The sequence below is a fragment of the Lobosporangium transversale genome (assembly GCF_002105155.1).
Source record: "Lobosporangium transversale strain NRRL 3116 chromosome Unknown BCR41scaffold_43, whole genome shotgun sequence".
Classification (NCBI taxonomy): domain Eukaryota; kingdom Fungi; phylum Mortierellomycota; class Mortierellomycetes; order Mortierellales; family Mortierellaceae; genus Lobosporangium; species Lobosporangium transversale.
In genome coordinates, this window is record NW_019029021.1 from 141,126 (window position 1) to 375,108 (window position 233,983).

Consider the following 233,983-nt stretch of genomic DNA (forward strand, 5'->3'; position numbering starts at 1 on the left):
TGTTTCCTTATCTATTTTACCCCACAAACAAAATGTGGAGAAGTAGGTTTGTTCATGCAGAATGCATGAATTCAGGTTCATTTGTCCTCCAAATACATCCAAATAAGTTTGGTTCTAATGTGGGTTCTAATGGTCTCATGGCCAACATAATGGAAGGGGAACTGCTAGATCCCCCTCTCCAAATCTCCATGTACGTACACCTCGGTTTTATTCACTAGACTAAAATCTTTTTGAATAAATACCCCTCCACTCATTTTCTCTTTCTTTTCTTCCTTTTTCTTCATTGATACTCTTCCTTTCTCTCTTTCTCTCTTTCTCTCTTTTCTCTCTTTTCTCTCTCTCAACCCACTAAATAAGGACGACAACAACAGCAGCAATAATAACAGCAACAACAACAACAGCCATGTCCTCCATCTTGAACGCTTTTCGCTCCGCTCAGGCTCCAGCCCGTCATTTTGCTGCCCCTACGATCGCATCTTCGTCCACACTCAAGAGTGCTTTCCATCCTGAACACCAGTCCGTCGTTTTGCAGCAGCTTGTCGAGTCCATCTCTCCAAGGGCCACTGGAGTCACTCCTTCAGGTGCTGTCAGACAAACCATGTCATCATTGAACAGTGTCAAGACGACTGCCTCTGCCACAAGCTCAACTGCTCGTCAGACTAAAGTCTAAAGCCTAAAAAAAAGCAGTTTAATCAAAATCAAACCCACTACAACGTATGTACATGTACATATTTTACTTGGCGTGGGATTATCATAGCTTTACAAAGGATGAAGGCCTTTTTTTTTTTTTTTTTTTTTTTTTTGCTAACGCCAAGCATCCTAGAAGGGATCAAAATATTCTTATATCTCTCTCAACCTCTCCACTCAACTTGTCAGCAATGACGCTTTCTATACCTGTAAACTCAAATGATTGAAATAAAGCCTTTTTTTTTATTTGACCTACTTTTCTACGATGTAATTTACGCTTGGTGTTCTTGTTATTCGGTAATGGGTCAACAAGCACAGCTGATGTTAGACTGTGTGACACATGTGATTAAACTAGCATGTGTTAAATTGACTTGAAACCAAAAAAGAAAAACAATCCATAGTTTGTTCAAGCAAGTTTCGATAAAAGCGATGATCGTATACGTTGCCTTCAACTCCTACTCTTCTGATGCGCGGACTTGTATTTTTGATGTTCAGGGGGTGGGGGAACATTGCAATCTTTTCCTTATCTTTGCTGGCATCGACTTTGCATATCTCTCCCCCCCAGTCTTTCGTTTCGTTTCGTTTCGTTGCGTTCCGATCCCGCATCCCTCTCCCGCTTTGGTGAGAAGACATGTATCGAGTTTTAAAAAGAAAAAAAAATGATGTGACTGGATTTTGCTTGACGAATAAGTGCAGATATCAAGCAAGATAGCCATCGGGCACTCCGTTGAACAACCAGTAATTGTTAGCCGGGTTCAATTTGAGCATTCGGAGAACGAATCGGAAAGAAATACGTCCGATGAATGTACAAAGCTGGGATGTATAGTTGTAAAAGTAAAAGTTTGACTATGCCTGGCAAGAGAACCGTGGCAATGACACAATGGTGAAAGTAGCATCCTAGGAACCAACGCTGTGAAAAGAATCGTATAAATGAAAGGAGCAATAGTAAGGAAAGAAAAAAATAGAGATCAAGCAAAGGCAAGATTCAGCTATCTCTTCAACTAAACTATCTCCTGCTGCTGCACAATTCCTTGGGCAACTATTAAAAAAAAAACACTGCCCTATTGAGCCAAATGCAGGTTGCATAGGCTATTCAATTCGAGGGATCATTCTCCACTTTTGGATAGTTTCTTCAATGGCAATGCTTTGCATCAATATATTTTTATTACTGTGGTGGCTCTTATCATCATTATCATTTAGATCAAATAATAGTTATCACGAAGTACAATAATGTCGTTTTGAATTTTTTTCTCAGCACGCCAGGTTTCATAAAGACGTGGTTTGTGCCTTAGTCTGTGCAACAATGACAAGCATGGTAGGCAGCTCTGCCTTCAAAAAACATGGCGTGTTAGGTTTCGCACAATCCTTCCCTCTACTTCGCTTCCTGAGCAGGATACTGGTTTCGCGCATGGGGAGGTAAAGAAATTATATATATTTATGTATTTTAAACCTTTTATTATTTTATTCATATACATATACAAGGGCAAATACTGTCAGTCAGCTCCAAAGGGTGTCCTTGGATAAAGGCTCATTACTCAATTCCTCCCTACTTAACTCTGGCTTTTCAACCTCATTCATATCAGAGGAGATTGATGATCTAATGGTAGACCGGTGTAGCTCCGCGCGGTTTACTTCATTTCCTTCCAGAGTGGGACATATGCATAGGTCTTCAGAAGAACAAGGCTTATTAATACAAACTCGACAGTCAAGAACCTGGATCTTGTTTCCCCTTTTTCTAAAAACTTTGCCAAGGCCAAGTCGTCTATGAGACTGTAGCAGGATCCATATTCCGAATCAGATGATCCAGAGTCCTCCTCGGATTCATGGACGACCGGTGGTGGTATCATTGGATATTTTTTCTTTGTCCGTTGTGATCTTTTTGAAATCAAGTCGAGCGGTGATACTTTGGATCTATTTGAATTGTTTGATGGCACATCTTCTAGTATCCTCTTTGGGAGTGAACCATATACCGAAATCTTGGGTGCTCTCTTCTTTTCTTGCATCGAAGGTTAAGGGCCAAGGCTTTGAAGCTAATATTTTTCTTCATGTACAGCTTTTTTTTTTATTTTTTATTTACTTTTGACTTGACTAGGACAACATTTAGCTGCCATACACCCCAGTGATAAAAATGAAGATTTTTTTTTTTTTTTTTTTTTTTTACACAATGCAATGTTCGTTTCTAATATGAGTCTGAAAAAAATAAAGAAATACTACATAGATCGATTGTAAATAACAATACAATAAAAAAAATAAATATTTAATTAAAAAAAAAGACAAAGGAAAAGCAGAAGAGGAAAAAAAATAAAAAAAAAATACGGTGGCATTAACTCAGGTTCAGTTCATTGTCGTCACTTCTTCCTCGTCTGCAGCCACCATTCTTGGTTCGGGAATATGTGTGGGTGTAACAAAGAGTTTGACCTGCTCTCGTACTCGATCCAAAATATCAATCTCCACAGGTCCCCTATACTTTTGGAACAAGGGCTCCTCATCTCGTCCCAAATCCAAATCATCCTTGTCCATCTCCTTCGTCTCTGCAAATGCAACTTTCATCACTGCACCTCCAGCATATTCAACACAATCATACGAATTGAAAAGTGCAAACAGTTTCTTGGGGAAGTTACGGAATCCAACCAAGTTTTTGAAGGGAATGTATCCGATAGGTTCAAGTCCCGAAGGTGGTACTGAGAAGTAGGCCTCATCTTGTGGGATCGTGACAGAGGATGCTGCTACATCTGCAGCCGCAGCCGCAGCTGCCTTGGCTACAGCCTCAGTTGCAGCTGGTGAAAGAGTCTCTTCATCTTTTGATGTCTCTATTGCTGGTTCTGTTGAGGTTGCTGTTGAGGATGTTGTATCGATATTGTCTGTTGTTACTGTTGTTGTTGATGTTGACTCTGTAGATCCTGTGGCCTCTGTTGCGAGTAAAGTGGCTTCCTGAGCTGGAGTTATTGACTTTGTATCATCTTCCTTGATCATTTCAGACATAGCAACTGGTTCAGGGTCATCAAGGCTCTGAAGACATCCATCATTGTATCCCTTGAGGACTTCAGCTAACGCAATTCTACCCAAGACAACGATGCCATCCGAGACCGATTTGAGGGGAACAATGGGTGCACTCTGTTCTTGTTCTGTCAACTCTGATCTCTTTCCTGCTGCGATCTGACGTTTCTTTCGGACATCTGCAGCCACCATTGATCGAATCTGACCCTCTGTCATGCCCTCCTTGACCTCATAATCCAATGCAGCAGCATCGAAAACAGGCTAGCATTGAGTATTGATAAAATAAATAAAAAACAATAGTCAGCTTCTAGAAGAGGGCCAAAAAAAAAAAAATAAAAAATAAAAAAAAACTCAATGCTTCTCTTTTAAGTGTCTATGGTTGAGAAAGGTACTTAAGAGAGCAATGGTTTTACCTTGACAAATTGCTTAAAGTAATGACGAGTTTTGTGAATGCCATCTCCAGGGGGTGGCATGATGTAAACAGTGACCTTACGAGGCATCTCTTGAACGCCACATGGTTGTTTTGCCAAGACATCCACCTTGTCTGCAACACGTTTCTTTGCAGCCACAGTCAAGTAATGATCACGAGTGACCAGAGCTCCGATGGAACCGATGGTGCCCCAGAAGATCATCCAACCACGACTAGGCAGCTTAGCCCGTAGTTTCCCAGAGAGTGTTGTTGGAATAGGCTTTGGCGAGGGAGTGGGCTTGGGTTTGAGTTCTGGCCGGGCCCCAGACGAGGCAGAAGCTGCAGTATTGTTGTCCATGGATAGGTTGAGTGTTTTCAGTTCAGTTCAAACTAGAGGGAAAGGGCATATACGGACAAAAGAGGGAAGAAAGAGAGAGAGAGAGAGAGAGAGAGAGAGAGACAGAGCGAGGAAGTGAAAGTGAGGGTCTGTCTTTTTCTTTTTTCTTTTTTCTTTTTTCCTTTTTTCCAAGGTGATCGGATCAATAAAAATAATGAAAACAGAGGAGACCATCCCAACAGTCACAACGACTTTTGACCTAATTGATCGTTTTATTTAATCGTTTTTATTATGCTTTTTTTGTGTTTGTTGGTAAAAAAAAAAAAAAAAAAAAAAAAAAGTTTCTCATTACTGGCTATCATTCATCAAAACCACGTCAATTGCTACTATGCTACTATTGATCAATTGCATCAAGGTCTATTGCTTTTTTTTTTTTTTTTCTTTTTTTTTTTTTTTTTTTTCTTTCTTTAAAAAAGGTATAAATATATATCATAAAAAATGGTGGAATAAATATGTTTATATGCTTGTTCCCTTTCACGTGTCTGCTATGCTAATGAATCAGCTTAATGATCTCTCGCTCTATGACGAGTCAGAGCCTCGACTCGCTGAAAACGCATCATGCAATTCTCAACCGGGCATCCATAAGGAGTCTCGCCAGTATGTCCACGCAAATGTCTCTTGAGGTCTCCACGACGGATCGATGCATAAACACAACCAGGTGCGTCGCATTGGAATGGTTTCACTTGCGAGTGGGTCTTGAGGTGTTGCTGAAGGTTGAACAGCCGTTTGAACGGTTTGCCATGATTGCATCCTGGGTACTCACACGTATAAACCTTGGGCGCCTTTTCCTTCCTCCTACGCTGATCAGTCGTCTTTGATGTCAATCTGTTCTTCTTCCTCTTCTTCAAACTGAACACCGTCTCATCATCTGCTTCCATCTCTGTATCCGAGTCTGCCTCTGCTGTTGCTGCTGTTGAAACATCCATAACATCATTCTCATCCCCTGTTGTGAATGCAGGACTTGCCATTGCTGAAACAGGTACAGTGGGGTAAAAATTATTGGGATGGGTTGGCGCAGCAAAAAAATTGTATGGGGTTCTCTCTTGAACCTCAAGCTGTGAGCAATGAATTGTCTCGAAGTTGCTGTCGAAAGAAGACGGCAAGAAATAGGAATATTCAGAGTATTCAGTGATGGGATTCGATTCCATAAAGAGCGAGGGGCCCTCATGGATTGGAGGCATGTTCATAAAAGACGTCAATGGTAATGATGACTGGGATGAGGGATCCAAGGGCATATCAAGACTGCTCAACTCTGGGAATAGAGCATATGTCATCCTCATCTCTTCGACCGAGGAATGATTGTCATGAGGACGTCTGTAAAGAGCGTCAAAGGCGCCAACATCCGGGTACGAGACTGCATCACGCACACCTGGGTTTCCATCCACCAGCTGATAGGCGCCCTTGTCATCTACTTTGCCCAATGGCAATTCGGACTGTGGGTGGTATCTTCTGGATGCGGAAATCATAACGGCTTATGGAATAATAATAATCGAGGGAGGGAAGAGGGAGAAAGGATGACAGAGGGTAGAAAGTAAAGAGAGAGAGAGAGAGAGAGAGAGAGAGAGAGAGAGAGAATGCAATTGATGCTCAGGAACAAAAATGTTGCGTATGGTATATGATCAAAAGTGAAAGGAATTGAACAGATGATTGCAGGTGTCAAGTGTAAGGATGAGGAAGAAAAGAAAGAAAAAGAAGAAAAGGAAGAAGAAAGGGAAACGAAGTCGATTTTTGAATGGAAAGAGAGAAAGGGGTGTGGACGGGAAAAAAGACAGAGCAATGCAAGAATGGCGGCACAGCACAGGAAAAAATAGATGGGAGTACCAATGGCAGGAAAAGCATTTAATTGCAATAACCAAGAAAAGTAACAAACAAACAATCCATCGTCTCTGTGTCTGTCAGGAGCACATGCCCCAAATAAATACGCCACCTCCCCCTCAACGCCAAAAAACTATTTCGCGTCATTGTCTCTTTCGGGAAGAAAAAAAAAAAAAAAAGAGAAAAAAAAGAGCGTTTCCCATTGTGTTCTTCTGGGTATAACAATTTACTATTGGTTTATTCATGGCAATGTATATATATATATATCTATCAAGCATCAAGTATCATATAAATCTATCAAGTATCAAGTATAAATCTAGTATCAAAAATTATATAGGTAGGACGTTATAAACTATTGGATGCAGTTAGAGCAAGAGCGAACCCTTTCTTGTGTGATGTCAATTGCACTGACTGATGTCTATCTTCGTGGCGACTTAGGTTCCCATTATACAGAGTAAGCATCCACAGTGTTGGTCACTGTCTTCAGCTGAGCTAACGTGCTACAAGCTTTGATTCCATTGGTCGGCATAGAGCATCCAGTCTTGTCCCTGGTTTCCACCCGTGAATCCAAGTTGGTTATGGGTCGGGTTGAATCTAGCGTGGTCAGGCTGGGAGTAGCCTTGTGAGGTGACAATGGGTGTTGGTACCCAGGGATGCACCGGATATGAACCCATGAATGGAAGCAGAGTCGAGTCGAGCATTACATGGTTAGACTGGAGGTGGGGACCTTGTGGAATGGCAGAGGGCATAGACGCCAAGACTGGTTCCTGACTCGGACCCGCGGATGACAATTGGCCATACTGGTTGAATCTATCAACATTGTCCTGATAGCCAATATACGGGTGTAGCTGTTGTATACCTTGTAGCTGCCTTGGCAACTGTGACGCTAATTGAGATGCCTTTTTCTTGCATATTTTTGTATCCCTATGTCTCTTCAGCGTGTCGGGCCTAAAACATTTGGTGCCACATCTATCACAGATCCATACTCTTCTCTTTTCTTTGGAGAGATGTGTCTGGTAGTGGCGTTCAAAGTCTATTGACCTTGAAGTTTTGCGGTTGCAAATAGGACAACTATAGGACTTGTTGGCCTTCTTAGCTTCTTTGACTGGAGCTTTGGAGCTTTGGATAGTCAGGTGATGAGACGGATCACCATTGGGTTCATGGACTTCTGAATTAAGGAGGAGTGAGATTTTTTGTGCATGATCGGAAGAATTGTCTGACTCCAAGCACACGAAGTCTTTTGACGGACTTGATGTAGATCTTGACCATTTTAGCACTGCCATGGCTAAGAAAGATAATAGTACGTTGAGTGCAGAAGGCAGTATAAAAAGAGTTAAAGAAAGGGCTGTGAGATGGACAAAGTGAAAGTGAAGAGTGAAGAATGATGGATGAATGAGTGAATGAAGAGAAGTAAAAAATGAAAAGAATGAAAAGAATGAAAAATGACGAATGACGGATGAAGAAGAATGTCGAAGGTGAAGGTAAGAAAATTTCAAACGACAAACATCAAGTAAATGTAAATATATAATATCTGTGCCGTTGATTTTCTGCAAGGTGCCGTTGAATAACTATTAGATGCCGTAGAAAATCTATTGATGGTGCCACACAAAATAAATTATTCCAAACGGAGGATGTGCAACAGACATTGTCGGAAATATACGACACGTGGGTTTTCACGCACGCGAGCATTTTTTTTAACTTTCGACCATCAATCAGATTTTAGAATTAAGATTGGTTTGAGCAAATGATATTGCAGAGTTGTTCGAATTACTATATTATACTGTACACAGTTCGCTAATAAAACGGTTTCGGTTACGGGTAAAAGATACAATAGATGACAATGGAGTACAGGAATGATAAACCTGAGGGAGGGTGATGCCTCATGCGCGGATGCGGGCCTTTTTTAGCATGGGAGGAGTGAAAGAGCAGACTAGCGATGCCTGACGCGAGCGTGCCTCTGGAGCAAGTCTTTCCTGATAAATTCCTTGTTACTAAAAATCATATGGCATATAATATCTTCATGATGAGTATCATCCGGCAATAGTTCAGCTCCATGATTTCAGGATTGGACCTTATAAATAGTAAGCACCCTTAGAGCTTTAGCATGCTTAGTCCCCAATTGATACCAGCATCCATTGGACACGTCCCATTTCTTTAAGGAATACTATGATACAATAGGCTAGGAAATTAGTCTACAAAATTTGTTCCGCTGTTGATTATTATTTGCCAACGTAACACATACACATTTGAATAGCTTTACTGCTGCACCATCTGCTAGTGTCAAGCTATCGCTTGCTGGACAGCCGGTTGAAGAAATGGAAACGAATAATAGAGAACCTTTTCCTCATATGATTTTTAGTCGCTTTCACTTAACATACCTCTCTCAAGAATAAAATACGTTCTATGAAATCGCAGCCGTAGCATCAATGAGACATGGGCTTTTGCACTGCTATGCTGAATCTAAGTAAAAGTAAAGAATTGATTTTTCCGGACTTCATCTCCAAAACTGGGTGATTGACTAGTTGACTAGTTGTAGTAATTTTCCTAAATAATATTGCAGTAATGGTGGTAGGTCATATCCTCTCAAGCTAGTAGCTCTTCTAACAAGACCAAAAGGTACCATGGGGGCAGCATCCATGACAATGCATCAGGTTCTTGTTGGGATATGTTAAAAATAAAACATTCACTCAGTTTTGTGTGTTAGTGAATATATGAAGAGGAAATGATGAAGTAATAAAAGGATGTCATTTTTTTCTTTCTATTTTCTTTTTTCTTTTTTTTTTTTTTTTTTTTTTTTTTTTAAAGAGGCACAATAATTAAGAAGAGAGTGTAGGTAATAAGTCCCATTTCCCTGTGAACCTTTGGTATTAAAAAAAAAACTAAAGAGACAATGGTGGAGGGAGGAGTATAGAAATAATAAATTTAGGTAAACTCTAGTCAATAACAGAATTGGCTTCAGTCTGGGAAAAGGATCAGGCTCAGATGGCTGGACCAACCTTTCATAAACAATCAAGGGAATTGCATTAATGGATGTGGGCCGTCTCTGTGTAAAAGTGCAAACTTATATGGTAAACCTTATTTATGGGTCGAGGGAGTCGTTCCAGTTAGCACTTTAACAGTAGCAATAAGTCCCAAGGAAATTATTGCATTCAAACAGAATCGATTGTATCTTGCGTCCTTCTGGGTATAGTAATTATTGTTGGTTTATTCATAATTATAGTAATGTTATTATATCTATATCTATTAGGTATCAAGTATTAAGTATTAAATAAGGATAGGGTGTTGCAGACTAATGAGGGCGGCCAGAGGAGCAAGCGAAGTGTTTGATGAATTTTGCATGCCTGTATGCGCCTTGAGCGAGCCTTTTCTTGTGTAATGTCAGCCGCATTGAGTGCTGTGTATCTTCACTGAGGTTCCCATTATACAGAGTAAGCATCCACAGTGTTGGTCACTGTCTTCAGCTGAGCTAACGTGCTACAGGCTTCAATTCCATTGGCCGGCATAGAGCATCCAGTCTTGCCCTTGGATTCCGCCCCCGAATCCAAGTTGGTTATGGGTCAGGTTGATTCTGGCGTCGTCAGGCTGGGAGTAGTAGTCTTGTGAGGTGACAATGGGTGTTGGTACCAAGGCTTGTCCCTGGCTCATATTTATAAGTTGGACTTCATACTGAGTCTGGCCCAGCTCATGGTTAGGCTGGTGGTAGCCTTGTGGAAAAGGAAAGGATGTTGGTGCCGAGGGATGCACCTGACATGAACCCATGGATGGAACTTGAAGCAGAGTCGAGTCGAGCATTACATGGTTAGACTGGAGGTGGGGATCTTGTGGAATGCCAAAGGGCATAGACGCCAAGACTTGTCCCTGACTTGGACCCGCGGATGACCATTGGCCATACTGGTTGAATCCATCAACATTATTCTGATAGCCAGTATGTGAGTATAGCTGTTGTTGTTGTACACCTTGTAATTGCTCTCCTTGCCATTGTGACATATTAGGCACGGCTGGTTGAAACGGCTCGTATCCAATGACGCCAGGCTGAGAGGAGGGATCTTGCGGATTGACAAAGGGCATTGGTACCGAGGATTGTTCCTGACTCGGAGGCGCGAGTGGCGGTTGGCTATACTGGTTGGATTCACCGACATCCATCTGATAACCAGTGTGTGAGTTTGGCTGCTGTTGCTGCTGCTGCTGTTGTTGTTGTTGTTGTTGTTGTTGTTGTTGTTGTTGTTGTTGTTGTTGTTGCTGTACACATTGTAGCTCCCCTTGCTGCAACTGCGACATATTAGGCATAGTTAATTGAGACGATCCTTGTTCAATAATCGTAGGGTTAAATAGAGTCGGTTGGAAAGCAGCTTCTTGGGAGGCCAAATTAAATTGCTTTGCTCCTTTGCATTTTTTTGCATGCCTTGGGACCGAATCCTGTCTTGAAAAGTTTAAGTCACACCCATTACACTTCCATCTTTTGATCTCCTCTCTGGGGCGATGTGTCTGGGAATGGCGGTTGAGATCTGCTTTCCTGTTAGTCTTGTACTTGCAATTGGGCTGTCCGCAATTAAAGGCTTTATCTTTGTCGTGATTAATGATATGGGCCTTGAGATTGGAAGCGTTGCTCTGGGACCTGTCGCAAATGTGACAAATGTGTTTGTTAGCCCTCGCAGCTTCCTTGGCCGGTGCATTGGGGTTTTGGATACTCAAGCATTGATCTGGGTCTTCTGCAGGTTCGTGGACCTCTGAATTGAGAAGGAGTGGGATTTCTTGTGCGCGATCGGGGGAATTGTCTGGCTCCAAGCACACGGAGTCTTTTGACGGACTTGGTGCAGACCTTGACCTTTTTAACGCTGCCATGATTAGGAAAGATAGTTTTTTCTCAAAGTTGCCGCGTGTATGAAAGAGGAATAGACACCTGTCCAAACAAGGTGCAGAGGGCAATATAAAGAGAAGTTGAGAAAGGGTTGTGGGACGGGGTGGAAGCTGGAGAGTGAAGAGTGAATAATAAACGATGAACGATGGGCGATGAATGATGAATGATGAACGATGAACGATGGATGAACGATAAATGCTGAATGTGAATGGTGAATGCTGAGGAATGAAGAGTATTGAGCGTGAAGAGCGAACATATCCCTATACGACAAACACTAGACAAAAATATACCTGCACTGTGCCGCAAACATTTATTGACATTGGTCCTTTGCCGCAAAGGTCATTGTTCATTCCTTTATAATTATTCCCGGCTTCTTCCAGACCCCCAAAGCTTCGATCTCCAAGAGGCATGGTCTGGGTATCTTTGGAAGTAAGTCATTAGAGGAAATGCTTCACAGGCGGTGGTGTGATAATAATGTTCAACAACTAAAGCGCGAAACAACAAGTCTTCCTCAGGTATAAATGGTGTGTCCAGGCAACCGAGTATTTCCGCAGCACATTTGCAAATTATTTCTAATTGCTTTTTTTAGTGTGACGCGATTTAACTCATTAAATTTCAAAGCGCAGCCATCCCACGGGCGACCGAGAGGTCTTTCTGATGAGATGTGTTCTTCGGTGTGGGCCAAGATTAGAGGATGAGGTTGCAATTTTTCCGCAAATGTCGCAGAAGAAACCCGCTCTGCTTGATTAGCTTGATTAGCATTATTATCGCACCCCTCTATGTCGTTTGCCTCATTCTGATCTCCCTCGTTCATACTGGGAAGTAAACTAAGATCTTGTGATAGATGCTGAAGTAATTGTGGCTGTTTTTGCTGTGCTCTAAGCATTTTCTGATTTTAGGATTGGGCCCTGTAGCTATTATCCTCGACAATTCTATAGTCGCGTAACACCCTACTTGACCTCCAATTGACGTTGAATACATGCCATCCTATAAGGATTATGATGATACAATAGACTAAGAAAGAATTGAATCAAAGTATTAAAGTGGAATAAAAATAATAATAAAAAAAAAAACTTATACTCCTATTCATTTTCTACTTTTATTTTAATGAAAGCTATAACTGGCGACTGTAACCATGATAGTATCTGGATACTATACTCGAGTGCTAACCAATTATGCATTACTTGCTAGGGTTCTGCCTATTGAGGTAGCTCTACACCCTTACGTATCCCAGGGACGAGCTTTGGTCCCCTTTCCGTCCCTTTTTATCCAATACAACCGTCCTCCTTCCCCATTCCTTCGCACAACGGCTGCGACATGCATGTTTGAAAGCGAGAGAGGGAGGAAATGGTGGGTTTTGAAAGAAGAAGTGTTTAGTCAGACCCAGTCGCACTGGATGGGCAGCTTTTTTTTTTTTTTTTTTTTTTTTTGATGTAGGAAGAGGAAAAATATCACATCGGCTTTTCCTATCCAATCCAGAATGTACCTTGTTTGAGAATAGTTCAACCAGATAGTTCTTAATGTGCCTCTTATCAATCTGTTTGGCATGGCTCAAGTAGAGATTGGGGGGTTTTTTTTGGTGGTAAGGAAAGGGTCCATAACATCATGTTCGTCCTCGTAATACTAAAAAAGCAATGGGGGTTGCTTCTCTCGCATCACACATGATAAAAGTGAAATAAAGGCTCAAGTGCTCTCGCCTGGAGGGAAGACATTGATACTCAAGGAGGACAGCAGTGTGATGAGCGGTCAAATAATCAACATGGACAATATGCTGCTGCGACTCCATCAGGCCAGTCTTCTTCTCTCGAAGCCTTTCCCTCCTCATATACCTTCGAAACATCCTACCGCATTGTACGCAAACATGTTTGCCATATTTGCGGTAAAGCCACAACTACATCTTCTAACCTCAATACACACATAAGAACACACCGCCCTCCATCAGAAAAGCCTTATGGCTGTACGTGGAAGGACTGCAAGGCAAGATACAATAGAAAGGCTGAGTTCAACCGCCATCTCGAAACGCATCAACGCAGGACCGGTAGATACAAGTGTGATTTATGTGGCCAAGGGTTCACCAGGAAAGACTCGCTTCTCAGACACACTCGCACCAAGCATCACAAGCCTGGTCTGTCATCTGACGAGTATGGGCTTCCAAACAGTGCAAGTAATCCCGCATCTGGGTCCAGAGCCACCACTCTTCCCTCTCTTGAGACACATTTCTAAAAGATGGAGAAAAATCCAACTTTATCATTCTTATACCTCACTGTCAATCATTGTGTCTTTCTTTATTTATTTTTTTTTTTTCGATAATTACTTTACACTACTCTATTAGATCCCATCGGCATTTCCCCCCTGTATAAACATCTGTCTCTTTTATATCCCTCCTATTCATTTTTATGTTCGCTTTTAGTTTAATTTGTTTATTTCGGTTTAACCTTAGGAATAAGATAATAACAATAAAGGGATAGCTAATGGCGATGATGATGTTACTTGTAGACCGTACTCATGATGGACTTGCCGGATATTGAATGCTATTGAGTTTGCTCTGCATCCTCAAATATTCCTGATTTCTTTCTCTCTTTATCCAGTGCAACCGTCTACCTTCACTCCTTCGCATACCAATTGTGACATGTCTATTTGAAAGGAGGGAGAAAAAGCGGGGGCTTTAAAAGCAAAGATGGTTAGTCGATCCCAATATCTGCTTTGTATCCTACAAACAACCATTACGTTTGTACTGGATGGGTAGGATTTTTTTTTTTTTTTTGTTCCTTTACTCATCATTCAGGCTTGAAAGGAACAAAATATTTTGAAAGAAAAAGAAGAGAAAAAGAGGAGAAAACATATCAGAAGTTTTCCCTTCCTATTTCAGCATGAACCTTTTTAGAGAATGCTATACCCAGATGGATTTTCATTGCACTTTTTGGTACTCTATATCAATCCTTATAACATGATTCAGCTAAAGATTGTATCTGAATACTCAAGCTTTTATACACATTTTGCTTTTCTTTTGGATCTCGATTTACCATGTTCCTCATATACGAAATGTCGACTGTCTAAGTGCAAGCTGTCTTTGTGCAGACTTTTGGTAAATGCACTTGTAGAAAGAGACACAATTAATTGCTCAATTCCTTCGCGTGTTCCTAAAAGCACACTCTCTGCTTTAATTCCAAGGCAAGCGACAGCATAGAAACCGAGTGGCGGCGTAATGACTGCGGTAAAAATGGACATTTGTTTGTGAAATCTTGATCTTCAAAAGCGTCCTCTTTCATTTGGTCACAAACATGTTCTATTATTGGTTGGCTCCGAATTTTGACGCACTGACAATTACCATACCTGATACACCACTTGGGTGGTGTAATTTATTTTTTTTTTTTAAATACTCCATTTTTCCATTTCTCTCTCCCTAGACACGTCCTCCGCATACTCTCTCCATCTGGCTCAAACTACTGCAGCCTACACTCTCTTTGAATTCAATACTACGTACCAATATCTCATAAAAAAAGGCATACTTCATTGCCGCCGCTGACCAACAATGAATAACAGCAGCAAAAAAGAACACAGAATCTCGACTGGAGATACCTCTGATGGATCGCCCCCTTTACCGTTACTCGAATCCTACACAGTCGACTTGAGCGAGGACTTAGTCCCACAGTATAGCGTCGATGAGCCTCAAGAGTTTCTTCTGCTCCAGCGGCAGCGGCTACTGGAGACACAAACTCGACAAAGGATTTGGCTGCTACTAGAACATCAGCAAGCATGGCTCAGCCTATGCCAGTGGCATATTCCTCTAGTGCAGGAGGGGAAGGAGCACCTACAGCAATTGCAACAACAAATACTGGAGGAGGAGAAGTACCTGCGTCAATTGCAACAACAACTATGGGATAACCTATTTTTTAGGTTTTCCCTACACCCTGGATATATTCAGCATGGTCAGCACATCTGCTGTGTTTGCGGTAAGGCCGCTACTACAGCCTCGAACTTGAGAGCTCACGAAAAAATCCACCTTTCTCCATCAGAAAGACCTTTTGGCTGTACGTGGGATGGCTGCGAATCGAGATTCAATAGAAAGGCCGAGCTCAAACGACATCTTGGGACACACCAGCCTGGAGCCACTACATTCGAATGTGACAGATGTGGTGAAAAGTTTACCAGAAAAGATTCACTTGTCAGGCACACTCGTATCAAGCATCACTAACCTGGTTCCTTACCTGACAAGTGTAGTCCTCCAATCAATATAAGTATTCCTGAATCCAATTCCTCATAGAGTAACAGAGCCTCGGCCACTTTCCTCTCAATTGATCTATCATTCTGTCCCTTACAGACCTTTTGTCCATTCCTCTTATATCCCTATATATCCAACATCAACGCAGCAAAGGAATGTTTTGGCTTCGTATAGATTCAATAAAAGTTATTTAAAGGAATGGAATAGATAATTGATCAAGCTAGTCTCGTCAGCAGCCCGAGTGCTCATTTAATAAGGCATAGGGAAACGGTCCTCATTCTTATGTCAAGATCGTTCACCTTTCCAAGTTGAAAGGAGTATACACCGCATTACTATATGTTCATCGTCACGTGCCTTTTATTGTAACCCATTCCACTACGAACACAGATTTGAGGGTGCAGAGCACACTCAATAACATCCAATATCCGGCGAGTCCATCATGAGTACGGTCTACAAGTAACATCATCATCGCCATTAGCTATCCCTTTATTGTTATTATCTTATTCCTAAGGTTAAACCGAAATAAACAAATTAAACTAAAAGCGAACATAAAAATGAATAGGAGGGATATAAAAGAGACAGATGTTTATACAGGGGGGAAATGCCGATGGGATCTAATAGAGTAGTGTAAAGTAATTATCGAAAAAAAAAAAATAAATAAAGAAAGACACAATGATTGACAGTGAGGTATAAGAATGATAAAGTTGGATTTTTCTCCATCTTTTAGAAATGTGTCTCAAGAGAGGGAAGAGTGGTGGCTCTGGACCCAGATGCGGGATTACTTGCACTGTTTGGAAGCCCATACTCGTCAGATGACAGACCAGGCTTGTGATGCTTGGTGCGAGTGTGTCTGAGAAGCGAGTCTTTCCTGGTGAACCCTTGGCCACATAAATCACACTTGTATCTACCGGTCCTGCGTTGATGCGTTTCGAGATGGCGGTTGAACTCAGCCTTTCTATTGTATCTTGCCTTGCAGTCCTTCCACGTACAGCCATAAGGCTTTTCTGATGGAGGGCGGTGTGTTCTTATGTGTGTATTGAGGTTAGAAGATGTAGTTGTGGCTTTACCGCAAATATGGCAAACATGTTTGCGTACAATGCGGTAGGATGTTTCGAAGGTATATGAGGAGGGAAAGGCTTCGAGAGAAGAAGACTGGCCTGATGGAGTCGCAGCAGCATATTGTCCATGTTGATTATTTGACCGCTCATTACGCTGCTGTTCTCTTTGAGTAAAGTTTGCATCGTCTTGAGTAGTGGCACGATCGCCATTAGATCTTGCTGCTTGTGGTTGATTGCGTCTGACGGTTACTGTATTATCTGAAGCTGCATTATGGTACGGCAACTGTTGGTATTGTACGTGATTAAGATCATTGACTTTCGTGCTAATGTTAAGGGGCAAGTTTAGCTGTTGTATTAGCTGTTGTATTAGGAGCTGCTGTTTTTGTTGCTGCACTTTTAGCATTTGTTGTAGTTGTTCAGTCGCTTCCAGTAAATGACCCCCTGGCGTATATTATAGGACCTCTTTACCGCCCTCATACGAATCATCTAGTTCCATCTGAGTGTCATCAAAGCCTTGCTCGACCTCGATAGCCTGGTCACTACCTTTTGAGCGATCTTTAGGAATGCCTTCATCTTCAGCCTGCACTGTAGCTTGCTTAAACTGAGTATTGTCTTCTTCATCTGACTCAGAATCCCAGCTATACCTACCCTCAGCAACCATCCGGTCTAGCTCGTCAAGAAACGCTGCCCTGACATACCACTCGGCAGCTTTCGAATCAACTTGAGGCGCTCCTTTGCCAAAATAGTATATCTCGCCTAGCTCATACTGAGACGATGCACACTCTTGGTTAGCTGCCTTGAGGCACCAGTCAAACGCTTTTGAGTAATCTTGAGCCACTCCTTGGCCCCGATAGTACATCACGCCTAGACTATACTGAGAATTAATGTCTCCTTGGTTGGCTGACTTGAGGTACCAGTCAAACGCTTTTGAGTAATCTTGAGGTACTCCTTTGCCAAAATAGTACATCTCGCCTAGCATTGTCTGAGAATGGGCATATCCTTGGTCGGCTGCCTTGAGGTACCAGTCAAACGCTTTTGAGTAATCTTGAGTCACTCCTTGGCCCCGATAGTACATCACGCCTAGACTATACTGAGAATTAATGTCTCCTTGGTTGGCTGCCTTGAGGTACCAGTCAAACGCTTTTGAGTAATCTTGAGCCACTCCTTGGCCCCGATAGTACATCTCGCCTAGATTACACTGAGAATGGGCATATCCTTGGTTGGCTGCCTTGAGGTACCAGTCAAACGCTTTTGAGTAATCTTGAGGTACTCCTTTGCCAAAATAGTATATCTCGCCTAGCATTGTCTGAGAATGGGCATATCCTTGGTCGGCTACCTTGAGGTACCAGTCAAACGCTTTTGAGTAATCTTGAGCCACTCCTTGGCCCCGATAGTACATCTCGCCTAGATTATACTGAGAATTAATGTCTCCTTGGTTGGCTGCTTTGAGGTTCCTTTCAAAATCTTCCGAGTCATTCTGTTCCACCTGCTGTACTATTTTGTCGCTGCTGTTCTAGCCACTGTTCTTTCTGTTCTAATGTCTTTCCCTGCGATGACTCTAGTATAAGTTGCTCCAATTCTATTTGTCGCCGTTGTACCTCATACAGTTGCTGCAATTGTTCTAGTCGACGAGTATGCTTCTGGCTCAACTCTTCAAGCCGTTGTTGACACCGTTGGCTCTGCTGACTCTTTCGTAGGTCCTGCTGCTTCTGCTGGTGCTGTTGTGTTTGCTGCTTCCAGTAGCCCTCTAGTTGGTTTGGATAGTCATAATGAGAGGTCGGAACTAAGGTAGAATCAGGTATAGAGTCCGGAAGGACTATGGCCAATACATCATACTCTTGGGTGAGGCCGTTGGACTGTTGAGTAGAGCTCATTAAGCGTAATGCTTCGGATACAACTTGAGCTGGCTGAAAGTATTCATGTGCTTTTGCATCAAGAGATGGGTAGATGGGTTAGAATGAATGGATACTTTTCAAGATGGAAGTCAAGGCAGTTGAAAATGTTAAACACAAATCTGCGGCGTATTTTTTAAAGTTCCTGGAAAAAAGGCCGTGCGTGCTCTTTATAATTTTGTGTGGCGATGTCGTCGTCGCCCCTGAAGTATCAACCTGAAATGATTTCTCTGGTTGTTGAATAATATCAGTACACCCGCTATCGTCATCGTAGCTGTCGCACGGGTATCTTGAGGCTAGAGAGTGTCTCCATAGTGGGAAAGGGGTCAATCTGTATTTGTTAGGCCTGTTGAAGCCATTGGTGTGGGTACTGTGCGATTCACGAGGTATGGATGCAGAGTGTGCAAGAGTGTGTTGAGAGAATGTGGAGAGTTTATTTGTCTTTTCAAATTCTTGGCAACACAGTATGGTCGGCAGATTAATATATTTCAACATGTCAATATTTTCTCTCCAAAAGTATAAAGGTATGTGGCAAACCTGAAGTCTATCTGGAGAAATCGTTGCATTTAGACAGTTTGTGCTTTAGACAGTTTGTATCAGAAAAGAGTCGACTATGTTTGAGCTCTGATCTTACTTCTACCGTGGCGTAAGTGAGAACACCTCGCTCATTACTCTATTAGTATTATGAGGACTATAGATCTATTCCTCTTTACCAAAAAAAAAAAAAAAAAAAAAAAAATCCATCAAGTGAAATATATTTAGGACCCCTACTTGAGTCATGTCAAATGTATTAATAAAGGGCACCAAAAGATTCATTGAAAAACCATCTAGTCGGAGCGTTCTCAAACAAGGTACATGCTGAATTGGGAAAGAAAAATTTAACTGAGCATATTTCTCTCTACTTTTTCTGTTCTTCCGCATCAAAAGATTCTATCAGTTTCACTCTGCTCGTCCAGGATGATAATTAAAAGGAAATAAAAAGCTATCCCACCTAATGGACCAATGCAGCTGTAATGGTTGCCTGTAGGCTACAAAGGAGATATTGTAGCTGACTAACCACTTCCTCTTTCAAAGTCCCACCCTTCTTCTCCCTCTCTTCCGCTCAAACATGTTTGTCACAGCTGGTATGTGAAGAAATGGAGAAGGATGGTAACATTGGATAAAGAGAGAAGAGGATAGAAAGGGAGTCAGAGCTCGTCTCAGATATTACTGAGAGTGCAGGACAACCCCAAGGGGTAAAAGTCTGACATACGTTGCAGTACTCAATATCTGGCAAGTCCATGATAAGTATGGTTTACAAATTCAATCATGATCACCACCATCTATTATATATACCTTAATTTATTTTTATTCCTATGCTCAACAAAAAAAAAAAAAAAATAAAAATGAATAAGGATAAAAAAGAAGCAAACATTTATACAGGGAGACAATGCTGATGAGATCTAAAAGAATAAAATAAAATAGATATAGAGAAAAACGATGAAGGAAAGAAAAGGCCACCTTAATTTTTGTTTATTATTATCTTTGTGATTGTTATTCCTCCGCAGGTCTCACATCATAACGACGTCCACGGATCCCCCAGATACCCCAGTTACACTGTGCTGATTGTCGAACATCAGTCAAGTTGACTTCATGCTTCAAAGATCGGAACACATTCTCTCGAGGCTTCATCAGCCAATCCATCTCATAGCCTGCATTCTCAATCTCATTGACATCATTCATCACATCCTGTTCATCGAATCCTGTTCCAAAGATCGCACATTTTGTATCCAACAATAATGGGATCGTAGGCTTCCACATATCCTTCGTTGCTGGATGGGCTAGACCGGGTGAGAAGAGGAAAAACACATCGTAGTAAGGGTTGAAGGGCCCTGCCTCTGCATGATATGTCTCATAACGAGAGTTGTCATATATAAACGTGATCTGCTCATAATGGACATGCTGATGAGGATCCTTGGATTTCGTATGTGGTGGGATTGCATCCGGTCCTACAAAATGAATCTGGAAGGCCGTCGTTGGGAACAGATAGGCGAGTTGCATGTAGATATGAGGTGGAAGATGAGATTCTGCACGGGCCCCCAAACAAAAGATACGCACAGTGTGTGTTGCAATTGTACGAAGATCCTGAGATTGAGTGATTCCTGGAATGACCGCCGGATGCAATGTGTGGCGAAGGGCTAACAGAATAAAAATAAATAAAACGATAAGAACCACATCACAATAAAAAAGAGACCCTGTAGAGCACAATTCGTACATCCGAAACAATATGCCCATGCAGCCCGCAAAACTAGAAAAAAAATCCATATTTACCTGCCAACGACTTCAGACCCTCGACAGTAAGATCCTTGCCGAGTCGATATGGCGAAGATTGATGAAGTACCGAGCCAATGGTGATAGGATAAGTCAACACATGTGAGACATGACGCATTGAACGCTCCGAGTTCATGCTGAGGAATCCACGAGTGTACAAGAATGTGTCCCAATTTGACAAGTTGATCGCCTCATCACGATGTTGAGCACCTAAAAAGAAAAGAAAAAAAAATAGTTTATATCCATGTTAGTTGCTTTCCGAAAAGACGTCTGATTTCCTTCTTCATGGCTATCTGTCATTGTTGTTATGGAGGAGTCTTTTTTTTTTTTTTTTTTCCTTCCACGAAGATTGTCTATGAGTATGCATAAAGAAAGAGTTTTTTCTTTCCCTTAATAAAAACTCGTATATACTTTACCTGGAAATTCAAATTCCTTCATACGACGGCCAGATCGAAGATCATGTTCGTCTTCATTGATCTCCCGAAGGATTCCACAGATATGTTTATGACGATCCTTATCCATCTGGTAATGCTCTTCACTACAATGAGTTGGATATCCACAATCTGGACATTCATACGTTGGTGCCTTTCTCTTCTTTTGCTCAGGCTTATGCTCCCCATGCTTATGTCCATGTTCATGTTCCTGGTCTTTACAAACTGCACAGCTTCCATGCTTCGATATCCATTCTGCCTTTTGACGAACTGCAGGAATGGGCGACTTGCTCAGGGGATGGAACAAATTTGCTTGCTCCAATACTGGTTCAAATTGAGAGGTGAATGCATCCTTTTTAGGCTTGCGAGGCGAAAAAAAGGATTTCAACGAAAGGGATCGTCGTCCATTAGTCGCTGTATTAATCGCTACTATTGCAAGACTAGGGGCCGTCTTTGGCATGCATGTTGCCACTGTTGTTGTTGTACTAGCTATTGTTCCTGTTCTGGGAAATGTCCTGAAGACCGAAGTCAATGGTCGAAACCTTGATGCCATCTGAAGTAGGAAAGGAAAGGATAGGAATATAGTAAAAAAAAAAAAAAAGGAAGGAGGGAGCTATGCCATTTACCAATTGCGATGCGTCCGATCTTATCCATTGTTTCTACACGACTAATAACGCGTGTTTTCGATTTGGAGACCACGTGATCCCCATTTGTTGATCTGTTTAGTCGAGAGTTGGCGCGATTTCGTGCAAATGCCCTCTTCTCTAACTCCAGGGAATTCGCAGAGATACACATCCCAATGAATCCCATATCCTTCAATTCAGTATGTAAACTTTCGGTATCTTCAGCCTTCAGTGTGATATATATGATATATATCCACATCTTCTTTCCAGACTTGACTAAGTTAATAACCTTTAACTTCAGAGAAGCCTCATTCTCATAAAAAGAGACGAGGTGTCCTTCCTGCGGCTTGAATACATTATAGATAACATGGGAATCATCTCGAAGCTCCTTGATGATCTGAACGTCTCGGTCTGTCAGTTCAGCATCCAAGGCAATCACCTTCTTGAATACCTTAACGAAGTCTCGTAATATATCATTATTAACCTTGTGAAAACCTCTCATGGCGGTAACACTTGTCATCTGACCAAAGTTAGATGACACCTCATCCAGAATCAGAACTACATCCATGATGTAGTATGCAAGATCCAGTTTATATATTCCTTTTTTTATTCAACGAGGTTTTGGAATAATAATAAACGATTCCTTATATTTATTTCATCTTGTAAACTATTTGAGCTTATTCATATTTTATATTTGTCTAGAAATTACTTCCTCGCCGTTGCCTCTGACGTTTATTACAAAGTTTGAGTCCTGGTAGCACTAACTTTCTTTGTCTTCACTATCACTATCATCACTAAATCTGGCTCTGTCTAAATTATTATCAAGCTCAGCTAGATGACGCCGCTTGAGATAGTTCGTTAATCTCTGATACTAAGTGCGCTATCCCTGCCACCAAAAACAATGAAAAAATTAAAATAAAAACTCACCAGAATCTGTAATGCCCGAGATCATTTCCTTAAATCCCCCACCGAGGGTCTCAGATGAAGATAGTAGGTTTTCTGTAGGAATGATCACTATGAATTGGAGCTGCTGCTTTTAGCAAAGATGGTAAAAGTGCATGTGCATGTTAAAAGTTTTGCTCAAGGAACGCATGTGGCAGTGTTCGGATGTATACAGTTCCATATAGATAAAGTAAGTAGATGGGTTGCGCGCTTCTGACAAATACTGCGAATACAATATGCCCTAGCAGCATTACATTTTTTAAAAAAAGTATTGACGTTTTTTTTGTGCAAAGAATTGTTTATCGATTCGTTACACACACTCTTTTTATTTTGCGAATGAGCTAGACAACTGTTCAGATGTTTTTCATATTTTCATAACTTTCTGAGGGCTGACTTGGTTTTCAGCATCTTCATCTTCCAACTTGCGTTTGATTGTATCCAGAAAATCAACATGCTCCGCTGGAAAAATCTTGCGAATATTTTTCTGATCGATCCTGATCAACACTTGTTTTAGGTCCTGGTCCGCTTCAGGCATTTTAGATTTGCGCAACCTTGCAAGCATATTCTCCCTAGCCTCAATCTCCTTAAGACAAAGCCCCTGTACGCGACTCACGCTGTCTAATAGTTTGGCAGGATACGCAACTACTATACTTACAAAAATATTACAAGGGCAGTAATTCTTGAGTTCCCAACATGCGTCTTGATACTCTTTTCCGATACTGTATCCACGGCCTTATTAGCTTCAAAAGTCATAAGAGCATGTCGAAGCTTGAGCTGCATAAACACAGGGAAGATTTTTTCCTGGATTCGAATGTAAAAGACTATATCCGGCCCTGAAGGCATATTTGACGGGAAGTAAAACGGGGGAACAGTCATATCTTCGTGTCTTGAGTTGTTGTTAACATGGGCAGACATGAAATCCTTCATTGAAATATGCTCATGCGTGATCCCCTGGTTGCCGTTATCGCGCAAACCGACTATTTCTGTATCTCCATCGAGCTCTTCGCACATAGAACGGATCGTTGGGCTGTGATCCCAGTTACAAAGATTCTTATTTTCTGATCCTGATTGAAATACGTCCATGAAAACGCCAATCATCATCGGTTCCCACCCACGTCCTTGGGCTTGAGGACTGTCAGCTTGTTCCATGCTTTTAAACTATTTACAAATTCAGGGTCCTGCGCCTTGAAATAGTTTTCTACTGCAGCCAGCACAAATGGTTCGTCTACTACAGTGGTTGTTTTCTTTCCGACAATACTGAACCTACCTAGAGCGTGTTCCACTAACAAAGGCTCTGCCCTTGGAAGTACTATACTCGTATCTCCAAACATATAGCGCTGAAAGAGTAGTAGTTTTAAAATTTCATGAGCCGAGCATCGATTCTTAAAATCCTTGGATAGCTTAATATTTTGAGTAAATTTTCTCTCCAACCGAATAAGTTCATAGCAGAGGTTGGCTTTCTCTCTACATAAATCGTATGAGACAAGATCCTTTTCTACAAGGTCGACTGCTCGCTTCCATCCATATTTCGTGTTGAATTCAATGGTCTTCTCAATCGATTTGGTGATTGGACGAAAACAGCAAACAAGTTTTTTCACCATCAACTCAACAGCCTGTGATGGTAGGAGTTCATCTAGGCGAGTTTTCGCGGCTTCGTCCTTGAGTAGGCCCTTAAGATTGGTGATATAAGTACTGACTGACTCATAACCAACCCATCCAGGGAACTCCATGCACTCAAACTTCAGATATTCCAAGAATGATTCGAGCAATTTTGAAATGATTATACTGCTGTATCCCTCCTGAATAGATCCACCCTTCTCTGCCCATGTAAGAATGTAAATACAGAGTCTTGTCCCAGTAGTGACGATCGTGAGTTTCTCCGAACCTGCGATGTCTCGAGTTGCACACAAAATAGGATAAAGCAATGACCGAGCAGGCTCTCTCGCTATCGTTGGCTCAAATTCATTAGGGTAAGCTTCACCAAGGATCTGTGCCTCATCGTATACTACTAAAAACCTTGTGGATCCTGAAGCACCCTTGGAGTATAGTCCATCTTGCACATGTAAACGTACTCTTACTATTCGGAACTTGCAAGCAGTATTGGAGGATCTTTAGTCGTGCAAGCAATAGTAGGAACGTTAATCGAGTAGCTGGACGAAGGGTCCCTTCTAGCTACAACAAACGCTTCAGCGAGATATGGGCTAGATTTTTTTATTTCAACCTCTTGGAGCTCTCTCTATTTCCTATAGAAGTCACTTCGTTTTTTTGCGCTATCGTTGATGTCATCAACGTCAACTAATTTACGTTTTGTCTTATCTCCATAGCTGCTCATCACTTCTCCCCCTACTTTACCGATCTCCTCCTCAACCTTGACCTCCACTTGATCGTCCTCATGCCTCCTCTTCGCCTCTTCCTCTTCTTCTTCTTCCGCATAATCTTCAGGCTCTAATCCTGCTTTAGCAAACATCTTTTTTGGGTCAGAGAGACGATCACTATTGTTAGAGGAACTCTCCTCTTCCTCTTTATACTTTTACAGTATCCTCAGTCTTCCATCCTTCCTTTTTTAACCTTTCTTTCAGCTCTCCTATATGATCATCGGTCGCATCGTTGGTATCACTACCATCACTATCCTCCTCTCCATAATCTTCATCATCCTCAGGCTTCTATCCTGGCCTTGCAATCTTTTGTAGCATTTCGAGGTGAACAGTCAGCGGAAGTCTCCTAATATCTACTGTGGACGGTGGCTACATGCTATTCATTTCCCTGGCATCCACTTGATTTGGGCTCATACAACGATCTAACGAACAGATATAAATTTTAGAATGAGAAATATATAGACCTCTTATAAGTCCAGGGTGTTAGCGCCAGAGAAGCCTCGCTTACTTGAAGTTGATGTCTCATCCTTAGCTTCAGCCATAAGTGTATGAATAAGGTCAAGCAGTCTTTGTGTCCTGGCTTCTTCGCGGACTTTTTGTCTTGTAATTTTATCATTTTCTTCCAAGGAAACGAACAATCGATTCAACTCATATCCCATGTTGACTATAAGGGATCGGATATGCTTCATATTGGATTGAACCTTGGAGACCTCCGCTTTGAGATCCGAGAGCGAGGGTCCTTCTTGGGCCAGCTCCTTCTGCTCTTCCTGATTCTCGTCAAGTTCAGCCCACCCCATCTTCCTCTTACTCTCCCCACTTTCATCGCTCCGGGTCGCAATCTCCTTGCACCCTCTCCCAGCCACAACTTCTGCCTCATCATTTCCATCAAAAAGCCGCTGTGCAAGATCATCAAAGAGCTTCTACTGCACAAGACTGCCAACAAAGCACTGCACAAGAACCTCAACAAAACACTGTACAAGAGCCTCAACAAAGCGCTGTACAAGGCAGTCAACAAGGCTCCTCTCATGAAGAGGACGATCAAATATCTGTCCACGCCCTTCCACCTCAAGAAGCAAATATGAGCGACCCTGCCGCGGCCGACAAGTGCGTAAGCGCATTACTCCTCCGTCGCTACGATGCTCTATTAGGCTCAGCAAAGCAAATGGTACAGCGAAATGCGAAAAATGCAATGCAAAATGCGAAAAATGCAATGCAAAATGCGGAAAACGCAATGCAAAATGCGACAGCCTACATTAACATAATAGGGATGTTTGAGGAACAGGTGAAAGAGGAATGCCATATAATTGATAGGCAGAAGAATATTGGCGGATACGCACTCGGGCCATCATAAAAAAAGAAATAGCAAATAAATAAAATAGACCTTTTCTGTTGTTTAGTGAGGTTTAATCTTCAGTCATCTTCCAACCTTTTGTTCTGTTGTACTTACGCAAAACTTTAAAAGGCAAGAACCTTTCGTGAATAAAAAAAAAGATAAAAGTCTTCGCTTTTATTGGAGCCATTTCATATTGTTTTATATAGAAATCAAAGAATTTAGGTTTTCATCTACCGATTGTCCACGTTTCCTTCTGTTCCCACGAGGTTTTCTAACGTGGCGAAGTGGCTCATATTAGTGCTTTTTTTTTTTTTTTTTTTTTTTTGTTTCTCCAAATTTATACAGCAAGGGGAAAGGAAAGGAGTGTGGTCAATCCGGATTTCAAAAATAAGGCAACTCTATGCCACTTACGGTCTCATTGGTGGTGTTACGCCTAAATCTGTATCTCAGAGCGAGCCAAAACTGCTCGATGGGATTCAAGGGAGGAGTGTATGGTGAGATAGAGACTGGATTGAATCCACGCTCCTTGATTGTCGCTTCAACAGTATTCGTGTAGTGGACAGTTATCCATAATGATGTTAACAGCCTTTCATTACTCAATGTAACAGAACATACCTGAATTTACGACGCTTCGCCCAAAATTCCCAAAATAGCTAAAATAGAGCCCCTAACACTATTATTTTATGTATAGAGCAGACCTTTTCCCGAATAAAGGTTGCCTTCACACCTAGCTTTATTCCCTCTGATCACCAATGTTACTTTTGCTTGTTTCAAAAAAACAAAGATAAAAAGCCATTCAAGGTTTTTGGTCATAACATTCCATTTCAGTATAGCGAGTTATGCTCTAAGGCCATATCAATTAAAAACAGGTTTCGCCTTTATGGACTGATTTCGGTGCTCATGGCCAGGGTATAGACGCTTCCAGCTAATATGAATGGTAGTAGAGGATCTTTGGGATATAGCATGAATGTATGAGCGAGTTTAAGTTAATTTTGACATTTCTTCACCAACTGGCACCTTTTTTTTTCTACTAAGCAAATAGTAATACGCTTATCCCCAAATCTCCGGAACATCTGAAAATGTCAGTATGGAAGTGGGAATCTTCGTAGTTGGCCGTTATTTATTTTCTACCTAAAAGTGCTATTGACATCTATAAAACAATCATATGCTTTTTGTATAGCGAGGATATATAATCTTTGTCACTAAGCGGTTCTAAGTCATTGAATGTCTAACTTTGCTATATAGATTTCGCAGTAGACTTGATTTTAGAGACGCGTTCATTAAAAGGTCAAGAGCGTGTTGGCTCATTAAATACTTAAAGGCACGGGTATTCAAGCAGAAAGAGGTGAAGGTGTTAGAGTGATAATGCACATCCACGTCTAATGTAGACCTGTCTCAGAAAGATGGATGGTTTTTTTTTTTTTTTTTTTTTTGATAACGGGGACCCACGAGGCCATGAAGGACTTATTAGATGTTGGTTCTATAAATGAGTTGTCCCAAATAGGTGTCTCCAAGATATGAATGGTATGAATTAGTATGTCATTCAAATGGTCCGATCGAACGCGCCCATCAGTACCTTCTTCCTTCGTCTGTCACAAAATCTGGAATGTACGTCACACCATATGATAAGTGTCAGTTAAAGAGGTTGGAATGGAGTTAGGTTCTCATAGCCAGCTATTGCGGAGAGCCTCTTTATTTGCAAATTGAGGAAAATCTGGAACAAATCTGTTCTGAAAACAGACGAAGGCACGTTATCCGTACAAATCCTTGTCAAAGTCAAATTGTTATAAAGTCGCGTCGTTGAGGTATGGCAACAGAAAGGATTGTCAAATAACAACCCTGAGGATCCTTGTCAATAAGAAAAAAAAAAAAAAAGGGTTATCAAATAACAGCGAAGCGCAGGATTGTCAAATCAGATATTTTAAAAAATCTATAGCTCCATTGTTTATATTCATTATTCTATAACTAGCCAAATCATCATTGCCCGGAAAAGACAAATTTGATACGCGAATCGCTACTACGGCTACATTCGTGCGCCAAGGTTCTTCCCAAGCCAGGCGATCCACAATAGAAGACACCGACTCTAATAATCTTTCCTGCAGAAGAAGATTGCTGTCGTTGTCGTCTTCGTCCTTGTTGTCGTTGTTGTCGTTGTTGCTGTTGTCCAATATCCTGATTACCATCGCCGTCATTCTCGCTGTCGTTGCCTTCACCATTACTCTCCTCTTCCTGAAACAGGAGCCTGCTCTTCATGTCTTCAAATAGAGTTGCAAAATCAGGGCGTCCAAAATGTATATTGTTAGGGCCTATAATGGCGTCATCACCCTGTTCTATATTTTCTGCTGCCCGTGCTACTGCCGCTGCTGCTGCTGTTGCTGTACTAGAATGGGATGTGGGCTGTGGGTTTATGGAAGGCGAAGAGATCGATTGTAAGGAGATAAGCAAGCCCGATTCTAATGCCGAATCACCACCGCCATAACGATCCAAAGGCGACAATAATTCCTCATGTTCCTCATGTTCATCATCATCTTCAGAATATCGTCGTCGCCCACTTCCAGAAGCCAGCCCTATAGACTCTGTTGTTGTTGTTGTTTCGATAGCTGGAGGTAGAGGGTTTTGTGTGCGTTTATTTTCCCGTCTAATAGCTTCATCATTCTGCTGAGATCTTTTAATCCCAATACTGGAGCTCCGTCTAGGAGATAGATTGTTACAAAGGGCTGATGGCGATGGCGATGACGATGACGATGAATAAGCTGTTTCTGATGTGAAATATATATGAATGCGGATCAACCCTGTCCTGAAGAGCTCCATGGTTTTCTCCATTGAGAACAGTGACTGAAACCATTCAAGCTTGTTGGCGTCGCGCGACACCCAATATAGATCTAATGTTTCAAGTCTTGAGCTCTGCGTCTCTTGATGCCGAAACCTATAATTGGGTTGTACAAAATTAATTATCGTTTTTTTTTTTTTTTTTTTTTTTTTTAAAGCTGGTCAATTATATACAAATCGAGTGAAAGGAACCAAAAAAAAAAAAAAAAAAAAAAAAGTTCTTTACCAAATATGTCGAAGGATACCCGAAAAGGTCGTAATTCCGTTCCCTGTCCCAATGAGCACCGCATGATCAAAATCCAAAACATCATCTTTAGGCCCTCCATATGGACCATCAACCTTGATGAGAGGCAGTAATGAACGATCCCGAACAACCTGTATCTGCTCTATCCGCGGTGTTTCTGGTCCATATCCCAATAATCTTGCAAGGTTCCTTGTCCAGTCACCGTCCTGTCGAATATCCAATGATATATACTGTTCGAACGGTGATGATGTGATCGTAAACGGATGCCATTCAAATTTGGACAGCCGGGGTATATTGAGGTAAACATGCTGTCCTGGACGATAATGAAGGGAAGGTTGCTTAAAATTGAGCTCGATGGCACCTCCAGGATGAGCAATGGCGGATGACAAAACAATGGGCTGAAAAGATTCAAAGGTCCGGAGTAGACGTTCGATCACGTAAATAATAGAGGCGAGCACAATGTATTTCCAAGAGTTGTAGCCACGACATTCACCGTCATTTGTCTTTACAAAACATCCGTAGCCATGAAATGTGTAGAAGGCCATGACCAAAAGAGCCAAATGATGAGTATACCAAAAGACTTCATAGTTCCTCTTTCGAATCTTTTGATGGGCTGTGATGAACATGATGCCGAGTAAGAGGAGCATCCAGTATCCAGTCACTCCTGCCCAGGTCCCAAAATGATATGACATGGCACTACCGCGGCCCAATTGTTCAAGTCGATAAAAGTTGACGCAATGCCCTAATAGATGGATCGTCAAAAATACAAGGATGTGATAGGCGAGGAACCTGTGGTAATAAGTCAGGCTGGAGTTGCTTCCCTCGGAGATTGTGCCATGGCCGATATTGAACGCAAAGACGATCCGTGCAATATAGGAGAGCAACTTGCGACAGACTAGGAGCATGATTATGGCCATGTCAAAGGCCAGACAGAGCGCTGCTCCTCGGGAGCAGTAGATGGAGAAACCAATTGCATTGATATTAGAAAGTTCGCTATCGTTACGCTGGAGCAGAAAGCCGTAGGTGAATATGGCGACATGTGCAGCTGAGATGAGTCTCTTGACGATTGTCGACATTGATCAGAATGTGTGTATGAAGAAAAAAAAAAAAAAAGAAGTAAGGAGAGAGGGCTGTGGAGGGAATGTCATAGGAGCGAGTGAATATGCCATGACAAAGAAGCAAGATCACTTATTCTTGTTAGGGCAGTGACATGGAGCAATGGAAAGAATGGGTGGTGTTGATGTTGAACTATTTGTAGAGAGTAAAAATTAAAACGGGGGTCTATACACCGTTCGTATATTTTTAGCATTACGAACATTTGAAGTAACTTCTAGGCCGGTGTGAAATTCCGATCAAAGACGCGACATTTCCCTCTCTGCTCGTACCTGCTAGACTGTGCCTAGGAAATATTACTATGGTAAGCTGTCCGTGTTGCTCTTGATATGGTATGACATTATGGGACAGGTTAGGATGTGTAGCTCAACGACTATATCACATGTTGTAAAATCATTGAACTAAAGGATGCTGCATTTGTTCTAGGCTTCCCTTTTCTTTAAGCCATTTCAAGCAATGACGCAGGCCACTCCACCCAAGGCTGGAGCACAGTCTTGTAGACGATCTTGCACCTGTACATCCCAAGTTTGCCTTTAATTCTTTCATTGTTGGTGAATACATTAGGATGACTTGGATATGTAAACATTAGGATATGCGACATAGAGATGACTATGACTAAAAAAAAAAAAAAAAAAAAAAAAAAAACGCGTCGCGAAAGATAAATGTGGACGTTTTTTTTTTTTTTTTTTTTTTTTTTTTTTTGAGATTTGTTGGTAGCCATGATATATATTGTGGCATCATACCAAGAGTAATCTATACAGGGATAGTAAACTTCTGTCTGGCGCAGCTGCAGTAACAGTGATTGATGTCCTTTGCCACGGTTTCCCTTGTGCACATGATTGTATTGCAATTTGACCAGACGAAATCCGAACCACATATATATTTTGGCGTTGAATCATTCGTGTTGCATTTGGGGGGGGGGTTTCTATCAAGAGCTCTGTCTCTGCAAGTTTAAGACTTATTGTATTAGTGATGACCATTTTACTGCCCCGTGTTCTATATACTCTCTTACTGTGTAACTCCTCCTTCTTTCGGCCTTTTCATATAATACTTGATCTTTATGAGTATCCCCCACATTACCAATGTACATACATGGTTTATGAACTATGCGCTCTATTCCTTTCTTGTTACGACAGCATTTTTTTTTCCATCCCCAACTAAAGCACGGAATTTGTATCGACAGTTATATATTTTAATGCCAACCGCCTCTTTTTTTTTTTTTTTTTTGTCACTATCCTTCACGTGTCATTTGGGAAAATGTATAATCTATGAACGCATTGCAATCGTCATTCGAGATTCAGGTTTTGTTTGTAGGTAAAAAAAAAAAAAGGCAGAGAATTCTTCATGATAACCAATTTCAGTTCCTGCATTATATATATTTATACTTGTATTATTATTATTATTATTATTATTATTATTATTATCATTATATATTATTTATTTATTTATTTTTAGGTGAATTGAAAAAAGACATTACGTGTATTCTGGACACACAACAAATACAATTTAGTCGTGGCGCAGAGGATGCATGTACCCCTGACAGTCAATAAAAGTAAAAAAAAAAAGGCTTGCAACAACAACACCCATGACACCGAAGGCTTAAATTCGCTCAATATATCCCTTAACGGTCAATACAGACATTGATGTAAACATAAATATAAATATATAAAATATAAAGTAGTACAAAATATACATGAATATCAAGCGCTTCTTGAGGTGTATTACTAAAAACCTATTGTTCTTTTTTTTTTTTTTTTTTTTTTTTTTTTTTTTTCGACTTGACAATTATCTGGGGCATTGCTATTTATTTGTACGTCATTCAAAATGACGCCTAAAAGCTAAATTTGTTCCTCCCATTTGAACTACAAAGTAATCTTTTGATACTTTTTTTTTTTTTTTTTTTTTTTTTTGGGTGAATATTCAATCTTCGATAAACGTTGGGTATTCCTAAAAAAGGAAGAAAAAGAAAAAAGAAACTCTCAAATACTTCAACCAAGAGGTGGGGAAAAGAAAGAAGAAGGAGAAGAAAAGAACCTAACGTTCACGTTCATGATCTTCTAAAGAGGATTCCGGGTTGCTGCCTGCTTCCATCTGGTACAAGTCAACATACTTTCGAAGTTCTTCTTCCAATGCCACGATGTAATCAACGGCTTTTCGAAGGATCGTCGCCTTGGAATCGGTGTTTTGGGCGCATTCGGGAATAACACTCTTGAGTTCATCAAATCCGCCGTTGATCTTCTCTCGTCTCTTCTGTTCCGAGATGATGTGAGCCACACGGCGTGTCGGGTCCACAGGCTCCTTTGGTGTAGGCACAACCGAGGGAACCTTACGTGTCTGACGACCATGATACTTGCGTGGAGCCGAAGTTTGAGGCGCTCGAGGCGGGAGAGCACGTGCTGGAGGGATGATCCGAGGAGCAGGGATGGTCAAACTTTTGCTCCGCGTCCTGGGAGAGTTTTGGGGTTGAGCCTCCTGTGGCTGCGACTGCTGCGAAGGTGAGGATTGGGGCTGAAATTGGTTGTAACTGCTATTTGCAGGCAACGAGGAAGACATGGCAGCAGAAGTCAACTGTTGCTGTTGCTGCTGCTGCTGTCTCTGGAAGTGCTGAGTGATCGCGGAGGAGATCGCGTTGAATGAAGGGGTTTGGGCGGTAGAGGTGGGGATAAATCCGGAGGAATGGTGTTGATACATCATCGGAAGGCTTTGAGGTTGGAAGGAGGGTGTCGTTGGAGTGGTAGCTGAAGGTCCGGAATAATGAGAGGAAAACGCAGGGCGGCCACGGGTAGCCCCGGGCATGGCCATGGGCATGGCAGCTGAAGAAGATGATCCGGAAGGTGACGGGGAGGAAGAAGGCATCACGGAAAGTGAGGCAAGAGACGCAAGCGAGGTTTCAATTCCATGGATGCTGGTATTGTTGTTGTTGTTGTTGTTGTTGTTACCACCATTACCGCCTGTACGACCATGTGAGTGCTGATGGTGAGAGTATCCAGCAGTGCTCGAAGCCAATAGACCAGGCGAAAGCATGGAAGAAGTCATAGGACTGGTGTCTGAAGTAATTGATCCAGGCGATGAAGGCGATAAAGGGGAGGAAGGAGCAAAGCCGGTGAAGCCTGAAGGGATAACAAAACCCTGAGTGACCTGAGAATTGGAGAGGCTCCTATGATGATGCAGACCCATCATTCCGCCACTGTCTTGGGCTTGGTTGCGATCTTCGGACTTTTTATCATCCTCTTCGTCCATCTCGTCTTCATCAATGTCCTCGTCACTGATCATGTCATCAGTGTTTTTGATGTTGATATGTTGATGGCCTCCTCCGAATGATGGTTGCTGAAACATACTGGGACGATCTTGGTTAGTGCTGGCAGTGTTGCCTCGTGCGAAGCTGCCATTGTTGTCCATGTTACTGTCACCGTTAGCCTGACTGCTCTTTTTTCTTAAGCCATAGCCGTATCCCTGAGACTGCTGACGCTGTAATCTCCGATGTTGTTGAATTTGCTCCTGGAGCTGACGGACTTGCTGTGATTGCGGTAGGTGGTTCAGATTACTCGATAGCCCCAGAGCCGAGGCTGGCTTTGACCAGGACGGAGGAGGATTCATGTCTAAGTCAACAACAAGAGACGAGTGCATTGATTGACAGAGAAACCGAATAGTACTTGAAAGATAAAGAGGAAAAAAAGTAGAGAGATAAAAAAAAAAAAAAAAAATTGGAAGACAATAAAAAGAAAAACGGTTTTTGCGCTTCCAGGTTTATTATTAAAACTTGAAGAGAATAAAAAGTCGGTGAAGACAAAGACGAAACGGTATAGATATGAATGGATGACTAAATTTGAGAGGAAAGAAGGTAGATGGATCGGTAGATGGATTGAGTACAGGATCAAAGTTGTGTTTCTTGATAAAGTCTCAAGGATGGTTTGTAGGTGTGTGTAGGAAAAGGATTTAAAAGGACCAAAGATGGTCAGACAGGAAGGGGGAGAGGTAGGAGGAAGGAGGAAGGAAGGAAGAGGAAGAGGAAGAGGAAGGTAAGAAGAGGAAGAGGAGGAGCGAGAAGAGGTAGAGTAGGAGGGTAGGAAGAGGTAGAGTAGGAAGAGGAGAAGGAAGGAGGAAGGGAGGAGGAGGAGAGGGAGGAAAAGCGAGAGGCAGAGAGAAAGAGTGAAGAGCACCAACGAAAGGTAAAGAGTGAGAGAGAAAGAGAGCGAGAGAAGAATAAGGAAAAAAAAGAAAATCCTGGAAGCGCAAAGGAAACCAAGAAAGAGAAACAATTGAGAAAGAGGAGATTGGGAGGATGGAAGGTATTTATATTCGTTGGAAATACAATCCGCGGTGAAATGTCAGGATGAAAGTGGAAATGGGGCGATTTGATAAAGAGATATTTGTGCCACTAACAAACAGAGTTGGAACATTGTATTTTAATGCGCCCTCTCGGGAATCATGGACCCTTGTGGCAGAAAAGACCGATAACAAAATAACAAATAACAAATTACAGCTGAGAAAGCGAAAGTGATCAGTCCATTTAAAAACTAATACAGCTTTTTTTTTTTTTATTTTATTTTATTTTGTTTTATTTTGAATGCTATCTATCAATGATTACATTTATACATACAGAAAGTATATATATTTATATACATGAATCTATCTTGACTTCAAACGTGACAGCGAACAATCCAATCGAATTATCGAATTTATCTTTTATGGCTCGTCACCCCTGTGGTGTCAAAGGAAGGGGTGAAGGATGGGATGAGAAAGGAGAAAGGACCAAGCAAGGGACCATTGACATTGAGACATCATCAAAGCAAGGAGGGTAGGGAACACTTTTTTTTTTTCTTTTGATCATTGCATTGCATTCAACATTCATGGATAAGAAAAGAAAGAAAAAAAAACAAAGAGACAAGAGGAGGATCTCGGGGAAAGAGAGGCATTTGATAGAAAAAAGTCATCATGAATCCTTCTATCCCAAACAACTCTATCCATTTCAAAAAAGCCTTGCAGCCTACTAACAAAATAAATGATATTTATTTGCATTTATATCTTGTACATACATGTATATCTCTTTACTTGTTCTTCTGCCTTAAAGTAAACAAGTTCCACCACAAATAAAATACTGCCTCTTGTATGTCTTGTCTCGCATGGCAATCCCTTGCTTCACTAGCCAGTGCACGGTTTCTTCTCCTTTATTTCACTGTCCAATGCATTCTTGACTTTATCACTATCTTATTTTTTATTCTATTGCTGCTATTTCTTTATTTTATTTTATTTTATTTTATTCCATGTCTTGGTCTAGTTTCATCTCGTTGTACAGTCCATGCACAAAGAAAAGAAAAGAAAAAAGACAAAGAGAGATCGAACCGATCGAAAAAGATGAATGAAAGAGAAAGGACGACGTTTTTTTTTTTTTTTTTTTTTTTTTTTTTAGTGTGCTTTGATTAATGACTAACATGTTAATTAAAATGAAAGCCATATCCAAAAAAAAAAAAAAAAAAAAAAAAGGAGTAGAAAGGGAAGGATAAAAAAAAAAAAATGAATTTCGTAGATGGTAAAGGATGAGTAGATACGCTCAGATACAAACTTTCGCGACGACGTCTCCCTCATATCCTCTCTCTCTGCCCCTTCCCATTACGGATATCTCCTTTTTTGCCTTTGCTGGACATGTGGTTAGCATTTGCCGATTCTGTTTTCTCCCCCCTTTGTCCACAGCGCTTTTTTCTTGTCTTTGTTGTCAGTGCTCAAACTCATGCCATGCTATCAAATTTTCATATGACAGCGGCTGTGACACTGTGACACCATGACAAAAGGGACAGAAGGGAGGACAAAGGACATAATCAAATTAACACGTTTATTCTTCCTACTGTATGACCCACAGATATAGTCTAACATGTTCTTTATGATGGATTATAAATGATGTCTTGTTGCAACGAAGGGGGAGGGACGCAGGTGGGGAGAGGGGCCAAGAAAACATTCTTCCTTCCCGTAGATTGATCGTAGGTATCCTTTTTTTTTGCCTAGATTTCTCTCTCCCTCCATAACGTCTTCATTGCTGTTGTATATTAGTTCCGTCTAGTTGTGAAGACATTTGGAGTAATATGCTTATGCGTATATTTATATAATACATGTGTAAGTGTTTCTATTCAATACTCGATTGTATCCGTGTTCAAAAAAGACTTTGAATGTTTACTATGGATAGAGATAGGGAATGATCTTTTGATTGGCTGGATCGCATACGGAGTCATTGGTCACTGGTTCCATTCTGACATTTTGTCTGTCCCGCCCGCACCAATTCTCGTTACACACCCGTAAAAAAAACTTTGCTCTTGTGTCATGCGTGGCATTGGCTCTCAATTGTTTTCTTTTTTTTTTTTTTTTTTTTTTTTTTTTTTTAACCATTGGTAAAAAAATGCCGCGTGGAAGGCTGAGCTGACAAGGCAACGACATTACACGAAACCACAGCATTCCTTCATTCTCTTACAAAGAATAAAAAATATATATATATATATTGGAAAAACATGATATTCCTACAGATCTCTATGAAAAAATCCTGCACATCATCGATAAGCACCATGCTCCATGACACGTACAAAAACAAACAGGAGTAAAGCCCATTTTTAGTTTAATTAAAATCTATGGTAACGCTTCTTCCAACTGCACCATCTGTTTTTTCCCTTTTTTTTTTTTTTTTTTTTTTTTTTCTAGAGCTTGATGTCACCATGCTTCTTCAACATGGGTCGGATATACTCCTTGTATCCATCGCAGACCTCTTGTCGATTCAAAGGCTCAGACTGAGCTTTATCCCACAGTCGTTTGTATGCATCACCATCCGACGCACCCAATGCGGATGCCAACAGATAATCCGGATGATAAAACGCGTCCACTAGACCTACAGCATCATCTGCTAAACTTGCTACCAGCACTTTCACTTGTGCTCGAAGTGATTGGCATTGAGCTGGTGAGAAGTAACCATCCTCCACAAAATCTGCCAGATTCGTTTGAATGGTATGCAACGCGTGCAGGTGCGAGAGCTTCATCAACACCTTGGCCGTCTCGGGCTTGGCTCGACAATCCTCGTCGGCCTCGGGATCGAGAGCTTCCTCGATCGCTTGTAAGAACCAGAGAACCATGACATATTGCGCATGGGCATGTGATACCCTGTAGCATTCAATATTGTGGTCCGACCATGTTTTCTTATTACCGTGGCTCGCCTCAACTGCATCGTAAAGTTCCATCGCCAATCGTGCACAGCGGTGCTCAAGGGCTGCGATCTGTATCTCCGGTTTAAGCCAATCCTCAGGTCTGATGACAGAGCATGAAGATCTCGAGAACCGTTCACCATCTAGCGTCAAGAGCAGATACTTTGAGAATGGCGTCACCTTGTCAGGATCTGATCTGGCTCTCTTGAGTTCCTTCAGCAGGTATCGGGCCATTTGCTGCGTTAGCACGTAGTTGTCCCCCTCATACGTATTAGAGGGCACAATCTCTGCAAACATGTGCGCCAGACCTGTAAAATATGAATACCCATGTCCACCTAGCAACTTTCGGCATTCCTCTGCGCCCGTTGCTCCAATGGTAGTGCAGTAGGATTTCAATGCAGAGGATGTAGCATGGACTTCGGCCAGTGCATCAACCTTGCCACTCGATAGGCTGGTCATTAGATTGATGTACATATTCATCATGACCGATCCTGCAGCGTAGAGCGCATAGGCTTGAGCAATCATGGGGAAGAGACGGTTCTGGACCATGGGATAGTTGATCACCTGAGTCTCAAGGCCAGGATTCAACTCTGCGTCGTTTCGGCTCGTAGGATTGTTGAACTGACGACGCACAGTCAGATAACGCGTAGAGATTGTAGTGGCACGTGATAGGTACAAGGCCATCTGGCGAATCAGGACAGATCGCAACAAAACCATGGAGCCATATGACAGCTAAAAGAGAAGGGAGAAAAAAAAAAAAAAAAAAAAAAAAAGGATGTAAGCCAAATGGGAGTATATGGTTACAAAAGATTTGAAAAAGTATCACTTAAAAAGGGGCTTTTACCTTATCATGAGGTGGTTTCGTAAACACACCATCTCTGGAGACTTTGGAGAATCGCATCAGCATATTCTCGCGTGGAATGCGATACTTGTTGAAGCGAGCAACTATAACGAGGTTGGAAATAAAATTAAAAAGATAGTAGTCAGTCAATATTAAACTTCTCGGGTGCTCGTCCTTTCTCTTCTCATTCAGTTAATATGTGTGCTTTATATGAATCCTACAGCTTACATCCATTATCCATTTTGTTAAAGCCTCCATAGGCTTTAGGACCAATATCTCCGACCTCAATGCCCGGGAAAGGTTTGTGGTCCTCCAAGGATCGAATAGGGACTACAAAGACATGAGCACCATAATCTTTGCCATCAATGATCAATTTGGCCTGGACAACTGCATGGGTGCAGATGGTACCTAATCCACCAATCCACCATTTGGCGGCTGTGAAGGTGGTGCTGTTGATCTCCCATTCGTCCGTCTCCTTAATGAACGTGGCTGTGGTTTCAAGGTTGGAGAGGTTTGAACCATGACCAAGCTCTGTCTGGGCATAGCACCCAATGATCTGGTACTTTTGAGCAGGAACAACCCATTTTTCAATCTGTTCGTCAGTTCCTTGAGCATCGATTACAGGGATAAAGGCTTATTTTTTAAAAAAATAAATAAAATAAAATAACAAAAGATAAAGGAATGAATATCAAGATGCTTTCTTCACAAGAATGAGCTACATTGTAAGAATTCTGTCAATGACGAATTTTTTTTTTTTTTTTTTTTTTTTTTTTACCTCCGTTGTGTAGAAGAATCTTGCAATAGCATAAATAAAAGAAGATTTAATTTTATTCAATTAGACTTTTTTCTCCACATTTCCCCACAGGTCAAAGTTTTTTTACTTTTCATTTTTTTAAATACGACTTACTGGAAGCGGGTCGTCAATGGCCTCAACGACTGTCGCAAAGTCAAGGTGGTTTAGATCATTTTCCAACATAATCTCAGCTAGTCGAGCCGACATGGCAATGCCACGCTTGACAGCATCCGTATGATTCAACCATGCCCTGAGGAAAACACAAACATATTTATAAATGTTGCTGTTAGCTTGATTTTTAAAAAAAAAAAAAAAAAAAAAAAAAAAAACTTTTTTTCTTTTATTCAACGGGTGTCAGCAGAGTAAAAATACCAATCATCCTTGTTGAAGATGGGCTCACGAGCAATGAGATCAATAATATATCGACGATGCTCCACATTCGAGGGCCCATTATAGAGGAAATTGGTCATGTTGGTGACATCGAACGACGTCTTTGTCCTGGCATGGGCCAGATCCTTTTTATTTTGTGAGTCTTCTGTCATGATATTTCTCTAGTGTCAAGGTGTCTAGAGGAGGAAAAAAAAAAAAAAAAAAGTGCTGAAGAGGAATGAGAACTGATGAATGAAAGGAATGAAAGCAAATGATGGAGGGAAAGAGGAGAGAAATGAATGGGAACTATTTTTTTCGGCTCACGAATAACGACAGAGTTGGAGAGGTCCGTTTGTTTAGAGTGTGTTTATTCCAATGATGGGACGATTCGGTTGCCCAATGGATGTCAAGGGGAAAATTGAACGGGTGGATGTAACTATTCCTCATTCCAACCTATCAAATATCAAATCGCGTTAATTGAACCAGGACGTTCATGTAATCCAGCTTTTGTCAGTCCTGCCTGCCTTTCACTCTTTTAATCTCGGTTCATGATCCCATGACCTTTACTCATCCATAAACTGAACACAAACAACAAAGTCTCGGTCAAGAAAAAAAAAAAAAAAAAAAAAAAACGATAGTTCATTTGTCTTAGTTAGTGGCGGTTTTTCTTTTTTAATTTTGCTGTGTCAGAATCTGATGAATTCAACTGGCTATGCCCCACTCACCTTTATACACACACACGCACCTACATAGACTGGGGAACCTCGAACATCTGGTATCTTTGCGCCTCAAGCACCTGGCATCCCCTCATCTACTTGCATCTTCATCTGTTATACTATACTATACTATAGAATCATGTGAAACAGAGGTGACCAACACTGACACCTACAATACCATGTCGTTTACTTCTTTTTTTTTTTTTTTTTTTTTTTTTTTTTTTTTTTTGGATCAAACGTCATTTACAATGGATACAATGATGATAGGATGGGACCCCGTTCTTCCTTCTTCTACCTTCTTCTATGTCAGTATGTCAGTAATATCACAATAAAGAAAACAAAGCTGACGATAAGAAGCAAAAAAATATATTTATAAAAACCCTTTCATCCTTTTTCTTTTTTTTTTCTTTTTTAATCTCTTCCTCTTCATCCTCCGAGTATACAACAACTCAAGGCTTTCCCCTCCTACTCAAGTATTCAAGGCCCACATCTTGGACAGGATTTAATGCCAACAAGAAGATAAAGAGGCAAGAAAGAAAAGAAAAGAAAAGGAAAAAAAAAAAAAAAAGCCAGCAATAATAACAATGGAGTTCTACAGTTTCCAATATCCTCCTCGTCCCATTCCATCCGATCATCACCGTCCTACACGGTATTATTTCCATAATCTGGATCAGGATCGAATCATCCAAAGGAAGAATCATCAAGTCTTCTTCCAGAAGGAAGGTGTTCCCCCTAAAGTCCTGCCTATCACTGCCACCACCATCACCACTCCCACTCTCACTTCTACTACCACTACCACTAGCTCTAGCTCTAGCTCTACTTCTACTCCTACCTCTGCTGCTGCTGACTGTACAAGTTTAAGGGGTATCTCGGAGGTCAGGGTTTTGGACAGGACTAAATTCTTGATCGAATAATAGAAACAATCAATAACAATCATAAAACAGTAAACAGTAGAATTCCTCCCCCTCCCCCCCCCAAACTATCATCACTGCGCCTTACAATGAAAAATAAAAAAAAGTCTCAATTTTTTTTTTTTTTTTTTTTTTTTTTATTGTCAGTAAAAGAGTTATGGCTTCATTGTCATCCAGCAAAGATCTTCTTTTCCAAGCACTTCTACATTCCTAGCTCGAGCCTTAACACGTAGGTTACGATCATCTGTCACCAAATAGATACCAGAACCTTGGTTTTGTTGTCCCAAACCCTTGTTCGACTGCGATCCAACTGAGGGTGAGCCAGCTAGGGATGAAAATGACGATCCATTATTTTCCTGATGCCAGAAACATAGCCCAAGGATGAAGTCATCCACATTGTGATTACGCATAATCTCTTCATCTCCATCGTACTCCTCCTCATCTCGATCATCGCCATAGGTCGATACAGTACCCGCGGTGGAGCCTGTTTTTCTATGTTGTGATGAATATTGCTGCTGTTGCTGTTGCTGTTGTTGCTGTTGTTGTTGCTGTTGCTGTTGTTGTTGCTGCTGCTGCTCAAAATTAAAAGACTCGACTCGGAAACTCAAGTCGTTCATGTAGTTGCCTCGGCTAGTCTGGATCTTGAGTCGACGTGGCTTGGGTCGCATGGCTAGACATCCTTCAAGATAATTCAATGCTGCTGCTGCTGCCGGTCCAAGTGGCGCAGGATTGTTCTTGAGACCATCCAGTTCCGTAATCACTGCCAAAGGAATAATAACCGTCCATCGGTCCGCAGAAATCACACGTTGAATCACCGTCCAGTCAGCCACCAAACAGTTGGTATCAATCACCAATATCGCATTATCTGCAACCATGGCTCTGCGCTGATGCTGTTGCGAGGATCGATGTTGGCCACTTGCTGTCGGGTTCCGACGATCCACGTATCCACTTCGTCCACTACCAGTACCCTTGGATTTTCTTCCGGGACTTCTACTTTGATTGTCGTATGCAGAAGCCAAAGGTGAATTTCGAGCTCTATGATCACGCTGCAGCGACCCGAGCTTGGCATTTTCTCTTCCATTCAAACTCGACTCTCCCAGCAATGATTTGAGTTGGTCTCGCTTCGATTTGAGTTCCATAATCTCTGCTGTGGAATAATCCATGCCATCTGAAGAAAACAATGCACCTTCGTCGTCCTCGATCCCAGAATCATGGCTGATACTAGCATGGGACGATGACATGATGTTATCGTCTGTAGAATAGTCCTCAGTGCTCGTCCCGTTAAAAGCATTACGGCCGTTATGACGGCTGGATAGTGTGGATGACATTGCTTCAAATTCCTCGATCTTTGTAGTGTATCCATCACCGATCTTGAATGCATTCTCACAGAAATCAAACTCCACAATCTCCATATGCTATATTGAAATGAATGATAGGAATAATAAAAAGGTGAGAAAAGTTAAAATTTAACTTGATTCAAAATCCATCCATGACAAGAAAAAAAAAAAAAAAAAAAAAAAAAGCTCTATTAACTATACCATTGCAGCAATAAGACTTAATTCGACAAGACGTTTGATCAAGTGTTCTGTTGTCAACGATCCTTGCTTCCAGAGATTATCACCTTTCAATTCCATGTCATCCATGGCCGGTTGTGGTCCCTCAAACGTCTGCTTTCCAAAACGACAAGTGGGCAGCCAAGCGAGTCCACGCAACTCCCATTCGTGACCAAGAGGAGGTGGCGATACCTTGAATAACGGCTTCTCTTGCACTGTTGCTTCCTCTCGGTCCAATTCTGAACTCGCCGTGTGATTCGACATTTCCTCAGATAATGCTGAAAGCATATCCGATTGTTCAAAAGGTGACATTTTATTCCAGTGATGGTTCATAAACTTCGTCAATGTTGTCCAAAATGTCGGTAATGTCTCGAGATTCACCATCATCTCCCAATTATCAGTCATGTTGCTTCCAGATCCAAAGGGGCGGCTGGCCATCCATAAAAGGACGACATGGCAATACACAAGCCATCCTTGCTGCTCCTCAATAGACAATGTTGCCACCTTCTTCTGGGACTCTTCAACGCTGGTCAAGTAACGTTGCATTGCTTGTTCCATTGTCAATAAAAGAAGTTTGGATGAGTATGGAAGGGTTACCACTGTTGCCAAATGATCCGTTAAAGCGCCAAATGCAGTGTTGGACTTTGCAATCGCCGAGGAGCTCCAGTTGAACTCGTAAATAGCTGAAATATTGATAACAGCCATCATGAAGTAAAATCCATCCCATCGCGTCGATCGAGTAGAATCCTTCAAGCTCTGTTCTTTACTCGAATCGTCCGTAAGCAATGAGTGCTGGGTGTGAAGGACCTTCAATTGTTTCGAAAAGTTTCGAAGTCTCCTTTCAAAGTTATCGAGATTGATCTTCTCAAAGAGCATAGCGTGAAGTAACAAGAACGAGCCCTCACAGTCCTTGAAGGTCGTATTGACGAGGCTAGCCTGTCGAGTTTTTGAGCTGTTTTTCAACGACAAGTCCTGAAGTTGTCTGATTTGTTCATTTGCTGCAAAAAACGAGGTCAATGTATCACGTGCGTTCATAAAGGATGATCGAACTGTCAAACTAAAGTGATTATCATGTTTTTTAATGGACGCAAGGGAAAGGATATTAATACTTATTTCCCCCTATTAGATTAATTTTCGCCAGCAACGATGCTTTCAGGATAACAGGATAACTTACCTCTTGCTATAGTAATACAAGGATTCTAATCCTCGGCAACCTGCCAAGAGTGCAAGCTGATTATACATTTTGCCATTACCAGGACCAACATCAATCGCTTCGCGGTACAATCTTCGTGCCACAATCAACCAATTAGTAGGTGGCGAAGCATCATCATCCAACTTGTGCAACCATCGGTAACGTGCAAGGTCGCCCAAGATGCCAATGCATCGATGCCATCGGGGGACGTATGCTGTCTGTGCAAGACCGCCATTAGGTGTCGCATGCTTGGCTTCTAGCTTTTGAAGAGTCGACTTGAGAGTCCCATAAAATTCTTGAGCGAACGTAATGAATTGTGCAAAGTAATGTCGAATGGTCTCACTATGGTCTTCATCCGACTCGGAAAGCGATTGGTTGGCATGATCGGAATTCCTTAATGCTACACGAAAGGTCTCGATAAGCGGATAAATGGCGAGTTTCCAGCACCGAGTATCAATGTCATGCTTTACCGATGACTTGAAGTCGGCCTGTATTAACTGGAGATATTTTGATGCTAGTCTAGAAAAGTAATACAAACAAATATAAATAAATAAATAAATAAAAAAAAAAAAAAAAAAAAAAAAAAGATGAGTTTTGCATAATTCAATAAAGTTACCACACTTGCACGCGCCTATTGTGACACCAACATTTATACATCCTAACAGTAACACTCTTTTTTTGCTGTGTTGACATCCCAACAATTTCTTTTGGAAAATCACATTGTACCTTTTGGAGTTGTCCATGCGTTGATGCCACGCCAAATGGCCGCTTTGTCTACTATTACTGTCCATGTCATCGTCACTATCCAAAGTCCGACGTGCAGGCTTCTCCATCATCTTCTTTTCCAGCTGCTGGATATCTCTAGTCAACTTGACTAAACCATCCACATGTGAAGGCGTAGTTGCTGAGGGTGAACTCTGTTTTGAAGGTTGATTAGGAATAACTGCGGCGGTCGTCGTCGTCGGAGCAATAGAGGCAGATGATACAGAGGCGCCTTCATGACGCACTGACTGCGGCTGCGGCCGATTGGGATCATATAATCTATGGTTCTGTTGCTGTCTCTGCTGTTGCTGCTGCTTCTGCTGCTTCTGCTGCTTCTGCGAACCATGACTCGATCGCCTGTGAGCACCTAAATCATGATTATAGGTGTCACCTGGATTAGAGCGTGTGAATGACTGTTGCTGTTGTTGTGTTGTCGAGGTAGAAGGCACAACCGGGATAGGGTCTCTTTTAGGATCAAAAAGTCGGCCAGTTGATCCCGTGGGCCTACTAGAGCTGGTGTCGGAGGCCGCGCCAGTGTTGTTCTCCCTTCGAGAGAGATATCCCCGTGAACGCTCGACAGGTGCACTTGATACACAAGCCGCTGTGGACTCTGAATCATTTTCGGAGGCAGTTGTGCTATTACGGCGGGCTTTATTGCTACTGCTGCCCTTGCCGCCACTACCGCCTTTACCGTTATTACTGTAGGTAGTTCTGTTAGAGGCATTGTTGTTATTGGCGCCAGTGCCGGTGGAGGAGGAGCTGGTACCAGCGTTGGCTGAGTTTAGTCCATTGTGTAAATCTGAATTAAAGGAGGGACTCTTTTCAAGTTTCTTTGGATGATTGCTGCTGGAGCGTTGTTTTCGCGAGCGGGCAGGTTTTGCAGAAGTGGAAGCTGAGTCTGGAGGTACGTATGGAACTGTCAAACCAGGCTTTGCTGTGCTCATCACTCGCGGGTATCTGGGAACGGTAGGATAGAGAGAATGGGGTGCAAAAGGCGAATAACGTAACTATCAATATTAGGAAAATGCGGGAGGTGTGGTCCAATAGACAATAGAGAAGGGTTATTAAAAGGCGAGCTGAGGCTGCAAAAGTTTGTTATAATGGAGTGATGAGAATAAAGAAGAAATTGATGAATGTTGGAAATGGAAGAAAAGAGAACATTAAATCAAAGAAAAAAATAATAATGATAATAATAAAAACAATAAAGATTTGAAATCCATGAGAAGCAACACAATGCTTTTTCTGGGAAGTTGTCACACTGTCATGAGCCTTCAGTGTTTATATTTCATGGATAGCACCATCTAAAAAATATAAACATGTGGTGGGGCGCCGCAGTTGATTACAACCCCTGCGTAGTGTCATGGAAGCTGGTGGCAGGTGACACAAAAAAAGTTGACTACGTAAGGAGAGTTGGATATTAAAGGCAAAACGTTGTTTATCTTTAAAATGTGGTTTGATAGGCTACTTTGAGCAAGTATTCATTGAAGCAACATAGAATAGTGCCCATGTCAGGGTCAAACCATCATCAAGTGGTATTCGTCCACCATCTCGGACTGAAAAGTATTGCCATGCCGCCTCCTTGTCCAATGTGGCATAATTCATCATCAAGATCGACTTCCAACCATCTTCAATATATCCGACTCGGGACTTCAACAAACTCTCCCATTCTTCTTGTACAAACTTGCGTCGGCGCACGAGTGGTAACGCCGGTGTAGCCGGAATCATTTGGATACCTTGAATGCACTCTGCAAAACATAAACATGTTTTAAATAAATAGAAAAGTTAATAAACCTTAGCCATGAGCAATCTTGAGAAACTGATTCATATTTAGCAATCCCGACAGCAAGAAGGAATATTAAAAACCATGAGTGGGTTAAATAATTTACCAATGCGTGATGAGAAGTAGGTTGTGTGGTCAACCTTGTTTTCAAAAAGGATACCAGTCACTTTGTTGCCGATAAAGGCTCTTGGGTGGTTCATATTGTCATTCTCCAACAAAAAGTAAGCTTGGATAGACCTGCGCGCAATCGTCAACATCAACTGACCAAGTCGTTCCAGCTCGGGCTGATTATCCATTCTACCCCAAAGTGACATGGCATAGTAAAAGTTGATGTCTTCAGACGTCGATTCTTCGTCTTTGCCATCCAATGAAACGAAAATTCCTTGGGACCACGAGTGGCCCATAAACCAGTCAAAGGAGCGGAAGACAGGGAAGTAAGGATCGTCTTTGGAAGGATTTGCCACGTCGCGTACGAGGCTGTTAACGAATGCTGAGACATCGCTGGTTCTCCATTTAGGGTCTAAGTGACGGATAATCGCAGCAGTATGGATAAAGTAGCCATAATGATAGTGGTGATCACTAATAAAAACGAGGATAACCATCGTCAATGGTCAATCTTTAGACCTCAAAGTTCAATAAAACAGATCTGAGTTACTTACTTGTACCAACTGTTCCCAAAGTCAGCCAAGGCGCCCTTCTCCAATCCCTGTATACTAATTAGTCCTCGCCAGGTTTTGTCGTAAACCAAGCGATACTGTTGCTTATTGTCCAAAAACCGCTCAAAAGCCCTCTTGAGTTTCCAAAGACATTTCTCATACAAGGGTCCATTCCGGTCCCCGATTACATCAATTACGACCAAACTTAGGAGCGCAAATTTGGCAAGTCTCTTGCCCGAAAAATACATTGAGTCCAGATCCGCATCAAGATCGAAATCCAGCTCAGCGTCTCTCTCTGCTTGCTGTCGAATCTCGATTAATCGCTCTGACGTAACAACCTCTGACCAACTCTCAGGAAGGAGCCCAACTTTGAGCCGTTCAGGCTCATATAGAAACCAGATAGGTCCTTCGTATGCCACCATCTTACCTTTGGTCGTGGATGGAAGCGTCACTGATGTAGGAACTGCGATATCTGTGAGGATCTCTCGATGATGTGGCAGCGTGAAGTGGATAAACTTTTTACTAATGTCCCCAGCCAACTTCCAATCGATCCTATAGCCGCCTGCATCACTATATTGTTGAAATATGGTGAAAAAAAAAAAAAAAAAAAAAAAAAAGTTAAGACAAAACCGATATAGGATGCGCATGTCTATGAGCTATATATGTTATATGCTCTAGAGTTGTTTTTTACTTTTTCAGATTTTTCTGGAGGACAGAGAGGTGTCCTCCGGTGGTATAAACACCAACAGCTTGATCATAGAGACGCTCCGTTTCCACTTCGTTTCCAATTGGTAATTTAGCAATCTGGATCAATCCTGTAAACTTCCCTGAGGTGGACACAACGCGTCTTTGCTCCTTTTTTTCAAGCTGCAATGGACCATCTTTCACCCTTAGTGGTCTCGCATATAACAACCAGGTGACTCCATTTTCGATCAAGAATCTATACTTAACCCAGCCTTCATTTACTCTATCAGAACTCAGGTTTAAATCGCGCTCCAAGGTTCGTACTAAGGTTTCGGAATAGACCTGTGGAGTCAAATCACGATATATTCCTGTAATGAAGGCCATGCCCCTGACAATAGGGACCCGGATAAAAGACCTTGGGTTCTCTTGACGCCCCTGTGCTCCCTCGCTGTCAGGGAATAAGAGCATGGTGCATCCAAATTCTTCAAAGTCTCCGACACTCATCTGGTGATTTGTATCAAACTCTGCTGCAGAAAGCCCCATGCTGACTAGGAAAGGGTTGAGGTAATACTTGGAGCTCCCTGGAGATGTATCATCTCCCCAATTGTTCCCTCCTTCCTCGGTCGGGTTGGAAAAATCCTGTGAGGGCCCAAATACTTTCATATCATCATCGATATGTGAGATACCAAGACCTTGCTGCCCAAGGCTAGCGCCATCCCATCGTAAGCCATACGGGTGTGTCCAGACCGGGGCGTGCGAGTCATCAAGCATCAGGTTTCCATAAAACTTGTTTGTAGGAAGCGATCTGGCTCTATCCTTTGCTTGGATTCGCATCGGCTCTACCACATGATCATGGTGATCAAACATTGGTAATGGCGGCTCTTTACTGATAGGCTTTAAGATTGAGTCGTCGTGATTTAATGTCATCTGTGACAGAGACCGCTCTTTGTGGCCAACATCCGCAGGTTCAAACATTTTTACAATTGTTCTCTTTCGAGGCCGACTTTGATGGTTAATGATAATACTAATGGCTGCTGACCTAGCTATAAGAGTTATTGCCAGAATAAGTGGAATAAGTGTTAGGCTTCGCATTGTTGGAGACAATGGTCATTAATGCCCCTTCCTTTTCTTGAAGCAAAGCGAGAGACATGAAAGAAGGAGAAAGAAGAGATGGCTGGAGGGATGGTTGTGTAGTTTAACCAATGCTTTTACTTTGGGTACTTTGGTGTATTTCCTTGTGCAAAAGGAGTGAAGAAGAGGCTTTTGCCTAAAATAATGCAATGGGAGTGCTTTGTTCAGAAAGAGTGCAGTTGTCTTAATGCGTCAATATATATCTTTTCGGTATGAGGAAAAAGGGAAAAAGAAAAAACGCAAAATTTCTTTTTATTCTTTTTTAGTGTTTTAAAGTCTAAAATCCCTCTGTTGCCGATGATGTAGTTGGCCGTTTATTATAAGGTACTGCTGACTCTTCTGCAACAGCCCTAGGAGGTCTGAATGTTGATGGTTTCTTCCTCTTTATTTTACCTCCTGCAGTCTTCCCTGCCTGAAAATTCCTCCAACCCTGTACACGATCATCTCTAGAATCTTCCCACACCTTTTGTGCTTCTTGCTTTCGTTTCCGTTCCGAAATAACTTCATCCTGTTTCCTTGCCTCAGCTCCCTCTGCTTCCATTTCCTTCTTAATCAGCTTGCGCTTGCGTAATTCTGCCTCAATCAATAAATCCTTCGTCTTTTGTTTGACCAGGGACTTGTAAACGGGCGATGTAAAAAAAGGATCTGTCGGTGCAATGTTCAATGGTTGTGCTTTCTTGACTTCGTATTTGGCTTCCTCAATAATACTGTTTAAAAATGAACGTTTGCCTGGATCCATGAGATCCATTTCTGCCTTCTTGAGTAGATCAAAAGCATCCTGTGCTTTCGGATGTTTGACCTTGTCAGGATGAATCATCAGTCTATATCCCAAAAAAATAAATAAATAAACCTAGCTTTACTTTACATTTCTCCCAAAGATTCTTTTTCTTCCCTTTCATGACTTACGATTTCCTGCGGTATGCCATCTTGATGTCTTTTTCAACACAATTCATGTCCAGTTCGAGGATGTCATATGGGTCTAGCTTGAAGCATGCCATAATACGCTCTACTTCTGCATCTTTTTGCACAGCTGATGCTTCCACTTCCAGCATCCGTTCAATGTCAAAGTCGGCCATGCTTCCTCGCGTTTCTTCTTGTCACAATGGCAATAGTTTAAATATATTACAATGTCGTTCAGGGTAGAAAGTGTAGTAATGGATTGATGTTGACAAAGTTTAATTGCATCGTATTGCCTGCAAGTCACGTTTCGGCTCTCAGGCAAGCAGTCTCATGGGTATGAATTTTTTTTAAAAAAAAAAATAGTTTTACAAAGCAATTGGTTCACTAGCGCTACCTAAATGTCTAAGTTTTGAAGGACCACCGGCACTTAGATCTGATGTATGTCTTGACATTGTTGACATCCTTCTTGCGGCGCCCTCGCCTTGCCGTTGTCCATACATCTGTGAAGACGAAGGTGTCATTGGTATCGGCCGTAATACTGTGATTGCTGAAGGGTTGATTGAGATCGATTTTGTCTTATTATTGGTTTTATAGATACCCACAAGGCGATCCGCAAGCTCAAACATGTTGTTACGAAGTGAAATGATCACGAATTGTGCATTCTTTGTCCGCTCTTTGATATAGTTGGCCACAATCGAGACATTCCTAAAGTCAAGGGCTGCATCAATCTCATCCATCACATACAATGGTGTGGGCTTGTAGTGGTGCAATGCAAAAACAAGAGCAAGAGAACTCAATGTCTAAGTCATACATACGAGGATATTCAGCTTCAAGTTAGCATAGTAATTAAAGATTATAAAACAGCACCATCCCATGCACCATGCATACTGAAAAGCTTACCTTTTCACCTCCAGACAAGTTGGAGATGTTTTTCCAACTCTTTTTAGGAGGCATGACACTAAAGATAATACCTTCTGAAAAAGGATCCAGACTGTCAACCAGCTCCAGTTCTGCATTGCCTCCTAGCGTAATCATTTGGTACATCTCCTTCAGTCGTTGCGAGATGATCTGGAACCCTGCCATGAATTCATCCAGCCGTCGTTTTCGAAGCTCGTCATATGCTTTTTTAGCCTCCTCTCTCCGGACAGTAATCTCTTCTAGGTCTTTTGCTCTGGCCAAGTACTCTTCTTCACGCTTCTTGTACTCCTCCAAGACCGAGAGGTTTGGCTTGGCGGATGAAAGCTGCACCTCTAATTGCTGAATCTGTTGCTCTAATTCGTGCTTGTCAATCATACCCAAATCTGTTTCTGGAATCTCTTGAAGTTCAGCCACAACCTCATCCTCATCATAATCAACCTCCTGGAGAGTAAGCCCCTTCAATTGGTCACTCCAATGTTTGGTGCGACGTCCCACATCTGCTAGTGATTGCTTTAAATCATCCAACTGGTTCTTCATTTCAACTTCAGCAGTCCGAATCTTATTAATAACTTTGAGCTTTTCATCTAGCTCCTGCTTCATCTCCTCCATCTCCTCTTTCTTCTCTTCCATGGTTTGTTTGGCTTCTTCGGCCTTTTTACGGATGATGACAGCTTCTTGCGTCTTTTCCTTGATTTGCTTCTCTAATTCCTGCAGATCCTCAGATACCTCTGCTAACTCCTTCTCATGCTTTGCAACCTGAGTTCCAAGCTTAACCACGTCCTTCTCGGCCTTGTTCTTGGCTACTCTAGTTTTGGTTGATTTGTCTCCTAATGCTTCAATTTGTTCTCTCAGTCCAACAACTTTAGACTTTTGAGCCCTAAGTTTGACACCTCCTGCATCTAGAATCTTGTTCTGGAGATCCTTGATCTTTTCTTCAATCGATTGAGCATTCTGTTTGATAGCATCCATTTCAGCTCTAAGTTCTGTTGCCTTTTTAGACAGTTGTTTCATCTTGGTTAAATCCGCGGGCTTCGGCTCTGCTTCCTTCTTTAACATCTCGACACGCTTCTCGCTTTCTGAGATGCGTTTTTGATTTGAATCCACATCCATCTTGAACATCGACAAGCGCATCTCCATCTTTGGAACATTAGCCACAGTCGAGCTAAGTTCTCGTTCTATCGAAAGTTTCTCTTGCTGGAAAAATCTATACGCCGTTTCTGCCTGGTCGCGTTCGTGTTCAAGCTTCTCTACTGCCTCAGCTGTATACTCGCCTGTAGACAATGTTGAGCTCATTGCCCCGCGCATCACACGTGTGCCACCTCCTGTCATAGTTCCAGACTTGTCAATTAGCTGTCCATCTAATGTTACCACTCTCCACCGCTGTTTTCCATATGCGATCCTATTAGCCTGCCTTAAATCGTCCGCAACAAGTGTATCCTGCATCACACTATAAAACGCGGGCGCAAACTTGGGATCTGCGGGTCGAACAAGATCGAAAAGACGAGGAACATTTTCAGGGGTCTGGATGGGTCTCAAGTCCTTTTTGGGAAGTTGATTTAAAAGAATAAGTGAAACACGGCCTAGATTACTCTTGCGAACAAATTCGATACACTGTTGTCCCACTTCAACATCATCTACGACAATATTCTCCAGAGCTGGACAAGCAGTCGAAATTGCTACGTCATACTTGTCATCAATAGCGCCTAAATTGCCGAGACGGCCATGAATGCCATTGATCCGCCCAAGATCTCGTTGCCGCATGAGATTGTTCAGTACGGCAGAGCGAGACTGCGTCTTTTGTTGAGACGCGCGGGCCTCCTCCGCACGGGCTCTAGCATGGTTAGCCCTATCTCTCAGCAGTACTTCTCTTTGAGCCATTTCCTATAATGAGATCAGTGCATAAAAACAGAAAAAAGCGTGAGCTGATTCACGCCTCTTTACTGCGCATATGGATAGCTAAGGGCGAGAGCTGCAAGTACGTCCATTCCTACCTTAATATTTCGTTCCATATTTGCAATCTGTCCTGCAGACGCCTGGATATTCTCCTTTAATTCGAGAATCTCAGTCTCTTTTACTTCTTGTGCGTTCTTGAGTGTCTTCAAACTCTCAAGAGCATTCTCATAATTGAGTCGCTGGTTCTTAGCCTTTTCCTCAAGTAGATCATATTCAGACTGAGCCATGTCAATTTCACTTTGCTTGCCTACAATCTTGGCTGTCCACGGCGCGAGCTGTTTTTGATGTTCCTCAATCTGCTGAGTAAACTCTTCTGTTTTGCCCTTGAGACTTTCACGAATGTTTTCCAGTTCCACTTCTGCAGCCTCTAAATTTTTTTCAAGCTTTTCGAGTTCTGCTTGATGTTTGACAAGATCTGCTTCATGGTTGCGGACCCAGGATTGGTTGTCAGCGAGTGAGTGTTTGTCCTAAATTGTAAGATATATAGCGTATTGTAAGCGAGAGGTTTTCGTTCTTAATGGCGACGACAAGGAGTTAGTGGTAGTGATAACCAAAGTGATGATGGATGAACATACAGCGGCAAGCGATTTTGTGATTTTTTTCTCTTTGCTTTTCAAATGCTTCCTGTTTTCCTGCATCTGGACGTCTTCACGATCGATTTTAGCTAACTGTTTGAGAACTTCACTTGTCTCTTTGTCTATTTTCTATTGATTCAGGGTGGAGAAACATTGTGTTAGTTCCAAATTTATCAAAAATACACACTTGATATTTGCAATGGGCAAAACTTTCAGAAGTGGTTACCTCATATTCCTTGACTCTAGCATTGTGCTCTGTCTCCAAAGCCTGAATCTCATCTCGAAGCCCTTTATGTTTGTTCTGATCCTCCTCAAGCTTAGCTGATAGTTGAGCCTAATGTGTTATCGGATCCAGACTGATGAGTACTAGTTTGTAATAGAATCGAAGAAGCACACAGCTCTGTCAAGTATATACTTACAACTTGTTTCTCCTCTTTTTCTGCCTTTTTTTTGCATTCCCAAAGGTAAATCTGATAAAGTGCAGACTGCTTTAAAGCCAGGTTGTTCCCGTCCTTCAAAAATGACTCTGCTTCCCTTTTTCTTTCCTAGTGTGTGGGGCACAGTTAGAATATTATGCTTAGATTAGCAAAAAGATAAATAACATACTATATTAGCATGCCTTAATACTATAGCAAGAAAAGAATCTTACCTCCAAACTGTCTTTCTCTTTTTCGACGTACTTGACCCTTGTCAATCTCTCTGAGCGCTCATCATTCAATGCCTCTAGCTCCACTGCAGAACTTTCAATAGTCTCTTTGTATGCTGATGTGCCGATAATATCTTCTAGATATTCCAGTAGACCATCTTCATGGTCATTCTGCGCCTTAGCCTTCATCTGAGCAATCGATTCAACTTCACCCTGTAGAATTAGGAATCTTTTATGATCAAGGTCAATGCCTCGGCCCTTCAAGAGTGTTGTTACAGCAGTATAAGAACTCAAAAAGTTGTTCACAAAGTATTTGCTAGAGTTGTTCTGGTAGGCCACACGAGACACCACCAAAGTTGAACCTTGAATTCGCTCAAAATTATCAGGCCCTGGCTACGAGAAACAGAATGTATGAGGTATTGAAATGACTGGTAAATATTTACCATAGTGGTCGATCGATTTCACTGCAAATGGGGCACATTTCAATAAGAGATGAAAAAGCAGAAAATAATGTATTACCAGGTCCATGATCTCGCAGAAATGAATCTCCACAGCACAGCTGTCAATATTTTCAGCACCTGATGAATTGTGAATAAGCTCTGAGAGCTTCCCTTGACGCATCTTACTGGCTCTGTATCCGAAAACGAAAAGCAATGCATCAATGACATTACTCTTGCCGCTGCCATTAGGTCCTACAATGGATGTGAATGACTTATGAAAGGGCCCAATTTCCTGACGACCAGCATAGGATTTGAAGTTAATGAGGACCATCTTCTCAATCACAAGGCGTGGTGCGATCTCCACAGTAGACTCATTGATAGCTTCTACTGTGACAGCTGAGTTACGTTTTGAAAAGGCGAGAGTTTGACGTGAAGAAGATCCGTTTGGGGTCTGAGTTTGCGGTAGGGGCGTAGCCGGTTGGTTATTGGTGATGGCTGATTGCTGAGACGAGGAGGAAATAGTTTGAGATGTCGGTGCAATGTTAATTGCTTCGGCCATCTCCTCCACGGTGTCCATCTCCTCCACGGTGTCCATCTCCTCCACAGTGCCCATCTCCTCCACACTCTCCACGTTGTCCACGTTATCCACGCTGTCCATGTTGTCCACCTTGTCTTCCTTGTCCACGTTTTCCATGCTGTCCATGTGTAAAAAAGGAGAGGCTGGAACTGAAGAAAAACAAGAAAGGAAGGCGAAAATGCGAGTCCCTGGGAGGAAATAAGAAACCACTAATATCATGTGACTATTACTGGAATTAAGAGATCTTATTGCATCTTCTTGATAGTGAGCCACACGAAGAAAGAAAAGCAAGAATGAGAGAAAAGAAGGGGGGAGCAAAGGACGGGACATATATGGTCCCGGCTCTCGGATAATAAGCTTAAGTCGTCATACTATTCAACTTGGTCAGCTAAAAAGGATTGAGCAAAAAAGTCAGGGTCCAAAAACAGGAATGTTCAGGGCCCCGCTCTTTCCGCTCTCTTTGTGGGGGGCCGTATGGAGTCCCAGGTTGTAATGAGCCTATTCTTCATTAGACAGTGATACTGTCGAGTTTGTAAATCGAATTGTCATCTCCATATTTTCTTCTATGATCATCTACTGTGAAAACTACAAGACTTCATAATTATTGACAGAAGAATAGAGGACGAGAACGAACAAAGACTAGCGCCTGCGAGACAAAACTTCAGATGGAGAAGCAGGTCTGCCAAGTAGACATCCTTGAAAAAATGATATCTTCTTTGAAAAACTTTGAGAGACTGTACTCGTAGTTACTTTGATACTTGTGATGTATACGCTCAATTCAGGGCCTGGTGGAATGAATATAAACAGTGTATCGTACTGATATACAAAACATACCAACATGGGTTTTCTTTTTTTTCTGAAATAGAGAAATGAAAATGTTGACATGATAGCAAAAAACTATATCAGCCCCATGTATATCACTGCAAGGAATATCTTGCCTCAAACGAAGACGCTCACCATACAATGGAGTACTTCATTTCGTAGGACTACTTGTAAGAGAAAAATACAGCTTTGGTTGTTTCCGTGTTTCACATGTTTTATTGTCGTTCACACTTTTTGAACATGGATGTTAAGTATTTTAACGTTGTTATGTGGGATACTTCACAAAGCATAACGATTGTCATCCCTTCCAATACCACAAGAGTGTTTACATCTCGAACATTTCCTGTTGAACAAGAGGAGATCCAAGTCAAAAGATTCGTGTTATGGGCATGACAACTTGATGATCTTAGAGCCATAAAGGCCCCTTTTCAAAAACAATTAGCGCCGAGAATTTAGAACTATTGAAAAAGCATTTGCCAACAATCTTCTATTGAAGAACTGCATGAAGATCGTACCCATTATGGCCAATAAAAGATCTAAAATAATAAATTTTACTTTTTCTCATGACACCACCCTGGGCGGAAAGTCATTTTAGCAGAAGAGGGATTGGTAATGTGTGACTCCGTCGTAGGTGAAGGTTTGCCTTTCTTGTATGTCCTCTCATCAAAGACACCTCTCTTCGGGTATAATAATATTCATCTAAGAGATGCCTCGTTCACAAGATAAAAGATTACTATTATCTTTATAACAATGAGGATGTAAACACGACCTGCCGCTACCATATAAGCGCTGTGTTATCAAATCACAGGTGTAGTAAAGTATCCAAATATTTAGTCGCGGTGCGCTACGAGGACCTATACGTATATGACGCGATAGATAGCAAGTTCTTTATTTCCTCCGTCATTGGGTTTGGTGTACCGGTTCACTTTTGTATTAGGGTACACCATACCATCACTGACTCACCAGCATTACATTGTTCAGCAGTGTCAAAAAAGAATAAAAGAAAATATAAAAGAAAAGACTAGACTGTTGTAAAAAGTAAGTGTATCTCCGCTAAGGGAAAGAGGGGTAAGGAAAAATAAAGAAGGAAATAAAGGTAAATTTACAAGGGACACCATCGGATGCCACAAAGTAAGAGAAGCGTGTTATGGGCAAGAACAAGGACCGAATCGCTGAAAGTCTAGAGCTTGAAAGTAGAAGGGGAACTAACATGTGTAAAGGTAAGCTAGAGAAGGACTGCAGGATGAAAGACTAAGGGCTTGCTTGAGCCAGACTCTTTCTTTATATTATCTGTTTGTAGGCATGGCCGTGAAAGTTCCTGACAAGGCCAAGGGAGGGGGATTCACCAATAGCTAATGAAAGGCCTTTGCACAAAGAAACTTTCCTTCCTGTGGATTCACAAAACATCCCGATTGGTAAATAATAAATGAGTTAATAGAATAAAAATTAGATAAAGCGTTAAAATGCCCAGCAACAACATAGCTCCGGCGCGCCAGCGAACTTTAGTTTACCGGAGGAGCACTGGCTCCTCATGTATAGATTTCCATGACTGCATGGCAAGATCTCTTGGACTTTATGAAATATGTTTGGATAAGAGACGAACAGCTCATTTGCAGCATACATAAAGGCTCTAGCAGTCAGCAAGAAAGTTTGCATTGTTAAAGAGGTTCATGCGGCTATTTATTGAGATGCTCAGAGTGGATTATGTGAGAGGAAATGGGAAAAGTGAGGGAGTGAAGATCGTTGCTCTTTCGCGCAGCTGCAATATCTTTTTTCAGTTGACCGCACATGTCTGAAGAAATAAGAAAATACTTCCGTATAAACACCATCGTACAAGTGCAGACACGGTTACAAACTCCTTTTGAGCAGGATGGCCATCTAGCATTCTATCGAACACTCAGTAATGTTTTACCGGTACAATTTAAACATTCAGAGCGTAGAAAAGAAAGGAGTATGTCTGATGTGTTCAAACACGAGATGTATAGTTGTAAAAGTAAAAGTTTGATACTATATCTGGCAAGAGAATTCTGGCGGTGAGACAATGGTGATAGGAGCGTTCCAAGAACAACTGCGTACTCTCTATATCGACGCTATGAAAAGTCTTGTTTAAGAAAAAGAAGCCATAGTAGAGAAAGAAGAAAGGGGATTCAAACGAAGACGAGATTCGGCTTTCTCTTCAGCTAAATCACAACTCGTTGGGCAGCCATAAAAGAAAAAGCACTTTCATATTGACACAAACATTGGTTGTAAAGGTTACTTTTGCAATGTGTAATTCTTGTAAATGTTTTTATTACTACAATGGTCCTTATCATCACCATCATATAGATTGTATTGCAATTTTCAGGAAGTGGATATGCACTAAAAGGCTCATGTGTAAGGTCCCTGTCTCTGTGTTAGGATAGGATGTGACAATGCTCTTCGTTTCTTCTTTAATATTGGTTAGTGGATATGTTATGCTTTTTCAGCAAAGTAGCTACACTGCTCTCGTTCAGATCACCAAGCACGCATTCAAGGTTTGGCCAATTGTTCACCATCCATTCCGCATCCTCAAGCTGTATTCTCTGGTGTTTATCCCTTTCAAAACTCAGCGAACGTAGTCTCTTCAGATTGGCTAGTTCATCCAGACCTGATTTTAATCTCAAGTCTAGCGACCGCCTATATACACCCCTTGAGGCCCACTCTACTTCAAAATATGAGTTCCAATCTGCTAGATCAATATGTTCTAGCTGTGTCAACTTGCCAAGTCGTCTAAAGGCAATGCGTGTCTTTGTCATGCCTTCTTCAGTCTCTTGATCAACATCTACCTTAAGATCGATAGCCAGTTGAGTCAACCCAGTACAAACCCATTCTGCTCCTTCGATAATCTCTGTCACCGTAATACTAACCCCAACCAGGCTTTTCAATCGCGGACAGTTTGATAGAATAGTCTGAGCAAAACCGGAGCGTCTATTCAACTTCAATGTCTCGACGGTCTCACAGAGCCTCCAGAGTCTAGTCTTTTGTACTAGTTGTCCACTATCCATCACCTCTTGCTTGTCAGCTAGCAATTCCTGTAAAGTGAGCTTATCAATTAGACCATAAGGGGCGCATAACCGTTTTAATTTAGTCATCCGCCTGAGAAGTGTTGCCATATCCTTGTCATAGATTAGCATATTGATAGATAGATCTGATAGATTACTCAGAGTCCAAGGACGCTGGTGATGTACTACCCTGTAGAATTTTGCTTGAGCAGCTGGGTCTCCCTCGGAGTAGTTGCAAATATTCAGTGAACACAATGCTGGACAATTCTTAACCAACATCCCGAGACAATACCAGCCAGTGGACGAGAATCGATTGTTGACTATCGAGACATTATGAATACGCAACGTGTGTATATTTGGGAGAAGATATTCGCTGTCGCCACTACTCATGAAGTTAATAGGTGGCTGAAAGGCTGCATTATCCAATTCCAAGTGCCTAACTTTTTTGCAGACTTGAAGGAATAAGTCGGTTGCAACTTCGATATCTACGTGATAAACCTCCAAATGGTTGAGGTTGGTGCATTCCAATAAAGCTTTCCACAGCTCTAGTGAAGCTTCTATTGCGGTCAAGTGAAAGCTAGTGATGATGGAGCTGCGAACCTTGATCTGGTTGACAAGGTGGATCGGTTTAGGCCATTTACATCTCTTTCCATATGTAATGGACTTGAGGCCCTGTAACTGCCCATACATCTTTGGGAAGGAGGCTCTGAATGTGTAATCATTAAATATAATCTCTTTGATGTATCCCTTATGCTTATATATTGTTCTACCAGTAGGATTTCTGCTCGATGTGATAGTGATCTCTCTCCATACGAGGCCGATAAAAATCCTATGAAAATTCTTGGAGACGCGGATACAGCTTAGAAGATCGCTTCGGTCGAGCGACTCGCCAATGAGTAAGAGGATTTCCGGAATCTCCAAAGGATTTAACTTAAGACTGTCCATGTTGCTGTTGATGGAATGTGGGAATGGAGGCATGGAAGTGAAAAAAAAGGCGTGACTGGATTTTGCTTAGCACTGAGCAGTAGTAACTGTTAAACACCATTGTATGTGACACAAACTTTGAGCAGGATGCATTCTATCAACTACCCATCTTTCGCATCATTGATGATTACAACAAATATATGGGTGAGGTTAATATCGCAGACCAACTTCGTCAATACTACACTGCTCAGATGAGTGCAGAGTTGTACTTGGGTGCCGCTCTTCTTGTGGCTATTAGACACAGGTATCGTCAATTCATACATAGTATAGCGTACCAATAACAAATCGACGAGGAAAGACGGACATCGTCGGTTTCGCTTGAATCTTGTAAACCAACACCTATCACTCTCCAGCCCCAAGTTGTCATCAAGTAAAGGCACTCAAAAAGGGAATTTGAAGCTGAGGAATACCCTGAAATTACTATCAAGATATCAAAAAAGCAAATACATTACTAAAAACAACTCTACTCCAAATCCTCACCGACATCTATTGGGACTTCATTACCTAGTAAGAGCTGAAAGAAGCGAAGACAGGGGTACTAAAGGCAGGATGACATGCGTCAACTGTAGGCTCAAGAGTCTAAATGAAGGCAAGGAAACTACTTCTCGGACAGAACGGAGCTTACGTTACATGCAAAGTCTTTCTTAGGACAGAATTGCTTTAAGGAGCATCATACCCAAAAAAAAAAAAAAAAAAAAAAAAAAAAAAGATTCAGGATATGGATTCTTGGCATGAGAATTCTGGCAGTGACACAATGCCAATAGTAGCATTCAAGGAACCATTGCGTGCTTTTTATTTCAACGCTACGAAAGAAATTGCTTAAGGAAAAGAAGTAATAGTAAGGAAAAGAAGAAAAAGGAATTGAGCGAAGGTGAGATTTGGTTTTCTCTTTAGCTATACCACATTCTGCATAGCGCAACTAGCAACCACAGAAATATATTTTTTCACGCAATGGTTTGTAAATAGTATTGTAGCAACTTTAATCACCTTCACTAAGACCCTATCATGATCATTCTTAAGCGGATGGATGACACATGTCCAAGGATCCTTGTCCCCCGTCCATTCTTTTTCTCGGACAACGAATATACTGTGTAACTTTAGGAACTCATATTTCGCATGGCACCCTGTAGCTCTTGAGTACTGGCATAAACAGATTCTGTAGGTTGGCTAGTTGATCTTAGTCTCCAGTACGATGTCATTGTTATTTTTCTGGCTAGACAGTATTTACTTCATCTCGCTCTCTCTTTTTTTCTTTTCTTTTTTTCCTCTTCAGCTCTCACTGCTTGCACTTGCTGCAACAAAGGCAACAAGAGGGCGTCTTCGAGATGCTGTCCGAAATGAACACTGACGTATTGATATCGATCGTGTTTTAGGGCCTGCTCGGACTGAGCGTAAGCGAAATCAGCATTGCCTTGACATCGAATCTGCTTTCAACGCATCCTATGCTTGTCATGGTTATCTATGCCCCTCAGTCCTAGTGCAGAAGGCGTATTCCACTTCAACACAATAGAGGTGCCTTCGAGTGACTGCTTTCGTTTTAGAATCTATTTCCTCTAGCATTTTCAGCTCTTCAGCTTCTAGCCACTCCTTTTTTTTACACAGCATACTTCTCATAACTTCTTGTTGCAAGGCTTAAAAAAATAAAACGAACTTCTACGACCACTCACAATTGTTCACATTTCAGTCATGGTTGAAAACTTGCTTCATGTTGTTGGTGCATGGGGTGTATTTGGCATCATGGTCGCTGTAAGAGAAACAAAGCTGCCACCACTATAAAAGCAAAATAAAAAAAAACTTCTTTGTCGCAAGGCTTTAGATACCCCAGTGGGAGAAGACATGGTTGTGGAAGCCTTTAGTCTAATAATGACACATTATCCAATGTAATTCACCACCCCCAACGCCTTCTTTAGATTCTACTCGGTTTCTCCATATTTTTCACAGTATACTATTCCAGCGCAAGAGACAGAGAGCCATTCGCTATGATCATCACCATCCTTGCTCTTACACTCTGTCTCTCAACTGTTACCCTCTTTCCAATTGACATCTTCTTGGTCTCGCGGACTTTGGACCCTGCAACAGGGCTTAGACGTCCCTGGGCTACGGACGAAGTTATAGCCAGCATGCAACTTGTCGTAAGCGTCGTCTACTATGGTAAAGACACAAACGTGCAGTTTTTTACTTAATCATGTCGCAACAAGTCGCCTTCATGCAGTGAGAATGGAATGGATAGACAGATCGGTTCTGCTCCTGCTCCTCGTGAAAGCGCAGTTGAATGTTTTGTAAATGAAACTCAGCTCTTTCAATGGTTTCTTTACTTTAAACATTGATAAACAATATTAACAAAATACTTGCACTTGATTATCGTGCACCAATTTTTTTTTTTTTTTTTTTTTTTTTGTTCAACGACTTTATGCCAAAAATAATGATTATGATCGTGCGACCTTGGAATAATTCTGATGGTCATGATGACGGCTTTGTATATACTTTCTTGGCGCGCTATAGTCGCATATGGCCTGATTGCAAGCTTCTGCTTTTTTTGGATCCCACTTGCATATTTCTACTTTGAGGAATTCGAAGAGGACCAAACAGTGCAGCGACGACTGATGGCCTCTCTCAAGTACACAGCCTTTTTTATCGTCATTGCCTGTATTTTATTGGTGACAGGTCTATTCATCAAGCCCAATGATCATGATAACAGAGATCTTGAATGGCTTCGGAAAATACTAGCTGCTTTGGGTAAGCTGTTTATGGTTTGCATAATAGTTAGTGGAAAGATGCTCAACCTCATTCTCACGTCACTTCGTCATCTGAAATCACTCCAATGATAGCCCACATTACTAACCATCATCTCTTTTCTTTCTCTTTGTCGGCTGGGCTGCATTAGATGGACCTGGTGCGCTCGCGTTTGTCGCAGGAGTGTTGTCCATTATCGGGATGTTAGTTCTTGTCTTTTACACGGTATGCAATGCAGAACCATCATCCACTAGAGTGTTTCAAATCAGTCAATTCATAGCATCTTGGTCGCACAAATTAATTCATTTCTTTTATACTCTAGGCACCAGGACTTTCCTTGCTACCTATGCATCTATTAGCTGGCTACCAATCCATCTCAGCAAAGGTCAATGAAACTAATGCAGAATTAATTGCGAATAGAGAACGACTCAACGCCATCAGGAACCGTTATCCCCCTACAAGCAACTGTGAGATTTCAGAACGTGATCGTCTTGCGATCAATGAACTTGAAAGAGAGGAGCTGATCCTGGAGAGCCGGTCGAGAATGGTGCAGAGGACTAGAGATAGTTGGGCAAACAAGTGTCATTGGATTGTCCGGCCATTTGAGATTGTATTGGGACTTGCAGCGACAACCCTTACTATACTGCTGATCACGTCTATCGCCATCACAACGCTTGATAACCTGAAAGAGGAGGGCTGCGGAGCTCCATGTGGATATATTCTGACACATCCAAACCTCCCTAATCCTCTCAACTTACTTTTCTTGGAACTGTCTCCAGTGAGTAACCGATAGACACTCAAGGTCGATTACATATGTGTTACTCAGCTCAGCTCAACATATACTAACACTAACCTTTTATGCAACACTAGTTCTTTCCTGTTGACTACATCTTAATGTTAATGATCATTCTCTACATGTTCTGGGCCACTACCAAGGGCATCATATCCATCGGTATTCGATTTCTATGGGTTAATTTGTACAAGTTCCGAAGAGCCGCAACACAGCCACAAGGCTTGTTAGCAGCCACCATGCTCCTGATGCTTAGTCTTACAGGAATGTACTATTCACTTACTATGACTGTTGCCCCTGATTACTCAATGTTTGGTAGTCAAAAATATGTAAGTCTATCGTAAAGTGTTTCAGAAATAGCGAAAGACATAGGCCAGATGAATCCTTGAAACTAACATTAGTCTTTGATATAGTGCAACCACACTATCACTAATTCAACTAGAGACTGCAGCGACTATCCTACATTGATCATTCCATGCCATATTGGTGCTCCTATTGAACTCTGCACTCCAACTGTCACTTCATCAATTGTTTTGAAGATTATTCTGGGAACACCAGGACTTGGCATTGCATTCTATTACACTCAATGGCTACTCTTACTCGTATTCGTAGGAGCTCTAGTATTTAATCTAGTACAAGGTTGCAGACATGGATTTGGAGTAGATCCTGCTCTGGAAGACGGGGAAGATATGGATGATATCGAATCTAGGGGCCTATTGAGCGCCATTGGAGCAATGAATGCAGATGGAGGAAGGAGAAGAGCAGGACGACGAGGATTGTTAATCCCAGGAGAAGGCTATGGATCTATCCAAACGACAAGACAGGGATCAGATCCTACTATCCCTACTTATCCATCTTCACCGGGAACTGCGACGAATATTCCTTAAGAATGGCAATCGCTTGAATAACCTGGAAGCCCCAGCATGCACTTAAAAAATGGGCATTTTAACAACTTGACTTCAGACCTCTTTAATCCATGTTGCGGATAAACAGAAGTATTTTCATATATAGTGCTCCCATTCATTAGTGATAATAATAAAAAAATGTAAATAGTTATCTTTGCTTTGCATTCAGTAGTTTGCTCAAGATTCGATCCTCTAATTCTTGTAACCGGTGATCAATTGTGGTCATAATTCGAGCCTCCATCTGAGCAAGGTCCGCCTTTGTTGCGTAGACAATTTGCTCTTTGGCGGTTTTGTTTGTAGCAGGCTCTGATGGCATAGTATCTGAAGATGAGATATCATGAGCAGATATCGATAAAGGTTGAGAGGCCGGACCAGATGTTATTGCTGTGCTTGTCAAGTGTCCCTGGTTTTGGATAGTTGATGACAGTTGATGGTGCTCCATTACTCTCATTAAATCTTTAGCCCCTTGTGGTAAACTATCAATCTGCATCTGGCCCATCAAGGCTTTGACTTTTTCAAGATCGATTCCGGAGGCGTTGTGGTCATTCCTTGATACTAAAGAAACTCTAGAGTTTTCTAGTAGGAAAGGAAGAGGAGGAAACACGTTTGATACTAATCCTGACGTTGCTGCCATTGTTGTTTCTGAAGAAGGTGTTGGTAAAGAATCTGCAGTTGATGCTGTTGAAGCCGCAACGGCTGATGATTCATCTTGTTGGAGTAGTTTTCCCTGAATCACCAGCCAATGCAAGTTAAGACTTGAACCTTGCGATTTGGGGACAAAAAACTGAAGAATGTAATATCTTTGAGTTGACTGCTAGTATGTTCCCTAACGTTTTTTTCTTTTTCTTCTTTTTCTTTTCAGTCACCTTGAACAACAGATCACGACATTTTCGCGGGTAGTCTTCATTAACTTTTATCCTGAATAACTGAGGCTTCATTCGATTATTAAAAGTTGAAGAAGCTAGGCTATCGGGGTTACCAGGTAATGGGTCTCCTCGGAAAGTACCCACATAGTCTCCAGAAGAGTACAACTCCACCGTTCTAGCACTGGACAGAATTGTTATCGCACTGTATGTAAACGCTAAAGCGTGTCGTACGTTTTTTTGAAAACGGTGTCTGAAGGCGATGGCTAGAGTCTTTGAGGGCTCGACAAACTTGCAGACAGACTCTTGAACACTCAAATGTTCTTCCACAATCTGATCGTGATCTTCAGAGCCAATTAGCGGCAAATCGGTCTCCTGAATAGAAGAGACTCTTAATAAGCGCTCTACAGGCGACAGCTGCCGTATTTCTTTGTCTTTGTCATTTTTTAAGTACATTGTCTGACTTATTGAGCTCCAGTCCAAGGACCCTGAATTTTGCAAGGCCCAATCCGGGCTCGGTTCATTTTCCTAAAAGGAGAAAGAGGATGAGCGATATTAATGCAATAAACACGATAAACGTTGCGCAACGTTCGATTGCCTAGATATGTATTCATTCAGTACACACATTGGACTGTATGAGCCTCTTACCTCTGAAAAATGACACACATTTCGAATGCTTCCATCACCATTGTAGATTTGGTTGGCATAAAAGTGAAATGCCATTCTTTTTCTCTTCTGTTTTTTTTTTTTTTCTTTTTTTTTCTTGATGGTACTGAAGTACTGAAGCATATTGAACGTGGAATGGAACTTGAAAGGGTATGGTTTTAGAAGCATTGGCATCCAAGCCACCAAGATGAACAGAAACAGACAACAGTGCAGATTGGATTGGTTTCTTTTCACTCCCACGGTGCACTGTTTCACAAACTAATGTGCCGCCTCTACAGATAGCCGCTAAGGTGGAGACACATCAGTAAACCATGGGGCACTTAATCAAGAGATCGAAAGGGGAAGAATATAGACTGACAGGGCAAAGATGTTTGTAAGTGTATATTGATGGTAAATCGAATAAACACTCCATGTATGAGCAGCTAATCTTATGAAGAGAGCAGACGGAAATCCTAAACCCCCCTGGCATTTGTATAAATGAGTAAATGAGTTCAGATCTGCTTATCAGTCTATAGGCTGGTAATGTAAAAATAGACTTCTGAATAGCATGGTTCCCAGCCTATTCCTGTTCCTGTTTCTCTTATCCTTGCTCTTTATTCATCCATCCTTGTCTCTCTCATCCACCATCCTCTTCTCATCTCCTGATTGGTCTGTGTTGTGTGTTGTCCTTTTCTACTCTCAATAAGACCACTTCTCCCTACTCTTACTTATCAACTATAGCCATCCTTTTAAGAATGGTCACTGCTACTGCTGCCACAAGTGTGCCACCCCTTTGCCAGCCTCACTTGTACCAACCAGCAAAACCAAAGGATCAATCTGCATCAGCTGCATCAGCTGCAGCAACACCTGTCCACAGAAACCAAGCTCATCAAGCTTCACAAATGCAACATCAGCAGCAACAACAACAGATCTCTACCGCTGATGTTCTTTTCGAGACCCCAGGTCAACAAAATAATGACAGTATACCATTCTTCAATGATCATAGTATCAGTAATGGGACTAGTATAGAGAATCCATTGATGGTGCATGTCCAGCAGCTTCCAACGCCAAGGACCTCCTTCTCTTCTGGCGGTGCTTCCCCACCAGAGAACCTTTCGCCTAGCTCTCATCCTAACGTATACCACACTCTGCAGCAAACGCAGCAATCTCGCCTCACACCAACCTCTTTGGCCTCTACTGCTTCTTCACCTTTTTCAAGTCCTGTACCCACATTACCGAGCACAATTGCTTCAACTCCTGTCTACGATGACAGCCATATCAATGGCTTGAGCCTTTCAGGCAATACACCAATATCCTCTTTACCAAAGTCGCCATTGTCGACTAGCCATTTGTATCAACCACAGTCTTATCCAGCTTTGCGTTCGACCTCGCCTGCCTTGAGCTCAACACTGGGTCCCTCCTTGCATGATCCCTCGACGTCTAGCAGCATCACACATGGCCTCAATGCCTCTTATCCTACTGGATCAAACATCTATCACATGGGGGGTACCTCCAATACGCTTGGTAGTCGTCCACCAAATCAAACACAATATCTTAACGATCAGCACCAATTCCGGATGCAGCAACAGGAGCAGCTTTACCTGGATGACGAAAAAGAGCAACTAAAGAAGAATACTCGATCTGCGCTCAATGGTGTAGCAACGTTTTTACCTCCAGCGTTGAATCAAGGTCTCAGCAAGGTGGTCTATTCTGCTCAGGAAGCCATTTCATCAACCAACAGTAAGCTGTCCTTGCCTTCAAGTCGCTCTTCCATAAATGGTTCGTCATCATCGACCGCAACAGGATTGAGTATGAATGCTAGCTCAGTTCGAGGCGTTTTGCTCAGACTTTACAGAAGCAGCAAATTGCCTTTGCTTTGCCTATTATGGTATCTGTCCTCGGCAGTGACCAACAATATTGGCAAGCAGATCATGAACCAATTCAGATACCCCGTTACCCTTACATTTGTACAGTTTGTGTTTGTGTCACTGTTCTGCTTTATCCTTGGATCTGTGTTCAAGATGACAACGATCCGTAAGCCCACGATGGGCATTTTGCAAATGACCGCACCTTTAGTTGGATTTCAGGTTGTGGGACATATGTTCTCCAGTGTGGCCATTAGCCGAGTCCCACTGAGCTTTGTGCACACAATTAAGGTGAGCAAAGCAACAACAACAACAACAACAAAAAAAAAATACACCCCTTGTGCATTATCAAGAATAATTATCAAGGGGTGCCTGATAATGATGAAATGAAGACGCAACATTGCATGGTTCGCAGGCTTGAGCAAGGGGGTTTGGACTAGAAAAGGCTATCGCTTCCATCGGCAGCAATCAAACCATAATCGGGGACTGTCCATTATGGGTTGAATGCATGACCCTCCTTTATTATTTTTTTTATTCCTCAATAATTACACAATCCACTGACAAAAAAAAAAATTGTCTTTTACAATGATTTAGGCGCTTTCACCATTATTCACGGTTATATTCTACCGTGTTATTCTTGGAACGACCTATAATAGAGATGTTTATATCTCACTTATTCCATTGACTGCAGGAGTAATGCTCGCTTGTCGTCTTTCACTGGAGTTTAACAATCTCGTTGGTTTGGTGTGTGCTCTTGCATCTACACTCGTTTTTGTGACACAGAACGTGTTTACGAAAAAGATCTTATTCAGCAATAAGGCGAAACAAGAGAAGCTTGGAGGACTTGGAAACAAGGAGGTTACCAAAGAGGATGATCCTGTGGAGGACATTGGAACGAACGCTCAGAAGCTCGATAAGATCAACATTCTATTCTACTCATCCACCATGGCAGCCATTTGTATGATCCCTATATGGCTCTATGCCGAAGGCGTGGGACTTTTGTTCCCAGAGGAGACTGGTGTTAATCATGCTGTATACTCATCTAACTTTTGGGGTATTGCCTGGTTGTTGTTCCTGAACGGTACCTCACACTTTTTCCAAAACATCTTTGCATTCTCGGTCCTGGCCATAACCTCGCCCGTGACATATTCGATTGCATCATTGGTCAAACGTATTGTGGTGATTGTGGCAAGTATCATCTATTTCCATCAAACACTTGGGGCGACGCAATGGACGGGAGTGTGTCTAACATTCTGGGGTCTGTGGCTATACAATTCGGCCAAAAATTCAGCCAAAGTCCGTCCTGTAGGAGGTATTCTGGCCAGTGCCAACGTTGGTCGGGGAGGCAGCCGTAGCTTTGGACGAGGTCTGCTGGATACTGACAGGAAAGCAGGCTTTTTGGCTTGAACGTCGACAAGTTTAACAACAGTATTTAATATTTAAGTAATGTTTTTAATATAATTTGCTTCATAAGCGCATTCATACCATTGGCATTATTATTATTATTATTATTATTATTTTTATTTTTATCTTGTCTCAGTAAAGCAAGTAGATTTTAAAAAATAAACCCCGGCATAGAACCTTTTTTTAATTGGCAGGAAAGAATAGAGCTCAGTTGGCCTCCAATGGGGTGTGTGCGATTGGATGTGGCCAGGGACAGAAAGGAGGGCAATGATTGGGCGGGAAGTGAAGGAAGAGGCAGTGAGGCACAGCAATTGGATAAAAGGGCGATAAAGTGAAATATATACATGTTAGGTATAAGATAAATATATAGATAAATAGATAAATAAATAGATAAATAAATAGATAAATAAATAGATAAAATAACGGTTGACATGGCGATAAGGGTTGACATTGACATGGGGCTCTAAAGTGGAAAGAGAGAGAGAGAGAGAGGGAGAGAGGGAGAGAGAAGATGGTCTCCATAATTCATCTAAAAATGTCGCAAAGGTAACATCAGACACACAGAATGTTGAGAAAGGACTGTGAGAAACTTTGTAAACATCACAGGGCTGTTGGTCAATTTCTTTAATCTTATTTTGGAACCTTGATTTTTGATTTGCAGTCATCTCTCTTTTCTTTTGCTTTCCTTCTTCCTATTCTTCCACTTTCTTTTTCTTTTTCTTTTTCTCTTTCTTTTTCTTCTTCTTCTTCTTCTTTTTCTTCACCTTCTTCTTCTTCTTCTTCTTCTTCTTCTTCTTCTTCTTCTTACCTTTTTTTTTTTTTTTTACGACTATCTCTACCTGCCTCTTTTATATATTTATATATATATACTATTGAGCCTGCCTTTCCCCATCAGCTGCAAGAAAAGAAAGATTGAATGGCGGCATATCAAGCGCTGAAGCAGCGTCAGTTCAGGGTAGAACCTTCCGATCAAGATGACCATCATCAGCAGCATCATCTAAAATATGCTACTTCATCATTACCCATCAAGACTAGCAAATATGATCAATATGGAGCTCCACCGACGAAAATCCATTCGTCATTTTCATCCAACAGGATCATCTTCCGTGCCTGGGCTATCTTCCTGAGCTTTCTTGCTGCTATAGTCTTGATCATGTATCAGATTCATTACGCTCTTCCCACACCTGTTCATGAGTCCGTAAACCCGATAACGGGCCAAGTGCAGTTCTCAGAGACCAATGTCCGGAAAGTAGTAAGACATCTTTCAGAAGACATTGGTTATCGTGTGGTCGGAACAGAACAAGAGTTGGACACAAAGAATTATTTGATCAAAGAGCTCTTGCAGTTGAAAGAGGACGCCCATATCGCAAATCTGAAAAGACAACAACAACCATTACAGCCAAAGGGAGTTGGTACGAATGGAGCATCTCAGGACCTGGAGCAACCTTGGCCTAAATTTGATATGTGGGTCCAAGTCGGAGATGGTTCTCATCGGTTTGACTTTATGTCCAAAGGCAAGTTTCCTCCCTTTCTTTCATTATTCTCTCTCTCTCTCTCTCTCTCTTTTTTTTTTTTTTTTTTTTTGATGTCCAGGACAGTATTACTGAAATGACATTGGAGAAAAGAGCAGTGTCAACTACATCACTCTTTGACCAAAGAAAGCTTTTTTTGCACAGCAACAGTCATTTTGCTGGAATATTTGGAAGGATCTTTGGCCTTCATTATCAACAATGGTCATACATTTTTTTTTTTTTTTACTAAATACTTTCGCCCAATGAAAAAACAAGGCACGGGTGGCATCACATCAAAAGCCAAAAGTCAAAAGTCAAATGCAAACGAGGTCTTTGTTGACACATATTAGCCGAATAAGGGGACAAATACAATCATATTGCCTTTAACTAACAGTCTTTCTTTCTTTCTTTCTTTTTTTTTTCCTCCTTTTCTCGTTTCCTGTTATTTTTTCAATTGATCATTGGTCTCGTCCTTGTGATCCGGGGGGGATGTGAATGATGATCTTTCACCCACTTGATGCTCACTGACCCTGTCCACGCCTTTTAATTCTGGCCAATCCCAAATCAACTTTGTATTACAATGACTCTCCCCTACAAATTTAAATTTGGGTCCATTTTTTTTTTTTTTTTTTTTTTTTTACATCATGCCTCGGTGTGTGTAACGAATGCATGCAATACCAATACTTTTTCCATCGGAACATTTGGGATAACGGGATTCTTCAATTCCTAATTTCTCTAAACATGAACATCAACAATATTTGCAAACAATAGTTGTCATGAAGATGTATACCAACATGACCAACATCATCGTCAGACTCTCATGTGGACCTGAATGTGATCAGAATTCAATCTTGCTCAACTCGCACTACGACACTACGTTGGGATCACCAGGTGCTGTTGATGATGCCCTTGGTGTTGGTGTCATGATGGAAATCATCCGTGTGATGTCCCAGCGACCCGCTCCAAAGAAGAACAGTATTGTTTTTTGTAAGTATTCTTTTTTTTTTTTTTTTCTCTTATACCTTGCTTATGTAAGATAGACTATGCTTTCTGCTAACAAATAATTCCTTATCAAATTTGAAAAAAAAAAAAAAAAAAAAAAAAGTGTTCAACGGAGGTGAAGAGTCATTACAGGATGCATCCCACTCGTTCATCACTGCACATGAACTTAAGGATCAAGTGAGAGCTGTAGTTAATCTGGAGGCCTGCGGAACTTCCGGGCCTGAAATCCTCTTCCAAGCCAATTCACGCACAATGATCGATGCCTACAGAACTGTCCCATATCCCCATGGCACCGTCCTTGCCAATGATCTATTTGCGACTGGGCTCATTCTCTCTGACACAGACTTCCGTCAGTTCGTGGATCATGGAAACTTAACAGGACTTGATATGGCAGTCTATAAGAACAGCTACCTTTACCATACTCACTTGGATCTGGACTCGTACATGGAAACAGGTCTACCCCAGCACATGGGTGAGAATACCCTGGCATTGGCTACTTATTTGACTGAGGAGGCAGAGCTCATCAATTTGGAAAAGACCAGCAGTGTGGTCTTCTTTGACTTCTTCGGCCAGTTCTTTGTCTCATATTCTTGGTCGACTGCATTACAGATTCATATTGTCGTTGGAGGACTCGCATTATTGGCCATGGCCACTCAAGCCTCGCGCCCAACCCTGCGTGCGACTGTCTCTATCCTCTTCTCGTTTATGGCGGCTCTGATCCTTCCTAACCTGTCAGTGATCTTCCTGTTGTCACTGGGCAAACCCATGCAATGGTTCTCGCACGAGTGGCTATCCTGTCTTTTGTTTGGACCTATTGCTCTTGTTGGCATGTTCTCGGTCCAGTACCTCTTCCATGATAAAAAAGCGAGCACAGGTGCGAACGAACTGAGCACGTTCTCTGCGGTGCATGCGTTCTACACCATTTGCTTGGGCCTTGCTTCGTATACAGGACTCGCCTCCAGCTACGTCTTTGCGCTCTATTCGATCAGCTCAACTCTAGGCCTATTCTTCAACAAGTTCCGCATTGCTGAAGCCAAGAAGGATGGTGTAGAGTCTGCACGCGTGGATTATATGACCTACTTTGTTGCCTCGTTGTTGCCTACAGCCTATTTTTCGTTTGTCTGCTTCAGCTTGTTGGATATTTTCATCCCTCTGACTGGTCGCATTGGTGTAGATGCCCCCGTGGATAATATTGTTGCAGTCCTGACTGGCTTTATTATATTTGTGTTCTGTCCTCCCATCATGGCATTCACCCATCGGTTCGGAGCCTCAATGTTGCGCAAGATGATTGTCCTGTTGCTTGTGGCCCATTTGGCGATCTTGTTGATCACATCCATGTTCATCTCACCCTATAATGAACTTCATCCAAAACGTGTCTTTGCTCAGCACCTGAAGAACTTGACTTCTGGAGAATCGATGATGTATATTGCGCACGCAGATCCAGGTCCCTTTTATGATCCCTATGTGACTGAGCTCGAGGAAATGTTTTCAACCAAGGCTGTCTTCCGCAGCCCCAACAACAACCCTGGAGACTGGAATGCCATCTATCCATTCAACCAATTCTTGGAATCTTATGTGATCGACACGACACCCTATATCAAGACCCAGACTCAAAACAAGACGATTGCCAACACAGATAGACCATTGACCGACTTTGTCCATCAGGCGCCTCAGCTCATTGCCGAGAAGGTTTCGTATGATCCCAAGACGGGTCATCGTAGGTTGACGGTGTTATGTACCCATCCAAATTATATCTGGACTGTGGCCAGCTTTGATACACATTTGGTATCATGGTCATTATCGTCGTCGGATCCATTTCCCTATCATTCTCATTATGTGATTCGACATGTGGGTGGTCATGTTAGTGACGGATGGAAGTTGGACCTGGAATACAAAGCCAAAGGACCGGATGACAAGTTGATGATTGAGTTGACAGCAATGGAGACTGAGGGATTTGGAAGAGACCAGGAAAGAGAACTGATTGGAAGCGGCGATATTGGTGTTATGCGCAAGGTCTTGAAGACGCGACCAGCATGGTTGGCGCTGACGTATTTTGGCACAACCGTGAGTCGGTTCCATCTGTAGAGGAAGAGAAAAAAAAAAAAAAAAAAAAAAAATAGAGAAAGGAGGGAATGAAAGGAAAGAAAGGGAAAAAAGGGAAAGAAAAAAAGAAACTGTCTCCCTACTTTCTTTCCACATATCCATGCTACCCATACGCTCTTGTATTTTTAAATTACCAATAAAGGTCGATCAATTCTTCTTTAAGTGTCAACATGCATGCAATGTACATGTACACGCACGTACAAACTTTAAAACGAAGTTGATACCTGGGCCGAGTACGTGTCCTGGATATAAACCTTATTGTGGGATCGTGGGAAGTTTAGGCTACTCATCCTTATTCCTTTTCTCCCACACTCCATTCTCTTTCTCTCTCTCTCTCTCCACTCATTCAACACCCAATTTTCATTGCCATTACCGGTGCTCTTAACCATGTTTGCCAGATCATTCCTTCAGAGAGCTAGCACTCGTTTGCCGAGCTTGGCTTCAACTGCTGTATGACATTATTACATGCTTTTTTTTTTTTTTTTTTTTTTGCATTGACATTTTCATCAGTATACAATTTATGCAAGATCCATTCTTTGAAAAAATAAAAAATAAAAAAAAAAATTTACTAATAACAATTCCTTCTTATCACCCTTTTCACAGCGCACAGCAGGCGTGCGTGCTGGCTCTGTCCGCTTCATTTCATCTTACAATGCCCATGTGGCCGGTTTGACGGATGAACAAAACGAGTTCCGTTTGGCTGTCCACCGGTTTGCTAACGAGGAGCTTGCTCCTCGTGCCCATGATATTGACAAGAAGAACGAATTTCCTATGGTAAAATAAAAAAAAAAAAAAAAAAAAAAAAAAAAAAAAAAAACTTAATTGCTTCATTGGAGTTTTTGCGCAGCTTTGTAATTTATGAAAACTTTATCATCCCTTCTTATTTATTTTTATTTTTATTTTTGTTTTTATAATAAATTATAGGACATGTGGAGGAAGTTCGGTGATATGGGTCTCCTTGGTATCACTGTCCCCACTGAATATGGTGGTCTTGGACTTGGATATTTGGAACACACTGTTGCCATGGAGGAGATTTCTCGTGCTTCCGGATCGGTTGCTTTGTCATATGGTGCTCATTCTAATCTTTGCGTCAATCAGATCAACCGCAACGGAACCGATGCCCAAAAGAGGAAGTTCTTGCCCAAGGTAAACAACAAAAATGAGTTTTTGTTTTGCGGGTTACTTTTATCGTCATTATTATTAATCGTATTAAGTGTACTAATTGTTTTTTTTTTTTTTTCTTTTTTTCTTTTTTTATAGCTGATTTCTGGCGAACATGTTGGTGGTTTGGCCATGTCTGAGCATACCTCTGGATCAGATGTCGTTTCCATGAAGCTTCAGGCAGAAAAGAAGGGTGACAAATATATCCTCAATGGTACTAAGATGTGGATCACCAATGGTCCTGATGCTGATACACTTGTTGTATACGCCAAGACTGACATCAAGGCCGGACCCAAGGGTGTCACAGCCTTCCTCATTGAGAAGGGCATGAAGGGATTCTCTCGTGGCCAGAAGCTCGATAAACTGGGTATGCGTGGCTCCAACACGTCTGAGCTCATCTTCGAGGACTGTGAAGTGCCTGAGGAGAACGTCTTGGGAGAGATTGGAAAGGGAGTGTACGTGCTCATGTCTGGTTTGGACTATGAACGTTTGGTATTGTCAGGAGGACCTCTTGGTTTGATGCAGGCTGCTTTGGACATCACCCTTGACTATGTCCATCAGCGCAAGCAGTTCAACCAGCCCATCGGAGAATTCCAGTTGATCCAGGGCAAGATTGCAGACATGTACACCAAACTGAATGCCTCCAGATCCTATGTCTATGCCACAGCCCGTGCCTGCGATAATGGACATGCCTCCAACCGAGACTGTGCCGGCGTGATCTTGTACTCTGCCGAACGTGCAACAGAGGTTGCATTGGATGCCATCCAGTGCCTTGGAGGAAATGGATACATCAACGACTTCCCTACTGGCAGGATCTTGAGGGATGCTAAGCTCTATGAGATTGGTGCTGGTACCTCAGAAATCAGGAGGATGTTGATCGGACGTGAGTTCAACAAGGAGTACAAAAATTAGAAGAAAAAAAAAAAAATAGTAAATAAATAAATTTATAATAAGAAAAATAGAATGAAGAGTTTTACGATTTACATTATCCGGGATATTTATTTTAATTATTTTGTTCTGTTCTAATTTCAAACTAAACTGAGAAAAGTCCACCCCTTTCATTGCGAGATAATGATGGGCGGTCTATTGGCCTTGTTTCTTTGAACGCGCAAGAATAACCAGTCGACAGCTTCCTTCACTCCTGTGCCCTCTAATGCTGAAATGGGCAACACTCTTGAATCACGAGCCCCGAGTCGCTCTGCAATCTGATTAAAAATCTCTTTGATTTGTTCAAGCCTTAAAGCTGTAGGCATATCTTGTTTATTTGCCAACATAAGCACAGGGACTCCCTCCACTGTGTCATCCATAATTACTTTTTCTAATTAAATGAAAAAGAGATAAAAATAGATAAATATATAAATAAATAAAAATTAAATCCTAATAATGTGTAATATAATAGCAAAGTAGAATAGTATGATCATCGTAAATGTTGTTTTCGTTTTCGTCTTTTTTAATTACCAAGAGCATTTTTACACTCCTCGATACGCTCTGGATCAGATGAGTCTACAACAAAGACAATGGCATGACATTCCCGATAATAACGTTCCCAAATGGATTGTAAATCAGTCTGTCCTCCAAGATCCTGAAAATTGATTCTAGCGCCTCCAATGTCAATTCTTCCGACTATATAAAAATAAAAATAAAAATAAAAAAAGATATGTTAAGAATAATAGTATTAATGGAAGATCAATATGATGTTGCAAATATCGAATAATCCCAGTTTTGAAGACATACTGTTCAATCCAACTGTTGGGGCGATTCTTTCTGGTGGTAATCCTGGTACTCCAAGGAATATAGATTTAATCCTTTCTAGTAATGTCTTTTTTTTTTTTTTTTTTTTGTAATAAAATAAAATAAAATTAGTCCTTCACATATTGATAAAAGTAAAAAAAAAAAAAAAAAAAAAAGCCGCAAGTATTCCATAATGATCAAGAATAAAGAAAAAAAAAAAAAAAAAGATACATAAATGAAAATGGCGTTACAGTCTTTCCAGCATTATCGAGCCCAATAATAACAATATAATATGCCTCTCGTCGTGTAAGGTGCTTGTAGAGTCCACTTAGAAACGTATACATCGTAAACGAATAAAAATAATATAAAACAAAAAAAAAAAAAAGTAAAGGTAATTGCCACTACTTTCTCCTGTTGACACCTCGTTTTTTTTTTTTTTTTTTTTTTTTTCTTTCTCCTTTTCGCAGATGGTCCTATTGTTCCTGACAATGAATGAGAACAGATGGACCCGAAAAAAAAATAAGAAATGGAGTTACAATGAATCTATTTAAATCACGTGAATATCACACAAAATTATTTTCACAGTTTGGTGAGCTTGGCAATGTTTCATCCAAGGCCAACTTTTTGAAACGGTATTATGATACTCCACACGAACATAATGTGCTCCGAAGAGACAACGACTAGAGTGAAGTCAACTAAAAAAAAAAAAAAAAAAAAAAAAGTAATAATGATTGCTCTTACATTTCCCATTTTCCTTCACATAATACACTCTGGGAATCCCAATAAATAGCCGCATCAACCTCTTTAACAACGCAAACTTTCTCATTGATCGCTAGAGTCTTTATGTTCGTTGCAATTGAGCTGTATGTCTAGGTTTCTAGGTTATCCAACCTTTTTTCAGGTGACTGTACTCTTCTATCGTGAAATCCAAGAGGTTCTTGCCCCCGCAATCTCGGAAATCTATACATGAGGAGCCAGTGCTCCTCCGGTAAACTAAAGTTCTCCGGCGCGCTGGAGCGATGTTGTTGCTGGGCATTTTAACGCCTTATCTAATTTTTATTCTATTAACTCATTTATTATTTACCAATCGGGATGTTTTGTGAATCCACAGGAAGGAAAGTTTCTTTGTGCAAAGGCCTTTCATTAGCTATTGGCGAATCCCCCTTGGCATCACCAAAAACTACCACAGTCATGCCTGTAAAAAGACAGTATAAAGACTAAAGAATCTGGCTCCAAGAAAGCCCTTAGTCTTTCGCAGTGCAGTCTTTTTCTAGCTTATCTTTTCACATGCTAGTTCCCTTCTACTTTCAAGCCCTAGACTCTCGGTGATTCAGTCTTTGAGCTTACTTATAAAGCTCTCTTCAGTCTTTTGGACATCCTATGGTATTCTTTGTCATTAAGATCATTTGCTTTTTATTCTCCTTGTCACGTCTGACAACAATCCAGTTTTTTTATTTTTTATTTTTTTTTTTTCCTTCACTGGGCGAACAATACACCAGTGGTGATATGGTGCACTATATCCTCGTCTCTTTTCATCTGCCCTGGGCACTAAAACGAGCAAACTTGACTATTTAGTTTCCTTCAACGCATGGAAAGTGTTGAAAACAACTGACTATTGGCTTGTCACTCGAACGAGACCACAGCTATAAAAAACAAAGCACCAAGTACCTGCTTCTATTTCCTGCCTCCTTCCATTTCTACCTCCTCGCTGGCCTCTTTTTGCTCGAGGTGTGCTACCAAGCCTTTATACTAGTCTAAAGATCCATGTCATTCGAGTTACTCCTTTTTTCTTTTCTTTTTAATCGACTGATAGCAGACCCCTGGTCCTTGTCTCTAACAGCAACGGTACTAGTTCGAATCACTAGAATGTGGAACTAATGGCAGCCATAGTTATCCCGCTTGTACGCGTCACTCCCGCTCCAACCACACAACTCCCTGGGATCGCCAAGGCCAAACTACCGTCCTAGACGCGTGGGATATGCCTTGCGCATAATGTTATCTCAAATACGATTTGATATACCCAAACCTATCAAGGCAGCAACAGGGCTGCGAGAGGTTTCCTCTGACTGCGAGGCCGATCCTCGCCTCGCAAAAGTGCGAGTGAAACAGCCATAGATTTTGTATTCTCGAGATAACAATACCTGTTGCTGTTCACATGAATATTTGAGCTATTTCCGTCTTGTTACAGACCAATATACAATTATTATCTTAATACTCAACTCTTTTTAGCCAGCGAATATATATATTTTTTATCTCTTTTAAAGACATCTTTACCTTGGTCTGATCTACTGGTTACAGGGTACGTAGTTTATCTGCCAGTGAGGCAAGACGTCCCTATCCTTCACATTCAGCATTGGCAGGCTCCACTCCTTAATCGATGAATACAACTACACCGCAAGCGAATTTCAGACCATGAATCGCAGATCAAGTGATACACTGGCCTTGACACGCTCTCCGATGAAAACACTTACATGTCATCTTGGATCACATTAGATTCATGGGCTCATGCCACAGGCTTCATAGGGGAGAATCTTCTTATACCGTCAGTTTGGTGCCGCGCCCTCGCCAGCGAGAAGAGATCTGCCAAAAGTTGGTGTAATAACCAAGCGACAACGCACTAAGTATGGTAACAAAAAGACTTCTTTGAAGGAGAAACCCCATTCAGACAAGTTCCTCTTGACCTCCCTAATAACTTTACTGAAGCGGTTTTGAGTTCCAAGTTTAACTTGTTACTAAAGCGTTGATTATTTTGTAGGGATTAAAAATTATATAATCGATATCCAATGTCAAGCAACAAGAAAGCTTTCTTTCCATAGATGAGGAGTGGACTGAGGCCAAGCACTAGAGTTAATTCGTGTTGTCTCTGCCTCCAAAAACTACTCTTGGGCATCTGCTGAAGGGTAGATAAGCAAACTATTAGTCGACAGCCGGTTGTAGGTATGCTTGCCATCGGAAGTCCAAGGTCCCTGTAACTAATTCTGAGGGTCTTTCGGGCAGTGACCACTGCTTTCGGGTATGGTTAGGCGCAGTGGCTTTTATTATGGAGTGAAATTAACAAATTGGATTTGTTGAATGTGCCGCAAAGTCCCGTCGCCATTTGTGCATCCACGTCTCATTACCCTCCATCGACTCCATTTCTTCGCAACATGGACAGTCTTAAGTTAAATCCTTTGGAGTTTCCGGAAATCCTCTTACTCATTGGCGAGTCGCTCGACCGAAGCGATCTTCTAAGCTGTATCCGCGTCTCCAAGTATTTTCATAGGATTTTTATCCGTCTCGTATGGAGAGAGATCACTATCACATCGAGCAGAAATCCTACTGGTAGAACAATATATAAGCATAAGGGATACATCAAAGAGATTATATTTAATGATTACACATTCAGAGCCTCCTTCCCAAAGATGTATGGGCAGTTACAGGGCCTCAAGTCCATTACATATGGAAAGAGATGTAGATGGCCTACACCGATCCACCTTGTCAACCAGATCAAGGTTCGCAGCTCCATCATCACTAGCTTTCGCTTGACCGCAAAAGAAGCTTCACTAGAGCTGTGGAAAGCTTTATTGGAATGCACCAACCTCAACCATTTGGAGGTTTATCACGTATATACCGAAGTTGCAGCCGACTTATTCCTTCAAGTCTGCAAAAAAGTTAGGCACTTGGAATTGGATAATGCAGCCTTTCAGCTACCTATTAACTTCATGAGTAGTGGCGACAGCGAATATCTTCTCCCAAATATACGCACGTTGCGTATTCATAATGTCTCGATAGTCAACAATCGATTCTCGTCCACTGGCTGGTATTGTCTCGGGATGTTGGTTAAGAATTGTCCAGCATTGTGTTCACTGAATATTGGCAACTACTCCAAGGGAGACCCAACTGCTCATGCAAAATTCTACAGGGTAGTACATCACCAGCGTCCTTGGACTCTGAGTAATCTATCAGATCTATCTATCAATATGCGAATCAATGACAAGGATTTGGCAACACTTCTCAGACGGATGACTAAATTAAAACGGTTATGCGCCCCTTATGGTCTAATTGATGAACTCACTTTACAGGAATTGCTAGCTGACAAGCAAGAGGTGATGGATAGTGGACAACTAGTACAAAAGACTAGACTCTGGAGGCTCTGTGAGACCGTCGAGACATTGAAGTTGAATGGACGCTCCGGTTTTGCTCATACTATTCTATCAAACTGTCCGCGATTGAAAAGCCTGGCTGGGGTTAATATTACGGTGACAGAGATTATCGAAGGAGCAGAATGGGTTTGTACTGGGTTGACTCAACTGGCTATCGATCTTGAGGTAGATGTTGATCAAGAGACTGAAGAAGGCATGACAAAGACACGCATTGCCTTTAGACGACTTGGCAAGTTGACACAGCTAGAACATATTGATCTAGCAGATTGGAACTCATATTTTGAAGTAGAGTGGGCCTCAAGGGGTGTATATAGGCGGTCGCTAGACTTGAGATTAAAATCAGGTCTGGATGAACTAGCCAATCTGAAGAGACTACGTTCGCTGAGTTTTGAAAGGGATAAACACCAGAGAATACAGCTTGAGGATGCGGAATGGATGGTGAACAATTGGCCAAACCTTGAATGCGTGCTTGGTGATCTGAACGAGAGCAGTGTAGCTACTTTGCTGAAAAAGCATAACATATCCACTAACCAATATTAAAGAAGAAACGAAGAGCATTGTCACATCCTATCCTAACACAGAGACAGGGACCTTACACATGAGCCTTTTAGTGCATATCCACTTCCTGAAAATTGCAATACAATCTATATGATGGTGATGATAAGGACCATTGTAGTAATAAAAACATTTACAAGAATTACACATTGCAAAAGTAACCTTTACAACCAATGTTTGTGTCAATATGAAAGTGCTTTTTCTTTTATGGCTGCCCAACGAGTTGTGATTTAGCTGAAGAGAAAGCCGAATCTCGTCTTCGTTTGAATCCCCTTTCTTCTTTCTCTACTATGGCTTCTTTTTCTTAAACAAGACTTTTCATAGCGTCGATATAGAGAGTACGCAGTTGTTCTTGGAACGCTCCTATCACCATTGTCTCACCGCCAGAATTCTCTTGCCAGATATAGTATCAAACTTTTACTTTTACAACTATACATCTCGTGTTTGAACACATCAGACATACTCCTTTCTTTTCTACGCTCTGAATGTTTAAATTGTACCGGTAAAACATTACTGAGTGTTCGATAGAATGCTAGATGGCCATCCTGCTCAAAAGGAGTTTGTAACCGTGTCTGCACTTGTACGATGGTGTTTATACGGAAGTATTTTCTTATTTCTTCAGACATGTGCGGTCAACTGAAAAAAGATATTGCAGCTGCGCGAAAGAGCAACGATCTTCACTCCCTCACTTTTCCCATTTCCTCTCACATAATCCACTCTGAGCATCTCAATAAATAGCCGCATGAACCTCTTTAACAATGCAAACTTTCTTGCTGACTGCTAGAGCCTTTATGTATGCTGCAAATGAGCTGTTCGTCTCTTATCCAAACATATTTCATAAAGTCCAAGAGATCTTGCCATGCAGTCATGGAAATCTATACATGAGGAGCCAGTGCTCCTCCGGTAAACTAAAGTTCGCTGGCGCGCCGGAGCTATGTTGTTGCTGGGCATTTTAACGCTTTATCTAATTTTTATTCTATTAACTCATTTATTATTTACCAATCGGGATGTTTTGTGAATCCACAGGAAGGAAAGTTTCTTTGTGCAAAGGCCTTTCATTAGCTATTGGTGAATCCCCCTCCCTTGGCCTTGTCAGGAACTTTCACGGCCATGCCTACAAACAGATAATATAAAGAAAGAGTCTGGCTCAAGCAAGCCCTTAGTCTTTCATCCTGCAGTCCTTCTCTAGCTTACCTTTACACATGTTAGTTCCCCTTCTACTTTCAAGCTCTAGACTTTCAGCGATTCGGTCCTTGTTCTTGCCCATAACACGCTTCTCTTACTTTGTGGCATCCGATGGTGTCCCTTGTAAATTTACCTTTATTTCCTTCTTTATTTTTCCTTACCCCTCTTTCCCTTAGCGGAGATACACTTACTTTTTACAACAGTCTAGTCTTTTCTTTTATATTTTCTTTTATTCTTTTTTGACACTGCTGAACAATGTAATGCTGGTGAGTCAGTGATGGTATGGTGTACCCTAATACAAAAGTGAACCGGTACACCAAACCCAATGACGGAGGAAATAAAGAACTTGCTATCTATCGCGTCATATACGTATAGGTCCTCGTAGCGCACCGCGACTAAATATTTGGATACTTTACTACACCTGTGATTTGATAACACAGCGCTTATATGGTAGCGGCAGGTCGTGTTTACATCCTCATTGTTATAAAGATAATAGTAGTAAAAAGATATGAAAGAATAATTAGTGCAAGTGCTGGATTGCTCCCACGAAGCAACATGTAAATCAGGTATCAATCAAATATTAATAGCACATTCACAGATATAATTATACTCTTGCCTTTTTTTCATGAGTGTTCGAAAGCGAGAGTGTCCAAATGTTCTGGAGACGTGCCTTTGATACAGGGTCGGATATCTAATGGTGTAGTCTTTCTTGCTTCCTTGTCCTGTTCCTCACTTTTATTAACCTTTTCTGCTACTTCTCTTCTTCGTTAGTACTTTCGTTTACTTTTTTTTTTTTTTTTTTTTTTGCGTTCTGTTGTTTGGTGTTTTCTTTTCTTACTTTTACTTTCATTGACTTCTTGGTACTTACCTTGTTTACTTGAGACTGTCCACCCTACCACCCTATACAGTCCCTTACCCTTGAAGAAGAAGAAAAATATAAAAAAAAAACTTTCCTGTATTCGCTTTCTTTCCTGTACTTTCATTTGCTTTCACTTTCTTGCTATGCTTCCGTTTGTTTCTCTTTTCTATTTCCTTGCCATGCTTTCGTTTATATTTCTTTAACGCTTGTTATCTTTTGACTCAACCTCCTTTGCTGGTTCTCTTTCTTGTTACTCTATGATGATTTACTTTCTTGCTATCCTTTGTTAGTTCATATCCTTTGTTAGTTCATATCCTTGCTACCTTTTGATGGTTCACGTTCTTACTATCCTTTGCTAGTTCATTTCCTTGTTATTCTTTACTGGTTCACTTTCTTACTATCCTTTGGTGGTTCACTTTCTTACTATCCTTTGGTGGTTCACTTTCTTACTATCCTTTGATGGTCTGCTTTCTTACTATCCTTTGATACTTCCTTTCTTATTATTCTTTGCTGCCTGTTTCACTTTCTTGCTATCCTCTGATGGTTCACTTTCTTGTTATCCTCTGATGGTTCACTTTCTTGCTATCCTCTGATGGTTCACTTTCTTGCTATCCTCTGATGATTCATTTCCTTGTTATCCTATGATGGTACATTTTCTTGTTATCTTTTGATGGTTCACTTCTTTAATGCTTCATTTCCTTGTTATCCTTTGGTGCTTCGCTTTCTTGCTATCCTTTGGTACTTCACTTTCTTGCTACCCTTTGGTGCTTCGCTTGTTATTCTCTGCTAGTTCGATTCCCTGTTATCCTTTGGTGTTTCACTTTCTTGTTAGTCTTTGATGGTTCACTTCCTTGCTACGCTTCCATATTTTATCCTTCAATGCCTCGCTTGGTTGCTACGCTTTCATTTCTTTCCTCCATGCTTGACTTTCCTGTTATGCTTTCATCTCTTTTTCGGTACTTCACTTTTGTTATCCTTTCTTATGTTTTTCTAGGCGCATCTCTTTCGTGTCATGTTCTATTACGCTTTCCTTCCCTCTTTCTTTTTTCTCCTCTCATTGCTTCGCTTTCTTGTTATTTTTTTCATTTGCTTTTCTCGACACTTCAACTTGTTACTATGCTATCCTTTGTTTTCCTTCGCTGCTTCACTTCCTTGTTATGCTTTCTTTCTTTCTCGCTGCTTCACTTCCTTGTTATGCTTTCTTCCTTTCTCGCTGCTTCACTTCCTCATTTGTTTTCCTTAGCGCTTCACTTTTTTTAATATACTTTCATGTACTTCTCTTCGACGCTTCACTTCCGAGTTATCTTTTCCTTTGTTTCCCTTTGATGCTTCGCTTTCTTATGTTGTTTTCATTTGTTTTCTACCTTTGCTTATTATAACTCCCTTTGTTTCCCTTTGTGTGTGCGTGTATGTGTTTTTTTTTTTTTTTTTTTTTTTTTTTTTTTTTTTTTTTTTTCCTTGTTATACTTTCGTTTGTTTTCCTTTTGCGCTTCTCTTCCTTACTATGCTTTCATTATGTGTTTCCATTTCTTATTTTGTTTTCTTTTTTTTCTTTCCTTCTCTTCAATGCTTCTCTTTCTTACCATATCTTACATTTGTTTCTCTTTTGCTTTCTTTCTTATCATATTTTCATTTATAGGTGCCAGCATTTCTTACATATCTTTTTGTTTGTTCTTTTCCCTCGCTTTACTTCTTTGCTACGCTTCCGTTTGTTCTTTCTCGACTTTTCCTTCCCCTTTCTCTCTCTCTCTCTTTTTTTTTTTTTTTTTTTTTTTTTTCTTCTTGCTTTCACTTACTCTTCCTATGTGCTTCTCTTCCTCAGTTTATTTTCATTCTCTCTTTCTCGGCGTTCCTTTCTCTTTCTTATTTCTCTTTCTTTTGTTGGTTACTTGCCGCTTCCCCTCCTTACCTTGCTTTCTCTTACCTCGTTTCCTTGCTGCTTACCGCTCTTGGGGGTTATTTTGCCTTTGATATAGTACGGAGACAAAAAGTATGTAGTTTAGTATAAAGTAGTGACGGTAGGAGAAGGCAACGATCGTAGCTGAGCGAGAGTGTGTGGATGACATTAAGAGGCACAGGGAGAGACGGAAGAAGTGTGTGCGTGTGTGCTTGTGTGTGAATGTATTTGACAAAGGACTGCGATCGAGACTTACTTTTCAAGAGGTGGAGAGGTGGAGATAAAGAAGTGGAGAAGTGAAGAGGTGAAGAGGTGAAGAGGTGAAGAGGTGAAGAGGTGAAGAGGTGAAGAGATGAAGAGGTGAAGAGGTGAAGAGAAAAGGAAGAGAAAAGAAGAGATATGAAAAAAAAAAAAAAGGAAAGAAAGAAAGAGCGAGCTTAAAAATGAGAGAAAAAGCGTCATTCTCCCAATCTCACTCGTTGCCACCATTTCTTCTTATCTTTGTTGAAAGCGGACAAAATTATCCGAATATGGGAATGGTCAGTCGCTTTAAAAGCAAAAAGCATCTTCCGTCCACACGGAGAGTTGATGTCATTGGATTGTCACATGAAGCAAAAGGAAAAATGTATGTGAAGGTGGGGAAAGCATTGAAAGAGGGATAAATAAGTTAAATGCGGAGAATTAAATACAATAGTAATGAAAGTGTTGAATCAAAAGTATTAAAGGCCCGGAAGGCCCTGCAGACCTTGGATATAAACAAACGTTAATATTTTCTTCGACACATGCGTTACATACTTTTTACGTGTTGCTTGTTGTTGCTCTCTCAATCCGGCAGGCTTGTGACTTCAACAAGATGGTCGTTAAAAAAATAAGACAGCCTTGCTTTTAGGATATGGGCCAGAAAGGTGATGGGCTCCGTGAACAGCATCTACCAGATACTGTAGCAGACCTGAACACACTGTGTTACTTTCAATCAGAAACTAGAAGGTGCTAGAGTCTATGACAAGCCTTGATCCTTGTCTATTATACTTTTAGAAGTGATAAAAGAGAGAGAAGAGCGAGATGTAATGAAAAGCGTGGCTACTCCTAAAGATGCATAAAAAATGAATTCTTTTTTTTTTTTGTTTCTTTAAAAAATGCGATCGCAAAAAAAGCATACGATATATAAGTCTAGGGGCCAGAAGTCGTGGTGTGAGTAGTGTCTACTCATGGTCATTAAGTTTAATACTCTCGATGCTTTTTGGTTCGTTCTTCTCAGAGTCGTATCACTTTCGCTTATTACGTCAACAAATGCGAAAGATGTCGCAACGAAAGGCAACGGGATCGCTTCCGGGCTATCCAAGCCGACAGTTTTCCGTCCACCCTTTCTTTGAATTTCATGCTGTTTCAAAATGGCGCCCAGTCACTTTCATTTCAACAAAGATAAGAAGAAATGGTGGCAACGAGTGAGATTGGGAGAATGACGCTTTTTCTCTCATTTTTAAGCTCGCTCTTTCTTTCTTTCCTTTTTTTTTTTTTTCATATCTCTTCTTTTCTCTTCCTTTTCTCTTCACCTCTTCACCTCTTCATCTCTTCACCTCTTCACCTCTTCACCTCTTCACCTCTTCACCTCTTCACCTCTTCACTTCTCCACTTCTTTATCTCCACCTCTCCACCTCTTGAAAAGTAAGTCTCGATCGCAGTCCTTTGTCAAATACATTCACACACAAGCACACACGCACACACTTCTTCCGTCTCTCCCTGTGCCTCTTAATGTCATCCACACACTCTCGCTCAGCTACGATCGTTGCCTTCTCCTACCGTCACTACTTTATACTAAACTACATACTTTTTGTCTCCGTACTATATCAAAGGCAAAATAACCCCCAAGAGCGGTAAGCAGCAAGGAAACGAGGTAAGAGAAAGCAAGGTAAGGAGGGGAAGCGGCAAGTAACCAACAAAAGAAAGAGAAATAAGAAAGAGAAAGGAACGCCGAGAAAGAGAGAATGAAAATAAACTGAGGAAGAGAAGCACATAGGAAGAGTAAGTGAAAGCAAGAAGAAAAAAAAAAAAAAAAAAAAAAAAAAAGAGAGAGAGAGAGAAAGGGGAAGGAAAAGTCGAGAAAGAACAAACGGAAGCGTAGCAAAGAAGTAAAGCGAGGGAAAAGAACAAACAAAAAGATATGTAAGAAATGCTGGCACCTATAAATGAAAATATGATAAGAAAGAAAGCAAAAGAGAAACAAATGTAAGATATGGTAAGAAAGAGAAGCATTGAAGAGAAGGAAAGAAAAAAAAGAAAACAAAATAAGAAATGGAAACACATAATGAAAGCATAGTAAGGAAGAGAAGCGCAAAAGGAAAACAAACGAAAGTATAACAAGGAAAAAAAAAAAAAAAAAAAAAAAAAAAAAAAAAAAAAAAAAAACACATACACGCACACACAAAGGGAAACAAAGGGAGTTATAATAAGCAAAGGTAGAAAACAAATGAAAACAACATAAGAAAGCGAAGCATCAAAGGGAAACAAAGGAAAAGATAACTCGGAAGTGAAGCGTCGAAGAGAAGTACATGAAAGTATATTAAAAAAAGTGAAGCGCTAAGGAAAACAAATGAGGAAGTGAAGCAGCGAGAAAGGAAGAAAGCATAACAAGGAAGTGAAGCAGCGAGAAAGAAAGAAAGCATAACAAGGAAGTGAAGCAGCGAAGGAAAACAAAGGATAGCATAGTAACAAGTTGAAGTGTCGAGAAAAGCAAATGAAAAAAATAACAAGAAAGCGAAGCAATGAGAGGAGAAAAAAGAAAGAGGGAAGGAAAGCGTAATAGAACATGACACGAAAGAGATGCGCCTAGAAAAACATAAGAAAGGATAACAAAAGTGAAGTACCGAAAAAGAGATGAAAGCATAACAGGAAAGTCAAGCATGGAGGAAAGAAATGAAAGCGTAGCAACCAAGCGAGGCATTGAAGGATAAAATATGGAAGCGTAGCAAGGAAGTGAACCATCAAAGACTAACAAGAAAGTGAAACACCAAAGGATAACAGGGAATCGAACTAGCAGAGAATAACAAGCGAAGCACCAAAGGGTAGCAAGAAAGTGAAGTACCAAAGGATAGCAAGAAAGCGAAGCACCAAAGGATAACAAGGAAATGAAGCATTAAAGAAGTGAACCATCAAAAGATAACAAGAAAATGTACCATCATAGGATAACAAGGAAATGAATCATCAGAGGATAGCAAGAAAGTGAACCATCAGAGGATAGCAAGAAAGTGAACCATCAGAGGATAACAAGAAAGTGAACCATCAGAGGATAGCAAGAAAGTGAAACAGGCAGCAAAGAATAATAAGAAAGGAAGTATCAAAGGATAGTAAGAAAGCAGACCATCAAAGGATAGTAAGAAAGTGAACCACCAAAGGATAGTAAGAAAGTGAACCACCAAAGGATAGTAAGAAAGTGAACCAGTAAAGAATAACAAGGAAATGAACTAGCAAAGGATAGTAAGAACGTGAACCATCAAAAGGTAGCAAGGATATGAACTAACAAAGGATATGAACTAACAAAGGATAGCAAGAAAGTAAATCATCATAGAGTAACAAGAAAGAGAACCAGCAAAGGAGGTTGAGTCAAAAGATAACAAGCGTTAAAGAAATATAAACGAAAGCATGGCAAGGAAATAGAAAAGAGAAACAAACGGAAGCATAGCAAGAAAGTGAAAGCAAATGAAAGTACAGGAAAGAAAGCGAATACAGGAAAGTTTTTTTTTTATATTTTTCTTCTTCTTCAAGGGTAAGGGACTGTATAGGGTGGTAGGGTGGACAGTCTCAAGTAAACAAGGTAAGTACCAAGAAGTCAATGAAAGTAAAAGTAAGAAAAGAAAACACCAAACAACAGAACGCAAAAAAAAAAAAAAAAAAAAAGTAAACGAAAGTACTAACGAAGAAGAGAAGTAGCAGAAAAGGTTAATAAAAGTGAGGAACAGGACAAGGAAGCAAGAAAGACTACACCATTAGATATCCGACCCTGTATCAAAGGCACGTCTCCAGAACATTTGGACACTCTCGCTTTCGAACACTCATGAAAAAAAGGCAAGAGTATAATTATATCTGTGAATGTGCTATTAATATTTGATTGATACCTGATTTACATGTTGCTTCGTGGGAGCAATCCAGCACTTGCACTAATTATTCTTTCATATCTTTTTACTACTATTATCTTTATAACAATGAGGATGTAAACACGACCTGCCGCTACCATATAAGCGCTGTGTTATCAAATCACAGGTGTAGTAAAGTATCCAAATATTTAGTCGCGGTGCGCTACGAGGACCTATACGTATATGACGCGATAGATAGCAAGTTCTTTATTTCCTCCGTCATTGGGTTTGGTGTACCGGTTCACTTTTGTATTAGGGTACACCATACCATCACTGACTCACCAGCATTACATTGTTCAGCAGTGTCAAAAAAGAATAAAAGAAAATATAAAAGAAAAGACTAGACTGTTGTAAAAAGTAAGTGTATCTCCGCTAAGGGAAAGAGGGGTAAGGAAAAATAAAGAAGGAAATAAAGGTAAATTTACAAGGGACACCATCGGATGCCACAAAGTAAGAGAAGCGTGTTATGGGCAAGAACAAGGACCGAATCGCTGAAAGTCTAGAGCTTGAAAGTAGAAGGGGAACTAACATGTGTAAAGGTAAGCTAGAGAAGGACTGCAGGATGAAAGACTAAGGGCTTGCTTGAGCCAGACTCTTTCTTTATATTATCTGTTTGTAGGCATGGCCGTGAAAGTTCCTGACAAGGCCAAGGGAGGGGGATTCACCAATAGCTAATGAAAGGCCTTTGCACAAAGAAACTTTCCTTCCTGTGGATTCACAAAACATCCCGATTGGTAAATAATAAATGAGTTAATAGAATAAAAATTAGATAAAGCGTTAAAATGCCCAGCAACAACATAGCTCCGGCGCGCCAGCGAACTTTAGTTTACCGGAGGAGCACTGGCTCCTCATGTATAGATTTCCGAGATTGCGGGGGCAAGAACCTCTTGGATTTCACGATAGAAGAGTACAGTCACCTGAAAAAAGGTTGGATAACCTAGAAACCTAGACATACAGCTCAATTGCAACGAACATAAAGACTCTAGCGATCAATGAGAAAGTTTGCGTTGTTAAAGAGGTTGATGCAGCTATTTATTGAGATGCTCAGAGTGGATTCTGTGAGAGGGCATAGGAAAAGTGAGGGAATGAAGATCATTGCTCTTTCACGCAGCTGCAATACCTTTTTTCATACATGTCTGAAGAAATAATAATACGCTTCTGTATGATATTAAGAGATTAATACCTGACAACAATGCTTCAAAAAAAAAAAAAAAAAACTTGTTTTAGGTCACTGTACGTACATGTACATCTTAACGGAGAGGCGATGGAACTTTTCCAGTTTTCTCTTTCCCAGCAAATTCCTCGTTAAAGATTAGGTGGATCTTGCTTTCCCCAAACCAGGATGAGCCATTTCGTTTCACGTAAATGGAAAATGATAATATATAATAAAAATATAGAAATATCGAGTACAGATTCCCCCAAGTTGATTAAGAGTTACGGGGATGACAAGCGTGGTTTTATCATTCTTGCTATGTCTTTACCAGTCCTATACATTCATTTTGGGAGGGTATGGCCAATTCTGACCTTTGCCATGAGGAAGGGGAGAAGGCTGATACCCTTCTCACACATAAGTTTATTTAACCAATTTATTGTATTCAGATGCGAAATAACTCTTCCACTTCATGCTGCTCTATAGCAGAGAGACGCTTGATACATTTTATTACTCCCACTAAAGGTCGCTGATCCTGTTCCTCGCATCTTCAGCCCCTTGCGACAAACAGGAGCGATTGGACGTGCGGGAACGCGATGGCTTTTGTCTTTCCAAAAAAAAAAAAAAAAAAAAAAAATCGAATAGAGATTAGGCTCCTGAATCATACTATACAGGTAATCATATAGGACAGGAAGAGCTACTTGGCGCTAATCTGGAATATTGAAAGAAACAAAGGTATCAAAGGCAACTTCAATTGAATGGATACTGTCCTGTTACTAATCAACTGGGGGTAGCATTAATTTTTTTAAAAAAGGCGGAAAGGGATGCTTTTTGAGATTTTCTCACCGATGGAGGGCGGGCTTTTATTGAACGCCTGGCTTTTTAGATACCACTTAGTTGCCTTGACGTTTTATCTAGTACTTGGTATCCTTTAGGATATACAGCTTGGTTGTCGAGAATGTTATAGGATAGCACATCTCATTCCACAGGTTGGTAGCACGGCCTAGTAAGCGATTATAGAAGCCAGCAGTGGTATTGGCCTGATTGCTCTTCAAGCCCAAGGACATGAATGAACGTACGCTACTCATTTGGCTGGCAGTGATTATTACCGCTAAGTGTAATCCCTGACTGGCGTCTGCATTCAAATGGTCACAGACACTCCTCTGTCATGTTTGCAGAAATGGGGCAGAGAGCTGCTACATTTAGGTTTGGGCTTTTATACTTATCCTTGGTGTTTACTTTGTTGGTCAAGGAGTCAAGGGTATTTTGTTAAAAACTGGTTTGATGGAAACAAGCGAATTGACTGTCTTTGAGGCTCCTTTTTTTTTTGTAATGTCTTAATTGACTACCCTTGGTAGCTTTGGTTAGGGCAGCTGCTGTTATTTTAGTTTAGTTATACCCGTTGTTGGTTGAGTTGATTGCAACTGTGTCGTTTATTTTGGATGGTGTTTTTTGTGTTTTGGTGTTTTTTATTGGGCCCTTTGTTGAATTTGCTTACTAAATCTGCTTGCATAGTATGCTTCTTGGATCTTTTTTTGCGTCTACTACAGGATCTGTTTGTTGTCTTTTTTTTTTTATTTCTTTTCATTTATCCGTCCTTTGTTTCTGTCTTCGAGATGGCTCTTTGGTCCTTCGATCCTTCGTGGCGATTCCTCAATCCCTTGAGGCGGTTCTTCGGAGCAGTTATTGGTTCAGCTCTTCGTGGCGGCTGTTTGAGGTGGTTGTTCAAGGCAGTTTTTAATTTTTATTTTTTTTGGATGAGTTTTTTTAGGTTGACGGGAGTTTGGTTTTTTTTTTTTTTTTTTTTTTTTTTTTTTCGTTGATCCTCTTATTTTTTCGGATATTAGTTTTTTGAGGCTATTGTTTGTTCCTTTGTGTTTGGAATGAGATTTTTTCCTGGCACCTTTCTGCTGCGCCTGTTGTTGCTGTTATAGCTAACATCACTGTTAAAAATGAAATGCAGGTTAGTAACGCTGTTTCATATTATTCGCCGGACCTAATTAAACAATCTTTCCGTATAGCATTGCACAGAAACTACTTATTGCATTGGCATTTGTAGGCAGCCGGAACTCATAATAGGTCGTTGCTACCCAGCGCTGCCTATGTTCCCGTCTGCTTTGGAGCATCTTTAGGCATGTCCTCCACTCAGGAACATCCACGCTGTGACCTTCCACCCCCGAATCCCTTGACAAGCCTTCGCTTCGGCTCAGTGGCTTCTTCCTTCTGGGACTATGGCCTGTGCTGGTTTCCATCCTAAGCTAGAATCAAGCCAAAACCGAACTGTTTCATAAAAGCTCTTATGTTTGGCTTGCATCTGCTCAGGAGAATCCAACCCAGATACCTGCCGGCAGTCCTGATACTTTGTTTCGACTCTAGCCTTCCGTGCGGTAGCCGATCCGAGGCTCTGGTTCAGACAGAGGTAGAACATAAGGCCTTAAAACATGGTGTAGAGATGCCATGCGCTAAGCTGTGTTAGGCATCCCTGTCCTAGCTTAGCTCCTAGGAGCACCTAAGGATGATAAGTTAGTGTTAATAGGCATCCGCTAGAACCATACCCCCGAGCTGCCTAAAGATCTCATCTAAGTAGAGAACAAAAAACAAAAAAAATCAAGTTAGTATGCTCTTTAAAAAAAAAAAAAAAAAATCTATTTTACCTGAGGCGTTATAAAGTTGTAGTTCCTCTTTTCCACCCAAAGAGAGGCTTTGGCAACACCTTACGCCTATCCTACCCCTGTCCTGGCCCTGGCCCTGGTCCTGCTGAGGGGGGGATCTTTCTTGGAGGTCAACCCTCAGGGCATATGGTTCTAGCGAATGCCTATTAACACTAACTTACCATCCTTAGGCGAGCCTGAGGTATGTCCTCTGTCCTAGATAAACCATAACTCCGGACGCGCCCCGAGCAAAGCCAACGCAGCCAGCAAAGCGAAATCTAGAAATAGTACTATTAAAATCACCTCCGTTTCCGCCGACGACGATGTCGATGCCTCCGGTGCATATGCATATATACAGACTAGTTTCAAATGTATGGATATCAGAAGATCAAATGCTTTTGCCGCCGCCTTGGTCTTGGTGTGTGAGTACTCAGTGGCGCCATTTTTTACTGGGGCACCCTGATGATTTCTAGGGCACAGTCTGTGAAGCGGTCTCCTTGTCTAACGAAACCATGGCAGTCTCAACGTCGTTGATGGACGCAGCGTCAAATGACAGCATGATAATGAGAAGCAAAGATAGCTTCAAAAGGATTTCAAGGTGTATTTCATGGCAAAATGAGGAAAGTAAAACACCGTTGATTCTAAGCGACCAGGGTGGGCATTACTAAGAATAAAGCTATGACGACTAACAACAGCCGCACGAAGGAAGAATGGGGCCTTTGACAAGGTAGAAGATGAAGTGTGCTTTTGTGAAAGGGAGGGTGCGGTTCACATTTATACTTGGGAGAGAGTGAGATGATCCTTAACCTAGGCTCCTTTACCACGTTTGGAAGCTCGTGTGGCTTATGGCAGGCGTGGTATAATTATTGCATGCGTAGATGTAAAGGAATGTTTAAAAAATAGGACGTCAAAAAAACAATGCGTAAAGGACACGAAGAATAAGAGCCCGGATACAGAACAGAGGAATAAAGGCTGAGCGAAATTAAAGTTATGACGCAACATTCTACACGTGTTGGCTACATGCAGCCTTAATCTCATAAACATACAGGTTTGTTTGTGTTACACCCTTGCATAGTTGTTGCCCATACTTGAACACATATACATTAAGAACAGGCTGATTGGTCCAGAAACAAACATGAACACAACGCTCCCGTATTTACAGGAAATATAGATTAATATCGACGTACTATATCGAACGGGATTAGTAAAACAACAGGCTGTTGTCCGATTCATTTGTTATGCTTTAGGATAATTTCTTATGAACATGTTACTTTTAAAGATACAGCCAAATAAAGATATATCTCTACATGCTATTAAAATTTGCATCGTGGCGATGAACTACATCCTTATATCGCAGCCTCGACATCAAGGACGCAATTGAATCTATTCAGGAGCCTGACAGCATAGTTTATCTATTATATTATTTGCTTTTGCATTTAAAAGTAAGCTGCGAAGCCTAGTATTAATTTGTCAAGGCTAGGCGGGCATTATTCCGAGGGATGCGTAAGGTAAATCAGACTATGAGGATAAGCTGCTTTTTTCTTCTTTTAGCTCCGTTGGATCTGAAGTAATAATTGAGAATTTAAAAGCAGTGAAAAAAAAGCCTGTCAATTTGGCGATCACATTTAAGAAGAATGTTGTCTGAGTGAATATCACCATGTGCAACACCTAATCTGTAAATCACTAGAGTTGGCGCCGTACTGTTAAATCGGGTTATGGGAGGAATCAAAGCATCGTCTGCGCCCTCTAGGGCTCATTTAGCAAACCAAGTTCGCGTGAAAGTCGATAGAGAGCCATATTTCGGTCCATGTAGCCTTATATGACCATGGAGTTGCTTGAGCGAACTAGCTGGATCTTGAGGTGGCATGCCTCATGCGCGATATGCAGCTGGATAGCTGCTGCCTTAGTTCAAGTGGAGGGAAGCCGGTTGTTTCATTTCTATTCGGAGCAGGATCGAGTTGAAGTCATTTTGCCAAATCTGAGTCTCTAAATTCCCTGCCGCCAGCTTTAAAGCTTTGTGCGGACGAAAGCAAGGATTGAACAGACCCAGTGTCCTCACGAAGATATCCTAAAGCGAACTCTCCACAAAATAATGCCTTTGTTTCGGTTCGGAATAGTCCGGTGTGGTATCAAGCGGCATCTGGAGCACGGTTTAAGACAGACCTGTAGATGATACTGAAGCCGCAGCAAGCAAAAAAAAAAAAAAAAAAAAAAAGTATGAAGTGACAATTAATTGTTAGATTAGTATGGAGACCAACTCGGTAACATATTTCTAACAAAAAGAACGTAGAGAATAATAAAGGTAGGCATTTGGTGTTTTGTCTACCTTTGGGCTGTGGGTGGAAGGTGTGGAAACTGGTGAAAGTTGATAAATGTGCAGAGAAGTGGAGGCGAGTGAAAGATGAACGTAATGGATCAACATGATACAGTTCGGTATATAGTTTTTTGCTGATTTTTTTTACTGATTTTTATTACTTCCTTGGCATGCACTAGTGCTTGCATCCCAGTTCTTGTCATATCAAGTACTACTATACGCCGTAAATGTGGCTTCGTATGGACGCCAATATGTCAATAGCCGGTTGTTTTATACACCCGTAGTGCAGAGAACTGCCTGTTATTAATGAAAGCTAAATAGGCAAATTTGCCCGCTTTACGGTCCAATGTTTCTTTTGCTTTAAGTCACGAAGGGGAAGCTGATTTTCTACGTCTACGGACCATTCCATCTCGGTTTGATTTCCTAGTGTTGGCAATAGCACCTCAAACCATCATTTTAGATCGCTCAATTCTAAGAAGAGACTTGGATACAATTTTCTCATCCTCTTTAGAGCGAAGCTTTAGCCTAATTCAAAGCAAGATCCACAAGGCTAAACAATACTTTCTCATTCCATACATGTCCATTCATTTCCTCTTCAGTGAAAGCAAGTCAAGCTGTGACATGCCTCTCTTCATATCTTTGCTTCTTAATTACAACATAACTGAAGAAGAACTTGTTTCTATGTAGCACAAAACGGATATTCTTTTGACTGAAAAGCTTGCGGATGCCATCAGTAATCTATAGAGTTGCACCGCTATTCTTGTTAACACTGACGACAAGAGCCTTGAAGTTCAGACGGTCGCATATCCATTCCAAATTTTTCTCGCTGTCCTATCTTTTAATCAGGTCTCGAGCTTTTCGAATGTGGGATACTATGATCTTGGCGATTGTAATCTCATAGAATCCAACGATCCTGTCTTTCTGTTCGAAAGGCATACTGCAATTGAAAAAAGGAAAAAATAAATAAATAGATACTGATAATAATGAATGAAAGTGGTGGCATTATCTTGAGGATCGGGAGACAGTGTTTATTCATTTTTCGTCGATTTGAAGACAAAACATTTCTTCATGCCTGACTTTAGAAGACAAACAAACAAACATGTCGTAAAAATGGATGAAAAAGCTATCTGTATTAAATATATACATGCTAAACATGTGCAAATAACATTTGCCAATATATCTTTACTTTAGTGGTCAACGACAGCGTTGTCAGCTACTCTGATATCGAGAGCTAACGGCTTAAAACTGCTCTTAAGCTTCGTAAACCAACAGGATACAACAAATAAAGCATCGGGGCTAGTGGACTGCAAATTGGCGATAAAAGAATATGACAGCTCAATACCATGGAGGAAATGGACCACGACTCGATGAGCCCCTGCCAACAGGGTATAGGAGGGACAATTAACGAGCTGAATTGAGTTCAACCATCACATTCTTTTAAAAAAAAAAAGTGTGTCCCATGTAACATGGTCCGCATTAGTGTTTGTCCAATCCTTCGCGGAATGCAATACAACAAGCGTTGCATCAAGGCACTGTTGAAGATCCTGCTAGGGGTAAGTTGTGTAAGGAAGCATCGCGAGGGTAATGAAGACAGTGCACACACTTCAGTAAGGCGATTAGTGCGATTCCACAACCAACAATGAATATAGAAAGTAGAATCTTTACCTTGTCATGGTGAAGAAGCCAGCAAGTGTCTTTGGGTGCCCGCTCCCGTATATATGACGTCACTGGATTTCGATCCCTGTAGCGGCTGTGTTGTTGAGGCTCTCTTTTGTGCCACCTCCTGAGAACGGGAAAGAGAAAGAGAATCTGGTGAGTTTACTGTAACGAAGAAAAGCAATAGATCAAAATTGACTCTCCTTCCATGTCTATTCCCAGAGGAGAAGAGGGAGAGGGAAAGAGAAAGAGAGTGTGTCTGCAGAGTCCTCTGCCATGAGCAAAACCACGGATCAGGGGGTGAGTAAAAGGATGGATGGTCGGCTCGAGGCCGTGCAAGTATTCGTGATGGGGGAACAAAGTGATCCCATCTTCATATGACAAAGACTAAAGAGGGCTATGAATCCCAGTCGATTTCAAATGACAGATCAGATATTTCCAAAAATAAAAATAAAAGTAATTATGCCATATCTGTAATACAAAATAAAAAGCAGCTCAAGCCATCCTGTTCACATTCACTGCAAACGAATCTTCAGTCAAGTTGCCCAAACTCTTTATCCCATCTCATTCATCATCGGAAGACGTGGTCAAAATTTCCCATGTGTATACCCAGGTTGCAATGTCGTATTGTATCGATAGTATAGTGACAAAGAAGAATGCACAGACAATTTTGGTCCTTGTAACATTCATTGAAAAAAAAGGTTCTTCTATGTTTGTCTTGTTTATAACAAGGAGATCCGTTTTATTTTCTTTCACAAGCACATGTTACGGACAAAATAGCTCCTTTAGCCCATTCATCAGATCCGCGTGTGTATGCATGCGTATCTTTGATATTGAGAGCGAAAAAAAAAATACGACATTACATGATCATGAACTTATTCGCTTTTATCTCTTTTTTTACTTTGGGTTTGTAATGACTTCTACACCTCTTTTATTCTTCTTGGATTTTTGCTTTTCTTTCTTCTTGTCTTCACCTACTTACTGTATCGCCTCTTTTGTTTAAGAACTATCTATCTTTTCATCTTCATACTAATGCCCCTCAAAAATTCTCGCACAATCTACATCAGTAATTTGTCAAATACATCCTTCGTTTGTTAAAATCGCTAGATCGGCTCCCTACAACTTTATTGTTAGCATCCATTTGTTTTTAGGGTCAGATTAGACTCCACACTTGACATAAAGAGCTTCGGATGAAATCATGCAGCATCCTCCACAGAGAAACCCCCCTCTACAGCAACTGCACACGCAAGCCCATCATAACTTGGGACAACAGCAGCAGCAGCAGCAACAGCAACGCGATCAGCTAAGTGGGGCTGAGCATACCCATTCCAGAAATACGACTGGATCGGTACCACTAGAGGACTTTTCTGCCCCTCGTAATAATCATCCTCCTTCTTTCCAACAGCTCACACAGAGCAACGCGATCTCGGGCTTTGGTGGTGGATTAAGCCTCACGATACCCTCGTCACCAAATAATAGTGGCGGTAGCCCTATGCTTTCAGGCCTTGCGTCTGGCGCTGGCGCAGATACCATAGGGAACCATGGCTTTGGGAATAACAGCCATAACAATACCAGTAGCAGCCGCAATGATAATAATGACAATACTATCACTGGCTTCGAGTCCTTAGAATCATTAGCTTCGCTATCTGTACTATCTCCCACACTATCGACACCTGGGGGTAGCGGAAGAAGGAACTCTAGTTCGAGCACATCCACTGGATATTTTTCATCTTCGTTTCACCCGCCACAGAGCTTGCCAATGATATACCAAAATCAGCCAATAGGACCCCTATCCAATAACAGTAATGATGGGAGTGGTGGCGGTGGTGGAGAACATGTTGTTGATAACAATGATAGCAACATGAATGGATCGTATTACAATCAAACAACACCGTCATCATCGTTCCAGAATACATATTACCAAAACTCTACTCAAGATCTGCTTACGTCTCAACAAGGACAGAGGAAGCGGCAACAGGGAGCTTATTACCAACATCAGCAACAGCATCAGTATCAGCAGTATCAGCAACAGCAACCATCGTCGTCTGCTCGTTCGTTACCCTTGCCAGCATACTCTACTTCTTCATTATCTTCATCACTTCCCGTATATTCAACTAGCCTACAACAGTATAGCCAACAGCAGCGGTATCGCCAGCCAACAGTTCTATCGCAGCAACAGCAGCAGGATCAATTTTATCGTTCTTTAGCACAGTCATCAACTCAACAACAACGCTATCATCAGGAAAGCATACCTTTACCCCATCCGACATCTCAAAGCGTCCTGTCCACATCTTCCTTTCCGCACGAGGGACCACCTCGAGCCAGAAGCAAGAGTTTGACTGTAGTCACAAGCACAGCTATGAAGACAAATACGAATGCGGACACCGCAGCTGTTCCTCCTTCAAATTCAGGCTCACAATCAGCATCGTTAGAAACAGCCTCCAGTCATGAAGGCGGTACCAAAAAAGTTTATATTCCAGCACGACCACGGATGATCCCTCCACGTCCGCCACAAACGTCTGCTCCCAGAAAATATCATGGCCGTCAAATACGTAAGTTGTCAGCTCCATCGATTAATCATTATCAAGTGTCCGGGATGCAGGAGCTTGTGCCGCCAGCAAGACGAATGGCCCATATCCAATCAGAGCAAAAGCGACGCGAAAAGATTAATGCAGGATTTGAAGAACTCAAAAGCGTGATACCAGAGTAAGAGATTTTTTTGTGATGGAATATCAAACAGTCTCCTTTGCGTGTCTGTCTTTATGAACATTCTGCATCAAAAATCAATAACCAAACTAAAATTTTAATTCTGGGTTGATCTTCAAACCTTGTGCTGGCAATAAAACTTTCAGGTGTGCACAAAACACAGACTCAAAAGCCACTATCCTTAGGAAAGGTATGTTTATGCTGTCATATGCCTCTTTCTTCCCTACCCCCGAAAAAAAAAAAAAAAAAAAAAAGACGCGTTTTATTTTATTTTTATCCTGCCGCGCATTGACTTTTTTTTTTTTTTTTTTTTTTTTTTAACAGCTGTGGACCGGATATTAGAACTTGAAGATGAATTACGGAAGTATACAGGCGAGTTTCATTATGTGCCCGAGGATTCTAAAGAACGTGAGGAGTAGACGTGTAATAGCCATTGAAATGTATAATTTGTAAATATTTAATAAACCCTACATTTATTTCACATCGTTTGGTTGCACTTGTCGCTGGTTGGCTGATTTTTTTTGACGTACATGTACATGGATAGAGGATTTCTACGACTCTTTGCCGAAATTGGGATCAGTTCGTTGGTCATTGGTCAGTTCTTCATTCACAAAGCGTTGAGAGTCCGGAAAAAATTATATTTGGGCTAACAGTTGCAGGGAGAAAAGAGAAAAAAGAGATTGAGATAAACCTCCTTCGTTACTCAAACTTCATTCTTTCCACACACAGCATCAGTTTTGTGCGTCCATGCTTAAAAAAAAAAAGGGATAAATGCATGTAAAGTTGTCGCTCAACCGCAAAATGTTCGTGGCATTAGCTGATTCCATGCTGCATCTTTGTGTCACAAGGCGCTACTGACTTTGGCTTTGGCTGCACTGCATGGGCCAAGCAAAAATAGATGGTCATTTTGTACAAGTCTGGCTGCTGTACGCGCGTAGTGAAAACACTTTCACTTCATTTCAGCACACAGAGCCCTGTCTCAGTCTTCGCATTCTGTCTCCTCACACTTTGCTCAGCCCGCATAGACCAAGCTGTGCTTTCATATCCAATGCTCTTCTTGACTTGGCTGTATTTTGGCAGCTCAAAGTTTGCTTTGATACTGTGTAAATGAAGAGGTTGGAATTTTCTTTTATGTCTTCCTTTTTCTCCCCAACCCCCTTCTTTTTCTCTTCCCAAATTTGGGGAAACCTCTTTGTTTGGGAACAGCTTGCAACAAGGATTGAAAAGAAGCAACTTAGCCTGTGGATAATTTACAATGTGATGTTGTTCAACAACAACTACCTCTTTTCTTACTGCCTTGCTTCATGTAAACACTTCTTTCGTCAACTTTCTTTCCGACACAAAAAAAAAAAAAAAAAAAAAAAAAAAGCACCTCTTCCTGCATCCTGCACACTTCTGCACTCTGCACTCTGCACTCTGCAAGCAACACTGGCAATTTTATTGTTTTTCTTTTTTTCTGCATCTCTTCTTCTCTCTGCCTTTTCTTTTCCCACTCTCACTAACCTCCTGCTCTAGATCTCCTTTTACAGAACTTCTTGTTTCACATCATTCAGAGTTTTCCATATATATATATATATATATATATATATATATTCTATACTTTTTAAACTTCCCTTCTTTTCATCCTAACCTTGATACTCAGACAGAAGCTTCAATTCTTTATTTTGTTTCTTTAACCAACAGCAGCAACCAACAGCAGCAACCAACAGCAGCAACCAACAGCAGCAACAAACAGCAATACTAACAACAGTAAGAACAAGAACAACTAATCGCATGTTTGTAGTCGACAATTTCATTTCCTTCCATGATCTCACACCATCCGGCAACTTCCTATGGGCATCGTCTTCAATTGAGGCATGTCTAGGCTATGACCCTGAAGAGGTTGTAGGCTGGAATGCATACGATGTGATTCACCCAGAGGACTTTTCCCATGTCAAAGTCGTACATGGGGAGAGTATGATGAATGAAATGGTTGGAACTCAAGTTTTGTTGCGAATAAGGCATAAGAATGGAGAATATGTCCAGTGTATGGTTTTATTCAGTATATGCTACGACTACATCGTCTCATGCTTCACTCTAGTTGATCAGTCAGCAGGAAGCAGTAAGTGAGAAAATTAAAAAAAAAAAAAAAGTCAAATATTTACCCACATTCATATAAACATCGTGCAAGCATGGTAAACCTTATCCAATTGGACCCCTTCCAAAAAAAAAAAAAAAAAAAAAAAAAATAAGAGAAAAGTATTAAATAGTCTGAACGCGTCGAAAGCTCATCTTTGTGCATTTCTGTCGATTGGATACTCCGAGTGGGTCTCACTCCAATGCAAAATGATGGAGAGCTTTTCTTCTTTTCTTTATAAACGGTGCTTGGCCATATTAATATTGGTTTTGCTGATGAATGGTATCTCTAACCTTGATTTTTTTGTTTTTGTTTTTGTTTTTTCTATAGTTCGAAAAGTTGGCACCTATTCTGCTGCAATGACCAGTCTCGTAGGGTCTAAAGAAGAGGTACATCATGGACGACCTTGATTGTTCATTACGATATTCAATAAGTTTGGTCGTGAAGTGTTTTTTGCTAACGGATTGGGATATACGTCAGAGGTCATCGAAAGGTTACATTTCACATTCCACGTTGACTCTGAACAACTGTATTGGAAGTAGGCCTCACGATGTGTCAAAAAAAAAAAAAAAAAAAAAAAAAGTTAACACCATAGGATGGCATCTTGAGATGTGATTGGTCCCTCTTCGGACCCATGAACACTAATCCAATCAGCCAATAAATGCCCCTGGTTCCCCGCTATCATATTCAGTCCCTATCCTTATTTGGAAAAGACCTTTTTCCAGCTTTAATTTCTTGCTTGTATTAAACCATGTCTTTTTCCCCCTGTGACATTCATAATGTAGGAATTTGCACGTATTCGACGCCATCATCAAGCTTTCCGTGCAAACACATGGAACCCTGATAGTCTTGAGTTAGAACCTCGTGTCTGCATGTTACTCAATCGTTTCTCTCGAAGTCTTTGTATCATGTACGCATCTCCATCATGTGAGATGATCTTAAAGATCGATTCTGACTTGGTAGTTGGCAAACCTTTCCTTTTGTATGTACGGTCAGACGATTTGGGTAGATTTGTAGAACAGGTTGATATTGCAAAATCTTCTAGTGCTGTCACTCATATGAAGCTCTGGTTCCAATCACCTGATTCTCGACAAGAAATTCCATGCGAGATCATGTTGTTTGGTGCTGCAGACGGCATGATTGCAATCCTTAGACGGTGCAAACCATTTGTACGGAAATATTTGATCACCGAAGCCCCTCCCTCGGAATACTTTGCAAGCGCGTCATCAGCCAATTCATCATTCACTTACCATACAGACATCAGTAGCGGTTATAACCGCTGTAGCAACAACAACGATAGTTACACCTTCAACGTCGATTCCAATTTCAACGTCAGCAGTAGTTGCAGTAATAGCCAAAGTAACAGCGATTGCAACATCAACAATAGAGGAGATCCTCGTTTAAAATACATGTATAGCATCGATGACAGGAGTGCCCGATATAGGACCAGTAACTCTTCAGTCGAGTCGGCTGCTTCCTCCTATTCCTCATCTACATCTGGGTCATCATTCAATCACTTAGGCCACAGAGCATATGGAGCTCCCTTACGCAATCTGCCTATTGGATCAATTAACAGCATTCGAAACTTGGATAATGGGCAGAATGAACTAAGGCCTCTAACGTCAATAAAGGGCGATGAGGTACAGATTGTGGATTCTGATACAGCATTACCAGAAGGCTACCGGTTACGGAGGCATCATGTCGTCGAGCCTGATGTGGAGGAGACAGGACTGGAGGAATATATCGATTCCCTCGCTCTACACGAGGAGCTTCAAGGAAAGCACTGCAAAGATACTTTCAAAGTACCTCGAGATATTTATACAGGGAGCATTGATGTATTTGATACGGTGGATGATGATGGTTGTAATAGCAAGTATCCGTATTTTGAGGAGGAGTATGAGGAACTGCAGATGCCATCATCACGTGTGGTCAGGTAGTAATCATTGTTAATATCCTATTCCTCCCACCAACATGTACATTGCTTAGAAATATATCGCTATGATGTTAGCAGAGTAAGCTTGAAGAATAAAAAGTACAAACGCATGTTTAAAAAACAAAAGCGCTCAGCCTCTTTTGCAACCTTTTTTTATTTTTCCTTTGAAACTTTATATTAAGCTTGCTGTGTAAAAACAAAAAATGTCCCTCATTGAATAATCTTTTATTTACAGTTATAATACGTCCTAATATTTAATATAAACGAGAAAGCGTTTTTTTTAAGCAACCCAGCTTGACTCCATGTTGCGCATAACGACCTCCTCGCCATTGTTGTCTTCCCTACTCTTGAGGACACCGATCTGATAGACGACTTCGCCCTCAGCTCTGCAGAGTGCAGTGACCTCCTCGACATCTTCAGAGTTGACGACCAAAACCATACCAATACCACAGTTGAAGGTGCGTGCCATCTCGCGGTGTGGTACATTACCAGTGGCCATGATCCACTTGAAGACATCTGGGAAGGGCCAAGTCGAAGCATCGACCTCGACGCCAAGCTCCTTGGGCAAGACACGAGGGATATTATCAATAAAGCCACCGCCGGTGATATGGGCCATAGCCTTGACAAGATCCTTGCGAACCACAGGCAGGAGTTGTTTGACATAGATACGAGTAGGGGTCAAGAGTGACTGACCCAGAGTCTTGGTTTTGTCCCAAGGGCAGGGGGAATGCAATTCCTGGTTGGATTTCTGAACAATCTTGCGAATCAAAGAGTAACCATTTGAGTGTGCACCCGAAGAGGTGAGACCCAAGAGGATATCGCCGGGTTTAATCAGATCCATACGGGGAATGATCTTGTTGCGCTCGACGGCACCGACTGCAAAGCCCGCAAGGTCATAATCACCAGGGGTATACAATCCAGGCATCTCTGAGGTCTCTCCACCGATCAAGGCGCATCCAGCCATGAGACAGCCATCGGCCACACCCTTGATCACGTCCTTAGCGACCTCAACTTCGAGCTTACCACATGCATAATAATCGAGGAAGAACAGTGACTCTGCTCCCTGGACAATTAGATCGTTTACGTTCATGGCAACCACATCAATTCCAATTGTGTCGTGGATACCTGTCATTTGTGCCAACTTGAGCTTCGTTCCCACGCCATCCGTAGCTGAGACCAAGATGGGGTCCTGGAACCCTGCAGCCTTAAGATCAAACAATCCTCCAAACCCTCCAATCTCGCCATCGGCTCCTACACGACGTGTGGCCTTGACAAGGGGCTTGATCTTTTGGACTAATAGGTTTCCAGCATCGATCGATACTCCTGCCTGAGCATAAGTCATTTGGTTATCTGTAGCACTTTGATTAGCCAAGAACTTGAAAGCGCGGTGAGCAATATCGCGACGGAAGAACATGCCCTCGAATGTGATTGAGTTTACTCCTGCATAGGCCTTGTCGACAGCACCACGGAGATCCTTGGCGATGCCTGTGGAGGCCAAGACGCGTCCGCCGGATGTGTACAATGTGTTGTCCTCTTTGAGAGTCGTACCCGCATGGAAGACAATGACGTCCTCATCAGTCTTTTGAAGAGTGATCGCCTTGCCAGTTGGATAAGAGCCAGGGTATCCGCCCGAAGCAACCACGACCGTGGCAGCGAAACCAGGCTTGATACCGACACGGACAGAGTCGAGACGACCTTCTGTGCAGGCCAACATGACCTCGGCCAAGTCGGTATCATCGCTCAATAGAGGCAAGACGACCTCGGTCTCTGGATCTCCAAAACGGACATTGTATTCCAGTACTTTAGGTCCAGCATTCGTGAGCATGATGCCTGTGAAGAGGATACCGACGAAGGGGAATCCATCACGACGCATGCCATCGATCGTTGGCTGCAGAATCGTACGTTTGATATCTGCCAATAGTTCAGGTGTAGCTACAGGGGTAGGGCAGTAGCAGCCCATGCCTCCAGTGTTGGGGCCCTGATCATCATCGAAGATACGTTTGTGGTCCTGTGCTGGAGGTAAGGGGATGACAGTGTAACCATCTGAGAAGGCAAGGATGCTAAGTTCCTGACCGTCCAAAAATTCCTCAACTACAAGCTCATTTCCTATAAAAAAATAAAAATAAAAAAAATAAATAAAAAAAATAAATAAAATAAAATAAAAATAAAAGAGTAATAATACAACATGAGTATCTCCTCATTCCGTTTGAGATGAATATCAAACAAGCAATTTTTTTTTTTTTTTTTTTTTTTTTTTGTTTTTTTGCAAGTCCGACGCTGAGTCAATGATTGGGATGTACATATTAAGAAATCCCCGCGTTTATCTGACGAATGGAACGTGTGCCTGTGCGGAATCCTAACTTTCTCTCAATTGTTGTTTTTCTTTTTTTTTTTCCAACTAAATTCACTTTAAAGATTCTGTTTTCTACCCGGATCCTAATCATAAATGATAAACGACACTAAGAATGGTTTTAAAAACTTACCAGCAGCGCCAAAGACCTTGTCTACCAGAATCTGATCAACACCCTGATAAGCCTCCTCTTTGTTAATAGGGATGAGGACACCTTTGCCAGCGGCCAAACCTGAGGCCTTCAGAACCACACTGAAATCAGCCTTACGAATATATTCCTTTGCAGCGGCGGCATCTGTAAAGTTCTCATAAGCAGCTGTAGGAATTCTGTGCTTCTTCATAAAATCTTTTGAGAACGTCTTGGAGCCTTCCATACGTGCTGCCTTGATCGATGGTCCGAATACAGGGATACCAACTATATCATTTTTTTTTTAAAAAAAAAAATAAATAAATAAAAAAATTGAGATGAGATATAATGATAAAAATGAGAACAATAACTTTTTCTTTGATTACAACATACTCCTCTGGAAAACTGCGGTGACACCCTCGACCAAAGGCTGCTCAGGTCCAGGGACGACAAGATTAACCTAGAGTAATAAGGGACAGTCCTTACAGATTAGCATCCTCAAAAAAAAAAGGAATAAATCAAAGCGCCATTCAATCAGGATTTACGAAAGCAATAGTCACTTACATTGTTCTCAACAGCGAATTTTGTAAGGGCAGGGAAGTCAAGGACACCAATGTTGACGTTCACAACCTTGTTTAATCCCGCACCAGTTCCACCATTCCCTATTGTTATTTCATGCACGAACATAAAAAATAAAAAATAAAAAGTCAGAAGGGTGGGAAATTTTTTTTTATCTGACATGAGAACAGAACAGTAATATATGAGATTAAAAGAAACATACCAGGAGCTACAAAGATACGCTCCACATTTTCTGACTGAGCAAGCTTCCAAGCAATGGTATGTTCACGGCCACCGTTGCCGAGTAGCAACACTACAAGCTTGTCCATGTTTATCAAAAAAATTTAAATCGTTACAAGGATAACTGTGTGATGAAGGGAAACAATCCTTTGTTTTTTATCTTTCTTTTCTTTCTTTCTTTCTTTTTTTTTTCCCTTGGAGTAAGAAGAAAAGAAAAATACAAGGCAAATGTGATAAGGAAGAGGATAGGGTGGAGAAGAAAGTGAGCGTTTGCGAGGATAAGAAAAATAAAAACTCAATTAGGTCGCAAGCATATCTCTGATAAAAAGAGAAAAAAAAAATCAGTGGCTTGGTGTTTATTCATTAGGATATCCATTGACTGATAACCTTAGATCCGCTGATCATTTTCTTTCCTTTTCTTTTTTTTGTTACTATTACATTTTACGGACGTAATGAATATGACTGAAGGCCTACAGATCTATAGAACAGCACGTATTCTTATTCATCTCTTTAAAAACAAAAAGTTGAAAAACAATTGAAGGATAAAAGATGGTTGGGGAAGAATATCTGACTTCAAAGATACTATTCGTTGTACGTTACGCTTTTATTTTCAAAACCAGTCATTACACTACACTTTTATATTTTGTCTTCACAAGGTAAAGCACTATATTTCCTAGCGAGGCAAGAGCTCACCGTGGTGAAGCCACGGTCTCCGGTTCACAATGTCTATGTCTAGAAAATCGTACTAAAGTCCATTGAATGGACACGTGAGAAAAGACACAACTTTATGACTTTTTGTGACTGTTAACATGTTACATTACAACAGTGGTAAGTCAACTTTCCTCCTCCATTGGGCAGTTTAGTTTTAATAATGAAATCAGAGAATGATGAAAAACAAAACAAAGCCCTGACAAAGGTTATTTGTTACACGAACCAGATCCAGACTAGAAACCATTGTCGTAGCTAAGTCCATTATTATTTAGCTTTGTCGTAGGGTATGGGTATTAAAGCTCCAGATTGCCGTAAAATACATTCGTAGAGCTTATTCAAAGATAGGTTACGAAGCCTCTCTTAATCGGGTGGAAACTTCCCTCATTTAATTGACACTGTCATTTTCACCCAATTCATTCCGCTACTTCACCCTTGCTGCTGCGTCTTTGGACGTTTTTAAGGAGGCTCAAGTCTCTGATGATCCTGCATTCGACACCCAAGGGATTGAGGAATGACTATCCACAACTATTCACCGTGTTCCAACTCGAGTTACCAAAGAGGATATGGAAGTAGATGGTTACTATCATATCCCAGCATACTATTCCAATCAGCCCTCGGAATAAAACGCTAGCCACTCTAATATATGAAGGGCGGGTTTATAAAATTTTGTCACCAAGCCCAGTTATAGGGGCCTGAGACAGGTTCCCTTGCAACTTCTTTTTTGTAATGATGAGAGTCGTGCCACTAATCTTCTCTTCCCTGGAGTCTGTTCGAACATTTGAAATATGTGATTCCTACATATAAAAATAGATAAATGTATAAACCGTCAAGATCCATCATTTCCATTGTTTATCCAATTGAGGGCGTTAACAGTGTAGACTCTTACCTTTTCCTTCACTTCCAAGTCATTTTCTGAGCACTCAGCTGTTCCTTGCTGCAAAACAGTGATCGATCAAATTCTGAGTGGACTTTGTTCTTGGCAATGGCAGCAACTTCATCCCGACCCATCATAGAAATTAGCCAAAGCCAGGGCAAAAAGCCGAATTCCTCTTGGGATTGGTTTTAATTTCGATAGACCCTTGATGGTAGAGATAAACGATTCTTCATTCCCTGCGGCCTCTAGAAATACCTTTGCTATTGCTGCCTAATAGATGTAAATTGAATGTGCCCACCAAAACTATGGATGTTTTACTTACAAATTTGTAAAAGAAGAATTGATCTCCCAATCATTGTTGCCTCAAGTGCTTAACTGTGCCAATGAGGGAAGTCCTCACAGCTCTCGCTACCGCCATCCTGAGCTTAAACTTCTCAGGGCGCTTTTAAGATGGCATTTGCGCGAGCCACACCCCACCAATATTTCCGGCGCCAATCACGTCACGATCAAATACGCATCTATGGTAGTATTTTAACCTTAGTAGGGCTTGGAGCGGTTGGTACAGTAACAAACGTACACTGAAGAAATACCTATGAATGCCATCTAGTAGTTCGCCATACTATTGCTGTTAGAGGCAAAGGCTTGAGCATACAATCAATCGGCTTTTGAAGCCTCGAATGGCAACCATTTTTAGATCTGTATAGAGATTCGGAACATACCTCTAGCGATAAAGGGTACACACATCACATCCATAGGGGTATTTATTCAAATTCATATCAAAGCATAGCTACAAGTTTATCTATGGGCATCATAAATAAAGCATCCATGGGAGGTGTTCTCTAGCAACTAGAACGTGTATATTAGGAATCTAGAACGTGTAGTAAACGTTCTTCGATATTTATAAGATATGTTTCTGCAAGATATTCAAGATGTTTTTTACGGTGCTCATACCGTAACACGAATTATCGTTAGTTTGTTTTAGTCACGTGGAGGGGATCGCCACCAACTATAACCAAGAAACTCTTTGGAGAACTGGCTGTTCTCAGTCAGGTAAAGAACCTCATCACTAGCAAAACATGGATCATTAAAGATTCCTTCTTTTGTACCAGAACCATTGGGGTACTGACTGTTCTCGTTCAGTCTGTATTGTTCTCTATTGTGTTTAAGAATAATTTTGTCTTTCTGTAGCTGGAAGTGGCTGGCTTCACAAACCATCAAAAGACCCTTTTATTGAGGTATTGAGAAATGAGGCATGAGTTCCAAATTGACAGCGCATTGATTTACGTATAGGAACATGTCCATTTCTTAGTTGCTCATTTTTTTAAAAAAAACGTTAATTCTTACACATGTGTGAATTCAGATCAACGATTGATTAAAGATCAACAAAGATCAGATCGTGCAGAAGAGATTTGTAATGTCAGGAATGAATCAGGATGAAGGGCAAATGCAATGAGAGAAGCAACGAGGAAGTTCATTTTGCTTCTCATTCCTTCATTCCTAAAATTCATTAACATTTGAATTGCCAAGCTTTTCCTGGATCCTCAGCACTACTCTACTCGCGGGCGGCCTGATCCTTTGCCAGCCAGCTATCAGGATGGGAATGAAGTCTTTCCTCGAGAGACGTTCGAACGGTCCTGCGACAGATACTTGCTCTACCTGACGGTCAGTGAGTACCATCGCCAGTACCTCGAGCAAGAACTAAACAAACTCCCTGAGGATCAAAAGACATGGGAGAAATGTGAGACGACTTTCCTTAAAATTGTCTTCACAGAACAAGAACGTATGTCACAGTTCAAAAAACTTCTTGAAACTGGTCGCGGTGCACGCGAGACATACCATTAGTTCGCCATGCGTGTGGACCGAGACGTGCATGCATATGGTGTCAGCGATGACAACGAGATGGCCATATCCCTCCTGACGGCCACAGTAAAGGCTTTCATGCATGACATCATGATCATGAGGTTACAAGTCCTCAAGCAAGAACCTGTGCTCGCCTTTAAGTCGATTTCCGTGTTCACGAGGATTCTGGGAGGGCTCACTGGTTCCCATATCCCACAAAAAACCGTCGGCAATGACAATCCGTCACCTTATCGCCGTGCACGAGCGCCTGACTATGAAAGGTTTAATCCTAAGGGCAAAGCCCACAATGAAGAGGCCAAAACAAAGCTCCTCTATGACTGCTAACCATGTGGCAAAAGTTTCTCTCATAGCACGGAAGGACACAGACAATGTTCGAAGTGCAATACACGAGGACATCTGGCGTCCGAATGCACCAGACACATCAATAGATCTGGTAAAAATAGTCTTAATTTAAATAATAGTCCTTCATTGAACAAGCAAACAGCCACTAATATTAATACACAGGCCCCAACAAGCCCGCCTCGGCCAATCGTTAACCGAGTAGATCTTAGTTAGAAGAATATAATAATAAAAACGCAGGAACTTCAGTGTATCCCAAAAATATACTAGCTCTACCTCATCGTGCTCAAACATATCGAGACCCATTTCTCTTGAAACCACCATTGATGATTTTTGACACTTAGCCTAGAATCTCTAGAAACAATCGATCCTAGAACATTACTTTGGCATGATCAATGCGTCACTGCTACACTTGCATTCAAATTTACACCCGTATCTTATCATATAAAAGATTCATCTTTGTCCTTCTCGAATGCTACTCCTAACGATGACATCCATACCTTGGCCAAACTCCATCTTTATCAAGGGAGGACTGACAGAAAGATCATAGTTTTTGTTCACTTCGAAGGGGAAAGTACGAAGCTTTGGTTGATACAGGCGCAAGTGTTACATGTGTCCGAAAAGACATTGTTCTTAAATACAACAAAGTTATCTCTCCTGTTTCAGGTGTTGTCACTCTAGCTGATAAAAGCTTAACAATCCCCCGTATAGGATTGGCCGAAAATGTAGAACTCGCGTATGGCAGTAGGAACGTGTCTGCGACATTAGAGGTGATCAATCGATCATACCCCCCTTATCATCGGGGCAATGGTGTTGCTGAAAACCATGTCAAAATTCTATGTCAAATGATTAGAAAACAAAGGCGTGGATAGTCATGCTCCGTTTGTCCAACTAAGTACCAATACTCGAATAGTGAGTCTCCACAACTCCTCCCCTTTTTCTCTATTTTTTGCGCGCAAAACCAATGGCTTCAGCAACTATACCGATATGGATAGCAAACCAATGGGTCAAGAAGAGTTACTTGAAAGACTCAAATATATGACGGAAATGGTCTTCCCCGCGATTCGACGTAAGTTTAAGCGAGCTCAGCAAAAAAATGATAGAATGCTTTAATGCCACTATGCTTCTGAAAGAATTCCCTGATAGAGTTAAGATCATGACTCTCGATCCGATCCGTGGTAATAAACTTACTCCGCGCTATGAGGGGCCCTACACTGTCGTGAACAAGAGTTCTCATGGCTCCTATATTCTTACAGGCACAATTCTGGCCAGACATTGTGCTCCATCTCTATTGAAACTTGTACTTGATGGCTTTGAAGATACTGGCACATATGAAATGGATAAGGTTGTTGATTGATCATCGGCAGTGCCTCGTCTCCTCACGAGTATGAATACCTTACTTTGGTGGAGAACTTTTTTCAATTGTTACTAATATAGAAAGGCAATTCGCCTTTGCACGTGGCTTCGACCTCAACGTATCTTAAACATGATCTTAAGGGGAGAGAGAAGAAAGTGACTCGCATTATCGTATGTGTTAAGAATATCTATTTACATCGTAATTTCCGAAGGGCTTCGGAGGCCTTACCATTCGCCATCACATCTTTTCAATTGTCTTTCTCCTCCCTTTCCTTGTTTGTCTCATCACATCACAACCATGGCTAAATCGGCTTTTTGGAACACGGTTCGCAAGGCTCTCACTGTGGTATACACTCGTACAACATTCATACTTTATTTGAACATCAGACTCTTCAGCCAACCAGCCTTGATGGAAGCAAGCATGGCATGTTGAATAACGCGACTTTCTCGGCTGTAACCTTTTTTTTTTGTTTTTTTGTTTTTTTCTTCTACGATATCAATAGAACCCCAAAGTTTCGACGGGTATGCCCGATCCAAAGGAATTCCGTTTTATCGCACCTGGGTAATAATAAGATCACTAGTGTTTTTTATTTTTTTTAGGACAAACAAAGGAGCAGCTGTCATTGGATCGTGGGATATATATCTGGATTAACATAGTCATCATACTGTTTCTTTATATTAATTGTCATAGTGGTCAGCCCCCAACCTTCGTTCCCAAGGATCCCTTGGCTAACGACATTGCACAGAATCCTTACTATGGGCGTGATGTCAGGAGAAACTATCCCCGTTTGGCGGTTTACTCCCAAGAGGAGGTTGCAGGATTGATTGCTGCAAAGGAAGCTTTGGCGTAAGTCATCATTTTCCTTTTTTTTTTTTGTAATTATTATTAGCTCTCACACATTTATGGGTGGCTTTACAAATGCAAGGAAAGGAAAGACAATTATGATGCCTTCGGTCGTAAATCAGCTTCAATTAAAAGGAGAAACTTTCTATTCTATTGTCATCTTGATCTTTTTGGACGGGATCAATTTTCATTAGCATTGGATCTGGCGAGTCTGCTATCACCAAAGCTGCTGAGAATGTCTCCTTGACTGAGGTGATCAAGTCTGTAAAGTCGCCCCTGTACACACCAGACAACCTCCCACCCACTCCTGTTATTAAGAGTAGCAGGCATAAATGGGTCCTCTCTCCAGACCAGCCCCCTGTTGATCAAGGTAATGATCATTTAAGACTGTGAGCTTGGAATTTGAATCAATTGATCATGCCTTTTTTTTTTTTTTTTTTTTTTTTTGCAGAGACTGATCTCATTGTATTTACTTGCTGATTTGTCACTTGGATGAATAGGCACCTACTGGACCATGCGTAATATGAAAACTGCCAAGTAAAAAAAAAAAAAAAAAAAAAAAAAAAAAAAGACCGGAAAGGAGAAAACCAAGTGAAACTCTTTACCATTGTCATGTCTCATCATCAACTATATCCGAGTTCCAAGAAACCAGCGACATCAACCATCATAAAAAAAAATTTTGCCCCCCCCCCCTAGACGATGTCCAGGCATACGATTAGATATAAATATATATATAAATATAAAAGTAAAGTGAAAAGAAAAGTAAAAGTAAAAGAAAAATATATAGTGGATAATAAAAGGTGTAGTGCAATCCAAAGGTTCCGAGAATGTGTGATTCTAATATTCTCGCCGACCAAGATATCATCGGGATTCACATTCATAAATCTGCTATTTAATCTGGATTGGAGCTTTTGTTTTTATTATGATGCGACCTATCATGCGGTGACTGAACTGGTATAAAAAAAAAAAAAAAAAAAGAGTGAAGGAATGGACTATGAAATTACTTCTACAGTTCATTGCTAAATTCTTTTTTTTTTTTTTTTTTTTTTTTCCTTCAACCGAATTATCTTCTTGCTGCCCGCTGATATAGTTACATCATGAGATACTATAGTATTATACATTTGCTGCTCTTCCTGATCTTGCCACTTATGACAGTTGTTGTGGCCTCTACCGCTGATGAAGTGACCACATCTCCTTCCATTAACAACGCCAACGATGTGTTGATCCCTTCAAGAACTGCTCTTCAATCTAGAACAAACGCCCCTCAGTCTCGACAATTAGTTGTTCCATCGCCAATCCCTTTTTCGAGCGAACAAGGCTTATTTTCGCAGACTAGAACGGATGCGCCGTTGACGATGATTGAAGAAACTGATAAAAGTATCAAGAAAACTTTTGATAGAGTGAGGCATGGTAAAATAATCAGACGGCAGAATGCGGCTCATATGACTGCAGGGGCTAGAGTTGGGAGCCAGGAAGCTGTGATGACAGACACTGTCATTCTACCAATTATCAACATCCGACCCCATGCAGCAGAAGCTCAAGGGGGGGGAAAGGCAGCGGTTTGTAACTGCCCGTTGGTGTCTTCCATTCCAAGGTTATCTCGCGCTCCGGCACGACTCTTGTTGGGACGGTCATACCAAGGTTGTGATACAATTGCAGCAGATAGCTGGTCAGGACACGACGATGATGAGGCTTGTAAAAAAGGACATAGCAGAGGCCGTCGCCCTCATTAAGAAAAAAAAAAAAAAAAAAAAAAAAGGACCCAAAGATAGTTTTTTTTTTTTTTTTTTTTTTTTTTTTCGATAGTATGAAACTTGCTTTTATTTTATATGACCAACAACACTTTTCCCTCTGAGACTATGATGGGCAAAGCACATGAGACCTCACATCTTTTACTCTAGTACACTGCAATAAAAGCAAGGCCAAATAAAAGCTTTTTTCTATGGTCTTGGGCTTTGCAGCAGATCCTGCTTTAACGTTTTTTTTTTTTTTTTTTTTTTTTTTTTTGGCTTAATGAATATTTATGCAGAAAAGGTTGAAAATAAAATAAAAAGGATTGTGCCACAAACAGCAGGGTCACCATCGAACAAATTCCTCGATATAAATGTCGCCTCTTCTGTCTCTGAAAAATATCAGCCCTTTCGCTCCTGTTTAATATTTCCAATCGACAGTTTGAGAAACGCGTGAGCATGAGTGTACAAAGACTTTAAAGTTATAGGTCTGTGCTTTATTTTTATTTTATTTTTTTTTTCAGGTACAGAAAGGGGGACTTAACTAAGCCCATTCAAACTTGGACTACAGCATCCATGGCACTGTTGAGTGGTGGTGATCGCATCTGTTTGACATGCACGTTTTACTTGCCCAAACATCGGAATATTTCCTCTGTGGATTAGTCAAGCGATTGGCAGATGGTTGAGACAGGCACATTAAACGTTTTAAATTTATTTAGTCCTACTTGGGGATCTTACACCTTAATCTGATTTTTTTTTTTTTTACTTCTTTCACTTCTACTGCTGTGCTTGTTCTCGTTACCATTGTCATTGTAGTTATGCGAGAGAAAGGAAAAAGTAGAGACAAGGCACAGTCGGGGTTTGTAAGATCTCCTTTATACTGTTATATTTTGCCTTGTTAAATTTTCATTGATGAAATGGATGGCACTCTTGCGCAACCAAAGGAGTGAAAACTGGAAGCTTATCATCAAGGATTTGTTTCTGTACTAGCACTAAGCGAGAGTTCTGCAGCTACGGAACGCGTGTGGGGCGGAGTATCATCCGCTTTCGTACCCTCAGTGGTGCCTAGCTCTGGGCTGGTCACTTCAGACGATGAGTCAGACACAGCCATCTCAGACACCTTAGACACATCAGACACGGAAGCTATGGAAGCACCCTCTGCCTCTAGAACCAACTGGAAATCAGGCCTCAAGATGCTACAGAATGCCGAGATTGTTTCTGATGGATCGTCCTCAAGTTTTGAGAGGTGAACATGATGATGGAAACAGTGCTAAATTCAGAAGGATCTCAAGCTCGTCACTTCGCTACCAATGGTCGGTCGTTCTTGCCTTATATCGAATACCGTCACCTGCTTGAAGAGAAAAGCTCAGGAAAGTCGCATACGACTACGGAATTGATTCAATCTTTCAGCTTGATGGAGGGAACAATGCATGATATTAGTTTCATGTTTTACTCGCAATTGCCTTTTTATATATAAAAAGGATAATATATACTAAAATATACTATAGCTTGTTGAAACTCTATGGATAGCGAGGAGTCAAAGAATGAAAAGCAAGCCAGAGAAAAGAGGACAGGAGTCGTTGGTGGCTAGAGTGAAAAAAAAAAATACATGTTATCAAATTCCTCATCTCGGATATTGCAGAAAGTTTCATTCTATACAGGCCATTGATCTTTCAGCCACGGAGGAAATCATTCAATTAAAAAAAGGATTGCTAGAAATAAACGGTAAAAACAAGTCAGGCTCCGAGTAAAGCCATACTGTGATCAAGAAGAGAATGGAGTAAGGAAAAAAAAAAACGACTAATGCTCATGTTTACAACGTGCATCACTTTCAAGAGCAATTTTTTAAAAAAAGGGAAAAGGGAGGAAGAAAGGGGATCAAGCGAGGAATGGAAAGGGGAGAACTTGTGCAAGTAGGGAAACGGAAAAATTGGCACAGCTCTCATGCTTTTTTTATATTATGCCGCTTTTTTTTGGGACGAGAATAGCTTAAAAAAAAGAAAAAGAAAAAAGCATTGCTCATTTTCTGTGCTCACAACATGACTAAGGGAAGCTCATGTAGTATATCAACGAAGAAACAAGGAAAATAAAAAAAATAAAAAAAGGTCGTTTTTCTTTTTCATTGGAATGGTATCGTTATCGCCTGTGTGATACGGTGTAAATGTACTTGTTTTTTTTTTTTTTTTTTTTTTTTTTTTCATCTACGATCTGAATTCGAATGGCAACCGTTTCTTGAAAGATACTAAAATAAATAATAATGCTTAGAGAAGCATAGTTGAACGTTCTAAAGGAATAGCCTTTTTTTACCCCTATCCATTTAATAACTGCATCCCGATACTATCAGCTGACAGAAAGATGAATACAGCGTCCTTTTTTCAGGAGGAAAAAAAAAAAAAAAGAAAAAAGAAACAAAGCAGTAAACCGCCATCTTAATGAAATGAATAACTTTTGGAGTCGCTCTTTTATGATCGATAGCCTCAAACGCTCACAATCTTTTCCTTTTACCTTTTTACCCTTTTTTTTTCCACCTTGGTGCTGTTTTAATAGCAACTTGCATGGCAGGGAGGTGACGACAGATATAACCTTGGTAGAAGGGATGACAAAGACAAGCTTAAAAAAAAAAGAGCTAAAATAAAAATAAAAAAGAAAAAAAGAAAAATAAACAAGTTCTGCACACCAAGTTTAATACGTATATTTATATATTTATATATTTATACATATTCATCACGATACATGCGTGTATCAGGGGAAGGAGATTGCAGATCAAAATTTAAGCTCGTTCAGGATGACAAAGCCTTTCTTTCATGTTTCATTACCTTTTGGAAGCAAGGGGAGCTGCATTTCGTTTAAGGATCCCTTGCTCACACAAGCATTAATCGACAAAAACGGAACTTTGGTGCTATGCTCTTTTAGGATTTTAAAAAACAAAAAAAACAAAGAAAAATAAAAAACAAAAAGAAAGATGCATCAAGCCCCGTCATTGTAAACCTAAAGTATATAAGATAAATGAGCAGGGGTGAAGAAGAAGAAGTATAGAAGAAGAAGAAGAAGAGGATGAACAAACAAGAAGATGAAAGAAGAAAGAAGAAAAAGGCAAAAAATAGACTCAAAAAAAAAATCAAGAGTAGTAATATGAAAGAAAGAATGAAGGAAAGGAAAAGAAGGAAGGAAGAAAGAAAATGCCGTTTTTTTTTTAGTTGAATGAATGCCCATGTCGATGCACATAAATGAATGTATCGACAGATTTGTTATACATACAAGAGCAGCTCGTCTTAGATAATGTTCATGCTTTGTTAATTTGTGAAAGAGCGATCCCACTCTGTTTAGGCTAGACAAGAGCTTAATCAATTGATGGCCCCAAAAAAAAAAGAAAAAAGAAATTTTAAAGAGCAAAAAAAAAAAAGCAAAGACCTAGATATAAAAAGGATTTCTTCTTTCTTTCTCTTTCTTGGTCATCCTTCATTTTCTGCCCACTTTCTCCTTTTTCTCTTTTCCTCGTCCCTCTTCCTCTTCCTCTTCTCCCCCCACACATCTTATCTTGTGAATCCATCTATATTTCAAACACTTGCATTCCATTCTCATCTCGCGTTCATCCTTCTGCTTCTCTCTTTTCATTCTTTTTCTTTACGTCGCTCTTATTCTTTAGCAACATCCATTGACCCCATCCTACTTTTTCCTTGCTTTTCTTCTTTTCTTTTTTTTACGGTTACACTACTTTTTTTCCTTTTTTCTTGTTCTATCTGAATCAAATTGTACAATAATGGCTCCTCAAATTGCCTCAATCATTGTCGAATGCAGGTCTCAGGAACAGCTCGAACAGATCATTCAAAATACTAAAAAGGTTGTTGTGCTCTACTACAGCTATGCCATGCCGTAAGTCATCAATACAGTACAAAAGGAAAAAACATTGCTTTTCATATAGATCTTTGTGTCAATTGAAAAAAAAAAAAAAAAAAAAAAAAAAAGGCATGGATTGCTTTTTTTTATGCTGCGCTTTTTTTCTTTTTCTTTTCTTTCTTTCCCTTCTTTTCGATGTATCGGAATCAAAAGTGTTTGTAAAAGGAAGCTTGTCCTTATTTCATCCTTCCCAAAATAACTTTTTCGACCACATGGTTTTCGGTTACACATGTACAAAAGAACGCAAAGAAAAAGAACGTGGAAAAGTACACAGAATGAATCGGTTTTGCTGTGTACATCTCATCGCTTTTAAAAAACCAGCTCACTTTTTAAAGCCAAATACATTTGCCACCGCTTTTCTCCACATCCGAGATAATACAAACCTACATTTATATATATACATTACCGTTTTTTTTTTTTTTTTTTTTCCTCTCTTGGTTCCATTTGCTTACAAATCAATCTTCTTTCCTCGCTTTCCTAGTTGGGGTAAAATTGCCGAACACAAGATGCATGTATGCGCTCGGGCATTGGAGAAGGGCAACATCACGACCATTCCTTTTGTTCTTGTAAATTACGCAGAGTTTTATGAGTATGGAGGCAAGATCGAAGTTCAACCCTCTACTATGATTAAATATGCAGCATACGTAGATGGTGTCGAACGACAGACAACAGGAAACAGTGCAGAGCTCGAGGGTCTCGTGACAGGTCTTCTCTGATTTAAAAAAAAAAAAGTGAAATAAAAAAAAAGGCAGTTGCAGGATGCGACCACTCAAGAGCAAAACATTACTACTATATCATATTTATTATCAACTGTTATCCTACCCGATTCAGTGAACATGTCTTTTCAAGTCTTTTGAACACTAGAACATTATTTTTTCTTTTTATTCTACTATCTTTACAACAACCATCCACATCTATATTATATACAAATAATCTTAACGATGAAGACAAAAAGGGTTTCTTTTTCTTTTTTTGTCAAAGTAAGCCTCGATCTATCCTCGATATACCAGTTTATTCTTCTATCTTCACTGCCACAATAAACAAAAGAGTCGCAGATGGATTAAATTAGAAAAAAGTTTTCTTGATGTTATATTAAATTCATGGGCTCATTCATGGGCAAAAAAAAAAAAAAATCTTCGATTTGCTTTTTTTTTTTTATTTTTAATATAATCTGTTTGGGAATGAATTTTCAACGCGTGTTTGTTGTCATCAATTAAATAAATAAATTAGTAATGGTATAATACTGAACAGAGAAGCACATACGCGTGTAATAAATGGTGTGTAGATTATCTCAGCCCCGATAGTTACAGCCCTGCGCATTTTTCTGTAACCTGATCTGGAATTGGTTGGGTAAGAGGGAAAAAATAAGATGGAGAGTGATCTTGCTGACAATGATCAGTGCATGCATGCACGTTTTTATTAAACTCTTTGTATCTCTCTTTTTCAGCTGCGCAAATTAAGCTTGGGCCATGTGTCATGCATATTGTCCATTACAGAAGAATTTGCGGTGTGGAATGCCAGACAAGCAAACTATTTCGAATGATTTTGGACCAAGCATACTCATGAGGTGGCTTGGAATCAGCAAAAGCCTATCTCTAAAAAAAAAAAGATCGCTTCTTTATCCATCCCACCTTTGCCTCCTGTTTTCTGGTTTTGCCTCAATCCTTTATTGCCCTTACCTTGTTTTGTTTTCTGATCAACTAGCTCACTGACTCACCATATTATTAGGACACACTCTCATTTGACGATTACAACACTTAACCAAGAAACATGCAAGAAAATGGCCAGGATACTGTACCTCCTTGGCAACAGCAACAGCAACAGCAACAGCAGCAGCAGCAGCAAGCGTTTATGGGAAAATACACCGACACGTTTTTAATAGTCGAAATGAATTCCTTTAGCCTCTCGATCTTCAAAGTTACCGCAGCCTTCACACTACTCCAGTTCATCCTGTTTTACGGTACATGGTTCTTGTTTCCGGAGCTTTCAAAGTACCGCAACAGGCTCGCTTGGGGCTTGTATTGCTCAGTAATATTTCTGGTCCTTTCCCTATCGGAACCGGTCAATGTGAGGACGACTGTCTTTCATAGGTTGGGCCTAGGTCTAGCCGATGTCGAAGCAGCCACTGTATTTTCTACATGGACTCCAAAGTTCTATGCGTGGGTCCAAAAGCTGTCTAATCTTCCTCCAGGACTTGAGCTCAGATCTGGATTCGAACCATTGTTACTTGCAAGAGGCCAGGAGTATGATCGGAGAAGCCTTCGACCTTGTAGGCAATACCCTGCAGTGGTTTACCTCATTGCCTGTCTTTTCGTTAGCACCATTGGAACCAAATCTAGGCAGGGGTAGCCGGTTTATCTTGGGCATTATCCACTTTGCCTTGTTCTGCATTGAAGATATGATTATTAGAGAATATATTTGTTCCAGGAGACGTAGGGGCTATTAATGAGCTGGTTTTATCGCGTTCTTTATATCGCACCCGCATATCAGCGGGCAGCTGTCAATGCTCCTTCTATATCAACTGAATTTATTATCACCATGGAAGGTCAGTGCCACGATACCCAACGAAGATTGGAAGATACCCAAGGACAAATTCCAGAACGCAAAAATTTCTGTGCATTTGGAAAAGCAGGATTTCTTTCGCTCTCTCACCCCCCTTTTTTTTTTTAAAAAAAAAAAAAAAAAAAAAAAAAAAATTGATATAGGCTGGATCATCAGTTTAGCTGGAGGTATCATATCAAGACCGCGAACCATTTTCCGGTTCCTGTTGACGTTCATCATGATCAGTAACTTTTACAAGCTCTGCATTTGCCAGGAAAGGCTTTTTAATTACACAATACACTGGTATTTGGCGACTGCATATGGGCTGATCTTGTTGCATGACTTTTGGTCCCCAATGTTTTCCCAAGGAAGGGCGCGACGTGCATAAGGACGATAACAAGAACAAGAGCAAACATGAGAGTGAGGCAGCCACTACCTCCCAAACAACATCAGCAGAGAAACATGGAAAAACCCAGCTTACCAGCTGTTGATTCCATTCTTGTAGGGAAGCCGTTACGACTCCGTTTCAAGAATAAACAGATAGAGCAAAAACCATCAATGGATTTCTTTTCGCGTACCTTACATCGCAAGGTTTTAGCAGAATAAAGTCGCCTGCACTGTGTGTAGAACGAGACACTGATGAAAAAGGGGCAATTGGGGATTTATCATGCACATGTATATATTTTAGAAACTAAGAATGCTTGTGCCATTGTTGACATTGACCAAGAGAGGTTGCACAAAATCCCTTCTCTCTCCTATCCTTGGTTTTTTGTCTGTTCCCTGTTACCCTTCCCTGTTCCCCTACTCCCTGTTACCCCTGCTCTGCACGACAAAAACCAGAACACAACATGGTGACATGCTTTAAGACTTTTTTTATTTTTATTTTCCTTTGCTTTGCATAATGGAAAGTATAAAGCAAGTTTCACCTCACGTAATGTCCATGGTATGTCTGTTCCTGACAAAGCTTGGCTCATATTGTGTTTCGTATGCTATCATATGCATTTAGCACTAAGGCTCATGCACTGTATGTACAAATATATACACCTAAAGTCCATGGATGTATTGCATTGCATTGATAACGGTAAAGAAAAGGCAGGTCCTGTTATTTTTTTATTAGTTCTGTTGCCCATGGACCACTCCACCTCCCCAACTCTTGAAAAACACGTTTTTTCAAGGTTTTCGTCATTGTCTGTGACTTTTTTTTTTTTTTTTTTTTTTTTTAATCAGAAGTATACGTTTCCATGTTTGATTAAAAAAAAAGAGCCTAGATGAACAGAACAGTAAAGATGCTAATTGCGGAAAATGACAGGAACAAACCTTGCATTTCCAATAAACTGAACAGATTTTTTTTATTCTTTATGCTTTATTCTTCAACTGGGTTGTGTAACGCAAAGGAAGGAAGGAAGGAAGGAAGGAAGAAAGGGCGTCTCTGTGTTTTGTGCGCTTGTGTCTATTGTTTTGTGAACATCCTGACACTATTCATTGTCTGTTAACGATAATGTTACCTGTTCCAAAAACAGGTTGTGGAGGAAATGATGTTATATATATACTGATTATGATGCTTGGAGCAAGGAAAAAAAAAAAAAAAAGGGATCAGGGCAAAATAATAGGAAATATTATCGTTGTTGAGTGTGTGTGTGAGGAAGAGAAAGAGAGAGAAAGGACGATTAATGCATGACACGGGTGACCATGCGTTTTTTTTTTTTTTTTTTTTTTTTTTTTTTGCCCTGCCCGTCATTTGGAAGGTGCAAGGACACGGATACGAAAATGAACATGAGCACAAATATGCAAGCAGATGCATGGTTGAGTTGATTGATGAGGAGAGCAAACGGTTGATGTGTGAGAATAAGGAGTGGGGGCAATGGCAAGGCAGGGAGTAGTGGTCTATGGTTCACGTCGTGCTTTTGACTTTTTCCTGCACTGGATAGAGTACAAATGTCCCTCCTCTGTTTCTGCCTTTTTCTCTTTTTTCTCTTTCTTCTTTTCAGTTCGCTCCTGCAACTAATCACTTCCAATCCGAAACAAATAATACACCCATCGACTCTATCACACCCTCACCCTGCTCCTCATCCCATTCTGAATTAGTTTTGGCCTAGCACCATTCTTCAATTGTACCATCCTCATCCATCGCATTCATAAAAAAAAAGAAGCAATGTCTCCACAACCCACAGTCCTTGTCCTCGGTGGCGTCGGTTTCATCGGCCGTAATTTTGTTGCTTATCTGGTTGAGAACAACCTGGCATCTGAGATCAGGGTCATTGACAAAGTCCTCCCCCAAACTGCTTACCTTAACAAGCGGATTCAAGCTGCGTTCGAAAAGGTCGAATTCATGCAGGGAAACCTCTCCAACGCAGGTAAAAAAAAAAAAAAAAAGCTCCTTGACGTATAAGGATGGGGAGAAGAATAAGAGAAATAATTTAAACGCGTTCTATTTGTTGTGTTTTGTTTGGTATCTCCTATTGCGATTGCTGTTGATGAAGATGAACTATACACTAATGATATTTATATTCATCGTTACTATACTAGCCTCTATTGAAAAGTGCTTTACTCGTCCAGATGGTTCTTCATTCGACTATGTGATCAACCTTGCAGCAGAGACCAAGTTCTCACAGCCTAATGAGGTAATTTTTTTTTTTTTTTTTTTTTTTTTTTTACAATTTACCGACAGATATTTCAAGAACAAAAGACCAAGGGACCCACAGAAAAAGAAAGGAAGTGAGAGAAAATGAACTCAGTCTACTTTACTTCGGCACGATTTCAAACAACGTGGCATTGCCAAGGTCTTAGAAAGGGTACCGGAGTGTGAGAAAAAAAATTAGTCCGCATGCCCTTATTTCGAGCCCAGGAGCTAAAAAGAGATGGTTGTGTCACATCAATGTTCGTTTTCTAGTATTCGAAGGGAGAAGAAAGGGCTCTTTTGGGGGAGAGGAGGCGAGAAAAGATAGGAAGGGGCAAAGTACCTTTTTTTTTTTTTTTTTTTGTTCTCAATGATATATCACTAGAAGGCATTCCACTATACAATTGGACGGGAGGTTTGAACCATATTGTCGGATCGTAAAGCTTGCCAATTCAACTCCCCTTCCTATTTTTTTATTATTATTATTGTTATTATTATTACTGTTATTACGATTATGGTTATGATTATGATTATTATCTGTGAAGTAACTGTCATATTCAATAGCGAATGTCGCATAGCTTCTACTTTGATATCCTCCCCTTGAATAGACCATTCTCTTTATTCAGCTGGAGTAAAATGGGTTTTTTTCTTTTTTTCTTTTTTTTTTCTCCGCATGGAGGCAATTTTGTACTACACAAAACTTTAACAACGTTCTAAAGTTACGCAAGACATGAGCATGTAAAAAAAAGATACTTTGGCCAATGACGTACTGAAATGAGACTAATTGGAACTACTCCTAGATTTATGAGGACCGCATTTACAGACTGTCGATCAATTGTGCCAAGGAAGCTGTCAAGCGAGGAGCAAAGATTTTTGTCCAGATGTCGACAGGTGACATCTACGAGAGCAGTGGTGTAAGTGACGTATTGTTAGGATTTGTGCATTTTTAATTATTTTTGCTCTTTTTTCTTTTCCTCCTCTCCTCATGTCTTTGCTAATCACAATGTTTTTTTTTTTATTTATTTTTTTTAGGCTGCTAGCAAAGAGGATTCAAAGACAAAACCATGGAATACGATTGCGGAGTATAAATTAAAGGTCGACAAAGAGCTCCAGAGCATGGAGGGGTAAGTCTTCTTACTAGTGAACAAGAACCAAAGTTTGGCAGCTTAGCAATCAAAAAAAGTTTCTGTGTGTTTGTGTGTGTATAATTTCGTTCATCCATCTGTTTAAATTTTAAAAAATTATGCTTGAGGAGGAGAGTTGGACATGAGCCAAGTCAGTTATCAGTTCTTGCGGATCGGGCCCAAAGACATTGGAAAATTCCACGTGTGACACGCCACTGAACCTTTTTCTTATTAATTTTTTTTTTATTTCTTCCCTTCTAGACTTAACCTCATCATTCTGCGCCCAGCAGTCGTATACGGAATTGGCGCCATGGGTGGACTCAGTAAGTGAGATGCACTCGATCTCAGATTCAGGATCAACAGCCGACCAATCAAAGTCGAACTGGTGTAGGAAAAAAAAAAAATTTAAAACATTACATCTAATGACTTTAATTTTTACCCATAGCTCCTCGCTTAATTTGTGGTCGCGTATACCAACATGAGAAAAAGAAGATGGAGTTCTTGTGGACAAAGGACCTGCGCATCAATACAGTTCATGTTGAGGATGTTTCACGGGCGATCTGGCACACCGCCAACTGGTATATTAGCAACAACCAGACTGGATCTGTCATCTTTAATCTTGCAGACGAGAACGATACCGGTACATTTTTTTTTTTTTTTTTGTATATTATATATATTTATATCTTTACAAATGACATGTACGAAATGCCAGGACTAAAAGCAGCTTTGTTTATTCCTTTGTTTGTTTATTCGACACTTTTGCAGACCAGGAGGCTGTTAACACACACATCCGTGCCATCTTTGGTATTGAGACAGGATTTCAGGGCAAGCTTGTTTCCCAATTTGCCACAGTAAGTTTGATAGGCTTTGCGTAAGCAAATCTTGTCATAAGAACTGATTTCTCGCCATCAATGGAATTGAGAATATTTGCCAAAACCATTAACCTTTTTTTTTTTTTTTTTTTTTTTTAATAGTTAAACATGAGAGATGTAACGGAAGAAATCAATGAGGTTCACCTGACACCTTGGTCCGATATCTTGAAGGAACACAATATTAAGACATCACCATTAACTCCATACCTTGACCAAGAATTGCTCTGCAATAATGCGTTGTCCCTAGACGGATCCAAAATCTGCACAACAACCGGCTTCACGTACGAACATCCAAAATTGACAACAGAGAGCCTGCAAGAGATCATTACAGATTTCCAGGAGCTGGGTATCTGGCCTCGCGACGATTGATAGTATATAATATATATAGATGCAATTGAAAACATTCACGCGTTTATTCCCTGATAAAAAAAAAACTTTTTTTCCCGAAAATTTTGTTATTCCAAATCTTTCAAAAGTCCAGAACGATAGAGCGGGTAATAATAATAAATATATAAAAAAAAGACTTTAAAGTCAGTGTATTTACATAGTATACGCCTTTTAACCAATTGATTGATGAAAAAAAAAAAAAAAAAAAAAAAAAAAAAAACTATTATAGACAAGAGATAGGGTATTCAGTAGTCATGTGTAGCCATAAAAGAGGGACAACAAAAGTAAAAAAAAGTTCGGAGAGAACTCCTACAGGCTCACAAGGATGAACAAGTTGATCTAATGTCTTCCAAAGTGTCCCTTCCATCGTTCGCTCTCTACTTTTTCATCCCATTCCTGGATTCTTTCTTCCATTCCCTTGACGTCATGAGATACACATTCATCATTGGTTGCTATGAAAGAGAGTCCTGATATACGAGAGAGGTTACAGACAGTGACGGAGATCGAATACAGGTTGGGCAGTAGGGGCGAAGCATCTTCTACTCCACAAATTACAAGATCATCTTTAATACCAATACGAATGTCTGTCACCAAAAAAATACGCGTTTAAACATTGGTTTTTTTTAAGCATCGTCGTCGCGTTATGTTTTTCTGGTGCTGTATCATTGATCTTACCAGAATAGATATAATATATAAATATTAGAGAATGCTCTGCTAACTATGCTTCTATAGAGTGGGGGCCGTGCAAATGTGGGAAATGTTCAGATCACGGGCGACAGTCTTTAGATGATGCTTAAATAAGGAAACGAAATTCCCGGGGATTGCAAGGTGTCCCAAATCCATGCATTCCGTGTGGTTTTTTTTTTTTTTTTTTTTTTTTTTTTTTACATACCCTAGCTTGCACAAATATCTATTTCTAACACTTTTCTCTTTCCCACGCGTTCGTTCCTCTCATTTGACACACCAAAAACAAAATCAATCATGTCTTCTGAGAAACCTGCATTTGCATCCTCATCGCATGCACCATCAGTCTCAAGTCCTGGGTGTCTCGATATCTTTCGAGCTATCTTTAACAATAGCAGCAACGATAACACTGCCGACGTACGACGATACACTATTAATCTTTTTTTTTTTTTTTTTTTTTTTTAAAAAAAAAAATACGCGAAACCAAGCTGAAAACGAATATATTTGTATATAAATAATCTAGGAAAAGACGACGTCAGAGTTCCCTAGAGACTCCGCAAGCGACGATGACGCCTCAACGCCATTGATACCGACGTATGAGGGCCTTGAAGCACAGATGAGGGATCTTCTTGTCGATCAGGATAATAACTCCGAACTTTTAGAACTTTGCAAGGGTAATGAATTTGCCAAAACCGTGTTCCATGCTATTGAAAAGGTTTCAAAGGAACTACGAGAGATTAGCTTGAAGGTAAGCTCGGATTCTTGGAATATAATTAGTTTATTAAAATAAAAAAAAAATAAAAAAAAAAAAAAAAAGTGAATACTAATGTTAATTGGGTGTTAGATCCACGAGGAGCCAGAGTTAGCCTTTAAAGAGTATAAAGCTCATGCGCTTTTGACCGATTATTTGGAAAAGAAAGGATTTAAGGTGGAACGAAAAGCTTTTGGTCTAGATACTGCCTTTGTCGCTCGCGCTGGAAAGTCTGACAAGGTCACCATCGGTTTTTGCTCTGAAGTATGTTGTTCAATGCTCACACAAAAAAAAAAAAAAAAAAAAAAAAAAAAGTATAAATGGTTCCAGGCGTGACGTGTTTTTGTGGATTTATACTCCATGTGTTCCTGATTAATAATGTTTGCTTATTTCAGTATGATGCATTGCCTGGGATTGGCCATGGCTGCGGTCATAATTTAATTGCAATCGCTGGCGTGGCCGCTGCCATCGGTGTCAAAGCCGCAATTAAGAAATTTGGCCTCCATGCTCAGGTCAAGCTCTTTGGCACGCCTGCAGAGGAGACAACTGGTAAAGCTACCTGAAGAGGTGGTCAAAGCTATAATACAGGGATTTATCCTTGTAACTATAGTTATCCTAAAGCTCATTGATTTTTTTCTTCTTCTTCTCACTATTAGGAGGAAAGATTGTAATGTTGGAGAGGGGCGCATTTAAAAATGTTGATGTTTGTATGATGCTTCATGGAGCCAACGCAGATTTAAGCTACCCAGCCTTTTTAGCTCTGGATACAGCTGAAGTAGAGTTCTTCGGAAAGGCCTCTCACGCGTCAGCCACGCCATGGGAAGGAGTGAATGCACTGGATGCTGCAATCATGACGTACACCAGTATTGGACTGATGCGCCAACAGCTGCATCCCACGCAGCGTGTTCATGGAATCATCAAAGATGGTGGTAAGGCAGCCAACATTATCCCAGACTATACGTTATCTCAATACACTGTGCGTGCGCTCAAGTACTCAGAATTGATGGTGTTGAAGAAGAGAGTTGAAGCTATCTTCAACGCTGCAGCCAGGTCAACAGGATGCACTGTTTCCATCAAATGGGGAGTCCCATATAAAGGTATTATTATTATTGGAAAGAGAAGGTGGCTTATTGTCTCATGATATGTGTACGCGACAAATACTTACTTTTATACAAAAACCACTTGAACATAGATATCTTGACAAACTCTGTTCTGACTCAAAAGTTTGAGCACTACATGAAAGCGCAGGGCGCGAAATATCTACCAAAGGAGGAGCAATTGAGGAAAGTGGGTGGATCGACCGACATGGGTAATTTGACGTATGCACTTCCAGGAATACATCCAGTGTTCAACATTTTAAATTTGGAAAGCAAGGATGTGAACGTAGCACTACATACCAGGGCGTTTGCAGAGGCCGCAATGCAACCTATAGCTCATACTGCAACCCTTCGCGCCGCAAAATGTTTGGCCATGACAGGCGTTGAGTGTATTTTAGATCGCAAACTATTGCAGAAAGTCAAGAAGGAATTTGAGGAGAACAAGGAGAAGTAGAAAAATGAATATATAGTCAATATAAACGATCTATGAGCAGCTAAAAAAGATTACTTTTTACATTTCTTGCTCGTTGAATTTTATGTTTGTCCGCCGCTTTTTGCCAAGTTTGATGTTTTTTTTTTTTTTTTTTTTTTTTTTTTTCGTGATGCTCGGATCATCAGATTGAAGACCAAAGTAGACAAAAAAAAAAAAAAAAAAAAAATGGATTCAAGTGAGAGCATAAAAAAAAAAAAAAAAAAAAAAAGATTGAGCATCGGATATACGCACCACATGCCTTTAAAGAGAAATGAAAAAAGTAACTGTAGTTACGAGGAGAAAAAAAAAAAAGGCGGTGCTGTCGTAAGAAGTATAACGTCCGCGAGCACTGCCGCACGGAAGCGTAGGAATCGACGCGTCTCGCTTGATCCTAGGAGTAACATAAAGCATTCATGTATACGTTGTACACGTTAATTTTTCTTTTCACAAAACAAACAGAACCAAGAATGGGGTGAGGAATAAGAGAGCTTTAGCATCAATTAAAAAATAAATAAAAAAATAAAAAAAAAAAGGTTATCGGAGAGATGCGATTTGCCATTGACAAAGTCGATGCAGACCATTAGTTGTGGATACGTTGCATGATATTGTCATGGCTCACAGGGTAACTTTGGCCCAGATTATGACGAGAGCGCTTGTCTTGTGTCCAAGGCACGAGAGGGTAAAAAAAAAAAAAGCAGGGACAACATAGTCAATTGCTTTTTTTGGCAATTGAACCCATGCACGAACGCAGAGCGTTCATTGCACAAAGAAACACGAACGGGTGTAGGGAGAGCAAATAAAAATTTGTAGATGTAATTGATAATGTATTTTTAACAGATGAATGTTATACATGTCGAAAGAAATTCTTTTTTATTTTGCACAGCCCATCAAATAGGAAACAAAAGTATTTATTTATTTATTCTCAGTTATTATCAATATTCGGTTATTAGCACTTTGACAAATGGGGTCAAGCGCGTTGTCTTAACATTAAGGTTTTTCTACCTGTTTACAAACATTCGCGCATTTAGTTGGGTTTATCCTTTTTTTTTTTTTTTTTTTTTTTTTGTATAGACATCCATTATATATATTAATATATGCATTTTCACATTCGGATTCTGATCCGCAGCTTAAATCTACGTCAGCTAACTCGAGTTGCCAGTAGCGCCAGTAGTAGTGTCAACATTGTAAGTAACATGATTTAGACTTAGTTTCTTCAGTTTTGGCAATCTGCGAATTTGTTCAAACAGTCTTTGCTTTGTCAAAGACCCGTTGCGGAATCCTGCGCCACCTGCAGTGATCGCGCTCGCTGCAGTACCTGATCCGCCACGGCTACTGGGACTACCATCTATAGGCAGATGCATAGGTCCAGTCATAGTGGGCATCGTCATGGACCTTGGGGTAGAGGCCAACTGCCAGTGGTACGGCTGCAATGGTGGCGCTTGAGGGCCATGAACGGGTGTTGCGGGATCCATAGCCATGGTCACATCTGTCAGCTCCAATGTTTCTAGATCCACACATGCCCAAGGCTCAGTCAATAGTTGTAGGGTCTCGTTTCGCCCCAAGGCATGAGGACTGAAGGACAGAGAAAGGTTCCTGAGCTGGTTACAATGCCTCAAGAGCTTACAAATATTGGCTGTATCCTTCATGGGGGTATCTCGACGAGCATTGAACCGTAGACTGAGTGAGGTCAACGTCGAGGACTGCATGATCAGAGCAGAAGATAGAGCGTCATCTAACCAAGGGATATCGATCTTGAGTGATTGAAGGTTTTGAGCAGAGAGGACCAGATCTGCGTACTCGACATCTGTCATGTAATCGTAGCCGCGTAAAGAGGATGAGAACCGTAGCACATACTCGATCGAGGAGAGTCGGGGACAGTACCTGCGGAGAATGGGGGTCAGAGTCCGAGCATCCTCACCGCTCTCAGAGTAGAGTGTAAAGTTGACCAGGTTGAGGCATGATCGGATCAAGTCTACAAAAGCCCCTTCTTTGAATACACTTATATCCAACCTCAGATCAGTTACACCATTCCCTATCGGATAATAATGCTGAGGAGATCCTGCGAATGAAGAGGGCAGAAGTGATGATGAGGACAGGGGTGACCATGGAGGCGAAGACGAGGTTGAGGAGGAGGGGGAAGAAACACTGGAGAAGGATGGATCAAATGGTGCGGGATCGGTCCAGTCAATGGCTGTCAAGCTCAACAGCTTTAGACGCTTGCAGGCACTCAGGAACTGGACAAATGTCCGGCCGGAGAGGGTCCAATGAGAGAGCTGGAGTTCCTCCAGTGTGTTGGACATCCTCATTAACAGACCGTAGTCCGGAGTAGGTAATACTGTATTGAGAACGGGCGACGTGGAGGAGGAGCCTTTCCAGACCAAGTTTTCTAATGATTCGGCATTGGCCTCGATCAAGGGCTGGAGCGATTGATCCCACCATGAAATGGCAAGGGCCTTCAGGTGTCTACACTCGAATGGACCGGAGAAGGAGCGGTCGTAGAAGAAGACGCGAAAATAGCGACTGTTCTTGGTGATGACCTGTTTGGGAATCGATCGCATCACAAACCCGTCATAGACATACCAGAGCACAGGCAATAGGGCTTCGCGCCAGGTCTTGTTGACGAGTGTACACCGAAGGAGGATCGTAGGATTAAAGTCGTAAAAACCTAGACGATCACTGTATTTCCAACGAGGGAGACAAAGTCCTACCAAGGTAATGATTTCTGGCATATCCAAAGGGTGGATCCTTTTCATCTTGGTAGTACCCGATGATAAAGAAGGCTGGCTAATGTGTCATGATGAAGAGAAGAAGAGGAGTTGATGAAGAGTCAATTGGAAGGGAGACAAGAATACTAGACTTGCATCTGATGGAGCATAAAGCAACCTGTTCTTGGATGGCAGCATCCGTACCTGAATTGATTGTACATAGTGTTAAGGAAAGGAGAAGGGTAATAGATTGATTTCAATAGATGTATATAAAAAAAAAAAAAGCGCGAATACTGAATAAATGCAATTAGGGCTAAGCTTAGTAATGGAATGGTATAAGACAAAAAAAAAAAATCAGCAGAGACGTGGTGTATAGAAGGAGGAAAGGAAAAAGCGTTTGGAGGAAAGCAGTAATAAAGTAAAAAGGAAAAGAGAAGGAAAAAGGATGATGCTTTCTTGACGTTTTCTTAATGCGAATAACAAAAAAGTAACTGAACGTGAGTTGGGAAACCCTGGGTTATTTTATAGCTTTTTTTTCTTTATTATTATTATTATCATTAGTATTAATATTAGTTATTGTTATTATTACTATTACTATTACTATTTATTGGATATACACTATTATCATTTTAGTTATTGTTACTATATAAGTAAAATTAGGATTATTTAATATTAATATCAAAGAAAGATATTTTATGTCAATGTCAGGTAATAGGAAAAAGCGCAGAAGTGGATAGAATAATAATAATGATAATGATAAAAAAAAAAAAAGGCGGCGTGCGTTTTATTATATGATTATGAATAATTGACCTGTGCATGTTTCTTTATTTCTCTACCCTTGCTCACTTTCATTCTAATGACTCAAGGTGAATCGAGTCAACGGAAAAAAAAAAAAAAAAAAAAAAAGAATGGCATGAATGAGAAAGTGATGGCGAAAACAACATTCCTTGGCGGATGAAAGCATAAAAAAGTTAAAAAGTGAAGGCCTTGATATGACTGGGCTAGAAGAAGAAAAAGGAAACAGCCAGAGTTATTCATTCATATTCATTCAATTATAATAAAATAAGGTCGATTAAAAATAAAAAATAAAAAATAAAAAATAAAAAATAAAAACAAAACAAAAACACAAAAGGCGTCTTATTCTAAAATGACAAAATAAGATGTACAACATAGCAAAAATAAAAAATAAAAAAGTTAAATGTTGCTTCCACACCGCAGCCAAGGTCTGGCGCTTTACTGACATCAAGCCCAAAGATGAGTGAAAGTATTACACATAAGATGTTTAAGCATCCCTAATTGCCCCCTTACCAATGCTTAGCGATCATCTGCTTCGCAGCCATTTCGCCGCACTCGGATACTTTGGGCCTGCCATCCCTCAATCCTGTTTGTCTTGGCTTTTTCTTTTTCCGATCATGAAAGCCCTCAACGGTCTTTTTTTACCCCATCTTGTTCGCGCCGTCTTTTTCTTTTCTTTTCTTTTCTTTTTTTTTTTTACAATAGAAAAAAAGCTCCACCCTTGCTGGCTGTGTGTGTCTATCAGGTGCTAATTGCTTTTTTATCCGAAAAAAGGCAATCTCGATTGCTAAAAATCGACATCATTTCCTCACAGAATAATGCAGCACCTCCTTTCTCCGATATAAGCAAAAGTCGAACGTCTTAAGAGACGGATGTTCTCTTTTATAACCTTGCTGTCTTGAACTCCGCCGTGAAGTGAAGACTGAATAAACTCCTGAAAGTTCCAAGCTCCTCTTAACCTTTACTGTCAAGCAGAGTTCGGCATAGGGTAACCTTTTTTTTACAAATATATATTTTATTTTACTTTATTTTTTAAAAAAAAACGAAAAACATATAATGCGCAGTATATATATTTGACGACGATGGTGGTGGATGGTGATGACGAAGTCCCCCCTCCCTTCTTTTTTTTCTCGCTTCTTTCTGCAATTGTCGACTGTCCCTCTTCCCTCTTTCCTTACTGTCCTTTATTTGGTCATTTGCCACTTTTGTCAATCAGTGGCCAAAGCCAACATTTGGAATAAAGTTTTTCTGCTGTGCCCTGACCTTAGTCTTCGAGTAAAAAAAAACGCATGCACGTGATCATGGCTGTCTAACATTTGCCCAAAAGTCGCGTCCGATTGTTCAGATCCTTTCCTCGATTGAAGACATCATTTCCTTGTTGATTGAAAGAACATTCCTCTTGTTCTCCTCTTTGCAATCCCTTAAATAAAAAAAACTTGATTCTTTACTCCTATGGCACACTGTACTCGTCTCAACACCCTGGCTTTTCGCCCTCAGTATCTATTGACAAAATCATATCGGATAAAAGTATCGACTTTATACAACTGCAATAGCTCGATTCGATTCTATTCGTCTTCGCCTTCTGCTTCTGCTTCTGCTTCTGCTTCTACTTCTACTGCATCACCATCAAAGCCGCATTCTATATTTGTGCAGAACCCATCGTTCAAGAGCACGTCTGCTTTGAACCAGTCTCAACATAGTCCCCACTTTAAAGCCCAAACAACACAGCTGCCAAATATTAAGAATCGCCTACCAATCTATATTCTTGTGGGGATTGTCGGTGCTGGGTTCTGGGCAGGATCCATCGCTGTGGCAGCGAACCATCAACGGCAAGGGACTAGCATCGTCCGTGGTACGTTGTTCAATGTAAAGTTTGACAAGAAGGCTCAAGAGTTACTGGGTGATAACATTGACTTTACAAACAAGAGATGGCCCTGGATTTCTGGAACGGTTGCCCATTTGAAAGGACGGGTCGATATTGAATATCAAGTACGGGGTGATAAAGCAGAGGGTCGGATTCATTTTGTAGCCGTGCGACCTGCGAAGCAATGGATCACAACAGACTTTACGCTCACCATGCCAGATGGAACATGTGTCCCTCTAGGCAAGGATACAGTCTTGCCAGAGATCAACTAGAATTTATTATTGTTACTTATTATTACTATTGCTATTATCACGACTGTCACCATTATTGTCCCCAGGTGTGTAGAACAGAATTAAAAAAAAAAAAAACAGTGTCTTGCTCAAGGAACGGAATTCAAAGTATAAATGTAATTGATATGTGGCTTATTGTCAATGAAGTAAATAGACTACTTCTCCCCCTCCTTCATGAAGCCATATTCATTTCGTTGACCTCTGGATCCTTTTTCCAAAATTGCATAAATGGCATCTGCATTTCGTTCACTTTTCACAAATCCCTCTCGCTTTGCCATCAGTACTTCTCATGGTCATGTGCCTGCTGGATTGCCAAATAGGCTGTCCATGAGTAAAACTCATAGCCATGGTCCTATTTTTCAAAACTCAAAACTTGCTACCATTGCCCCTGGCCGAATCTTCTTTCGCTCAAAACATATCGACTATACTCAGAAATATGCAGAGAAACTGAAGCGCAAGGCACAAGAGTAAATAATAATATATACATATATATTTTTATAGGAAAGAGGTGTCTTTTCTTTTTGTATTCAATTGAATTCAATGGATCTTCAGTGTTAACCGTGATCTATTTATTATTCTATATAATTCTCTTTTACTGCAATTAAAAAGAGAAGGTGTTGCCACTGTGGAGGAATTGAAGGCAAAACTTTTACCAGCCACACAAACTGCTTTTAAGAAGGTACAGCTTCAGGAGTCGAAGCCTTCATCCACTGTCGCTGAATCAGCAGTTGAAAAAAAAGGACAGATCAAGAATGCAGAACCTTCTGCGAAGCTACATCCAGCCCCAGAATCAGGAAGTCCGGTAAGATTATCCACCAAAGAATTAGTCGATATCACAAACATTAAAAAAAAGGTCTGACATTTTTTTTCTTTTGTTCTATAAACTAGTCATTGGATAAGCTTATGAAGCTTGACTTGATTCAAGACTTGGACCCAGAGAGTATCAGTAAGATCTGGATCCAGAAACATATGGATCAAGAGGACACCATCTCAGCGGCCGTACCTGCTGATACTTACAAGAAGATGCTGAGCCGATCCAAAGAATATCCAATGGTAAGAAAACAAAATAAAAACAAAATAAAAACAAAATAAAAAATAAAAAAAATAAAAAAAAAAAAAGATTAGTCAATGTTCAATAGACAACTAAAGATTTGGGCTTTGACTTTATTTTTTTTTTTTTTTTTTTTTTTTTTTTTAGTTCCTATTGCCATTGTCCCATGGTGATGGTGTAGAGTTTTACTTGATGCAATTTGCATTTCATCAAGTGATCTTTACCTCTTTACTGGAGTACAAAACCCATGGCGAGAATGCAAGGCCATTTTTGACATTGACTCATTATCCAGAATTAATTGATTCCAAAGGAATCGTCCTCATGAATGGCTCCGTCTCCACGCATCCCCGCGTCCTCACTGTCGACCAAGCCCAGATTTTGATCTTTGGCATGCAGCAATACTATGTCAGCGATCACAAGGAGAAATACCAATTGTTGCAGGATTTCCATAAACGACCAGATCAATTCTCACATCAAAAACTCATAGACTTGACTGAAATCTCTGGATAAAAAAAAAAAAAAAAAAAAAAAAGAAATATAAAAATAAATGTGAAAATAAAATAGTGTATTTACAAGTCATTTTATTATGAGACACCAATTTAAGTAAAAGGATATGAGTGATGGAAGAAAGGAAACAGTTTAGTGAAAGTACTTGCGGACAAGAGAAGGAACATGGCCCTCCTTCTTGTAGAATGCAACAATCTTCTCAACCTTGCTGGCAACAACATCAGGAACAAGGCCAAAGTGCTTGTAAACTTCTTTATAAGGACCTGAGGCACCAAAAGTATCGATACCGATGGACTCATGAGCATAGCGATCCCAACCAAAAGTGGTCATGGCCTCAACCGAAACAGTGGGGACACCGTCGATCAAAACTGATGCCCTGTAGTCGTGAGATTGCTCATCAAACAAAGTCGTCGAAGGCATAGAGACAACACGGGCTTTGATGCCCTTCTCGGTCAACAACTTGGCAGCATCCACACAGAGTGAGACCTCTGATCCAGTACCAACAAGAGTCACATCAGCGCCTTCGACTTCTTGGAGAACATATCCTCCATGAAGGGTTTTTTCAACGGAGGAGCCCTCAAGCTGTGGCAAATCCTGACGAGTCAAGGCCAAGACCGAAGGACGATCTTTGGTAGAAATAGCAAAGAGATAAGCACCCGAGGTTTCGTTACCGTCAGCGGGGCGCAAGTCGACGAGGTTGGGGGTAGCACGGATCATGGCCATGGTCTCGATGGGCTGATGAGTAGGACCGTCCTCTCCAAGGCCAATGGAGTCATGAGTCATGATATAAATGACACGGTGTCCAGAGAGAGCAGACAAGCGGACTGCTCCAGAAGCGTAGCTGATAAAGTTGAGGAAAGTGGCGCCAGCAGGGATGATTCCACCATAGGCATCCAAACCATTCATAATGGCAGACATACCATGTTCACGGACACCATAGCGGAGGTAGCGGCCAGAGTAGTGACCAATGCCAGTATTCTCGGGTTGGAAATCAACAGCAGTCTTCCAGCGGGTCAAGTTCGATCCAGTCAGATCAGCAGATCCGATCATCAGCTCGGGCAAGAGATCCGCAACCTTATTCAAAACAGCCTCGGACAATTTACGTGTGGCAACGGGCTTGTCAGCGGGAGTGAAACGAGGAAGAGCACTAGTCCAGTCCTGGGGCAGCTCCTTGTTCAGACGACGCTTTAGTTGAGCACCGAGCTCTGGGTATTCGGCATTATATTTCTCTAGAAGAGCATCCCATTCCTGGTTGAGGGCGGTGCCTTTGGCAGCCTTGGAATGATAGATGTCATAAGTCGACTGAGGGACAACGAAGGACTCCTCGGGATTGAAGCCCATGGCCTTCTTCAACTGAGCGATATCATCAGCCTTGAGGGGTGATCCATGAACTTTCTCGGTTCCCTGGATCATGGAGCCGAAACCGATGATAGTGCGGATCTTGATGAGAGTGGGTTTGTCTGTGACCTTCTTGGCTTCCTCAATGGCGTTAGCAATAGCCTCCAAATCGCTATTACCATCGTTGACAACGACAACGTGCCAGCCATAGGCTTCAAAGCGCTTGGCAACATCTTCGGTAAACGAGACTTCGGTATCACCGTCAATTGAAATGTGGTTGTCATCATAGAGAGCAATAAGCTTGCCCAATTGCAGATGTCTGTTGAGGATTGTTTTTTTTTTTTTTGTTCAAGTTGTGTTGGGTTGGGGATAAATGATCAAGAGATAAAAGAAAAAATGTTGAGTACTCAATCTACTTATCATGCTTCTTCTGTTGGCTCATAATTTTTTTTAAAAAAAAAATTCTGCATCTGTGGGGGGCCTTTATCAATTTATCAGTGTATCATTTCCACAACTTACCCGGCGAGGGAAGCAGCCTCACAGGAGACACCCTCCTGCAAGCAGCCATCACCAGTGATCATGAAAGTGTAGTTGTTAAAGAGTTCAAAGTCAGGCTTGTTAAAGGTGGCAGCCATATGAGCCTCTCCAATGGCTAAACCAATAGCGTTGGCGAAGCCTTGACCCAAGGGACCCTGGTAAACACAGTCAAGATGAATGTTAGTCATAAGTTCGCAGATCATTCTAACAGGTAGACTGATCGGTTTATAATTCTAATTTCTTTTTTGTTTGTTTGTTTGTTTAAAGACTTACGGTGGTGACCTCGATACCCTCAGTAATGTGAGACTCGGGATGGCCAGGGGTCCTAGAAAAAGATAAAGCCAAAAGAATCGAGATAATGAAACAAAGAGCAAGCGTCAATAACCATTGGTTGGATCATTCTATTGATCAACAAAACGTGGATCACTAGTGTAAAGCGCATTTAATTTTTTTTTTTTTTTTTTTTTTTTTGCATAAATCGTTTTGCCCCAAGGAATGGAAAGTAATAAGGCATAAACCGGAGTTTAGGAAAAAAAAAAAAAAAAAAAAAAAAAAAAAAAAAAAAAATTGAAGGGCTGAATATGTATAAATATGATCAAGGTAAAAACCGTTTGGAAAGATGGAGAAGGATCTGATTTTGGGACTGGCACATCAAAGAAAAACAAATTTATGAATGACACATCGCAAAAAAAATGTATTTTTGTAGGTATTCAGAGAAAAGAGATTGCAATAACACAAGATAAAATATCAATAAAAGCATGAGGATCATCCTTACTTGCTGTTAAGCTGACGGAAGGCTTTCAAATCATCCATGGTGACATTGTAGCCCATCAAGTGCAAGAGAATGTACTGCAATGCGCAAGCGTGTCCGTTCGACAAAACGAAACGATCGCGATTGGCCTAACATTTATATAGTTATGAAAGATTTGATCCGTTAATATATGTTTGCAGATAGTATTCCACCAATACATGAATAAAGCCTTTTTATTTGTTTCCTCGGCCAAATTCCATAAACTCACCCATTTGGGATTCTTGGGGTTGTAGTTCATAAAACGCGAGAAAAGCAAGTGAGCCATTGGAGCGCAACCCATGGGAGCACCTAAAGGTTACGAATCGGTTTTGCAAACAAGAACAAAATAACAGAATCGGCGCTGTCAGTCATTTCCCCTGTTAAATCATATATGCAAGCTTATCGCGTTCTAATGGCAAATAAAAAAGTCTTACCGGGGTGACCAGAGTTGCTTTTGAAGACAGTGTCAGCAGCGAGCACACGAATGGTGTTGATGGCATGAATGTCGTCCTGAGTGAAGCTCATGTTAGCAAAGCTTAGTTTTATGTTGTAATGGAAGGGAGGAATGGTAATGACTCAAAAAGAAAAAAAAAGAAGAGAGAGATGATTGAGGTTCCTGCCCCATATTATTTATGCTATTCTGACTTTCTGCTGGATCCAGGAACAGGAACAGGAACAGGAACAAAGTAAGAATAAGGTATGAGGGGCGTGGCTTGTATCACGTGAACAACGTCCGTGCAATCTGTTTAATCAGTCAGACTACGCTTAATAAACAAATCAGTTGGACAAAACTAATCATGATTATGTCACTCAAAGCCACGTCCCTTCAACCTTACTTTACAATGGTATCTATGGCGTTCCACACCTGGGGACATCCGATATCCCGACGAGCTCAGTACAGCAACACGCAACATGGTTCGTCCCTTCGTCCTACACGAGGGACGCTGTGAGGATTTCATTTATGAAATGGATAATCTAGCCTTTTCATCACTCACACTTGGTTGCACGGTACACAGAGGCCGTAGAGGTGATTTAGCTCTCTCTTTTAGTTTCTATTCTTTTTTTCTTTCTTTTTCTTATTATGCTTGAGGGTTTAGCACATGTCATCAGGCCGCAAGAACTGTGAGAAAAAATAAAGTACGAAAAAGTAGAAAGACAGGGCGCAGCAAAGCGAAAATCGTGCTTTTCAATTGGCTATTGCGCGGTACAAATGCAGCACGGAGGCCGACTCCAGTAAAGCGTGCTTATTAATTCATTATATTTTCATGCACACAGCTATACTGCCAGTTGCGAGAAAAGGGCAAAAACTACTTAGAACCTAGGACTAAGTGTTACCCTACTTTTATTTTTATTTTTAAATCGCTCCTAAGAACAATAGTTCGACAGCTCTATTCACATTTCCATTTGACGCTAGTAATGCTCGTATGTTTTTGGATGCATCCCAGAGCCCCATCTCATTCATCTCTTTTAGCTGTACCTGGTATCGTACTTCCGATGACAATGGTAATAGTTGCTGCCGTTGCTGCGTAATCGTAGGCGTAGCTATGGATGTTGAACACGCGTAAGAACGATTATCCTTTGTACACCTTGTTCCAGAGTGTGGTTGCGATAAAGGCCTTCCTGACATCCGCTGTATCCAAAGATGACCAGAATCGGCTACATCTGATGTTGACTCAAGTGATTGTCTCGTGTTAGAATTATTTGCTGCACCAATCCTACTTCCGAACATAGTAAATGGGTTGAATAGTGAATGAAACCCCCCTGCTCCCGAGTCTGCGGCTGTATTAGCTGTCATAGTCAAAGTAGATGCGGTAGTTCCTCGTGCGATGGAAGGAGACATTACAGGCGTTGATGATGCAGTCTTTGCTGATACACTACGGTTGGTAGACCATGCATTATCAAACATCCTACTGAAACCACTACCATTTCCACCACTGTTATCACCAAGTTGGGGTTGGGCGCTCGTCTTTGCCATCTGACATAACGTCTCCGGGTTCGAAATGATCTGCTGGAACTGCGGAGAGCGTAACATCTGTCTGGCCTCGGGCTCAATGGCCCGTAATGCTGGGTTCATAGAGAGCATGGATTCCAAAACCTGTGGGTTCTGAAGCATCGATGACATATATTGAGCAAAATTGGGATCCTCCATCATCTGCGACAAAATTATGGATTCCATACCCTTTATGAGCCCTCCTCCTTCTGCTCCAATCCCGATGTTTGCCAGTGGGTTAGGTAGCGCGCCTATACCAACTACTGGAGGATCTACAGATGACAGATATTCGATGTTTCAATGTGTGTGTTAGTACTAAACAAAACAAGACCGCAGGCTTTTTTTTTTATGAACAATATGAATAAATTAATAATTAAGGGCTACTTCACGCGAGCAGGAAAGCCCTCTGTGCATTACCTTGAGCCGTGGGGAGCATGGCTTGCGCCATTGAAGGTGTAGATGCAGTGTTTGCATTGGCGCCAGTTATATTAGGCTTAGTCAAAGGAACTGTTAAGGACGCTGATGATGTTACATTGGTTGTCACCGTTATCTCGGGCTTTGCTGCTCTCCGAAACATGTGAACAGTGTGTCCTTCTGAAATCTTGTAAGACTCGAGAAGTTCCATGTCCTTGAGGATCCTACCGGAATAGATCAGCCGGATCTCATCTGTTGATGTTGACGATGCATTAAAATTGCTTTGAGTGAGGGCAGTGATCCTGTGCTTAAGCTCAAGCACAGATTCGGACAAGCAAACCGAGACGACAAATTTTTGTTCATTGGGTGCTTTAATGTTGATAGTGATGGGGGTTGAAGAGGCGGAAATCATTGTATATTTTTGACATCCAAAGGTTGGCGTAAGTGGTTCTCCAGAATTGGTACTGAAATTAAAAGGATATAAATGCGAATATTGATGGAAATGAAAAGGCTCTTTAGAGAGTAGAGAATAAAGCGTAGAAATCTTGCCAATGCTATTAGATTGCTGATGCAAAAAAAAAAAAAAAAAAAAAAAGCAGCACTGCCGTGTACAATAGAAAAAAAAAAAGTGGGAGAAAAGACAAAAAATCGTTCAAATGAGCGCACGCAATTATCGCAATGATTGTGACTCTTGAGATTCTATTCTTCCTTCTTTCTTGTGGGCGAAGACATCCATTAGGAATAGGAAATTAAAGTTGGGAAACACTTGTCTTACTTACGTGGCCACCGTATTTGTCCGATCGATCTTTTACATGCCGAGCCCAGGCATGCTCTGGTGACACACAAGTTCTTGCTTCATAACTTAATTCAGACCAGAATTATCCAGCATATTTATTTAATAATAAATCACGACATTTGCTAATCTTTTTTTTTTTATTTTTATTTTTATTTTTTTTTAATAATTAACCCAAAAATCCAGTGGCAGAAGTGAACGCATTGCTCGCCAATGGTCTTCAGCGCCTAATTTTTGCATAGCATTTAGTGTGTTGTTACGATCAAGAATCAGTTCGCCTTTGGAAGCATCGAATGGCGTTGATAGTGGCCAGTCTTGAAAACTTGATAAAATCCAGTCACGCATTACACTAGGTCGAAGTGCATGGTCGATATGACCGCCTGCTTTTTGTAATCGTTCCAGTTCTTCTTGAGAAGGAAATGGTGGAGGAACATATTGATCAAACTCTATAGGGATCTGGGAAGCGAAAAACACCATGTTCTGATAGGCCTCGGGCTCTTCGGGGCTCTCTTTGAAGCCAATCACATGCTTGAATGCTGCATGGAGGGTGCGACGGACAGAATTGAGCGCCTGAGATTTGGCAGGGTGTTCAGAACCAACCATGTTCTATGCCAGGTCAATTACAGAAAAAAATCACATTAGGAAAATAAACAAAAAAAAAAAAAAAAAAAAAAAAAGCTGTGATCGTCTAAAGTGGGTTGGTCAACACTTAAAGCAAAGAAGACCAGATTGACATGCAAATAAAGAAAGAAAGATAATAGAGGAAAAGGTACTAGCAAACAATGCTTACTAAGGCAAGCACACCATCGGGTTTCATGATTCTTTGAATATCATATAGAGCCTCAAGAGAAAACAATTGAGGAGGTACACCACCGCCTGTAAAGACATCATGGATCACGTAATCGTACTCGCCCTCAGGCGCGTCCTTGATGAATTGTCTGCCATCTTGGATAAAGAGTCGATGCGGTTGTGGCCAGTCGAAATATTGCGTCGCATAATTAGCTACCACAGGATCAATTTCTACTACATCCACAAGTACCCCTTTTTGAATCAACGAACTTGAGGCGATGCCAACTCCCAGACCACTAATCGTAGTTGCAATTATATTGATGTAAATATTGATGTGCTTTTTATGCGTAACAGGTAGCTTTACTTCTCACCAAATCAAGACATAATTGAATATCGAGAGAAACAACATACATTTGGAGAGCCATTTCTTGCTTGCTCTTCTCGCGGTTCTTGATCAGCTGGACGGCTATGCGAAGTTTTTTTTTTTAAAAAAAAAAAAAAAAAAAAAAAAAATCAACAGAAGGTTTTTTTTTTTTTTTTTGCAACATCTATTACTGAATTATACGCATTACCCTCAGGGATGTAAAAAGTTCCAAAGATAGAGTCACCAGTCTCAGCATACATGCCACCGATCAATGAGTGTCCAGCACGCATAACTCGGATATGAAGGTCATTTCGTGTCGTGTGCTCATCTACTACACTAATCCAGCCGGTAACACTCTCATTCCTTGCCAAAATTGTGAAGTTACTATTGGGTGGATTATGAGCCTAAATCATGAAATAATAAAAAAGTTGTTATTGAGAGTAGACAACTTATGGCTTTTTTGCTTTTCTTTTCTTTTTTTTTCTTTTTACCTTTGTTACCCCTGGCTGGCATTGAGGGTTTCGAGTGTAGTTTTGAGCAACCATGGCAAGCACAAGGGCTAGTGGAATAAAACTCATCACAAGCGATGCACGGCCGGATGCAGTAGTAACCCTGGGCTTCTCTCTGTTCTCTAGCCGTTCATCTGGAAGGGCTACTTCTCCATGGATGATTGTCAGTGCTTTTTTTTTTTTTTTTTTTTTTAAATAAAGGTTAGATTAATCGGATTAATTTTATTTTCTAATTGCATTTTGATATGAGAGCATTGTTCCTTTTTTTTTTTTTTTTTTTTTTTTTTTTTCAACTCACTTTTATGAAGACCAGAGACGACAGCTACCAAGATGGCTGCTGCATATACACGCGGACAATTAGGCCCTTGTGGCGCCATCTGGAAGATTACTAACGTCAGCCCTAAAATGGCTCCGACATGGATCACCACGCAGCTCATCCAAGTTCGGACATGAACGCGCTCATAGGAACGAAGAACACATGCCAATGTGTTTGCAAAACCCAATGACGCCAAAACAGGGTATGCAAAGAATAACTGAGTCAAGTGGGGACCTTTCCAAGGCCCAAACTCGCCACTATACTTGAACATGACGTGGATTGTAAATAAAGAGCTGGCTAATAAGAGTGCACACATGTCCAAGCATGTGATGATACCCTTTCTTAAGTTGGCATCTTTATGAAAACCAGCGGCTGTTGACTCAGCAGCAGTCCTTGAGGGTTTGCTCTTTGATAATAATAACGCAGAAGACATGGTCGAAGTTCTGGTAGATCCAGAAAAATAGGTATAAGCAATGCCCAGCATGACACCCACACCAACAGAGGCAAGAGACAGCTTTAGGAATAGCTCCTCGATGAATATGCTGCCATAAATGGGCTCCATCATACTAGGGGCGACTCTCAGGATCATGCCTGCGACTAAAGGCGTCAAAATGATCAAAGATGCCCTGGTCACAGTCAATAAGAGCTCCAGAAGCATGGTTTGTGAATGCGGTGGTTTTTGACCATTGTGCGCAGTCTTCATGGTTGCTACGCCCGATTGTTTAAATTTGCTAGAGGCATTGGCGCAGGCTTCTTTATTGGAAGCTTCAGTGGAGGTATAAAGGGAGGAAGAAGAGGTTGTCGTTGAAGAGAACGAGGAGAAGTGCTTCTGAGTCGTTGTTGAAGACGTGACTCCAACAGTATCCACTGAGGATGAGGTCGCAGCCGATTCAGAAAAGCTTTTACTTGAATCTGCCCCACTCGCGGCAGCTTGATGACCACGCTTCCGCTGCTTCATTATTGTACTCATGAGAATGAAGGAATAAGGATTCTTTAAAAGTCAAGTGAAATATGACCTTGGTCTTTTTAACATTTCCTCTTTCATTTGCAGTGGCTTGAATTCAACATCATGGATGATTCGGCAAGAATCCTGAACAAGAATGTCCTATAAAGCATTGATCTTGCAAAGGCGACGCAATCGCCACAAGCACTCTTGGGGAATGCAGCAAGCAGTAGATAAAAATATCGGATACATATATATAACAAATTCAATTCTTTGTCTTTCATGAATCATGAATTGAAAGGCAAAAAAAAACTTTACTTTTGAACTACGTATCTTCATCATAGCCAGAGCATCGAGGCTTATCGATGGTAGAAGAACCACTGTACAATAAGCTGGCAGTCCGAGCTGGCTCTAGTGTCCACCTACGCCTTCGTCGAAGACGATTTAGTTTATGCAAACGACGTGCTGATGGTGTAGTTGAGTTATTTGCCTTCTGGTTTGGTCGGGATTCTGATAATGTCACAAAATAAGTTTTTCCAAACAAAGCATCGCCACTGGTAGCTATTATCCTAAGATTTAAACTCCTGCGTTCATGGTGCGTAGTCCAAGCAAAGGCTCGTTCTATTGCTTGTTTTGCCTGTTCTCCGGAAGCTTCTGTGAGCGATGGGCTTCCAATCATGACTCCTAAAATAAACATTACTGTCCAGAAGACAAGTTGAGATGAATGAATATAAGTGCTGATGATACTGTTGGTTATCATCATATTATTTCTTGAACTGTCATCTCCTTCGCCGTCTAATATATCCTCCGTTTCTGACGTAATCGAGGACATTGCTGTTAGATCCTCAGTAAAGGACTCAATTTCTGGCCAAGCTGCTGGCATTATTGATCTACGAATCTTCCGCTTACTCAGGCTTGAGAGCCCGGTGGGCGTGTGGAGAGTCGATGTTATTTGTATATCCTCAGAATTATCCTGCAAGAAGTAGTGTGTGCATGGCGCTAAGGATAACTGAGACGGTTCAAAGTCCTGAAGATCCTTCTGGCCTTTTATTAGGCTCATATTGTCATAGACAAGACTTGGATCGTTGCTCCTTTGAACAGTGTCTGCCTCGATCATCTGCGTCGATTCTGACGTATCGCTTAGTGCTGTTGCAAAGATTCGACTCCAACGTGGAGATGCCAATCCTGACTCTGAGTCAACAAAGGTATCGCTAATAGACACTGTGCTTGAACGCTCGCTGATAGTACTTTCGTCACTCAGAGGCTTCCCATCATGCGTTATAGAAGTGAACTGACTTAAAGAATCTTCATCATCCCATGGCATAGTATCATCGTCCAGCCAATCTGTCGAATCTATCGAATCTGCTGGTTCTTGCTTTTTATATCCACTCAGAAACAGATTCCGCCCTCCAACTGCCGCAGATATTGCTGAATCCATCTCCTCGGCCTGATCATCTTGGAGTACTTGATGTCGCACTGCTCTTTCCTGCTTCGTGTGCATCCAGTTCTGATAACATGCTATTGAAACCAAGTCCTTGGTGAGACATTCGATAGTCTCAGCAGTTCGATCCAGCTCAACGTCCATCTGTTGAAAAACCTGGGCCATCTTTCTGTTACGTTCCATTTCAACAATCTCGGATCTCAGTAAAGGGTAGCTTAAGCGCCGTCCAAGCCTTCTGATCGAAGATGTTTGTTGCAGGTGATCTTTTAAATCTGTCACAGCTACCATTGACCCGGCCATATCGGCGGACAGTAAGGCTGGAGTTTCACTTGCATCAGACATCTGCATTGCCTTTTTTGAAAAGAATGTCCCATCATTCAGAGTCGTTACTTCATCTTGCGCAACATCTGTAGTCAATTCATCCTCATTATTTCTAAAATCTCGACGAGTTTCGGGCTCATTCGCATAAATGGAATCTTGGAGCTCCAAAAATAAGCTTCTCCGTTTCCCCGAGTTCCTATTTAAAGATGTGCGAGCGCCGGTAAGAAACACTCTTTGACTCCATCGTTTGTCATCAATATTGGCAGCTGGGTCTAGATAATCATAAGACGGTGTATTTTCTGGCTCATCATCATTTCCAGTATCATTTAGAGTCTCAGATTCTGCAAATGTGAAGGGTATGATTTCTGGCATTGTATTTACTCCATTCTCCTCATTCAGTGAGCCCTCATGTGCTGATGTGGATCTATCCACAGCTGTTGCGGCATCCGTAATAAGGTGCTCCAAGAGTGAACATATTCTTTCGAATGCTGCGTTCGAGTCTTCGTCACTTTGGCTGTTGAGAGTTTCCAGGCTCCGTCGCTTTTGACCCATGTGTTGACATGGGCGTGAAGCATCGGTGTTGTTGTTTTGTGCAGAGCTACTGGATTTCGGTCGGGGTCGATAGGCCTTGTTCTCAGAGGACCATTGGTTGTGGTATGTGTTAGAGGCTGTGACTGGTCTTGAGGGGAAAGAGAGATTGTGGAAAGTTGAGGAGGGCGAAGTACGTTGGTTGGTGCATGAAGTTTGAAATATTTCCTCATTGGAGGGTGCGTGTAAAGGCCAGCTTATGCGGTTACTACGTCCATCCAAGGCGGTGGGTATTAGGGCTTCGAGTTTGTTCTGTGTTGTGAATCCCCACGTTCTTGATTCATCTAAGGAGGTGTTTCTTTTGTTGTCTTGATACTCTTGGCTGTCAAAAAAAAAAAAAAAAAAAAAAAAGTTAGAATAAAGGGGTGGGTAATACATAAAACCAAAACCGCAACCGTCGCATCCTTCAATTTCCTTACTCTTCAAGGGAGAAGGTATTTTGATGGGCCGTAGTTAAATATGGGCTGCTCATATGGTGGGGCGTTAGGAGGTGAGTATGGAAACGAAAGAAGTAGAGAGGAAGGGAAAATGAAGTTGAGGATAAAAAGAGCAAACTGTTTTAAAAATAACAAGAATACTGACGTAAAAGCAGAGCTAACTTGCACACGCTAAATTTGCTCCAAAACTTGATGATGTGATTGATGTATGCAGATATTGAAGGGCGCAGACAATCCTGAAAGACTTTAGATGACAATTGGTGTTATTCGAGTATTTGATAGAAGAAATTGCTGTTACATCTTCTCATGAGCACCTAATTTTCTTTCTATTTTCCTAAATCATGGCCTTTTCACAGCAAGGCGTCATCAACGTCTCTAAATGACCAATCTTCGAGAAGAAAATCGATACTCTGTCTGGATGACGAAGCCAGCAAAGTGGTTTGGGCTCTTCCCAAAATTTAAGCCCATATTAAATTGGTGTTTGATAAATCATGTTCTGGTTCAGTTCCATGGGTCCGTGAGTTTTTTTTTTTTTTTTTTTTTTTGCAGAAATCGAACGGTATTTATTGAGGTTAATATTTTACATCATGTGGGATAGTCAATAAGATAGTGAGCGAGCATTCTGGGATAGAATGGGACAAAATGGGACAAAATTACAAATTAGCGTAGTTGGCAAAGGGAAAAAGATAAGGGACTTTTTCAAAATCAATTCTCCAGATAGATTATAGGCTAGTCATATCCAGACTCGTATGCAATAATTTCCTTGAGCTGTAACATGAGTTCGGGGTGTTTGTCAAGGCAGCCATTCATGCGTCTCGTCCAAGCATTATCGCAGGGGAGATCCTGTCGTGTGAGGCCCAGAGTTTCACAAAAGATCAAGTAATGATCTCGCTGATCTCCACCATGGGACATGCGTCGTCCCTGGAGACGCTCTCGAGCATTTATAAAAAATTGAGGGTAGCACTCTTGGAAATCCTCAAGAGAGAAATCCTCTATATCACGCAGCCATTTAATTTGAACATTCTCAAACGAAGAATCTCGATAGCCGTACTCATCTTCACCCCAGAGTACGTTTGCGTCATCGTCATCTTCTGGGCCAATCCAGCCGACGATGCCTTTAAACTTTTCAAGAATGCAGGGCGGTAGGGGCCCAAGGTGAGCGGCAATGGAATGCATCCAATCTCTGTCTGATAGCGCTTCTCGAGGCTGAAAGAGCAAAGACTTGAATTTTTCTCGGCTGTCCTTGGGAAGACTACTGTACATTAAGTTAAAGAACTCTGAATTACGAGTGGCCAGCTCCTGCAGCTCAGAGCTTCGATCAAATAGCGCTACCAGCATGTCTTGCGGAGCAGATTCTGTATAAATGTGGTTCAGAATGTTCTCTTGGGGATCATCACTCGCATCCTTCAGTGATGGGTCCTGTGCTTGTTCAGCTGTAGAAGAATCATCGTCTTGAATGGGTGAGATTGATACACGACGGAGGGCATTCTCCGCCTGAAGTATAGAGTCATTAAGGTGTATATCCTTAGACTCAGACTCGGATTCAGACCCAGCACTCGTCTTGTCTTGGAATTGGACGCCAGATAGAGTGTTCTCGACTGATTCTTCATAATGATCATTGACACGAGTATGACTTGACCTCTGGCAAGATTTTAGTATGAGGCGGGCACTTTCCCTAGAGAGGGGTTTAGATGAAGGATTTCCCATGTCAAGATCGAAAGTGACAGTTGGACGACGGCCTTGGGCACCCTTTCCATAGTTACTCATGGCCGGAGCAGAAACTTGCTCAAGCTCTTGCTGGCGCTGGCTACGGTCGAGTAAATGGACGGCTGTGGGGTGCTCTTGAGAGTCCTTTCGCTTACGCTGAAGGGTTGACGCGGGATGGAAATCAATGGGGGTAACAGGGGACCACTCTGAATTTTCCAAATCATCGTCCTCACCCGAGTCCGATTGAGGATCTAACGGGGGAGTGCCTGCGATGGCCGAGTCAGTCATCATGGCTTCAAGATCATTTTCGTCGTTAATCGATGCAAGAGAGCCAGTGTAACCTGGGTAGGTCCTTGGATGATCCAGTGGTGAGTGTCTCTTGCGTAGGTCTGTAAAAGACAACGTTGGGGCTTGTAGCGCCGACATTGTTATGTGAATTGGAGAGGGTATGAATGTGTGAACGTGTGTGTAAAAAAAAAGAGAGAGAGAAAGAAAGAGATGGAGTAATAAAAGACTGTGAATGTTGATGAAAAAGAATAAGGCAGTAATAAAGAAAAGCGTTCGGGTGAAGGAGAGGAAGGAAGGGGGTGGGGGAATGTGGAGAAGAAAGATAAGGAAAAAGAAAAAAAAGAAGAGAGGAGCTGTTGATGAAGCTTTGTTTGTGTGTGAGCAAAAAAAAAAGCACTAACGGCGCCATTGCTGTTTGCTGGGCAAGGTTCCAGAGAGGGAAAAAAAAGAAAAGCAGGAAAAACCAAGCCAAGGGAATGATATCAGTCAGTCCTCATTTATTAAACTGAAATCTCGTCTTCGACTTCCATTTTCATGAAACAAAGAGACCGAGTTAGACTAAATGCCGCAATACACGTACAAAATCATGCAGGACATCATTTGGGCACAGCTTTTGTTGTGCCTGGTTGGTGGCAGCTGTTAGCTATTTTATATCACGTTACTTACTGATTCGTTTATTTATACAATTTACTATTAATTTAATCATCTTTTTTTTTTTTTTTTTTTTTTTTTGGAATCTGTTTATGGTGGCGGGTTTCCAAAAGTTTATTTTTTTTTTTTTTCTTTTTTTTTTCTCTTCCTCTTCCTCTTCTTCCTCCCTCTCCCCTCCCCCTCCTCCTCCGTAAACACCAGCATGGATCAATACGTCGCCGGCCTTGAGCAAACCTTGCAGCAGGTCCTCTTTTCTAACGACAGCAACCAGATCAAGGAGGTACTATTTTTCAATTCAAAACAGTTTACAGGATGTTCTCATGTTTGATTCGGAAGATCCATTCAAAAAAACAATGACTGATCCAGACTCAACATGAAATTGTCTTGTGATTCTAGGCTACCAAGGCATTGAACAATCAGTTCTTTGCCGACGCTAATTGCGTCCCTGCTCTGGTTCATATTATCCAAACTTCTCAGCAGAAGGAGGTAAGCAGCTATTTTCGTTCATTATATTTTTATCATTATCATTGTAACAACATCCAGTGTCAGCAGCTTGAGAGTGCATGCAGTGCTTATATATCATGAGTATATTAATGGCTTAGTATTTTATGTCTGAATAAATTTGCTTCGTACCTACTTCTCTTTTGAACTAGATCCGTCAACTTGCAGCTGTCGAGCTTCGCAAACAGATCTCGAACTGGTGGTCCAAGATGGAGGAGGAGACTCGCACGTCTGTCAAAGCAAAGCTTTTGGAGACCATTCTAAATGAACAAGAGTAGGTTTGATCTATGGTACTATCAGCAGAACAAGAAAGTTTAAACTTATCAGACTTGTTGCCTAACGTTATATCACTGTTTCTAGACCACTCCCTCGTCATTCCACAGCACGTGTTATTGCCACAGTTGGAAGGATTGAGATTCCTGCCATGACCTGGAATGAACTCCTCGCTTTCTTATTCCAGTGCTCCAACAGCACAAACGCTGGTCATCGTGAAGTTGGAATTTACATCATCTACGCCATCTTCGAAGTCACCGATGCCTTTGCCGACAATTTGCGCCAACTCCTTGAGCTTTTCAGCCGTACAATTGTCGATCCTGACTCTCCTATCGTTCGCATCACCACTGTCCAGGCTTTGGGGAAAATGGCAGAATTCATTGAGGAGGATCAAAAAGACGAGATCAACATGTTTTCGGAGCTCGTCCCACACATGGTTAATGTTCTTCAGCAATGCCTTAATGATGGCGACGAAGAATCAGCTACAAAGTGCTTCGACGTCTTTGACGGCCTCTTGCTGCTTGAAATCCCCATTTTATCAAAACATGTTCAAAACCTTATCCAGTTCTTCTTGAGCATTGGGGCCAACAAGTCCTACGAGCCAGTTTTACGCGTCCAGGGACTTTCGTTCCTTATGTGGGCTACTGTTTATAAAAAAACGAAGATTCAGCGCCTCAAGCTAGTCGCTCCTATGATTCAGGCTTTAATGCCGATCGCTGCTGAGGAGGAGCCTGAGGATCAAGATGAAGATTCTCCTGCTCGTCTTGCCTTCAAGGTCATCAACACTTTGGCCACCAACCTTCCTCCTCAGCAAGTTTTCCCTGTCGCTTTGGAAGGCATCCTTGCCTATATGGCTAACGCTGAACCCTTATATCGCAAGGCTGCTATGGTTACCATGGCTGTTTTGGTTGAGGGTACTGTTGACTTTATCCGTCCCAAATTCAACGACCTTCTTTTGGTCGTTTGTGCTGGTCTTCAGGACCCTGAGACCGAGGTTCGTCGTGCCGCATGCATGGCCCTGAGCTCATTTGCTGAGGAATTTGACCAGGAAATCGCCGAGAACCATGCCAAGTTATTGCCTTTGGTGTTTAATTTAATGAACGAACCCACCCCTGAAATTACAAAGCAGGCTTGCAATGCTTTGGACGCTATATTAGAGGGTCTGGGGGAGAATATCCTTCAATATCTCCCTGTTCTCATGGAAAAGTTGTTGCACATGCTTGATCACGCTCAGGGCGAAACTCGTGCTATTGTTGTTGCTGCTATCGGTAGCGCTGCTCATGCCTCTGGACCCGAATTCACTCCTTACTTCCCTGAGGTGATTAAGCGCCTTCAGCATCTTATGACTCTACACTCTAATGAGGATGAGCTTATGCTTCGCGCCGTATCCACTGACGCATTAGGCGCTATAGCCGCATCTGTTGGCAAAGATGTTTTCAGAGTAAGTCGACTTAATATTTTTTTTCTAATTTTCGAGACCCTCTAACATTTTATGCCATATGCAAGCATCAGCCCTAATCCCTTTTCTGCTAAAATTACTATTGCTCTATGTTTATTAGCCTCATTTGAATAGTTTGATGAACTTGGCCATGGAAGGATTGCTTCTTGATAACACTCGTCTCCGAGAGTGCGGATATTACTTCTTTGCTGGAATCGCTCAGGTTTTTGAGGACGAATTCTCGCCTTATTTGTCGGGCATCATGCCTCAATTGATTGCATCGTGTCAACTGGATGAGAACAGTACTCGCTTTGACAATGAGGGCGAGGGTGAAGATGACGGCGAGGATACGGCGGAGGATTTGAACTACGTCTTCCGTTCCGCTATCGCTGACGAAAAGGAGGTCGCTGCCGATACTATCGGCGAATTTTTCCAGCATACTCGATCCGCATTCCTCCCCTATGTTGAGTCTAGCGTAAAGGAGCTCATCAACCTCACCACACATATGTCTGATGGAGTCCGTAAGGCCTCATGTGGTGCACTCTTCAATTTCCTGCGTACATTCTACAAGCTCTCCAACTGTGAGGAATGGAAGGCTGGGCTTCCTGTCGCGATCCCTCTTCATGATAATGTTGCTCAGCTTAACTCGCTGGTTATGCCTGCCATCCTTACAATCTGGGAAGATGAGGATGACAAGTAAATAATACTTTGGTCATAGTTGCCCTCTGGATGTACCTTCATATGAACCATTGACCCTGATTCTTATTTTTTTTTTCTACAATGATTAGGATGGTTGTTGTTCAAGTCTGCCAGGAAATGGTAGAAACTGTCAAGCTTTGTGGTCCTGGTGTAGTTGCTAATTGTATGTATTATATATTTATTTATTTATTTTATCTATATTTGTGGAGTCATTCACTAATACGAAGATCCTCGCTTCAATGGTCGTAGATATCACTACTATTGCTGAGCACTTGAATTTGATTTTTGAGAAAAAGGCATATTGTCAACAGGAGCTCGCTGATGAAGAAGGTCTCTTGGATGAGGATGAGCAGGCAGAGTTTGATGCGTTGCTGATTTCGTCTGCCTCGGACTTGGTTGGTGCCTTGGCAGCCGCTTTGGGCGAAAGCTTTATTCCATACGCCAAGGTCTTTGTACCTCATATTGCAAAATACTACAAGAAAACCAAGCCTACAAGTGAGCGTTCGATGGCCATAGGCTGCTTAGGCGAGATTGCTGCTGGCATGCTGGGTGGTATCACCGAGTTCACAGAAGTCATTTTCCCGATCGCTCTTAAGGGACTTAGTGACGAGGAGCCCGAGGTCAGAAGTAACGCTGCCTACACTGTTGGTGCCCTTTGCCAAAATACTAATTTGGACATTTCTACCCAATATCCAGCACTCTTGACTACTTTATACCCCCTATTCCAAGGCCAGAGCCTGGACAATGTTACAGACAATGCATGCGGTGCTGTCGCTCGTATGATCATGAAGTATCCCAATGCGGTACCATTGGACCAAGTCCTCCCAGTCTTTATGCAGGCCTTGCCATTGAAACGCGACTATGAGGAGAACGAACCAGTGTACAAATTGTTATTCTCTCTTATTCGTTCGCAAAACTCTTGGATTTTCGCGAATTTGACATCGTTGTTGCCCATTTTCGCAGAAGTTCTTTCTAAGGAGGATGAGCTCAAACCTCATACGCGTCAAGAGATGATTGAGATCATCAAAGCCTTAAATCAACAGTTCCCAGCGTTGAATATTAGCTCATCCCCCTTGAGTGCATATCTCCAATAGTCATTAGGAGAAATCTTTAACTTAATCAATAAAACCAGTAGAAAACCTGATCTAAGGTCCTTGGTCGGCTTTGATGCATATTTTAGGGATGCCTTAATCGGTTGATCGAAGTCCTTCAGCTATCTTTGGCATTTTTTTTATTTTTTATTTTATTTTATTTTATTTTTTTTTTTTTTGGCTTTTATTCACTTCTGTTTCATTGGTTTGGATGGTTTGGATGATTTTTGTTTTCTTTGTTGGTTGTTGTTGTTACTGTTTTTACTTTTCTTCTATCGCCTCCTGCCGTACCGATGGAGCCTGACCTTTTTTTGTTCTTCAAAATATATAAAAAAAATCACAACCACGAGTGAGCAATATAGTTCCTATCAAAAGGCAAGTCTCTCTTTAATTCGCCGGTTCTAACAAAACCACCGTATAGCATCGCCAAAACATCACCCAGTATCTTATCATTTACAGATAGACCGAGCTCACAATGGGCCGTCTCGACCAGATGTAAATATACATCCTGAATAGACTTAAGCATCTGTGACCTATCAGCGCAAGGACGGCATCGAGCTTCACGTCAGGAAACAAGATTGAGTCAATATCCCGCGAATTTTTTTGTTAAAACAATAGAAACGCTTAGTACAGTACCAAAACAAACGGTTCATTGTTCTGTATTACCTCCATGGATAGTGTGACATGTCAGTCACATGTAAATAGTAACTTTACTTATCAATTATTAGTTATCAATTAGGGATTGTCCTTCGCCCCTATTTAAATCAGTAGGAGGTGATAAATAAAGGGACGTCTCTCATTCATTTTCCTATCCATATGATTCATGTTGATCGCCATACTCCTCAGATAGACTTTTTAATGCATTTCATGCCAAAAATTATTGCTTGTATCGCGCTAGAGGACTTTTGTGATGAGATAAGATGGTAACTGGTGATCACATCGATAATCTAGTACAGCGACGTGTAGCTTGAAGAGTGTTTTAAAGCTTCTACTACTCACGTGTCGGAGCTCTCGCTCTGCTGTGACCAAAGGGAAACTGGACCACCTGAATTTCACTCAATCCTACAACTGGCTACTTACTTCAATAAGTACATTTTCCCGGTGAAAACACTACACTGAGCCAATAGCGAGATCAGCAATTAGGTGAATTCCTAAATATGCAATAGGGAGAAAAAAAGATAAAAAAGGTAAAAGGCTTTTTCATATCGCAGCAAGAGTGAAAACAAAAGCATTTATAATAATGGAGAGAGACGCCAGTGTAGAAAACTTTTTTTTTTTTTTTTTTTTTTTTGAATAGAATTGAATTGAGTTGGATTGAATTGATAGTTGTTTGGTGATCGAAGCTTGAAGGCTTGGGTCTTGATGACGGATAGCGAGAAGGCTCACTACGGACAGATGGAGTAAACACCTAACACTGATGGAAAACTCAGCGGCCTTAAGGAATGGGTAAGGCCTTTCTCAGGCTTCATTCGCAAAATAGACGCGCAATCTCGTTCACCATTGCTGTCGTATGACTTACCGAGATTAACCACTTCATTAATGGATCCCTTCATTGAATAAACCACAGCCCCGACCGCCGATAAAGCCAGCGAAACGGAACCTTTAAACGATAACACCAGCGCCAGCACCACTTCCGCCGATGACAGCGTCGGTTCCTCCGGTAGATGTGCATATAAACAAGTTAGCTCTAAATGTATGAACACCAAGAAGATGCAAATGCTTGCTTTTGTTGTCGCCTTGGTCTTGAGTACATGAGTATTTAGTGGCGCCTCTTTTCAATGGGATAGGCATGGTGGTCCTTCTCATCCAATGAAGCCGTGGCGGTCTCAGCATCGTTGCTGGGCGCAACATCAATTGGTAACATGGCCACGAGAAACAAAGACAGTTTCAAAAGGCTTTCATGGTGAATTTCCTGGTAAAGTGAGAGAAGTAAAACATCGTTAACTCTAAGCGATCAGGATGAGCATTACCAAGAATAAGACCATAGCAACCGACGACAACAGCCGCATGAAGGAAGTAAGGAAGTGTGCTTTTGTGAAAGGGAACCTGAGGTTCATATTTACACAAGCGAGATGATCCGGAGCCTAGGCTCCTTTGCAATGCTCGAGAGCTCGGCTGGTTCATGGCAAGCATGGTATAATTATTGCATGCCTAGATGTAGGGGGAATGTTTAAAAAATGGAACGTAAAAAATAATACGTAAAGGATACGAAGGATGAGAGCCCGATATAGAATAGAGACCGAGTGAAATTAAAGTTTGTTTGTGTTACACCTCGCATAACATTTGCCCACAGCTGAACACATTTGCATTCGCCAACATATAAAGAACAGGTCCAGAAGCATTTTGTTTTTAAAAAAAGTTATGTCTAATACCCTTCTAAAAAAAATATTCCCAGCTAGTAAAACAATCATGAGGAAATGAACTTCATAAAGCAGTTAGACTGGAGCGGTCGTGGGCGAAGAATCGGGTCACTCAATTATTTCCCATACTTTATTGATGAAAGCCATCGTTTCAGTCGTAGTTGCTGCACTCGACGACTGCGCCAACCGCGTAAGGCCTCGCCGGATGGCAGCTTCATTGGAGTCCGTCAATACCTCCGCTGTTACCACATGAGCTGCTGAAATGGCTGCAAGTAACTTCAGGGAGGTAACTGCGATTGTCTCCTCAATACTTTCAATCCCAAGGACTGCGACATCCATAGCCCATTGACTGGTCTCCCTTGACACAGTGCATCCTCCTACCGTAGATATAGCACTAGCAGCTGTGTAAAGGACCTGTATACAACCCTGAATTAACGGCAAGTATTCTTTTTTACTAACTAGCAGAGTATTATCACGAAGAAATGACATCGCACATTCTCCAAGGGTCGGGGAAACCAGATCCATTAGGCGACACGGTACACAGTCTGAAGACGGGGCTGGAGAGAGATGGTTTACTGTCGCTTGGGATCCAATTGTGGACCCGGATGCCAGGCTTTGCATCGTCATGAAAAGTACATTAATTAAGCAGAGCGCTGAGGGCAAGTTGGATCTGCTCCCCTTGATAATTACGTCCGTAAGTACAGAGAGAATGTCTCTCAAGATGGCTAGCAACAGATCCTGAGGTGAACTGGGTATTGGAGATATGCTATTTTCTGCCTGGGTTATCACTTCATCACCCCTAAGCTCATCTATTGGTGCATTTACGCTTGAAGTATCACAGTCCTTGCTGATCCGCTCCAAACCCTTGGAAAAACAACCGCTGTTGTATGGAGCCGTACACAATATGGTCTTTGAGAGTACGTCAACAATACCGAGTTGTAACTTATACAGCTCGCTCATAAATACTAAGAGGTAGCAGTGCGGTTAGAAACTTTTTTACGGATTCTGTTATTCGACCAAGGGGAGCAGTTGTGAACGTACCATTTTGTTCAGAAGTAATTCTCACAATCGGATAAAAATAGTTGGTGATAATCCGGTAAATCCATTGACAGGCTTTGCTGATTTGCTCCGAGGTATCGGATTGGATATTCCAATTCACAATCCAATCATACATTGCAAACAGCCAGGACCGACTTGCAGCTAAATCAAGCTGATCTACTTGTAAGGGTTTCAATCCGATCACTTTACTCATACCCGTATATATTGCCTCCAATGAAGAATCCGGGAACATGCTGTGAGTAATTGCTGTGGAGAGAGTTCTGACTATGCTAAACTCTAGTGGGTTGTCGATTCTATATCACAACCACCCAAAAAGACTGTATTAATAACTTTTTTTTTATTAAAAAAAAAAAAAAAAAAAAAAAAAAAAGAGAAAAAGCATTGTGATACGTACCGTTCTGCCAAAGCTAAACGCATCTTTTCGGGAATGGGCTTTGCGTCGTTGTCAACACCAGAGGGCTTATTCAACTTCCTATACTCACGTGCGAATCCGTGAGCAGGAATTGTCTATTGAAGCATACAGAGTGTATAAGTATCTCTCTTTTTTAAAGCCTCAAAGGACCTACAAATGCAGTCTTCACACAGTACCTTGAGAACCAACAATGGCGACAGGCGGGCAAAACGAAGGTCATCGATCGCTTCATCGGTAACTTCCAGAGCCACTTCTAGAAGATCTTCTCCTAATACTCCCTGGCGCTCCATAATCTCCAGAATGGCAGTGGAAAGTGATACAATAGCATCAGTACTCGCGGCGATCGATGGAGCAAGATTATTCCAAACACGGATCAAAAGTTGGTCAGAGGGGGATCCATAGGTTTTTATGACCATTCGATCAATAAAACTTTTCCAAATTGCGCAAGGGATCATTTCCCCTAATTTCTTAATAACACGGAGTAGATCATCCAGAGGAATATCCCCTTTATTATAGAAAGGAGAAAGATATAATGGTTATCAATAGCACCGAAAGTTCGAGGACATACAGATGAATTCTAATACCCAATCCTACCATGGTCGGCTGATATTCCTGTAGCTTGCTTGAATTTTAAAACGAGTTGTGCAGGACTGTTGATCTTGCAGCCAGAGTTTGGCACAGGGATGTTTTTTGGGAGGCCTCGTCTAAGTAATCATAGCAGAGAGTTAGGATATGTTTGAGATGCATATAGAGGAGCTGAGGAATATACCCATTTCATTGAGACAGCTACTAGCATTTGCCCTACCGAAGATACTCTATAAACCAACTAAACCCATCGCCAACGTATCCGCCCTTACTTTGAGATAGCATATAGTCAATCAAAATTAGCTCAGCATTTGAGCGGATTTGGCTATCGTCGGAGGTAAGCTTCCTCACAAGTATCCCAATGACCTTGCGTGGGTTCACTAGATTATATAAAGCAGTAATATCAGCCTGGCATAGCTATTTTCAAAGCATACTAAATCCTTCCGCTGAAGATTGAAAGGAGCTTAGAGAGACATACCAATTGAGACAACGAAAGAGCTTGCTGTCATCTTGATCTTAACGTCATCGATCAATAGCAGGTCTATCATAGCATCTTCCAACTGAAATCTTTTCCATACTCAGTAATGGTGGAAGCAGACAAGAAATGAGTGAGCAAGGTGGTTAGAAGTAGGACTTACTTTTGATCCTCATCCTCAGATAGAGTTGTAAAAAAATTCATTTCCGCCAGTGCCTTAACAACTTGAGTAGAATTCCATAATCTATTGTAGACCCGGACTTCATTCATCATCGAGAAGCTTTGATCTGAGCTACTTTGAAGGCGAACTATCAGTTCCCGAACAAGAAGCGCTGGAAAGAATGTAATCAGATGGGCTAATAGGTGAGCGAATTTCATTGTGATTTTATGTGGAGTGTCCAAACTAGTGACTAGCCACGATTTCATAGATTTAAGGCCCACATCGGTCATATTTGGAGCAAGCGCTTTTTGAAGGGCTAGCGCGCTGTTATGTCCGAATACTTGATCTATATTGGGCTACTTTCCGCCATTTTCAAGGTTTCGAGATTTACCAAGTAAGTCTACTTTCTTATTGTATCGTAATATCGTACGGCCATATGAATTGGCAGAACACTCACCTCAAGGCATGTAAAGTATGCATGCAAAACACTCTCAAGAGGCTCCCTCAAAGCACTAAAAAGTTGATCTAGCGTAATTGATGGGCTACAGAGTCCGAAAGTGGTGCATATTGCGACAAGTTTTTGATATGGATGGATTTCCTGAGGAAAATATTGACTTTAGAACTTTTAACGTATATCATATCCACACAAGTGAGTGCTTACTCTCACACACGCCACAGCATACCATTTGCACATATCTATTTACTTGATCCATCAATGATGACGGTATCAAGCTATTACTCCTTTGTATGAGAATGGAAGAAATAATGCTCCATGTCTGCGCATACGAAGTGAAGGCATGGCATGAGGACACAACTGCTCCTGACTTCCAGCACTTGTTGAGACTAGACAGTATATCCAGAGTGTCTAAAAGACTTGCAGATGCCGCTTCATTTCTTTTTATGTTCCACTATAAAATATACAAAAGCATATGATTGTTAATCAATAGTAAGTCCCCCCCCCCCCTTCTTTTTTTTTTTTTTTTTGGACTCGTTACTACATATACATACAGTTTGATACTCTGTAAAGATTTCATGCATGGCCTGCATGCTTTTTAAGAAACAGCGTCCATGGACTGATTGCAAGAGCTTTTGTGTTTCGTCCGGATCTACAATCATTACAAGGTTCTTCTTGCGCTCTTCTTCCAAGTCACGAATTTTGATTAAATACTCATCAGCAAAGATTTTGGATGCATGGATCGCCACGTCTAAAGCGAGACTTGTGAGACGAGTCATATATCGGTTGCCTTCGGAGTTGACTGGTCTATAAATTTACTTTTTAGTGTATAAGAATGAAAGTGGCCATTACACATGCTTTAGAGACACTAGAGGATTCGTAGTACGTACGTGTCATTTTGGATTATGTGCAATAGCGGATTAATCCAATCCAGTAGAAATTGTCCGTTGGGGAACTGCTCACCTCCAACTATCTTACAAATACAACAATTAGATTCTTCATTAATTGTTAAAGTAGCGTGCGCCACTCATCATGTCAAATATCCTAAGCTCGTACCGTTATTTGCTGCCAGTTGTTGTTGAGTAGAACTATTTGTTATCAGGTCATTCCTGCATCGCTTCGTGGATTTTGTCGGGCAGAAGTCCTGTGTATGTAATGCGTGCTCAATGGCCAACAAAACGGCCAGCTTGCGTCTTTTTTCGACCGAAAGTGTTAGCTCTTTGCTCAGAGCACGCGCTACCAATTCCCTATGAGGCCACCATAAAATCATCCAGTCCAACAATAGGAATGAGATCTGTTTTTCTGATTCTCCTGACTTTTTCAGAATCTATTACTCACCAATGATGAGAAAAAACATCTATTAGCCAATCCAAAATAAAAATCCACAGTGTCGCAAAATGCAAGACTCATGCCTTTTACTACCTTATCCAGCAATGGCTCATAAACCTCTTCAGCCCGCTCCGTGGCTATCTTGTTGGTGTCAATATGCTCCACTAGCGCCTTTAGGGCAGACGAGAGAACATCTATTGATCCACCAAGCGCTGTCAATTCCCAAGTCTTCAATAACATTGATGTGATACCACAATTTGCGATTCTTCCAAAACTCAGTTTCCAGCGGTTCACCTGACGACATACTTTCACGATCAATATCGACAATTGCTTTTCGAATCGCGGATCGATTGGCCTGGAAAAGAACTAGAAAGGAATGCCCAAGATTTGGTTGGCATTGTTTCTGTGTCGCCTCCGCAGATTTCATGTCCGGCTGTACATCATTCATGTGTTTTAGCAGTTCACGAATTGTGATCCTAGTTCATGTTCAGCATTGCATGTGTTCTTAAACTGTTATTATTATTATGACTGTTTATTTAAAATTACAAGTCTACAACAGCCTCTTTCGCCCAAGATTCTTCCGCGTTACTTTTGCATCTGACCCAATGATCTTGGGTGGCGATATAAGACCAAGACGGGGCGAAGATTGCCCTGTACTGGCTGTATGAACTTCGTAGTTTACAAGCGGCGTCTCATAGTGTAGATATGGTACTTTCTTCCATGGTACGCCAGCCACTCCTGGTACCGTACTAGAGTCTACTGTGTGGTCAAGACTAGCGTGCAATGGCATATGGATTACACCTTTGACGACACCGTTGCACTTCTTCAGCTTAGATAGAGGGATAGGTGTAAGAATATGAAAAGTACGAGTGGAGGGCTGAATGCTCCGAATAATAGCAAGACCGTGGCAAGTCGTATACTCGGGTGGAGGAGGAGGATACTGTCCTATTGGAAAGTAGTTGATCTGTCTAGCCAAGTCATCGTTTGTCAAATGAGGGTGCTGTCCGTCAACCGTTTTAGAACTGTCACATTTTTTGCTCTTCGCCTCTTCTTTGTCCCCGATCAATGCCACGAGACTTGCATTGAGGACGTGCAAAATTTGGCTCGGAGGTACTTGATCAAACAGAACCCAAACTCCTTTGGCATTACTCCAATCCCAGCACCATGGCCGCCGTACTACAAGTGCTTGTGTGAAATCCCATATTAAGCGATCTCCGCTGCTTGAGTTTAGTCCTGAGTCTGGTCCTTGCTTCAGGTAAAAGTATGAAAGCAATGCAAGGGCTCGATGGTCTGCAGGATGGTATTTTGTGAAAGGGGAGATGTTGTTTTCGTCGCCGAGGGCCACTGCCTCAACATAAAAGATCGTGGGGCACGGGTGTCTGATTTCTAATGCCCGGCTCTTCAAGGTGGATGAAAAACTCTGTGGCAAGTTGGATTCGCTGTAGGATGGAGAATGGAATCCAAAAATATGCGAAGGCACTGTATAGTCCAGGAGTTCCAGCAAAAGATTATACCCCATTCCCTTGATCCATCCTTGTGTGTTAATGATCAATGGTATATGTTCGTCTTCAACACTACTATTATAATCGATATCATCCGCATCCATCCAAGTCTGTGTATGCGTCACCTCACTATAATATGTTTTGATTAGCTCCTTGATACATGCCATGTAATATTCAGGATCATCTCTCGGCGTGCTGTTTCCAACAAAGAAAGCGCGATATGGCTGTCTCGGATGAGTAAACGGTGCGCCTAACGCAGGCGTTTCTATTATATGTAGGGCCACCATGCCAACAGGGGTGAATTCTGACTGACCTATATCACATTCGATAAACGCGACTTTCTTATACCTTTGGATGAAGAAAAAAGGAAGTTAGTATAAAATTTTCTTTCTTATTGATAATTTTTCCTATATACATTTGGTAATATTTATGGAGGTAATAAATAGCTTACCTATTGAGCATACGATTTAGTAGTAAACGCGAAAGTGTTGATTTGCCCATCTTCTTTCCTCCACATACTACAGAGACTGGTGGCCGACTGATAAACTCTCCATTCTCATCCACAGTGGCTTCAATAAGTGTTTGAATTGCTTCGTGCCAAGTAGGTGGGATTTTCATTGCTGAAATGCTGTCTGTAGGTTCTTGAATAGGATGGAAGCCATTCATACTAGTCTCAAACCGAGTCTGTGCTAGCTTATCTGGATCCCCCATTTCACGAGGACGTGGCAAATGTTTGGCAGATAAAATTCCTTTGAATAGGGGCACCACTTTTTCAATACCAAAAATCCCAGAGGAGACGCCTGATTGTATTGCAAGCACAGTATCAAAATCATCAAACACTACATGAGTAGTCAAAGCCTTTAGTTGTTCTTGTAACTCGAATGACGCTTGCTCGACTTTTTGTGGGACCAACTGTTCTCTTTTGACGGAGCCAGCACTAATAGACTCAACGACTGCAAGTGCGTGTGTTCTAGGCGATATTACTGTGAAGCGTGATATTGAAGATAAGTTGGATGCATTTAGTGCTGATTGAGACTGAGTTATTTCAGACGGATTTTTCCTGGTGCCTCCTGGTCCTGATAAAATATAGCCTAATACCGATGCATATCCACTAAGAGGAATGATGTTTATGCATCCTTGAAAAACAATCGTCTGCAAGATGTCATCATGAAAAGAGTTAGCAAAGAGCTCCATACATTATCCAGACTATGCTACTCTTCTCTTTATATGGAGAAAACAGACATACCTCACCCTGTTTAAGGCCAACGACTATAATATCCGAATTTCCTTTGGTAGAAGAGTAGGCAACATTGTCAGGTGTTGGTTTAAAGGATGAAATAGACTGAGGATCAAGGAACAACCTATATTATATGAAAGTAGTAAGGTGAGAAGCCATTGAGCACCTGAATAAAAATCCCCGGCAAATGATGCACTTACTTGCGCTCGCGCCGCTCATATAGGGGTAGGTTACCAGCGTCTTTGATAGTGGACTTAGGCTTGATTCCGACATCATATCCCTGGTCGGAGGAATTCCCTCCATCATCATCGCTATCAGTATTTAGTGATACTTTTGATGCCTCTTCATCATTATCGATATCAACATTGTCGACCTCAACATGTTCTTCAGACTCCGGTGTTGATGGTTTGCTTGTGGAATTTGAGGGCACATCCTCCAGTATCGACGCCTTGTGCGATACCCCGGCCTTATATGTGTCGCCTAATGCTGATGCTTTATTAGCGGCCTCTTGTAACTGTAGTCTTCTTGCTGCTAGAGCACTAACTGGTGGTTGCTGTACTGTTACCGTGGATACAGCTGTTGTAGTACGTACTTTTGTAAATAGTCGAGTGACAAGATTGACTGGTTAACTCATGCATGACATGCAAGAAGTCAATATGACTTGACATGTTGGTTGTCATGTCCAAGATTTCTTACCGATTTTCTGCTTCTTTGCTTTTGGAGACATGGTACAAATTAAACAATTCCAGAGTATTTATTTCTTTTCTTTTTTTTTGTGTACAAATCATGTGGCTTTGATTGGATTTTTTTTTTTTTTTTTTTTCAAGCATGTAGCACAGAAAGATGGGGAATGCCAAAGACTGAGAAACCCAGACGTTTCGCCCACTTGGCCATACCCTCTGTTTCAATTTCATGATCAACGGGTTCGATTGGGAAAATGACCCCCGATCGATGGACAGCAGCTTTGACTAAGGTGAATGTGCCCCCAACGCCATCTAGAGGCACTAGTCTAGGGGTATATAAATCCAGATCCGTCATTGATTGACGGAATGTGGGGTGATACTGTTCGTAACCTACAAATTAACAGTGAGAGCGTTAATAGAGCCTTGATGACCCTCAAATTCCATTTTAAGAGGAGAGCTTAGTAGAGTCAACTTGCCTTCAAAAAGAATGTCACTTGGATCAAGAGTACGTTGATGAGCCATGGATTCTGTCGTTTCATACCAATTATTACGGTCATATGGTACCCTCCTAGCTTTTGGCCAGGCAGGCTCGAAGCGGAAGCAGTTAGGGACTACAATATCTTTATCTAGCTGCATAAGCTCGAGGAGTAAGCTTGGCGAATAGTGTATTACATCAACATCAAGCCATAACACCCATGCCTCATCCATCAAAGCTGAGGTCAGAAGTATGTTTCGACAGCGTGCCAACTCTTTTCTACGCGCCTTTTGATACTCAAAAGCATGCCTCTCATCGTGCTTGAAGTCTGTAGCCTCTGAAGCCTGATGGATGATGGTTATCCTCTTGTAAGATGGTCTAATAGGCAAACTAGATATATGTGAGCGCAATGTCTGTAGTGTAGGGTCTTGTTGGCTGTCTTTAGTCACCGTAGAGACAAGAAACCCCAACGAGATTAGCTCCTTAGGGTAGGATAACTGCGACAAAGTGCGAAAGTAACCTTTAAGATACATGGCTGCGTCCATAAGCGGAGTCAGGATGAGAACAGAGGCACTACACGAATTATTCTTTGGGTTTTCCATCGACTCACAGGCCTTTAACCTGTCGAAATTATGGAGTTGATAGGTCCTCTCTCGACGCTGGGGCGAAGGGAATCCTTCACAGGCTCTCACCGCATGCTGAGGCCTGGCTTGCAACCGCTGGATATAAGTAAAAATAGACTTATACTGGACGAAGGCAAAAAGGGCGCCGCCGAATATAAGGCAGACAATTAGCATACGCCTGTGAACTGATGGCATAGTTGAGAGTAATTTGGAGAGTGTGGTTCGTTGCGTAGTGCAAATCTGCTCTCTATCGGCCTTTATTGATGTCTGCACATGTCAGGTGCAAGCGTACAATTTTTAATTTTTAGCAATCTCGTTGATCGTGCTAGCCCTCGAGGTGATTCATCTCTATAAATATCTCACAAAAGGAAGAGATTGTAAAAAATACATTGTTTCTCAGTTGATCCGCTATTCCTTCCATCGAAGAAGCGATCAAGGGGCAGAGGTTTGTAGAAGGTAAGGTAATTATGCTTCTCAAAGCAAGCTACTTCGTGAGCTCCATGATACGATACTACATTGCTATTATGACGGAGCTTTGACATCCATTAAACTGGTTCTATCTTGTGCGGAGCTATTCCTTAAGGAAGAGATTCTGCTATGTTCATCTGCTGCATTGTCAAGCGATGCCGAGCGTCAGATGGAATTTTCATACTTGATCTGGCCTGTGTGGACTAATACTACAAAATGATGTCGTGGCCACTTTGCCGGAGCTACCTTAGCAATCTACATATATGTAGTAAGTATTCTTTATCCATTATAATCCATGGGTTGATATATTTGTACAGGAAGCGCTACGTAGAAACCATGACAGAGATGGTACCATGGAAGCTTGGTGCCAACTTAGGACATCGAGCGTAAATGCCTAGGTTTCCACACATAGTATTTTAAATATGGTATATTGACTCTACACTTGAGGCGCTGTCAGAAGTTGCAGTAAGAAGTGAACTCCTGATTCTTTTTCAACGTCGCAATTATAACATATTTTGATTGGTACACTTCCGATATTTTCCTCCCTGCTTTGGTGACAAGAGCTACTACTTCGTCGCTCAATATGAGACCTTAAAGCTAAGGACTTTTGTTGTTAGTTCTCTGTTGAAACTCATGCGACCCACCTTCTGGATCGTCCTCATGGCTTATAAGTGAGAAGTCATGGGAGCTGGCGCTTTGGGGCGAAATACTCAGTTATATCATACTAACCTATACCAACAAATCGTGATTGGAGTCAAGAGCAGATCTTGTCTTGCATTGGAAAGACAGTCTTTCCAGATAAGTATGCATGTGACGAGAAGTTGTCTTGTGAAGCGAAGTTCAGTCTACTTGTTTTATGACACTCATTCGTGCTGATTCCTAAGGTACACCTCCTCATATTTCATCAAATCGGAACCGGCGCTGATAGCAATAGTAGCAGTTTTATCAGCTTGGCCACAATAGGCCTTACAATATGCTTATCAGATTGAAAACGGACATGGATAGACCTTCCATCCTAATTGAAGCAACAGTACTTCCACGCCTTTCAAGTAGCAGGCAACATTGCTGTTACTGGGTTACCAAAGTGCAGGAAGGATGTTGGAAGCTGATTGGTGTGTGCCTCCTATGTGTCAAGAGCCAAGCATTAAGACCTAGCGATCTACGGACAAATCCCATTCATGAAATATATTAAGCTGAATTTTCAATGGATAAAATTGCTTTTAACTTAAACTATTGTTCTAGCTGTGAGATACCTTTCCAAATGGACTACATGGCTGGTTCGAGCTCCAATACTAAAATAGGAAGAAAAGTGACGACTTTCTTTTTTAGACTTTTCTTCTTTTTCAGAACAAGGGAACTCCTACATTTTCACCTCATCACATCAGAAAAATGCCATGCATCCTAAAAATCAGGGTCATTGGAGCCAGGGATCTACCTGTAATGGACAAGGCATCTGATCTAACGGATGCCTATGTCGAAGTCCGCTTTGCTGATTTTGAAGCCCAACGCACAACTGTCTGTCGTAAGACATTGAATCCAGTTTGGAACGAGGTACCTCCCAATTGGTTGGATTGAAAGACGTTTGCATCCATGTTTTTCGAAACACCAAAATCGATCTTTTTTTTTTTTTTTTTTTTCCTTTTCCTTATTTCTTTCTTACTTTTAAATATCGGATGCTATAACTTCCTGCTTTTATTTAATACAGGATTTTCGATTTGAAGTGACAGACGACGCAGATCTTCAAAACGAGCCGCTGGAACTCAAAGTATTGGACTATGATGCTATAACCGCTAATGATTCCGTAGGGTCTGTGTTCATTGATTTGAATCCTCTTTTACCAGTTAATTCGCCTTGGCAAATCGCAGGATGGTTCCCAATATATGACACAATTCGGGGTGTTCGAGGGGAAGTTAATGTTCAGGTCAAACTGCAGTTTTTTGGCGACGTTAACCCATTTAAGGATTCATCGGCTGGGATTATGTTCTTTTCTACAACGTCTTTACCAGCTGGATATCAAATTGTCGCGATGCATGGTTTCGTGGATGCGATTGTTAATGAAGATGATCCTGAGTACCATTGGAGTGACAGCTTTCGCACGCAGCGATCGTCGAACGAGGCTAGACAAAGACTCCTCTTCAGGCTCTCTGGACAGCTTCGCCGCTTACTGGGGAAGGAGACATTGGACATGGGAGGAAATGCTGTCTTGGGATATCAGCAGTGCTTTGACTTAGAAAGCGAAGAACATGCTATCACTGCACGTGCTGTTGGGACAGCCGTCAAAATTGCTGTCGTTACAAGTTCCACACCTCAACTCAGTGAGAAGATACAAGCAGTCGCCTTGAATGATCTTCACACAGAGGATATCCTCTCATCGACTTTGGATAGCGCACAAAGAACCAGCCCAATTAATGCCAATACAGAAGGTGTACCTCCTTCATTGGCTCAACGACGGCGAGAGTCCTCAATCTCGACAGAAACTAGTGGCAGTACAAATTCTGCTCCTTCGGTTGCCAGTGGTGCCAAAAACAGTATCAATAACTATAAGTACCTGGAGCAGCAAATATTTACATTACATGAATTCCCACCAGGAACAGTGTTCAATCTAGGAGGCATTGTCAGCGCAAGATCCGTGAAGCTTATTGAAAATGATGATGTCGAGACGCGTGACGCCTGGTGGAATGAGTTAAGGGATGAAATTAAATCGCACGCACGTGTGCTCGGCTGTTCTCATGTTATTGGTTATCAGGAGGCTGCTACTATCAACGATGAGCTTATTGTACTTTCAGCCGTAGGGACAGCAGCTAATCTTGATATGACAGCGTTTACTCCGGGCTTTTTTGATGCAAACAAAAACTTGTCGCGTTCTGGCAGTATCAGCCGATCTTATGTCGACAATCCTGCTGATAGCTTTTCATCATCTATCGGCGGAGCCAAAGCGAGCCTCCAAAATTCGCTCAAAGAGCAACAATGGATGGAGTTGCTCGCTAAACGTAAGAGCAAACGAAAACAACCATCAGGTAAAGTTTCTACAGAGCGTGTGTATTTTACTTTCATACCTATACCAAGGTTAAACGACTTTTGCTTTTTTTCTTACCTATCCTTTTGTCAATTAGCCTGTAGGATGTGTCATATTCCATTTCATCGAAAATCATCGCCTTTCCCAATGAGTTTGGTCAAATGTCAAAAATGCAAGAAAAAATACGTCCCTGAAATACTACTTAGCACAGTTGAACCACCAGCAGAGTTGGGAGTAGTTGGGCAAAGCGCTTTTGTGGAGGCGCACGTCTGCCGAGCTAAAAAAAGAAAGGACGGAGAATCGAATGCAACTATTGTTAGTGATGCGATTCCTTTCGTAGAGTATGACCTGCATCGTCAACTTATGTACAAACTGAAAATTCATGGATTGAATGCCATATTTGGACTTCGTTTCCAACTCACTATAGGTGATTCCCTTATTGTTGCTGTCGCAAGCGGCACGGCTATGTATCTCTCCGCTTTACCTACTCCTCCAGCGCTCAGGATATCCAGAAATCTTGATGTCATTGATGAAGAAGACAAAAAATTACTGGAAATACAGCGCAAGATCATGGATCTCTCAGAAAAAAACCGACAAAATCTGGAGGCAGAAAAATTGAAAGAACAGGATGACGGAGAGCCAAGTACAATATTACCTCTTAGTGATGGTGTCCAAGCCGCGCAACCAGATGATGACAGCTCGGGTTCAAGTTCAGATTCAGATGACGAAGTAGAGAAGGAGAATTATCAAACTAATGTTGTAATCCAGATTGATGATGACGCTGACGAAGACCTCATGGCTGTCCTATTGGACCCCGTTTTCACCGATGGATTTCTCCTCTGCAGTACAGAGACGCTTCCCAACCACCCGTACTTCGTTAGCACAGATCCTATGATACCTGACAATGCCCATTTGATCACCACTGTTAAGCAGGGCCATATCAACATGATATCCCATCATCCTAACCGACAACTTGCTGCACTCTTTCGGTCTATATATGAGGACCTTCGATTTCGATTGTCATACTTCACTGACTGCGTTCTTGCCGGCATATCATACCATATTCAGCTGCCACGAGCAAATGAGGTTCAAATTCAGCTAACAGGGGTTGCTCTTGGGCAACAGCGCCAGGCAGATGCGTTAGAACCTCTTGGTGTTCCGATTACACTCTCTCCTTGGAGATCAATTCCAAGTTCAGCGATCCTAACCGCCAGTCATTCTAGAGCAGATTCAGAAAATGGACTTTATCTAACAGGCGCTTCTCCTATTACAGCAAGACCTACAGCAGTCGATGAATCTATGGTTTTCCAAATGGACGAATACCCATTATCTGAGCCATCGAGGTCGGCTCTTTCGACACAAGCTGCAATGGGGCCCATTGACATATCTAAGGATCTTGAAACCAGCCGAGTGTCATCACACCAAGTAATGACTCAAACACCAGGTGACAAAATCACGGAATCCACTTCTACCATAGTTCCAGACACGGCAATTCATGACCATAATTGTCGAATTCGTGCTATCGGTAATGAATCCAGCTCTCAAGAAGATGGCTCTGGCATTCGAGTCGGTGACTATTCCCTGCAAGACAATCTATCACAGATTCCATCAGCTGTGAGTTCGAATCTGGCGCCGCCACAGAATCTAGCAAAGCACTCCAACTCCTCAAACGGAAGTCAGCATAGCGAAAACAATTTTGGAGTGGGGGCGACTAGACCAAGATATCAATTTGGACGCAATGGACGTCAGCAGTCTATATCCTCTACTCTTGGTCCGCAGGAGCAAGTAGAGGAGCTAGGTAGGCTCACACTATTACCTATGATGCCTGCTGATCGACCCTTCATTGAGATGACGCCACTATCCTTTATCCCGGGAAGAACTCCGACTCGATATTTGGGTAAACTTTCATTACACTTTGTCAAGGAAACACACATTTTGCATGATGCGACCGTCTCTAGTGGAATGGGTGGGTTTGTGCACGTGTTTTTGATGGAGATTCAGGCCGTAGCAAGATCACATGTGGCAGCATTAGGCGGGGATGCTATTCTTGGCCTGCGTGTAGACGAGAGTTTTTTCCAAGAGAGTGTCAAGAATCAGGGATATGCACTGATTTCTATCAGTGGAGACGTTGTCGGCTGTGCATTATTGGACGAAGAATCAGTCTCATCCCATTCTTCCGATTCTGAGGATGAAAATAGACAAGGAGGAGATGCGATCAATGGGGGTGGGGGAGATTCCGACAGTAGCACTGAGGGTCACACAGCAAAACTAGGTGGATGGCAGAGTAGTAAGGGTATTAATGGCATGGATATTCCGTCATCGACACTTCAGAGCGATGAATAGCTTTTATACTATGTATATTGTATTTTATGATGCATTAATATTAGACATTATGAAAAGAATCTACAGTTCTGTACTTGACTCAAGCATACGGTGATATATCCGAATGCCTGGTCGATGATTGTACTGAGCAAAGCCAACCAAGTCTTCTTCTGAAAGATTATTGGACAAGCCGACTCCAACATGAACAAGTGTTGGTAATCGTGCTTTTAACTCCTTAAGATCAATGAGTTCTAAGCTGTGATTTTGAAGGATGGTGAATTTTTCGAGTCGATCCAACTGGCATAGATATGAGACTAGATTCTATAGTAATTAAAGACAGCACAATACAAAATAGACATAAGCATTTCAGCCGTTGGCACACATTCCCTTCAACAAACAGCAACAAAAAAAAAAAAAAAAGAGATAGAGAGAAAAGACGAGAATTCTGATAATGCTAATGCTGCAAGTCTGATCCTTACCACGGGAACCCAAGTATCAGCCAATTTAGCGAGTCGAAGAGCTTGCAGTCTCTCAAATCTAATCACAAGGCTTTGCAGAAACCTAACCTGAGCCTCCCAGCCATCTTCAGCATATGGCCTTGGGAACTTGTCCATGTATTCCAGTTGCTCCAGATTTGCACAAGGCACAAGTTGCTCTGTAAATATGTCTTTTGTCAGATTTCTGCAATGCCATAGCTTCAATATTCTGAGCTCGGTACATTTGATTAAAATATCCTGTAGAGACTCATTCATCACTAAAGGTACTCGTTCCAGATGAAGCTCTTCCAGCTGATTCAGGTGAAGCGATATGGATGAAAACGTCCTCAGTGTGAATTGCGATCCAAAGATGGTTAAGCTTTTCATCTGATCACAGTTAAACATGATTGCTACCATAGCCTCATCCGATATCTCTCCACAATCTATGAGGCTGAAGCTTTGAAGGTGCGTCAAGGGTGTTTCTGTTAGGAAGCATAATGCATCGTCTGTGATGGAAGGGCCTCCGAGTGTCAAATGCTCAAGCCATAACTGTGATTTTAAAAAGAAATTGATATGCTGTGATTGAATGCCTGTACAATTTCGGAATTCAATCGTTGACAACTTTCCAAAATGTTTGGCAGTTTGTTGAAGTGTGTACGCATATCGATCCAATGCAAGTGATGGATGAATTTGATCTGAGGGATGTGAAGATGTCGTTAATGGCTCGAAATCTGGATGACTAGACATAGAAGAGGTGGATGGTGAAGAGATGGTTGAGGATGATGTTGAGGATGAAGGCGCTATAATAGAGAGAGGAGAGCCGTATAACGTGCTGTTTGTCGTCCTATTAGTGCTTTGCTGCGTCCACGGAGTTTTACTAAAATCTATCTTTTGCTTTTGGCATGACGAAAATATATTACTCCGGTTCATGCTGTACATCTTTTGTAATCCTTCAGTCGTAGCCTCTAGTAAGGCAGTACAGTTTATCAGTCTCCATGATCTTAGACGCGTGCATGTTGCTGCAATTTGATTCACAACAGTGTCCGTCATTTTGGGAGCTTCGATCGTCAACACCTCTAGATCTGTGCATGTTTTGCTGATCCAACCAAGTGACTCGTCCGTGAAGGAATCGCCATGAATTTCAAGACTCCTAAGTTGATGACAATGACGTAGGATTGTACTAAGTTCCAAATCTCCCATCGAATCCGGACAATCAAGTAGGTGAAGCTGAGTTAGTGCTGAAAAGCAAGGTTCAAGACAAAGCAGTGCATCTAAAGGAACATGCATGCTCCCTAGCGTGAGCTGTCGTAAGGCCTTGGAATTTGCGAGGATGCAAAGTAGATGGTTTGTGAATGATAAATGAGAAGCCTGTATATCCAGAGACCGAAAGCCTATTTTACTTGATCGAGCCAAGATCTCCAAATGATGATTTGAGAGTGTATTTGCCAGGATACTAAAGTCGATTCTGCGAATGAATTGAGCACGATGATAAATGCGTTGTCCATGAAAAGGAATCCCATACTCCTTACGCTGTCGATAAGGTTGATAGAGTGTGGGCACGAGTGAAAGTGATGATAAGGATGTTGTGGTTTTGGAGATCTTGGAGGTACTGACTGTTCTGTCATGCATGGTAGCAGAGCGACGGAGGGAGGAAGCTAACGAGATGGGAATTGAGGCTGTGGCGGGACTTTCTGTGGCAACGGGTCCTGGTTGATCGGCCTCATGCCGAAGGGTATCAAGCAGCAGACGGAAACTGTAAAGGGAATGACATTGAGGATATCGCCATAGCAAAACCAGGCCAGTAGCAGCCCATTCAGAGTTGACGAGACAACAGGAATGTAAGTCTGATTGAGTCAAAAGATCGAGTGAAAGGATGTGATGCAAGATGTCCTGGGACGATAGTGCAATTGCGGCAGCTGTCATGTTGAGATGCAAAAGTGAAATAGAACGCTAGCAGGCGACGGACGAGATGGCCAGCAGGCCCAGAAAGAGAGAAAGGAAGAGAGAAAATAAGGGAGAATGTGTGGTGAAAGTGGGCTTTTGCTTACATGCTTACAACGCCCATATCCATTTTTTTTTTTTTTTGCATAGCCCAATAAACAGCCAATTATGCTCACTGCATATGTATAAACATAATATGATGTGAAAATACTTTAATCATGGCTGTATATTTTTCCTTTTTCACCACCCCTCGCCCCCCACCATGCAACCTCGCCCTCTTCTTGGGCTCACAACAAGGCCATAGTTTTCTGAGAGCTTCATTAAGAAGGCTGGTCTTTATCCTTTCTACAACTTACACACTATTCACTGATGAAGATGTAAGGTTTGCATGATCTCAGATGCTGTGCTAGAATTACTCCTATGCCTTCATATTCATATGATAAGTGCATCAATTCGAATAATGACATTCAGAAGTTCCGAGTGGATCTGCACCATATTTCGAAAGCATACTCTGAAGCGCCTCTCGTGCCACTTGATCATCTTCTTCATCTGCGCCACCATCATCTCCATATTGGCTCCAATCATCCTCTTCCTCTTCACTATCATAATATATATCGTCGTCTTCCAACTCGCGGTCTTCTTCCATGTCGCTATTCATGGCAACCTCGTCTTGATCATACTCAAGTTCGTATAAATCTTCATCCTCTACGATATTAGCACTAGAGTGTTCTTTGTCCACCATGACAGCGGGCTTGTCATTATCATTGCCAACCGTATTGGCATTTGACGAGCTACCTGAACCAATATCGGATATTTGGGTATTGCTCAGTGAGAATTGATGGCTGGAGGTATTTGTATAAACACTAGCTCTGCGATTTGACGCAATTCCCGGGTAGGAATGCAACTCTCTGCGGCGTGGTTGCAATAGCTCCAAGTCAGCATCATCCAGTATCCCCGTTTTCGTGAGCTCTAGCATGTTCACAAGAACTCCCTCTTCCAGCTGAAGCTTCAAAATCTCTTTGTGCAATGCGGTCCCAAGTGCTTCTAATGTTTTTGCCTCCTGTTCAAGTTCCGTTTGAAGTAATGTTTGCAGGTCCCGAACAGGTAGTGGACGCATAGCTAGTTGCGCTATCCTTTGTGTATGCATTTCCTGATTCTTGATAAGCATTTCAATGTCCTCCTCTCGGATAGTTGCTTGGGCAAGCCCATATGTTTTTAATCGCCTACCAGAAGGTGATGTAGGCTTCCACATTATAGGCGACCTTTTTGGCTTCAGTGACGTGTCCTTTTTGGTTGTCTTGAGCATGGTGATACGATTTCTGGATGACGGCGCCCTAGAGCATGATTTATCATAGATACTCTTAACGGACTTGTCTCGTCTGCCAAGAGCATTCCGATTATTCATTTGTTTTTCAGTGGCGGCCAATGCGCCACTCCTCCGTATAATGCCGTCTGCTCTCGAAGCAGGGACAACGATACGTTTCTTATAAGCTGGTTTCACTGCTAATGGCTTTGGCGTCAAGGGCTGTAGATCTTCCTTGGGCTGCGTTGGCGATGAAGGATTACCTTCCTGGTCTTGTGATTGTGTCATGGTTGGCAATGTGGTTAGAGAAGAAGTCGGAGGCAATAATGGCAATTGCCATTGGTTGTGGCCACCAACAGGAGGCGTGTGAGTAATCTCTACAACTCCTGCATGGTTGCTGGTTGTCGTAATTTCGACATTGTTGGAGATATCTTGTGCTTCTTGAATCATCGAGCCATCGGAATTAAATTCTGTCGAGACTGAAGCATTTGTTGCAGCAATGCCGATCTCCTGGTTACCTTTCTCATTGTGAAGATCCATTATTTCTGCAAGAGATGAGATCGATGAGCATCATATGATCACTTTGTACGTAAATTTTTTCTAGGGGTTATTGCATATCCTTCGGGATGGTAAAAGCTTTCCATGCCTCTCTCTTTCTTCTCATCTTCAGAAAAACCTACAACCTTGAAAACGAAATGAAGCTGTTAAGGCTTCCACTACACTTGTTATCGATCTTCCATATTCTTGCAATAGCGTCTCCACTCCTGTCATATACGCACGCCCACCCGTTTGCGTTTTCACAGGGGCAGGAGCACTCAGAGAAGAGTGAAATACAGTTTCTATTACAGTCCCCTGACACCCAACAGATTCCCCTCGGTGCTCGCCAGTCACATTCCAAGAATGATATATTCGCAGGTCAAAAACTGCCCGATCAAAAACTTACTCTTCGACATCTATTACATCATGGAGGCCATCGATATCCAAAGCTTTTTCGCAGGATGGACCTTCAACCAGCAGATGTTGCCTTAGCAGAACAGCTGACGGGTGAATCACTTGCTTTCCAACTCAAAGTCACTGCATCAAGCACACTCAAGCCTCGTGATCAAACCTATCGAAGCCAGGGCTTTCGCTCCCCAGGATCTAGTATAGGACCAGGATCATGGACAAAGGAGATTATTGCCGCACCAGACGTCACCGACAAGGAGACTATAATCCAGCTGGGAATGATGAATTATAATTCGTATACAGAGGTTGCCAGTCCCGGATGGTATGATCTGGGAGGTCACTGGAGTGTTGTAAGTATATTATAGTTCGTAATAGAGGGAAAAGGGCTCAATACAGCACTTTATTAACAGTAGATGCTACACTGGATGTTGCAGAACTCGACTTTTGGATGGGAAGAGGATGGTCTTCGCGGACATGTGTTCGTCTCTGCAGACAACTCGACTCTTATCATTGCCATCAAAGGCACTAGCGCTGCTTTACTTGGAGGAGGAGGAGGCACCTCGGCACGTGATAAAATAAATGTGAGTACACTTTGATTAAAATTTTCTTTGTCTGTTCATGGTAACATCTTGGCTAAAAAGAAACCCTATTTATTCTACAAATAGGACAATCTGTTGTTTTCGTGTTGTTGCGCTAAAGTGGACCGAACATGGAGGCCAGTGTGTGATTGTAATACTGGAGGTTATCAGTGCGATCAACGATGTGTTGAGAATAGCGTCAGTAGTGACGATGTTTATTACAACATTGCCATGGTGAGTGCAGTATATCAATCTATTTTAGTGAAAATGAATAGTCAAAAACAATCCAAGATCTAACAGGCAACTTTATCATGCATACAGCTATTACTATGGACAGTTCAGGATGAGTATCCAGAAGCGAATGTTTGGTTGACTGGACACAGTCTAGGAGGAGGTTTGGCAGCCCTTCTTGGACTGACTTTTGCTGTTCCAACAGTGACGTTTGAGGCACCGGGTGACCGGCTAGCTGCCCAAAGGCTGCATTTGCCCATGCCTCCTGCTATCGACTGGGATGATCTTCCGCTTTATCATGTAGGCCACACGGCAGACCCAATCTTCTTGGGTGTCTGCAATGGTCCTTCCAGTGCTTGCTATTATTCAGGATTTGCAATGGAAAGGTAACCGTGGTTGACAAAGAGCCAATGACTCGTAATCAACAATGCTTGGAATGATTAGTAACAAATTCATGTTCGAACTTACTGTGGATACCTGTGTCTCGATTTCAAAAATTTTAGCAAATGCCACACTGGGAGGATGTGTGTATATGATCCTGTTAAAGAAGACAACTGGAAGGTAGATATTCGCACTCACAGATTATTTGACACAATCGAAGGTGTACTCAAGCTCAAAGATGTTCCACCTTGCAAGGTTGAAAAAAAATGTGTAGATTGCGAGATGTGGTCGTACACATAGAGAAGTTATGCGAATCAGTGTAATGATCATAACGGAATAGCCCAACAAACCTCAATAAATCCCGAACAAACATCCTAATGAGTTTTTAAACCATGATAAGTAAAGCTGTCAGAAGTCAATTGGACGCGCAGGGATATGGCGCCCATTGGCCGCCACCATTTTTGGATTGCCAAACTTTACAAACTCACTGTAGAAGCAAACTCAGGAGCAATTGTATACACAGTCGAAGAGGTGATCAAGACACGTGGCGTCCATATGCTCTCTTGCCAGCTGATGATCTTTCTCGATTTCTGAGTTATTTCTTTTTTATAATCTCTTCTCTCAAACTTTTCTCATTTACTGTTGCTACTTCCAAATGCGTTCTGTTTTTCAATCAAAAACTGTAAAAACGGAGTCTTCATCTGAATCTACATCTCAACCTGAGGCACTTAACACTCAACACTCGGAACCATTGCCAGATGCTAACATGTCTGACAAAGAATTGCCAATAATGGAGCAAAGCCCTGATAAGGACGAGCAGGAAGACGAGTTTGAAATCCCCCCTGAGCCAGTATGTAGTCGTACAATAATAACTGCGTAGACTCCTTTTTATGCAGAAAATGAACGTTTGCCACATTTTTTCGTGTCTTCACTATGACGAATAGATTCGATGGTTTCATGCTGTAGACTCACCTTTGACAAAACCCAACGAGCCCAAGAAGAATCCAAAAACACCTGCACCTCCGAGAAAACCTGCAACAACATGGGTACCATTCAGCATTCGAGATTCAGGTGCACTTGAACGGGCTTTCCAACTGATCCAGCCTATGCGAGAGGAAAGAAAGGCCCCGCTAAACATAGAAAGCGCTATTGACGGAGGTGAAATGGATGATAATCAAAACTCGCCTCTTAGCAATACCCAGCAAGAACCACTTCTCATTCCTTCAACAGCTTCTATGCCGGAAGGATCTGAGGCTTCTGCGACAGCTTCGACAGTCCTTGTTAATGAGGATCATTTGTTTGAAGTGAATATCAATAAGATGGAAATCAAGCCGGTATGTCTTAATATGTTGTACCTCTTCATTCTGTCACAAGGAAGCTCGCAATGATCTTCATATTGACCCTCCTGAATACCTTTCAAACATGTTAGGTCTACTGGCAAGGACCAACGTATGAAGTTAGAAGAGCTGTATGGTTTTTACAATACGATGGCAAATTCGTCCCGTGTGAGGCGAATCTCTCGCAGCAGATCGAGTATGGATATATGTAAGTGGGAAAAACTAAAAATATTATAATCTTTGATAATAAAAATGCGTGCAGCTTATATTATACCTTTTTTTTTTTTTTTTTTTTTTTTCCTTAAAGTAAACATCGGCCTTGGATAATCACTCCTCCGATATTAGATGCCAATGGAAAAGAAGTAGTCGAGGACAAGCCCGAGAAAAGTTGGGCCCTTTTAGGCAAATATATTTCACAATATGTTGTTTTCTCAGATGCTCATCATGCGTATTTGCTAAGGTTTGTTGGGAAACATATAAGAAAGAAACAGATTTGTTAATGAAGTTGTGTTGAGTCAAAATACTAATATGGAGCAAGCACACTTTAACTTTAGCGATGATTTGCGAAGCAAAGTCGCAAAGACGATCTTCACTAAAGTTTCACTTCAAACCACTTTGGGAGGTACACATCTTATCCGGGGTTATGACGAGGTCGAAAATTTCATTTCCAAGAAGGCATCAGAAGACGCATCTCAGAAAAAGAAGGAAGGGACCGAGCCCAAGAGAAAAGAGACCTCCGAGGTCCAAAAGAAAAGGGAGGTGGCACAGAAGCTTAAAGAAAAGACTAAACGTTTAACAGAAGAAGAGAAAGACAGCATTCAAGAATCCCATGAGATTGATGATTATTCCAACGAAGAGGATGCTGAAGTGCGCACTATCGATCACTTGGTACTGGTGATTCATGGTGTGGGACAAAAGCTTGGCGACCGGATGGAAGCCATCAACTTTATTCATGACGTTAATGTGATGCGAAGGACTATGAAAGAAACAGCCGCAACTTTCATTCAGAATACACCTAATAGTGCAGCTCCTAAAAACCAGGTTGTAGCAGACAGGAGCAGAGAGGCGCCACCAGTAGCGGCCTCAAAGAATCCATACTCTATGCCGTCAGGATTTGGTGTTCAGGTCTTACCTGTCGAGTGGAGGAGACAAATTATATTTGGTATGGCAACAGATGACGGAGAAATCCAACGAGACTTAAGCACACCAGAAGCGGAAGAGGGCTGCCCAACTATGGAAGATATCATGCTTGATGGAGTACCTTCGATTCGTATGCTTGCATCGGATGTATTGATGGATGGTAATCACTTCATTTTTTCATTTTTTATTTTTATTTTTTCATTTTTTATTTTTATTGTATCCTGTTTCTTGCCTCATATCATCCATTCATCTAACACAAGTTACAACATCTAGTATTGCTCTATATGACCCCTAGCTATAAGCGTAAGATGATGGAGGTTGTCACTACTGAGCTCAACAACGTCTATAGGAAATTTATCCATCATAATCCAGATTTTCTCCGCCGCGGGGGCAAGGTTTCGATCCTTGGACACTCTTTAGGATCGCTCTTAGCTCTGGATATCCTCAACCATCAGCCATTCAGCCCAAATCACTATCAACCAGTCCCTTCCTCGCCTGTGTACGAAAAGTTCATTTCTTTTGATCGGGGAAGCATCAACCCAGTAGCATTGGACTTTCCGGTCACAAATTTTTTTGCCCTTGGTAGTCCCATCGGATTATTTCTTCTTCTCAAAGGTTGTAAACTGGGTGCAAGGTTATCAGACGGTAGCACAACAGGCGAGTCAACATTATCACCATGTTTTCGGCCAGCAGTTGAGAACTTATTCAACATCTTTCATCGATCAGATCCAGTTGCATATCGCGTGGAGGTAATAGGCTGAGTCTCCGTGTAATGGAGTGCTGCTCAAATCAATCAAACAGGCTTGTGACTTGACCATATCTTTCTCATTTTTCTCATCCTCCTTTCACTTTCCCTCCGCAGCCTCTCATATCGCGTTCATTTGGCTCAAAGACACGACCGGCTCTTGTTCCGTACCATAAAGGTGGCCTCAAAGGCCTTCATATTGGAATTCAGGACTTTAGCAATGATCTTGCTAACCGTGCCAATACTATGATGGAATCTGTCAAACTTGGTATCACCACATCCGCTATCACTCGGGCCCTCGGCTTTAAGACTAATCCAGTCGCAAATGCTGCAGTAATACACAATGCCAAAGCACAGGGATCTGGAAGCATACCGGGGCAAGCAAGTGACACGGAGTTGACCACAATCGTAGACGGAGGCGAGCTGACGGAAGTATCTACAAACTCAAATGGCAACACTACTCCTCGAATGACACCAGAGATGTTCAGTGCAATCAGCAAGGCGAAAGTGAGGGCATTGAACAAAACTGGACGCGTAGATTGGTGCTTGCAGGAAGGAGTATTTGAAAATGCGTATCTATCAGCACTCTCTGGTAAGCTCTAGTTGACATGTCAAAAGCTTTGCTTCTTCAAAGAAACATGGGAGCTAACCCTTTTTTTGCTTGTTTGTCTATGATAATTTTTTAATCTCTAATAGTTCACATGCAGTATTGGTCGGATAGTGATGTGGCAGCATTTATCATCCGTCAGACGTACGACATGAACCAGTAGCCAATCGTTTTCTCTATAAAACTCAATGATTATACATGCTCTAACTGAATTAGATGCAAAATCACTCGTCACGATCGAGGATGCTTTTAAAATCGGTACAACACATCTAAGCTTTTTATTTGTCCCTTGTGCCGTTAATGCTCTGATTTTCAGTCATATTTGTCAGCGATACTCTATCTCTTTCACTTATAATAGTATTATGATATTACTATAAGTGCATAACAAAATAAGATGCCATAAAATCTTCGATAGATAGGCTCACTGAAACAGCTTTCTTGAGCCCTATACTGTAAATGTGTAAGCTTACAGGTCGATTGATAAAGCTTTTATAGATGTTACATTTGAGTTGTTTATCCAATATCTTTTTTCAGGTGGTTGCACTTTTTTTCCAAATTGCAGTCTTTAAAAAACGCTATCTACTATATGTTACCTGGGTACTATAGTAATTAAGGATACGATGGTGATACGATTATACTTTTTTATGATGCCTCATTCCCCTTCCTCTTACACTTCATTTTCCTGTCTTTTATGGCTATCAAGATACCTTTCATTTCTTGCTCCCTCTGTTTATTTTTGCGCAAATGGAAGTGATAAGGTTGTTGACAGAGTGAGCTCTATCGTTGATACTTCCCACACTATAGATATTTCTACTTCACTGAACGAACTCAGCGCCAACCAGCTTCCTCTGAGAGTACCTAGAAGGATCTGCGGTGTGCATTCTTATAGTCCAGTGGCCTAGGGCCACTAGTGCGTCTCTGTCTTCCTAGGGAAGGTGTACTGATCGTAATAGTGGTATGCAAGTGAATTACTAAAGAGCTGGGCTTCGTTCAATTTCTAACCATTTTTAAGATTGTGCTGTTTACAAAATTAACTCTCACTCATAGTCACCCCTCACTCCCCATTTATAAATGGCTGTGAATAAAGTAATGAAGCAATGCGACCTTTGGCTGTACTAAAGCATGTCTGTCGCAAAAACCGTTGTGGGAAAACTACGTAAGTAACCTCTTCTAAATCAATTGAAAATCGTATTTAAGTCAATGAGGGCCCAAAGTCATTTTAGCTGAACTACATCGAAGTATTTTGGGATTAGAAAAACGTTATAGCAGAGCATATTATGGTTACATCTTCCAAGGGCCTCAGAAAGCTATATCGAATGCATAGATCCCTATATGATATTCCCGATACATGGATGCTTGCAGGAAAACATATCAGGTTACGATGCAGAACTGCAAGTTAAAAAACAAATCACTCGACGCTTCCAAACTGAGAATCCAGACATACATGTATTTACTGCGCTTAACAAAAACAATAACGTCATATTAGGAGGCTGGTGTGACCCTAAGTGAGCCTATGGCTCCATGAGAGGGTGGTATACCAAAGCTAGCATTAAGTGAATGGACGCTCGCTCGGTTTCCAGCAGATATCATGGGCTGATAGTCATGATGCTGCGGAGTTACCTGCTTTTTGCCAGTCAGAACCTTCTTCCAACGCTGAACTTTGCCCTCAACCCAACGACCTATGATATTTCGTGTTGCCCTCTTCGGATCCAGAAAGTTCATACTGCATTCAAATCGAAGTAAACGAAAGAATCGTGCGCCGCTGTTACTACTGATTTTGCTTGAATTAATAAATACCCTTTTCTTGGTGTCTATATTGATGAAAGCGTCAGATGGGCTCAAAAGCGTGGCGGTGCCTTTGAGTGAGGTATAATTCTCATTCCTAATACCGCTTGAGCCATCGCAGCCGTTGCAATTCAGGGCAGTATTCTCTCCTTCGTCTTCAGTTTGCCCCAAAGTTTGAGCACGGAGGTCCTCTCGAATATCGAAGAAGAACCGCTCCCGCTTCTTTTTGGCATCATTCTGATGATACTCCAGACTTGCCGTATCCTTTTGACATTTTCCTTTCCAAGAGGCTTCGTGGGATATGTCAAATGGTTCATAGCTGACCTGGTACTCTAGTGACCATGGATAGTCCTGTAAAAAGCAGTATCGGGAGCCGTCTATCTGATGTATGCCTTCGTTGCGAATGTTAACTGAGCAGACTTTATCTAAAAAGTTCTTGAAGCCTTGATATCCCTTTTCATGTGGTGCTTGCGTGCGGGTCTGGCGTTCCTGAACTTTGGCTACTTCTGATTGGTAAACCCTCTCGACATTACTAGTCGCCATCAGCTCGCTCTCTAAAGCAGGGGCATTAGACAACATAGGCTGTGTGGATACCGTTAGAACTGAGGACGACTTATGCACACCATCATTCATATGAAAGGTAGAGTACCGACCTTCGATGCACCGTATTTTATGGGGCGCAATCGCGGCATTCGACATAGAGTTGATGACTATTTCCTCTAATTGAGGGCTCTGTAGTGTAAGGCCACACTTAAATTGATGCTGATGGTCTTGAGTTTGTGGACGAAAGACGACTCGATCCCGCTTTAGATCATAGTGATCGAAGACAAACTTGATTCCAATACGGCGAACATATTCTTGATAAAAAAATAATCGCAGAGACTTTGATGCAATGACCGTTACTAACAAAGGAGCTACGAGCGTACGCATGTAGGTGGAAGTGTTGTAAAGACTGAACAGGTCGAGTGTAGGAATAAACCCTAGAATGAGGCCCCATAATTCCGTTGGAAGCATACATTGGTAACTTTTGATATGAGTTTTTGCATGGTCATTAGTTTTATTTTTTGTAAGGGTGGGGGGTATTGAACGAGAATGTCTTGATACTGGCATCGTGCTCTTTGAGTTCTTGATGGAATGCGTGTTGCAAAGTAAAAAGGGTAAAAGGAAGGAAAGAACACAGAGAGATGAAAGGTACATATAAAAGCTCATAGGAACTGTAACGACACATGTTATATCTACACAGCGGAAAAAGTTGCGGCACTCCAAGGTAGCTTTGCTATGGAGCAAATAATCAAATATGCCAGCTATACACTACATTCCATGAAAGGCTGGACAACAAGAGCGATTAATTCAAGCCACGCGCGCAAGCACTGGCTATTGACTGGATGGGAGAAAAAAGAAAAATAGAAAAAAAAGAAAAAGGCACAAAGTTTCAAGGTTCGTCACCAGTCTGTGCATTACACAGACTGGGACTAAACTCAACGTTTTTCTTTTAAAGTCACACATACCGCGGGGGAATGGCATCTTTTCCGAAGCCCATAGTATGTCCTTGGTCCCAGCCTCTCGGCGAGTGTTGGTGCATTACACAAAACCACACAGATTGTTGACGAGCCTATAGGCGACTGTTCGGACTCCATCTGACACTGTATAAAGACCTGAACACTGCCACATGCTATTGACTACTCTACGTCCCTTAAACAATATTCTTAGCATACATCTGAACTTTTGCAAGGGATGTGTCAATACTTCGACAAACATGTAACATTTAATGGCTACATCACAGCCCTTGGATTGTGGAAGCGCTGAAAGTATGCGGAAAACGGGAACCATTTGTGTTTTTACTAGCAACAAGCGTGGTTTCAAAAAGTTTGCCCCAAGGAACAAATCCTATATCCTTGATTGCTCAAAAGAGACAATGTTGTCTTTTCTGCACCCCAAAAGCTCGCCATAATCCTATTGAAGCGTTCAGAGGCATTATTTGCCTCATGGTTTGAGGATTAGCAGACTTTCAATCAAGTTATATTGTTTTGAACAACACAGTAAATCCTGTCAATTCGAAGTAGTCCCTCTGGATGGCAGCAATCCAGGGGATGCTAATTATTTCCGCTAAATTGTGGTGAAATCAGAGCAGATTTGGAAAACCAACAAGCATCGAACAGTCGCCATAAACTAAGCTGGAACCAGTAATCACCGTTTATTTAAATAATAACTGCAAATTCAGAACCAGTCGGTTGGTGAAACCGCATTTTTGTTCCTCAAAGTTATCTGTCTGTTCGCTTTTTAGTTGGTCCTTTTCAATTACAAAGATTTTGTTAAGCAAACCATGTATATTTGAAAGATCTAACCAAGAAGAGCGAGCAGCACAGATCTCTGCTTGCAACAAAAATATTCGATTCCTGACTACATGAAAAAAAAAAAAAAAAAAAAAAAAAGATATCCTAGCCCCTCTGCTCAGACGTATATCGTGTCGACACACTTTGAAACCTTCATTCTTTCAAAATGCGCTTACGGCTCTTAATAGAGCTGCACTCACACTGCTTGGCATATCGCTCAGTTTGCTTAATGGTTCTGTTGGCAGGACTTGAACCCAGCAAGGCAAACAGGGCAATAAACGAGGTCGTTCACACTATCACCTTGACAAGCACACGCCAAAAAAAAATTCAAAACTGAAGTCCGCTCAGACAAATCACTAACAAGTTGAGACCCAGGCTAGGCATGCGCTTGAATCACTCTACTCTTAAGAAGCTGCCACCTTCAAGGCAATATTCCTTGGATATGTATAGTATGTGTTGGGCGAGCCTCAATGGGCTATGACTATTCACCTTGTGCCACCATTTCCTAAGCGATGCTTATTTCGATTCGTCATGGTGAATTGCTCAGCACAGCTATATTGTCCGATTTAATTCATATGTGCGAAAAGGCACTCGACGAAGAATTAGTGATCCCGACAAGCCAGCCCGAGTCAGAGTGATTTATGGATGGGGGAAACATTGCAGCGCTATTTTCATTGACCCCTACTTCTCCTACCTGCTCTTGCTGCTTCAGCTAATCATCTCATCTTTTGGCTTTTTTCTTCACGTCTCTTCTCAGTCCCATTTTCTGGAGTCCACACAACAGGTGCAGTGTCAACATGCTCAACCCGTCAAGTCTATAGCACTTTGAACTTTTCATCTTCGACCTGGTTGCACCAACCAGACATTTTACACACCTATAAGCGTTCGATCGAGCTCTGCGCCGCCGATGATCAGCTTAAGCAAAAAGAAGTGTAGTGAAGGCGAATTGAAGAAATCAAACTAATACGAACTTTATTTTTCTTTTTACTGTGAAATCCAGGACCACACCTCCAGCGTTTCTAAAGTTTTTTTGTCGAGGTATAACATCGCTGCGAACAACAACCAATCCACTATCTTATTAATTGTGTAAGCAAAACAAATGTCTGAATATAAGGCAGGACGCCATTATGATAGCTTGGATATGGGTTGACCTCAGAAGCACCAGCGCCATTGGATAATTGAAGGCAGGAGTTGCTTCTTGAAGTAAGGATCAAAGCGCAGGGTTATTCCAAAGATACACAAAAAAAAAGGGAGAAGATGTGAGGGAGGTGTGCAAGATTTTTTTTAAGTCCATGCTAGGATTAAATCTCACAATGCTTGAGAAATTCCAATGTTTATTTGCCAGAAAGGAGAATTTGGACTCTTCACTACCAACCTATTACAAGGCAAGCCTTGGCCAAGGTTGTCCACGGAAATTTAAATGATTCATTGAATGTAACTGCAGGCGCCGGCCTTCAAGGAAGCGACTAAGAATCCATCACTAGTCTGTCGGCGCAGGATATCCTATAAATATTAGAGTCCGCGGAAGAAGACCGAGTATCCATCGAATACTACTGACGTCATAGCCGCGAAGTAACTCCTGAGTCTTAGGCGGCCCTGCCTACAAGCGCCAGAGCTCGACTTGGTCATGGCTAGAGTTTCCAGTGGCCATGACTGGAGAGGGACCAAAGGAGGACTGCGGCTGAGTGGGAAAGACCTTCAGTTGGCGGTGATATGTATACCTTTTACGAGGCGTTCTTGGGATGTTCCTGAACTTGGCAAAATTATAAGCTTTAATATCTTCCAATTGATTGAACAAAGAACTTCCTCTCTACTGGCCTACTGGTGTGCGGACAACATACGATGGTACCGCAGCTGCAAAAAGCAATACAGAATGGATAATAATGTCTTCATAAGCGCCAAATGCTGAATAGATGAGATTAAAAACAATGGACTACATTGACGGAAACCCAAGGGTTACTTTATCATTTAGTGTGTAGTTTTAATTTCGTGAAGGGATCACTGGAGACATGTGAGTTTTCTAGCTTTGTACATCATCTTTATACTACTTCTTGCAATATATTATATCGGACAATAGACCGATAGCTTACTTAAGCTCCATACATCCCATATGTAAATCCTTCCGACTTGCCATTTAGAAGAACCTGGATGGCAGTAAGAATGAGACAGGAAATAGACAAAGTGGGAAAGAAATATTCCATTCTGTCATTATTTCTTGTCATGTGTATACCAATAGCTTTTTGGAATATCATTTTATTATTTTATTTGTTGTAAGGTGCTTCCAACAAAGAGTTGAGTACACTTCCATCATGCGCACAACCTTCAGATCTCTCACAGTGTGAAAGAGAAAGAAAAGTGAAAGCAAAAGCTGAGAGAAATGAATGTGGCTAGTCTAACTTAGGTATATTGGTGACATTATTCGATGGCCAAATTGTTAGTTTTCTACATCCAGGAAACAGTGCTCAATTGCTGTGGACAGAGGCAATGCTGTTCCTCTGTCATGTCCGCGCCCCGATCATGATAAGTATAGAATGTTTACAAGCACATGTGTCTGACATCAATGATCATTTCGGACAGCCTTTCGAGGACACTCTTCCACCGTTTTTGCTACCGCAACCACAAGTAGTGAGTTTTCTGCTAAGTTGTCCAGACGAAATAATGGATGCGCGCAGGATCTGTCTCAACGGGCGCACCTTTTTACACGTGATGAATAAATGTTCCAGACAAAAGAGCCTGCGATGTAGCTCGGCAGCCATGTCAGAATGTGGGGGTGGCACCATGTGCGTGATGCTCAGGTCATTTTAAGTGCAATCTGAATAAGGTTGGGCCAAAAAGGGAAAAGGGAGGGGAACAAAAAATAGCCCTGAAAGATCGCGCTCGCTTCAAGCAGTGTCTCTTTACGCTGCACTACGCGACCTCGGGTTCTGTTTCTGGGGTAGTCCATTCATCCCTTCTCCGAAAAGCTGAATGAGCCACTGGGAGGGGAGGATTTCTTTCCTTCTTTCACATCTTTTTCCTCCACACTATTTTCTGATCCACTCCTTCTGCTTTCTACTATTCTTTCATAAAGATTGAAGCGTGCGATAGCTTTCTTCTCTTTCTCATTGCCCACATAGAATTCTACAGCAATGACCCAAACACGCCCCATTCGTAAGGTTTTGATCGCGAACCGTGGTGAAATTGCATGCAGAGTCATAAAAACCTGCCGAAAACTCGGTATTGCCACCGTCGCTGTGTATTCCGAGAGGTAATAGCAAGAATGCCCAAAAAAAAAAAAAAAAAAAAAAAAAAAAAGTGCTGTTGCCTTGCCCTCACATAATTTGAGGCATGTGGAGCCACTGTGTGCGATTTGTCTTTTGATTGTCCGCTCGGCTAAGCTGTTTTCCTTAATGGACTTGTGTTTACCCTTAGTGACCAAAATGCTCTATTTGTGCGGATGGCTGATGAATCCGTGTTCATCGGACCCTCTCCCTCCTCGGAATCGTACCTCTGTGGTGACAAAATCATTGACGCCTGTCGAGTCACTGGTGCTGACGCTGTTCATCCAGGTATGTCTCTGTTACTGGTTTTTCTGTTGTGAAAAAAGTCACTTTACTGTGTATATAGCACTCGGCTAACAGCCAAATATCCCCATCTCTAGGCTATGGCTTCTTGTCTGAGAATACAGACTTTGCTAGGGCCTGTACAGACGCTGGCATTAACTTCATTGGTCCACAACCAGAATCGATCCTTGCTATTGGAGATAAGGTATGCCATACAAAGAATTACTAGATGGACTTGATCATTTTTACCGATCTTGTCTACACCTAGTATTCACTTTCCATAACGATCTTTCATTTTATAGATCGCATCCAAGAACCTACTTGCCGCCAAGGAGCCCTCAATTCCATTGATTCCGGGCTATAATGGTGACGATCAAAGTATTGATAACCTGATTCAACAAGCAATCAGGATCGATTTTCCTGTACTTCTGAAGGCCTCGGCCGGTGGAGGAGGAAAGGGCATGCGTATTGTGCGTGAAGCCTCAGCTCTGAAAGATGAGATTGAAATGGCCAAGTCTGAAGCACTGCGATCCTTTGGAAGCGACAATTTACTTATTGAGAAATACTTCTCAAATGCTCGCCATATCGAGATTCAAATTATGGGTGATAAACATGGCAACGTCTACCATTGCTTTGAACGCGAGTGTAGTATTCAGCGGAGACATCAAAAAGTCATTGAAGAGACACCTTCTCCAATGATGGATGAGAAACTCCGAAATGATATGACTTCAGCCGCCATCAAGATCGGAAAGCTCCTCCGATATGAAGGAGCAGGAACTATTGAGTTTATTGTTGTATGTCTTGTATGCAAAACGTACTGAGATGATGGCCGCTTTGTTTGTTCGCTTGTTAATTCTCTTTCTTTCTCTCAATTCAATGGTCCAATGGCACAGGATGACGCTACCCGTAAATTTTATTTTCTAGAGATGAACACCCGTCTTCAAGTAGAGCACCCTGTCACTGAGATGGTGACTGGACTTGACTTAGTCGAGCTTCAGATCCTTGTCGCCCAAGGCTTTGATCTCTCCCAGACTCAGCTCCCTAACTTGCAGTTGAATGTAAAGAAAGCGTGGTTTACTTTTACTTTTTTTTTTTTTTTTTTTTTAAAAAAAAAAAAAAAACAAGATATAATGGACCGAAAGCTTATGAAGTAACTTTTACACATTTGGTGCATGTGCATATAGGGCCATTCTATTGAATGCCGACTTTACGCTGAGGACCCTGAAAATGACTTTTTGCCTTGCACAGGCAAGATCCGTCGCTGGAAGCAATGCACTGCCGACAATGTTCGCTACGATAGCGGTATTGAAACTGGTTCTGAGATCAGCATTTTTTACGATCCCATGATTTCCAAGATTTCTGTCTGGGCTCCTACTCGCGATCAAGCTATCCAAAAGATGGCATTAGCCATGCGCGAAACGGTAGCGCTTGGTCTGACTACGAACCGTAAATTTTTGATTCAAGTGCTTCAACACCCACGATTTCAGGCAGGTAGACTCTCGACCAGATTCATTGATGAGGAGGCAATCCACAAACAAAATGCAGCTCCTCATCCTGATGAGGATCGTCTTGCGATTGTCCCCATGCTATGGGGTTGGTATTTGCGCGAGCAAGCCCGTACGGAGCTCAAATACATCCCAAGTGGATGGAGGTATGTCAAGCATAAGAAGCAACAGGACGGTTATGTGGGCGAAAACGCAGAGCGGACGATTGAGCTTCAATATGAACACTTGGTCAAGCCTGGAGGATGGGTCCCTCCAAACCAGAAGTTGGCAGAGAAGAAGTTTGATGTCCTTTACCGAGCTGTTGTTGCTGGTCAAGAGCCCGGCGAATGGCGCACAGCCAAGGTTGGCTTAGGGAAGGTACTCGTTGAGGAAGATGATCTTGGAGAGCGTAGTGGTGTCCTGCGCTGCACCATCGGTAAGCAACGTTACTGATGGTCTCTAAGGTCTAATGATTACCTTACTCATCTGTGGCGAAAATTAACCGTATTGCGTCTATGTATTTTTAGATGGGGTAACTCGCGACTATAACATCGCCAATGGCTCAATTGAATTTAATAACACTGAGATCTATGTGCATACAAAAGATTTTGGAGGCAAGCAGATCCTGTTTGTGCGTAAGGACAAGCTCAAGAGTACGGCAGAGGGCGAGGATGATGTGCATTCACCATACACAGCCCCAATGCCTTGCAAGATTCTTAAAATCCTAATTCCTTCCGGAACAGTAGTTAAGAAAAATCAAGCAATTCTGACAATGGAGTCGATGAAGACAGAGGTGCGCCTGTATGCACGCCACGATGGCACCCTCAAACTAAATGTTGGAGAAGGCGACATGATTGAGGCAGGCACAACTCTTTGCGATATTCAATAATGTAATGGACATTGGTGTGGTTGAATAAAGTAAATAAATCAGTCAAATGCGAAATGTTGGGCCACAAAGTTCTTGTCCATATCCATTTTAATTTTAATACAACACAAACACATGCAACTCAACCCTTGTCTTTTTATTCATTTCATTTCATGTACTCTCTGTTTATCACACGGCAACATACTCTTTGCTTTGCCTCATCCCTCGCCATTTAATTAGAATTAGAAATTCTACTCCTCCATTGATTCCACCACATTGCTAATCCCCTCCAACATTACAACAAGCTCCTTCTCTCATAGAGCCTTTTGATCTTATCATACAGACAAAGAAGAAAAAACTTTTTATTCTGTTGTTTTTCTATTCTTTTCTTGTCGTTTTTTTTTTTGCATTGCAGCAATTTACACATACATCATGGAATTGTCTGATAAAAACTACGAGTCTTCTTCTAGAAGCAGTCTTAGCATCATGAGTAATATCAGCAACAACTATGATATAGTCACCGGTACGTAAATCATTCTCAGGATCTTTTTTTTTTTTTTTTTTTTTTTTGGGCTCGAGATAAGAGCTAAACTGACAACTATCTTTCTTTGTCCAGACAAGAATATGGAGTTCATATGGTGGATCGCTAATCGATTAACTAGCTATGACGAAGAGATGCATAAAGAGATACTTGAAGACTTTTTCACAGATGATGCCCGGTGAGTGTTGCTTTCTCAGTTTTCCTTTTCCCCGGCCTCACCAATAATTAACATGTAGACTTTGCATGTGATATGTCATTGTCAACATGAACATGTGCAATATTCCAGTCATTATAAGCTTTTATTTTATCCACATAGAACTATACTCACCGCAAATTTAGCATGTGCAACCTCTATCATTTCCAGAATTCGCTCTTTTACCAATTGCTAATGAAATTTCATTCGCGTCGTTTGTGCTTGGCCTAATACGATCTAGATATATTCATCCTACACTCACAGTAGAAGGCAAGTACAACATTCGAAAGGTCTTTCGCGTGTGGACTTCATTGAACAAGGACGAGCCTGAGGTCACAAACATTGTATTCGAGTAAGCTTATAAACCCCTCTCAGATGTTCACACCTTCTTTTGGGACTGGGTTGTTGCATGGACAAAATAAAGGGACTAAATGAGAGTCAGAAAGTTATCATTTTCCTGCCATCTGCTGATGAGCAGCATTTTATTAACGGACCCAATAAGAAACACTATGGTTTCTTCAATAGAGGTCCGAGCATTGTGCACCTGATTAATATCTACTCTCTTTGGAAATAGTGGACACACGGCCATAATCTCGTTGACTCAGAACTTGAGACCGCGCCTCTTTCCTTTTGTGCACCTTCAGATCCCTGCAACGACAACTCTACATTTTCGGGACTCCGAGATTGGACCGATGATTTACAGTCAGCAAGATTCGTGGACTTTGGAGGGCATTGTGCAGAGTATGCCTTTACTCGGCTGGTGGTACGATCACATTGTCCGGTAGGTTTATTGCAAACAATCTCCAATCCACTTTTATAGCTTATGGTTCCTTCTACATTTGTGTTAAACTTACACACTCTGGACCACCTGTTTCTGAAATCAGCAATATATTAGGATCTGTTTTGACAAGCGCTGGGGGGTTTTTGCACACAGCCAACCAAACGACAGAGTACTTGCAATTTAGAGCTGAAGAGGTTCAAAAGATTTCAGCTGAAATCATTGAAAAATCCAGTGTTGAGATCCAACAGCGCTCAAAGGAAATGACACTTAGAGCACAAACCATGGTTGACCAAGCCAAGGATACAGTCGAAAAGCGTGTAGCATCAGCAAAGGAAGAGGTCCAGAGGATGCGGCAAATGATGAGGCCGCAGATAGTTACTAAGGCTATCACTAGCTCTGCCACTCTATCTGTAACAGCCCCTTGAATATACTGGCCTTCGATCCTTAATAATATACCTCTGACCATAGTGAATTTTAAAAATAAATAAATAAAAAAAAAATTGGACACATATGGAGTTGAAGGGTAACACTAGGATGTACTGATATGGAGCAGGAGACAAATGAATCCGACCGGTCGGTGCACTCCGGGTGGCTGTCAACATGCAGCACCCTGCGCCATTTGCTCATTCCTCCGCTGCGCAATTTCTATTCACTGCAGAAAGTCGGGATATTTAGTAAAATGAAACCCTGGCAGATCATATCCGGAACATCCAAATTAAGCATCTCCATTTCCCACGTTGCATTCAGATATAAATGGAAGCATGGACAAACTGTTTTCCTTCGATTGTCTTTCTCTCTCTCACTACCTTCACTTGTGAAATATACAGCTACATTCCTAATTTTTCTCAAAAAAGCCATTACACTATACCCTTGCACAACCTTCCAGGAGCTGGTCCCTATTTTTTTCATTCTCCATTTATAATATAATATTAAACACTATGCGTCTGATCAAGCAAAACATGGATGATGCAGCAGCAACAGAAGCCATGCGTGGTGGTGCTATTGGTGCTCTCAAGTATTGCACCGTGGCTTTGTTTGTAGGAGGAGTTCTTCAGGCAACCTGGCCCAGGTTTGCTGCAATCCGACCTCCTCAGAAGGTGCTTGAAGCTTGAGACACTACCAATGCCAAGATAATGAATCGTGAAAACCATGATTCATTAACATAATGAAACTCCAATAATTCTTTTCAATCAAATAGGGTTGGCTCATGGTTGCTGCGTTCCTAGGAGGATTTGGAAACGGATCCGATACAACATTCACTAATTTTGAGCGACGTGATCGGGAAATGCAAATTCGAATCGCAGAGCAGAAACGCCATGATATTTTGTATGGAAGTGAGGAGGAGAGGCGAAAGGTATCAGCCACTAACGCGACTGCTGCTTCCTCCCTCTCATCATCATCGCAGGCAGCATAGAAAGCATCGATATCATTGAGTGTAATGGATAATTTTTCTTTGTCTTTAATATGTAAAATAAATAAATAAAAACCATTTATACTATGATGACACGCTTAATTGTGTTCCACAAGTGCTCCTCCGGCTCCAACACCCTCACCATTTAAGGTTGTGTCCTCGCTAGGAATGATATGAAGGTGCGGATTATCATAGAAGAATGCAATAGCACATATGACGAAGACCGCTAGCAATGCAATGCCCTCAAACCAGTTTGTTTCATGATCTGAGATAAGATAGTTGATTAACAAAATGGAGCCTGACAAGATGACCACTTCCAATATTGTAAATCGGAAAGTCATTGGGACATCCATGATCCAACCAAGGAGCACCAAGATAGGGGTAACAAGCAGGGCAATTTGCATACAGGAGCCAACCATCAATGACACAGCCTTATCCATTCGATTAGCTCTGGCTTCCTTTATCGCAATGACCTCTTCTTGCAAGTCTGCGATCAAGACAATTGGAAGTAAGATGAAGCCAACAAAGGAGTCGTTCAAATGAAGCTGTCTCCCTAGACTTTCAACAGCATGGACGAGAAAGTTGGCCGAGTATATTTGAGCAGCCATCACAACAACAAAAGCAAAACCAGCGAACCAAAAGTGAGTGTGGCGTGTCTCGACCGTATGAGCTCCCTCGTGCTTGGCCTCGGGCGTGATCATAAAAGTACGGTGGAGAAGTTGATAGTAGAGGCAAATGCCATATAGCGCCAAGAGGATGATAGCCATGATCTTGGAGAGTGTGAGGATTCGAATATCAACAAGCGTACGGATCTCCTGCGTTTGGATGTGGCGCTGGACTGGATCAGACAGCACGGGTCTCATATCTCTGTAAACTGAGGTCAAGGTCACATCCAGGCCGATAGGGATAACATAGGCTATACAGGTTAGCATTAGGATGTGAACGCTTGTTTGGGTCGTTTCCTATTAAAGCGCAAAGCATTTGAACAAGAGTTACTAAAAATATCCCTGTAAAAAAAAAAGAAAAAAAAGATAGAATTGTTTACCAACCTTTTTCAGCTTTTGATGCTTGTTATGGATGCCTCCAACCAAGATTGATATCCCCAACATCTGCAGTAACACGTTTTGTTAAGATTGGCTGGTGCACGATCGTTATCCTCAATAGCAATTGATAGAAGAAAAAATTTAAAGACGCTTACCAAGAGTAGGTTGTTGAGGATGGCGCCGAGCATTGCTGCCTGAACTACGACAACCAAGCCTTTCTTGAGAGCGATAGCTGCGACAGCCAGCTCGATGGAGCTGCTGGTCAACGCATCAAGCACGCTCACCACCCGCTGTTCCAAAAAAAAAAAAAAAAAAAAAAAAAAAAATTAGTTTGGAATATGACGACAGATTGGAATTCCGAGAACAAAGATCCCGCTGCTAATCCAATTCTTACCGCTCCAAACTTGGGGACAAGCTCTTCCAAAGCAGCGCCTGCTGCTTTGCCGAGATGCATCATCACTAATAGATTCAACCCAAAGATAACCCAGTTGGCTGCTAGGCTCAACTCAGGACCATGGGCTGCACCCGCACCATGATCAGCTCCAGCTTTGGACAGCATGACATACTTTAGCCCTCCAAACTCTAAGGCTGCATGAGATATAGTGTTGTTGCCGTCTGCATTGCCATGTGATAGCTCCATCTCATGCTTTGCCCGAGCTGTTAATACGATTGGTATCGTCCATGCTGGTACAATCAATGTAATAAGAAAGAACCTCCGGAAGAATGTATTGATAGCATGCATATTTTCCTTAACAGTTCTGTAGGGGAAAAGGTGACGATCCACTCGTTGGCCAAGTGCATGGTCCATCTGAGTTGATGTATGATCTGAATTACTCTTTTCCATTTCATCTTTGCCACTTGCATTCTTATTCTCGTCGCCATTTTCAATATTCTCTCCCTTGAAGCTACTTAGTTTGTTATTATCGTCCTGGTCGATATGTGAGAGTTCAACAGCCGGTTGAAATTTCTCATCCTTCAGACTTAATTCAGGTGCAGCGTTTATGTTTCGTTCTTCTGGTGTGGACTGATCCTTGAAGAGAACATGACGGCGACGCACAGCATTATCGGTATGGTTCTTCTGGTCGTGTGTGGGTATCGATATTGTTGAGTCGCCAGATAACATGTTGTCCCCATTTGTAGCCGAACTGCTGTGTGGTTGAGAATAGGTTAGAGGCTGTGAAAGAGGAGGCGGAGAAGGTGAAGATGCGACTGCGTGGGCATCATTTTTGCTATTGATAGAAGATGAATGCAACATGGTCTCCGTCTTCCTTGACGAAGGTCACTAAGGAAAAAATGCTGTCGTAAATGAAGAGGTAAAAGAAAGAGAGAGGAGAGAAGGGTCCATGAAATATGGAGACAGCAAAATATTGGATATTTTACATCAGTGCACAATTATTATTTTTTTCTTTTTTCAATATTTCCGCGATATTTATTATGCTTATTGACTATGCTCTACCTATGCTTGCTGGTAGATCCCTGGTATGTCGGGTCCTGACTAGGATAGCTAAAATCGGATTTACTGCCAGGAGGTGGAGGTGGACCGGCTTGAAGCGCGTCCATGACCGCTGCGGGTGAAGGTGCAATTTCTCCTTTCTGTTCACTCCTGGCACCTACTGGTCGTGGCTTCGCCCATGACACCTTCAGGAGAGCTCCCTGAAGATTAACGCCTCCTCCAGCCTTCTCGAACGCCAATTCCGCTCCTGCTCTTGTCGTGAAATTAATGAAGGCACAATTTGACTTGTGTACAACAACAATTGACTTGATCTCCCCAAATACATAGAAAAATCCTCTCAAATCAGGCTCTGTAACTGATTCTGTCACACCTGTGATAAATAGTGAGGTCTGGGTAAACCATAGGATAGTCATAGTTAATATTAATATATCTGGTTAGAAAGTATATACATATAAAGACTTCTTGGGAGCTGAATTATGTAACTTACAATGGTCTTGTCTTCGGGTGTCGAAGCTTGCCTTCCTGCACCACCAGCCCTTGGCCCTGCTAAAATTTTTCTAGCTACAGGGTCGTTGGTGCCATAGTAGCGATCCTTGATATTCTGATGCTTCAGCTCCCCCTCTTGAGGCATTTCATGACGATATGGACATTCTGCCCCACGTGTACAGTTTCCCTTCACGAAAAATGAGCATATATGCTGACGATTACGCCTATAATAGGGGTCCTTTCTCTGTAGTTTTTTTAGCATTTCACGCCCTGCCGACTCTGCTTTCCCAAAGTTTCCTGATCCAAGCCCATCATCATTATTCTGAAACTAAATGGCCATTACAATGATACAATCTTTGTTATTTGGTATAGTTTTTTTTTTTTTTTTTTTTTTTTAAAAAAAAAAAAAAAAAGAGGCGAACTGTTTGCATTTGAGTGAACATACATGAGCATCCATGTTTTGAGCAAAGTATTCTTTGTTGACGTCAGATCGAGGCGCATTATCCTCTAGGCCAAGGGCTGTATCACGAACTTGGACTGGCAGACCAAACTCTAGATCCAGTAGGCACGTTTGGCAAACATTCTTTACTTTAGAGCAGGTTTGACAAATTTCTGTCTTTTTGAAACGCATGCCAACTCCGGGGCACCAACGGAATACTGTGAATGGTCTGGTGCAGACTTTACACTCTTTCGCCTGAGACTGCTTGGTCTATATCAATATGCAGTCCATAACAAGGACCTATTAGTAAGCGGGTAGCCCTTGAGTCAGCGATCGAGGGCCTTTTGTTAGAGCAGCTGTGAAGCAACTTCAAGAGTTCAGCTTCTAGCGACATACCATGCGTAGATAGGGGTTGTCTCCGAGACAAGTCTCACAGAGGATAGGGAATTCCTAATGGAGCATAGTAAAAGGATTGATGCTGGCAAAGGTAAGTGATGGACTTGGCTCATATGCATGACTCATTGATTTACAACAGTATCCTTGTTATTACCGATTCTTCCCAAGAGACTTTGTTAGGATCAGCTTTAATTTGTGCCATGGTTGGTGGTAAGATGTGAGGAAGTGTAAATGTGTAAATGTGCGAATGAAGAGCATTGCAGGGATGCATACATTATAAGGTGGCGCAGTGGCTTATTTCCTAAGTAACAATGAACATGTGTGAAGGGTTCAAGGTCGCTGTTGTCTTTTGGTCTGAACATGACATCCTTCAACTTTCACTGCTGAAGACGCAATCCTTTCTACCATGCGAATCCGTCTCGCTTTCGAAGATCCGTTGCCACGATACAAGTGTTGGTTCGAAGTTCCTAGTTCGTGTTCAACGATCCGCGATCTTCAAAAGGCGATCAGGAAGGGCTTCAAGCTGGATCAGTATTGCAAAACAACCCGTCTGGACTTGGATGGATTCTTTCTTCTGCCGGCTTCAACAATTGCTGGGCTTATCAAGGACGATGACCTTTTACAGTATGCTTTTTGCTGATGCTAAAAAATGGCAGCTTTTCAAAGAAAAAAAAAAAGTCGCTGTTAACAATTTTTTTTTTTTTTTTTTTTTTTTAATAGAGTGAGGATCAGAAGAAAATGTGATAATTTACCACCGCGTTCTTTGCCCGCTGCAGGTAAGATCAGTAATATCGGCAAGCATGTCATTATGGAAGAAAACAACCCTCTATGCTTTTATTGAATATCTCTCGTTTTACAATAAAGGTGGCAAGAAACGCTCAATAGAGGAGGCGGAGTTACTTTATCAAGATTCAAAAACAGCAAAAAGAAGAGCGCACATGGGGAAAGAAGTACCTACACGTAAATCATCGCAGAGTATACGGCCGCGACCTGGACAGCCAAATCAAAAACAAAAGCAGCATACGGAATTGAACAGGAAACCATCAACACTTGTAAACTCTCAAGCGGTCAATGATAAGCAGGAAAAAATTGATGACCAACAACGAACACAGTCGGATGAAGTAACTTTATCCATTAAGGGGAATGAAGCGAAGAAACCAGCGACACCCTTCAACCAAAAGAAACCTGAAAAAACTATTAACAGTTTGAACAACAAAAAAGTACAAAATATTTCTGCGAAACCCAAGAATGGGACTTCCGAAGCAGACTCAAGTGCATCGGAGGGCGATGTTTCCGACGACACTGACAGTAATAACACCGGTAATGGAAATGACCTGAATATAACCATTGCAATACCCTAAATATAAAAATAACCCTTCGGATTCCAAAGTGAACAGAAAAATTCATATAAATCTTTTAACTACTCAGTGAAACCCCTTGTTAAGGTAGTCCCTGGAAGCGGATCTAAGCAAACGAAGGCCAGGAATGCACGTCGAAAGTTGCAAAAGGTTTTGGCGGCATCGGCTCAAGCCACTACGAATTCACATAGTCTTCATGATGTCCAGAGCCAAGATCGAGAGAGTATACAAACGACAGTATGCACACCTTCTCGACCAACAGTCAGCTCCAATGTACATACCCAGCCGTCGCCAAAGATTGTCATGACGACCGTTGATCTGCAAGACCACGATATTATCCATAAAAAACAGAAAGCAACGACACCTAAAAAGAACGTTTCCTTTGGCAAGAAGGCTGCTGGCGATGCACATGGGATGTCAGATCCAGTACCAACACAAACCATCTTAAAATCGAATACCCCTAACAATGCCAGCTCCATAATGCCTGCAAAAGAAGACGAGGCAGATTTAGAATTACCATTACGGATTTATGCGGATCTTCCTAGACAAGAAGGTCCTCTATGTATTGGAGACATCATCGCATATAAGGTTTGTCAAAGAGAAAACTCCGATGAGCGATTAAACCATTATGATGAGTTTTGTACGAACTCAAGTATTCACTACGCTTACTATTTGCATCGCGGGCATAGACGTTGGAGATCGGTCCCTCATACAATCCAATCATCTCGGAATTCAAGGTTGGCAGGATGAAGCTACTCTTTCGATTGTCATTATACCTTTGCATTGTTGTACGCTAGAGAAGTAGCTGATACTTTACTATTATTGCTCAATCTTTTGTACATCTCTAGGAAGCAACAGTAATTGGGCTTTCAGAGTCAGGGACAGTTGCCGAGGTGCAGCTAGATCGCAGGTTTAGGGCCTCATTTGAGGTGGATGGTGATGGCCAACCCATCCTAGGCAAGTTCGATGTCTATGATGAAGATGCAGTAGAGCGCGCTAGACAGGGTATTGCGTCTTTGGACGTCCTAAGCCTTGCAGATTGCCGCCTCATATCTAGAAGCAAAGTGGATTCTTAGGACGTCATCTCTATCTATCTGAAATAAAAGAAAAGGACAGTCTTGTCTCTAAAGATTGCTGTGGTTGTTGATTGAAAACAATATATATATGTTACCGTTTCAGTAAATTGTTCAAAATTATTATTTTGCGCCACAGCAACGGGATGTGCTCAACCGCGATACGGTTGTAGCGGAAAATATCGCTGATCCAGGTTCTGTTTCAAAGAAAGCTGACAAAGCACAGGAGTGCCAACCAGTGTAACAGGAATCTGTATAAACAGTAATTGGAGGAGACAGCATTAGCAGTAACTGTGATACTCGGAACCAATTGATCTTTGCTGTTTTACAATAAAAGAAATTGAATGTGAAAAAAAAAAAAAAAAAAAAAAAAACTATTGGGCGAAGTTTCTGAAATAAGAAAAGGAGTTTCAAATGAAGAATGAGAGCATGCTATGCATCACAAGGATGGAATGTTCAAAAAAGGAGAGTCCGCATGGGCCAAGCAAATTGGTTCTATGGCCTAATATATACTTTATATATCCATTTATCCATTTTCAATCTTTAATCAGGTTGGATAAACAAGGCAGCAGCTGATGAATGGATGGGTAGATGAACAGATGAATAGGGGGTGAGTTGTTTTAATGAACTGAAAGTATGTACAAAAGTGTCATTTGTCCAAAGAAGCTGGATCGCGTGTGAGAGATATTCTTACTGTCCAGAAATTAGTGGCATGGCCAAACAAGTGTTTCACCGGATCTTTTTTTGTTTTTGGACAAACAATTACATATTACAATTACATACACATGCACGCACAAAGATCATCTCTCTCTCCCTTCCATTCTTCCCCCCTTTTTTTCTGCTTCCTTTTTCCCTTTTTCTCCTCTCTTCATTCTTCAACTCCCTCTTCCGAAACAATAAAAAAAGATTTTCCTTGACGTTCCTTTTTTCATTTTTCATTTATTTCTTTTACTTAAACCATGTTACAGATCAATCCGTTTGACATCCCAGAGATTTTAAATCGCATTCTCACTTGTACGTCGATCTTGAGTGCAAATGATCTGGCTCTGACTGCTTTGGTCAGCAAGTCATGGGCTCTTGCTTCAAGACGAGCATTGTGGCAAGACCTCGAACTTAATAGCGAGTCCTGGATCGATGTACATTACAATAACTTGTATAAACAACTGATGCGCTACGGTCATTTTGTACGCGTACTCACATTGACAGACTGCGTAAGTACTCATGGCTATTCACCTTGGACGAAACATATAGAAAACACATTGCTACCTTCCCCGTTCTAATAGACGATATCAACATTTAGGGTCCCGACAAGGCTCGGTTTTGTGAGTTAATGTGCATGATGAAAAACCTGCAGGTGGTTCTTTTGGATAGGCTCATGCTTCGTGGTCATGCCTCTATATTACAAGAGTCTCTCGACCTCTTGTTTTTCCCACAGCTATGTGTTCTCAAACTGCCATATATGATCTCGAGCTCTAGTGGTCCTGATATCCTGCTTAGGATCTGTAACTCTGCACATAAAATCCAGCGTCTGGAGTTAATGGACAGCGACTTTGATGGCAAAGCCCTTGCTCTCATCGAAGAAGCATGCCAATCACTTGTCTCCCTTGACTTGTCAAGAAACGAGGTGGTCACTCTGAACGAATCAATCACAAAGCATGTCGCAATGGACCAGGTAGAAGAGCATTGGCTAGGATCCAAGATACCAAATACATCACCAATAGTGGATACATCCTTCGGGCTATCGACGAGAACACCTACATGTGGCAGTACTCAAAACTCCAATATGTTGCCCTTGACCCAAAAAATGACCGACGCCTCAAGTCCATTGGCTCTTCAGTCACGACAGCATACACATGTTCACGAGTTTACGTCCCGGAAGCCGTCTGAACGTCATGAGTTTCAGGATTCACGCACACAATATGGAAACATACAGCGTTGTTGCAGACCTAGCTTGCTGGAGATGCGGCAACCTTTTATGTACCTCGAAGAACTTAGTCTTGTATTTTGCCTTGGGATCACTAACAGTGATTTCCAAACACTTTTTCAGTCATTTCACGGCAAGAATCTTCGGTCATTGGATCTTCAATTCACAAATATCGAGGATTCAGGCCTTGAAACATTGGCTGACGCCTTGACGATGCGATGCACACATCCAACATTACAAAGTATAAAGTACACTGGCATCACTTGTGTCAATGTGAGCTTTTGCAGTAAAATTACAGCGCGCGGAATAAATGCATTAGTTAAGGGATGCCCTCAACTGCTAGAGCTTGAGTTCTTGAGTTGTGACTCTGTTTCTGCAGAGTGCTTTCAAAATACAATGCCATGGGCCTGTGCTGGGCTCAAGCGACTCGAGTTTACAGTTCATCCTAGAGTACTATTTCTGGATCAATCCATCAAAAATAAGGACACAGTCAATCGACGGCTCAGTACCACAGTGTCAGAAGAAGAAGGGGGGTCAGCAGCAGCAGTAGCAAAGAACCATGACCCTACTCCTTATAGGACTATCAATCAAGGCGACCAACAGTCTCAGATGACGGCTCAGCATCAGAAGGGCAATTTGTTACAACGAGCACATCATGGTATTTTAAAAATTCATAAACAGTGTACTCAAAGAAAAGAAGACATTCAGCCGAACGATAAAGAATCAATACTCAGTGATTACTACGCCATGTTTAGGCAGATCAAACTTCTCACGGAGTTGCAATCACTGCAGATATTCAACAGTCCAGCACTGAACACTACGAACAATGCAGGAAGTCTACCAGAAGAGTATTCAGTTCCTGAGGGCCCGCATATCCAACAGAACTGGGATCCTACACTAGAAGGCGCCATGAGTACTGAAGAGGATCTGCAGGAGACCAATGGTGGAGGTCGAAACATCATCGATGGCGAACTACGCGATGCGCAAAATATGCAAGATAGTAATTCTGATAGTGGTCCAAGTTTAGGGCACCCTTTTTTCCATAAAAACAAGATAGCTATGGCCCCGTTACTTATTGCTGGAAGCGTGTCCAATTCAAGCATCTGCCCGTTCTCGTTTCGGATGGGTCTCAAAGCACTGGGTCGGCTGAAGAAATTACAGACACTTACGTTTTATGAGCGCTCAAATGTGGTCTTTGGACCCTCAGAGATGCGATGGATTGGCAAAACATTCCCTCAGCTGTCGGTATTGCAATTACGGGGTGCTATCGAGGCCCCGGACAAATCTTTTGAGCGCTTAAAGAAGGTACAGCCAGGAATTCAACTCCAGGTGTGTCCGTTATTTGATAACCCTTCATAATAAAGTCACAAAAAAAGCCACTTCATTTTACACCTTTTGCTTCGAAGAAAGAAATGCGAAATTACAGGTCATTCCTTCCTTGTTCCATCAATTACTCGTGATTTAGGCTCTAACACTAACAATCAGACGCATCGAAAATCAGCAGCACATTCTTTTCTTTTGCATCAACAGTTGAAAGAATCTCATGGAGGTTGATCCATTCGAGGCACGTCTTGAATTCCGTGGCTTGCTTGGCAGACTTAATGCTTCACAGCATTCGATCCAGAAGGTCGGGAACTTCGCCATGAGGAATAAGAACCTTCATGAGGATCTTTACAGTTGTATTATTGAGGAGCTAGAGCAGGTGAGAGCCGATTCATTAGGGCTATTTATTGAATGTATGCTTGCTTCACCTTTGCACTGTAGCTTTTGCTTGCCCATCAAAGTCGATTCTCTCAGAGTATGATTGGAAAAGCAATAAAGGAAAATGAGCAATCTAGATACGAGGAAGAGCTATTGGGAGACTATCGGCTACAACACAGACTTGCTTTACTTTGAGTACACCATCGCAATGAAGTATTTAGTTATATCGCATACAAGGTTCATTCGATTACGAGGCGTATTCACACTCTTTACATGCAGCTCTCCTGCGTGCTCTTCGTTGAATAAAAATGCTTATGTATGCGAGATCCTCATTGGAGTTGAATATATCATAGACCATCGAAGGCATTTTTGTTTACATGTGTCTCGTCAGTAAAAAAAAAAAAAAAAAAAAAAAAAAAAATACTCAGCGTCTGTGGACCTTATCTACCTTATTTGTTGCTTCTCAATCTTATTCTCATGTGGCCGGCTTTGATTTTTGGCTCTCATACCCTTGTCCCTTGCAATTTTTTTCTTCTTCTTTGCTTTTGGAACAGTGAAGCTTTATCAATGTATGTAAATGTAACTAAGGATTATATATGAAAAGCATGATATTTATATCTATTTCTTTTATCAATTTTATTCAAGACGCCTTCTATCAACACCAAAATGAATATATTTTATGTTCTCGACTCCATATGTCACCAGAGCCACAAGGCAGGCTTTTCAGGATATATGGATCTTATTCAAAGAAATCTGCACAAGATAATCGAGTGCGTTACTCCAAGCGGGCCAAAAGGCAACGTGAATGTCGCAGGGACGAAAAAGGTGAGCAAGCTACCAAGAAACCAAGGAATGGTTTTCATATCATCCAACCTGAATATGATTAAATTAATATTTATTGTCACAAATGGAGGCCTTGTCAAACAATTGATTTTTTTTTTTTTTTTTTAAAAAATATATATATATATATATATATATATATATATACTATTTTAGATTCTGGACTCCTGGCGGGCAAAACGTCTGTTTAACGAAAGTGTGATTGATAAAGTGGAGAAGCCTCTTTTATCAAGGGACTTGGGGTAAGGCTTGATATCCATTATGAACAACGTATGCTTATCAAGTTACATTGGATTCTGATAGTGCCTATGATATCTGTCCGTTTACTTGGAAAAAAAAAAAAAAAAAAAAAAAAAAAATACTGAAGCGCAAATACACTATCAAACGCTGAAGCAGGATTCACAAAGGACGATATCCTGAAACGAATGGACGAGGATAGGGAGCGTGTAAGCTTTTGGGCATTGCTGGATCAGAAGATAGGACTTTTGAACTAATAACTGGAGTGTTCGTATTGCACCTTCTTACATTATTTTTTATTTTTTATTTTTTTATTTTTCTGCAGCATAAAAGAATACGCGAAGAAATATGGATCAGACCACCGGATGAGGACTCGGATGCAGAGTTTTTACAAAGCTGGGATGAAGTATCTGACATGGAGGAAAATGACTATGAGGATATCGAGAGTGAAAACGAAAAATATCTACCAAACTATCCATGGAGCTTGGAATTTGATCGCTTTTTACCCTCACCCGCTATTTTTAAATCTAAAACAAATTCGACATCTGCAACAACTTTTGATTCATCTCTCGATTCTGGTGCGGTAGCGACGAAGCGGCTCACAAGCCCAGAGGGGACAGTATCTGTGTCGAATGCCGGTGCAGGAGCAGGAACAGGAGCTACACAGGTGTCAGGTCATCACAATGGTTACCATGGACAACACAACGTTCATTTTCCACACCAGCCAACATCACAACAACAAGTTTACTCACCAACGAGTGCTTCTGCTACCGACAACAATTACATCGGAAGTACGATTTCACGTAGTCACTTCCACTCATACTATGATTCATCTATTCCGACTGCACCAACCTCAGAGGGGCCTGCTCCATCCTATAGAACATCACCATCATCTACGTATCAGCCATTTCCTAGGACACACTACCAAGAATGCACTACCAGTAGCGGCGGCAGCCTCCAATCTGGACATTCTAATGGTCATAGCGACCGTGGACCATAACTAGACTACAATCCATTTATTTTAATAAAAAAAAAAAAAAAAAAAAAAAAAAATTAGATAAAAAGTCAAATTAATATTGAAATATTTATGGTAATAAAGGAAACCTATAAACAGATAGAGATTTAGCGTATGAATAATATAAATTGATGAATAAAGAAGTATATAAGTAAAAAATAAAGATAGGAGAAGTTAAGATAAATAACAAAAAGATACAGTAGAATAGTATCGAGGTTTTTATTTAGCCTCGGCAATTGTGTTTGTAGTCTCTAATGTAATTTACGGCAAGCGCACGGCTTGTTCCTTGCTCAGGTCCCCAAACTAGATAACCAGTCATCCTTGCCCGCATAGGGCCCGTTCACAGCATGCGGTGAGTTGTCACTCCAGAGTTTGCCGCCTACACCGTCTGGGAAGTATTCCGCTATTCCTGCCATGGTTACATTCATGATCTTTAGATGATAATGCAATAAGGTAATATGTAGCTTTTTTTTTTTTTTTTTTTTTTTTTTTTTTGCTAAAGGAGGAGCCAAATAGTGAGCAGTTTACACACCAAGTAGAACTCTTGGTCAAAAGGCGCTGAGTTGGGTCCAGCCCACAAATTATCGACCCATGAAGGAAATTTGCCTTCCCCGAACATATTGTTGAATGGCACATCAAGTACAAGGCTGTTGTCGACATTATGTCTTGAGAATCTCCAGTCTCTAATCTAATTGAAGCCATCCACGAAAGTCTTTCCTTCCGGCAGCCTGTACTCTGTATGTGTCATCCGGTGCCCATTAAGCCCATACGAAGGGCCTTTTGACACAAACCGAAATTGGTTAGCCGAATTAAAATTAGATGGCTGGGGTGAACGAACACACAAAATATAAAAATATAAAAATATAAATGCAATTTGAGTGAAAGCGCCTTGCACCGTTATTACAAGACTTTACTAAATCAATCTCTTCGTTTGCAGGCCAACTGGCGTATTGATAATGGGCCGGTAACATCCAGATCGCCTTACATGACAAATAAGAGTTAAGGGAATATGCATTTATGCGCCACCAACAAACATTAATAATGATTGGAGGATGCTCACAGGCCATATCCATTTCCCTATGGATACCCTTACCCTGATTTGAGCTTCCCCATATCCGAATTTGGAGCTGCTGGCGCTGCGAACAAGACCAGACTGAATTGGATTTAAAGTGTTCTCCTCTACTCCAGCGACCCGATAGCAACCATAGCTATAACGACCAGTGCATTGCGTCTCTGGACCACTGCCCTACATATCATTGATACCGCCTTTGCGCCTATAAGATACTCTGTCAGTGTCGGCCGAATGTAAAAGTTGCCGTTTCCTACAAATGCATTAGTGCGGTTGTTGATTCAAGCTTGAGCTTCATGATACAGTTGGTTGAAACATCATGAAGCATTATGACACGCATTCAAGGTCGTCATATTGAGTCAATATTTCAGTATTGAATTCACTTACCCTCCATCTGTTAGTGTAAGATCATACTATCACCATCATACGGACGTGGGGTATGTCGTTGTCAGAAAGAAGTCATTTCCTTGCTTTCATTTAGCTTTAACTCCCAAACCAAGTCGTCCAGCTTGTCAAACTCGTCATCAAATAACGGACACCTATTCTTAATCACTGCTTCAGTTCCTAATTGTCACCTGTTTTCCTTTGTTAAATACACTGCTTGGGATTCATCACGTAGTTTTCGTTCATAATCAGGATTAATGGAGCCCTTTAATTGGAATTCTACGCCAACCATCTTGCGCAGGCCTGCAGGACCCTTTCTGTCTATGTAGCCATATGAACTTGCAGCTGTCGGGGCAAATATGAAGGTCAAGCTTCAACAAGATTGCTTGACTTGGTAAAACGATATTTATTACGTGCCTCATTACGTAAGCTTATATTAGACAGATAAGAAAGTTAGGTATAATAGGAGCGGTACGGGTACACGAGGTTCTCTTATCCTGAAATGGTTTGGCAGAAAGTGGGAAACATTATTGATTATTAGACAGCCCCTCACTCCCGTGCGTTTTAAACGCGATCACTCACCCTTTATTTCTGATACAGATACACGGATCTTGCAATTAAACTAAAACATAAGCATATCCGAGATTCTTGCAGGCTATATTAATACCAATAGGCACTTAAACCATGCGTGATTTACATTCAACAGGGCAGTTCGACAACATGCCAGAATCTTAGGGACCCTTAAGACATCATTGGCGCTCATGATCAATGGTTCTGACTGTCATCGATAAGCGATGGCTGCACTGTTTCGGCTTCAATCAATTCTCTAAACCGATCTAACTGTCTCTTGCTCAAAGCTTGGCTTATGTCATCTTGTACGTCGTCCTGTGCACATATCGCAATTAACTCGTCGCTTCCTGATCTCCATCGAATCCGTGCTTGTGCGCCAGTCATCCTTGGTAGGGGTTTCTCTTTATGACTCCCATGACTTGTTGGTAGGAATTGCTGGCTCTTTACTTCACTAATCTCATACATTCGCTTCAAGTAACTTTTTAGGACTATGGCAGCCTCGACTGGAATACTGGCTTTGGCTATCATACGAATAGGCATGTAAAGCTCCCGATTGCCCTTATCTCTTTCCAGGTATGGTTCATCCTCACCACTGTATGTCCCATCAGCGATATCTTCACTATGCTCACCTCCAATTGCACTGGAACTTTGCACTTTCATGTTATGTAGTTTAGACTTGGGTGTGCTTGATGATAAACCCGATTCTCTGGTTCTAATTCTTGCCTTGCCGCCACCACCTTTTTTTTTTATTGCGGGATCACGATGTGCATTTGATGCAGGCTGTGTCACTCTAATCAAATTTTGCAGCAGTGTCATTCCAGTTCCGGCTATGATCCTGTTCAAATAAAAAATAACAAGATAAACTTCCTCCGTTGTTTTGAATTCGAGATAAGCAAGATTTTCCGCAATAAACCGTGAATAAATGCCGTCCACCTAAAAATTGCGATCATAATGGGGGAAGCACAAATAAATTACAGTTGCAATTTTTTCAATACTTCTTCTTTCATTAAGCTCGGGAGTTACGACAACCTTTAATAAAGTTATAGATACCTCAAATTGCATTCCTGTAAGGTCAACATCCAGGGCCTTGACAAGTGATGATAGAAAAGAGTTCCTAACCTGTCTTTTCTCTCCCGCTAGTACGTACATCGGATAAACCAAAGCAATGGCATCGCCAGTCTCCGGATTGATCTTATATCCTAGAGTAAGATACAAATAGCTTGTTAATCTTTTATGCTTGAAGCGGTGCTGTCCACTTTAAGAGTTGAAAACGTCTCACCTTGTATACTCAACGCTTCTTGTTGAAGATTTTTTCTAAATGCAAACATTGTCCGAACGCACTCCATAATCCTTGCATAGATTAGTGATGCGTGCTTTTGATGTAATTCACGGTGAATTTTAAAGGCGCGCCCTGCTAAAATCAAGTCTTCACTAGATTCAAGAGCAACCACAGCTGGCATGCAGAGCATCGGGTGTACCAATGCTTGCTGTGTCACCTGAGAGATGACATCAACTGCAGCCACCTGCAGCTGTAAATCATTCACGAGTGCACACTGTAATATGCGATCAAGATAACGCTGCATGACTGCGCTTCCTATTCCTGCCTCGAGGTTGTCTTCAGCATTCGTAATGAGGGTATAGGCTTCTTTTTCGGACCTTGAAGATGACGTGGCCTGAGTGTTGACTAGGAAATCGGTGTATGTCCGAAGCATCTCTATTTTGAGCTCATTGTTCCGGTCGGAGAAGATGGTGTCCATGATAGCAAGACTCCTTTGCATATTCATCAATATTGGAAAGGCCATGTATAGGTGGCCTGTGCACATGGGAACACAAGTAACCATAAAGTTAATAAATAAAGCAACAAGCACGATATAAGCATTAAGACGCTTGCTCATTACCTAAACCCTGAAGAGCATTTAGCCGCAGAGAATTATCGTCCATCAGCTCGTAAAGCGTTGCCAAAGTATTGAAAACAAAGCCTTGAACGGTTGGATACATTTTACTCTTTAGATCAGATAGACGGTCTTCGCTTGGACAGCCTTTGATTATTTTCTCGAATGGAAAGTGTCTACAAACGAGACTCACAATTGTCATTAAGCGACGAGTCTTGCTTTCTTGAAGAGCTACACCGGTTTCCAACTTCTTGATATCAGCTATTAAGACATCCATACAGGCTTGGAAAAACTTGCAAAGACGGCTATAGTTTCGGGTCCAGACTTTCACAATATTACAAAGAACTGTAGCTGCGTCGGGAAGCAATACCAGTGGACACTTTGCTACAAGGGCTAAAGCTAATCGTTCAGCCATTTGAGAGTCATTGGTAGGCATGTCTGGCATAACTGGGATTGTATCTTGATATATCCGCAGCACAAACATTGTGATACGCCAGTCATCCGAGTCAACACAGCAGTGAAGGTACGTTAGAAGTGCGCTGAGATGCTTTACTTCGGCAAGGTGGGGCTTGGACCTCAGGAACAAATGGAGTGTTTGAACAGTTGACGCAACAATAGATTTGGGGGCGTCCTCATCCTGGAGGGTTTGAACCAGATCTACAAGACAGTTTACGACAACAGCACATGACTTTGTAAAGTCTTTGATCGAATGTGATTGATCGAGACTTTGATCCCTTTTGAGCATATGCCGTAATACGGATCCAAGAGCTTCATCCTGCTGCATGGATAATGTGCCCACCATGTCAACTAAAGTTCGCGCATACTTTGACACCTCTCGGCGTTGCGAAAATGTTATAGAAGCTGAAGTAGATGATACTCTCGATTGCTCTTCATACCCTCCTTCTACTGATTGGGCTGCATCCACGATTGGGCCAAACCAGACATCACTAACGCTTTTGATCGCCAGCTCTTTGACAGATATATCATCATCATTCACTCGAAGCAAAAGTTTTTGTGAAATGTCACTACGCAACTCATGACTTTCTGTTCTATGATAGATGTCCCGCAAGAGTCTTAAAACACGTTTGCGAACATTCAGTCCGGTATCCTAAAGTAAAAATAACATCAGATCAAACCCCGCATAAACACTACATTCAAATTGAAGAAAACAAGGGCACCTACCGAAATTCTGTCGCTCACTATATCGTAATAGGCCTTCCGAATTGTTACGTCTTGCATCATGTATTTGCCTACAAGATCTACAGCGGCATCACGGACTAAAGGACTTGTATCTTGTAGTCGTAGAGCGATTGTTTTGCGTACATTCTGCTGAGCAAGTACAGAGTAATCACCAGTTACTATTGATGACAAAGCCTTTAGTGATTTGGTCCTTAGGGTAACAGTCCCCCCTTCCAGTGCAGGTAAAATCCGCGAAAGCAGCAAATCAAATGAGAGAAACAGCTGCTGTCGAGACGTAAGATACATTGCGCTTTGCAATGCTTCCTTCCATATGGTCAGGCGTCTAGGAATGGGTTTTTGATTGTGACCTGCGTAAAGCCTCCAATATGACCAGATTTCTTCTAGTATCATTTTCCAAGAGTCGTCTGCCCAAACATGGGCTGTAGGGTTTTTCGTGACAGCTGTACACATCAAGCCGATCCATTCACATATCCAAAAGTCTTTAGCGGCCTTTGCTCCTGGATCATTAGTCTCGTTGGAACCTAGGTAATCCACTACGTTTTTGTATCTTGCCTTCAAGTACATTAGGTCGCGTGGCTCGATTTGCGCACAAACTATACCATAAAATGGGGAGTTCTCATCACCTCCGCAGCTTGATGGACAGTCTCGGGACTGCTCCTTTTTCGAATTATACATGATTGTCTTGATCTGAGTAGCAATAGATCCTAGCGCCTCAATGGCCATGACCTTTATCGTTACGTCTGCTTTTACATCGTCCAAATATCTTGTCTGAGAGATGAAAAGTATCAGTCTGCATGTACTATCACTGATAGTTTCTGTTGCATATTTAAGATCCCGTAAATATTACCATAGCAGTGCTGAAGAGCAGCAAGCACGTCTCTGCACTTGGCCATTCGGGTTGACCAAGTACTACAAGTAGATCCGCAATAAGACTATCCAGGACTATTTTATATTCAATTTCAGACGTCATTTTAAATCCTTTGATACAACGCAATAAAAGGAAGTTGAAAATGTAAGCTGCGTTGGATTTCTCAGTCTCTGATACAACTTTGATCTCATTAAGCAACTTCGGTACCCAATGCCACCATCACAACAACAAAAAAAAAAAAAAAAAAAAAAGGAAAAAGAGAGGTAATGATAGCATTTATGTGAGCCGTGGGCGCATATTGCTTGATAAGTGAATAAGGTTTTTGCAGTAACATTCAATTAAACCAACCTTTTGCATTGCCAGGCTTTGCATGGAAATATCGAGATCATGAAAGTCCTGTGGGAGGAGCGCAGAAGATGGGCAGCTAGAGCACGTTTGAATTAGCTGCATGAGCAATGCCGATGAAGAATGTATCTTTGACCCATCCTTAAGCCTAGAATAATATCCACATAGGCAGCCAATTAGAACAATGCAAATGGCTTAACAAAATATGCTTTTGACAACCCACTAACAATCATACTTGTAGCCTTTAGACATTTTCTTTCCATGAGGCAGTTTAATGAGCAGTGAAAGAATCTCTTCCAGTATCCAAGTTCGATACTTTGTGTACTTCTCATATATCTACTCCATTACCGAAGGAAAAGTGTTAGCGAAGCATGCAGTCTAACGGAGCTGATCACTGCATTCATGGTTACCTATCCCCTTACCGTCCGCAAAAGACTGGATCCCGCCTGCTTTAATGATTCAGTTTCTGTACCGCTCAGTGCTCGTTCTGAGGATGGATCAATGAAAAACAGCGAAATAGCGGCGTAGATCACTTTTAAGACAAAGTCGTCAGATAATTCTTGTCGGCAAGTGCTAAGAAGAGCATTTGAAGCCCTACTGACTTTGGAAACCAAAGAAATGACTCTCGGTTTGATAGTATCATTCTCAGAAAGCATTTCAGCCATTAATAGCTCCTCAGATGTTGGACAAGTCTCCTTCGAAAACTCCAGAACGGGCTTTAAAAATCTGTCTAGACTTAGCTTGAAGACTAATAGAGAACTCATAAGTAATTCTTCTGGAAAGAATTGCTGATGAAGGCCCAATTTTGCGAATAAAGTGAAACTGAGAACCACATAATCCAGGTACAGTGTTATACGGTCCAAGAGGACATGGGCTCCACTTGGATTATCGTCAATTAAATCATCATTTCCTTTTGAAAGAATACCCTCGGAAGCAAATCCATTCAAGCGTGTATCCATATGCTTTAAAAGTCTACATAAGATGTCAGCTGGAAGACTTTCGAGGAGCCCTTGTTTTAAGAACTCTTCAATCTGTGTAATATTTTGTGCCGCTGACAGTGAAAAATCCATTGACTTTAGATTTAACTCGTCCATCTTGTCTTCGCTATCTAGAAAGTTGAGCACAAAATCCTCAAATGCTGGGGTAGGGTCTTGAGAACAAACAGTATATCGATTTATTAGCATACTTAGAAGAATGAGGCTAAATGCTTTGCGTAAGTATATAGTATATAAATAAAATAATCCTACCGTTATCATTTGTCAGCAAAGACTGCATCATTAAAGCTGTTGGAGTTGATTGTGTCACTTCTGCTGAAAGATATGAGGTGCATTGTATGCGTGAAGATATTTCATTACAAGGCGTTTTATCAGGCTGAGGCGTGGCAGAGACGTCAACGGTGGATAAAGAACTCTGGTGCTTAGGCTTCTTGAGCCGACGGCCCGTGCTTTGAGGCCCATTGTCATCCCAACTCTGCTGGGGGGGTCTTTTAGATGCACGCAGAGTAGATGAACTACTGTTATCCTCGACTTCAGATTCTGGTATTTCTTCAAGGTGATCTATAGCCGTGATGAAGTCAGACGAAGTGGAAGTACTTTGTTGAAACTCGCGCAACGCGCTGAATGGCTCAATTACCGGAAGCTGATATATATCTCCGGTGTTGAAATCCTCGTGTCTATTCTTGGAGCAGTGATACATGATAGATTCAGCAAGAGATGAAAGTGGTTGATCTATATGGTGTGAAAATGATTCTGTGTTCCCTATAATTTGAGCCACTGGCGGGAAGCGTCTATAGGAAGCACAAGTACTTTGCGTTAGTCGAGTGAAAGCATTAAAAGCGAAGTAAATACAAGTTATTCCTTGAATAGTATTAATTAGACATTTCTTACATGTCTGTCAGATCTGCATTTGTGATAATGGCTTTCAAGTACTCAAGTTGAGTAGATGGCACTGATCGAGTATGCTCATGCGGAGAGAATAAATATTGCGCCTCAGGGCCCTGAGGTTTTAGCAGGCGAAACGCTGGAAAGTCAATACTTATAGAAGGTAAGCCCCGTAGGACTATTGAGAAGCTTAAATATGTTAGACACATAATGATATGCGAAGTTCCCCAATTAACCATTAATAGACCCTTTACCTGAGTCTGCCGACGTTATGGATGCGAGGGGTGAATATTGTAGACCTGTCTGTGCATTCATGGGCAACGAATGACAGGGCACCGCATCATTTAGTGGGTTCTGTTCATGCAACTGTACGCTCTTTGTAGGGGACTGTCGCTGGTGCATCGGGAATGAAATGTTTGAAATAGATGACATTGAAGATTGTTGCTGTTGCACTTGCTTTGGCTGTCGCTTAACATTCGGAAGCTGTAATTCCTGTTGCCGATCCATTTTAAATTGGATTCATTACAACAGCTGTGCGGAAGAATAATAAATTTCTCCGAAGGCAAGTTCTTTTAAGTGCATTTTTGAAAATTGCCACCATTTTTTTCTGTGGCTGTTACTTGCTTTGGCTTTCGCTATTTTGTAGCAGTCATTCTTATGCTTCTCTTCTCCCATAGAAAGGAGAGCACATTCCTCAAAGTTTGCGGCCTAGATTTATATGACTCGAGCTTCATGTCGACACGTACCTCGATTGAATTCAAAATTATTGCTATGCATATTTACTCGCCAATAATCGATGGATAAAACTGCTCGGGAAACTTGTAATCGTCATCTAGATCGATCATTCTACTCTTGTTTGTCAAGGTAGGCACAACTACCAAGCATCGGAGCATCAATCAATCAATATTGCCTTCATTATTCGAATTTAGCAAAATTGGAGCGGATGCCAGCCTTTTTATTACTTTCAGGCGAATCAGTATCAGCAAGGATAAATGTTTTTACCATCAATATCGGAAGAAAATGACTTCGGGATTGTAATCAGCATTGTATTATAATTTGTCTAGGGGAAAGACAAGTATAAAAGCATCCCTTTTTAATCAAGAATGTCAACATTCAAATAACTTATTGATTCCATGGCTATTATTTTTTCGATGTAAAAAAAATTAAGTGAATCAATTGGCATAGCATATCCTCCCTAAAGGCAACGGAAATTGCACCCTTTCAAGTGACCTTTAGCAAGGAGGTCTCGTTTGACAAAAAATCATACTGTCACCTCTTATGGCAGTTCACTACAACTTTCATTGTTCTGCATCCTCGATAAAGACTCGGTTTTGTCTTCCTTCTCCATGAAAGCTCCACTTGATGCCACTGTCGATAATCTCAGCCAGAAAAAGCGCTAAGTTTGAGGATGTAGATTTAGTCCGTTTTATGCTCTGAAAGGTCCCCATTCTCATTTCCAGAGAAGACATGGTTAAAATCTTTTCGCTTGAAAATTGGCTGACAGAGACGCTACTCCCGACCACGATACTCAAAGTTGCTTTTAAGGAGCGAGTTTATCTATGCAATTATACAATCTCTACTGAAAGGTATTTTCCATTTCATCTGTTATGTCCTTTTTTTTTTTTTTTTTTTTTTTTGACGATAATTAATATTATCAGCGCTGTCTTTGCTGTACATACGCGACTTAACCAAAGCTATATTTAATGTATCCCTCCGGCTTGCTTATACAAGAGCTTTTTCATGATCTGTTGATACACTATCATGCAAAACTGAATAAATAATTCATTCCCATGTGCATTTCTTTTTTTCATTCCTAGAAACCGTATATGCATACACCACTCATACTTTGTTTTAATAAAGCTCCCGTCTTCTTCTACGACATAGTTATGCGTTGTGACATTAGCTTGTCTCATTTAGAAAGCTAGTGACTTTTTTATTCATTCAGCAGAGTCGCATTCAAATTTTTTTTTTGTGAATTGTGAATTGTGAAATGAAATCTATTGGCTTTGAAATGACCAATAATCTGCCAGAACTGGGTCCATTTCACAATTCAATTTTTCACCAAAAAGTTGTAAAATTGATTTGTGAAATGACTCATTTGGTCCAATGACCTTTGAAAGTGATTTTCTCTTTTTTTTTTTCTTTTTCTTTCTTTCTTTCTTTTTCCCTTTCACGCAACACACACATAGAAAAGAAATGGTCGCATACCTTTTACAACGGTATCAACCCTTTGATCTCTCCCACGCCTTCAAATGCAACAATTACCTCTGTTTCTGAACGTCCAATAATTGTTGATGCCACTCATCAGCGACAGTTCCCTTACGTAGCCGCCCAGAACTATCAATACCAGCAGCAGCAACAAAACCTTCAAGGAAAGGGTTCTCAGGAACTTTACAATATTTATCCCCAATCTGTGATGCCCAATTTGCGACACCACCCTCAGCCAACTCAATCTGAGCAAAGTTCAAAACGTCCAAGGGAAGAACTGCAACAGACTTCTTATTCTCAACTTAGACCAATCTCAGCCATCCCACCATTGACATTAACTACACCTTTGAATACGAATCGCTCAATTGCAATTACACCTCCACCAATTACTTCTCAAGTACAACCTGGATCTCGTGCAAGATCTTCCACAACTCATGCTTCCTCTGCCTCTGCTTCGAAAGCTAAGGCAGCGACTAGAGGCCCTGGGAGCTTTTGGACCGCAGATGGGATGGATGCCTTTGTGGATTGGATAACTGACCCCCACAACTATGAAAAATTGCAAAGAGTACGGACAGTATCTGGTCAAAAGAAGGCCGACGTGCATACCGCTATTGCTGAATACGTAAACGGGGTTGCCGGAACTGATTGGACTCAAAAGATTGTAAGGAACAAGATTGAATATGTAAAGAAGAAATATGACCAAGCCAAGGCCCTTGCAGACCAAACTGGTGGTGGAGATACGGAGAATTTAGCAGACCTTCGAAGGCAAATGATGGAAATATGTCCTGAATACGACCGATTCCACGCTGTTTGGGGAAGCTCATTAGCGAGGAACCCTCCTCCTCTCATGCAGTCATGTAGACGTGTCATTGATGATTCCTCAGAAAGAGAGTCATCTCCTGAGACAACTCTCGACTCTGAAGATGACGGCCAGGAAGATGACGGCAATGAAGGCGGATTTGTTATTAATGGTAAGAAACTTAATGTCTGTTTACATTGCTAATTTTAGTCATACCCGATATCTAATTCAAATTCATCAATTCTATCTATAAAAGACTTGCTTCAAGTTAACGACGAAGATACAAGAGACCGAGTACCGAAGCGTCGAAGGAAAGCAAAACTTAGTGAAAAAGATGCTTTTGTTCAAAGTACTGTGTCTACTTTACAAACGCAAGTCGACCTCGCCGCATCTACGAGATACAATGCATGGAATGACAGCATGAAAGAGCGAGAGAGAGCTATGCTAGATAGGGAACGAAATTTTGAAGCTATGCTGAAACAACGGGCGCAGGATTTTGAAACACTATTGAAAGGAAGAAGAGATGAATTCGAAAAAGAAAAGGAGATATACAAAAAAGACTTTGAAAAAGAAAAAGAGATACAAAAAAAAGACTTTGAAAAAGAAAAACAGATACAAAAAGAGGAAGCAGAGAGGATAATGGAACGTCGAATGAAAATGTTGGACGAGGAAAAAAAAGAGATGATGGAGTTTAGAAAAGAAAGGGATCAGCTTCTTCAAGAGCTAGCGTCTCTAAAGAAAGAGGTGGAGTTGTGTTGTAGGAACAACAACAACAACAAGCATGGACAATCGCACGGTTTATAAACGCGACAATATATGCATTTTAATAAAACCTTTGAGGCTATCGTCTGTATACGTCTGTATAAAACCCATCGCATAAGCTTATTCCTTCTTCTATTACCTTCTTGTTGTTGGGGATCTAGTTCTTCTACATCTTCAGGCACATCTCCAGGAACTAATGGCTCGTTGAGGATCTGTTCTTCCGTAATGTCTTCTTGGGCATCTTTCCGCAAGAAATTATGTAAAACGACACACGCCATGATCCACATTGATGCCCTATTAATACGCCTTCGCTTGTCGATCCTTACAGGCAAACTTTGAAGGGATTGGAACTTGAGTTTTAACATACCAAACGCGTGCTCGATCTTGACCCTTGCTCTTCCATGGAGCGAGTTGAATCTTTTCTGATCACCTTGTGCATTCCTATAGCGCGGGATCACTGTTGCAGACGCAGCATAAGCGGCATCAGCAAGTATATATTCTTTTCCTTGGAAGAACTCGCCTGGATTCCGGTGCAGCTCCGTGCTCCTGTATGCTGTCGAGTCATGCATAGACCCGATGTAGCCAGTAGCGAAAAATATGAAGCGACCTAAATGATCACTTACAGCTGTAGCGCCTACCTCATAGTTGCACTTTCGGGTAATCCACGCTCCTGTATCAAAATTTGGGGCCGAGGACAGTGGGAAACAAACTCCATCGACAGCCCCAAGCATATGTGGGAAGCCTTTGTTTTCTTTAAACCATTTCAAAATCTCAAGTTTTTCCTCTATGTCAGGCCACACCACGAACTGTTCTACGAGATTATTAATGGCTTTGATACACCTCCAGGTGTAAGAGTGAACAGCGCCGACACTGCAACCAAAAACCCAAGCAACCTTCTTGATCGATATTCCTTTTGTTCCAAGGCGAAATAGGGTAACCTTTAGCTGGATCTTGATATTGGCTAAAGGATCGCCGGTTTTTCGGAGCTGAAACAGAGGAGCCCTGCCAAGGATCTCGGCCAGCTCTTGGAATTGTTCCGGCGTCAAACGTATGATACCAGAATAGTCCTCTGCGTTGTATGCATCGAGGACTCTGTCTCGTAATTCTGTCGAATATGGTTTTCGACAGCGAGGACGCAGATATCTGTTCCTGTACATAAAAGACAGGATGTTGGCATAAGTTTCCAGTTGGAATAAGTCAGCGTCGTCTCCATTCTCGACCTGCCGCCTTACTTCCTCCACAGCCCTCAAGAATCTTTGCTCAATTGCATCTGTCAAGCGTTGGTTTCGAGTGCGAATAGTAGGCATTTTATCAAAGGAAAAGGGGAGAGGATAAAAAAGGGGCAAAATCACTTTCAAAGGTCATTGGACCAAATGAGTCATTTCACAATCAATTTTACAACTTTTTGGTGAAAAATTGAATTGTGAAATGGACCCAGTTCTGGCAGATTATTGGTCATTTCAAAGCCAATAGATTTCATTTCACAATTCACAATTCACAAAAAAAAAATTTGAATGCGACTCTGCTGAATGAATAAAAAAGTCACTAGCTTTCTAAATGAGACAAGCTAATGTCACAACGCATAACTACGACGTAGAAGAAGATGGGAGCTTTATTAAAGCAAAGTATGAGTGGTGTATGCATATACGGTTTCTAGGAATGAAAAAAAGAAATGCACATGGGAATGAGTTATTTATTCAGTTTTGCATGATAGTGTATAACTCCTAAGCTTTCCTTGACCCTTGATCCTGTTCCTATATCGCCTATTCCTCTACCTATTCCTCTGCCCAGTGCTCCTATTCGAACTGAAATTTTGTCAATTGATATTTATTTTTTTAATCTGAATCATCATAATTGACAAAATTTCAGTTTGAATAGGAGCACTGCCTCTGCCTAGTCTGGAAAAGGTTATTCTGCCTTGCCCTAAGCCTAGGTTCCCGACAACCAGTGGTATTCGATTCGAATGGTTCGAATAAGGAGCACTGGTTATAGTAGGCTGCGAGAGACTGTAATAGGTAGTGAAGACAAAAGGTGATTTTATTATAAATATTAAAAGAAGCCTTTTTATAGGCTTAAGGCTATATACTGTTACACCTTCCCATTTTAAAAAAATTATAGTCTATGTGCTTTCTTGTACTTCTTAAGCATCATGGTGCAGTTGGTAAGAGTACTTTGTGGTTGCCAAGTAGAGTCTTCTCTGGGATAGCCCTTCCACTTGATGAGGAATTCCTGGCGGTTGTTGCTGATTCGATGATCTAAAATGGCTTCTACCTCGTATTCTTCTTCATCCTCGATGATCTCAGGAGACGGCCGTGCTGGTACTCTAGGCCCTAAGGCCTCTGGTGATGGGATAAATTTTTTAAAACGGTCTACATGGAACACATCATGAATCTTCATCGTGCTTGGAAGCTCCAATCGGAATGATACAGGCGAGATTTGTTCAACGATGGTATGAGGTCCAGCGAATAAAGCTCGGAGCTTTTGTGTCGGCCTGTTTTTCTCAGCATCATTGGTAATATCGTCTGTGTTGAGTAGTACTTGGTCTCCAACTGCGAATGAGTGGTCACTCCTGCGAGCGTTTGCTCTTTTGCCTGTCTCTCCCTTGCTTCTTCCAGGGCCTCCTTTGCCAATATAAGCGCCTCGCTCTGAGATTCTACAAAGTCTTTGACACAAGGGTTTGATGAGGGGTGCAGAGTAGACTGTAGTAAAGATGCTGGAACGCGCGGGTTGAATCCGGCATTCAAGAAAAAAGGAGAAAATCCAGTTGATGCGTTGACCGAGTTGGTGTAGGCAAATTCTGCATCGGAAAGCAATAAGTCCCAATGGGTTTGTCGCTGGTCGACAAAGGCACGGAGGATCGACTCCAAGGTCTGATTGGCTCGCTCTGTCTGACCATCAGTCTACGGATGAAATGCTGTAGAAGGGCAAGTTTGCAACCCATGAGACGGTGTAGTTCTTGCCAGAACTTACTAGTAAATTTTGTATCACGATCCGAGACAATGGTAGTGGGCATACCATGGAGCCTGAATACGTTGTCAAAGAAGATCCTTGCCACGTCCGAGGCCTTGTCCTTGGTGGTGCTGGCAACAAAGTGTACTTGCTTGGAAAGTTTATCAACGAACACTGTGATGGCGTCGAAACCTCTGGGGGTCTTGGGGAGCTTGACTATAAAATCCATTGTCACGGTTTCCCAGCGTTCTTTTGGGATAGAGAGAGGGTTGAGTAGGCCTGCGGGGTGCTGATGGCTGGCCTTGTTGCGTTGGCAGCTTTCACAGGTTTGGACATAGGTACGAGTATCACGAGCAATCCTAGGCCAGAACACATAGCGGCGGAGAGTATCATAGGTTTTGTCAAAGCCAAGATGGCCAGCTATGGCAGAGTCATGAGCATCATGGAGGAGTGCAAGGCGAATATCAGACTTTTGTGGGATACAGACAACATTTGTTCCGCGGCGTAAGACACATAGAAGGCCATCATGAAGCGAGTAGCGAGGCGGAGGGCGTTTTTCAAGGCAGCCTCTGTATATCAGTGCTAGTTTTGGATCGTCAGCATAGCTGTCAATCAGACGTTGCTTTAGGCTTGGCTCCAGTTCGATCGCGAGTGACTTGACAGAAATGGATGGCGGATCTTGGTGATCTGGTCGTCTCGAAAGTGCATCTGGAACAATGTTATCAGATCCACGCTTGTACTTGAAATCAAAATCATATTCCTGGAGTAGCTCCATCCAGCGCGCTTGCCGCCGTGTTAATTTGGGTTGTGTTGGAAAGTGACGCAAGGTAGCGTGGTCGGTGTATACCACGAAGTGAGTGCCATCGAGGTAATAACGCCAGGTCCTTAGTGCATGAACGACTGCTAATAATTCTTGCTCATGTGATGGGTAATTCTTCTCGGCTGAACTTAGTTTCTTGGATGTTGTTGCATATTTCAGTATGCAATATAATAATGGTTCGACTAAAAAAACTAGGAAGATCTTAAAAAAACATACTAGAGAAATTTCAGAAATAGTACGATAAAAAATAAAACTAGCAGTAGAAACTAGTGGCAATAAAGCGTCACACTAAGACGCGACAAATCTTTGACATGAGAACCCATGCTGTCTTATAGATAGATATGTAGTTATCTGGTACAAGCCCCTCTACCAGAAATGAATAAAGAATCCATGGGTGTGGTGTGTGGACCCACATCTTATTCTCACTTACTTTTTCTACTGTTACTATCTATCTGAAAATATTTTTCAGATGTAAACGCTACTGGGCGGGACTCTCCATGCTCATCTGTTTGAAATAATACAGCACCAATAGCGAATCCCGAGGCATCCGTCTCTACTGTGGTGGTTAGGTCAGGGTCAAATATTGTGAGCACAGGGGCCTTGGTTATGGCATTTTTCAAGGTAGCAAATGCGCGCTCTTTTTCTTCATCCCAAGAAAAAGTGGCACTGTCACCTAAGAGAGCAGTCAAGGGTAAGGCAATAGTGGTGAAGTCACGAATGTGCTGCTAATAGAACTGAGCAAGGCCAATAAACTGTTGTACATCTCTCTGCTTGGTGGGCTGAGGCCACTCCTTGATAGCCTTGACATGACCAGCGCTTGTCTTGATGCCGTCTTTACAAACAACATGCCCTAGGAATTCAGTTTCTTATTGCATAAAGGAGCACTTGCTAAGTTTGGCATAGAGACGATTCTTCCTGCAAAAGTCAAGGTAGTGTTCTAGGGGGATCTAAGGGTGCAATAAAGGTATCTTTATTCAGGGGGAACTATGCTACAGAACTAGATAGAAAAGTAGACCTATTTATACTAGTTAATGTCCTGTTGCAAGGAATGCTCTAGAAATATGGGCGAAATACTATGTTGCACAAAATTATTATAGTGATTTCGCTTGCATCCTTCCCGTCATGAAGAAACCTATTATCTTGTTTTTCTTGAAGCCTCAAAGACGGCAAGCGCCTCTTTAGCGTTTGCGAGCGAAGATTTTGTTTCCCAAGTGGCTTCATCTAATGGATAGCCTTTCCAAAGAACGAGCCACTTAGGAGTTTTGCCAAACATTTTGAAGTCAATGATTTTGTCGACTTCATACTCCTCTTCTCCATCTACAAGCTCGGGGGCAGGGCGTGGTGGTAAGCGGTCGCCGAATTCACGAGGTGACTCAATATAGGGGCGAAGCAGATCGGCATTAAAGACTGGATGCTGATGCATGTCAGGCGGTAGTTCCAGCTTGTAGGCATTTTCATTGACCTTCGAAATGATCTTGTAAGGGCCTATGTACTCAGGTTCCAGTTTCTGCGACGGCCTATTTTTATGTCCCGCGACAGAGATGTTTTCCGAGCTTAAGAGCACCATGTCACCCACAGCAAACGTAGCAGGCCTGCGAGTTTTGTCCGCTTGGGCCTTTTGCCTATTCTGCGCTTCGATGATGGCATCCTGAGCTAGCGCCAAATTCATCGACTGGGTTCGAACAAAATCACTGACAGCCGGAACATTGGTATCAGGTGGCTTTAAAAGAGATCCAGGGACTAGTGGATGGTGACCATAGTTCAGAAAGAATGGGGAGAAGCCTGTCGTAGGATTGACAGAGTTGTTGTATGCGAACTCCATAGGCAGTAAAAGATCCCAGTCGTTTTGCTTGTACGATATGTAAGAGCGGAGCATTTCTTCTAATGTTCTGTTGGCGCGCTCTGTTTGTCCGTCTGATTGTGGATGGAAGGCAGTTGCAAACGTGTTATACAATACTGACTCAAACCTTTGAGGAGGGCTCAACTATCACGCGCACCCCAGGCGCCAAGACGCCAAGCCCAAGTGCTAAGACACCAAGCCCCAACCCTATCAATTATCAGTATAAAGAGTCCACTACGTTATAGCCAAATAAAGTATCCTTTGACCTTCGATTCCACCTAAGATCACCTTTGATTGTTACTATTTACATGGTAGCAAAGGTTCATCGAACTACCGACCCCGCCAGAAACCGCTTATATTTCCCTCTGATATTTTTCCCTAGATCCCTCTGATATTTTCCTTAGATTTCCTAGATAAAATTTAAAAATTTACCCCTGCATTTGATTTTTTTTGCCATGCACAACCTCACCACTTCCTTGAAAGCTCTTAACCTTGATGCCAGTACCAGCCTATCCGTGCAGAACGCTGTGCAAACCTTCCTCGAATCCCGACAGGATAGTGCTTCTAGCGCTGCCGCCTTTAATGACCATGTCCGCACGGTGGCTGCTGTGATAAAACCTACCAAACCAGAACCATACGAGGGAAATGTCGACGCTGTCGCGGTCCTCAACTTCTTGGAGAACCAAGAAGAGTACTTCGAGATCATGGAGCTTAACCACTCCCGTTGGGTCCGATATACCGTTGTCAACCTGAAAGGAGACGCCAAGGCATGGTGGCGAGACTCGGAAATGACAATTGATACACCATGGGACACTTTCCGAAGTAAATTCATCGAAAACTTCACACCCCCTGACACGGCTTCTTCAGCCCAGAAAGCACTGGTTCAATTAAAACAAGGTAAATCCTCAGTAGCGGAATACACTGCCAAATTCCGCCGCCTCCAACGCCTCACACCCAAACTGGAGGAATCATGGCTTGTCCTCCATTATACCTACGGCCTTGTAGAAGACACAAGCAAGGAAGTCCTCCTTCGCCAGCCTCAGACTCTCAACCAGGCCATCAAGCAGGCTACGATGATCCACAGCATTTTACATTCCTCTAGACCCCCCATCATGACAAGCCAAACAAGCCAACCCACACCGACCCCGATGGACCTAGACGCAATGCAGATGATGTTCAATAACTTCCTACTACAGAATACAAACTCCACAGGCTTAGCGAACTTCCATCGCCCCTCCTCGACTAACAACAGACCACTCTCCAAGCTCACCGAAAATGACAGAACAAAACTGCGCCGCGCAGGCGCTTGCTTTCGCTGCAGAAAGAAGGGACACATGGCCAAGAACTGCCGCGTGACTAGGAACTTGAACAACCTGGAACAACAAGACCAGTGCTCCTAATCGGTACATTCGATTCAATACACCTTCGAACCGAAATGGAATTGACCAAGGTAAGGTTCATATCGAATCGAAACCGAATGAATATATATTGTCGAAACCGAATCGAATGTATCGAATATTCGATGCATTCGGTAAACCGAATCATGCGGTGCCTCGATTGTACCGATTCAATTCATTTGATATACCGAATCATTCGGTACATTGATAAACCCATTAAAATTTTTATAAATTTTTTCTCACGGCACTCTTAATCAAAATGTGAATTTAAATCGTGGATTAAGAAAAATATTACCATGAAGATAAGGTTAAAACACATGTTTATAGAAAATAAAGCCTAACAACGAGTGCGAGATATCAGGTGCGTTATACTTAAATACTCAACTGCGGCATCAGGACAACAAATGTGTTTGCATTCGCTTCAGTTCGCCTCATTTCCTTTCCTTTTCCTTTTTTTTTTTTTTTTTTTTCTCTCTTTTCCTTTTCATGCATTATCTCAATTCAGCCCAAAAGATCTCTTAAAATGAGTAAACGACGTCGTCGAATTATCGAGGAGGAAGAAAAAGAAGTATATATTGATTACATTTGCCATATTACTTTGTATTAAGAAAAGAAGGAAAAAACTTAACCTTAATGTTTAAATTAATACCTCCATTGCAATTTTATCATACATGAACTTAAGGTTTATGACGTTGGTAACACTTCTATGTCTGCCAGCTTTGACGCACCTGACAACGATATGGATATGGAGAGCGTGATGAGCGGCAGCGTGATGAATGAGAGCTTAGTGACGAGGAGCGTGGGAAGCTCCAGCGTGGCAAGCAGCACGGCGATCAACCGAAGCTGGGCGTGGTCACTGAAGAACAAGTGGGCCGAGCGTGTTAAAACTAAGAGTGGCTCTGGTATGCGCTGCTGTTACCCTAGCTGCGGGAAAACCTTTGGTTCATCGAATATGTCAACTTCAGGGGTCATCTAGCATCTGTGGCGAGTACATCGCATCACTAAAGATAGCAATGCCAATGATGGCAGTCTCTCCAAGCACAAGGCCCGATGGACAAGATGCTTAATTCATTTTCTCAGCCAAAAGTATTTGACCCTACGAGATTTGACGAATTGCTTGTCCGATTCGTTATCACAACAAAGCAGCCATTTACGATTGTCAAAAGCACTGCTCTCCAGGAGCTTCTAGTCCATGCTACAATGGCTACAGCATCTCAAGTAAAGCTACCGTCTGATGACACCATGGCAACCAAGGTAAAACTATTATTACTATGATTATGATTATGATTATTATTATTATTACTCTTCAATTATTATTTTTTTTTTATAACAAACATCAACCAAACACTGACAAAAAGATGGATTAAAAATAGGCTAAGCTAAAATACCAATACATGGAGCATCAAGTCATAAGCTTATTTGAGGATATTAACAAGGTATCACTGACCGTTGATGGCTGGACAAGCCCTTTCCAAGACAACTTCCTGGGGGTAACAGCTCACTGGATTGATCATGACTGGCGCCAACAAGAGCTGGTCATTGGATTTGAGCCATTGTATGGAGCGCATACAGGTGAGAACTTAGCGGAATCTCTGGCTAAGGTTATCGATCGATTTAAAATTGGTGACAAGCTTCTAAGTATCACCACCGACAATGCGTCAAATATGTCCAAAATGATCCGAGAGCTTGAAAAGCATCCCAAGGCAGTAGAATGGTAATTCTCAGTCACTTTCAATAATGCTAGCGCATCTAGTAATGAGTTATCTCTAACGCTTCTCTTAAAATAAATAAAAATAAATAAAAATAAAAAACATTAGGCCGCTCAAGGATGGCTTATACCATGTGCCATGCCTTGGACACTGTCACGAACAGCAAGCAATGTCTAGCTCATGAATTGATGAATGACTTTTGTCTGATTCGAATCTGAAAAAGATCACGTGTGCTTGATTAATTTGTTCCGCTCATTTCCTTCACTCATTCCTCCATGCATAGTTTGCCTGTCAAGCCAAGTCGCGTCTCCTAGTTTTCTAGCTCCGTGAATAGCTCCAAGGATTCTAGAAGAGCTATAAACCAATAACCAAGGCTTATAGTGCCAAGGAACCTTGAAATAAGATTGCACCAGATATCTTCCTCGGATCCTGTGTATTAAGTTAACTCAACACTTGAAGTTCCGCATATGGTAAAAGTCCTTAGGAAATATTTGAGTAAGCTTTATTTAGAGTTCTTGAAGCGCGTCTCCGCTTCAGTCAAACAAGTATAAATATGATAGATTTGTAACATAGTAAACCTCAGTCTGCAATAAAACTATTCGTGAATCCATTCTAGTTCTCAGCTCATTATCATTCTTGTTATTCATTCACTTACCTTTCCTTGCAAACCCTTTGTCAGTCCTTGACAGACACATCATTAATCTGGCAGTTCAGGCGATTTTGGGCCCAAGGGGTTTGAATGACTTGGCTCCTGAAAATGACAGTCTCTACGTGAACAACAATGAGTGTGAGGATGCGGTTGGGTTAACGCTTGTAACGCTGAGTACATTACAGAAACTCAGAAAAGGCATTGTTAAGATCAGGTCAGTATTACTATATAATCTTGGCTGCAAATACACTATCATGCAAAACTGATTCAATAATTCATTCCCATGTGCATTTCTTTTTTTCATTCCTAGAAACTGTATATGCATACACCACTCATACTTTGGTTTAATAAAGCTCCCGTCTTCTTCTACGTCATAGTGATGCGTTGTGACATTAGCTTGTCTCATTTGAATAGCTAATGACTTTTTTGTTCATTCAGGTCATTGAATCAGTTTCACATGTGGTCTAAAATGTTGCCCATGACAACTTTTGGACGTCATTTAATGCCAGTAAAAAAAGGACTTTTCTCTCTTTCCTTTATGAACACTTGCTTAACTCTCTCTTAACTATACCTTCACAGAATATGAGACCCACTCCACAAAGGAAAGTCAACGAAGCCAGGAGGTTAATGATGGGAGGCATGTCTACTAGAGAAACTGCTGCTAGTGTTGGTATATCAATAGCGACGGCCACCAGGATCTATGCACATAATAAGGAGTACATGCAAGTCAATAAAGGCGGTCGACCAAGGAAAGTACCCAGAGGTATCATGCAGTATCTTAAGGTGAACATGAAACGAGGTACACTCAAGTCTGCAGTTGAGGCCACCGTCAGAGCCAACCAGCTCATACCAGCGGCTGTTTCTGAGACCACCGTTAGACGACGGCTCAAGGAGTTAGGATTGACAGCAAAGAGGCGTGTACATAAGCCAGCTTTACGTCGACGACATATTAAAGCTCGTTTGCATTTTATCAATAAGTATAAGGAATGGACTCTGGAAGATTGGAAAAAGGTTATTTGGTCAGATGAATCGAAAATAAACCGAATCTGCTCTGATGGCGTGCAGTGGATCTGGGACGACAATCCGGGACGCCTCACTCGCAGGTCGGTGCAAGGCACTGTCAAGTTTGGGGGTGGTAATGTTAAAGTGTGGTCATGCTTCTCATGGTACGGACCTGGATACATTGCAAAGATTGACAATAATATGGACGCACAACTTTACATCAAACTACTGCAGGAGGATCTACAGATGTCGCTTGATGACTGGGGCCTAACTAAAAGCGATATCGTCTTTCAGCACGACAATGACTCGAAGCACACGGCGAAGATTGTTAGGAAGTATTTGGAGTCAGTACATCTGACAGAAGAGGAAGGTACACTTCTAGAGTGGCCAGCACAATCCCCTGACCTCAACCCTATTGAACACATGTGGGCAGAATTGGATAGGCGGCTCTCTAGGTATCCGGAGCGAGCTAAGAGCTGTGATGAACTATGGGAGCGAGTATCGGTTGAATGGTACAGGATCCCAGTGGGCTTCTGCCGCAAACTCATCATAGGTATCCATAAGGGACTCCAAGCTGTCAGTGATGCCCATGGTTGGAATACTATCTATTGATGTAAGGTTATGCCTCACAAAAGAATAAAGATCTTTGGCCACCGAATGGGCACATGTGAAACTGATTCAATGACCTGCATGAACAAAAAAGTCATTAGCTATTCAAATGAGACAAGCTAATGTCACAACGCATCACTATGACGTAGAAGAAGACGGGAGCTTTATTAAACCAAAGTATGAGTGGTGTATGCATATACAGTTTCTAGGAATGAAAAAAAGAAATGCACATGGGAATGAATTATTGAATCAGTTTTGCATGATAGTGTATAAACTTGAATCATGAAACTTAACTATAAAATACCTTTTATATCGACTTATACATAGAGCTTCGCCACAAAGGATTGACAAGTTTGGCCAGGTCTGCGCTATCCTGAAATGCCCAAACCTTGAACTGAAAAGGGATAACTGCACACGTTGGAACTCTACTTTCATCATGGTGGATAGGGCAATAACGTTAAGGCTAGCCTACCAGAGCATGTGCCAAAACGAACCGTTTTTATCGGCCTTCTCCCTGAAAGACGAAGAATGGGGATACCTGAAGAAGCTCCATATTTTGCTTAGCCAGTTTAATGATATCACAGCGACGTTGTCTTCTAGCCTGGGATACCCGACAATCAACAGAGCCATGTCTGCTTACAACAACATGATCGACCACCTAGAAGATTATATTGAAAAGAAGAGGATCCTCCACTAGAAAACGCAGCAGGTCAAGGGTTAAAGAAGCTTTTGCGTTATTATTCTAAAACTGATTCCTCAGCGGTCTATGCCGTCGCCACTGCTATGGACCCGAGGATGCGGTTTGACTGGTGGGAAGCTAACGAATGGGGTGAATATATTCAAAGCAGCCAAGACATGGCAACGAAGGTCTGGGAAGATGAATATAAGGGCAAAGAAGGCCCAAGTCAGCTTCCAGCTGAAGAAGAAATGGAGATGAGACGCTAAGGTATCGAGAAAAAAGGTGGAGAGCTTGAATTATACGTTCGAGAAGGAAGTTCTCTAGTTGCTAGTAAACATGAGCCTCCAGAGTTAGTGTACTGGCGATCACAAAAGGAACGCTTGCCCAATTTGGCGAATATGGCAAAGGACTATCTTGCAGTCCCTGTGACATCAACCCCGGCAGAAAGATGCTTTTCGCAAGCCAAGTTCTTCCTGCCACCTGAAAGAAATAGCCTTAGCCCTACGACGATCCAGCGCTTGGTCATCCTGGACTCTTGGATGAATGTTCTCCCATAAATTAGTTGCTATAGTTCTGTATACATTCGCTATAAGTGAAAAGTCAAAATTTAAATATATTTCCAACATTTGAACGTTAGTCGAATGTACCGTGGCGCATCAAATTGTGTAAGCCCATTCTAACCTGTCAAGTTTTTTATTCAAAAAGCCGATATAGTCGTATTAAATAGTGCATAGATACATTCGATGCGCTTAAAAAATCGGCTTCGATGCATTCGGTAAATCGGTTTCGATACATTCGGTAAACGGTTTCGATACATTCGATGCATTCGATATAATCATACGACCCACGCTACACATTAAGGGTATCATTCAACACATTCGATTCATTCGATTCGATACAGAAATGGAGCATTCAATTTCGGTACAAACTTACCCTGAGCCGAAACCGAATCGAATGCATTCAATCCCATTCAATTTCGGTTGTATCGAATCGATTAGGAGCACTGCTTCATGACGCACATGATTCTCCCATTGCTGGCCACCTCGGCTTCGAGAAAACATATGAAACCATGCGAAGTACTTTCTTTTGGCCACGAATGGCCCGAGACACCAAGACTTACATTGCATCATGCTAACAGTGCCAGCGAAATAAACCACTGCTTCATCATCCTGCCGGATTATTCAAACCTCTCGATATACCTCTTGGACGATTGGAAACTGTTACCATGGACTTCATTGGCCCTTTACCCAAGACGAACCGAGGGTTCAATGCCATAACTGTATTCGTAGACAAGTTATCCAAACAAGTCCACTTCTGCCCTAGCCATACAACGGACACTGCTTCAGATATCGCGCGACTCTTCTTCAATAATATCTTCCGACTCCATGGAATGCCACGAGCTATTGTATCGGACAGAGACTCAAGATTCACGGGACACTTCTGGACCACATTGATGAAGCTAATAGGAACAAAACTCCATATGTCTACAGCATTCCATCCTCAGACAGACAAACAGACGGAGCGAGCCAACAGGACCCTGGAGGAAATGCTACGATCTTATGTCTCGTACAAACAGAATGACTGGGACTTGCTCTTACCAATGATGGAATTTGCATACAACAACTCCGTCAACCCCTCCACAGGGTTTTCCCCCTTTTTCTTAAACCACGGTCATCATCCCATTTTCCCATCATCCCTCTTGAAACCACCAACAACAGATGTACCGGCTATTTCTACCTTCATTTCCACTCAAGCCTCTGCGATGGCGCGAGCACAAGACGCTATAGCGACAGCTCAGGACATCCAAAAACGCCTAGCGGATAAAGCACGATCACCCTCCAGGTTCACTGTAGGCGATAGTGTCTTACTGAGCACGGAGCATATCACTGTCGCAGCTCACGCAAACCGACCCTCCAAAAAGTAAGAACCAAAATTCATTGGACCATTCAGAACCATAGAGAAGATCAATGTGACAGTTATATAGCATTAAGCCTATAAAAAAGGCTTGTTTTAATAATTATAATAAAATCATCCTTTGTCTCTATTAATTATTACATGAAGTCTTTATGGGTCTCAGCGCATCGCTAAAACGTATTCAGTCAATCCAGAACTCGCTAAGTATGCATACTGGCGCTCCAGGAGGGGGTCAGTGTACAAACGCATGAGCATGCTCAACTGGACGCGTTTGTGAAGTGTTTACATTCATCCGCCCACGAGGCCCTATACTCACCTGGACGCGTTTGGGGAAGTGTTTTGTTATTTTGTTTGGACTTGTAAAAAAATAAATAAAAGTGTTTGCCCCTCGTCCGCCACAGTTAATGGGGTGGTCGGGAAGTCTAATGAAGCCTTTATGGGTCTCAGCGCATCGCTAAAACGTATTCAGTCAATCCAGAACTCGCTAAGTATGCATACTGGCGCTCCAGGAGGGGGTCAGTGTACAAACGCATGAGCATGCTCAACTGGACGCGTTTGTGAAGTGTTTACATTCATCCGCCCACGAGGCCCTATACTCACCTGGACGCGTTTGGGGAAGTGTTTTGTTATTTTGTTTGGACTTGTAAAAAAATAAATAAAAGTGTTTGCCCCTCGTCCGCCACAGTTAATGGGGTGGTCGGGAAGTCTAATGAAGCCTTTATGGGTCTCAGCGCATCGCTAAAACGTATTCAGTCAATCCAGAACTCGCTAAGTATGCATACTGGCGCTCCAGGAGGGGGTCAGTGTACAAACGCATGAGCATGCTCAACTGGACGCGTTTGTGAAGTGTTTACATTCATCCGCCCACGAGGCCCTATACTCACCTGGACGCGTTTGGGGAAGTGTTTTGTTATTTTGTTTGGACTTGTAAAAAAATAAATAAAAGTGTTTGCCCCTCGTCCGCCACAGTTAATGGGGTGGTCGGGAAGTCTAATGAAGCCTTTATGGGTCTCAGCGCATCGCTAAAACGTATTCAGTCAATCCAGAACTCGCTAAGTATGCATACTGGCGCTCCAGGAGGGGGTCAGTGTACATACGCACGAGCATGCCCAACTCGACGCATTTGTGAAGTGTTTGCACCTCTTCCGCCAGCGGTCCAAAGAAGCGTGTATGTGTCTCAGCGTATGACTACAACGTATTCACACCACCCAGAACCCGCTAAGTATGCATACTGGCGCTCCAGGAGGGGGTCAGTGTACAAACGCATGAGCATGCTCAACTGGACGCGTTTGTGAAGTGTTTACATTCATCCGCCCACGAGGCCCTATACTCACCTGGACGCGTTTGGGGAAGTGTTTTGTTATTTTGTTTGGACTTGTAAAAAAATAAATAAAAGTGTTTGCCCCTCGTCCGCCACAGTTAATGGGGTGGTCGGGAAGTCTAATGAAGCCTTTATGGGTCTCAGCGCATCGCTAAAACGTATTCAGTCAATCCAGAACTCGCTAAGTATGCATACTGGCGCTCCAGGAGGGGGTCAGTGTACATACGCACGAGCATGCCCAACTCGACGCATTTGTGAAGTGTTTGCACCTCTTCCGCCAGCGGTCCAAAGAAGCGTGTATGTGTCTCAGCGTATGACTACAACGTATTCACACCACCCAGAACCCGCTAAGTATGCATACTGGCGCTCCAGGAGGGGGTCAGTGTACAAACGCATGAGCATGCTCAACTGGACGCGTTTGTGAAGTGTTTACATTCATCCGCCCACGAGGCCCTATACTCACCTGGACGCGTTTGGGGAAGTGTTTTGTTATTTTGTTTGGACTTGTAAAAAAATAAATAAAAGTGTTTGCCCCTCGTCCGCCACAGTTAATGGGTGGGTCGGAAGTC

The 233,983-nt window shown here is 41.6% G+C and overlaps 71 protein-coding genes across 71 annotated transcripts; 33 read left to right on the forward strand and 38 right to left on the reverse strand.

Annotated features, from left to right (window-relative positions):
• Window positions 1–2,971: 2,971 nt before the first annotated feature.
• BCR41DRAFT_389028 (mitochondrial import inner membrane translocase subunit Tim54) lies at window positions 2,972–4,608 on the reverse strand. Its single transcript, XM_022028079.1, has 2 exons — window positions 4,098–4,608; window positions 2,972–3,945 (listed from the first exon to the last, which is right to left on the reverse strand). The coding sequence occupies exons 1-2, from the start codon at window positions 4,449–4,451 to the stop codon at window positions 3,022–3,024; spliced, it is 1,278 nt and encodes a 425-aa protein (XP_021877797.1). The 5' UTR covers window positions 4,452–4,608; the 3' UTR covers window positions 2,972–3,021.
• A 292-nt stretch (window positions 4,609–4,900) lies between these two features.
• Window positions 4,901–6,307, reverse strand: BCR41DRAFT_360471 (hypothetical protein). The gene has a single exon (XM_022025371.1). The coding sequence runs from the start codon at window positions 5,954–5,956 to the stop codon at window positions 4,994–4,996; it is 963 nt and encodes a 320-aa protein (XP_021877798.1). The 5' UTR covers window positions 5,957–6,307; the 3' UTR covers window positions 4,901–4,993.
• A 245-nt stretch (window positions 6,308–6,552) lies between these two features.
• On the reverse strand, window positions 6,553–7,843 carry BCR41DRAFT_360472 (hypothetical protein). Its single transcript, XM_022025372.1, has one exon. It carries the CDS (start codon window positions 7,586–7,588, stop codon window positions 6,806–6,808), a length of 783 nt encoding a protein of 260 aa, XP_021877799.1. The 5' UTR covers window positions 7,589–7,843; the 3' UTR covers window positions 6,553–6,805.
• Window positions 7,844–10,703: 2,860 nt separating this feature from the next.
• Window positions 10,704–10,928, reverse strand: BCR41DRAFT_287708 (hypothetical protein; the record flags this gene model as incomplete). Its single annotated transcript, XM_022020296.1, has 1 exon — window positions 10,704–10,928. A coding segment is annotated over one exon (225 nt), but the record flags the coding sequence as incomplete, so codon positions are not given.
• A 4,184-nt stretch (window positions 10,929–15,112) lies between these two features.
• On the forward strand, window positions 15,113–15,343 carry BCR41DRAFT_289534 (Kruppel-like factor 7; the record flags this gene model as incomplete). The annotated part of the gene is made up of 1 exon (XM_022020330.1): window positions 15,113–15,343. A coding segment is annotated over one exon (231 nt), but the record flags the coding sequence as incomplete, so codon positions are not given.
• A 1,551-nt stretch (window positions 15,344–16,894) lies between these two features.
• On the reverse strand, window positions 16,895–17,929 carry BCR41DRAFT_311167 (hypothetical protein; the record flags this gene model as incomplete). Its single annotated transcript, XM_022021018.1, has 1 exon — window positions 16,895–17,929. A coding segment is annotated over one exon (1,035 nt), but the record flags the coding sequence as incomplete, so codon positions are not given.
• On the reverse strand, window positions 17,776–18,427 carry BCR41DRAFT_163616 (hypothetical protein). Its single transcript, XM_022019673.1, has one exon. It carries the CDS (start codon window positions 18,315–18,317, stop codon window positions 17,916–17,918), a length of 402 nt encoding a protein of 133 aa, XP_021877803.1. The 5' UTR covers window positions 18,318–18,427; the 3' UTR covers window positions 17,776–17,915.
• Window positions 18,428–19,868: 1,441 nt separating this feature from the next.
• BCR41DRAFT_311172 (zinc-finger of mitochondrial splicing suppressor 51-domain-containing protein) lies at window positions 19,869–21,536 on the reverse strand (the record flags this gene model as incomplete). Its single annotated transcript, XM_022021019.1, has 3 exons — window positions 19,869–20,512; window positions 20,646–20,855; window positions 21,062–21,536. The coding sequence occupies 3 exons, from the start codon at window positions 21,534–21,536 to the stop codon at window positions 19,869–19,871; spliced, it is 1,329 nt and encodes a 442-aa protein (XP_021877804.1).
• A 1,756-nt stretch (window positions 21,537–23,292) lies between these two features.
• On the reverse strand, window positions 23,293–25,108 carry BCR41DRAFT_373784 (hypothetical protein; the record flags this gene model as incomplete). The annotated part of the gene is made up of 3 exons (XM_022026814.1): window positions 23,293–23,799; window positions 24,240–24,460; window positions 24,946–25,108. 3 exons carry the CDS (start codon window positions 25,106–25,108, stop codon window positions 23,293–23,295), a joined length of 891 nt encoding a protein of 296 aa, XP_021877805.1.
• Window positions 25,109–28,249: 3,141 nt separating this feature from the next.
• On the reverse strand, window positions 28,250–30,528 carry BCR41DRAFT_389032 (FAD-binding domain-domain-containing protein). The gene is made up of 2 exons (XM_022028080.1): window positions 29,405–30,528; window positions 28,250–29,275 (listed from the first exon to the last, which is right to left on the reverse strand). The coding sequence occupies exons 1-2, from the start codon at window positions 30,496–30,498 to the stop codon at window positions 28,327–28,329; spliced, it is 2,043 nt and encodes a 680-aa protein (XP_021877806.1). The 5' UTR covers window positions 30,499–30,528; the 3' UTR covers window positions 28,250–28,326.
• Window positions 30,529–32,446: 1,918 nt separating this feature from the next.
• On the reverse strand, window positions 32,447–34,229 carry BCR41DRAFT_360478 (hypothetical protein). Its single transcript, XM_022025373.1, has one exon. It carries the CDS (start codon window positions 34,160–34,162, stop codon window positions 32,570–32,572), a length of 1,593 nt encoding a protein of 530 aa, XP_021877807.1. The 5' UTR covers window positions 34,163–34,229; the 3' UTR covers window positions 32,447–32,569.
• A 2,986-nt stretch (window positions 34,230–37,215) lies between these two features.
• On the reverse strand, window positions 37,216–39,922 carry BCR41DRAFT_389034 (acyl-CoA dehydrogenase/oxidase; the record flags this gene model as incomplete). The annotated part of the gene is made up of 6 exons (XM_022028081.1): window positions 39,720–39,922; window positions 39,462–39,597; window positions 39,330–39,348; window positions 38,783–39,187; window positions 38,558–38,658; window positions 37,216–38,445 (listed from the first exon to the last, which is right to left on the reverse strand). Exons 1-6 carry the CDS (start codon window positions 39,887–39,889, stop codon window positions 37,216–37,218), a joined length of 2,061 nt encoding a protein of 686 aa, XP_021877808.1. The 5' UTR covers window positions 39,890–39,922.
• A 1,566-nt stretch (window positions 39,923–41,488) lies between these two features.
• Window positions 41,489–46,025, reverse strand: BCR41DRAFT_360480 (hypothetical protein). The gene is made up of 4 exons (XM_022025374.1): window positions 44,815–46,025; window positions 44,071–44,607; window positions 42,882–43,953; window positions 41,489–42,758 (listed from the first exon to the last, which is right to left on the reverse strand). Exons 1-4 carry the CDS (start codon window positions 45,792–45,794, stop codon window positions 41,499–41,501), a joined length of 3,849 nt encoding a protein of 1,282 aa, XP_021877809.1. The 5' UTR covers window positions 45,795–46,025; the 3' UTR covers window positions 41,489–41,498.
• Window positions 46,026–46,311: 286 nt separating this feature from the next.
• On the reverse strand, window positions 46,312–48,804 carry BCR41DRAFT_311236 (endo-1,3(4)-beta-glucanase; the record flags this gene model as incomplete). The annotated part of the gene is made up of 4 exons (XM_022021022.1): window positions 46,312–46,595; window positions 46,737–47,209; window positions 47,290–47,856; window positions 47,978–48,804. The coding sequence occupies 4 exons, from the start codon at window positions 48,802–48,804 to the stop codon at window positions 46,312–46,314; spliced, it is 2,151 nt and encodes a 716-aa protein (XP_021877810.1).
• A 562-nt stretch (window positions 48,805–49,366) lies between these two features.
• On the reverse strand, window positions 49,367–50,258 carry BCR41DRAFT_340487 (DnaJ-domain-containing protein). The gene is made up of 2 exons (XM_022022192.1): window positions 50,008–50,258; window positions 49,367–49,922 (listed from the first exon to the last, which is right to left on the reverse strand). The coding sequence occupies exons 1-2, from the start codon at window positions 50,175–50,177 to the stop codon at window positions 49,379–49,381; spliced, it is 714 nt and encodes a 237-aa protein (XP_021877811.1). The 5' UTR covers window positions 50,178–50,258; the 3' UTR covers window positions 49,367–49,378.
• A 108-nt stretch (window positions 50,259–50,366) lies between these two features.
• Window positions 50,367–51,294, reverse strand: BCR41DRAFT_311149 (P-loop containing nucleoside triphosphate hydrolase protein; the record flags this gene model as incomplete). Its single annotated transcript, XM_022021017.1, has 2 exons — window positions 50,367–50,801; window positions 50,902–51,294. 2 exons carry the CDS (start codon window positions 51,292–51,294, stop codon window positions 50,367–50,369), a joined length of 828 nt encoding a protein of 275 aa, XP_021877812.1.
• A 6,950-nt stretch (window positions 51,295–58,244) lies between these two features.
• BCR41DRAFT_360487 (hypothetical protein) lies at window positions 58,245–59,902 on the reverse strand. Its single transcript, XM_022025375.1, has one exon. The coding sequence runs from the start codon at window positions 59,895–59,897 to the stop codon at window positions 58,362–58,364; it is 1,536 nt and encodes a 511-aa protein (XP_021877813.1). The 5' UTR covers window positions 59,898–59,902; the 3' UTR covers window positions 58,245–58,361.
• A 1,633-nt stretch (window positions 59,903–61,535) lies between these two features.
• Window positions 61,536–64,485, forward strand: BCR41DRAFT_360490 (hypothetical protein). Its single transcript, XM_022025376.1, has 8 exons — window positions 61,536–61,682; window positions 61,847–62,087; window positions 62,439–62,672; window positions 62,821–62,894; window positions 62,992–63,447; window positions 63,540–63,788; window positions 63,873–64,171; window positions 64,306–64,485. Exons 1-8 carry the CDS (start codon window positions 61,623–61,625, stop codon window positions 64,361–64,363), a joined length of 1,671 nt encoding a protein of 556 aa, XP_021877814.1. The 5' UTR covers window positions 61,536–61,622; the 3' UTR covers window positions 64,364–64,485.
• On the reverse strand, window positions 64,015–65,284 carry BCR41DRAFT_360492 (hypothetical protein). The gene has a single exon (XM_022025377.1). The coding sequence runs from the start codon at window positions 64,996–64,998 to the stop codon at window positions 64,513–64,515; it is 486 nt and encodes a 161-aa protein (XP_021877815.1). The 5' UTR covers window positions 64,999–65,284; the 3' UTR covers window positions 64,015–64,512.
• BCR41DRAFT_163787 (hypothetical protein) lies at window positions 64,730–65,777 on the reverse strand. Its single transcript, XM_022019674.1, has one exon. It carries the CDS (start codon window positions 65,681–65,683, stop codon window positions 65,114–65,116), a length of 570 nt encoding a protein of 189 aa, XP_021877816.1. The 5' UTR covers window positions 65,684–65,777; the 3' UTR covers window positions 64,730–65,113.
• A 689-nt stretch (window positions 65,778–66,466) lies between these two features.
• BCR41DRAFT_360493 (triose-phosphate transporter family-domain-containing protein) lies at window positions 66,467–69,463 on the forward strand. The gene is made up of 2 exons (XM_022025378.1): window positions 66,467–68,028; window positions 68,332–69,463. The coding sequence occupies exons 1-2, from the start codon at window positions 66,628–66,630 to the stop codon at window positions 69,142–69,144; spliced, it is 2,214 nt and encodes a 737-aa protein (XP_021877817.1). The 5' UTR covers window positions 66,467–66,627; the 3' UTR covers window positions 69,145–69,463.
• A 493-nt stretch (window positions 69,464–69,956) lies between these two features.
• On the forward strand, window positions 69,957–73,747 carry BCR41DRAFT_389042 (hypothetical protein). Its single transcript, XM_022028082.1, has 3 exons — window positions 69,957–70,655; window positions 71,424–71,639; window positions 71,758–73,747. Exons 1-3 carry the CDS (start codon window positions 70,058–70,060, stop codon window positions 73,737–73,739), a joined length of 2,796 nt encoding a protein of 931 aa, XP_021877818.1. The 5' UTR covers window positions 69,957–70,057; the 3' UTR covers window positions 73,740–73,747.
• Window positions 73,748–74,047: 300 nt separating this feature from the next.
• Window positions 74,048–75,833, forward strand: BCR41DRAFT_326725 (acyl-CoA dehydrogenase/oxidase; the record flags this gene model as incomplete). Its single annotated transcript, XM_022021627.1, has 4 exons — window positions 74,048–74,207; window positions 74,361–74,531; window positions 74,682–74,903; window positions 75,018–75,833. Exons 1-4 carry the CDS (start codon window positions 74,145–74,147, stop codon window positions 75,828–75,830), a joined length of 1,269 nt encoding a protein of 422 aa, XP_021877819.1. The 5' UTR covers window positions 74,048–74,144.
• A 73-nt stretch (window positions 75,834–75,906) lies between these two features.
• On the reverse strand, window positions 75,907–77,068 carry BCR41DRAFT_381898 (ADP-ribosylation factor family-domain-containing protein). Its single transcript, XM_022027333.1, has 4 exons — window positions 76,901–77,068; window positions 76,653–76,737; window positions 76,377–76,541; window positions 75,907–76,236 (listed from the first exon to the last, which is right to left on the reverse strand). The coding sequence occupies exons 1-4, from the start codon at window positions 76,991–76,993 to the stop codon at window positions 75,977–75,979; spliced, it is 603 nt and encodes a 200-aa protein (XP_021877820.1). The 5' UTR covers window positions 76,994–77,068; the 3' UTR covers window positions 75,907–75,976.
• Window positions 77,069–79,746: 2,678 nt separating this feature from the next.
• BCR41DRAFT_360499 (hypothetical protein) lies at window positions 79,747–81,448 on the forward strand. The gene has a single exon (XM_022025379.1). It carries the CDS (start codon window positions 79,796–79,798, stop codon window positions 81,329–81,331), a length of 1,536 nt encoding a protein of 511 aa, XP_021877821.1. The 5' UTR covers window positions 79,747–79,795; the 3' UTR covers window positions 81,332–81,448.
• A 4,282-nt stretch (window positions 81,449–85,730) lies between these two features.
• Window positions 85,731–86,736, forward strand: BCR41DRAFT_373801 (hypothetical protein; the record flags this gene model as incomplete). The annotated part of the gene is made up of 2 exons (XM_022026815.1): window positions 85,731–85,912; window positions 86,442–86,736. The coding sequence occupies 2 exons, from the start codon at window positions 85,731–85,733 to the stop codon at window positions 86,734–86,736; spliced, it is 477 nt and encodes a 158-aa protein (XP_021877822.1).
• A 4,999-nt stretch (window positions 86,737–91,735) lies between these two features.
• BCR41DRAFT_373802 (hypothetical protein) lies at window positions 91,736–92,824 on the forward strand (the record flags this gene model as incomplete). Its single annotated transcript, XM_022026816.1, has 3 exons — window positions 91,736–91,828; window positions 92,456–92,530; window positions 92,627–92,824. 3 exons carry the CDS (start codon window positions 91,736–91,738, stop codon window positions 92,822–92,824), a joined length of 366 nt encoding a protein of 121 aa, XP_021877823.1.
• A 2,213-nt stretch (window positions 92,825–95,037) lies between these two features.
• On the forward strand, window positions 95,038–96,767 carry BCR41DRAFT_373804 (hypothetical protein; the record flags this gene model as incomplete). The annotated part of the gene is made up of 5 exons (XM_022026817.1): window positions 95,038–95,181; window positions 95,502–95,625; window positions 95,712–95,785; window positions 96,277–96,421; window positions 96,724–96,767. The coding sequence occupies 5 exons, from the start codon at window positions 95,038–95,040 to the stop codon at window positions 96,765–96,767; spliced, it is 531 nt and encodes a 176-aa protein (XP_021877824.1).
• Window positions 96,768–98,710: 1,943 nt separating this feature from the next.
• BCR41DRAFT_360511 (hypothetical protein) lies at window positions 98,711–100,360 on the forward strand. Its single transcript, XM_022025380.1, has 3 exons — window positions 98,711–99,894; window positions 100,041–100,084; window positions 100,219–100,360. Exons 1-3 carry the CDS (start codon window positions 98,948–98,950, stop codon window positions 100,311–100,313), a joined length of 1,086 nt encoding a protein of 361 aa, XP_021877825.1. The 5' UTR covers window positions 98,711–98,947; the 3' UTR covers window positions 100,314–100,360.
• A 1,152-nt stretch (window positions 100,361–101,512) lies between these two features.
• BCR41DRAFT_360512 (hypothetical protein) lies at window positions 101,513–104,050 on the forward strand. The gene is made up of 3 exons (XM_022025381.1): window positions 101,513–101,995; window positions 102,341–102,399; window positions 102,796–104,050. Exons 1-3 carry the CDS (start codon window positions 101,668–101,670, stop codon window positions 103,945–103,947), a joined length of 1,539 nt encoding a protein of 512 aa, XP_021877826.1. The 5' UTR covers window positions 101,513–101,667; the 3' UTR covers window positions 103,948–104,050.
• A 100-nt stretch (window positions 104,051–104,150) lies between these two features.
• On the reverse strand, window positions 104,151–107,491 carry BCR41DRAFT_360517 (bifunctional purine ADE1). Its single transcript, XM_022025382.1, has 5 exons — window positions 107,202–107,491; window positions 106,985–107,082; window positions 106,814–106,880; window positions 106,427–106,708; window positions 104,151–106,049 (listed from the first exon to the last, which is right to left on the reverse strand). The coding sequence occupies exons 1-5, from the start codon at window positions 107,305–107,307 to the stop codon at window positions 104,224–104,226; spliced, it is 2,379 nt and encodes a 792-aa protein (XP_021877827.1). The 5' UTR covers window positions 107,308–107,491; the 3' UTR covers window positions 104,151–104,223.
• Window positions 107,492–109,253: 1,762 nt separating this feature from the next.
• Window positions 109,254–110,987, forward strand: BCR41DRAFT_424947 (hypothetical protein; the record flags this gene model as incomplete). Its single annotated transcript, XM_022030505.1, has 4 exons — window positions 109,254–109,362; window positions 109,786–109,853; window positions 110,331–110,583; window positions 110,668–110,987. The coding sequence occupies 4 exons, from the start codon at window positions 109,254–109,256 to the stop codon at window positions 110,985–110,987; spliced, it is 750 nt and encodes a 249-aa protein (XP_021877828.1).
• Window positions 110,988–112,581: 1,594 nt separating this feature from the next.
• Window positions 112,582–113,743, forward strand: BCR41DRAFT_424948 (hypothetical protein; the record flags this gene model as incomplete). Its single annotated transcript, XM_022030506.1, has 5 exons — window positions 112,582–112,704; window positions 112,862–112,920; window positions 113,050–113,205; window positions 113,397–113,572; window positions 113,703–113,743. Exons 1-5 carry the CDS (start codon window positions 112,657–112,659, stop codon window positions 113,741–113,743), a joined length of 480 nt encoding a protein of 159 aa, XP_021877829.1. The 5' UTR covers window positions 112,582–112,656.
• Window positions 113,744–114,350: 607 nt separating this feature from the next.
• Window positions 114,351–116,182, forward strand: BCR41DRAFT_399888 (hypothetical protein; the record flags this gene model as incomplete). Its single annotated transcript, XM_022029103.1, has 2 exons — window positions 114,351–114,897; window positions 115,923–116,182. 2 exons carry the CDS (start codon window positions 114,351–114,353, stop codon window positions 116,180–116,182), a joined length of 807 nt encoding a protein of 268 aa, XP_021877830.1.
• Window positions 116,183–118,391: 2,209 nt separating this feature from the next.
• Window positions 118,392–119,545, forward strand: BCR41DRAFT_389052 (hypothetical protein; the record flags this gene model as incomplete). The annotated part of the gene is made up of 2 exons (XM_022028083.1): window positions 118,392–118,805; window positions 119,311–119,545. Exons 1-2 carry the CDS (start codon window positions 118,693–118,695, stop codon window positions 119,543–119,545), a joined length of 348 nt encoding a protein of 115 aa, XP_021877831.1. The 5' UTR covers window positions 118,392–118,692.
• Window positions 119,546–120,470: 925 nt separating this feature from the next.
• On the forward strand, window positions 120,471–121,178 carry BCR41DRAFT_424950 (hypothetical protein; the record flags this gene model as incomplete). The annotated part of the gene is made up of 2 exons (XM_022030507.1): window positions 120,471–120,820; window positions 120,920–121,178. The coding sequence occupies exons 1-2, from the start codon at window positions 120,600–120,602 to the stop codon at window positions 121,176–121,178; spliced, it is 480 nt and encodes a 159-aa protein (XP_021877832.1). The 5' UTR covers window positions 120,471–120,599.
• Window positions 121,179–123,324: 2,146 nt separating this feature from the next.
• Window positions 123,325–126,479, forward strand: BCR41DRAFT_360519 (hypothetical protein). The gene is made up of 8 exons (XM_022025383.1): window positions 123,325–123,724; window positions 123,897–123,991; window positions 124,788–124,901; window positions 125,020–125,111; window positions 125,373–125,434; window positions 125,557–125,751; window positions 125,877–125,962; window positions 126,086–126,479. The coding sequence occupies exons 1-8, from the start codon at window positions 123,523–123,525 to the stop codon at window positions 126,350–126,352; spliced, it is 1,113 nt and encodes a 370-aa protein (XP_021877833.1). The 5' UTR covers window positions 123,325–123,522; the 3' UTR covers window positions 126,353–126,479.
• Window positions 126,480–127,271: 792 nt separating this feature from the next.
• Window positions 127,272–129,372, forward strand: BCR41DRAFT_360521 (hypothetical protein). The gene is made up of 6 exons (XM_022025384.1): window positions 127,272–127,471; window positions 127,578–127,802; window positions 127,899–128,069; window positions 128,201–128,354; window positions 128,462–128,902; window positions 128,998–129,372. The coding sequence occupies exons 1-6, from the start codon at window positions 127,352–127,354 to the stop codon at window positions 129,354–129,356; spliced, it is 1,470 nt and encodes a 489-aa protein (XP_021877834.1). The 5' UTR covers window positions 127,272–127,351; the 3' UTR covers window positions 129,357–129,372.
• Window positions 129,373–130,516: 1,144 nt separating this feature from the next.
• Window positions 130,517–132,300, reverse strand: BCR41DRAFT_424953 (hypothetical protein; the record flags this gene model as incomplete). The annotated part of the gene is made up of 2 exons (XM_022030508.1): window positions 130,517–132,158; window positions 132,284–132,300. 2 exons carry the CDS (start codon window positions 132,298–132,300, stop codon window positions 130,517–130,519), a joined length of 1,659 nt encoding a protein of 552 aa, XP_021877835.1.
• A 1,729-nt stretch (window positions 132,301–134,029) lies between these two features.
• Window positions 134,030–135,122, forward strand: BCR41DRAFT_360524 (cytochrome oxidase complex assembly protein 1-domain-containing protein). The gene has a single exon (XM_022025385.1). The coding sequence runs from the start codon at window positions 134,327–134,329 to the stop codon at window positions 135,008–135,010; it is 684 nt and encodes a 227-aa protein (XP_021877836.1). The 5' UTR covers window positions 134,030–134,326; the 3' UTR covers window positions 135,011–135,122.
• Window positions 135,123–135,355: 233 nt separating this feature from the next.
• On the forward strand, window positions 135,356–136,589 carry BCR41DRAFT_311249 (ATP11 protein-domain-containing protein; the record flags this gene model as incomplete). The annotated part of the gene is made up of 4 exons (XM_022021023.1): window positions 135,356–135,495; window positions 135,638–135,830; window positions 135,917–136,081; window positions 136,227–136,589. The coding sequence occupies 4 exons, from the start codon at window positions 135,356–135,358 to the stop codon at window positions 136,587–136,589; spliced, it is 861 nt and encodes a 286-aa protein (XP_021877837.1).
• A 52-nt stretch (window positions 136,590–136,641) lies between these two features.
• On the reverse strand, window positions 136,642–139,896 carry BCR41DRAFT_340518 (transketolase). The gene is made up of 6 exons (XM_022022193.1): window positions 139,686–139,896; window positions 139,481–139,560; window positions 139,237–139,361; window positions 138,735–138,786; window positions 138,444–138,616; window positions 136,642–138,243 (listed from the first exon to the last, which is right to left on the reverse strand). Exons 1-6 carry the CDS (start codon window positions 139,774–139,776, stop codon window positions 136,719–136,721), a joined length of 2,046 nt encoding a protein of 681 aa, XP_021877838.1. The 5' UTR covers window positions 139,777–139,896; the 3' UTR covers window positions 136,642–136,718.
• A 700-nt stretch (window positions 139,897–140,596) lies between these two features.
• On the reverse strand, window positions 140,597–142,221 carry BCR41DRAFT_424957 (hypothetical protein). The gene is made up of 2 exons (XM_022030509.1): window positions 141,659–142,221; window positions 140,597–141,513 (listed from the first exon to the last, which is right to left on the reverse strand). Exons 1-2 carry the CDS (start codon window positions 142,065–142,067, stop codon window positions 140,606–140,608), a joined length of 1,317 nt encoding a protein of 438 aa, XP_021877839.1. The 5' UTR covers window positions 142,068–142,221; the 3' UTR covers window positions 140,597–140,605.
• A 389-nt stretch (window positions 142,222–142,610) lies between these two features.
• On the reverse strand, window positions 142,611–145,129 carry BCR41DRAFT_373821 (hypothetical protein; the record flags this gene model as incomplete). Its single annotated transcript, XM_022026818.1, has 6 exons — window positions 142,611–143,054; window positions 143,239–143,574; window positions 143,609–143,703; window positions 143,810–144,005; window positions 144,093–144,280; window positions 144,409–145,129. 6 exons carry the CDS (start codon window positions 145,127–145,129, stop codon window positions 142,611–142,613), a joined length of 1,980 nt encoding a protein of 659 aa, XP_021877840.1.
• A 565-nt stretch (window positions 145,130–145,694) lies between these two features.
• BCR41DRAFT_399899 (hypothetical protein) lies at window positions 145,695–148,191 on the reverse strand (the record flags this gene model as incomplete). The annotated part of the gene is made up of 2 exons (XM_022029104.1): window positions 145,695–148,041; window positions 148,139–148,191. 2 exons carry the CDS (start codon window positions 148,189–148,191, stop codon window positions 145,695–145,697), a joined length of 2,400 nt encoding a protein of 799 aa, XP_021877841.1.
• Window positions 148,192–148,900: 709 nt separating this feature from the next.
• Window positions 148,901–149,521, reverse strand: BCR41DRAFT_284409 (hypothetical protein; the record flags this gene model as incomplete). Its single annotated transcript, XM_022020260.1, has 2 exons — window positions 148,901–149,179; window positions 149,228–149,521. Coding segments are annotated over 2 exons (573 nt in total), but the record flags the coding sequence as incomplete, so codon positions are not given.
• A 1,439-nt stretch (window positions 149,522–150,960) lies between these two features.
• On the forward strand, window positions 150,961–154,846 carry BCR41DRAFT_360530 (armadillo-type protein). The gene is made up of 7 exons (XM_022025386.1): window positions 150,961–151,082; window positions 151,199–151,288; window positions 151,456–151,577; window positions 151,664–153,017; window positions 153,136–153,710; window positions 153,803–153,876; window positions 153,963–154,846. The coding sequence occupies exons 1-7, from the start codon at window positions 151,005–151,007 to the stop codon at window positions 154,805–154,807; spliced, it is 3,138 nt and encodes a 1,045-aa protein (XP_021877843.1). The 5' UTR covers window positions 150,961–151,004; the 3' UTR covers window positions 154,808–154,846.
• Window positions 154,847–156,613: 1,767 nt separating this feature from the next.
• On the forward strand, window positions 156,614–157,793 carry BCR41DRAFT_373825 (hypothetical protein; the record flags this gene model as incomplete). The annotated part of the gene is made up of 4 exons (XM_022026819.1): window positions 156,614–156,733; window positions 156,808–156,938; window positions 157,308–157,354; window positions 157,627–157,793. 4 exons carry the CDS (start codon window positions 156,614–156,616, stop codon window positions 157,791–157,793), a joined length of 465 nt encoding a protein of 154 aa, XP_021877844.1.
• On the reverse strand, window positions 157,767–159,602 carry BCR41DRAFT_164280 (hypothetical protein). Its single transcript, XM_022019676.1, has 5 exons — window positions 159,441–159,602; window positions 159,230–159,339; window positions 158,812–159,140; window positions 158,618–158,730; window positions 157,767–158,516 (listed from the first exon to the last, which is right to left on the reverse strand). The coding sequence occupies exons 1-5, from the start codon at window positions 159,503–159,505 to the stop codon at window positions 158,108–158,110; spliced, it is 1,026 nt and encodes a 341-aa protein (XP_021877845.1). The 5' UTR covers window positions 159,506–159,602; the 3' UTR covers window positions 157,767–158,107.
• Window positions 159,603–160,317: 715 nt separating this feature from the next.
• Window positions 160,318–162,124, reverse strand: BCR41DRAFT_164254 (hypothetical protein). Its single transcript, XM_022019675.1, has 6 exons — window positions 161,945–162,124; window positions 161,732–161,832; window positions 161,366–161,636; window positions 161,200–161,278; window positions 160,864–161,116; window positions 160,318–160,763 (listed from the first exon to the last, which is right to left on the reverse strand). The coding sequence occupies exons 1-6, from the start codon at window positions 162,084–162,086 to the stop codon at window positions 160,491–160,493; spliced, it is 1,119 nt and encodes a 372-aa protein (XP_021877846.1). The 5' UTR covers window positions 162,087–162,124; the 3' UTR covers window positions 160,318–160,490.
• Window positions 162,125–162,167: 43 nt separating this feature from the next.
• BCR41DRAFT_389064 (hypothetical protein) lies at window positions 162,168–165,106 on the reverse strand (the record flags this gene model as incomplete). Its single annotated transcript, XM_022028084.1, has 5 exons — window positions 162,168–163,488; window positions 163,592–164,292; window positions 164,387–164,501; window positions 164,578–164,968; window positions 165,074–165,106. Coding segments are annotated over 5 exons (2,540 nt in total), but the record flags the coding sequence as incomplete, so codon positions are not given.
• A 93-nt stretch (window positions 165,107–165,199) lies between these two features.
• On the reverse strand, window positions 165,200–166,137 carry BCR41DRAFT_340528 (hypothetical protein; the record flags this gene model as incomplete). Its single annotated transcript, XM_022022194.1, has 2 exons — window positions 165,200–165,450; window positions 165,555–166,137. 2 exons carry the CDS (start codon window positions 166,135–166,137, stop codon window positions 165,200–165,202), a joined length of 834 nt encoding a protein of 277 aa, XP_021877848.1.
• A 1,687-nt stretch (window positions 166,138–167,824) lies between these two features.
• BCR41DRAFT_326754 (hypothetical protein) lies at window positions 167,825–172,284 on the forward strand. Its single transcript, XM_022021628.1, has 3 exons — window positions 167,825–168,177; window positions 168,332–169,643; window positions 169,740–172,284. Exons 1-3 carry the CDS (start codon window positions 168,016–168,018, stop codon window positions 171,983–171,985), a joined length of 3,720 nt encoding a protein of 1,239 aa, XP_021877849.1. The 5' UTR covers window positions 167,825–168,015; the 3' UTR covers window positions 171,986–172,284.
• Window positions 171,975–174,442, reverse strand: BCR41DRAFT_360542 (hypothetical protein). The gene is made up of 2 exons (XM_022025387.1): window positions 172,444–174,442; window positions 171,975–172,285 (listed from the first exon to the last, which is right to left on the reverse strand). Exons 1-2 carry the CDS (start codon window positions 174,361–174,363, stop codon window positions 172,046–172,048), a joined length of 2,160 nt encoding a protein of 719 aa, XP_021877850.1. The 5' UTR covers window positions 174,364–174,442; the 3' UTR covers window positions 171,975–172,045.
• A 160-nt stretch (window positions 174,443–174,602) lies between these two features.
• Window positions 174,603–176,245, reverse strand: BCR41DRAFT_360543 (hypothetical protein). The gene has a single exon (XM_022025388.1). The coding sequence runs from the start codon at window positions 176,222–176,224 to the stop codon at window positions 174,830–174,832; it is 1,395 nt and encodes a 464-aa protein (XP_021877851.1). The 5' UTR covers window positions 176,225–176,245; the 3' UTR covers window positions 174,603–174,829.
• Window positions 176,246–176,336: 91 nt separating this feature from the next.
• Window positions 176,337–178,186, forward strand: BCR41DRAFT_360544 (Alpha/Beta hydrolase protein). Its single transcript, XM_022025389.1, has 5 exons — window positions 176,337–176,979; window positions 177,064–177,210; window positions 177,295–177,441; window positions 177,529–177,824; window positions 177,942–178,186. The coding sequence occupies exons 1-5, from the start codon at window positions 176,380–176,382 to the stop codon at window positions 178,117–178,119; spliced, it is 1,368 nt and encodes a 455-aa protein (XP_021877852.1). The 5' UTR covers window positions 176,337–176,379; the 3' UTR covers window positions 178,120–178,186.
• Window positions 178,187–178,393: 207 nt separating this feature from the next.
• On the forward strand, window positions 178,394–182,044 carry BCR41DRAFT_340533 (DDHD domain-domain-containing protein). Its single transcript, XM_022022195.1, has 8 exons — window positions 178,394–178,669; window positions 178,764–179,153; window positions 179,249–179,364; window positions 179,464–179,616; window positions 179,711–180,456; window positions 180,570–181,045; window positions 181,159–181,633; window positions 181,738–182,044. Exons 1-8 carry the CDS (start codon window positions 178,475–178,477, stop codon window positions 181,809–181,811), a joined length of 2,625 nt encoding a protein of 874 aa, XP_021877853.1. The 5' UTR covers window positions 178,394–178,474; the 3' UTR covers window positions 181,812–182,044.
• Window positions 182,045–182,840: 796 nt separating this feature from the next.
• On the reverse strand, window positions 182,841–184,613 carry BCR41DRAFT_164379 (hypothetical protein). The gene is made up of 2 exons (XM_022019677.1): window positions 184,087–184,613; window positions 182,841–183,987 (listed from the first exon to the last, which is right to left on the reverse strand). Exons 1-2 carry the CDS (start codon window positions 184,541–184,543, stop codon window positions 183,131–183,133), a joined length of 1,314 nt encoding a protein of 437 aa, XP_021877854.1. The 5' UTR covers window positions 184,544–184,613; the 3' UTR covers window positions 182,841–183,130.
• A 4,589-nt stretch (window positions 184,614–189,202) lies between these two features.
• BCR41DRAFT_311197 (carbamoyl-phosphate synthase L chain, ATP binding domain-domain-containing protein) lies at window positions 189,203–191,681 on the forward strand (the record flags this gene model as incomplete). Its single annotated transcript, XM_022021020.1, has 6 exons — window positions 189,203–189,314; window positions 189,407–189,513; window positions 189,611–190,102; window positions 190,202–190,366; window positions 190,493–191,228; window positions 191,320–191,681. The coding sequence occupies 6 exons, from the start codon at window positions 189,203–189,205 to the stop codon at window positions 191,679–191,681; spliced, it is 1,974 nt and encodes a 657-aa protein (XP_021877855.1).
• A 592-nt stretch (window positions 191,682–192,273) lies between these two features.
• Window positions 192,274–193,644, forward strand: BCR41DRAFT_360553 (hypothetical protein). The gene is made up of 4 exons (XM_022025390.1): window positions 192,274–192,376; window positions 192,633–192,743; window positions 192,966–193,172; window positions 193,276–193,644. Exons 1-4 carry the CDS (start codon window positions 192,282–192,284, stop codon window positions 193,595–193,597), a joined length of 735 nt encoding a protein of 244 aa, XP_021877856.1. The 5' UTR covers window positions 192,274–192,281; the 3' UTR covers window positions 193,598–193,644.
• Window positions 193,645–194,018: 374 nt separating this feature from the next.
• BCR41DRAFT_424972 (hypothetical protein) lies at window positions 194,019–194,586 on the forward strand (the record flags this gene model as incomplete). The annotated part of the gene is made up of 2 exons (XM_022030510.1): window positions 194,019–194,269; window positions 194,371–194,586. Exons 1-2 carry the CDS (start codon window positions 194,111–194,113, stop codon window positions 194,584–194,586), a joined length of 375 nt encoding a protein of 124 aa, XP_021877857.1. The 5' UTR covers window positions 194,019–194,110.
• Window positions 194,587–194,681: 95 nt separating this feature from the next.
• Window positions 194,682–196,749, reverse strand: BCR41DRAFT_373838 (hypothetical protein; the record flags this gene model as incomplete). Its single annotated transcript, XM_022026820.1, has 3 exons — window positions 194,682–195,545; window positions 195,782–195,916; window positions 196,021–196,749. 3 exons carry the CDS (start codon window positions 196,747–196,749, stop codon window positions 194,682–194,684), a joined length of 1,728 nt encoding a protein of 575 aa, XP_021877858.1.
• Window positions 196,750–197,078: 329 nt separating this feature from the next.
• BCR41DRAFT_311120 (hypothetical protein) lies at window positions 197,079–198,602 on the reverse strand (the record flags this gene model as incomplete). The annotated part of the gene is made up of 5 exons (XM_022021015.1): window positions 197,079–197,468; window positions 197,567–197,893; window positions 198,011–198,274; window positions 198,401–198,454; window positions 198,555–198,602. 5 exons carry the CDS (start codon window positions 198,600–198,602, stop codon window positions 197,079–197,081), a joined length of 1,083 nt encoding a protein of 360 aa, XP_021877859.1.
• On the forward strand, window positions 198,582–200,874 carry BCR41DRAFT_360559 (hypothetical protein). Its single transcript, XM_022025391.1, has 6 exons — window positions 198,582–199,024; window positions 199,121–199,176; window positions 199,265–199,720; window positions 199,829–200,346; window positions 200,448–200,495; window positions 200,607–200,874. Exons 1-6 carry the CDS (start codon window positions 198,807–198,809, stop codon window positions 200,832–200,834), a joined length of 1,524 nt encoding a protein of 507 aa, XP_021877860.1. The 5' UTR covers window positions 198,582–198,806; the 3' UTR covers window positions 200,835–200,874.
• A 771-nt stretch (window positions 200,875–201,645) lies between these two features.
• Window positions 201,646–203,794, forward strand: BCR41DRAFT_164582 (hypothetical protein). Its single transcript, XM_022019678.1, has 3 exons — window positions 201,646–202,042; window positions 202,132–203,413; window positions 203,511–203,794. The coding sequence occupies exons 1-3, from the start codon at window positions 201,791–201,793 to the stop codon at window positions 203,567–203,569; spliced, it is 1,593 nt and encodes a 530-aa protein (XP_021877861.1). The 5' UTR covers window positions 201,646–201,790; the 3' UTR covers window positions 203,570–203,794.
• A 391-nt stretch (window positions 203,795–204,185) lies between these two features.
• On the forward strand, window positions 204,186–206,549 carry BCR41DRAFT_340545 (CTD kinase subunit gamma CTK3-domain-containing protein). Its single transcript, XM_022022196.1, has 5 exons — window positions 204,186–204,457; window positions 205,102–205,281; window positions 205,453–205,538; window positions 205,664–205,742; window positions 205,859–206,549. The coding sequence occupies exons 1-5, from the start codon at window positions 204,299–204,301 to the stop codon at window positions 206,531–206,533; spliced, it is 1,179 nt and encodes a 392-aa protein (XP_021877862.1). The 5' UTR covers window positions 204,186–204,298; the 3' UTR covers window positions 206,534–206,549.
• A 239-nt stretch (window positions 206,550–206,788) lies between these two features.
• Window positions 206,789–207,945, reverse strand: BCR41DRAFT_424976 (hypothetical protein; the record flags this gene model as incomplete). Its single annotated transcript, XM_022030511.1, has 5 exons — window positions 206,789–206,979; window positions 207,081–207,236; window positions 207,463–207,528; window positions 207,642–207,756; window positions 207,875–207,945. 5 exons carry the CDS (start codon window positions 207,943–207,945, stop codon window positions 206,839–206,841), a joined length of 549 nt encoding a protein of 182 aa, XP_021877863.1. The 3' UTR covers window positions 206,789–206,838.
• A 607-nt stretch (window positions 207,946–208,552) lies between these two features.
• BCR41DRAFT_424977 (sister chromatid cohesion C-terminus-domain-containing protein) lies at window positions 208,553–215,313 on the reverse strand. The gene is made up of 12 exons (XM_022030512.1): window positions 215,011–215,313; window positions 214,763–214,934; window positions 214,124–214,662; window positions 213,299–214,026; window positions 213,112–213,212; window positions 212,880–213,024; window positions 212,511–212,729; window positions 211,646–212,431; window positions 210,470–211,571; window positions 209,851–210,384; window positions 209,622–209,770; window positions 208,553–209,504 (listed from the first exon to the last, which is right to left on the reverse strand). Exons 1-12 carry the CDS (start codon window positions 215,261–215,263, stop codon window positions 208,767–208,769), a joined length of 5,466 nt encoding a protein of 1,821 aa, XP_021877864.1. The 5' UTR covers window positions 215,264–215,313; the 3' UTR covers window positions 208,553–208,766.
• A 1,577-nt stretch (window positions 215,314–216,890) lies between these two features.
• BCR41DRAFT_360573 (hypothetical protein) lies at window positions 216,891–218,881 on the forward strand. Its single transcript, XM_022025392.1, has 2 exons — window positions 216,891–217,935; window positions 218,020–218,881. The coding sequence occupies exons 1-2, from the start codon at window positions 217,173–217,175 to the stop codon at window positions 218,565–218,567; spliced, it is 1,311 nt and encodes a 436-aa protein (XP_021877865.1). The 5' UTR covers window positions 216,891–217,172; the 3' UTR covers window positions 218,568–218,881.
• A 368-nt stretch (window positions 218,882–219,249) lies between these two features.
• On the reverse strand, window positions 219,250–219,832 carry BCR41DRAFT_360575 (hypothetical protein; the record flags this gene model as incomplete). Its single annotated transcript, XM_022025393.1, has 1 exon — window positions 219,250–219,832. A coding segment is annotated over one exon (583 nt), but the record flags the coding sequence as incomplete, so codon positions are not given.
• A 12,697-nt stretch (window positions 219,833–232,529) lies between these two features.
• On the forward strand, window positions 232,530–233,838 carry BCR41DRAFT_373846 (hypothetical protein; the record flags this gene model as incomplete). The annotated part of the gene is made up of 4 exons (XM_022026821.1): window positions 232,530–232,608; window positions 232,779–232,892; window positions 233,063–233,384; window positions 233,490–233,838. The coding sequence occupies 4 exons, from the start codon at window positions 232,530–232,532 to the stop codon at window positions 233,836–233,838; spliced, it is 864 nt and encodes a 287-aa protein (XP_021877867.1).
• Between the last annotated feature and the right edge of the window lie 145 nt (window positions 233,839–233,983).

What these genes read in the sequence shown, in the direction of transcription:
- BCR41DRAFT_389028 (XM_022028079.1), bottom strand. Translation starts at nt 4,451, where the DNA reads ATGGACAACAATACTGCAGCTTCTGCCTCGTCTGGGGCCCGGCCAGAA. An exon ending in ACTTTAAGCAATTTGTCAAG is followed by an intron (nt 3,946 to 4,097) that starts GTAAAACCATTG and finishes ACTCAATGCTAG; the next exon opens with CCTGTTTTCGATGCTGCTGC.
- BCR41DRAFT_360492 (XM_022025377.1), bottom strand. Translation starts at nt 64,998, where the DNA reads ATGGCAGCAACGTCAGGATTAGTATCAAACGTGTTTCCTCCTCTTCCT.
- BCR41DRAFT_360544 (XM_022025389.1), top strand. Translation starts at nt 176,380, where the DNA reads ATGAAGCTGTTAAGGCTTCCACTACACTTGTTATCGATCTTCCATATT. An exon ending in CGGCACGTGATAAAATAAAT is followed by an intron (nt 177,211 to 177,294) that starts GTGAGTACACTT and finishes TTCTACAAATAG; the next exon opens with GACAATCTGTTGTTTTCGTG. An exon ending in TTTATTACAACATTGCCATG is followed by an intron (nt 177,442 to 177,528) that starts GTGAGTGCAGTA and finishes TCATGCATACAG; the next exon opens with CTATTACTATGGACAGTTCA.
- BCR41DRAFT_340518 (XM_022022193.1), bottom strand. Translation starts at nt 139,776, where the DNA reads ATGAGCTTCACTCAGGACGACATTCATGCCATCAACACCATTCGTGTG. An exon ending in ACCCCAAGAATCCCAAATGG is followed by an intron (nt 139,362 to 139,480) that starts GTGAGTTTATGG and finishes TATAAATGTTAG; the next exon opens with GCCAATCGCGATCGTTTCGT. An exon ending in GAGGCTGCTTCCCTCGCCGG is followed by an intron (nt 138,244 to 138,443) that starts GTAAGTTGTGGA and finishes AATCCTCAACAG; the next exon opens with ACATCTGCAATTGGGCAAGC.
- BCR41DRAFT_164582 (XM_022019678.1), top strand. Translation starts at nt 201,791, where the DNA reads ATGTTACAGATCAATCCGTTTGACATCCCAGAGATTTTAAATCGCATT. An exon ending in TACTCACATTGACAGACTGC is followed by an intron (nt 202,043 to 202,131) that starts GTAAGTACTCAT and finishes ATCAACATTTAG; the next exon opens with GGTCCCGACAAGGCTCGGTT. An exon ending in GTTACAACGAGCACATCATG is followed by an intron (nt 203,414 to 203,510) that starts GTATTTTAAAAA and finishes CGCCATGTTTAG; the next exon opens with GCAGATCAAACTTCTCACGG.
- BCR41DRAFT_360559 (XM_022025391.1), top strand. Translation starts at nt 198,807, where the DNA reads ATGCGAATCCGTCTCGCTTTCGAAGATCCGTTGCCACGATACAAGTGT. An exon ending in GCGTTCTTTGCCCGCTGCAG is followed by an intron (nt 199,177 to 199,264) that starts GTAAGATCAGTA and finishes TTTACAATAAAG; the next exon opens with GTGGCAAGAAACGCTCAATA. An exon ending in GAGACATCATCGCATATAAG is followed by an intron (nt 200,347 to 200,447) that starts GTTTGTCAAAGA and finishes TCGCGGGCATAG; the next exon opens with ACGTTGGAGATCGGTCCCTC.
- BCR41DRAFT_360517 (XM_022025382.1), bottom strand. Translation starts at nt 107,307, where the DNA reads ATGGACAAGCTTGTAGTGTTGCTACTCGGCAACGGTGGCCGTGAACAT. An exon ending in CACCGCAGTTTTCCAGAGGA is followed by an intron (nt 106,709 to 106,813) that starts GTATGTTGTAAT and finishes AAAATGATATAG; the next exon opens with TTGGTATCCCTGTATTCGGA. An exon ending in CAAGGTCTTTGGCGCTGCTG is followed by an intron (nt 106,050 to 106,426) that starts GTAAGTTTTTAA and finishes ATTTTTTTATAG; the next exon opens with GAAATGAGCTTGTAGTTGAG.
- BCR41DRAFT_360471 (XM_022025371.1), bottom strand. Translation starts at nt 5,956, where the DNA reads ATGATTTCCGCATCCAGAAGATACCACCCACAGTCCGAATTGCCATTG.
- BCR41DRAFT_340533 (XM_022022195.1), top strand. Translation starts at nt 178,475, where the DNA reads ATGCGTTCTGTTTTTCAATCAAAAACTGTAAAAACGGAGTCTTCATCT. An exon ending in TTGAAATCCCCCCTGAGCCA is followed by an intron (nt 178,670 to 178,763) that starts GTATGTAGTCGT and finishes TATGACGAATAG; the next exon opens with ATTCGATGGTTTCATGCTGT. An exon ending in ATAAGATGGAAATCAAGCCG is followed by an intron (nt 179,154 to 179,248) that starts GTATGTCTTAAT and finishes CAAACATGTTAG; the next exon opens with GTCTACTGGCAAGGACCAAC.
- BCR41DRAFT_164280 (XM_022019676.1), bottom strand. Translation starts at nt 159,505, where the DNA reads ATGCTATCTCAAAGTAAGGGCGGATACGTTGGCGATGGGTTTAGTTGG. An exon ending in TGGTTTATAGAGTATCTTCG is followed by an intron (nt 159,340 to 159,440) that starts GTAGGGCAAATG and finishes ATGATTACTTAG; the next exon opens with ACGAGGCCTCCCAAAAAACA. An exon ending in AGGAATATCAGCCGACCATG is followed by an intron (nt 159,141 to 159,229) that starts GTAGGATTGGGT and finishes TCTATAATAAAG; the next exon opens with GGGATATTCCTCTGGATGAT.
- BCR41DRAFT_389042 (XM_022028082.1), top strand. Translation starts at nt 70,058, where the DNA reads ATGGCGGCATATCAAGCGCTGAAGCAGCGTCAGTTCAGGGTAGAACCT. An exon ending in GTTTGACTTTATGTCCAAAG is followed by an intron (nt 70,656 to 71,423) that starts GCAAGTTTCCTC and finishes TGCAAACAATAG; the next exon opens with TTGTCATGAAGATGTATACC. An exon ending in GAAGAACAGTATTGTTTTTT is followed by an intron (nt 71,640 to 71,757) that starts GTAAGTATTCTT and finishes AAAAAAAAAAAG; the next exon opens with TGTTCAACGGAGGTGAAGAG.
- BCR41DRAFT_326754 (XM_022021628.1), top strand. Translation starts at nt 168,016, where the DNA reads ATGCCATGCATCCTAAAAATCAGGGTCATTGGAGCCAGGGATCTACCT. An exon ending in TGAATCCAGTTTGGAACGAG is followed by an intron (nt 168,178 to 168,331) that starts GTACCTCCCAAT and finishes TATTTAATACAG; the next exon opens with GATTTTCGATTTGAAGTGAC. An exon ending in CAAACGAAAACAACCATCAG is followed by an intron (nt 169,644 to 169,739) that starts GTAAAGTTTCTA and finishes TTTGTCAATTAG; the next exon opens with CCTGTAGGATGTGTCATATT.
- BCR41DRAFT_360511 (XM_022025380.1), top strand. Translation starts at nt 98,948, where the DNA reads ATGATATACCAAAATCAGCCAATAGGACCCCTATCCAATAACAGTAAT. An exon ending in CTCAAAAGCGTGATACCAGA is followed by an intron (nt 99,895 to 100,040) that starts GTAAGAGATTTT and finishes TAAAACTTTCAG; the next exon opens with GTGTGCACAAAACACAGACT. An exon ending in AGCCACTATCCTTAGGAAAG is followed by an intron (nt 100,085 to 100,218) that starts GTATGTTTATGC and finishes TTTTTTTAACAG; the next exon opens with CTGTGGACCGGATATTAGAA.
- BCR41DRAFT_424957 (XM_022030509.1), bottom strand. Translation starts at nt 142,067, where the DNA reads ATGATTTCCGCCTCTTCAACCCCCATCACTATCAACATTAAAGCACCC. An exon ending in CATGCTCCCCACGGCTCAAG is followed by an intron (nt 141,514 to 141,658) that starts GTAATGCACAGA and finishes TGTCATCTGTAG; the next exon opens with ATCCTCCAGTAGTTGGTATA.
- BCR41DRAFT_163787 (XM_022019674.1), bottom strand. Translation starts at nt 65,683, where the DNA reads ATGTACTTAAAAAATGACAAAGACAAAGAAATACGGCAGCTGTCGCCT.
- BCR41DRAFT_360493 (XM_022025378.1), top strand. Translation starts at nt 66,628, where the DNA reads ATGGTCACTGCTACTGCTGCCACAAGTGTGCCACCCCTTTGCCAGCCT. An exon ending in GCTTTGTGCACACAATTAAG is followed by an intron (nt 68,029 to 68,331) that starts GTGAGCAAAGCA and finishes ACAATGATTTAG; the next exon opens with GCGCTTTCACCATTATTCAC.
- BCR41DRAFT_360499 (XM_022025379.1), top strand. Translation starts at nt 79,796, where the DNA reads ATGGACAGTCTTAAGTTAAATCCTTTGGAGTTTCCGGAAATCCTCTTA.
- BCR41DRAFT_360519 (XM_022025383.1), top strand. Translation starts at nt 123,523, where the DNA reads ATGTCTCCACAACCCACAGTCCTTGTCCTCGGTGGCGTCGGTTTCATC. An exon ending in TGGCGCCATGGGTGGACTCA is followed by an intron (nt 125,435 to 125,556) that starts GTAAGTGAGATG and finishes TTTTACCCATAG; the next exon opens with CTCCTCGCTTAATTTGTGGT. An exon ending in TGCAGACGAGAACGATACCG is followed by an intron (nt 125,752 to 125,876) that starts GTACATTTTTTT and finishes ACACTTTTGCAG; the next exon opens with ACCAGGAGGCTGTTAACACA.
- BCR41DRAFT_164254 (XM_022019675.1), bottom strand. Translation starts at nt 162,086, where the DNA reads ATGAATGATGTACAGCCGGACATGAAATCTGCGGAGGCGACACAGAAA. An exon ending in CACATAATCCAAAATGACAC is followed by an intron (nt 161,117 to 161,199) that starts GTACGTACTACG and finishes GTAAATTTATAG; the next exon opens with ACCAGTCAACTCCGAAGGCA. An exon ending in TCTTTACAGAGTATCAAACT is followed by an intron (nt 160,764 to 160,863) that starts GTATGTATATGT and finishes TATATTTTATAG; the next exon opens with TGGAACATAAAAAGAAATGA.
- BCR41DRAFT_424977 (XM_022030512.1), bottom strand. Translation starts at nt 215,263, where the DNA reads ATGGATCGGCAACAGGAATTACAGCTTCCGAATGTTAAGCGACAGCCA. An exon ending in AAATGCTCTTCAGGGTTTAG is followed by an intron (nt 210,385 to 210,469) that starts GTAATGAGCAAG and finishes CCATGTGCACAG; the next exon opens with GCCACCTATACATGGCCTTT. An exon ending in AGAAGCGTTGAGTATACAAG is followed by an intron (nt 209,771 to 209,850) that starts GTGAGACGTTTT and finishes ATCTTACTCTAG; the next exon opens with GATATAAGATCAATCCGGAG.
- BCR41DRAFT_360553 (XM_022025390.1), top strand. Translation starts at nt 192,282, where the DNA reads ATGGAGTTCATATGGTGGATCGCTAATCGATTAACTAGCTATGACGAA. An exon ending in GTCACAAACATTGTATTCGA is followed by an intron (nt 192,744 to 192,965) that starts GTAAGCTTATAA and finishes CTTTGGAAATAG; the next exon opens with TGGACACACGGCCATAATCT. An exon ending in TGGTACGATCACATTGTCCG is followed by an intron (nt 193,173 to 193,275) that starts GTAGGTTTATTG and finishes TTCTGAAATCAG; the next exon opens with CAATATATTAGGATCTGTTT.
- BCR41DRAFT_381898 (XM_022027333.1), bottom strand. Translation starts at nt 76,993, where the DNA reads ATGTATACGTTTCTAAGTGGACTCTACAAGCACCTTACACGACGAGAG. An exon ending in TCGATAATGCTGGAAAGACT is followed by an intron (nt 76,738 to 76,900) that starts GTAACGCCATTT and finishes AAAAAAAAAAAG; the next exon opens with ACATTACTAGAAAGGATTAA. An exon ending in GGAGTGTAAAAATGCTCTTG is followed by an intron (nt 76,237 to 76,376) that starts GTAATTAAAAAA and finishes TCATTTAATTAG; the next exon opens with AAAAAGTAATTATGGATGAC.
- BCR41DRAFT_340545 (XM_022022196.1), top strand. Translation starts at nt 204,299, where the DNA reads ATGGAGGTTGATCCATTCGAGGCACGTCTTGAATTCCGTGGCTTGCTT. An exon ending in TTATTGAGGAGCTAGAGCAG is followed by an intron (nt 204,458 to 205,101) that starts GTGAGAGCCGAT and finishes ATTTTATTCAAG; the next exon opens with ACGCCTTCTATCAACACCAA. An exon ending in TGGACGAGGATAGGGAGCGT is followed by an intron (nt 205,743 to 205,858) that starts GTAAGCTTTTGG and finishes ATTTTTCTGCAG; the next exon opens with CATAAAAGAATACGCGAAGA.
- BCR41DRAFT_340487 (XM_022022192.1), bottom strand. Translation starts at nt 50,177, where the DNA reads ATGGCCGACTTTGACATTGAACGGATGCTGGAAGTGGAAGCATCAGCT. An exon ending in ATGGCATACCGCAGGAAATC is followed by an intron (nt 49,923 to 50,007) that starts GTAAGTCATGAA and finishes TTTGGGATATAG; the next exon opens with ACTGATGATTCATCCTGACA.
- BCR41DRAFT_360472 (XM_022025372.1), bottom strand. Translation starts at nt 7,588, where the DNA reads ATGGCAGTGCTAAAATGGTCAAGATCTACATCAAGTCCGTCAAAAGAC.
- BCR41DRAFT_360543 (XM_022025388.1), bottom strand. Translation starts at nt 176,224, where the DNA reads ATGGATCTTCACAATGAGAAAGGTAACCAGGAGATCGGCATTGCTGCA.
- BCR41DRAFT_360480 (XM_022025374.1), bottom strand. Translation starts at nt 45,794, where the DNA reads ATGAGCACAGCAAAGCCTGGTTTGACAGTTCCATACGTACCTCCAGAC. An exon ending in CGCATGGACAACTCCAAAAG is followed by an intron (nt 44,608 to 44,814) that starts GTACAATGTGAT and finishes TTACTTTTCTAG; the next exon opens with ACTAGCATCAAAATATCTCC. An exon ending in TTGTATTACTATAGCAAGAG is followed by an intron (nt 43,954 to 44,070) that starts GTAAGTTATCCT and finishes TAATCACTTTAG; the next exon opens with TTTGACAGTTCGATCATCCT.
- BCR41DRAFT_360490 (XM_022025376.1), top strand. Translation starts at nt 61,623, where the DNA reads ATGGTTGAAAACTTGCTTCATGTTGTTGGTGCATGGGGTGTATTTGGC. An exon ending in TTTTCTTGGAACTGTCTCCA is followed by an intron (nt 63,448 to 63,539) that starts GTGAGTAACCGA and finishes ATGCAACACTAG; the next exon opens with TTCTTTCCTGTTGACTACAT. An exon ending in TGTTTGGTAGTCAAAAATAT is followed by an intron (nt 63,789 to 63,872) that starts GTAAGTCTATCG and finishes TCTTTGATATAG; the next exon opens with TGCAACCACACTATCACTAA.
- BCR41DRAFT_360542 (XM_022025387.1), bottom strand. Translation starts at nt 174,363, where the DNA reads ATGACAGCTGCCGCAATTGCACTATCGTCCCAGGACATCTTGCATCAC. An exon ending in CTGATACTTGGGTTCCCGTG is followed by an intron (nt 172,286 to 172,443) that starts GTAAGGATCAGA and finishes TAATTACTATAG; the next exon opens with AATCTAGTCTCATATCTATG.
- BCR41DRAFT_164379 (XM_022019677.1), bottom strand. Translation starts at nt 184,543, where the DNA reads ATGCCAGTATCAAGACATTCTCGTTCAATACCCCCCACCCTTACAAAA. An exon ending in TAAAATACGGTGCATCGAAG is followed by an intron (nt 183,988 to 184,086) that starts GTCGGTACTCTA and finishes CCCCTGCTTTAG; the next exon opens with AGAGCGAGCTGATGGCGACT.
- BCR41DRAFT_360512 (XM_022025381.1), top strand. Translation starts at nt 101,668, where the DNA reads ATGTTTGTAGTCGACAATTTCATTTCCTTCCATGATCTCACACCATCC. An exon ending in TGATCAGTCAGCAGGAAGCA is followed by an intron (nt 101,996 to 102,340) that starts GTAAGTGAGAAA and finishes TTTTTTCTATAG; the next exon opens with TTCGAAAAGTTGGCACCTAT. An exon ending in TCGTAGGGTCTAAAGAAGAG is followed by an intron (nt 102,400 to 102,795) that starts GTACATCATGGA and finishes TTCATAATGTAG; the next exon opens with GAATTTGCACGTATTCGACG.
- BCR41DRAFT_360530 (XM_022025386.1), top strand. Translation starts at nt 151,005, where the DNA reads ATGGATCAATACGTCGCCGGCCTTGAGCAAACCTTGCAGCAGGTCCTC. An exon ending in ACCATTCTAAATGAACAAGA is followed by an intron (nt 151,578 to 151,663) that starts GTAGGTTTGATC and finishes CACTGTTTCTAG; the next exon opens with ACCACTCCCTCGTCATTCCA. An exon ending in TTGGCAAAGATGTTTTCAGA is followed by an intron (nt 153,018 to 153,135) that starts GTAAGTCGACTT and finishes TATGTTTATTAG; the next exon opens with CCTCATTTGAATAGTTTGAT.
- BCR41DRAFT_360524 (XM_022025385.1), top strand. Translation starts at nt 134,327, where the DNA reads ATGGCACACTGTACTCGTCTCAACACCCTGGCTTTTCGCCCTCAGTAT.
- BCR41DRAFT_360478 (XM_022025373.1), bottom strand. Translation starts at nt 34,162, where the DNA reads ATGCACTCGTCTCTTGTTGTTGACTTAGACATGAATCCTCCTCCGTCC.
- BCR41DRAFT_360521 (XM_022025384.1), top strand. Translation starts at nt 127,352, where the DNA reads ATGTCTTCTGAGAAACCTGCATTTGCATCCTCATCGCATGCACCATCA. An exon ending in TACGAGAGATTAGCTTGAAG is followed by an intron (nt 127,803 to 127,898) that starts GTAAGCTCGGAT and finishes ATTGGGTGTTAG; the next exon opens with ATCCACGAGGAGCCAGAGTT. An exon ending in CCATCGGTTTTTGCTCTGAA is followed by an intron (nt 128,070 to 128,200) that starts GTATGTTGTTCA and finishes TGCTTATTTCAG; the next exon opens with TATGATGCATTGCCTGGGAT.
- BCR41DRAFT_360487 (XM_022025375.1), bottom strand. Translation starts at nt 59,897, where the DNA reads ATGGACAGTCTTAAGTTAAATCCTTTGGAGATTCCGGAAATCCTCTTA.
- BCR41DRAFT_360573 (XM_022025392.1), top strand. Translation starts at nt 217,173, where the DNA reads ATGCCCAATTTGCGACACCACCCTCAGCCAACTCAATCTGAGCAAAGT. An exon ending in AGGCGGATTTGTTATTAATG is followed by an intron (nt 217,936 to 218,019) that starts GTAAGAAACTTA and finishes TATCTATAAAAG; the next exon opens with ACTTGCTTCAAGTTAACGAC.
- BCR41DRAFT_163616 (XM_022019673.1), bottom strand. Translation starts at nt 18,317, where the DNA reads ATGAGCTCTACTCAACAGTCCAACGGCCTCACCCAAGAGTATGATGTA.
- BCR41DRAFT_389032 (XM_022028080.1), bottom strand. Translation starts at nt 30,498, where the DNA reads ATGTCGACAATCGTCAAGAGACTCATCTCAGCTGCACATGTCGCCATA. An exon ending in GGTATCCTTCGACATATTTG is followed by an intron (nt 29,276 to 29,404) that starts GTAAAGAACTTT and finishes ACCCAATTATAG; the next exon opens with GTTTCGGCATCAAGAGACGC.